General features: G+C 43.2%; 3 protein-coding genes across 11 annotated transcripts in view; all 3 read right to left on the reverse strand.

Annotated features, from left to right (window-relative positions):
• Positions 1 to 13,609: 13,609 nt before the first annotated feature.
• On the reverse strand, positions 13,610 to 177,052 carry EXT2 (exostosin glycosyltransferase 2). Of its 4 annotated transcripts, none has more exons than XM_055281850.2 (14): positions 176,926 to 177,052; positions 152,833 to 153,398; positions 151,806 to 151,895; positions 146,790 to 146,906; positions 136,139 to 136,334; positions 134,153 to 134,292; positions 130,989 to 131,082; positions 86,828 to 86,959; positions 60,449 to 60,638; positions 51,538 to 51,704; positions 26,304 to 26,447; positions 24,542 to 24,670; positions 22,410 to 22,492; positions 13,610 to 14,391 (listed from the first exon to the last, which is right to left on the reverse strand). In XM_055281850.2, the coding sequence occupies exons 2-14, from the start codon at positions 153,366 to 153,368 to the stop codon at positions 14,253 to 14,255; spliced, it is 2,157 nt and encodes a 718-aa protein (XP_055137825.1). In that variant the 5' UTR covers positions 153,369 to 153,398; positions 176,926 to 177,052; the 3' UTR covers positions 13,610 to 14,252. The 4 variants fall into 4 exon arrangements, with proteins under 4 accessions (XP_055137825.1, XP_055137824.1, XP_055137822.1 ...); XM_055281849.2 differs by lacking the exon at positions 176,926 to 177,052 and adding an exon at positions 165,208 to 165,434; XM_055281847.2 differs by lacking the exon at positions 176,926 to 177,052 and adding an exon at positions 164,739 to 165,123.
• On the reverse strand, positions 177,038 to 195,352 carry ACCS (1-aminocyclopropane-1-carboxylate synthase homolog (inactive)). Of its 6 annotated transcripts, none has more exons than XM_063641850.1 (15): positions 194,540 to 195,269; positions 193,331 to 193,618; positions 189,952 to 190,011; positions 187,763 to 187,833; positions 186,605 to 186,674; positions 185,701 to 185,767; positions 183,940 to 184,037; positions 183,395 to 183,472; positions 182,534 to 182,634; positions 181,801 to 181,890; positions 180,206 to 180,251; positions 179,951 to 180,092; positions 177,964 to 178,106; positions 177,381 to 177,580; positions 177,038 to 177,107 (listed from the first exon to the last, which is right to left on the reverse strand). In XM_063641850.1, exons 2-14 carry the CDS (start codon positions 193,616 to 193,618, stop codon positions 177,407 to 177,409), a joined length of 1,428 nt encoding a protein of 475 aa, XP_063497920.1. In that variant the 5' UTR covers positions 194,540 to 195,269; the 3' UTR covers positions 177,038 to 177,107; positions 177,381 to 177,406. The 6 variants fall into 6 exon arrangements, with proteins under 6 accessions (XP_063497920.1, XP_055137827.1, XP_055137828.1 ...); XM_055281852.2 differs by lacking the exons at positions 177,038 to 177,107; positions 194,540 to 195,269 and adding exons at positions 177,698 to 177,851; positions 195,276 to 195,352 and having other exon boundaries at positions 177,256 to 177,580; XM_055281853.2 differs by lacking the exon at positions 177,038 to 177,107 and adding an exon at positions 177,698 to 177,851 and having other exon boundaries at positions 177,256 to 177,580.
• Positions 195,353 to 201,312: 5,960 nt separating this feature from the next.
• ACCSL (1-aminocyclopropane-1-carboxylate synthase homolog (inactive) like) overlaps positions 201,313 to 288,358 on the reverse strand; it is a 90,679-nt gene continuing 3,633 nt past the window's right edge. The window contains exons 2-15 of the mRNA XM_063641844.1: positions 212,651 to 213,195; positions 211,067 to 211,126; positions 210,566 to 210,636; positions 209,789 to 209,858; positions 209,474 to 209,540; positions 208,442 to 208,539; positions 208,133 to 208,210; positions 207,695 to 207,795; positions 205,923 to 206,012; positions 205,129 to 205,174; positions 204,888 to 205,029; positions 202,763 to 202,905; positions 202,523 to 202,676; positions 201,313 to 201,398 (exon numbers count right to left, since the gene is read on the reverse strand). Coding sequence (XP_063497914.1) covers positions 201,316 to 201,398; positions 202,523 to 202,676; positions 202,763 to 202,905; positions 204,888 to 205,029; positions 205,129 to 205,174; positions 205,923 to 206,012; positions 207,695 to 207,795; positions 208,133 to 208,210; positions 208,442 to 208,539; positions 209,474 to 209,540; positions 209,789 to 209,858; positions 210,566 to 210,636; positions 211,067 to 211,126; positions 212,651 to 213,154 — 1,707 coding nt within the window. The 5' untranslated portion in view covers positions 213,155 to 213,195 and the 3' untranslated portion in view covers positions 201,313 to 201,315. The remainder of the gene's footprint in view (positions 201,399 to 202,522; positions 202,677 to 202,762; positions 202,906 to 204,887; positions 205,030 to 205,128; positions 205,175 to 205,922; positions 206,013 to 207,694; positions 207,796 to 208,132; positions 208,211 to 208,441; positions 208,540 to 209,473; positions 209,541 to 209,788; positions 209,859 to 210,565; positions 210,637 to 211,066; positions 211,127 to 212,650; positions 213,196 to 288,358) is intronic.

A 288,358-nucleotide genomic window follows, 5' to 3' on the forward strand; every position in this document is an offset into this window, starting at 1 on the left:
CTCACATCCCTAAAAGGCTCTTCAAAGAGGAGACAGGCTGTGTTCACATCCGAATGCCTGAGAGAATAAGAATGTCAGGTAATGTGTGAATGAGTGAATGAAGGGGAAGGTGAGAATAATGAGATGCTCTGTTTTGATTAAGGGTGGGAGGAGGGAGGTCAGAGGACACTCAGGGATTCATTTTACAGACAGCTGGAAGCTGACCCAGCCCACTAGAGATCTTCCTGGAGTGTCAGAGCCTCTGCTTGACAATGAACCTCATCCACCCCATTCCTCCAGGGTTCACATGCATTCATGATGAGCTGTGGCCACGGCAGTAAACCTGACCTCTTTATTTAGTGTTGCCGTGGTTGGGCCAGCACCAGTCAGCACCAGGCCAGCTCCCCAAGATGGCGCAAGAGGTCCTGTGTCCAAGAGTGCGCATCTGGAAGCTTCTACACTTGTCCCTGGGCTCAAAGCCCGCTTTCTCCAGCATCCCTGGATAATCCTCATGCCCTTAAGCCCTCCACTCTCAACTCCAGCTTCAGTGACCGGCTGAAGACAGCTCCTTTCCTGCCTTGGTACCAACCCCAGAAGAAACCACTCTTGCCTTCAGCTCATCACCAATCCCATTGTCCCAGGTCTTGCTACAGGCAATACAGCCAACCCCAGGGCTCCACAAGCTGGCTGGGCCATGTGACAGCAGAATCTTCAATCTGGCGAGCAGGGCGTGGAGTAGTGGTGGTACCTCTCCTTCCACAGGTCTAGACTTGCATGCTCAGCAGCTAAGGAACAATAGGCTCTCCACAAATAGCCAGTTCCCCAAAATAGGGCTGATGGCAAACTGTGTATGTGCACAAGTGAGAAGATGGAAGTTAGCGCCAGAAGACAATAGGGTGTGAGAGTTGAAATTTTCCCAGGAATTCTGTGTGATTCCAAACAGATTTTTTTTTTAAGCTCAACACAGACCAACAGGCTTGAGGAAGGGCAAACCTCCACAGGGAGCTTCAATTTATGAGCATGTGTACACCATGTGTTAAGGTGTTGCCTTAACTAGTTGGGAGAGAACCCACTGCAGTGCCTGCATGAGATCTGCCTGGAACCCCAGTCAGGATGTGGTTCTTAGATGTGCAGAGGACACAGTGTTCTTGCCCTGCCTCCTGGGATTTCTCCTTTGCTTGCATCACAAGCCCCCTCTCCATCCCTTCTCTGTCCTTTACCCACAGTGTACCTCTGTAATTTCCAGGCTCTTCTGGAAAGGAAGGGGCTTCCTGTAGCTATGATAGTAGGGCCAAGCTACACCATGGGAAAGAATGAAAATAAATGAGAGTGTGTGTGTGTGTGTGTGTGTGTGTGTGTGTGTGTGTGTGTGTGTGTGTGTGTTGAGAGGACAGGGGAAGGGGATAAAAGCCTAAGGAAGGATGAAACACAAGGCCAACCATAGCTCTACTCCAAGATAGGTATGGACAGAAAGCACTGTCCAGATGAAAGCATGGGAGGGCACTGGCCAGGAACCTATGTGGTGAAGCAAGAGACAGGAGACATGAGTTTAAGAACTGACTTTGATACTTACCTCTGTTACCTTCGGCAAGCCACAAAAATGCTTTCATTTTCAATTTTTTCTTCTGTAAAATGGGGATAACCAACTGTTTCCTGCTTATCTCATCAGGTGGTTACAAAGTCCAAAAGTTAAAATATTTGAAAATAGTGAAGAGTTGTACAGTGGGGGAATCGTGCACACTGGAGGCTGGGAAGGCCAAAGGGTTGACTTCCATCCAAGTGGCTAAGGGCAGGGTGCCAAACATTGGATAACTGCTTCACAAGAGTGACACCATACTATGGAGCACTGGGAACGTCCCATATTATGTTTATCAGATTGGCAGGGGTGGGGAGGCAGTGAGGGACCTGGGGGAGAGTAGTGTATTAATCTGCTTGGGCTGCCATAACAAAATACCACACAGTGGGTGACTAACAGACATTTATTTTCTCCTAGTTCTGGAGGCCAGAAGTCCATGATCAAGGTGCTGGCAAATGTGGTTTCTGGCCTCTTTCTGGCTTATGTTCATAGAAGACTGCCTTCTCTCTGTGTCCTCACATAGCCCTTCCTCTGTACACACATGTAGATAGGTCTGGTGCCCCTTCCTCTTTGAAGGACACCAGTCTTATTGGAGTAGGGTTCCACACGTGACCTCACTTAACCTTTATTACCTCTTTAAAGGCGCTATCTGCAAATGCAGTTACATTGGGGGTTAGGGCTTCAGTATACGAAGGGAGGGCACACAACAAGCAGTGTGGCTGGTATGTGTTATAGGGGTGAGAGGAAGGCACAGAAATGGACAGGGGGCTGCTTTTCCCATCCCCATATCCAAAAGGGTCTCAGCATTCCCAGCAGCCATTCTGGTTCAGTGCCCTTTCACTTTCTACCCAGTCTACTGCTAAGTGGTTACATCTAATTCCTAGTCTCTCCCTGGTCCACTCCATCAACAATAGGGATGCCAAAACCCGCCAAAACCCAGCTCTGATCCATCCTTTACCAGGACATTAACCTGCACACCTTCACACAGCCTACAGACTGGAGTTCCGGCTCTTTCATATAGCCCCCAACTCCTGTTCAGCCTTGTTGTTTCTAATTCCCCAGTCTGGGCTCTGTGCAAATCTAGGACATCCTTTATATTTTCCCATCTTCTTGTTTCCTTTCACTCCCCTCAGGTCGAATGCCTGCCCCAACGTGCATCTCTATTTGTTAAGGATTTTGCAATTATGTTCAGGAGGGTTATTGGTCAACACACCCCTGTCCACCTAATGCCCATCTTCATGCATTAACTCTTCACAGCCCCTTCAAATGCTACCTCTTTGACCAAGTCAGAAATAATCCTACTCTCCTTCTACAGTGGGGAATGTGTGCAATTTGCCCTTTGTCATGCACTGCCTTATACAGCAGATAGGACTATAATTGATTAATCTCCTGTGTTTATCAATTCAACGATGAGTTCCTCGAAGGCGGAAAAGATGTCTCCTTTGCCTGTTTATCTGAAGCATCTGGCACGGCATCCCTCACATGGCCAACATTTAATAAATATCAGCCGCCTAGCTGGCAAGTCTGCATTCCATACCAAGAACGCACCAGACTGAGGCAATGGGACTGGAGGCATCCTAGATCTTGAGGCCCTAAGCAAATACCCAGGTTAAGGAATGAAAGATATACCAGTCCAGGATAAAACCAAGGAACTGAGAAAGATGCTTTTTAACCATCGGCTTTTTTTTTTTTTTTTTAAATCAATACTTCATACATATAGTATGTACTCTTTTGTGTCTGGCATTTTTTTTTGCTCACTTGTTTTGGAAACTCATCCATGTTGTTACTCAGTAGTTCAGTATTTGTATTGCTGAGTTGTATTTCATTGTATGGATATACCAGAATTTGTCTCTCCATTCATCTGCTCTTGAACATTTGACTTATTTCCAGCTTTTGGCTATTCTGAATAAAGCTGGCTATGAACATTTGTGTGCAAGTTTTTGTGTGGATGTGTTTTCTATGTTTTTTTTTTTTTTTAAATCCCGGTATGGAATTTTGTCAAATGCTTTTTCTATATCTAGTGAGACAATCACACAAATATTCTCTTTTACTCTATTGTGAATTACATTAATTTTCCAACATTCAGCCAACTTTGTATTCTTTAGTCTTGCTGTATCAATCTGCCAATATTTTGTTTAAGGATTTTGCATTTATGTTCAGGAAGGCTACTGGTCTGCAGTTTTCTTCTTGTAAGGTTTTTATCTGGCTTTGGTATCAGGGTAATAATGGCCACTTAAAATTAATTGAAACATACTTCCTCCCCTTCTATTTTCTGAAAAGGGTTTGAATAAGATTGGTATTATTTCTTCCTTGTTTGATAGAATTAGCCAGTAAAACTATATGGACATAGGTATCTCTTTGCAAAACATTTTAAATTACAGGTTTCTTTAACAGATACAAGGGTATTCAGATTTTCCATTTCTTCTTTGGGTAGTTTTGCCAATTTGTGTCTTTCATGGATTGTGCTCATTTCATGTAAGTTACAGAAATTATTGTTATAAAGTTCATATTTCTTCGTCTGTTTGGGCTGCTATAGCAAAATATCTTAGACTGGTAATTTATAAACATCAGAAATTTATTGCTCACAGTTCTGGAGGCTGGAAAATCCAAGATGTAGGTTTTGGCAGATTTAGTGTCTGGGTAGGGCCCATTCCTTATAGATGGCACCTTCCAAGTGTCCTCACATGGTAGAAGGCACAAACGAGCTCTCTCTCAGGTCTCTTTTATAATGACACTAATCACATTCATGAGAGCTCTGCTCATGAGCTAATTACCTGCCAGATGCCCCACCTGCCAACACCAGTGCACTGGGGATTAAGTTTCAACACATAAACTTGGAGTGGAGAGGGGTTGTGTGTGGGGAGGCTCACAAAAATTCAGATCATAGCAATGTATTATCCTTTTAATATGTTTAGAATCTGTTCCAATGTTCCCCTCTGATTCTTGATACTAGTAATTTGTATCTAAGTTCTTTTTTTTTTTTTCCTTTAGTGGTCTTGAGCAGTTATTAATCTTTTACAAAGAACCAGTTTTTGATTTTTTCCATTGTTTTCCATTTTCTACTCCATTGATTTCTGTTCTTATCTTTATTCTTTCTACTTATTTTGGGTTTATTTTGCTCCTTTTCCTAGTTTCTTAATGTAGACTTTTTTTTTCTAATTTAAACTCTTCAAGCTATAAATCTCTAAGTACCCTACAAATTTAATACACTGTTTTCATTTTTGCTCAAAATATTTTCTAATTTCCTTTGTGTCTTTATTAATCATGCATTATTTAGAAATGTTATTTAATTCCTATTTGGGATATTCTCAGATAGCTGTTATTGATTTCTAATTTAACTTCACTGTGGTCAGATAACTTTTTAATGTTTTCAATTCCTCTAAAATTACTGAGACTTATTTTTGTGTAACACATTTGAGATAAATGCTGCATGTGCACTTAAGAAGAATGTGTATTCAGCTACAGCAGATGAAGCGTTCTATAACTGTCAATTAAGCCAAGGTTGTTGACAGTGTTATTCAGGTTATCTACATTTTTCTATCAACTTGTTATATCAGTTAGTGAGAGAGGAGCATTGAAATATCTATATATAATTGTGGGTTTTCTATTTCTCTTTCAGTGTTAATTTTTGATTTATATATTTTGAGGCATTGTTATTTAATGCACAGACATTTTAGGATTATCTTGTTCTGTCTTCTTGATGAATGGGCCTCTTTATCATTATGAAATGTTCCTCTTGCTCCCTGATGATATAATCACTCTCACTTTCTCATGACTAATATTTGTATAGTACATCTTTTCTACCCTTTTACTTTTTAAACTTAACTTTTATAGGGGTTTTCCTTGTAGACAGCATGTAATTGCTCTTGCTGCTTAATTCAGCCTGATGATCTCTGCCCTTTAATTACAGTGTTTAGATCATTTACATTTAATGTAATTGGTGACATGTTTGGGTTTAACCCTATCTTGCTCTTTGTTTCCATTTGTTCCTTTTGTCCTTTGTTTGCTCTTCTTTTCCTGCTTTTGATTGGGTGTATTTTTGATATTCCATCTCCAGTGTTGCCTTATTAGCCTTGCCTCTTTTAAAAGTGATTTTTAGTGGTTGCTCTAGAGTTTACAGAATGCACTTTTAATTTATCACAGGTATCCTACAGACACCTTCCTGGTTTTCTTCCTAATTCATTGGCAACTACTTCGTCTCCTTTGCTGGTTCTTCGTTTTATTCTCTACCTGTAAATGTTAGAGTGGGCCTAGTACTTGGGCCCCTATCCTTGTTGCCTTTCTAACTACACTAATTCTCTGGGTAATCTTATTGAGTCCTAGGGTTTTAAATCCTATCTTTATTTTCAGTCATAACTTTTCCTCTGAGCTCTAGATAACCAACTGTTTAAATAACACTATACCTTAGATGTCCAATAGACATCTTAAACTTAACATGTTCAAAGTAGAGCTCTTGATTATTCTCTCTCAACATTTCCTTGCCCTCACCCTGTTCAGTCTGACATATTTCAGCTCATGGTATCATGCAGTTACTAAGGACAAAAACCTTGGAGTTACCTGTGAATCCTCTTTTGTTTTCATCTCTTATATTTAATTCATCAGTACATCCAATAAACTCTACTTCCAATATAACTTCTCACCACCTCTGCTGCTACCATCCTAGTTTAGGTCACCATTTCTTATTTGGGGTCCCTAAAATAGTGTCCTAGCTGAATTCCTTTCTTCTACTCTTGCTCCTTACAGCCTATTGTCCACTCAGTAGCAGGGATAACCTTTTTAAAAATGCCATTCAGATATGTCACTCTCTTGCTTAAAACTATCCAGTGTCTTCCCATCACACTCATAGTAAGACTCTAGAATCCTTTTGGCCCATAAGATCCTAACACAATTTGGCACCAGCCTACCTTTCTGGCATCATCATCTACCATGCTATCCATACTCAATATGCTTCAGACATTATTCTTACAGTTCCTAAAATAAGCTGAGCTTGTTCCTGCCTGAGGGTCTTTATACCAGCTCTTCCCTCTGCCTGGTGTGCTCATGGTTCACGCCTCAACATTTACATTTGTGCTTAAATAACACCTCTGATCAACCTACCTAAAATATCTCCAAGTCATTATCCACATGTAATACTCTGCTTTATTTTCTTCACAGCATTTATTGACATTTGAAATTATATTCAGTTACTTGTTTTGGTTATCTTCCTCATTAGAATGTAAGCTTGACGAAAGTAGGTACATTGTTTTGTTCAGTGCCATATCCTCACACCAAGAACAGTATCTGGCACACAATAACTGCTCAATAAGTATTTCTTGACTGAAGGAACCCATCACATCAGGTTTTTTATTTTTTAAGGGAAAAGAATCTTTTTAAGACAATAGACTTAAAAACATAAATGAAAATTTACTTTCTCCTGGTCCTTTCTCTGGAAGTAAATTAAATTTTGTTGTCAGATGCAATTCTCTTCAGTAATAGCCTTAAGGTTCAGATTGTGAGCATGAAAAGATTTCTTTACTGAATGATTTAACCAGAGTAATCTGTACCGAGAAGTAAATAGTCACAGCCCAAGGTGAGAAACAATGTTGTGTCCTGCTCATAATGTTCTCATGGGATACTTTTGGTGTGCTGTTAAGGCCTAAAAGAACCAAAAATCATTCCTTAGGAAGTTCTCCCTCCAAGTAACCCCCAGACTTCCACACAGCATATAATACACTGCAGTGGACTTCCAAATGTTTCCTTTCTATTCCAACCTCATCCAAAGTCATCCTCTCCATTGAGATGGTATAGATGACATGAGAGTTCAAAGAGCATCAATCTCTTTTTAATGGATATTCATCATTATGACTTCCAAAGAAGGGCCAGGGTACAACTGGCAACTGGAAGGTGCTATGAGAAGGGGGAAAAAAAATCCTTGAATTCTCCATGCATTAGACAAGATGGAGTTAATGGGACCCTCATTTGGCCAAGTTGTAAGATATCAAACCAACTGGTGACAAAAAAGCTGTTAGGAAAAAAATTATTTGAACTATATCCAGAAAACAGGACAAGGTATTTTGGTGCAGGGTAGACAGAAGAGAGGAGATCAAGGTGAGCCCCCAAGGATCTACTAGAGAAAGACTATTGGAAATCCTATAGAAGCTGCTGCCACCAATGTACAATTTTCGTTAATTACCACAACCGTGGCTGTTATCCCCTTAATGAGAAACATAACTTTACTTCTAAGCAGGCAGTGGTGCTGGCAGAAAGTTGAAACCTGAAAATCAGCAGATACAGGGTTGCATACAGCCGTTTCTATGAAATTAAGCCACATAGAAAACACAGGGAGAGGACTCCAAATAGCTTCAGACAGCAGCCAGCCATGCAGGGCCCTCACCAGGCACCGGATGGACGCTCTCTGGACTCCTCAAAAGAGGCCCAAATCACAAGTGCTCATTTCAATAACGTAAGAAAATAAACATGGGGCTTATTTATAGCACAGGAAAGGGACTGGGGCAAGAGAACTGCTCATTTGGTAATCCACCCTGACGGGGCCAGATAGGATCCAGACCCCCAGGCTCTCTGGTAACAGGGTAAGCAGAAATAGGGGCCGGAAGAGGGCTGGCTGCCAGCATCACCAGGTACAATCTGGTAAACGATCTGGTTAATAAAAGGGGAAGAGATCTGATACATCATTCCATCTCACCAACCCAGGCATAAGTGCTCTTGCTGTCTCCAATTTCTGGCTGAGGAAACTAAGGCATGGTCAAGGGAAGACACTGTGAGAAAAGGACATTTTAAAGCTTCTTGCATCCTCCGTACCTTGGAGAAGATGGGGTTAATGGAATCCTCATTTACAGCTGGGACTAAAACATACAGGCTCAGAGTCCTGGGCCACTGATGGACTCACATCATCTTACCAAGCTCAAGAACTCCCACTAGAACTGGAGCTCAAGAACAGGATAGGGACACTGTCTCAGTCAACTCTAATTGCTACATCTCCTGGGCCTACCATACTGCCTGGCAAAGACAACATTTTTTTTCTTTTTTTGAGGCGGAGTCTTGCTCTGTTGCCCAGGCTGGAGTGCAGTGGCACATCTCAGCTCACTGCAAGCTCCGCCTCTCAGGTTCACGCCATTCTCCTGCCTCAGCCTCCCGAGTAGCTGGGACTACAGGCGCCCGCCACTATGCCTGGCTAATTCTTTGTATTTTTAGTAGAGATGGGGTTTCACCATGTTAGCCAGGAGGGTCTCGATCTCCTGACCTCATGATCTGCCCGCTTCGGCCTCCCAAAGTGCTGGGATAATAGGCGTGAGCCACCATGCCCAGCCAAAGACTACATTTTCATGAGAAAATGAATAGTTAGCATAACAGAATGACTGAATAAATGTTCTCTTCCCTCATCTGGATCAGTAACTAGTTGGTTGTTCTTCAGCTGTGCTGAGTTGATGCTTGGGTACAGTAGCCAATGATATGTTTGCAGCTATAAGTAAAAGTCCAAATAAATATATTCTAAAGGGAAGGTTCTATATGGTGGCAAGGCCTGACTGGTGGCTTTGGTCTAAGACATATGGATCCCTGCTCTGTCAGCCACTCCCACCCCACCTGCAATTCCTGAGAGGCTGTCAACAAGATGGGGCTTTGCTGATGAAGCCTCTAGCAGACACAGCTGCCTGGTACTTCTTGAGAACTACCTTGTCTTCTGTCTGATAGTTCTGTGCCTTTCAGGGAGAGTGGGAAGAGATGCAACCAGTGGTCCAACCAATTGAGAGCAGAAGAAAGGAAAAAGCGCTATCCTGGGCCAGGCATGGTGGTTCACACCTGTAATCCCAACACTTTGGGATGCTGAGGCAGGAGGATCACTTGAGCCCAGGAGTTAGAGACCAGCCTAGGCAACATAGTGAGGCCCCGTCTCTCCAAAAAAATAAAAAAATTAGCCAGGCGTGGTGGTGCACGCTTTCAATCTCAGATACTTGGAAGGCTGAGATGGGAAGACTGCTTGAGCCCAGGAGTTTGAGGCTGCAGCGAGCCATGATCACAGCACTGCACTCCAGCCTATGGGACAGAGTGAGACTCTGTTTCCAAAAAAAAAACCTCTACCCTGAAGTGGTTGCAAATGTGAAGAAACAAAATGCCAGATACAGATGCTGGTGACTCAACTATTTCTTGAAAAGGAAAGAGGCCTGGAAGCTCGGGAGAGGGGGCCAAACTTTCTCTGGTCATCGTCCCACTGTTGCCAGCAATGGCGAGCCAGAAATTGAAAGAATGACACAAGGTTGCCTGTACAGACCCACACACCCTCCCAGGAAACTGGGGAAGCTGGGGATCCCTAACAGTCCATTTAATGGAGGTGGAAAAGAGGCTGTGGCTTGAGCTTACAATGCCCTCACCCAGTCTTCAGATGAATTCACAGCTCCCACCTAAAATGAGGGGGAAACATTAAAATTTAGAGTGGGTCTTGTCTGCCTGACTTTCCTCTGCCAAGATAAGCTCAATAAGGCCTGTTCACAGATGATGCATGGCTGGTATAATGGGACCAAACGCTGCCCTTGATTCTACTCAGAAGTAGAAAGTGGGTGAGTACCAAACACAGGCCGAGGACAGGAGCTCCAGGGCTTGGACAGAGCTCAGGGGTGAGGTGAGTAGGGGCAGGGCCCCACAGGTTTCACATGCCTCCAGGCCCTGCCGTGGAAAGCTCAAGTTGCGTTCAAAGTCTCTCTGGATGGAAGCTGCTGCCAATATGGTTAACACTCCTGCCAGGACTGCTCCTCAGGAAGCGGCTGGAGGAGACATGGGGCCAGTTTAGCATTCTCTACTCTGCCTCTCTGTGCCAGGGCTGCTTGAGGAACAGCCCATTGTGGCTTCTCTTGCTGCAATGGAGGAGTACCGGAGCCAAGAGAAATGGGAAAAGCAGCATACTCCCAAAGGAGCTACAAAGCAAAGGAAACACACCAGGCTCAGGATGGGTGGCTGATGGGAAGTCTCCAACACCCAAAGCCTTTACCCTATCAGCTGGGCCCTCACAGGATCTAACTGCAGAGCTAGGCAGAGCCTTCCCAGAACTCAACCACTTCCCAAACCCAGTCTCTGCTTCATCTACTTTCTGATTACTATCTTGGCTGAAAACTACCAAAGCTTCTTGGATTTTAACCTCAAATCAACTTCAGAACCTGTGGCTAGAAACGTGCTATCTTTCAGTGATAAAGATGCTCTAGTTTCCTCCTGGCGTGGCGCCTGTCAGAGGCTATCATCCCAGAAGGAAGCTAGGATCACAGGGTTATTAGCAACACCTTCGGCCAATGAGAGCAAAGAGGGAGTTTGTCTCTTCCAGCTCCCAGTCTGCATCAGCACAGACCAGCATGATGGTCACTATTTTCCAAAGGCAGCAGAGAAATCAGCACTTAAAAACCACTAGTTCAAAGCCCAGCTGGAAGTAGATGAGGCTTTGGCAGAGAAACCAGGGTGGTCAGAGCTTTGAACTTGACGACACTGAGTAAAGGATATAGCGGCTGAGCATGGGGGCTCACGCCCGTAATCCCAGCACTTTGGGAGGCCAAGGCATGCGGATCACTGAGGTCAGGAGTTCGAGACCAGCCTGGCCAGCATGGTGAAACCCTGCCTCTACTAAAAATACAAACAAATTAGCCGGTCGTGGTGGCAAGCGCCTGTAATCCCAGCTACTCAGGAGGCTGAGGCAGGAGAATCGCTTGAACCTGGGAGGCGGAGGATGTAGTGAGCCGAGACCATGCTATTGCACTCTAGCCTGGGCGACAAGAGCAAGACTCTGTCTAAAAAAAAAAAAAAAAAATTATACAGCAGATCATCACTGGCAGGAAAGAACACAAGATTCTGACAACTAAAGTTGCTGTTTTCCTCTTTAATTCTCCCAGAAAAGGAGGTTTATACCTAAATGTGTGAGGGTTGGTAAAATACATGAGATAAACATTTTAACAACTATGTAATATTAATCAGCAAAATAAAAAAGTATTTCCAGCCCTGGCATTCCAAGCAGGCCCATCCCAGTTAGGTCCCTGCGGGCAAAGCCAGTGGCTCAGTGTGCAGTTGGGCCAGGGCCAGTTCAAGTTCGTCTTCTCTATAAGCCAGTAAGATGTGTTTCTTTAAAAAGATTCCTTAATCTAAAACCAGCTGTTGTCTGCTGTAGGCCAGAACACGACATTTTAATTAGCATGATTGTTCCGCTTCTGAAACCAGGCTCTATGGCATCCCAAGGACAGATGATCCTGACCTAAGCTTATGGGTGAGGTTTGCTGGTCAGCAGCTCAGAAATACACTAACAATGAAGTGGAGTCCCCAGCCCACTCTGAATCCATGAATCGCCATCACCTGCTATATCCCTGTCCTGAATTTCTACGGTGACTGTAACCACCTATCTGTTCATAGGGTAACATCACCTTTGAGGTTGTTTTGAGTGCCTAGGATATAATGCTCCTTCTTTAACATAAATTGTTTTATGCTATGTTGCAAGATCTAACACCCAATATTCCTGGGAGTAATGAGGTACTTTAAATGGAGTTGTAATGCCTTTAAAGTCCAATGACCCCTATGACGATGATAAAGTCACACAGCTCTCTAGGGCTCACAATGAACTCAGATGAAAGAGTTCCTCTTCCCAAATCAAAGGACTATCAAGATTAAAAAAAAATAAAAATTTAAAAATGTACCCTTTGGGAGAGAAGCTGCATTAGAAACCACCCACTAAGGTAGTGCATTCAATGATGAGCAAAAGGGCAGAAATATCTGAAGAAGCCAGGGCAATACGACACATACATGATGCCAGCACAGTCCATAGCTTTCAGCAGAGATTTCAATGTAAGACCCTCCCCTATACCTGCCCTACATCTTGGAAAACAAACTAGAAAACCCCTAGAAAGGTTAGAGGTCCTCACTGTGCTTGTCAGCCTCTGGTACCTGGGTGACAACAGAAATATTTTTCCTTGCTTTCTATCATATTGTCCCCAATATTATGAATATATGAGACCAAAATGCTTTCCCATGTCTCCTACTGACCAGTACACATTACCCAAATCAAAAGTATTTGGTAAGCACCTGTGTTTGCTGCTGTCAGAAACTGAAAAAAATCACTTCAGTTTCTGCATCTGCAAAATGAACAAACTGGATGAGATGATCACTTGCCCCCTTTGGCAATAATAGTCCATGATTCGATCACTCATTCAAATGAAAGAAGACAAAATTCTTATGATTTCCACTTCCAACTTTGCTACTTCTGAAATTTTCTTTGACCTCTCAAAGTCTGGGGAACACATCTGAAGTGACTCTTGATGAAACTACAACATAATAACTGCCCACCTTCATGTCACTCAACAGAACAATGGATGATGTATGAGTGACGCTGACTTGCAAAACAACTAGGTTTCTGTAATTATATCCATATTCTAAGCAAATTGTTATGTATTTTGTGTTTTGGGGACATATGTTATGGCTAAAGCCCAAACTGTGGCTAATCTTAATATTAGAGCCAGATAAATCTGTTTCGAATCCATAACATTTAACATTTGCCAGGGTAGATTTGTTCATCAACTGGGCTTAAAGAGGTATAATTCACACATGTGCAGTATTAGTAAATGCTGAAATTTAATGATTTAAATATACCAGCAACTGTTGCAAAGCAGTTGTATAGCAGCATTTACTGTTAGCCAGAACCTCCCTGGCTAATGTTAAGTTTATACCAAAAGAATGAGAGAAATTTTGGCATCCCCTTGGGATGGGGGTCACAATTCCCACAACTTTTACGGGTACCAGCTACAGCGACTCCTTGTATGGCTAGTACAGACCCTCTGTTTTTCTCTGACAATACCTTTAAAACATTGACTGGATCTAATCAGGAAGCAAACAGATTCCTCTGGAGGTTTCTGAGTCATCTGCTCTTAAAATGGTTACGATTTGGGACCTTCTTACGCTTGATGCAGACATTCCTCCTGGCGTGTGTTCCCAGACATGGGCAGAAGACTGTTGTCAGGCCAAAGACGGAGTTAAATATATCAAGGGAGAAAGGTGGTTCCTTGGACTCTCAGGAATTGGTGTTTAAGACACAGTAGAAAAAGGAATAAAAAATAATTTTAATCATATCAAAAAGCCAAACCAAAGAGGAATAGTTCATGGAACTGACAGGATCCTGACTCAGCGGCTGGTGCTCTTCCTGTGCACAAGCCCAGCACTCCAGGTTCCAAGGCATTTATCAAATCCCACCAAGATGTTGGCTTTTGCATCAAATTCTGGGTTTGGTTCCCCAAAAGAACTCACTGATGTAAATGACTAAAAGTGAGGTCTGGGTACCCTTTACATGATTCCCCAGACCTCAAATAGGCTGACAGGCTTCTCTTCTCCAGCAGTCTTCCTGTCCGTGAAGTTTCCTTCCAGATTGTTACACGGAACTGAAAACAAAGGGAGCCGCAGCTGGATTTAAATCTGGAGCATGCCACAAAGGCTTCCACCTGGCATTTTCGAGAAGAACCCATCAGAGATCATAAGAAATACAAGAATAGAGGTTGCACAGCTCGAGGTGCTTGGATATTCATTCTAGGTTCTTGTTCTTGAGAAAGTGGGTTAGGTGGGTACATGCCAAGATCCAAGTAGGTCAACCTTCCACCCTTAACCTACTACTCTGAGATCAGAGTGCTGGGAGGCCTTGTTCTCTCCCTCTGTCCCAGCCTCACATTCAGACCTCCACCAATGGCACGTTTCATAAGCTGCCAATGTTGGGGAAGCTCTTCAGTTTCTCAGGAAAGTCATCTTTGTACAGGACAGGGTCAGCTCGGTGTTCCACCACCTTGAGAGGCATGGTCCCGAAGACTGAAGCAAACTTGTTGATGCACTCTGACCTGTGGGGTTTGGGGAGGAGGTGGGGAGGAGGGGTTTGAGCAGAATGAGAGGGATGGGGGCAGGGAGAAAAGATAATATGTTCAAGAGGCTGAGAGATAACAACAAAATACATAATGTTCAACATCAACAAAAAAAGCTCAAGTAGCCACAATCTACTCCCAGGTTCTTAAAAAGGTTGACAGGTGTGGAAAAAAGGTGAACTGGGGGTACTTGGACTATTAGTTCAGTAAGAGAACGTGAACAGGAGATGCTGCTTGGAGGCCACGGGCCTGCAAAGGTCAGAGTATCTTTTCCCCTCCCCCTCAAATTCCAGTCATTCCTCCAGCTCAGTGTGAGAGGGCCTCAAACCAAGGTGGATTAGCTGCCAACAATTCTTAACCCCATCTCTGCCAGCTAAGAGAAGGCAAAGGATGGAAAGAAACAAAACTACCTGGATCTGAGCTTCAGTTTACTGAAGTTTAAAAGGCAGAGGAGAGATCTTGCTCACAAAGTGATGAAAGGCAAAAAAAAAAAAAAAAAAAAAAGTGACAGGGCCAAATTTCAAACAACAAACCATTCACTCAACCAACATTGACGGAGGGCCTGTAAGTGGCAATTTCTGGGAATTATGTCAATCTGCACAATCTTCTGTGAAAGCTGAAGTTCACACAGGACAGTCTTCATAATTTTCATCATTTTTGTCACTCCCATGTCAGAACTTTTAGCAACAACTACTTCAGTGCCAGTGCAGCGCAGCACCGCCGGAGGAGGGGAGAGGCTGTCTCCCTATCTCCCCCTCACCCCCAAAGCCAGCCTTCTCAGAGGTAAGCAGGTCAGGCATGTGTTCGGGAATGGCTCTGGTCAATCAGGCCAACTGAGTGTGACAGCTGGGTAATGAGGACGCTTCAGCATTAGGCCAGCGGGAAAACAAGCCTGGAAAAGCTGCTTTTGAAGTCAAGGGGACCTCAAGGATGGATTTCAGAAAGGTCAACACTCTTGCCTCGGTCGGGCCCAGGACATCTGAGAGCACTACAAAAAGAACGAACTTCTCTCTTGGTCATTATGTTTCTAAAAAAGAATTGTTATTATTTCATTTTGAGCTTTTAACTCATAACATCATCATGTCCACCAAAACCACAAAGCAACAACTACTATTTACTGTATGTTCCAAGCTGTGTTAAAATTGCTTTCTATGCATTAATAATGCACTTAATCCTCACAACAACCCTATGGGGTAGGACTATCATTCCCATTTTATAATGGGAAGACTGAGATACAGAGAGGATAAATAACATGTTCAAAGGTCAAATAACTAGAAAAAGCTAGAGCCAAAGCAGGCATTCTGGCTTCTGAGGCTTAAGTCTTAATTAGATGATACAAATGTACTTACTAACACAATTCGAGGGTCCAATGAAGGGGACTGGAAATTAACAACTGCTGAGCACCTTTTATGTAACAGATAATTTACATACATATCTCATGGATTGCTTAAAGTAATCCTCCCCCATACTCATCAGCCCCCTTGCCCAGCTATTGGGTTTATAGTAGCCTCATGTTATGGGTTAAGAAATTAAGGTTCAGAGAGGTTAAGTAACTTGCCCAAGGACCCAGGGGTAGAATGTGGTGGAACTGGGCTTTAAACTCAGGTTTGAGCTGGCAATAGAGCCTGCTCTTTGGATCACACTCTATCATTACATGCCAGTGACTGAGTTTCCCTCCTGCTGGAAGTCTTTTGAGACTCAGGAGGTGGTGTTCCTAGTTCCAGATTGAAGGGAGACTGGGAAAAGATGGACGAACTTTAACAAAGTGAGGTGGACCAAGCATGGGACAACAGCTTCCCTCTCTTCAAATTATGGGGTCAAAGCACGGCAGATAAAATCAAATCTCTCCAAGGTTTTACTTTTGACTGTTGTTCCACCTGTAAATATGTCCAGATTCTTCTCATTTCTAGTTATGCATACAGACTCTGGCCGGCAAAGCCCAGCTGTTCCCAGCATAGGTACTAGCAAGTATGTATTAAAGAAGAATCCTGGTTCTTGGCAGAGGACAGTGGTTCCATGGCCCTGTAGAGAGTATTGAGGACAATGTCTCCTCTGTAACTAGATCTGCCAACAGGAATGGGTCATAGGCAAGAAGCCACAGGGGCTCAGGCCAGCTTGATTTGTTGACAGCTGCCCCTGGCTAACCCAGGTCTAGTGAGTACTTCTTTCTCCTTCACACAGGCCCACACTGGAGAATCAGCAGGCCTCTGCTGAATGGTCAAGGTCCTTAACTCTCCTGCCAGGTAATAGCAGTGCTTCCTACTTTCTTTTCACACAGAGGGTCTGGGTTGGAGAGCAGGTTAGGGGAGACAGGACTTTGGCTGGTTGCCGGTGGCCCACACGAGCTGTTGTCACGGGTCCAGCTACCACGTCAGTAGCCATTTTCCTTTGTTGGTTTTCCAATCAAGTATAAACACACCAAGAACTGCCAGTGACTCTCTCTGAAGTGATGAAGGTGTCTGGGGAAGAAAGAACTAATGGTTTTCTATTTTCCTTTCAAACACACACCATTACTTAAAGTAACCAGGAGTCTTTAGGACTAACACTGGGGAAACTGGGAAGGAAACTAACATTCCCAGGCCCTGTGCTACAGGCTTTCATGTGTCACTACTTCATTTATCCCCACACATAACAGCTTGGGTATAAAGATGCTCAATAAATATTTGTTGAACCTATGAATGGACATTGTGATCTCACAGACATTAATATCCGTATGTTAGGAGATGAACAGATTGAAGTTCAGATAAGGTAAAGTCAATTTCCTTAGGTCAGACAGCTAATAAGTGTGGCAAACTCATCATGTGAATAAAGATTAGCCTAATTCAAAATACTATGTTCTTTTTCTTAAGTCAATACTGTCTGCCTGTCATATTGCCCTAACCTTGGTGAAGACTCTTGTCAAAATGAACAGCGACACGTGCTTCTGACTCTTAAAGAACTAACAGCGGGGCCGGGCGTGGTGGCTCACGCTTGTAATCCCAGCACTTTGGGAGGCTGAGGCGGGCGGATCATGAGGTCAGGATATCGAGACCACAGTGAAACCCCGTCTCTACTAAAAAAAAATACAAAAAATTAGCCGGGCGTGGTGGCGGGCGCCTGTAGTCCCAGCTACTCGGAGAGGCTGAGGCAGGAGAATGGCGTGAACCCGGGAGGCGGAGCTTGCAGTGAGCTGAGATTGCGCCACTGCACTCCAGCCTGGGCGACAGAGCGAGACTCCGTCTCAAAAAAAAAAAAAAAAAGAACTAACAGCGGATCCTGGAAATGGAAGCTGGGTAGTAATGGAAGCTACACTCCTACACAACTGAGATTTCTGATCCCAGACCCCCAAATATAGGAATAAATGAGCTACTGAACCACAAAACACAACACAAGGTCACACACAGTTGTAAAGAGGCTAACTGCTTTGTTTTGCGTAAAATGTGTATTCTGCAAAGATTATTATTAAAAATAAAACAGCTGGGAATGGTGGCTCATATTTATAGTCCCAGCTACTCAGGTGGCCGAGGCAGGAGGCCTGTTTGAGGCCAGGAGACCAGCCAAAGACGGGGAGGAAAGAGGAAGGAAGGATGGATTCTACAGTTGTAACACCATCTCTTTATCCACCCAAGATGGCTTAACTCATGTCTTCTTCCCTCCCTATCTAAATGCCTTATTTAACAATTCAGTGACTCAGTTTTTAATATAAATAGTTTTGTTCCCAGTTGCTAATTTATTTCCAGATTTGTTTCCTTCCATTCTCTGTTACATTTCTCAAAAGGGTAGTTTACATTCACTAACTCTACTTCCTCACCATCGACTCATACTCTATAACCCTTTGGCTTCATACTCTATGACATTATTTTTATTTTTTTACAGATGGGGATCTTGCTATGTTGCCCAGGCAGGAGTGCAGTGGCTATTCACACAGGTGCAATTCTAGAGTGATACTGCCTTGAACCCCTAAGCTCAAGTGATCCCCTTACCTCAGCTTCCCGAGTAGCTTAGACTACAGGTGCCCACCACCACACCTGGCTATTATTTTTGTAAGGTACCAACAACCATTGAATTCAAAGACCTTCTCCAGCCTGCCTATTCCTTGTTCCTTCCATGCTTCTGAGCACTGTATATCCTGGTTCTCTCCTGGCCTTTCCAGTGGTTGCCTCTCTGTTTTCAGTTACTCTTTGTGTCTCCCAAATGTCAGAATTTCCCAAGACTCTGCCTTTGCTTTTCTTTAGTCAACTGCTGTCTCTGGACAGATGACTGCCAAATACAGTTAGCCATCCATATCCAAGGGTTCCATGTTTGTAGATTCAACCAACCTTGGATCAAAGATATCTGGAAAAAAACTGCATCTATACTAAACATGTACAGAGATTTTTCATGTCATTTTTTCCTAAACAATGCCATGTAACAACTATTTACATAGCATTTATGTTGTATTAGGGATTGTAAGTAATCTAGAGATGATTTAAACTATAAAGAAGGATATGTGAAGGTTATATGCAAATCCTAGGCCATTTTATATAAGGGACTTGCGCATGCATGAAGTTTGGTATCCTCCAGAGGTCCTGGGACAAATGTCCTGTGGATACTGAGGGATGACTGGGCTCAACTTTTTTTTTTAAAGCTCTTTCTGAAATTCTAGTTCCACATATCTATATCTTGATATACATATATAAAAGTACATACAGAGACTGATTTGAGTAATAATAAAACTCCGGCCTTCCAAAAAAAAAAGCCAGGCAGGGTGGTTCATGCCTGTAATCCCAGCACTTTGGGAGGCCAAGGTGGGCGAATCATGAGGTCAGGAGATCAAGACCATCCTGGCCAACATGGTGAAACCCCGTCTCTACTAAAATACAAAAATTAGCCGGGTGCGGTGGCACGTGCCTGTATTCCCAGCTACTCGAGAGGCGGAGGCTGGAGAATCGCTTGAACCTCGGAGGCAGAGGTTGCAGTGAGCTGAGATTGCACCACTGAACTCCAGCCTGGCAACAGAGTGAGACCATGTCTCAAAAAAAAAAAAAAAGTATATACAGAGGGCAAGACCCCCAAATCACATATCTTATTATTCTCCAACTTCACCCCTGATTAACATCACCTCTTGTCCCCATTAATGACACTGCTGAGGTCCAAGAGTTCACTCTAATCTCCCCCCTAATCAGCATCTCCTCCTAAACCTATTACACTGCTGAAGGTACTACTACCACTCAAAATCTTAAAGGGACGTTTGTCAACTCCTTCTTCATAGCCTCCCCACATCTCTTCAGTTGGAAACCATGTTCAGGTACATCTTCCTTTGGGAAAAAAAATCTGTTGTAATTTAATTTGTTCCTTCCTTTCCACATGCAGCTTAGTTAAAGGCTCTAACTAGTCTTTTCTCCAATCTCTTCACTCTTCATTCCACCCTGTGCATTACTTCCAAATTAATCTCAGAGCAATACTTTGATCCAGCTAGTCTCGTGTTCGAAAATTCTATAGCTTACCAGAGCCTGAAGGAAAAAATTCTAGCTCCTTATTTGGGGATTCAAAGCCCTTTGGAGTCCAGCACTAATAGGCCAGCATTCTAAGCTCTCCAAATTGGGCTTCTTCTTGTTTGCCAAATAAACCTTGAACTTGCTGATCAGGCACCCTTGACAAACCATCCAGTTTCCACTGCTGAGAGTCTCTGCTTCTGGCCCAGGGTTTTACTGGTTGGGATTCTAGTGATTTTTGAAGGATCACTTCAAGTGTCACCTCTTTTAGAAAGTTATTCTTAATAACGAACCTAGCAAAAAGTTACTTGTCTTTCACCTGATCAGTTATAGCCCTTTGAGCATCTCTCAGGGCACTCATCACAAATAGCATTGTTACATATACATGTTAACACTGTTAAGGTCCTTGACACTGTTAAAGTCCAACAGTTCGCTCCAATCCCTCCATCAGCATCTCCTCCTAACTATATATCCTACATATCATAACATATCCTAGCATGCCTATAATCCCAGCACTTTGGGAGCCCCAGGCGAGAGGATACCTTGAGGCCAGGTGTTCAAGACCAGGCTGAGTAACATGGTGAGACCCTGTCTCTACAAAAAATTTAAGAACTAGTTAGCGTGGTGGCATGCAGCTGTAGTTCCAGCCACTCAGGTGGCTGAGATGAGAAGATCACTTGAGCCTAGGAGTTCAAGGTTGCAGTGAGCCATGATTGTAACACCACACAACAGAGCAAGATCCTTTCTCTTAATAATAATAAAAAAAAGATCTTCCAAAGAGGAAGCCTCCATATCTCCCTTAGTTACTCACTCCAGTGTTTAATAATAATTATATCTAAATTAAATCTCCCTACTGCATTTTTTTCTTTTGAGATGGAGTTTCACTCTTGTTGCCCAGGCTGGAGTGCAATGGCACGATTTCAGCTCACTGCAAACTCCACCTCCCAGATTCAAGCGATTCTCCTGCCTCAGCCTCCCAAGTAGCTGGGATTACAGGCATGTGCCACCACGCCCAGCTAACTTTGTATTTTTTTTTTTTTTTTTAAGTAGAGACGGGGATTCACCATGTTGGTCAGGCTGGTCTTGAACTCCTGACCTCAGGTGATCCACCAGCCTTGGCAACCCAAAGTGCTGGGATTACAGGAGTGAGCCACCACACCTGGCTCTTACTGCATTTTAAACCTCTTTACATTTGTTAAGATCTCAGTAGTGCTAGAGGAGTTATTTAGCCTCAGCATGAACTTCAAGGCCATCATCAGGTCAACTTTTCTTCCTATACTTCCTTTCCTGGACCATATATCTGATACACCATTTTAACTCAGCCCTATTAATGACCACTTAGCTTACTGTTATGAATTTTCCCCAAACACAGACAATGGGGTAGGTTTAAATAACAATTTCTTGTACTCCAATAGAAGTCCAATTGGGGTCTCTTCCAAAGGAGCTATGACAGTGTATGTCACTACCGTTAACTGTGAAATACTTATGATACCAGTGATAGTATATTATTTCACATCAACAGCTGGTAAAGGTCATGTCATCTGGGTAATGTTTATCCATGAAAAAGATAAAGAGATTATTTAGAGAGTAAAACATTATAGAAGCCAGGCCAACTGAAACAACTTTCTGCACACACACACACAAATTCTCTAGGCTTGAAGAATTTTAATATAGCTGACAGATTTCAGAAATGAATTCTGCAAGCACAGGCATATGAGATCTGTGAAATCTGAACTAGATATTTCATTCTAAAAGGCTACTGTATCCTTATCTGAGTGCATTTTGGTCCCCTGACAAGCACTACTGGGATGTCAGAGTTTGCTGTCTTGTATAAAGAATTGTCTTCTGAAAGTACTAGGCTTGAATCAGGCACTTCAAAGCTTGGGGACTTTTGGGGCACAAGTGAGAACTCTTAGGTCTAGTATAGTCTTAATGGACGACATACATCTCCCACTCCTTTAATTCTTACCTACAAGGCCTAGGATTACATTCCACACAAAGGTGTGCTTGTTGAGTAACTGACTTGAATAGAAATAAAGAGAGTATTTCAGAGCTGTCTCGCCCCTCTGTCTGTAATATGAGGGCTTTGCTTTCGATCCTGTTCTTGGCAGGCATTTCCACAGTGTCAGCAAAGGTAATTTGTCTCTGGTGGGTTTGGTTTAATTCTTTCTAATCAAGCTTTTACTATAACGTGGAGCTATTACCCCGAAAAATAATCCAGTATTTCCTTGGAATTAACTAGCTTCCACTCAAATGACTATAGATGGTTAACTGCTTAGTCCACATGGAGAATTTGGCTTCTGGAGCTTAAGGCCCACTATATTTTTAAGACCCTTCCAGCCATTACAAATTGAGTGAGTAGCATTCCAAATTAATTCTCTGGGTGACCTGGGCTTGAACTAACCCAATTCCCACAGTGCACATGGAGGTGACTATGGCTACCAGCTGCTGTCCTTATATCTCCAACAAAGCCCCATAAACAGGCCTAAGGCAGGAAATGGAGATCAGAGGCTAAGGCGCACTTGTGGTTGGAGGCTCACTTACCTCTCCACCATGTGTGTTTGGTCCAGCGAAAGCCCATCTATGGCTGTGCACTCAGGACACTTGAATTTCTTTCGTGGGGTTACCTGCCAGAGGAGGACAAGAGCATACCTGGCTGTCAGTGTCAAGGACAATAAAATCATGCTTGTGATACCACACTGCATTCTTTTGTGTTGTAAGCTGAGATGTTGCATGCACGTGCACACACACACACACACACACACCTTGCCATTCCTCCATTCAACTCTGTCTGGCTCGGCCAACGGCAGAACTCACAAGGGCCCAATAAAAAAGGCTTGGAGGGCTTTTGCCTTCTGTAACTGGAAAGAAGTGGTGATGACAAGCTCCTTAATTCCTGTTTAATGACTGTTTTCTCACTGCCAAGGTCCTTGTATAAACACCATTTGTTCTTGTAGCCATAAGGGCGATGAAATACAGCTTCCCATAACTTTCACCGTAACCTTAGTTCCAACAGGCGCTCTTTCTCCTCTTTACAGCTAATGGCAAATGCTATGAGCAGCACCATGCTCTTGAAGATGCCAAGCTATTTTGCAATTCCCTTCAGTCAAGAAAAAAATTGAATGGTCCCTCATACTCTGAATCTTTTTCCCTGACTCCCTACTACATTCTCAAACCTTAACTAGCGATCTTCCTAGCAAACTCAGGGGAAGCTGCTATCCCAACCTAGTAAAGATAAATAAACAGTGAAGAGATGGAAGGGAAAGAAAGCTAGATAACTAAGTCTAGGCTAAGAAGCATAGAGACACTGGGCATTACTGTCCAGAGTAAGCAGCCGCAGCTAAAAACATGTTGAAGCATGTTAAAAAGCAAATTTGGGGCCAGGCACAGTGGCTCACATCTGTAATCTTAGCACTTTGGGAGGCCGAGGCGGGTGGACTGCCTGAGCTCAGGAGTTCGAGACCAGCCTAGGCAACATGATGAAACGCTGTCTCTACTAAAATACAAAAAAAAAAATTAGCCAGACGTGGCAGCATCCACCTGTAGTCCCAGCTACTTGGGAGGCTGAGGCAGGAGAATTGCTTGAACCCAGGAGGCGGAGGCTGCAGTGAGCCAAGACTGTGCCACTGCACTCTAGCATGGGTGACAGAGCAAGACTCAGTCTCACCAAAAAAAAAAAAAAAGCAAATTTGGGGATGGGAGGGGTCCCTTTAAAACAACTCTAACAATTTACATTATTTAATTTTTTTGTGGTCAGCTGTTCACTGAGTTATTTAGAGAGCTGGGGGACAGGGTGTGAACTGGGGCAAGTTTGGTGAGCACAGATAGTGATTTTTCCTCCTTCCCTATTCACTTTGGTTTAATCTGGCTTCTCTTATCAATTAATAGCAGAGTAATCAATGGATAATGCTGTACCATGCTTCCAGCATAAGCTCACCCGGGAATTTGGCTTTCTAGGCAGATTGCTAGGGAACCTGGCATTGCCCATTTTAACATACAAAATTCTAATCTAGAAGCAAAAAAGAACAAGATGATTCTACTCATATAAAGAAGTGTACCTTCTCTACATATCTAGGGATCTTATTTGAGCAATGTCTAAATTTCAGGAATAAACAGGCATCTTTTACAGATACAAAGGCCTCCCACAGATCTTTGTGTATTCTCAGCTTTTAATATGTTATGGGAAAGGTACTTTTAAAAACTGGTAATTGATATTTAAAAACAATTAAATTAGTTGTGTTTAGGACAGCTACAGTTACATAACTGTATGAGGTGTACTATTTTCTCAACATCTTTTTTTTAAAAAAAAAAAAAAAAAACCAGCTACCTTAAGAAAAATTTAAACTACATCCTTTAACTAAAAGAACTAGAACCCATATCAGCTTTGAGAATATAATTTTTTGATTTATAGATTGATCATCATAGCCTTTATCTCTGATACTGAAGGTTAAAAACTGCAACTAAAGAAACTGTATAAAAAAAGAAAACATGTTTAAATTGTCAAAGCTTAGCTTCAATTTCCCAATGTGACCGCATCAATCATAGAACCTTAAGCTAAAATGGAGCTTAAAGTTTATCTAGTCCTATATTTAATTTATAGTTACAAGAACTTCTTAGGCTCAGATAATAGATATTTGCCCAAGATCACAAAGCAAGTGAGTGGCAGAGCCTCCTACCTTGATAACTGCTTTTCCTGTGACGTTGGCCACCAGGAAGTTCATGGCAATATCTTCACAGTTCATATGAGCATCTACCCAGTTCTTGATATCCCCAGGCATTTTGTAGGTATACAGGTAATTAAAATACTGTCAAGTGAGACAGAAAGAAGAAATATTCAAAAATAGCAGTTCCCTTTGGCTGATAAATAAGGGGCAGCATAGCCAAGGCATGGGGACAAGCTTTCTCTCAGAAGATTAATCACAAGGCTGTATTAATAGGAAGGGTAAAAGAAGGCATTAGAATGCTTTTGGTCAAGTGACCAAGCACGTTCAATATGGTCATTCTTCTACCAAAGTGTGTGCTTTTTAAAGTAGAAGAAAAATGAGGCAATTCTACCATACATATGAAATAGTGTAGAAATTATTGGGTCAAAAATATAAAGCATACATAGTCTACTACTATAAATCCCATGAATTGTAAACCTTAGTTTTTGTTTTTTTGTTTGCTTGTTATAAAATAAAAAAACCCATTCCTGGATCTAGAGACCTGAAAAATATGAGGGCAGTAGTGCTGAGCTAACAACAAACAATCGATATGAACACAGCTAAATTAAATTAACTGTGTTGAGCTGAACAGACCTTTCTCCTGACATCGGTTCTTTATGCTACTGCTGACAACAGACAAGTTATGATTGTTTAATTAAACCATACACTCCCACGGAGCATACTACCATTAAACTGAATATTCTAAAATCAAATGCATATTCCCCAATCTCTCCCGAATAAAAAAAGAGTCAAAAACACGAAGTGATGACTGCCAGAAGAGAGGAAGTACAAAAGGCTAATAAATACACAAAAGGAATTTCAGTCTTACTAGTAATCAAATAAAAGTTAAAACAATAAAATTAACTTTTACTTATCAAAATTGCTCATTTCTTTTCTATTAATCATATTTCATGCAAGAAAAGGCATGGTAAAACAGTTTTATATTTTGCTGGTGGGAGTATAAATTCGCACAAACAATACTGAAACCAACAGACACACACACGCATATATACATACAAAACATATATATGCTTAGAATATTCACAACATATATATGCATATGTTGTATATGTGTATAGATACATGTACGTACATACATCTTAAAAAAACCAAAATATTCATGTCCTTTGATATAATAATTCTATTTCTAGGAATCTATCACAATGGTCATGAGTACAAACAGTTATGAAAATGGACATCTATCACTAACATTAGATATTAAGCGTTATTTAAAATAGCAAAAATTTAGAAAGTAATATCCAAGGTAGGAAAATAGTTACATACGACTTCTAAAACATTAAGATAATGGTATCTTAATTATGCTAACAAGTAACTGTTTATGAAGAAATGTCAATGACATGAGAAAAGGCTCACAATAGATTCCATGAAAAAAGCAGGCTAATGAGAATATTTACAACTGTCTGTATATACATACAAGTAAGTAAATAAATAAACGGCAAGCTGGAAATAGCACCTGATCGATAAAATGGTTATCTCTAAGTGACAGGATTACAGGTAACCTTTCTTCGTTCCATTTTATGTATTTTCATATTTTCTACTATGAGCGTGCATTACTTTTATAATCAGAAAAAGGATAGCTTTATTTGTAAGATACTGTTACACAATATGGCTTTTCTAAGCCCTCTTGGCAGGTATGAAAAATTAAATTGGGTCAAATAAAATCTGTATCATTCTCTTAGTTTTGTCAACTTGCCCCAGGACTGCGCCCCCTTACCTTGTGATAAAAAGCTGCCCCGGTGAGCACCATGGACACTTCATTCGTCCACTCAGACTCGTACTTCCACTTATTCATCTCATGGTCCCAGAGATGCAGACGACCCGGGTAACCCACCAACCGGTCAGGAAATTCCCGCCAGACCTAAGGACAGACACATAATAACAATTAAGTCCCAATTCAGACAGCAACCATTCAGTGCTGAGCTATCCAAGCAGGTATCAACAGACTTCCTAGGTTCAAACCGTTATAACCTAAGAAGGTCAGAATGGGATTCTGGATATGTTCCATCAAACAGGTGTTAGTTATTCTGCCAATACTCAAAGACAGATGCTGATTCTGACTTCCTCCCAATCTTCTTGTATATGCTTGGGAATTTCAATTAATGTGGGGGTAATAGCTTACTGAGTTGGGCCAAGGTAGGCAATCTCTTAACATATGATTAATGAAATAGGTTCCATTCTTAATGAATTCACAAAATGAAGGATAAATGGAACCCTGCAACTCAACTGCCCTGATTTGTATTAAATTGGTGATTATGAAAACTTATGATAAAGTCCCCATTTCTTATTTTTTAAAAAAAGCATCTATTTCTCTTGAGCATACACCATTCTCATGACCTATTGGAAGCCTAAAGGATAGAAGGGCTGTCTGATTCTGTAATCTGTAACACAATGAAAACAAATACTTGATTTCCAAATCTGGAAAGGTCCTTACATAAGAGTTTTGTTGGATTAAGCAGAATTGGTTATACTGGGGATGAGGAACTTCCAATACCTTCTCCCATGTATTTCTGTATAATTTAGTCTAACCTTGAAAAGATCCATACCACGAATGAGTATAACAATTTGCTGGCTGGTCTTGGTGCCTCTTCTCAGTCTCTGTTGCTAGTTCCTCAACCATCACTAGACTTCTGAGAATTCCGTCCTAGGCTCTATTCTCTTCTTCAAACTCTTTCTTTAAGTAGTCTCATCTAGTTTCAATCACTTTAAATACCATCAATAATCTGGTGACCTCTAAATTTATGTTTAGCCCTGAATGTTCCTAAGATAGCCAACCACTTAGTTAATATCTCCACCTGGATAAACAAACCTAACACGTCCAAAACATAACTCTTGATTCCTTATCCCCAGACAAGTCATTCTCTCAATCTTCTCCATCTCAATAAATCATCTGGCCAGTTGCTCAAACCCAAAAGCTAAGACTCAGTCTTTATTCCTTCCTTTCCTCATGTTCAATCCATTAGCGAGTCCTGCTGGCTCTTCTTCTATCTCTTACCACCTCTAGTGCCATTCCCTCTAGCCCAAACCACCACAATCTATCACCAAGATTACTGTGCTAGCCTTCTAACTTGTCTCCTTCCTGCCATTCTTGCCCTTCCAAAGCATCATTTGCACAGCATCCCTAAAAGGACCATTCCTAAAAGAATATTAGGGTATCCTGCACAGGGTAATTCAACTAGTGCATTCTATCCTATTTTATATCTATTTTAATATAGTTATTTTCATCATCAATTTCCCTAAATATATATAAAAGTCATATGATCATATGCCAGAGCAACTAGAGGCTTCCCCAACACACACAAGTGTTGCTGAGTCCAGAAAGGATACTTCATGCCATTCCCTACGGCTGAGCCAGTGTGTTTGGACCCTATGCCCTTTTAAGTTTCCTAGGGTTGCCGTTAACAAAGAACCACAAACTGGGGGGCTTAGATCAGAAACTAGTCTCAAGTTCTAGAGGTTAGAAATCTGAAAGCAAGGTGTTATTAAGGCCATGCTCCCACTGAAACATATCGGGAAATGTTTCCTTGCCTCTTCCTAGCTTCTGGTGGATGGCTGTCAATCTCTGGCATTGCCTGGCTTGTAGATGCCTCACTCCAACCCTTCATCTTCACAAGGCCGTCTTCCCTCTGTGCAAGTCTATCTCTGGTCTAAATTTCCCCTTTCAATAAGGACATCAGTCTGTGAATTAGGGGTCACCCTGACAACATTTTAACTTGATTAACCTCTGAAAAAACCCCATTTCCAAATAAAGTCACATTTTGAGGTACTGAAGATCAGGACTTCAACAATTCAACCCATAATATCGCTCCCAAAATATTTAAAGAAAGGTCCCGCCCTCAAAACAAAACAAAATGGCTTCCTACTGCACTGAGAATAATATCCGAACTCCTTCACATGTCACAGAGGGTCCATCCACTCTTCACCTCTTCTCTCACCATGTCCCCTTACTCTCCAGTGGCCCTTCTGTTCTTTAGCCACCACTAGACCTCAAGCCCTCTGCACTTGCTGTTTCTTCTGGCTGGAGTGTTCTTCCAGCTCTTCCAAAGGCTTGGGTCCTTCTCATCTGTCAGGTCCCTGTTTAAATGTCAACTACTTTGAGAGGGCTTCTCGAACCTTCCTTGCTGAGGCAAACGGCACCCGTAACCAGCCACTCCTCGCTACACCCCACCAGCCTCATCCTTTTCTTTACCAAACTTTCACTTGCACCATTATCTTGGTTATTTATTGTTTATTATGTATTTTCCTCTTGCAGAATTTAAACTCAAAGAGGACAGAGACTGTTTTATACACTGTGGTATCCCAAGCACAAAGGACAGTGCCTGGCACGCAACAACATTCCACACACAGTTGTCTAACACACGAACGGGCAGAATCTCAGCGAGTAAAAAGCCAAGAATGAAGGGGACCAAAAATCCTTCTCTTTTCTTCAGAGAAAATATATACCAGAGCCAGTATACTCCTTAATTCAGGAAGGAAGCCTGCAGCAGTACTGACCAGCAGTTACCCTGAATAATAACGTGATATCCATTGTGTGTGAAGACCACATTCATAATTCCCCACTAAAGCACATGTTCTGACTTGTTTTTCCAGAAGCAGGTAAAGGGGCATTTTTGGTGAGACACTGCACTGTCTTGCCCAGTCCTCACTGTGACCATCTCCGTGTTTTTATGGAATGTCTGACCTAGGTCTTGGGCGTGGTCTTGGATCATGAAAAGAGCTTTCATTTGTGTGAAACCAGCTCACATAACAGGGCTCTCAAACCCATAACCTTGGCTTCATTAACACCATGTTGTAACCAACAGAGCTAATCGACCACAGGCATCGTCGTAATAGCTGCAGACAAATGAATCCATGTCAAACATTTTCTCAGATGTGTAACGCTGCTGCTGTGTTCTCTCTACTCCGGGATTTGTATTTCAGCAGATTAAAATAATATGATACTATTACAGTTTTATAGAGCCCAGAGCAGCAACACAGTATGTGAGCCATAACTTCTGTTTGTTTTGTGGGCCTGGGCAGATGCCATGAAATGTGCTGCCAGCTTCCTTTTCTCAGCACCAAGCACCTGCCTGTTCAAGTCACACCAATGCCATGATCACTGATTCATGGGGTTAAAGAGATTTCCGAAGGGTCCCAAGCACACATAACTAAACACCAGGGATGCCAAAGTGAAAGAAAAGGAGTAGGGCATGGGGAGGGGGCATCCAATTCAGTTGGCACTTCTGCTGAAGATGGAAGTTGCTTTTCTCCCCCTGTTTACTTTGAGTCAACACAGCTCTCTACTCCATGCTAAGAAAAGTTCAAATCGCTTTCCCTAGGGATTCTTCTTTACAAGCCCCTCTTTTGCAGCCATAATAATTACATTATTATTATTATTGGCTCAGTTGTCGAGTCCAATGCTGTTAAGATTTCGGTCCTCTTACTGTTGGCTGAAATCACTTATCAGACTTCTCTCAGGAACTTAATTTGGTGACAATGGGTCAGATGCTAAACTATGCTGCTCTAAAAGGCATCAGAGGTGTCCTGAATTTCAGGTTGCTTTGGAGCCTTTATAGTGAGCGCTGTTCCTCATGCGGGGCCTCTCAGCCCTTGACTGATTCCAAACAGCTGGATACAATCAAGATACCATCCTTGTCACTTCATCTATAACTCTGCAGCTGACTACAGGATCAAAACGGAGTGAAACAGAATGGGATGGGCCCTCTGTAATTGAGCCCCAGTGTAGTACGAAGTCGATTATGTATACAGTAAAGCATTTTCCCAGCCAGACGAGCAAGAGCTCACTCTACCCTGTCTCTTCATGGCTACCCACCCCTACTCTAATTCAACTTTTTTCTTTTTACCTCAGGGAAATGCTCTGGGTCAGCCTTTTGTCATTACTAACAAATGCCTTTATATATTGTGGTGTGGGCATTTGAAACTTCATAGAACATCCCTGGAGTTCCAGTAACAGTGCTTCCACAGTTATATTCAAATCACAAAGTCAATATTAAATTGTCTATACTGTTGAAATCCTCCATATATATAGTGCCCCCATCTATTTTAAATTGCACACATCTTTGTGGACAGAAGCCTATCTCTGTTATAATAAACTCTATGCCTAAGTTAGGGACTTAGCAATAATTTGGATAGTCCTTCCATTTGTGGCTATCCCACACCACTAGTCAAATGGGGATTGTAACAATGTAAAAACATCCTCCAACTGTTTCTTTCCATTCTAACTTTTATAATCTTGGTCCTCAACACCTCTTACCTGATTATAGAAATGTTCTGCTCTCTAGATTCTCAGCTATGCTTACTTGGCCATTTTCCAAGTTCTTCTTTCTTGAGCGTCCTGAGGTCTTTTGCCGTGTCCCATTACTATAGATAGGATCAAACAAATATCTTCTACCTTTGTGTAAAAGCCCACAGGAGGCAGCCTAGACTGAGTCTCACACCCTACAGAGAGTGGACCAGAGGCACATGGTCAAAGTAGGTCCAGGAGGCTCTGCCACTGGTGCGTTGTGCAACTGACCTCTTTAAGGTGTCTTGCTTCCATTTTGCCCTCTATAAAATAAGGGGTTGGATTAAGTGAATTCTAATGTCCTTTAACGGCTAAGATCTTTTATCTCCTCCTCACTGACCTGTTCCCAGGGAACTAACCCACCAATTGTGATCTGTTTCAAGTTGTCAGTTTCTAAATAGCATGGGCTGCACTACCTAACTTTGTTTAAAATGCCATACACATATAAGTACCCAATAAATGGTCCTAAAAAGAGGATAATGCACTACCTTCTAAGCCAGCTTAGAGAGTGCATTTTAAACTCAGGGTGTGTGCTAACCACAGTCAGATTCAGGAAACAGACTGGGGGGAGAAGGGGGAAGGTGTAACAACAGGTGGTGCCCATCTGGGACGTTCAATTATGAAATCACGGGCCAGCATTAGGAGAAAAGCCACTCTCTGAAGTGGCTTCTATAGTCATCACACTGTCAAAGGCACAGTTCCACAGGGATATTGCTACTGGGTGAGCAATGTATCAGGACTCATGAACCAAGAGACAGACTAAGTAGTGAGAGAAATGGAATTGGGGGTGCAGTCTATGGATCCAAGGTGCATCAAACTTGGCAATGGCTTCATTTCCTTCCTCGCACACACTGCCTGAGTTTGGTCAATCCTTAACCATCAAAGTGCAACACAGCTCTATGAACCAGCTCAAACCTTGCTGTCACATGGCTGGGTCAGCCAAGACAGAGCACAAGGAATCCAATATGCAAAAGCATCTTTGAATTAGTGGCCCTTCTTCCCTTCAGGCTTCGTCTTGCATGCTGCCCAGATGGGAAAGTGGCAGCTGGCTGGCTTCCAATTCCGAGCTGGTTTCCACAGAGGAGCCAGTTACAGGATTCACTCTCAGCCCTCTGGGAACAAAGCTCACCTTTTATTTTTGGAATTTCCTGAAATGGAGTGGAATGGAGGGACGGACTGCCTTCATTTTCAGCTTATGCTTTTAACTACATTGGCAGTTGGCAGTTTTTGTCAAGGAGGTGCTTTGAAAAAAGCCAAAGAACCTTCATTCACTCCTGGGACACAATTCAGTGCTGATACTAGCCATCTAGAGCCAAGGAGCCCAGAAGTTGCCACGTAGAGTTCCCTAATGCTGACTAGTTTTGACAAACACCTGGACAAACTGCATTATGGATTAAGATTTACCTGTGAGATCACTTTAGTCTGTCCGAGAGCCCTTCCCAACCCCAGGCAGGAGTTTGCTTAAAATAAGCCAAGCAGGAAAACCAATCACATGGGCAGGCTTCTGGGGTTTGGGCAGCATTCCCATTTGCTCCAGTCTGGCTAGAGGTTGGTACCTTGGTACTGGGGCACCTGATCTCCATTCTTTGCAAGTTATTTTTTAAGGCCAGGGGCCATGAAGATGGCAAAGAGACAGACTGGGGTTGGCCATAGTTGATAGAAAAATCTGTGCCATTAAATTTTTCAATAATTACCACTACTAGGAAGATACTGCCAAAGAAAGTGTCTTTAAACATGTGCCTCATCCTTGTATCTGTACCAGCTTATTGGACAGCATAACCATGAGCCTTCTGTGGATAATAAGAAGACTCACACTTTGGCAGTTGGAGCTGATGACCACTGTCCAAGCTATCTCGGAGACTGCAACCTCAGAGATCATGTAGAAGGCAGAGGTGACTTGGTCCAGTTCCCTCATTGCACAGATGAGAAAACTGAGACCTGGAGAGACGTGGTTCTCCCAAGGTTACAGTGCTGGGTCAAGTCTAAATTGGCCCTAACTCCCAGTCCAATCTTCTATTCATGAAGTCATCTGACTTCCTACCATGCTAATTCTAAAAAGCACCTTATTGTCCCCAAGCTCAGCCCCTCACCTAAAAACAAAGAAGTCAGATTATGGTGTCAAAAATGACATTCAGGGTCAATGTTCTTCAGCTCTGTGGTGCCAGTGGCAGATATGAAGAGGGTCACAGGTGCCTGCTGAATGACCAGGTTCAGAATAGAACCAGGTAGGGAGAGGAGGCAGGGAACATGACAAAACCTTTTGCTCCCACCAGTCTTCATTTCTAAAAGCTACAGGCTCTTTATGAATGTGGTTTCCATTTAGCAAAGAAAGCCATATGCTCACACCATTAAAAGAAAGAACTCCCATCAGCTGTGCAGCAAACTAGTGAGACTCCACATCTGACATCTGAGGGCCTACTGGAACCTCATAATCTGTGAGGCTCTGGGGCAGAGAAGGAAACACAAGCAAAAAGCAGCTAAATGAAAGATTAACCCCAACTACTATTTTTCATGAGGCAATGGATCTCTTGGGAGATAATAAGAAGGGAAGGAGAGATGAGAGTTTGAGGGGATAGGAGGAGGAGGAAGAGATGGGTCAGGATCAGGTCGTGGGTTTTCTAATTCTGTGCTCCCTAAGACCCAGTAAAGATGAAATCACTTTTATTTCCATAACCTCAGCTCCAGTGTGGGTCATACTATTTCTAAGTCTAATCTCAGGAGATTGCTTAATGAAGTTAAAAGGAGAATAGTCATCATAAGCCAAATGATGATTCTCTTTAAATCCTGCACAACCAGTGGAAACAGAGACTTCAGTTTCTTATAAACAACTATTATTGAGCCTTCAAAATTTCAAATTGATTTTGGTGAGGCTCAATTTAAATGACCAGGGATCACAGATATTAGCTCTGTCCACAAAGGAAAAAATAAACTCTCCTTACTTCAAGTAGCTGCCCTGCTGACTTCCATCACTTGCAGTCAGGGACACTACAGCATATCCCCTTTGTTTTCTTATTACTGTGCAAAGGTAGGAAATGACAGTGACCACAAACTCAGTAATTCTGGCTGGCTTCAAAGCATAAATCTGCTTCCCAAATGATTATTTAATGCGTTATTTCATCTTAGTGCCCTATATGTATGCTTAAATCCCATAATCTCTTGGTGGAGAATCAAGCAGCAGAGGGACTTTTTCAGATTACTTATTTATTTATATCTCATCTATTTCCAAAAAATGATTTGGGGTCACTTATAATAAAAGGCAAAACTAAAGTCCAAAGTATCATAACAGATGATGCCCTCAATATTATTCAATATAAATATAAACACATATATCTAATATATATACACATATATCTAATAAATATAGGTATAGATAGATAGATCTCCAGATATACTCCATCTAGCTTTAAAATCTTAATTCTGATATTAAGCTTCAGAAAAGGCAATCCAACATCAAAGTAAAGTCATACAAGTTTAGCTATGGAGAGATTTGAGTGTTCTTATTTTATTAATTCATTATGCATCTGACTCACAGATACTAAGCTCCCAATATTTTTTAAATTAAACATTTTAGTTTGAGATAATCATAGATTCACATGTAGTTGTAGGAAAGAATGCAGAGAGCCTGTATACGCTTTACCCAGTTTCCCCCAACATCTTGCCAAACTATAGTATGACATCACAACATGATATTGACATTGATAGAATCAAGGAACAGAGCATTTCCACAGTCACAAGGGTCCCTCCTGTTGAACTTTTAAGACACAACTGTTGGGCCAGGTGCAGTGGCTCACGCCTGTAATCCTAGCACTTTGGGAGGCCAAGGCGGGTGGATCACGAGGTCAGGAGATCGAGACTATCCTGGGTAACACGGTGAAACCCCATCTCTACTGAAAATTCAAAAAAATTCGCCGGGCCTAGTGGCGGGCGCCTGTAGTCCCAGCTACTAGGGAGGCTGAGGCAGGGGAATGGCGTGAACCCAGGAGGCGGAGCTTGCAGTGAGCCAAGATTGCGCCACTGCACTCCAGCCTGGGCGACAGAGTGAGACTCCATCACAAAAAAAAAAAAAGACACACTGTCTCCCTCCCTATCCCTGACTCCTGGCAAGTACCCATCTGTCCTCCATTTCTATAATTTTGTCATTTCAAGGAGGTTATATAAATGGAATCACACAGTATGTAACCTTTTTGGACTGGCTTTTTTCACTCTACATAATTCCCTGGAGAATCACCCAAGCTGTTGTGTGTATCAGTAGTTTGCTCCTTTTTAGGGATGAATCATATACCATGGTATGCATGTGCCATAGTCTGCTTAACCATTTATCCACTGAAGGATGCCTGGGCTGATTTCAGGTTTTGGCAATTACAAATAAAGCTGCTACAAACACTCACATATAGGTTTTCATGTGAGCATAAATTATCATTCCTCTGGGATAAATGCCCAAATGTGTAATTGCTGAGTCCTATGGTAGTTGCATGTTTAATTTTATAAGAAACTACCAAAACTGTTTTTCAGAGTGGCTGTACCATTTTACATTTCCAAAAACAATATATGAGTGGTCCAGTTTTTCTGTATTCTCACTGGCATTTGCTGTTTGTATTTTTTTGGTTAACTTTATCCATTCTTATAGGTGTGTAATGATATCTCATTGCAGTTTTATTTTGCATTTCCATAATAGTTAATGATGCTGAACATCTTATTTGCCACCTGTATATCTTCTTCAGTGCAAGGTCTGTTCATGGCCTTTGCCCATTTTCTAACTGGATTATTTGTTTTTTCGTTGTTGAGTTTTGAGAGTTTTAAAAAATATATTCTAGATGTTTAGCCCTTTGTTGGATATGTGGTTTGCAAATATTATCTCCAAGTATATAGGTTGTCTTTTTGTCTTCTTCACAAGGTCTTTGACAGAGCAAAAGTTTTACATTTTGATGAGGTCTCATTGGTCAATTTTTTTTTTTTTTTATGGATCATGCTTTTGGTGTCAGATCTAAGAACTCTTTGCCTAGCCCTAGAGTCTGAAGACTTTCTCCTTTTTTCCTAAAAGTTTTATGGTTTCATGTTTTACATTTAAATCTGATTCACTTTCAGTTAATTTTTGCACGAAGTGTGAGATCCAGGCCAAGGTTAAATTTTTGCCCATGGATGTCCAATCTTTCAGCACCATTTGTTGAAAAAGTCAGCAAGGAAAAGACCAGGACTTTTCCACTGAATGTGAAATATGGAATCATTATACTTTGAACAACCCCTTACAATTCTACTGACAGGAAGTATATATAAATTCAATGTCCAAACACATTCAATTCAATAAATATTTATTGAGCATCTACTATGTGTCAAGCCTTTAGGCATATAGTGGTAAACAAGGCAGATACAATTCTTGCATGAATGGACCACACTGGAGAAAAGGCTTTCAATCAAGCCCAGATCTCTGCTGTGGATGTGTTTAGTGGTCGTGGTTGTGAGAAGTCAGTTTCTTCCTTCCCTCTCCAAGCACAGAGTGTCAGCATGTGGTCATGACCTCCACCCAACCCCTCAAATCTTCAGCCTAAAGGCTGGTTGGGAACCTAGAAATATTACTAGTAATGGTTGCCAACTCTTGATCTAAACCAGCCAACAGACAGTAGCAAATATATTTCATCATGATTAATGTGAACCCTAGGAACCAATTTTCATGCACCAAGAAATAAATATGATCTGAGAGATGAGCTGTAAATATCACACTGATTAGTTTATCTTGCTTTCTAGAGACTTGTTTCACAGTTGTGACATTTCTAAGGTCTGGGACTACTCTGATCCTTCAAGTTTTCTTTCTCTTTATTCTCCCCAAATGTGGAATCACTATGTCTAATGCAATAGCAATCATCAACCACTGCCTGAAACTCATGATTTTGCAGGCAGTTGTACAATTTTGCAATGAATGGGTGCAGCTTCATATTCAGGAGAAATGATAGAGCTTTCCTCCGAAAGCTACATACACTGCCGTCTTGAGTGAACTGGGGAGTTCAGGCCTGGGGCTGCTCTGATTTACCCTGGCCCTGGGCCCAGTCCTGCTCACACATCTCCTTGGAGCATCTCTATCACAATTAAGGCAGATAAACGGCCCATGAAGACAAATTCCTCACATCCCCAAACCATAAGCCAAATTCTGAAGCTCTGAATTCCTGAAGCAGCCAAAGCTCCCCTGTAATCAATCCCAATGAGACAGCAGGCAGCTTTTGGAACAATAACCCTCAAACATATGGATCCTTTCAGGGTTGGAATATCATTGCAGGTATCTCCTTTTGAACAGGGGGAGGGAAAGTACATATTCTTTAAACTATCAAATGTACCAACACCTCTTTAAAATAACGATCTCATATTATGAGCACTAGTTTGGAAGCAGAGGTACGAAACCAGGTGGCCTCCATGGTGCTGCAGACAGGAAAGATCCTGGGGTGAGGTGAGGGTGCAGAACACACAGCGCTGGGCATGGAAAGGTCTGCAGGGCTCTTTCCTCACTAGGGCTGCTTGGCACATACTAAAACGAATGGAATGGGCTTATTTGGAATGGGGGTCTTCGAGGAGGAGAGACCCTCAGATGGGCAGATGTGCCAGCAAGCAGTATTTGCCCTCCTCTGTGCGGCAGGCTGCTAGTCCTACATTGGATGTTTCATTAATGGCTATATAAACAAATTCTGAACTTGCTGTTTTAATTTGCTCAGTGGGGAAGAAAAAAGTGCCACTCTCTTGTAATTCCCAACTAGGTGCTTTTTTTCAATGATCAGATGTTATTTCAATGTTCAGCAAACATATTTGATTTCCTTCCCTTAACATTTGTTTGACTTGTTCTCCAATGGGGACTGGGTGCTTAGAGAAGCTCTGAGAGGTCAGGCTTTACTGCGGCTTCCCTCAGCACCTCCTGGGCTTCTGGCCCACTACTTGGGATCTTCTTTCAGCAGCACTTGCTGCAGCCATGGCACATATGAACTATTTTCTCTCCAGGCCCCTGTGAGTCTTGGGGGTGTAAATCAATGCAAGCTGGAGATAGGACAGACCTAACAGATTATTTAGTTCTCCCGCAGGCTGAAAAACAGGGAGCCTGAAGCAATGTGAAAAATACTCCAGGGAGATGATCCTCTAAGAAAGAATGACCCACCTCTGACCACAGTCTTCCAGTTGTCTCTTTTGGGAAGCTCTAACTGTACCCGACAGGTGGGAACACTCACAGAAATGAGCTGTTTGTAGCCCATTCTCTTTGAAAGACAACAGTCTCAATAATGGCAACCCTTCAGGTACTTCCAAAAAGTGAAAAATGGAGGTAACAGACAGAGGATATGCTCTTTTCAATGCTGTACTGACATTATGGCCAGGCTAAGGAAAGGTACTCAGGGGAACTGTTGCTTACTCAGATATATACACAAGGCTCAAAGAGAGCTCACACCCATCAACTTAAAGAACAGGGTACACAACAGGCCTAAAAAAATTATAGTTTTCTAAAAGCTCAACTTTGGCAAACTGGCCCTAGTTACACTGTAAAGCTTTAGTGTCAGACCTAGCACAAAAGCTGATCCAGTGCAGCTCTGGCAAGGTTTGACCTTGTGCACACTAAAACCAGGCCTGGCTCACTGTGAATTCCGGCACCAGCAGCATACCAGCAGCCGTGCAAGCTGACTCCTAGGCTGGATCCACACTGCACTCTGGATACAGGCCACCATCCAGATAAGAGAAAGACTTTAATTCCTAATCTTCCCAGTCATCACTAGGTCAGACTTAGGCTCAACGATCTGAGTCACACAAGAGGTCAAGGAATGAAAATCTAAGGTGCTGGTTCCCACTGAAAGCTGAAACACTCTCAATAAGTGTATTTATTGGAAGTGGATGCACTGCAGGTATGTACTTTGTTTTATGGTTCCTCTGTTAGGGATGCCCCCTTTTTTATCAGCCTCAGCTATGTAAGAACCAAGTTTCTCTCTGTCCAAGATGAACTCAAAGGGTGAGCCTTTCCTAAGGCCCATCCATGGCAAGATGAGATAGGAGGTTCCATGTGCCATAAAGAAAAACCCTTCTGCAGAGACCCTCCTGGATTCCCAACAGACTGAGGCACATTTTCACATTTAGGATTCTGGGGTGTAAATCTAGGGAGGTAAGCAGTTAATTTCTTATCAGAAGGATCATAAGCACAAGCCTGTGAGAAGCATGTCCAAGACTTGTTTTGCACTTTTATTTTATTTATTTTTTTGAGACAGGGTCTCGCTTTGTTGCCCAGGCTGGAGTGCAGTGGCATGATCCTAGACTCAAGCGATTCTCCCACCTCACTCAGCCTTCTGAGTAGCTGGGACTACAGGTGAGTGCCACCACACTTGGTTAATTTTTTTTTCTTTTTAATTTTTAGTAGAGATGAGGTCTCACTATGTTGTTCAGGCTGGTCTTGAACTCCTGGCCTCAAGCCACTCTCTCACCTCAGGTTCCCAAAGTGTAGGAATTACAGGAATGCGTCACTGCGCCCAGTCATCTACTAGTTTTTAAAGGAAGTTATGAAGTCTAATTCTAGGATATGTCATTTCTATTTTTCAGTTGTTATAGTGAGAAGAGAAAAAGTGGGATCATTTATTTAGAATTGCAGATTCTAGGCCGGGTGCAGTGGCTCACACCTGTAGTCCCAGCACTTTGGGAGGCCAAGGCGGGCAGATCAACTGAGGTCAGGAGCTCGAGACCAGCCTGGCCAACATGGTGAAAACCCCATCTCTAGTAAAAATACAAAAAATCAGCTGGGCGTGGTGGCAGGTTCCTGTAATCCCAGCTACTCGGGAGGCTGGGGCAGGAGAATCACTTGAACCCAGGAGGCAGAGGTTGCAGTGAGCCAAGACTGTGCCACTGCATTCCAGCCTGGACAACAGAGTGAGATTCCATCTCAAAAAAAAAAAAAAAAAAAAAGAATTGCAGATGCTATAATCTCTCTTACTATCCTTGAATACACATATAGATAGCCATAAGTTTTACTAATTCTGTTTAAAATATTGGCCGGGCGCGGTGGCTCAAGCCTGTAATCCCAGCACTTTGGGAGGCCGAGGCGGGCGGATCACGAGGTCAGGAGATCGAGACCATCTTGGCTAACACGGTGAAACCCCGTCTCTACTAAAAATACAAAAAATTAGCTGGGCGTGTTGGCGGGCGCCTGTAGTCCCAGCTACTCGGGAGGCTGAGGCAGAAGAATGGCGTGAACCCGGGAGGCGGAGCTTGCAGTGAGCCGAGATTGCGCCACTGCACTCCAGCCTGGGCGACAGAGCGAGACTCCGTCTCAAAAAAAAAATAAATAAATAAATAAACGTTATACAGCATCTCAGCTCTGGAATTCTCCTATTAGCGAGGCCCCCTCATCACTAATTAAATCTGAGCTATGGAGTAAGCTGGTCTTTTCCTTCTCCTTGGTTCTTCAATCCATTCAAACACTAAGTCTATAGATTTTCCACTACCACAATCTCCAGTCTCTGCAACCTCTAAGTCATCCTGTGATCTGATGGCTTTTACCATATACTTCTCTAAAAACCTACAACACCTCTTTTCTGCCTGTCACTTTAAACTTTTCAGTTGACCTCTTAGCCTGCGCCTCCGCTGGCTCTCTATTAACCTAAGCAGCCTAGCTTCCACTGCTCACCAAAACAAAATTCCTACTCTGCCACATCAATATGCTGATGGTTCCCCTGTGCTACCACACACACCAAGCTCATTCTCCTTTGGTGTGTTTCTTCTTGGTGCTTCCTGCATCAGGAAACCCCACTCAAAGATGGTTTTATGTTCTCATGAAAAAACTGGGGCATTCCATGCTATTTTGCGGTCTTCCACGGTTCTTTGAGGGTATGCACTTGTTATTACCTTTGGAAGTTGTGAACAAAGTAATACAAATAAATTCTCACAACGTATTAGCACCCAGGAGGTTTTACCAGTGCTACCACCTACAAGATACCCAGGTTGTAAAAGGGAGAGCATCAATATTTTGTGTGTCTAACAACACACAGTTGCTCTGGTGAACTCCTATTCTCACATGAATAGGAATTCATTCACTGATTTTATAATGAATATTCTTAGCCAAGAGCATTTCACATCTCTCAGGTGAAAATGTTCAACACTTAAATGCTACTAGTAATTTTTATGGTTGGAAATGAGGAACAAAGAATGAAAGAAAAAATAAATTCACAGATTCATACATTCAGCCAAGTCTCCATGGCTCATTTTCTGCCACATGTTTTAAACTGTCTCTCTCAAAGATGGAGGAGGGGAGGAGGAATAAGTTGCTTTTTCTTTCCCAGCTCTCAGATCTGAAATAAAAGCAGACAGACTTGGAAAAAAAAAATCAAACATTCAAGTAACACTATACACTGCTACTGTTCCCCTAGGAGTCCCTCGCAAATGAGTATCAAGAACTCAATAGATACTTTCCTAGTAAAATACATAAACAGATAAATAAATTATCCCAGGCTGAAAAGAATTTCCACATCTGGTAGCTCACTAGAGCTTGTCAAACAAGTCAGAAACACGCAGGGCCAGAGAAGATCATTCCTAGCTCCTGATTTCAGGGCTGGAGAGAGAATGGAACATTTCCCAAAGCCCTTTGCCTTCCAACAGGAAATACGACCCATATAAACACACAAATAAGCCCTCTGTTTTCTTCCAATTAAATAAATAATGATACCCGGTATTCGGTCCAAATGTCTGTGTGCTCAAGTCACAGACACTGGAAGAAAACGGGCTTTCCTACATGGCCTAGCCTTTCATTCCCAAGAACTTGCTATGGTGTGCCTTTAAGGGTTATATTCAATGTACATTTAACACCCCAGAGAAGTAACTTAACCTCTATGCACTTCAGTTTTCTCAGCAATAAAGCCTGAAGTGACAGGATGATCCTAAGATCTTCACATTCTGACACTGCGTTTCTTTTAAACAGAGCTTTCTGACTGGGGTGCTATGAATGGGTAATGATCACGTAAAGAGCTAATCCTCACCTATCAGCAATGAGGCCTCAGGTGGGTCACATCTAGTGTGCCGCAGCCTTGTCTGTGTATCCCAATATAGTGTATTAGCGTCATCTATTTGTGCAATGATTTGATAAAGGATGGAGAAAGGACTGTTGTGGCTCTAATAACTTTCTCCTGGAGAGTGATTCTAGAGTTCACTATCAATTTTCAAGGTAATATCCAGGTAGATCTCCCTCATCATTTATCTTACATCTCTTCCCCCTTACACTAGGCCCAAGTTTCTCTCATAGCTCTCGGAGTGTGCAATCTGTGAACTGGCCTTTAATCACTGCTTTGTGTTCCTTTAGCAAGACCTGGAGCCAATTGCTTTAAAATGGTCTCTGTAAATCAATTCTTCCAACCCTTTAACATAAGCACTGCCTTAGGATGCCTTTGCATTTGTGAAAAACATGCTGGAAGTCTAGGGCTTGAATCTGCATGTTATTCCTCAGTACAGGCATCATTAGAATCCTGAACGAAATAAGATCTGGTTCACCATATTCAGCTCTCTCTCCTCCATTAAAATAACTTCTTGTTTTCTTTCTTCAATTTCAACCTGCTGTTGGCTATCACCTGCAAATATACCCTTATCTTAACATATGCAGTCTCTGTGTTCCACAAGAAAGTGAAGGAATCTGACATTTTTTATGCATTGAAGTTTGGTACTTTTCCACACGGAATCACACCTTACAGATCTGCCTGTACTTCTGATGGCTTAGAATCATTACAACCAAAGGGATCTCAGGAAGTCACTTGATCTATTCTTCTGCATCCGAGCAGACCTAGTAAAACCACTCTAAATGCTGGGGGATTGCTGGCTTCCTTTTCCTAAAAATTCCCAAATGGAAGACTCCTGTCTCTCCAGGCCTCTTAAAAATTCTTTGGGGCAACAGCTAAAAAGGTCTGCTGCATGATTTCTCTTTGATTCTCATATAGTAAATACTGTATTTAAACCATTTTTAATTTTAAGTAGGATAATGAATTTAACTATTACAGAAATGATAAAGGCTACAGAAAAAAGAAGAAATAGAGATGCTTATTTCAGAAAACAAGCAAGGGGATATTTCAATTATGCTAAAGGTGCTGAGGTAGCTAGACTTACCTAACTGGACTAGTAAGAACATTAAATCCACAGGTGCAGATGTGCCCTCTTTTTAATCACACATAGAACATTTACCAAAATAGACCTTTTATGGGGCCATATAGTTTCAATAAATTCTAAAATAATAAAATCATAGATTTTAAAATAATATTTTCTGACCACAGTAGAATCAAACCAGAAACCCATAAAAAAACTATTAACTTAAAAATCTGACAAAAGTAAGCAATGTACTTTTATATAACTATGTGTCAAAGAAGATAATACAATGGAAATCAGAAAATATTTTGAGCTTAAAGACAATAGAAATATGACACACAAAAATTTGGAAATGCACCTAAGGCAGCAATTGAAGAGTAATTTATAGCTTTATATGCATATATTAGAAAAACAAATATTGAAATCAATGACCTGATCTATCAAGTCAAAAGGCTAGAAGACACAGCAACTTAAATTCATCAAGGGAGAGAAAGAAATCAATCAAGAAAGGAGTAGTAATTTAATACAAAAAAAAGCACAACAGAAAAATCAACAAAACTCAAAAGTTGAGGCCAGGTGCAGTGGCTCATGCCTGTAACCCCAGTGCTTTGGGAGGCTGAGGCAGGAGGATTGCTTGAAACCAGGAGTTCAAGATCAGCCCACAACAACATAGCAAGAGCTCATCTACGCCCCCGCAAAAAAAATTAGCCATAGTGGGACAATTCTGTAGTCCTAGCAACTGGGGAGACTGAGGTGGGAGAATCACTTGAGCCCAGGAGTTTGAAGTTACAGTTAGCTACAATTGCACCTCTGCACACCAGCCTGGGGGACGGAGTAAGACCCTCTTGTCTTTAAAAAAAAAAAAAAAAAAAAAAAAAGTCAATTCTTTGAAAAGACTATGGATAAACCTCCAACAAGATTCATCATGAAAGAGATAAAACAAAAATTGCCAGTATCAGGAATGAAAAAGAGTACATCATTCCAAATCTTACACGCTTTAAACAACAAGAGAATATTACGAACGACTTTATATGAATACATTTTGTAATTTAGATAAAATGAACAAATTCCTTGGAAAATACAATTTATCAAAACCAACACAAGAAGAAAATCTGAATAGTATTAGAGACATTAAAGAAATCGAGTCTGTAGTAAATACACAAGGCTGCTGGTTGGGAACGAAGAGAACATGGAATGGATAGAAGAAGAAAGTTACGGCCGGGCACGGTGGCTCACGCTTGTAGTCCCAGCACTTTGAGAGGCTGAGGCGGGCGGATCACGAGGTTAGGAGATCGAGACCATCCTGGCTAACACGGTTAAACCCCGTCTCTACGAAAAATACAAAAAATTAGCTGGGCGTGGTGTTGGGCGCCTGTAGTCCCAGCTACTCGTAGAGGCTGAGGCAGGAGAACGGCGTGAACCCCGGAGGTGGAGCTTGCAGTGAGCCGAGATTGCGCCACTGCACTACAGCCTGGGCGACAGAGCGAGACTCCGTCTCAAAAAAAAAAAGAAGAAGAAAGTTACAAATATCAACTATGGTCTGGAGATCAAGCAACAGAAGCAAAGAATGTGGCACCTATGCATATTTTCTCCTTTCCTTATGTATATATATATTTGGATATATAAACCAGTTTATTTTTCCTCTTTTCAATTACTATTTGAAATAAAAAGTATTGCTACAATTTATTCAGGTTACACAATTTATGTAAATTTATACTATTTATTCTTTGGGTGTTTGTGGTTGGTTCAGCTTCTTGAGTCTGTACATTTATGTCTCTTGCTAATTTGGGACGTTTTTAGCCATTATTTCTTCAAATATTTCTTCAGTCCCACATTCTTTCTCTTCTTCTAAAATTCTAATGACACAAATATTATCTCTTTTGTGATTGTCCCACAAGTCTCTGAAGCTCCGTTCATTTTTCGCCAATCTATTTCTTCTCTGTTGTTCACAGTGGAGAATTCCTATTGACTTATCTTCAAGTTCTCTAGTTTTTTCTTGTTATCTCCATTATCCTATTGAGCCCATCCAGTGAGTTTTCAATTTTAGGTATTGTAATCAGTTTTGAAATTTCCATTTAGTTCTTCTTTATATCTTCTGTCTTTTTACTGAAACTTTCTGTTTTCCATTTGTTTTAACAGTACTCATAATTGCTTATTAGAGCCTTTTTTTGTGATAACCTTTTAAAAATCTTTATCAGATAATTCCAACATCTGTGTCATCTTGTTGGCATCTGTTAATTATCTTTTCTCATTGAAGTTGCAATCTTCCTGGTTTCTGGTATGATGAGTAATTTTGGAACATTCTGAGTATTGCCATGAGACACTGGATCTGTACATTTTCTCTGTTGGTCTGTTTTCTACTTCACTAATTTAGCATTTAACTTGCTTCCTTCCTTCTACTTGCTTTGAGTTTAATTTACTCTTCTTTTTCTAGGTTCTTAAGATGGAATGAACTTTTGTTCACTGTCTTTAGACTTTTCTTCTTTTTACAATATAAGCATTTAATGCTATAATTTTCCCATAAGCACTGCTTTAGCTGCATCCCACAATTTTTTTTCAAGTTTTGAAATAGAGTTTACTTACAACAAAAACTATCAATTTTAAAGGTATAATTCATTGAGTGTTGACAAGTATATATAATGATATAACCACCACCATATCATAATGTAAAACATTTCCATCACCTGAAAAGCTCCTTCTTGCTTTTTTGTGGTCAATCCCATCTCCCAGGCCTGGCAATGTAGTTTTTTCTACTCTAGAATTTCATATACATGGAGTCATACAGTCAGTAGCCTCCTACATCTGACTTTGTTCACTTAGTATAACACTTCTGAGATTTATCCTTGTTGCTGCATGTATCCATTTCTTTCTTTCTACTGCTGTGTAGTACTCCCCTGTATAGATATTCCACATTCTGTTTATCCAGTACCAGCTGATGTTTCTAGTTTAGGGATCTTATAAGTCTTTATGCAGACATATGTCTGCACATACTTATTTCTTTTGGAAGCTAGGTCATATAAAAAAATGTTTTATATGCCAAACTGTTTTCTAAATTGGTCATACTAGTTCACATTTTCACCAGTAATGTATGAGTTCAAGTTGCTCCACAGTCTCACCAATACTCAGTATTGTCATTCTTTTTAATTTTATTTATAGTCATTCTAGTGGAGATATAGTGGTAACTCACTGTGCTTTTATTTTAAAACTGTTGTAATGACTATGATGTTGAGGACTTTTTTTGTGTGTTATCTTGTACCTCTATATCATCCTTTATTTATTTATTTATTTGTTTATTTATTTTTTGTTTGAGACAGAGTCTCGCACTGTCATCTGGGCTGTAGTGCAATGGTGCGATCTCGGCTCATGGCAACCTCTGCCTCCCAGATTCATGTGATTCTCCTGCCTCAGCCTCCTGAGTATCTGGGATTACAGGCTCACACCACCACACCCGGCTAATTTTTTGTATTTTTAGTGGAGATGGGGTTTCATCATGTTGGCTAGACTGGTCTCAAACTCCTGACCTCGTGATCTGCCTGTCTCAGCCTCCCAAAGTGCTGGGATTACAGGTGTGAGCCACCGCGCCCAGCCTATATCATCTTTTAAAAAATGTTTCAAGCAGTATTTTTTGCTCAATCCACCTTTTCCCCTCTGTTTAATCCTATTCTCTTTCAGCTTTTAGAAAATGTTATTCTTATCGACAAGTAATAATTGTATATATTTGCGGGGTGCAATGTGATAGCTCCATACACATTTACATTGTAGAAGAGCAAATCAGACTAATCCATCACCTTGCATACTTATTTCTTTGTGGTGGAAATATTTAAAATCCACTTTTTTAGCAATATTGAAATATAATATACGTTATTATTAACTATAGTCACCTTACTGTGAATAGATCACCAGAACTATTCCTCCTGTCTAACTGAAACTTTATACCTTTTGACCAATATTTCCCCTTTACCTGCCTTTCTCTCCAACCTCTGGTAACCACCATTCTACTCTCTACTTCTATGAGGTCAGACTTTTAGATTCTACATTTAGTGAGATAATACAATGTTTGTCTTTTTGTGCCTGCCCTCTAGATAGCATAACGTCCTCTAGATTCATCCATGTTGTCACAAATGACAAAATTTCATTCTTTTTTCAAGCTGAATAGTATTCCATTGTGCATATGCATCACATTTTCTTTATCCACTCATCTGTTTATGGATACTTAGGTTGATTCCATATCTTGGCTATTATGAACAATGCTGCAATGAATATGAGAGTGCAGCTATCTCTTCAATATACTGATTTCAATTCCTTTGGCTATATACCCAGAAGTGGGGTTGCTGGATCATATGGCAGTTCTATTTTTAGTTTTTTGAGGAACCTCCATACTCTTTTCCAAAATGGCTGTATCAATTTACATTCCCACCAACAGTGTACAAGGCCATACATGTGTGGTCCATTTGTAAACTCTTTATTCTGTTTCATTGTCCTATATATCTAAATTTATACCAATACCACCATGTCTTCATTACTGTAGCTTTATAGCAAGTTTGAAAATAAGGAGTGTAAGTCCCGCAACTTTGTTCTTCTTTTAAAAAATCGCTTTGGCTTTTTCAGGTCTGATGTGTTTCCATTTCAATTTTAGCTCATCAATTTCAATAACAAAAAGCCTTCTGGGATTTTGATTGGATTGCTTTGAATCTATACAATTTGGGGAGAATTTACATGGTAACAATACTGAGTCTTTGGATCCACAAGCATGGTATATCTTTCCAATTATGAAGTTGTTCTTCAATTTCTCTCGGCAACATTTTTTAGGTTTCACTAAACATATCTGGCACACATTTTGTTGTATTTTTCAAGTATTTCAGTTTTTATGCTACTGCTAGAGTATAAGTAACTTTTCTTGTAGCTTTTTGGAAATACAGTTGATATACAATAAATAATTTATTTAAAATGTAAAATTTGACATGTTTTGGCATCTGTATACACCAGTAAAACCATTACCCCAATTAAAATAATGAACATATCCATTTCCCCTAAAAGTTTTTTGTACCCCTCTGTTATTTGTTCCTCCTGCCCTTTATAGCCTGACCCTCCCCACTTACCTTCCAGGCAACCACTGATCTTTCTATCTCTAGGGTTAGTTTGCACTTTCCAGAATTTTATATATATGGAATCATAAAGTATGTTCTCTTTTTCATCCTGCTTCATTAACTTAGCATAATTACTTTGAAAACTGTCCATGTTGTTGCATGTATCAATAGTTACTTCTTACTTATTACTGAGCCATATTCTACTCTATGGATGTATCACAATGTTTATCCAGTCAAGTGTTGATAGACATTGTTTCATTTTCTCCAATTTTTGCCTATTACAAATAAAAGCTGCTTTGAATGTTAGCGTACAAATATTTGTGCAGACAAATGTTGTCATTTCTCTAGGGTAAATCCCCATGGGAAGAATGGCTGGTCATATGGTAGATGTATGTTTAACATTTTAAACTCCAAACTGCTTTCCAAAATGGATGTAACTAGATTATGGATCACAGTAAAGTGGAAGGGCATACAGGCCAGAATAATCTTTTCTATATCTTTCATATGTGTGTTGGTAAGGGAGATTTATTCATTCATCAAATGTTACTGAATTAACTACTGAATGCAATGAACTGGGTTAGGCACAGAGGGCATAGCAATGAATAAGACAGCCATGGTTCCTGCCCTTTGGTGCTTACATTCCAGAAGGAAAAAAAGACACTATAACAACATAGTTCACAATTATTTGCTCACAAAGAGGTACAGAGTGCTCTGAACCCAACCTGACTGAAGACTCTCTGAAAGCTTCTTTGAGATAGCAACAGCCGAGCTGAGTGTTGAAGGATGAGTAGAGATTAACAAGACAGATATAATCCCAAGGGACTGTGATAACACCACAAAATAGTAGTTCTGGGATCCAATATAACTCCCCTAGGATGCAAATATTTACTTATTTATTCCCTTAATCAATCTAGCCTGCTCCCAATTCCTGCATGAAAATCCTAGGCTTCGGCATAAAAAGCAGGATTTAAGAGCAGCATGAATTTGGCTCTCGATTCAACACTAAACTGAGTCCCTTCTTCAAGATAGAAATGTCCCTTCTGAATAATGAAAACAACAATCTCGTTCATGAATCATAGTAGAATCATGAATGGAATAATGAAAATAGCAGTAGTCATAATGATAACAGCAGCAGCAGCTAACATGGCATCTGTAAAGTGTACAATCTACTGTCCATCACACAGGAAGTGTACTTACTGCCTTTTGGTGCTTACATTCTAAAAGGAAAAAAAAGACAATAAACAACACAGTTCACCATTATTTGCTCACAAAGAGGTACAGAGTGCTCTGAACCCAACCTAGACTGGGGAATCCCACTTTCCATGTGGGAGGCACTATGTAATTTCATCCAATGCAAATAATAACCTCATGAAGTAGATATTGTCATTACCATTTTATATAAGAATGAACTATGATCCAGAGAGATTAAATAACCTGTCAATCATCATAAATTGGTCAGTGATAGAGCAGGAATTTGGGCACAGAGGCCCTAAAGCACCAATGGTAGGGGTACCTAAAAAATGTATTTGTTTGCCTTAGAGTCAAAATAATTTTGTGACAGGCAAATGACATGCTGATGGCTGTAAGTACTACTTCTGAGGACCACTGATCTCTGGCAAATGTCACTCACAGTAAAATCCTCAGGGAAGGCAGCACAGTGTCAGAAAAATTTGGATTTAAATCCCAATTCTTCCACTTATTAACTATGCGACTATAGGCAAGTTATCTAACCTTACTTAGTCTCAGTACAGAATGAGAAAAACATACCTGCTTTGCAGGCCTGGGCCAAGATCATAAGCGGGACGTTGACGGGAACATAGTAAGTTGTATATACAAGGTTGTTATCAAAGTTGTTCCTTCCATAGCATCTGGATATTCTGACTAACGGAGATAAGAAAGCTTCCTGATTTCACTCTTCTAATAATTACTTCTTTAGAGGTAATGTGGAATCAAACACAAGTAATCAGAGGAAAGAGGTAAAGATTCGAGCTCAGTCCCTTTAAGCGCTGCAAAACTTCCTGACGTTAACATATTCTTAGTTGCTTAAAACAAACTCAGGGTTGAAAGAAATCATAGGAATACATTTAGCCCACCCTTCTTTTAGTAGTCTTCCTTTAGACCAACTGAAAATACTTAAGAGACAGCCCTCTGTCCATCTTGGTCACGTCGTTTTGAACATTCCTTTTTTCCACCTCTCTTTTGCCACAAAAATAAACACATGGGTAGCATTTGAAGCCATTATATGCAATGAAGAGAGAAATCACTTGCAAAAAAAAAAAAAAAAAATTAGTCTTTTTGCCATTACTTGGCTAGAAAAACAAGTAGGCAATTTGTTTTAAAAATGGGAATAATAGTATACTAAATATCATCCAACACCCTAGACACTATGCTGTAAAAGTCATCTCCTATGAATAAAAATAAATCCAAAAAGATGAATGTATGTTTTATTAGCTACTCTCATGCCTTTCATTGGCCAATAACTACATCATCCAGGGCATCGCACATCAATCTATTTCATAACAATTTCTTTTACACTCAAATGAAGCTACATTTTTTTAAAAACCTGGGAAAACTTGAGCTTTTAATCTTTGGTGGTGGTGATAGTGTCAGGGGGAGTGGATTCCTTTTCCTTTCCCTTAAAATACACCTTCAATTTAAGTGTTTAAAAATGTATTTCTATAATAAATACATGTAATAAATATAGCTTCATTTAAAAAAATTTATGATTTAAGAACCCGAAATTCAACAAATCCTAAGTTAGCTAAAGAAAATGGTTACCTTGCTCCCCTTTCCCCTGAGCCAGCTATAGCTAAATGACTTGAACACTCTGCATGCTTAAGTCTGATACCACCTTTACCCGCAGCCGCAGGCCTCCGCCTGTTGTCATCATGCATCTCACGTACACCCTGACAGGGCCCATCAATTCCTATTGCTTTTCACCAGGCCTGGACTCTGGCACTTTCCCCTGGGGAGACCTTTACTGGTCTCCATACTTAACCCTTGAACCCAGCCTAATCCATCAGCCTCATTGAATAAACGGTGATACGGAATGTTTCTCCCTAAAGACAGGCAGCCAGCCTCTCCACTTAAAACTCAGAAAGAAAGCCATCAACAGGGTCTGCTTTGTTTGTCAGTGTCGCCAACTTCTTCACTTATTGATGTTTTTATTGTTGCAGCGCCCAGCTGCTTGAGTCAAGGGAAGTGGTATTCAAGGAGACATCAATTAAGTGCTTGTTAAATGCTATAGATGCTCTTTTGAAATTGTCCCCTGGGACTCTCCTTGGGAGTTCCCAAAACCAGTGGAGGGCACAGTTGCCATTTTGGAATAGGGTTTCTCCAGTGCTTCAAAGAACAGTTTCATAACCCACACTCTTACGCACACCTTTTGTACTCTAGTGGAAGATTTTAGAAATTCTGACTTTTAAGAAGGAAATATAATACTCTTTTTTAGGAAAGACAATCAGTCATAGAAAGTAATATTAAACATATAAACATACTGTGTAAAACCTCCTTACCTCATAACCAAATTGCAGCTCGTCAGAGGTCAGCATAATGATATCATCATCAATGGCCAGAACAGCTTCTGTCTCGATTTCATCATAAGGGAAGAAACGGTTACTTAACTTGTTTTCAGCAGTCCTCACAACTTTTAACGGAACCCGGATTTTGGGCCAGAGAGAATCTGGAAAAAGAGAAAAGGTATTTACTATTCTTCTAACTTTTGTGAGGAGATAAAGTAGTAAAAGCATGACACCACAAACGAGATGGAAGAATCAGCTTGTATCCACGGCTCTCATCAAATCCAAAGGTAGAACTGTGCCAGGGGAGATTCTCACAGATGCATCTTTATTATAATAAAAAATATATGTACTGAACATATATATACACACATACAATATACATACATATTTATCCTCTCTAAATCCTTGTAACACTACTAATTCTCAATACTGCCCTAACTAGAATGAACAAATTGGCTTCAACTCACAATTGAGAGGCAGAGAAGCAAAACAACTCGACCGAGGTCACAATGACAGAAGAGAAATAAAGTCTGCATAAGCTCATTCTCAGGATCAAGACTCTAATACCAGAACTCTACCCACCTCTGGCAAATACTCTGCAAAATACTTTCAGGTAAGTATATCCTAGCTGAAAACTTGCCTGCAGCTGTGCTAGGAAATACAGTGCATGTTCCGAAGGTCCCCGACGTGCCCACCTCCATCATGCAATCAAACAGCTTTCGGTGCTGCTAAAATCCACCCCTCATCAAAGTATGTTTCATTGAATGAGTGTAGCTTCCTTAACTCAGCACTTTATCCCCTCCCCCCGACTCACTAGGTTTGGTTTCTCATCATGACCAATTTACAAAGTAAATATCAAATTTCTAGGTCCAATTATGTGGGATTTTCTAGTGTACTGAAGAAACACCAACCCATGACTTGCCTTACATTTTTTTCCCATTCTACTTTATGAAATAACTGGAGTAATTTACCCACAGTTTCTTTGTTTTAAAATGTTGCCCATTTAGCATAGCATGAAATTCATACTTCTTTGGTACAGTACCCATGTCCATAGATCTCAGAGGGCAGTTTGTTCTTTACACATCTGTCAAATGAGAATAGGAAAGCTAGGTATCATACTGCTTTCAAAAAGTCCATCATGTAATTGTAGAAAAATCTCATTTCTGTGGGTCTTGAAGTCCCAAAGCGCTTCTGGCCACTCCAAAGTCACCATATTGAAGAAGAAGTATGATAGAGGGAAAGTCAGTAGGAGAAAAGCTGTCTTAACTGACTGCAGATAAAATGTTTTACCTCTGCATAGTTGTAATATAACTGGTTGTAGAACACATTGTTGGGGGCACTCCCAGGGTCTTGGAAGGGGCCTGTGCAAGTGAGAGGCCCTGTAGTCAAGGAAGATGTTCACGGTCTTACAATAAACCTGTGGCATAGAGCCCAAAAGAGAGTGGTCAGCTCCAAAAAGTGTGTTTGGGGAAGGACTGAATCCGTGACCAAAGAAATAACCCTATGGGCCACTGCCTTTTCATCAATATCAACAGTTACAGTTTCATTCTTGGCACATAATCGAAAAATATCTTTGGCATAATGCATGAACACATGGCTGAAAGACTGGAGGCCTGGGTTCTGCATTATCTATGGGATCTTAAGCAAGTCCATTCTTCTCAGGATAAGAATAAGTAGAGGGAAAGGGAGAAAGGGAACTTTGTTAAGCAACTAATATATGCCAGATGCTTTACAGATGCACTGTCATTCAATCCTCCTGACAACCTTATGAGGCAGGAATTATTTACAAAGTAGTATTTGCATGGCTCAGAGAGGTTAATTAACTTGCCCAGTGATACACAGAAAATAAATGATAAGGCTAGTATTTGAACCTAAGTCTATTTAGCATTAAAAGACCAAAAAGGACCTGCAGCTTCAGAATCCCATGTTTCTCTGGATCTGTAACAAAACTAGTAAGGTTCGATCACTTTCTCCAGCAATCATCCTTATTCTTGCTTGATCCCCACTCCCTATTTCAGATAGATAAAATCCCTGTCATACATCTACCATTCCCAAATCCTTATAAAATATGAATACATTATAACAGTCGTCCTCAAACTTTTTGGCACCAGGCACCAGTTCTGTGGAAGAAAAATTTTCCATGAATGTAGGGGAAGGCGGGGCAGGAATGGTTTTAGGATGAAACTACTCCACCTCAGATCATCCAGCATTAGATTCTCGTAAGGGGCGTGCAACCTAGATGCCTTGCATGAGTAGTTCACAATAGGGTTCTTGCTCAAGTGAGAATCTAATGCTGCCACTGATCTGACAGGAGGCGGAACTCAGGTGGTACCCACCACTCACCTCCTGCTGTGCAGCTTGGTTCCTAACAGGCCACAGATGGCCACAGGTTCATGGCCTGGGGTTGGGGACCCCTGCACTGTAACATCTTAAATGAAGGAGGTTATAGCCCTACGTACCAGACCAGTGGTTTTCAACACTTTTGGTCTCAGAATCCCTTTATGCGCTTAAAAATTACTGAAAATCCCAAAGAGATTTTCTTTATATAGGATACACACACACAAAAACACACTGTCTATTTACTATATTAAAAATTAAAACTGAGGAAATTTTAAAACATGAAAATATATGAGCACACATTCCATTTGCTGTGGGAAATGATGTCACTCATGACCTGTAGATTCTGGAGAACTCTACTGTACATTTGTGAGAGAATAAAAGAAGTGGGAAAGAGAAGTAATGAATCAGAATGATTATGAAAATAATTTCCATGTCCTGGATCTCCTGAAAGGATCTCAGGGATGCTCAGGGTACCCAGATTACACTCTGAAATCTGCTGAGTTAGACTCTGTTCAGATTTGGGTACCACAACATTAAGAGAAGTACCAACAAGCCCAGAAAATAGTTGAGAAGAAATAACAAGGACAGTGCAGGCATCTGTATCCAGGCTTTCTACAGAATGCTTAAAGAAACTAAGTGTGCCACTTATCACTTTATTGCCTCTCAGTTTCAACTGTAGTCATCCTTGCCCTGTTAGTGATAGCTGAACTGGACCCTGTAAACATCTCTTCTTTGCCAGCTGGCATGGCGTCACACTGTGTCAGTACAGGGCACTGAAGGGCCAGCGCATGGGGGTGGCTTTCTTCCTGGTTCTGGTATGCCTTTTTTACTTCTTGCTCCAGTAGTGCCTGGCCTGCAGGCAAGCAGGCAGGGACACTTGTCTCTAGCAAGTGTAAGTAGCACCTCTTCCCTGGGGCAGCTTCCCAGGAGGTTCTAGCACACCCCAACCGGCTTCCCAGTGAATTTAACAGCACCCCTGCAGGCAGCTTCCCAGCAAGTTATGTGGATGCCCCACCAGCAACTCAGCCAGAATTCTCCCTGTGGGTAGTTCCAGGTGAGCTCCACTAAAGCCCTAGCCAGTTTCCCAGCAAGTTCAATAACACTCCTGGGGCAGATTCCTTTTGAATTCTGTGTGTATACGAGGGCATGACTGGGTTTCCTGCTTGTCAAGTTTGGCCTGTGGCACCTCAGTACACTTTACTAATCCAGTGGATGTGATTAGTAAGGTGTGAATCTCAGATCTAGCTGGGGAAGGGGCTCTCCCAAGTTTATTTTCTGTAACCTTTAGAGTTCTCTTTACCCTTTAGTAGGCAAATCCTGTTACTAGTTAATAATTCTTTAGATTGAATTTTTCCTGTTCAAATTATCATTAGTTTCTGTCTCCTAAATGAACCTTGGCTAATATTCTTGGGATATCAGAAAGATTATCGAATGAAAAGGGAATTGTTCTCTACGGTCTCTAGAGTTAGAAGCATGACAAATGGAAGGGTAGAAGTTACAGGGAAACCGATTTAGACTTAAAATAGGTAAGAACTTCCTGATGGTATAAACTGTTCTAAGATGTGTTGCCTTCAGCAGCACAACGTGCCCTTTTACTTCAAATGCATTAACTTAGGTCAGATTTCTACTTGACATCAGGTGGAAAACTAAACAAGATGCCTCTACGGCCTTAGGATTCCACGAGGCAGCAAAACATCACAGAAAGAACACAGTCTTTGGAAACAGCTTCAGATCCCAGGTCTACCACTTGCTTGTCATGTGACCTTGAACAAGTTAAACACTCTGAGCCTGCTTCTTCAACTATGAAGAAGGAATAACAATGACACCATCTTGACATGATTGACTGTGAGGATGAATGGGAATGCATTTAGCAACACAGTGCCCAGCACACCAGAGGTAGTCACTAAAATGTTGGCCATGCTTTCCCTGGAAAGTCTCTGTCTACCTACAGAACCAGAGCATTTTTTTGAACCCTAGGTAGCAGTGTCAAAGTGGTACAGTTGAGATCTAGCACATCACCCTGACAACCCAGTGGTATACCCCTGGCTCTGGCCTTCCATATCCACTTTGAGAGAAGCAAGATCCCTGCCATGAATCCTCTAAACTCTCACACACTAATAAAACAAAAGAACATGGAACTTTGGTCATGTTAATTCCACAAGGCAACAAACAGCTCCTCTTTCCATTATGTAGAGAAACTAGGCTAGCTACTTTGATTAAGTATGAACATACCTCTACGCCGGATGGAATCTGGACTTACAATTGGGGAATGTGTATAGCATATTCAACCCATAGACAGCTTTCCACACTGTTCATCTATATATGTCCAAAGAATTACTTGAGACCGTGTCCACAAAGAACTAACTTGCCTCTGTAAAGTCTTTGAAGGGGAAGTTTTAGAGAGCAATGAAGACCCAGGAGAATGATATGGGGTGCAGGTAGAAACATAGAATGAATCATGGCTTTTTAAGATATATGGTTACTTTTCCCTGTTGCAAGTTAGGTCTGAGTAGCCAAAAGTCAGCTTTGGCAAAAGGCATTTCCATTTCAGTGATCAGCTACCACCAGACAGAACTCTAAACAGAATTCTCAGTTTCATGTTTTCCGTTTGTCAAATTAAATGGCCCCCATGAAAGAGAAGTACCATTCTCTCAGGCTTCTGACAGTATCCCTTTCATGGAGGCGAGAAATGAGAGGGCAGCAATCAAAGAATAAGCATTAAAATTATATCCTGCCTTTAGATAATCCCAATATGCAATTTTGATTCTGGAAAGGTAACCTTTAAAAAAATTAGGACTGGAGCAGTAGAAGGAGAAGGGAGAATGAGGTAGGAAAGAAAAACAGATGTGAAAAAGAAAAGAAGTTTTTTCCTTCCCATTAGTTTTTTCAAAAAAATAGACTTACTTTTCTGTCTCTCTGAGTCCCTGACAAGGATCTAGTTCTTCTATATGATCCCAAATCAAAGAACTGACAACATGTCATGATTTTCCTACAACTAAACGGTAATCTAAATAGACACAGGGGGGCTTAGTGCAAAGGGCATGAGCTTTGGATCTAGAAAGATCTGTGTTGATTTCTGACAAATTACTAATCTGAGCTTCATTTTTCTTATTTTTTAAAAATAGGAATAATAACCGTTTCCTTGCAGGCTTGTCCTAAGGTCTAGAGATAATAAGCATGTAGCACAGTTCCTATTCCTAGGATTAAAAAAGTACACAATATGGTTATATTATTATCATCTTCACAAATGGATTCTTGTGAAGTCCTATGAACTTCACTTCTCTACTGATAACATGAAGAGGTCTAGACAGAAGAATACGGGGGTGACCCCTAGAATGCAGACAGAAACTGTGTCATAGCTAGAAATCTTCAGGCCCAACTTCCATGGCTTAGCCTAAATGGGGTCTTTTTTCCTTACTCCTTTAAATTCTAAATGAAACAGCATGTTCTTGTATCTTATGTCTCATCCTGTGAACCTATAACAGACAAAATAGAAATGTCACCTTCCATTCATACAAAGCAGCCTGAAAAATATGATTTTTCAAATGCATTGCAGAATTTATGAAAAACAAACAGCTGAGCCAGGTGACCTGATAACTTCACAGTATGAGCTTTAGTCCAGCTCAAAGGAGAAAAAGAACTCCTTGTGTTAAGGATTTCTTTTTTTAAGTATATTGATTAACGGTTTTCTCCATGTTGGATGCCAAGAGAAATGTGAGCAAAGACATTTTTCTCCAACTTGGCAAAGGTACTACAAAATGGTCAGGTTGACTGAAGATGACCCCAAGTCCATCCTGCCAATCACTATCATAAATACAACCACAGATTCACAAAATAAATTATCAGATTATCTCCATACAAACCTTAAGCCTACTTCAGAATTGCCTGAGTTGCTGGTGTACAGCTGGTCTCATGACCCAACTCCCCGCAGTCCTAGAACTCGGCTCAAAAAAAAGGTGGCTGCTGCTTTTACTCCCCTGTTGACCATCCTGGGTTGCTGACATGCTCAGCCAACCCCAACCTGCCTGCTAAGGACTATGCAAATCACAATCTGAAGCTGGGGGCCTCCTGATGTTAATTCAAATTTAAAACTAAAGTCAGTTAAAGGAAGAAAGGCAGTAGCCTGCCTTTTCTTCTGACAAAGCTCAAAATCAATGTGATGAAAGCTCACTGGAAATTTCAATTGCCTAGTCTAAGTATTTACTTAAACTTAAAACCCAGAAATTTGGACTTAAGTGTAACCAAAAGAAAAAAGTATTTGGTTGGGTTGGAGAATGAAAAAAAAAAAAACTGGGAAGGGGGGTAGATTTCTGCCTACACAAATCCTCCCAGCAGCAGACATGGTAACCACAATATTTATTTTAGTAAATGTAGAGAAAGCGAAAAACATCACTTTTGCCTTTAATATTTCAAAGACTTGGACTTGCTTTTTTTTTTTTTATAATATATATGTTACTAACGCTGTATGTGAAAAATCAGATGCATTTGCTGGCATGCAGACCAGAGCTGACAGCCTCATTTACCAACTGAACAAACACCCCAGAGAAGATTAAACATGGTTATGTTCTCCTCAAACAACCACGTCGCCAGAGCCAGAGCCCTGACCTAAAAACCACTGTTAGAAAACAGCCAGTCCAGTCACTACACGTGTCAAAATTAGGGCCTCATCAGTTAAGGGCTCTTTTTCCTCCTTAGAGTCAAAATCTTTTAAAAATAAACTAAAGTCTTGGTCATAAAATTAACCACTACATTTTAGCAGGGTCTTACCAAAAATTAAAACTGAACACCCAACTCCAAAATCTGGGCTCCTGCTACTGCCTTTAGTTGTGCCAGTGTAGAGGCTTAGATCAAGAAGGAAAAAAAAATTTATCCTTTCTCACAGTTTGCAATGATACCTTCCCAAAAGAAGTGACACTAATTCACAATAAATAACTCACCTTATGCCTAAAGTGGCTAACCAGGAGTTATAAGGAGAAGGCTCTTTTGCATTTAGCACTAGAATTTGGAACTCTGCCTTTCAGGCAGGACTGCAGGAGCAGACTGAGAGTCTCTCTGAAAGCTGGTGACCTTTGCATGCAGGAGCAAATACAGGCCTGTGACTACTGCAAGACACAACAGGCCACTCCAGACCCAGTGAGAGGCCCCAGCCTTCCTTCTACAAACATAGCCCATCCTTTATAAACAAAGGGACTAATTAGCAATGTAATACCATCCAATTCACTTCACTCTGGAGAAAGGCAATTGGTGTGAATAAATCCAAGTCAACAATTTCCTTCTTTACACAGTTCCTTGTAATTGTCTCTCTTTTCCTTCCTTTCTGTATTCTCATCCTCCCTTCTTAAATGATGCCCACATCTTCCCTTTTCTTTTACCCCTTTCCTTCTCCCTTATTAAGTATCAAACAAAACAAAAATCCAGAAAACTGACCATGTTATAGTGTTGAGAAACAGAAAACAAATCTTGGCATAGAAAATTAATTTTTAAAAATCAGGGAATAATATAGGACCTTCATTTAAAATACCTGTTTTATTTGCTCAAACTGTGGCTCCCTAAATCTAAAAAGAAAGCATATGATTCTCTCAGAGAACAAACATCCCATGAAGTAAAGGAGAAACTAAAGAATTTTCTCAAGGCAAATTCTGACTGGCCTAACAGCCAGAAATATGGACTTCTTCCAGCCTAGACTATAGATCTACTACTGGCAATTTTCAGGGTTGACTCTCCCGACTTCAGTATGTCCAATGAAAAGAGACTAGCCATAAAAAGGGCAGATACTACTGTCAGGCAATAAACTAGACCTTATCGGTGACAGTGGTGCACATTACTAACTTCAAACTTATTCATTCCTTGCTCTAATCCATCAGAAACTTCCTGGCTTTAATAGGCTATAAATGGCAGGAGCTTTGAAGTCCCTGGGATTAGGATCAGTAATACACAGACTGAATGAGAAACTAAATGCAGGTGGAACATACTCTGTGCGTCCCGAATTAAAAAAAAATCCAATGAATCAAATAGTCCTCAACCCTAGCTGCTAGCCAGCAGATTACAGGGGTGGCCAAGGCAAGGAACAAAGTGATTAAGGAAGAACCAATGGGAACTTCTAGTGATTGCTCTCTTTAAGGACCTGACTTGAAGTCTAGACAGGGTATGCTTTGCTGCTGACTTTTCCAATCAGAGGTGAGGCCATCCTTTTTTTTTTTGAGAAAGTACAGCATCAGAGCAGAGATAAGAAAGGAGAAAACTAATGCCTTTTAAACTGAGTTTTCATGTAAACAAATCAGCTGATATGGCTGAGGGAAGCTGAGATCTGTTTTCCTAAGGCTGATAGCCTTTGATCCTATTGATTCCTAAGCCCTCAAACACTTGTGGCTACAGAGTATGCCAGGGCTTGGAGTTAAATGGGCCACCCTAGAACAAGAATGAGACGACTGAGAAAAATGGAGGCATGCTGTCTCAGAAATGGTATTGCTATTGACAAAGCAGGAAAATTTATTTAAAACAAAGGATGTGAATAATTTGGCCATCCAAAATCGATCCAGCTGAGAGACGCACTAAGGCTTCTTACCTTCTGGAGGGTTTTTATTCTGATTATTCCAGACGACAAGCAGTTTGGATAGACTGGGCACCTTGGACACTTCAGTGATGACCCGGAAGAGGCTCTCTACTCGGTCGTAGGTGAGGACTATGGCAGTGAACCCTTGAGACTGTGGTGGGATCAGCGGGAGGAAGAGGGGATTGCTCACGCTGCCCCACTTCTACAAGAGGACAGATTAACACGGGTCAGAAAAACAGCTGTAACAATATGGCTGACCCAATATCCTCAGCAAACCCAAACACGGCAGGCTTGGTGGCTTTTACCAGGACCGACCCCAGAGCTAAGCAACTGCTCAAAGTCTTCCCCTCCTCAAAATTTGCATGGACTAATTAAGTTTGGCTCTGATATCACTGGAAAAGGAGCTGAGAACTTTTGCAGCTGAGAAAAGAATTCTAGTTAAACATGACAGATTAAAGCATGCGTTTATCTCCATTCTCTCCCCAAACCCAATAAAAAGGAAGTTGATGAATATAAAAGAACATAAATCTACAAGGACAAAGAGATGGGAGAAGAGACAACAGCTGATGGGCCTATTATGATATTTTTGAGAGCTGGAAAGGGCTAGAGAAAGGGTAGCAGAGGAGGAGTAAGTGGAGACCTGGGTGCCTACCAGGAGGGGAGGCAGCAATGGCAAGCAAGCCAACCTGGGAATTCACAGGGTTCAGGAATGACACTCACCGGATACCTTGTGAGGTAAGAGAAGCGGTAAGGTTGAAAACAGGAAGACTGTTAAAAATCTGTGTAAGGAGCAGTTAGAGGCCCAGATTCACAAACCCTCCCTTGATCCTACTCAGCCAGAAAAATGACTCTTCCCTCACCCCAGCTAGAGAAGGGAGGTTTCCTCTCCAAGAAAACTGAAGCTCTAGACAGGGAAATACAGGCACAGAGGAGAGGAAAATACAGGGTAAAAATCTACATTCTGAATGATGGGCCCTACAGCCTTCTTTCCCCTTCAGTTCCCAAAGCGTTGGCAGCCATGTGGCTAGCTCGGCACCCCAACATCTTACAGTGAAGTCCTCCAGGCAACAAGCTGGCCTTCACACAAAGAACTTCCGATCAGCTTTTCAGCGCTTCCCTCTCAATCATGAGCAGATTCTAGAATCACAGACATTTCAAGAGCATCTTCAGCATGAATGACAGAAACCAAACGAATAAAGAAAAACAGGAACTTAGAAGTAACAGAAACAATAGAAGAAGCAGAAGGAAATTCAAACAGCATCAACAACAAATTGTATCCACCGGGAGATAAGATTCTTCATCCATGAAACAAGAATAAATTGCTATTTTTATTTTAAAAGCTCTATCAAAGAACAGAAACAACTCTTCGACATTAAAAATATAATAGTTTACATTATTTTTTGAGGGCAGGATTGCTACCTGGTTGGTCCTGTCAGTCGGGGGAAAAAAGGTCAGGATTGCAAGATAAAGATAACAAAATATTCCAGACTGGTGAACAAAAAGGCAGAGATGAAAAATAAGGACAGAGAAAATGAGAAAATCTAGAAGGTCCAATATCTATTTAATAGGAGATTCCAGAAAAGAAAACATAGACTATGGGAGAAGTAAATCTACCAAAGAAATTAAAGAAGTTCTCAGTACATAAGATATAAGAGGCATGAATTTTCAGATTGCAAAGGATTAACAGAAGTAGCACGGTGAATTTTTTAAAAAGACAAAAATAAAAAAAAAAACACTGCCATATCAAAGTGCATATTTCTGAACACAGAGAATAAAGAGAAAATGTTCACAATGTGTGAAAATAGGTGAGGAACATGTGAGTTCAATGTACAATTCTCAAAACTTCTCTGTTAAACGTGAAATGTTTTTAAAATAAAGTTTAAAAAGTAATAAAAGAAAGTCAATCTCTTTGCTACCATTAAAATATTAAGTACTTTTATTTTATTTTTTTTTTTTTTGAGACGGAGTCTCGCTCTGTCGCCCAGGCTGGAGTGCAGTGGCGCGATCTCGGCTCACTGCAAGCTCCGCCTCCTGGGTTCACGCCATTCTCCTGCCTCAGCCTCTCTGAGTAGCTGGGACTACAGGCGCCCGCCACGACGCCCGGCTAATATTTTTTTGTATTTTTAGTAGAGACGGGGTTTCACCGTGGTCTCGATCTCCTGACCTCGTGATCCGCCCGCCTCGGCCTCCCAAAGTGCTGGGATTACAAGCGTGAGCCACCGCGCCCGGCCTTAAGTACTTTTAATACAGCAATGCAAGCAAAAAATATTTTTGCACTGATAATAATTAAGATTATTTAAACGTTCTTACATATTTTACCAGCTTTATTAGGATATGATTCATATACCATACAATCTACCCACTTAAAGCATATAATGGTTTTGGTATATTACATTGTTCACTTTTTAAAATTGTGGTAAAATATATATAATATTAAATTTGCCATTTTAACCATTGTTAAATGTGTAATTCAGTGGCATTAATTACATTCATATTCATATGTTATCATGCAAAAAGCCCAGGACTGAATTCCATCTTTGCCAGAAGGTGGCTGAGTATGAAATGTCCTATCTGCTATTACGGCTGCTGCATACTTCCCTAGTATTTTACACTCTGGGATTGCCAAGGTTCCCTATCAATCTCATCCATATCACTGATGGACACCCATCACCAACTTTGTGACAACAGCTGTCTGCCAGATGTAACAGTGTGGGATGAGAAATGCACACAAACCCATGGAATACACATGGGATGGAAACTCAAAGAAGCTGAATGGGATTCTTGGGGTCCTAATGTAATCAGGATATTAAAGCCAAAATGTCCACAACATGCTATAATTAGATTTCACAACCAAGAGACACAGTAGGAAAGGCCACCTTTTCTTTTTCTTTTTTTTTTTGAGACAGAGTTTCACTTGTTGCCCAGGCTGGAGTGCAATGGTGCAATCTCGGCTCACCTCAACCTCCATCTCCCGGGTTCAAGAGATTCTCCTGTCTCAGCCTCCCAAGTAGCTGGGATTACAGGCATGCACCACCACACCAGGCTAATTTTGTATTTTTAGTAGAGACGGGGTTTCTCCATGTTGGTAAGATTGGTCTCAAACTCCCGACCTCAGGTGATCCATCAGCCTCAACCTCCCAAAGTGCTGGGATTACAGGTGTGAGCCACCGCGCCCAGCCAGGAAAGGCCATCTTTTCAACGTTGATCTTCTGTTTCCATGACATCACACTTTGATATTAAGCTGTGGTCTTAGGAAGGTGCCTGGATTTTAGTATTTGTACCTTAGCAACTCATTGTACTTCTAGAAACCTTTTTGAGTTTTCTACCCCAAATTTTATTCTTCATCTCTTCCTGACCTTTATGGAAACTGAAGTCAGAAAGTAGCCCTATATTTAAGTCATAATTAATCCCCAGGGATGGTTCATGGTCTATGTGCCATCACTATCCCCAACCCACTCACCTAACCCTCTTGACACAATACTCACTAGTGCCTGCTTGGCACGGTGAAACCCCGTCTCTACTAAAAATACAAAAAAATTAGCCGGGAGTGGTGGCAGGCGCCTGTAGTCCCAGCTACTCGGAGAGGCTGAGGCAGGAGAATGGCGTGAACCTGGGAGGCAGAGCTTGCAGTGAGCCAAGATTGCGCCACTGCACTCCAGCCTGGACGACAGAGCAAGATTCCGTCTCAAAAAAAAAAAAAAAAAAGAAAAACACCATTTTAAGTGGAAAAGAAACAAAAAGATTCTTTTAAAAAAGTGTATAAAATGATTTAATGTGTGATATTGAAAACAGTCAAGATTTACTGAGTACTTACTAAGTGCAAAGTACTGTGCTTTACATGTATTACCTCATTAGATATTCACAATAACCTCCAAGATAGATATGGTTATTGTTCTCACTTTATAGATGAGGAAACTGTAGAACTAGAAATAGCAAATGATGTTCAAGGCTATATAACCCGTAAAGTGATGGAACTGAGATACAACTCAAGCAATCTGATTTCAGAACACCAGACGGTAATGGTTCACAGCCCTTCCCTACGCCCTCCTACATACATACCCAAACTGGGTATGCATCACCATTTTATAGACTTTGGAAAATGCAAGTGTGGGGAACTCCAGAGTTTGCTACTTCTAGCTCTTTTCTAAGACAAAAATCCTAAAAGTTCTTGATCCTTGTTAATAAAATCTGGGCCAATAAGCAAGAACCCACCCCAAACACTATGATTTCAGAGAGTCTATGGAATAAAAACACACCAAATATATAACACTGACACAAAGTGTGCACATAAATTTAAAAAGGTAAATACACCACTAAAACAGAAGGAAAAACTATTAAAACTCCAACAGAATGAGGTCTGTTCTTTGGGAGAAGAGGGGAGAATGCCAACACACTTCAATGTCTTTATGACATTAAGAGGAGAGGAAAATTCCCTAAGAGATGCAAAGCTTCGACTCACAAAATGAATGCCTTGGCATTTAAACTGAGGCATCCCTGAAAGGCATCGCAGCTCTGATTTCAAGGAGCTGCCAGGGACATGGAGCCAGGGTCGCTGGCAAGACAACAGATCGGGTCTCATCCCATATGCCAGCTCCACTTGGGAAGTGAATCGGTAGGGGAGGAGGAAGGACAGGAAGGAATGGTTGGCTGGGAAGTGGGCAGTAACTTTTCTTGATGTTCAGTTTTTCCCCACTGCCCACTTGCATCCCAAACAGGGCTTGAGTACTGGAGAAGCAGGGAAGGCAGCATGCGGCGTATGGACAGCATGGAAAGGCGCATAAGGAGGGCTGGATCTTGCCGATACCGTCCCTTAAAATCCAGAAGTGGAGATGAACACAGGAGGCAGTATGTAAGCTTCTAAGCATACATCTACTCAAACGCAGGCTCAATTATTTACTATAGAACACACCACCAGGGTTAATGCAAATGGCTTCAAAATTGAGTTAGCATGTCTGAAGTCAGTTTTGGAATCACAAGTCCTTAATCGGAATCCAGGTTCTTTCGCTTGCCAGTGCATAGCCTGGGCAAAGTACTTAACCTCTCTTGTACCTCAGTTTCTCTGTCTATAGAAATCATCATACAACTATTACCATCTTTCTAGGTAGTATTACTTAGCATAAATGAGGTAATATATGTAAGGTACTGTCATGTAGAAGCATTCAATAAATGATAGCCAATGGTTGATCTTGTGTGAGTTATAATTTCTCCGGGCTTTACGTTCCATGTGTCTTCAAAAGAGGGTAGGAGGTAGCCTAAGCAGTCTTGAGATCTCTTGCAGCACAAGAATTCCAAATGAAATCCTTCTTTCTCCCTCTCTTTACCTTATCACGTTTCAAGGTCCTGGTTTACCTGGATTCTCTACCTCTACTTCTTCCTATCCAAATATACTGTTTTTATTTCCATGATTTTCTCTTTTCCTTTCTATTCATTATGTTTTGGCTATCCTGAAAGCTCCACGAAGGCAGGAGACAGAACACCCACTATTTAGAACAATGCCTAGTTGTTCAATCAAAACTTGTTTTTTAAAGAAATGAGTAAGTTAAAGCCAAATGACTCAGGCCTGTTTTATCAGTCCCCCTTATGTATAGATATGAATAGCTGATGTACATTCAAATGACTAAAATTATGAGTTTTGAAATGACTCCGAACCTAGTTAACTCATTTTATACATACTTACCAAGAATCTTACTGTGCTGTGTTCTGAAGAAGTGTAGGATTTTATAGGGATATTTAACAGAGGGCTTTAATCTGGGCCTTGCCATGTACTAGTCTTGTGACATGTACAGTTCTTTGAGTATCAGTTTCCTCATCTGTAAAACAGGGATCATGATAGTACCTACCACTTAGGGCAATGATGATTAAACGAGATTATGTACATAAACATTTAGCAGAGGGCTCAACACAGGACCCTATGAATTAGAGTTTAAAGCAAACAAAATACTTCCACTCTTCTTGATTTGTATTCTTCTTGCCTACTAAAACACTGGTATTGGTGATTCAGCAATCATTCCCACTAGCATTATTTCTGGTACTCATTCATTCAGCCAACATTTCCTGAACATACACTATAAGCCTGGTATAGTGTTAAAGATGCAAAGATGAACACTTTCCTTCCTCTCAAAACACACGTAACCTAGTGGGGAAGACAGCACGGTAAAAACACAAATTACAATGTAAACTAACAAGTAGTAAAAACACAAATTACAATGTAAACTAACAAGTAGTAAACAAAGAATGAAAGGTACTCCGCAGGTGGAAACATCGAGATCTACACAATCACCTCAGATGAGGAGGTCTGAGCAGTGCCTTTAAGAAGAAGCAGGAGAGGGCTGGCCAAAGAAGCCTAAGGGCAAGCTGAGCGGCAAGTGCAAAGATTTGCTGACAAGACAGTGAGCCATCCAGCAAGGCACCTCACAGCTTGCTGGGAGGAGAAATGTCAGACAGCAGAAATGAGAGGAACTCAGGTAACAGCAGGTTAGAGCTCTATTGTGAAAAGCCTTAAATAACCATTTTTTTTTTAAGTTACACAGCTAGCTTTTTCGTTTCTTTTGAAATTTTCTTTTCCTGGTCATTGTTTTAGTGACAAATTGACATGGCTACCTTTATGCTCTATTTCAAAAAGTCATAAATAGGAAATGCCGATCTACAACTAAGCTTCTGTGTCAATTGCTTTTCCCTTCCTCAAGCATAATCCTATTTGCCTTTGGAGTTCAGTGACAGCGTGGAGAAAGGCAGCTTTAATTGGGGTGTTACCTTCACACAGACACTCCACCCCACTAGGGTAAGGTCAGCAAACTAACCTCCAGAGAAAAAAAGCTTACTGGGGAGGAACATTTCAAAAACGGCATTTAGTCACCTCTGAAATACCTTTAAGAAGTGACTCCCTGCTGGCTGACCAAAGAGAGTGTCTACAGTCTGGGACCTCTTGACCCCACTTTCTGCAGGAAATCAAGCAAATTTAAACCTCCATAATTTACTCAAGACTGGCTTCTGCCAGGGAAAAGGCAAACAACGCGGGCAATTAACTCTGCTACCTGATTAAATCTCCATGATGGCAAGATAGAGCATAAAACCAGGCATCCAGCAACAGAGCTGGAGAAGAGGCAAAGCTCATCTATCACAGCTATGCCTTCAAAACCTTGGCTATCAATGCAATTTTCAAATACACTGGATGAACCTGTTCACTCAAAGGTAGGAGGAGATACCAAAAGAATAAGTGTGCATTATTCTGACAATGTGCTGGCCTTTGGCCAAAATGCCTTGCTCACCTCTTGCCCATTCTCCCACCATTTACTTCTCACTCCTCCAAATTCAGTACAGAAGCGCCAATAAGAAATCTCACACTGTTAAATTGCAATTGCATAAAAGTAATTCCTGACAGCCATGAGAACTGTCAGGTCACAATGCCAGCTGTAGAAAAGTTCTTTTACTCTGGAAAGCCTTGGTGTAAGAACTAGTAGTGTGCAGACACTAGTGAGAGGGATGTGTGGGCTCAGGTTTCAGGATGCCTTGAAGGAACGGCCTTGGGAGACTAAGCTTAAAGTCAGCTACCAGTTCAAAGGGGTTTCCCCTTCAGGAAAGAGATTCAAACTCAAGCAACTAGTGGTGCCTTTGGCAATCCCAAACACAGGAAGTTGCCTGAGCCCTTCCTGCAATCCTGATTTGCTTTCTTGTAGTTGAAAGGTCATGGCAGCTGTGTGAGCCTAACCAAAACCATTCTAGGGTTACCATACAGAAAGCAGAGAAAGGTGGTAAACGGGTGGCCTTTGCTAGCCATTCTGAAACGTTCTTGCTGATGCTACTCGGATTGTGAAATCAAGAGCAAGGAAAACCATATTTCATTATCAACTAAAAGACTCTTTCAGCCTAAACCAAACCAAACTGTAGCACTGAAGAAATCAAGCTGCAATACAGGATGACCCAAATTTTAATTACTATTCCTCATCACATCAGAGATTTTTCTGTCACCATGTATAACTTCATATGAAAATAAGAGAATTCAGCAGATCTTTGAGTCAACCTATATCTGATTTAAATGAATGTATTTTGCCTAAACAGAAAAATGAGAAGACAGAGAAGAAAGGAAGAGAAGAGGACAGGCCTGTTATACAGAAGCTTTTCAGCCCCTAGTAATGAGAAGCCTTACCTATTCCTACCTTGATAGAAAGGGCAGTTTTCTTGGTTGTTTTGAAGTTATCAACCCTTACCTCAATGTGGTTTCAATTATGAATTAGCAGACTAAAAGGGGAAAAAAAGCTTTGATTTATTCTTTTTTGCTCCAATTATGCATGATGTGTTTCCACTGAAGACTTTGAAAAGTATTTCATCATGCCTCTCATCCAGAAGTGGTCAAAGGGCAAAACAAAAAGGAGTTAACCCTTTCATTTCTCCTTTAGGTTCAAAGAGACTCCCTATCAATGGATATAGGACAAGGCCTTTGAAGCAGGATAATGAAAGAGTTAAGCATTAGCATCATATTACTAACGTGCATAAGGGTGGTGTCCCTTGTCCAAAATGGTGAGATGATATTTATGTTAATGGTTACTGGGAGATCTGAAAGGGGCAATCAGTAATGTGGTCCATGTTGCCTTAACCATTAAACCTCTATAGCCTCAAATACCCACAGCACAGCACTCTACCAGCCAGGCACATGCTGACTTGCAAAACTAGAGAATTACTGAGACCTAACAATGTCTTCAAGTAGCATCTCTTAGCTCAAGAGAGAAAAGTTTTGGGGACAAGACTGAAGTCTACCTGATGCACATGTCTATTTCATTTCACTCTCAAATAATAACTGATATGGTTTGGATTTGTGTTCCTGCTCAAATCTCACATTGAATTGTAATCCCCAATGTTGCAGGAGGGGCCTGGTGGGACGTAAATGAATCATGGGGGTGGGTTTCCCCCTTGCTGTTCTCATGACAGTGAGTGAGTTCTCCCAAGATCTGGTTGTTTAAAAGTGTGTAGTACCTCCCCCTTCTCTCTTCCTCCTGCTTTAGCTATGTAAGACATGCCAGCTTCCCTTTTGCCTTCCGCCATGATTGTAAGTTTCCTGTGGCTTCCCCAGAAGCAGAAGCATGTACAGCCTGCAGAACCAAGAGCCAATTAAACCTCTTTTCTTTTTAAATTATCCAGTCTCAGGTAATTCTCTATAGTGATGTGAGAACAGACTAATACAATAACTGACTGTTCTGAAAAACAAGAATAACACTGAAGGCCAAATCTCACTGACCAAACATTAAATAGACCTGTGAAAAATAGAGAAAATCAAAGGCTAGAAATCCTCTTAAGGCTTCAACTAAGTAAGATAGTTAATTATCAACTTAAAGCTCCTGAAACCTATTTACAGCAATTTGCTCATAAGTGAGTTTTCTAAATGGTGGCATCACATTTTGGGGTACTGAACTAACAAGTACCATGACTGATATCTGAAGAAACTGAGCCAGAGACTAACTCAGGGTCACAAGAGCAGGCCAAATATGTCTACTGCTATTCTCTTTTTCCTACAGCTGCTTTTAAGATCTTCGCTTTTTCTTTGGTTTACTGCAGTCTCATTATGATTACCAGGCTGTAAATTTACTTTTACTTATCCTACCTGTGGTCTGTTAGTCTTCCTGGATCTGCGGCCTGTGTCATTCAACAATTGTGGAAAATTCTCAGTTCTGATCCTTTCAGTAGGGCTTCTTTCCATTCCCCACCTCTTCTTCTGGAACTCAGCTTAGACATATGTTGGACCTTCTCTCTCTGTTCTCCATATTACTTCACTTCTCCTTCATATTTTCCATCTCTTTGTCTCTTTGGGCTGCATTCTGAACAATTTCATTGACTCTAATAATCTAATCTAATAATTGCAAGCCCTTGTATGTCTGTTTCTGGTAGTTCTTGCTCACAATATTGCCTATAGCTTTATGGTTGTGAGCTGCTAATTGTCCTCAGACACTTAACTTATAAGAATTATTTGAGACCTGGACTGAAAATATGGTCCTTGTGACAGGGTTTGTGTCTGCTTCTTCTGGTTCCTATCAATACAAAGCCACTTTCAACTAAATTCCCTTCTTAAGGCTTATTTGGATGATAACTGTAGTATGAATCCATGTGGGGGGTGGCTTGTGATTGCAGTTCTCAACCACAAGGGTCAATACAGACAGGTTTATTCCTTCTTTCCTCTTTCACTCAAGACATAATCTTTTAGTTTCCTAGCTTCATCCAGGAAGTTCTTGTGAGAGTTGGATGGGCCACATGATTTAAATCCTAATCCTTGTCCCTTACTTCACAAAGTTACCAGGTCAAAGCTCCAGATCATCAAGGTCTACAAAAGTCTCCATGGCAAAAGCTGACTTTGGCTCCCACTCACCTCCCAGGATACTGAGTTTCACTTTGATTTGGGGATTAGCAAATAACCTTGCTTTCCTGCCAGCTCAGCAATAGGTTAAAACTGCTTTATAATACTTCATTCAATATTTTAGTTGTTCACTTAAGGAGGTCACTTAGCATATCTAACCTATCAGAAAGCCAAGGACAGAAGTCTTTTTTATATTTACACTGCCACTGAACTTATGTGTCATTGTGTTCCCTGTTTAACTTGGGGGCCAAATTTGGGTGCAAGATGAAAACAATTATATGAAAAGAAAGCAGTATAATAGATGGAATGATGGGCAGAGAATTTCTGCATTAGATGAATCAACATACTTTTTTGGACCTCCATTTCCTCATTTAAAAAAAGAGGTGATCAGTGGATGGGCCTTGAAATAAATGTCTCACTTCCTTCATCTGTAAGAATAAAGCTAACAGAACGCTACTCTTGGTTGCAAGGAATAAACAAGAGAAAATATATAATAAGACCTATCTGGGCACAAAAAATACCCTCCTGTATTTTTAATTTTCCTCTCCAGAGTCCCACCCAATTCTAAAATTTATGTTTCCATGTGATACAGCATTATACTATCAACCTTATAATTATCAACACTTCACTTCTCATAGCCCCACACCACTTACAAAATGCTTCCATGTATATCATTAATTTCTTAGAATAGTTCTCTGAAATAAGTATCCTCATTTTACAGATAAGAATAATGAAATTCAAAGAGATAAGAAACTTGCCAGGGTAGGAGGATTGCTCGAGGCCAGGAGTTCAAGATCAGCCTGGGCAACATAGTAAGACCCTGTCACTATAAAAAAAAATTAGCTGGGTATAATGGTGCAAGCCTATGGTCCTAGCTACTTAGGAGGCTGAAGCAGGAGGATTGGTGGAGCCCAGGAGTTTGAGGCTGCAGTGAGCTGTGATCATGCCATTGCACTCTACAAAAATAAGATTTTTTAAAAGTAGCACGGCATGTGGTGCACACCTATAATCCCAGCTACTCAGGAGGCTGAGGTTGGAGGATCACTTGAGCCCAGGAGGTCAAGGCTGTAGGGAGCTATGACTGTGCCACTGCAGAAGGGAGGGAGGGAGGGAGGAACAGAGGAAGGGAGGAGGGAAGGAGGGGGGAAGGAGGGAGGGAGGAGGGAAGGAGGGAAGGAAGGAAGAAAGGAAGGAAATTTTGTACAAGGTCAAGCTAATAAATGGTTTTGAGCTCAGGTTTGATTCCAAATGTCCTTTGCAATGGCCTTAATTATAATCAGACATAATCAGATAATCATATAATCAGATAATAATCAGTTGCTAATTGTTACACTATTCTTCTGAAGCTATCATTATCCCTAATTTCAGTCCTACAGATGGGCGAATTGTTGCAAAGAGAGATTTGGTAAGTAACCTCAAGTCACTCAGATCATCCTCAAGAAAAAAGGGATTGAAACGTGCAGTTTAGGAATTTCTGGGCTACAGTTAGTTTACTGGAAGGCTCACAGGTTAAACCTATTTGAATGCCTCTTGAAAATTCCTGTTATTATCTGAGTTTTAGCTACTTCAATTTTTTTCTTTATATAGCACTGAAATTCACATTTGGCTCAATGCCCACCCTTCTTCCATAAAGCCAAACTACTGTCAAGGAGAGCAAGAAAGGTTGCCACTGATTGCTTTTCAGGTAGTAGAGGAAAAAGTTGACATTTCATCCTCCTCTTGCTTGGAAAGAAAGCCAATCATTTATAAGAACCCTCATCTGGCTGCAGCTTCCATCAGTGGGATGGACAGAAACCATTTAAGTGGTTCAACATAAGCCATATTAAAAGAATTTGGAATGAGGGAAAGACAAGGTTCCATATGCTGATACTTTTAATAATTCATGAGTTACAGCAGTCTGCAAGTAATAAATATATCTATAGTATGATTGCTTAAGATACTGGCAAAGATAACACACCATTGATTTTATTGGTTTATAATTTGATATGTTAAAAATAACAGTTCAGCTGTTTTACAGTCCAAAAGATTTAGATTATTTAGAACAAGGTCTTCAACCATCATCGTTGGACCTGCTACTTCATAAGTACACTGAAAATACTTACATGCTTCCGTGAAAAAACTAGTGATTCAAACAAAGAAAGCCAATCTATAAACCAAAGACAAAGTGTCCAACGATGTTCATGATGGCTTATATTACTACGTCTTATGAGAGGTAAAACAAATTTACAGTTTCATCTGATTCTCCCATACTTGAAATGCTCTGACAGTTTGAAAGAGTAGCTCATTCTCTGATCTGGGCATAAAAATGCTTGTTGGTAGCCCATGACCATATTAGAGAGGTCATCTATGGTATAGGGGAAGACTTCATTGGCTTGGTAAATAAGAACTTTGGAGAGTGATTAAATTACAGCTTGTGGCATCCAAGCTCAAAACACCAACACAGTTATAACCAAGAAAACCAAAGTTTCTGTACAGTTTGAGCTGTTAGGAGCCTAACACTAAAATGAAAGTTGATACAGAGTGGAAAGAAGAGACTCCACAATAAAGTGATTTCTTAAATATTAATTTATCTGGAATTCCAATAAAGCATATGTTTTGTCTACTGTGCTCCATCTCTGCTTCTTCCTGAAAAAAAGGCATGAACCCACAAGGGCAAAAAAAAAAACCTTTTATTGGAAACAAGAATGGACCAGAGTTCAACAAATTTTTGGAAGGTAAAACAGATGAAGCCTTCCTTTTTCAAAATCCTCTTGCTATAAAACATAGAAAGGTAGTATAAAATAGAACAAAAATTATTTTAAATATACAGCTGAGGTCACTGGAAAAGATAAGTCCCTAGGGACCAAAAATGAAGAAAAAACTGCAAATGAAAGCTGAACGCCCAGGAGCTAGTTGGCACTGTGGCACCGCAGAGGGCCAAGCTTGTTGCAGGGGTTGGCAATGTAGTTGGTTTTAACGCTCATGCTGGAACAGGAGACTTGGTTTTGGGCACAGGAAGTAAGGAAATTAGAAGTGAGACTTGTACATTAAACCAGATCCCTTGAAGGCCTATACAATCAGTGAAAGAGTGGGCTAGAAAAAGTCTCTCATTAGTACACAGAAGGAACAAAAGTCACTTTTCTTTCTCAACCTGAGCTCGGTGATGTGGGTGAGGGGGAATCTTCCTGGGGAATTTTTTCTTTCAATTTATGTTTGCTTATTGTTTTGCAACATTTTGTTTTGAACATCAAGCACTGTACCAAAATATGAGCCATTCATCTTAAGACAACTGTATTTACCATAACGAAGAGTACTATACTAGTGTTTACAATTAATTGCTGACAACTTAAAAAACTTATTAGTGACATTGCTGTCTAATAATCAAATGCTTCATCACAGGCTGAATGTAATTATTAAAAGAGAAAAGTTCCTCCTCCCTTTCTTACCTTCAAACCAAACCAAAAAAAGTAGTTCTCACCTGGAAAGAGCACTTACTTTAAGAAAAAATGTAATTTTTAGCTAGTTTTATTAAACCTAGAATGCTCTAAAACATGGAAAAACAAGGCTTCCCAGAGTAAATATGATGATACATGAAAAAATAAAATTCCCTGGAACAGCATGTTTTCACCGACTTGCAAAAAGAGAAAGAGCTTACTGCTTCGTAACCAAGTCAGCTCTGTTTCCCTTGGGAGCTTTTAACAGAGGGTAGGGCTCATGCAGGTTTGGGGTTTCAATGAATTATCTGAGTGGTACAGAAACCTCCAGTGAGACATTAATGTTGAAGAAGCAAAATAAACAAAAACAAATAAATTCTCTGGAAAATACCTCCTTATCCCAGGACGGGAGAATTTCCACAGAAAACCTCACATGTGAGATGAACTCACATTCCAAAATTATAAAACATTTAAGGAAACAATGCAACAAGAGCAGTGGACAGTAGACAAATGACAAGATCAGACCTTACAGGAATTCAGAAAATTGGATGAAGAATATAAAGTAAGTGTCTCAAATGATTAAAGATATAAAAGAAGGAATTAAAAATGTGAGAAAAAAAGATGCTATGAAAAAGGCCAGACAGACAGATTTGAAAAATAATCAGATAGAACTTCTACAAATAACCACTGAAATTTAAATCACGATGGATGGGTAAAAAACACATTAGTCAAAGATGAAAAAAATAGGAAAATAGATGTGAAAAACTTATCTAGCATGCAGCACAGAGAGAGAAAAATGTGGAAAACCTGATGAATGAAACAAAACAAAGCTGAGACACATAAGGTAAGGACAGAATAAAAGGTCTAACAAAGATTTAATAGGATTCTAGAAGGAAAGATTAGTGAGAATTGCAGATATGTAATACTCAGAGAGAGAATGAAAACTTTCCAAAAATGGATTAAAGAAGAACCTTCAAACTCAACAATCTTCAGGTTTAAAAAGAAAAATCACCCTCAAAAAAATTAGCAACTTATTTGAGAAGATAGAGAATAAGAACTGGAAAATCACCATTTGGCAACCACTATAGCAACTGATTCAGGCAAGAATCACCAATGGATGCTAAAACTCTAGTGAGTGAAAGTTTGAGGAGTAACAGGATATTCACATAGTCTCAAAGTAGTTCCCCACAAGACACATAATAAAAGGAAAAGTAGTAACTTGACATGACATTGGAGAAACTCCCAGAAACCTGTGATCCAAGTTATCATTACTAGTAATAGGACAAATTGACATCATGTGTTCTCCAATATGATACACTGAGAACACATTACTTTTATGATACTCCTGTCAAAATGCATAATTTGAATCTCATCATGCAAAAGCATCAGACAAACCCAAATCAAAGGATATCTTACAAAATAACTTACAAAATAATAAACCCAAATCAAAGGACGTCTTACAGAAAGACATGTGCTCTTCAAAAATGTCAATTTCAGGTAAGAAAAAGAAAGACTGAGAAATTGTTCGAGACTGAAAAAGGAGGCTACAGAGACATGAATGCAATGCATGCTCTTGGATTTTCTTTTGTTCTAATGGACATTATTAGGATAACTGATGAAATCGAAATAAGGTATATAGATTAAATAATAATATTGCACCAATGTTTATGTCCTAACGATTTCAATCACTGTATTGTGATTCTGTATAAGAAGTATTTAGAGATAAAGGTGCATCATATCTGCAACTTCCAAAAAATTTAGGGGAAAAAATACACACACACGTACCCAGAGAAAAAGGAATAAAGCAACTGTGATAAAAGATAAACAGCTGAAGAATCTGGGTGAAGAGTACACAGAAACATTTGAGAAATCTGGGTAAAGAGTGTACTATTTTTAGAAATTTAATTCTGAAATATGTCAAAGTAAAAAGTTAAAATTTAGAAAATATAGTTTTTAGATCAATTTAAATAAACAAAATATAGACAGGTGGACAATAACCTACACGGCAAAGCAAAAAAAAAGCTAAACCTTCCAAGGATAATGATAATAAAACTCAGAAATTGGAGATACTTGGTATCCTGGAAGAAGGGGCTCTGGAAACAGAAATAAGGAACAGTTGGTCTCAAGATCCCTTAAACTTAGCACTCACAGGCCAACCATCTCCCTGTTACCCCCACCCCTCAACCTTGGCAGGAGAAGGGAGGTTTATATTCTGGAAAAAATGATTGAGGGAGATTCCGGACTCAGAGACCCCATGCACAGAAAGCAGGGTGAGGCACCATACTAAATGTAACAGATTAAATAATAATCTGTAGGATGAAGGATGAGAACCTGACTCCTTCCTCTATTCAGTTCCCAAAATACCTGCAGCCCAGATTTATCATCCATCCTTTCCCCAACCCCCAAAACGGAAAGATTATTCCCTGATCAATGAGCCAGTCCAAGAGAAATAACCTATGGATGCCAACACTTAGGCAATCAGGTCCCCATCCTCTTAACCTAAATGGAGCCCATTGCTTGACAAGCCTTATCCATGTATACAGAGCTTCCAATCAGCTTTCAGTGCTTCACTCTCAAATAAGAGCAGACTGCCAATAATCATCAGGTATTTGAAGAAAGCTTCCAATATGAAAAATAGCAAATAAAAACTGAAAAAGGAATTCAAAGAAACCAAACAATAAAAGGAGCTGAAGAAAACTGAAAACTAAAAACCACAAATAATATCTTCAGAGAGAAAATACTCCAACTTTAAAACAAAATTAGGAAGCTATAAGATTAACTAGAAGTCCAGGAAAAAAACTCTCAGATTTTAAAAGTAAACAAAATATTAAAAATCAAAAGAAGGGTCAGAATACAAAACTGAGAAAATATCCAAAAAATTAGAAGACCAAAAGATGGTAAGATACGAGAAACAGGGATCAGTCTAGCACATTTGTCATCTATGGAACAGACGTCCCATAAAGAAAAGAGAAAACAGAAAAATAAAATGATCAAAGAAATAAAATACAAAAATTTCTCACAACTGAAGCACATGGATTTCGAGTTTAAAAGGGTCCAAATCAGTATCCAGCTAGCAGAAAACACCCACAGTCAGGGTGTATCATCATAAAATTTTAGAACATAGAATTTGCCAGGAAGGAAAAAAAGGTTACAAAGGTCACACAAAAGGACCAGGAATAAGAATGACATCTCACTTTTTGAGATTAAAATGAAAAACTTAGAAGATAATGGAGCAATTCTTTCAAAATTCATAAGAAAACCCACCTCAACCAGAATTCTACACTAGCCCAATTATCAATCACATGTGTAACAGAATAAAAAACTTTTTTTTTTTTTTGAGACGGAGTCTCCCTCTGTTGCCCAGGCTGGAGTGCAATGGTGCGATCTCGGCTCACTGCAACCTCCGCCTCCTGGCTTCAAGCGATTCTCCCACCTCAGCCTCCCCAGTAACTAGGGTTACAGGCACACATCATCATGCCCAGCTAATTTTTGTATTTTTGTAGAGATTGGGTTTCGCCGTGTTGGCCAGGCTAGTCTTGAACTCCTCACCTCAGGTGATCCACCCGCCTCGGCCTCTCACAGTGCTGGGATTACAGGCGTGAGCCACCGTGCCCAGCCAGAATAAATAACTTTAGGACATGTAAGGTGACAGAAAATGTATCTCCCTTCATCCATTTCTTAAGAAGCTTTCGGAAAAAAACAAACCAAAACAGAGAAAGATGTTACAATATGGAAATAAAAAATCCAACGAGCAGAGACACAAAGGGAATTCAGAGTGTCACAGTGAACTGAGAATCAGGATGACCACTGCACAGGAGACCTGGAGAGCAATCACTGCAGATGGAACCGAAGAGAGGGGCTACAGGAGAGATGACTCCAGAAAGAAACAAAAATCCTGAACTTCACTTGTGCTTGATCATTTTATTATTTTGTTTGGGAATCCAGGAAAATTAAATTAGTGATAGGAACATGGAAAACTGCGGGAAAAAACAGGCATTTATTAGCTCTCTGGAAAATAGAAAGCTGTACAAGAAAGAAAACAAAATCCTTGTTTACAACTTTGTTCAGTTGAAAACAACATTTATACAGCTCTAATAATGCATATAATAAATACCACTTTAATGAAAAATGATGACACAGTGATAATGGTAAGATGGAACAGGAGGAGTGTATAGGGGAAGTAGAAACAACAGCAGAAAAAGTGCTAACTTGAAGTAAAAAGAGGTTTCTGCGTAAGAAATTTAACAGCATTAATGGGGAAATAGGAAGAAAGTATCAGAGAAAAGTTAGAGTTAAAAGCAATTACTCCTTGAAAACAGGCCCTAATTTTCATTCTATGGTTTCTTTTACTTGAATTTTTAAGCCATACATATGTGTTAAGCCGCACTATTTTCTAAAACACAAAACCAAGAGATATAGCTGAGGAAAAAAAAAGAGAGAGCCAAAAGTCAAGAATCAACCTCTGGTTGAAGCCATGTGTAAAGTTTTCTAATCTGCAGCTGTAATGATCCATTTGTTAGAAATTTACACTCAAATATTAATCAGTTGGGAGACACATAAAAAAATACATCAATTGGGAGACACAAAAGTCAAGAATCAAACTCTGGTTGAAGCCATGTGTAAAGTTTTCTAATCTGCAGCTGTAATGACCCATTTATTAGAAAATTATACTCAAATATTAATTGAAAGACACATAAAAAGGATAGAATATTAGAAACGGAAACAAAATTCATTATCTTGAGGTTATAATACTTAACTACCACATTTCCCTGGTAACTTCTATTATTGAATCATTTAAGCAGACCTCAAGGGAGAATTACAATGGCCCCTGAAAGAAGGGGAAAGGGAATTTGATGTGCTAATATAAGTGATAGTTGGTACATGAAAGATTACTTTGCCAAAACATTCAGTATGTTCTTAATTAATCTGCTGCCAGATCAAGCTCCCACGGACTCTGAAAAACTATTCTACTCACTGCCCTCCCACAAGCTGTGTGATATAAGGAAGCAGTCAGGTTTTGATTCATGAAAGCTAGAGCCATAAAAGTGAACTCTAAGTAAGCAATGAAGGCAGGACTGCATCCAAGGAAACAATGTGTGTAGATTCATTCATCCAGCACCACCACTGGGGCTGCCATGCAGATGTGTGTTACACAGGCACATTAGTTTCTCTCTGCTACAAAAGCTCTAGTGTGCTCTTCTGATTGACAAGATCATCTTAGCAATATCCTCGAGTCTGTCTTTTCATATTCTTTATCTATCCTCCCCATCTAGATCTGGCTTGTGATTTTCATTTTCTTTACCATTTTCTATCTGACCATCAGAATTGGCCAAGTTCTTTGCTTGGGGCCCCAGATCAAGCTCTCTCTATCTTTCTGCATCTCTCTATCTGCAGACCCAGTTCAGCTTTCCTTATTCCCTGGCTGCTGACATCCTGAGACTTTCTAGCTCACTTCCAAAGAAGTAATAGGTACTACTCAAGGAAAGGTCTGGAATTTAGGGTAGCATACTGGATCACTTGTGCAAATGTGATCCTATAAATGTGATACCTATAAAAACAATAGACTTCAAAAAGCTTAAACTTACCTTAAATTCAAGCTAAAATTTCTAAATTCCATACTTTTTTTTTTTTTTAATCATATCTAGGCAGTAGGAGGAAGACAGAGAGAATAAGCCAAGAAGGCCTCCTGCGGGGCAGGGTAGGCTTTCAAATTCCAGAGAAACATTCCACAACTTACAGGGTGCTGAGTTGAGTTACACAGACTGTTAACCTGGTATCTTTTCAACTTAGAGTTCCGCTTCATACATGCGAGCTAGTGCTTCTTCAGCTTGCAGAGTGATTTATTGCTTGTTAGTGTTTATAGCTGAGTGATATTTTCAGCTGCTTGTACAACCACAACCTTTGTGAGTGAGGGCCACCGTCTGGACATCTAAGTATAAGCAGCCCTGAGTTTTTCATGTAGCTGAGACAGATTTAGTCTGAACCCAGCTTCTGGATGCCTCTAATCCAAGCCCCACAGGGTTAAGAGGAGGAAATGGATGAAAAGAAAGGAAGAGCCTTCTCCAGGGAGTGAGTTAGGACACACACAGTGAATGAAATCTCACATCAAAATATGGTCCCTGGACCAGCAGCATCAACATCCAAGACTTGGGAACTTGCTAGAAATGCGAATTCTAGGTTCCTACCCCAGACCTACCGAATCTGAATCTCAGGGTGGAGTGGCAGCACTCTGTATTCTCATGCATACTAAAGATTGAGAACCACTGCCCCATGGCACACTCTACCACATTTTGCCCACAGCTGTGATTTCTGATCCCCCTGGGTGATTCTTGCCAATCAGGTGCTCTTATGCAATACTCTCATCTAGCTGATCTCTTGCCCTTTCTATCTTCAAAAACCAGAGTTAGACTGAGGCTTAGAGGAAGTCCAGGGAAGTATCTAATCCTCATCTGAGGCTTTGATTGCAGTGAAGTTGCCACTCTGGCTAGATTTCATAGAAAAAGCTCTTGTTTTTCAACCTCATTCTTATTCTGGGTAAAATAATTCACTTTAAGATGCTTCCCCATTTTTCTCATCAATTTTTATCAATGGCTATAAGAACCCCTACTCTCTTCTCTTTCTGTTTTAAATCTGGTAAGGTAAATGCAGAAAGGAAAAAAATCTAGGGTATCTTTATTAGTATTACCTATGATAGCAAACTTGGAAAAAAAACTGCCTATCAAAAATGTAAATAAAATTATAACATTGATAAGATGCAGTATAATCTTTTAAATCACATCATAGAAAATAACATGGGAAAACACTCTACATAATTTTCAGACTATATTATATTTAGTTTTTAAAAAGCTGTCACTGAGAGGATACAGCTTTGGTGACACATGAATTCACCGTTTAAAGCTCACTTGTCTCAGTCTCTGCCCTCCTACATATGTTCACATCTGGCAGAGAACCAGAAGCAAAATGAAGAGGGTGTCCAAGGAGAACCCTAGCTATAGAGACTAGACCCAGATGCACGGATGAAAGTCTGCCAAGAGGCAAGACCAGAAATGACACCAAAGTTAGAAGTAATATAGGATATTTAGGGAGATGACAAAGCTTTGCTGATATTTGCAAAAAGGAGAGAAAAATAAAAGCATGAAGAGACTGAAAAGGCATAAAAATATAGGCAGCCTTAACATGAACAGCTAAGAAAATTAATATAAAAACATGCACACTTCCCCTTATAAAGAACCTTAACTTGGTGATAAATTCCTTTCAAAAAGAACTCCTTTCAAAACAAAGGGTCAGTCTCTCCAATTTAGACGGGTGTATTACTTTAACATTATGTCCAAGTTTTACTGTGTCAAACTTTTTCAGGTTCTGAGGGTATGGTGCAACGTGGATAATGTCATCACCCTAGTTTTACAGATAAGAGTGACAAAGCGTCTAGTGACATGAATACTCTGCAAGGGCACTTCTCACTGTCATAATCATCGACACACGCAGGCTTTTTTTTTGTTTTTTTTACATTAAACTAAGGCAGCTGCATCTAGCCAAAATATGATTCTGAACTCTCACCTCTCCTTCTCCAGTCTGAGCAAGCTCTGTGCATGGCTGGAGACCCTAAGAGTCTATCTCTGAAAACCCCAGACCACCCCTTGATTTACTGACCAAGATCCACACCTACTCCCACCTCGGAGTGTCAGACATCATAAATTTGATGCAATCTAGAGAAGAGACTCCCCTGCAGGTTGGGCTCATAGTAATCTCATCTAGAGTAGGTTAAATATTTCTGAGGGAAGAGGAGAAGTTAACTATAAATAAACCATCACTATTCAGGCCTCCCATCAGTTGCTTTCACTGAAGATGCAGAAATGTATAACCCACTGCTTTAAATCAGGGCTCTCGTCACCTGAGCTAGAAACGTGATAAATACCAAAGTATCCTAAAAAGGATTATTTAAGAAAGAGTTAAAAATATATAGAGAATATATTTTCCAGTTATATACCTTGATTTATGCTTTTTATGCTTATGTTATTTCTCAAATTGTAAGAGTTTAGCACTTTGACCATTCTGTCCTGAATTAAAACATATCTATTTCAAAACTGCAAAATTTCATATTCTATTTTTCCTAGCCTATCTATATTCTTATAAAAAAGAACTAAATTCCAACGCTTTATTCTTAGTAAACATCTCTTAGAGCTTTAGATAAAAGTATAGGATAAAGTCCCACTATTTCTGTACTTTCTGTCTGGGTCATGACCAGACAGAATTCTCTACGAATTCTCCTGTACCGGTATGAATTCTCCTGCAGAGGAACAGATGTAATATTTTTCGTCTCAAGCTTGTACCATTTGCTTGGAACAGTAGTAACATTTCAGCCCAGAGGAGGCTCAAGGGCTCCCCTATAATTCCATAGGCAATTCAAGATAATCTGCAGGTAGAAGACCTGAGTTCTCACTTGTTCACACAACTTGCCAATTACATGATCTTAGATAAGTCATTGGGTTAGTCTCATTACAACCATTTTACAGACGAGAAACAATCTACCACTTTCCCTACCTTTCCAGCAGGATATGTCTTAGATGGCTCAACTCCTAGTCTGCCAATCTTCCTCCCTCCTTCCCTTTCTCCCTCTCTCCATCCCTCTTTCTTTCCTTTATATATCAAGATCTTCCTGTCTGAATTAAGTTGTCCTAGGTATTATGAGAAACACCAAGGTCAGAAATGACCTTAAGGTGCTTAAAACTTTACATGAAATTCTACTTCTATACATGTTAAGTGATGGAAAAGAAACACAGATAACATGCTCTAAGAGTTACTTCCTGCTGAAGGGGTTGAGAAAATCTCCCGGAGAAAGGAGTTTACAGCCAGCTGCTGAAGCCTGTATAAATCTGCAGATAATGGGGAAGAAAGGTGTGCCAAGGACAAGGCTAGCAGCCACAAAGGCACAGAGGAGGAAAAGCAGGGGCACACAGAGGAAGGATTGAGTTGTGCTGCCAGAAATCTAGAACTCTCTGAAAGAGAACAGGAAAAAAAAAAAAAGAAAGAAAAGAAAAGAAAAAAAAAGAAAGGTATATTGTGGAGGGCCCTGCCGTTAGACTGAGTTTGGACGCCAATACCATCCTCACCCATGACTCCTCATGCAACCAAATTCCCTATCTGGATAAACTATACAGTATACCTCAGTCTTCTGAACTTCTCCCTCACTTACCAGTTAGAACAGTCCATTCTTCCAGATACCACTCAAATGTGTCCTCTATTAATTTTCATCTGCATTTCTCAAACAGTCTACTGCCTCCAGTCTGGTCCCACTGCCATGCATCATCCATTCTTCACACTAAGATGAGACTGACCTAAAATGCAATCTTATCACATTACTCCCTTGTTTAAAAGGCTTCAGTAATTACTTGTTTCTCACAGATAACACTCCAATGCCTTATGTAAGATACACGGTGTTTTGTAATCTGGACCCCTTCCAGGCTTCATCCTCTGCCTCTCCCTCCCAAGCTTCCTTCACTGTTGCCACACTGAACTCTCCGAAGTTCCTTAAACTACCAAGCTCCCCTGTCCCTCTGTATCTTTGAATTTGTTGTTCCTTCTGGATGGACTCTAACTTTCTTCCTTTCTCTGACTAGATAATACCTACCCTTTTCTTTTAACATTCAAATCATGATTTAACACTGTTCTGGAAGTACTAGCCAATGCCATTAGATAAAAGGAAAAATAAAAGTTTCAAATACTGGAAAAAGGAAGCAAAATTAGCATTTGTAGATATAATTGTATATCTAAAAATACAAGAGAATCAACTAAAAAAAGTAAAGAACTGTAGAGTTCAGTAACAGAATAGTTGCAAAATTAATATACAAAAGTCAAAATGTGTCTGTACACAAATGGTGACCAGTTAACAACTATAAGGTCAGAAAGTATTCTTTTATTAGAGTATAAGAAAAAATTTTAAATCTAAGAAATATTTACCAAGACTTGTAAAGGAATATATACATACACAAATATATATATATAATGTGAATTCTACCAGAAAGACAAATCTTTCTTCTAGATAGAAAGATCCATTGCGATGTAAGTTTCCCAAAGGCACGGCTCCTTCTCTGCCTTGTTCATTCAAAGTACCAAGCACGCTGCCTGGAACAAGGCAGGCATTCAATAAATACCTACTGAACAAATAAATGTCTAAAACAATCTAAAAGTTCAATGTGATAACAATAAAAATACAAATAGAATTATCTGAGAAAACTCGACAAAGATATCAGTCTTCCCCTTGAAAAATACACATGAAGATAATTTCTAACCTATGAGATGAGCAAAAGTTCAAGTACCCAGCATTACTGAAGACATGGAGAACTAGAACACCCAAATGTTATTTGTGAAACTATACATTAATATAGTCTTTTGAAAGGGCAATTTGTTAATATCTATCAACATTTAAAATGTGTATATTCTTTAAGCAATTTCTTAGTTGGAATTAATTCTGTAGATATGTTCACATATTTATGTGTAAACATATGAAAGCATGCCCCTTGTCACTGTTAGAAAGAAGAGAAAAAGGCCGGGCGCGGTGGCTCACACCTGTAATCCCAGCACTTTGGGAGGCTGAGGCGGGTGGATCACAAGATCAGGAGACCGAGATCATCCTGGTTAACACGGTGAAACCCCGTCTCCACTAAAAATACAAAAAATTAGCTGGGTGTGGTGGCGGGCACCTGTAGTCCCAGCTACTGGGGAGGCTGAGGCAGGAGAATGGTGTGAACCCGGGAGGCGGAACTTGCAGTGAGCCGACATCACGCCACTGCACTCCAGCCTGCGCGACAGAGCAAGACTCCATCTCAAAAAAAAAAGAAAGAAGAAAAAAAAAGAAAGCAGTCTAAATACCTATCAATAATAGACCTATTACATACGATATACCCAAACAACTGAACTAATACAGCCATCCTAAAAAACTGAAGTAGACCTATATGGAATAAAATAAAAATAAGTCTATGATCTAGTGCTAAAATAAAAAAGGCAGAAAAATATGTTTAGTATAATCCCATATATGTTTTAAAACTACAAGATTATGCTTACATTCTGAGATGTTATCTTTGGTAATGGAGTCGGGGAGATAGAAGCAAACTTCACCTCAAGCAAAACAAAAAGATGTTTGCTGTTGTTTTTACCATAAGCACATACTGACTTCCTCTCAGGCACTCCCTCTTCAGGAAGTGTCCCAATGAGGAGAGATGCCTGTCCCCTTTGCACCCACAGCACTTAGTACACCACTCCACTCCACTACAGGACCTCTACGTTCACGGCATTACTTGCTAGCTTCCCAAATCAGCGGAAAGCTTCTTTGAGGGCAGGAACTGTCTTCTTTTTTCTGTATTCTCAACACCTCTCAGCGTGCCTAAAACCCAGTAACCATTTCAAAAAGGCTGGATGAAAGAAGGAAGAAGGTGGGCAGGAAAGGAAAAAGGATGGTCCTATATGAAGATTAACCAGGTAGCCATATACAGCACTATTTAGAAAAAGTAGAATTGGGGCCTGGCACAGTGGCTCATGCCTGTAATCCCAGCACTTTGGGAGGACAAGGCAGGTGGATCACCTGAGGTCAGGAGTTCGAGACCAGCCTGGCCAACCCTGTCTCTACTAAAAATAAAAAAATTAGCTGGGCGTGGTGGTGGACGCCTGTAATCCCAGCTACTGGGGAGGCTGAGGCAGGAGAATCACTTGAACCTGGGAGGTGGAGGTTGCAGTGAGCCAAGATCGTGCCACTGCACTCAAGCCTGGGCAACAAGAGCGAAACTCCACCTCAAAAAAAAAAAAAGAAAAGGTAGACTCGGGAGACAAGGAGGGCTGGTCAGAAAGAGAGAGACAATTAGAACGAAGAATGGAGAAGAATCTAGTTCTCTTACAGGAATGCCTTGACATCTGTGAGCTGGACAGCCAGGTTCACTTCAGAGCAGCTAGGAAGTAGTAATTTCCAGCTCCAAAACTTCAGGTATTTTTAGTGAGAAAGAAGGTGTGCCTAGAAGCCACTGCCACTGCAATGACACATGTGTCTTGTGATTCCTTCACACAAGGAGGAAGGCCCAAGAGCAGCTTCTGACTGCTCCATCTCTTTGCTGGAAGTAGCTAGAGGCCTCTGCCCACAATCTTGAGCAAATGACTATAGCAATCCGTAGTGCCTCTAGATCCCTTCTGCTTATTATTTTCCTTACAGAGTGTTGGAAATATTAATTGAGGTAATACATGTAAAGCACTTAGCACAGTCCCTGGCAGAGAGTAAGCACTCAAAATACAAGCTATTATTATTAAGTTGCTTACAGAACTTTTTCAAAAGCTCTAAGCATTACAACTGCAAAAGTCACCAGGATGTCTTTGATTTCCAACAAGACCCATGCCTCCTTACTTACCTCTGCAATAAATAGACAGTCTTTCTAAGCACATTTAAAACACACTGGAAACTGCTGCTTCCGTATTTTTTACTTTTGTCAGTGTTTCAAAATTATACTGCCCTTATCAGGCCCCAAGTATAAAAAGCACACTCTTATCTTAGAAAGCTAGAATTTAAATAACCTTTACAATTGTAGTACATTTTTCCTTCCACCCACCCTGACAGCTGGACCATGCCTCATGTGGCTAGCACTGGAATTCACTTACCACAGCAGGAGGGTCATTCCATTCTTCATAGGAGATGGCAGCATATGGATAGATCCGGTCATTGATAATCTGCAGGGTGGCCAGGGCAATGGCTTTAATTGACTGGAAGTACGCTTCCCAGAACCACCGGGCCTATAAAGAAAACAAAGCTGTTTTAAGTGAGCAAGCGAGACAGAGTGGGAAAACTGGGTGCTCTATCACAGTCAACTCTGGGTTTAGCTAATTCCTTTATTCCCAAAGTTGTGGGGATGGGGGTGCCTAGGGCATATGCTCCCTGCTGTTCAAGCCAGCTGCCATCAGAAGTTTGCATTTATCAAATGCAGTCAAAATAAAATGTTAGCAAGTGAAATGCACATTGGATTCAATTAAGATAGAAGATAAATTATGTAATGATGAGAATATCCATGTGTTATAGCAGAGTTTATAGTATTTTGTCTTATATAACATACAGTAAAGTACACAAATCTTGTGTACAGCTCAATGAATTTATACATATGTACATAGTCTTACAATTAGTATCCAGATAAAGATATAGAACATTCCAGCATTCCAAAAGATTCCCTCATGCTATTTCTCAGTCAGTATCTCATCCTTCTAAGAATAACCATTATGCTGATTACAATTGTGGTGTCTGCTCTTGAATTTCATATTAATGGAATCAAATAGTATTTACTCTTTTGTGTCTGATTTGTTTTGCTCAACACTTACAATATCGAAGTCAGGTTATGGTATCAAGGTTATGTTGGCCTTATAAAATGAGGTGGAAACCACTCTCTCTTTTTCTGTTCTTCAATAACTTTTACGCAAGATCAGCATTACTTCTTCCCTGAAAGGTTTTAGAGGAATTCCTCAAAGAAGCCATCTGGGCAAGGGTGTGGGTGGGTGGATTGGAGTGTGTGTGTGTGTATGTGTGTGTGTGTGTGTGTGTGTGTGTGTGTGTGTGTGTGTGTGTGTGTATGAATGTGAACGTTTTAAATTATGGATTAATTTTCTTTCATAGCCATAGGATTATGCATGTTTTTCTGTGTGTATGTCAGTTTCATAAACAGTGTTTTTCAAGGGATATGTTCATTCCATCTAAATTGTTAAATTTATTGAAATAAAGCTGTGCATTCACAACCATTTAACACCTGTAGAATCTATTGTAATACATCTCTTTTCATTCCTGATACTGTTGTGTTTTCTCTTTGTACTTGATCAGTCTTAGTAGAGCTTTATCAATTTTGTTAATCTTTTTTTAAAAATCAACTTTTGATTTTGTTGATTTTCCACATCATACTTCTTTCTATTTTGCTAGTTTTTGTTCTGATTTTATTATTTCCTTCTATTTTGGAGGAGTTTAATTGATTTTGCTTATAACTTCCTAAAATTAAAGTTGAGATCATGATTTCAACCTTTCTTTATTTCTAATATAGGCATTTAAAGTTATAAATTTCCCACTATGTGCTATTTAAGTGCTTCAGGCACATTTACATATCATTTTCATTATCATTTAGGCAAACAATGTCCTAATTTCCTTTGGATATTGTTTAATTTCCAAATATTTTTATTTTTTCTATTTATCTTTCTGTTACTGATTTCTACTTTGACTGCACTTTGACCGTGCTGTGGTCAGAGAACGCATGTGATTTCAACACTTTGCAATTTATTTAAACTTGATTTATGGCCTGGCACATTGTTTATTTTTATAAATAATCTATGTACACTTAAAAAATGTATATTCTGCAGTTGATGGGTATAATTTTGTTTAAATATTCTATATCCTTATTGATTTTTGTCTGCCTGCATGTGTGCCTATGGATTGTGTGGGATGTGTGTGTATATTTATATACATATATATGTAAGTATTTCAAGTTTATAAATATATATTTCAAATTTTTACCCTCAAAGCTTGTCTGTTGAGAAAAGCATATACAGGTTGAGCATCCTAAATCCAAAAAATTCAAATCTAAAATGCTCCAAAATCCAAAACTTTTTGAGTGCTGACATGATGCTCAAAGGAAATACTCATTGGAGCATTTCAGATTCCCTAAAATCTAAAAAAAAATCTGAAATCTGAAATACTTCTGCTCCCAAGCATTTTGGATAAGCGATAATCAATCTGTTACTGGGTTTTAATATATTATCTCATCCAAAAATATTTGGTTCCTAATTACAAATATAGTCAATTTATACTGAATTTACATTACTGATACGGCTGAGTAAATGTATGATCATTCTATTTGTTTCCTATTTATCTCTTCTTTGTTATTTTAGTTTTTTCTGACCTTTAGAATTGATCAAAAAATTTTTATTATTATTCCACATTTTTGTTCTTCGTTCTTCATTAGGTTGCTAGTTATTTAGTCTTTTGTTATTGTTTGAGTAGCTTTCCTAGCAACTACAGTAAGCATCATTGCTTTATTATATTACATCTCAAACTAACAATTTTATAATTTATCAGCTCTCTCCTATCTGCTGTGCTATTATTGTCAAATATTTTTCTTCTACATATTTTAAATCCCACAAGACATGTTTTTTATTTATTTATTTTTATTAATTTATTTATTTATTTATTTATTTTTGAGACAGAGTCTCACTCTGTCTCCCAGGCTGGAGTGCAGTGGCGCGATCTCGGCTCACTGCAACCTCCACCTCCCAGGTTCAAGCGATTCTCCTGCCTCAGCCTCCTGAGTAGCTGGGATTACAGGCACGCACCACCGCGCCTGGCTAATTTTTGTATTTTTAGTAGAGACGGGGTTTCACCATGTTGTTCAGACTGTCTCAAACTCCTGATCTCATGATCCGCCCGCCTTGACCTCCCAAAGTGCTGGGATTACAAGCAAGAGCCACCGCGTCTGGGACATCATTATTTTTTAAAGTAAATTTTCACCATATATTTACCCTTTCTTTTCTTGATGCATATCTGAACTTCCATCACATGTCATCTTCCTGCTAATTGAAGAATTTATTTTGTTATTTATTTCACTGTAGAATTAGTAGATGACTCTTTTATTTGTTTGAAAGCTTCTTTTTACCCAAATAATTTTTGAAGGATACTTTTGATAGGTAGAGAATTGTAGGTTAGCAATTTTCTTTCAGAACATTCAAAATATACTTCTATTGTATTCTGGCTTCATCCAATTTTTCATTAATAAATCAGCTGTCAATCTTACTGGTGCACCTTTGAAGACAATATGCTTTTTATTTCTGACTGCATTTAAGCTTTCTCTGTCTTTGGCTTACAGTAATTCAACCATAACATGCCTAGGTGTGGCCCTTTGTATTTATCCCACTGAGGATTGTAGCGCTTCTTCAATTTGTGGTTTGATGCTTTCCACTGATTTTAGAAAACTTTCAGCCAATATTTCTTAAATATTATTTCTGTTGCACTCTCCTCTTCTGAGACTCCAAATATACATATATGTGAAATATATTTCACAATGTTTTCAATATATCTCATGTATCTCTTATTCTCTTTGCAGTATTTTTTCTCTCTGTGCTTCAATCTGGGTGTTTTCTACTAACTTTTCTTCTGGTTCAATAATCTTCTAGCCCTTTTTCTTTGGTGTTTAAACTGCTATTAAACCCATGTATTAAATTCTTAATTTCATTCCTATATTTTTCAGTTCCAGAATTTCCATTTGATCTTGTCAAAAGTAGATTTCATATCTTTGTTGAAAGTCTCCTTCTTTTCTTCTACTTTCTTGAACATAATCAGTTCTTGACTGATAAACTCCAGTATCTGAGTCACCTGTGGATATCTTTCTACTGTCATTTTTCTCTTCATTTTGGTCATTTGGTCTCAATTTTAGCATGCTTCTTAATTTTTTACTGGATGGCAGTCTGTTTAAAACCTGTAGAGGTTCTGGATGATTCCGATTATCTTCCTCCTAAGAGTGTAACGTATTCTTTTGGCAGGTGTAAGAGTACAGTCAGGCCACTTTAATCCTGTCAGAGGTCGGTTTTAAGTTGTGTCAGGGCTAGCTTATTTCAGCTTTCCCTTATGCTTAAAGTGTGGTCCTTCTGAGGCCTCCAATTAAAGCCTGGGGTATTTGTATTTGCTAGGGCCCCTCTACCTTGGCAGGCCTTGAATACCAACCTCTCACCAGCACTGTATATGGCTGCTGAAATATCTGCATTGCTCACTACATTCCCAACTGCTGCTTTTTACAAGGATTCTTGGAGTCTTGCTCTGATCATGTGTACCTTAGGAGTTGGCAAACACTCCAAGGGAAGATTACAAGCACGTTTTTCACTTTCTTCCTTGTGGTTTTCTTTCTCCTGGGATTTTGTGTTTCAGATCCCGAATACTTTAATAGGCCCTAACTCCAACCTCTAAGCCCTGTAGGACTGCTGCTTTCTGCTGGGACCCCATACTCTTGGATAGAGAATTGGCAAGTACCATCAGGGAAGATGCCAGAGTGACTATGTAGCTCAATTCCAAGTGCTTTCTTCCTCTCAGGAATGGTATTCCCTCAAATACTGTGTTAGTGGTTCTACAATGCCTGTAAACAGTTGTTTTAAATAAACTTTCATAACTTTTTCTTCTTTTGGCAGGAGGGTTGCTCCAGTATCAGCTATTCTTTCCTGGTCCAATATAGTCTTTTGAAAGAAGGCAGTTTCTTATCCGAGCAGAAGTTAAACTCAGTTCCTAATAAAACCAGGATGCTAGTCTATATGATCTCTCCAGCTTCATTCAGATCTATGATCCCACTCAAAACCAGTGGCTATTTGGATTTATGCAAGGGAGTGAACATGTGAAAATTTAACATGGGGAAATTGTAAGGATAACCCAAAAGGGTGAAGGAAAAAGATACTTTCTAGTCTAGATGTGCTTACTCTGCTTCTGTTTCCTGGGCAAGTGTTCTATCTATGAGTTAAAAGCCTAGGGTAACTTGAGTTATGTAACTATTATCATCTCCACTAACTAATAAGAAGAAGGCAAAGCATGCACAATGAGAATGTCTCCTACTCAAAGAAAAGCTGAAATACAGATTTAGCTTTCAAGGGTATCTGACTTTCTCAAGTTGTCCAGTAGTTGGTCATCTGGGTACACAGCTGGCTGCCTCCCTGCTACTGCTTCTTATGCCCTATTCACTACAATCTCAAGCCTGCTTAAATTCATGTTACTGCTTTCTCTCCTATCATCCAGCCAAAATGTTTACATTTTATGAGACCTGAAAGAACCCATCTTTCCTATGAAATCTTTACTGATCACTTTCTATTATCACCAATATCCCCTTACTATGAAATCCCTTAGCCCTTACAGCCTTTGCCATACACGTTAGTTGTTATATACTGTTCTATAATTGTTTTTCTGTTGTTTCAGGGGATTACTTTTTTCTCTCCAGCTAGACCGTGAGTTCCTTGGAAATAGATATTGGCATTTTAAAAATCAGCATCCTTGCAAATGTTAGTGTTCTACCTGCTGCAGAGCACTTTTATATTCATGATTTCATCTGCTCTTCACAACCAGCTTGTCACTTATTTGGGACAGTTTCATTTTATAAATGAGGAAACTAAGATACAAAGATATTAAGGAGCAGAATCACGATTCAAATCCATAATTCCTAACTAAATTCAGACCTTTTTTCTACCCCATTCCAGAGCATTAAGAGCACCAGCACATAGCAAGTTTTAGAAAATGGTCCTTTTTCAAGAAACTGAAAGGTGTAAAAATTTACAAAGCATCAGGCCAAACATAAACACATATATATCCTGAATATTTATCTCTTTTTCTACCCAACTGGGTCTATCATCATATATTCTTTTAAGTCATATTCAAATTAAACCACATTCCGACTTAAGCATTCCAAAGCTTTATGCTCACATATAATCACAGTGGAGACAGCAGCTTTTGGGATTTATAGAAAACAACGATTGGTAAGAAATCCACCCAGGACACCAGCCAAAGGCACAAACGCACAACTGAACTTCTAATTTAAGATGTCTCAAATCATCTCACCCTGTCCACCAAATTGCAATTCACTCAGAAAGGAAGTAAGTTTTGCCAATAATCATAGCTCAAGTGTCTCAGCCTGGGGATAAGTGAACTTCTCAGGCTTAATTGTTTCTGCAGGACTTCTGTAATACCTTGAAATGTTCAGAAGGTATTATAATTCATAGCCCCTCCAGGGCTTAGTATAGCCTGCTTGTCCACAGAGAGGAAGGAGTTTTCAGCTACGGTGGCAATGTACGAAAGCACCACTATTCTCATCCAGAGAGCAAATTCAAATAAGTGCTTATTATGGCTTTTTCTCCCCTAAAACGTGGTCCACATTTATATCTATCTTAAAAGTGTGAATGAGAGATTCTTCAGAAGCTATGCAAATTCCCCAGTCACTCTAAACTGTGGAAGGTACACAGTTGAAGAGTTAGGTTACAGGTGAATAGGTCATACCAATATAACCTTGAACAAAGTATTTAAACTTTCTTGGTTAATCAGATTCCACTGTGATTTTGTTTATAAAACACACAGATTTCACAGCATAAGAACTACATAATTCCTAGGATATTTTCAAACGTGAGAATTATAAAGCTCCTCTAGGGCAGGGACTGGGCCAGCTTAAAACTATCATGGGCAAAATGGAACTCCAAATTGAAACTGCTATTTCAGTTTATACATCAATTAAATGTGATTAATTTCTTAATTTTCAGTAATGCAAAGGCAATAGGAATAGCAATAATAAGTATTTAAGAGAAGCCAGTGTGGCATAGTGGAAAGAACAACAGTTATAGAGCATCTTGAGCAATTTTAAGTTACTTAACCTCTCTGTTTTTTGAATCTGTAAGATGGAGATCACACCACCCATCCCATGAAGATTCAATGAGATGAGGTTTATGAAGTACCTCAGTGCTAGTGCAGAATAGGCAGTTGGGAAATGTTAGCTCTCTCTCCAGCACTTTCATCCATCCTGTCCTCTCAGGGTCTTTGTCGCTTACATTAGAATATATTCAACAGGGCTGGGCGCAGTGGCTCACGCCTGTAATCCCAACACTTTGTGAGGCCGAGGCGGGTGGACCATGAGGTCAGGAGTTTGAGACCAGCCTGGCCAAGACAGTGAAACCCCATCTCTACTAAAAAATACAAAAATTAGCTGGGTGCGGTGGTGGGCGCCTATAATCCCAGCTACACGGGAGGCTGAGGTAGGACAATCGCTTGAACCCGGGAGGCGAAGTTTGCAGTGAGCCAAGATCGCGCCACTGCACTCTAGACTGGGCAACAGAGCAAGACTCTGTCTCAAAAAAAAAAAAAAGAATATATTCAACAGTTGGCAGCACTGTTTTTGCGTTGAGAATGGGTGAAGGGGAAGAGGAAAGAGAATAAGATCTCAGTGTTACAACTCCATTCATCTCAGTTCCTGAAGACAGTGAAGAAATCCAACCCCCAGAGAACAGAGTTGGAAATAATAAAAACACATCAAGTGGGAGTATGATAGCACTTCATATCAAAAAGTACAAGCAATCAATAACATGTCCCTTCTAGATCAATCACGAGGTTTCTGAGAAAGAAGACAGTCCTTTTCCAGAAACTCCATGAGTGGGAATATGTCTGGTTTTGCTCACCACTGAACTCCTAGCACCTAGCACAGCACCTGTTAAAGGGCAGGCAGTTAAACATTGTTGAAAGAACAAATCCATCTGACAACAGTCCCTCACAGGCACAAGGTAGGACAGGCACCACTGGCATCCCACAAAACTGTTCCAAATCATCAAGGTGTCAATCCATGAGGCTTAAGGGGAAAACAATCATTTAATAATGGCATCACATCTTGTATACCAAATTTTAAAAAGTGAAAGATTAGGGGAATGGATCTGAGGGAGAAGGAGGAAAATCTGTTCCTGGTTGGAACAGCAAGGCAGAAACAGGATTAAGAATGTCCTTTGTGTTACGCTTATATAGACTACGAGAGAGAAAAACAACTTTTAAAACTGTGCCATGTAAGTTTGCTGCCTCAAAGTGGTCAGGAGGTCTGTCCAACAGCAGAAAGATTATATAAAAACCCTACCTAGCCCAAGAGTATCTGCATCCAATGATGGTTGGCTCTAATGAACCAGTCAACTTTGGACTGCCCTTTTAATCAGAACTTCCTGAATGTGACGTAGGTCAATAGGCTTAATTTTGGTATATTAAAGGATTTTTCTAATGGAACCCACAAAACAAAACCAGCCAGATATGCTTCTGTCCCAATTTCCAACTGCTAATGCCATCCAAACATCTGGCAATGACATGTAACTATGGATTGGTGCTTGCTTAAATACTGCTCCATTTCCCTTCTCCCCACCCACTGGTCAGTCGTAACATAAAGGATCCCCTTCTGCTTAGGATGGAGAAAGCCAAACGAGAACATGGAATCTACCAAAATAACGAGGAAAAGCCTACAAACATCATAACCTACAAGAATCATAACTTTCCTTAAGCCCATAAGAGAGCTGTGTTCATAAGGTAGTCAAGGGAACTAAATTTCAAAAGATGGCAAGCCTCTCCAAGGAGAGGTGGGACACACAAATTATTTCAGCTTCGGAAGAGCACAGGAGGAGGAGGTGGACTTCATAAAAGCAGCCACAGAAAACAGCTACAATTTTAACAAATTCTCAAAACTGAGCAAGGGCCATCAGGACAGTTTAGAAGCTCTAGACACAAGGGGATCCACATTCACTCGCAAGTTCTCTTCTGGATGTTTCTGAGGAAGATTTGGATAAAACTCTGCCCACTTATTGTAGTTTTTGTCATCCAAAACAAAAGCCTCAAGGGTTAGGGGACAGAAGGAAACCTTACCATGCCCAGGTTCCACACTTCCAGAAGTAGGAATCCTTCCAGCCCCCAGTACACCACCACTGCCAGAAAGGGCGAAGCAAAAGCCCTCTGCTCCCAAAGGAGAGCAAAAAACTCCCCCAACTCCACCAGAAGCCATGCAAAAAGTGTACTGCTGTGGGAGGAACAGGATACCCTCCCACCACTAATCGCGGCAAAGGTATACTGCCTCAGCCGGAGGTGTAGAAGCAAAAGCCATCTGCCCCAGAAAGACAAGCAGGAGCACTGGTTCAGGTCAGGATCCTGCACTGACACAAGGCAGAGGTCCACTACCACTCAGGGAAGGGCAAGAAACTCTCCAGTCCAAGATCCTCCAAGAGGAAGGGCAGGTTAAGCTGCCACCAGAAGAAACAACAGGAACGCTGAGAAAGGTTCACCCCCAAGGCCCCAGCAAAAGGGCCCAAGACTGAGGCTGAATTAGGGGAAGGGAAAATCCCACTGCCTCCACCATGAGCCTAGCACCAAGTACAAGCAATAGCAGTCTACACCAACGGAGGAACAGGAGTGAGAAGAAAGGTGGCAGGTTGGGTTTACTGAGGGCAGAGGGCCAGGCAGGAACTCTGAGAAGCACTCCAGGAAGCTGGGCCCCACACTAAGTGTAAGGTAGCAGCTGCCACGCCCTGGGAGCACTTGAAGTCTGTGGCACACTGATGGTCACTCCAGCCATGAATCAGCTCAAACCCATCCCCAATTACTGAGTAGATTGAGTCAGCCTCCCACACTAAGGGTCTGACAGAAGAAAAGGTGTGCTCATTTCTATGATATTTAAGTTGGTCTCTTCTGTTTTTCTATACAGAACGCCCATCTTTCAATCAAAGTTTTCCAGAAACAAAAAATAAGAGAAAACAGCCCACTGACATAAAATAAAGCTGTCAACAGAACCTAACTCAAAGATGACCAAGATGATGGAACTATTAGACAAGGACTTTAACTATAATTAATATATTAAAGGATCTAGTGAAAAAGGTGGACAACTCACAGGAACATATGGGAATTTTTGGTAGAAAGATAGATAATATAAAAAACAGTCAAATAAAAATGCTAGAAGTGAAAAAACAATATTATAGATGAAGAATTCCTTTGACAGGCTTAGCACACTAGACAGAGCCAAGAAAAGAAAGAGAGAGCTTGAAGACAGAACAGTAGAAATTATCCAAACTGAAACACAAAAAGAAAAAAGAGTGGGAGGGAAAAATCCAAAATAGAGTACTCTAGAACTATAAGATGATATCAAACACTCTAATATATGTGTAACTATAGTATCAGAAGAGGAGAGAAGGGGAAGTGGAGAACAAGGCAGCAGATGTATTTAAAGGAAAAAGAGCTAAGAATTTTCTAAAATTAATGAGAAAACAGCAAAACACAGACCTCAAAACCTCAGAGAACCAAGACAGATTAAATAAAGCATTCACTTGCTCCCTCAAGAAGTTTAAGAAACAGCTGCACTGTTAAAAAGGCAAATCTTCTCCCTCTTAGCATTGAGGAGATTCAAGAGATCCGAGCTATAGGAAACTTTCTCTTAACACACTAACATTGACAGAACCATTCATTTCAGGTGAACAGCTGGAAAATATTTCCATGCATCACGGATTTATTTTTCAAAGCTGTGTCTGAAGACTGAAAACTTCCAAAGAGATTCTAAGCCTTTCCAAATACATGTGCCAAAGGCTAATTATTCCTTTTCATTTGTTTGCTTTAACAAAATAGTAGCAACGAGCATTCCCAACTTTCCAAAGCCCTGTGTCCAACAGGCTCTTTGGTGCTCACTGGTCCTTCTGACAGCACAAGAGCAGGGAGTCTGGCGTCCTTCCTGGACAACCTCATAACAGTCTGAAGGTCCCAGAGATAGGCTCTAATAATCTTCATCTGACAGCTCAAAAAGCCCAATAATAAGGCCAAATTATAACCCAAGCATCCTTGTTTTTAGTTTAGAATTACTGTAAGCAAGATTTTTTGGTTTATTCTTTTACATACTCCATTTTCACAAATATAAGAGTTACCTGACAACTAACTTAAAATTAGAGGGAAAAAAATATCAGCAAAACCCTTTAAAGGCACTTCTTGTGGACTGGAGGTTTTTGTAGACATTTACTATGCCCATGTTACCAGTTTCTCCAGAAGAGCAGAGGAAGTTCACAAATATCTGATATCCCTTTAACTTGGGGATCCAACAAACAGCAATTAATAGAACTTACTTTCTTTAACATAAAAAGGGATTTTGAAGCAAAAAGGTTAATATACCTGGGATTTATCTGCATACTAATCATTTTCTTTACTTAAAATATTTATTTTGTTAATTTAGTTGTATGTAAAACACCTTGCCGCATAAAACATGAGACTGCTTTTTTTAACTTCCTTATTCATGAAGCTGTTTTATTTGCCTTCTCCACATGCAACTCCTGCAAACATGTTTTTATTAATCCAGTACATTTTCCCAGCCCCACCATCTTCACCTATCAGTTACATAAAGACAGTAATTTAGGAACCCACCCATATGGCACTTGCTGAAAGTTCATAGAAAGCCACACACAATGGTTCACCTAACAGCAGCAGAATTCATTTTATAAGTTTTTGGTAGGTTTCAGTATTTTTCTGTTTCTTTGCCATGCAAAGTGGTAACTGCTTTTTTTTGTTTGTTTGTTTGTTTGTTTGTTTTAAGATGGAGTCTCACCCTGTCTCCCAGGCTGGAGGGCAGTGGTGCGATCTCGGCTCACCGCAACCTCAGCCTACTGGGTTCAAGCGATTCTCCTACCTCAGCCTCCTGAGTAGCTGGGAGTACAGATGTCTGCCCTCATGCCTGGCTAATTTTTGTATTTTTAGTAGAGATGGGGTTTTGCCATGTTGGTCAGGCTGATCTTGAACACCTGACCTCAGGTGACCTGCCTGCCTCGGCCTCCCAAAGTGCTGGGATTACAGGCATGAGCCACTGAGCCCAGCTGGTAATTGCTTTTTTAACTTTTTATTTTGAAATACTTTTAGACTTAGTGAACAGTTGCAATAGTAGCCAGAGAGTTCTCAAATATCTAGAATGCCCCTCATCCAGCTTCTCCTAATGTTAACATCTTACACCACCATGGTACAATTATCAAAACCAAGAGGTTAACATTGGTACAATTCTATTAACCAAACAACATACTTTTTTCTTCTCCAGATTTCCAGTTTTCTCCTAAAGTCCTTTTTCTGTTCCAGGATCTAATCCAGGACACCACAGTGCATTTACTCGTCATGTCAGCTCAGTCTCCTCTAATCAGGGACAGTTTCTCAGTCTTTCCTTGTCTTTTATGACATTGACATAGTTGACAGTATTGGTCAGGACTTTCATATAAAATGTCCCTCAATTTGGGTTTATCTGATGTTGTCTAGTTATTAGATTGAATACTACAGAGATGATGTACCCTTCCCTTCACACTCTATCAGGCGACATATGCTACCAATATGACTTATTAAAAGTAACGTTAACCTTGCTCACATAGTTAAGGTGAGGTCTGCCAGGTTTCCCCACTCCTAAATTACTACTGTTCCCATCCCAAGTCTATGCTGCCTAGAAGCAAGTCACTATGTTCAGTCCGTACTGAAAGGGAGAGTAATGAAGCTTCACCTCCCGGAGGAAGAAATATCAAAGAATTTAGCACACTATTTTTAATGTACTTTGAAAGGATTAAAAACTATAAAATTGTATTCACTGAATATTATATATATATATTTTTAAGAGCCAGGGTCTTGCTCCATTGCCCAGACTGGAGTATAATAGCTATTCACAGGCACGATCATTGCACACTACAGCTTCAAACTCCCAGGCTCAGGTGAACCTCCTGTCTTGGCCTCCTGAGCAGCTGTGGCTAGAGATGCATGTCATTGATCCTGGCTTACAATTTTTTAACATACATAAAGTATGGCATTCTGTCAAAATCTTTAAACTTATGGGGATTTGTGGCTGGAGAAAAATATTTAAATGTTTTCTTTCCTCAGTAGTAAGTTCACAGCAATAAAAAATCTGACATTTGCCTTAAATGTTAAGTTGAAGCCTGATAACATATCTCACCTATTTAAGAGCAAAGTATATAGCCACTTTTTATATTTAAAATCTTAGAGATGAAATCTACTGAGACTTCTGATGTTTCCAAAATTCCAACTGCTTCTAGTCCTACACTTTAATTTTATTCTGATGTATATGCCAAATTATCATACAAAAATAAAGTAAGCATCCAACTTAATGTGGAAAATGAAACAAATCCAAGAAAATCAGTAGAAGTAATTAATGAGTAAGAAAACAGAAAAAGGAAACAAATGTGAAAATAAATCCAAGAGCTTTCCATAGATTGGCTAAGAAGGAAACCCTAAAGAATCAGCTAAAAACCTATCAGAACTAATAAGCAAGTTCAGTAAATTAGCCAGCTACAAAATAATTTGTTAAGTAAATAACTAAAACAAATACCCAGACCCTTATATTCCAGCAATACTCCATGAGAGTTTACACACACACAATCAGTAGCAGAGCTCTTCCCATTACCCCAGCTTCTCACAGTCCAGATTATTCTTCGTCCAAAATCCATTACCTCCTTGATCTTTACTCCAAGACATTCAATATCCTTCAAAATCTGTTGCACTCAACATATCTAAATTTCTCGCCCACTATTTTCACCATGCTTCTGCTAGTCTAAGCAAGTCACTTTCTCCACTGGCCCACAAACACATGATCATTACTCTGTTCATGGTATTCCCTTTTTCTGGAATGCCATCTTCATGCTCTTCTATCTACTAAAATCCTGTCTAGGGGTTTCTGGTTTCCAGTCTGGCACTTAATAAACTTAGAAGTCACCATTCTGTCCTAACACAAGTAAAAGGCTGAAATGAAAAAACCAATACCTTTTCTCCAATCTATCAAGCAAACGAGGTCACATCGCAAACAGCTGCCTTGGAAACTGAAGAGATGGGCAGGTGAATAGAGAGAATCACAACTTACTGGAGCACAAACCTCTCCAGGGACCAGTGCCAGGGTAGGAAAACCATAACTGTAATTGACAAATTGCTGGAGGCTCAGTGTGGACAAGTCTGAGAGTTTAAAAACTCCAGGGAAACCCAGTCAGGGAGGGAGATGGGGGCATCCCCACACTTCCAGAGTTTTACCTCCATAATTTGTTCAACCAGGTTCTCACAGAGAATACTAGAGAACAACCCCTTGATGCTTCTAGAAAGGGGAAGGGAAAGTAACCATTCTGAAATACACCAGAGCATTTTGTTCTTAACAAGATTTGCCCTCAGGAGAAACTATTTTACAACAGCCTAACCTGTTAGGGTTTTATCAGAGCCTATCCTATCTGCGGGAAAGGAAATAACCAACTCCAGCTGGCTCTAACCTTCCACATAAAAGTGAGGAAATACCCAACTCTAGTCCCCTGTAGCCATCCTGTCCCACCTAAGCAAGGTTGGGGAAAAACTGAGAAGCATTTGTGAAGTTCACAGTCCAGTCCTTCCCCCACACAATACCACCATACCATTAAAGGCCTAGTTCCCAGAGTTCCTTTCACCCAGTACTTCAACAAAAAATTACAAGGCATATTGAAAAGCAAAAACACAGTTTGAAGAGACTGAGTAAGCATCAAAACCAGAATGAGACATGGCAGAGATGCTGAAATTACCAGACCGGAAATTTAAAACAATTATGATTAATATGCTAAAGGTTCTAATGGAAAAAGCAGACAACATGCAAGAACAGATGAATAATGTAAACAGAGAGATGAAAATTCTAAGAAAGAATAAAAAAGAAATGATAGAGATCAAACACGCTGTAATGAAAATGAAGATGGGCTCATTATTAAACTGGATACAACTGAGGAAATAATCTCTGAACTTGAGGATATTTTAACAGTAACTTCCAAACCTGAAAAGCACAGAAAAAAAAGACCGAAGAAAACAAAACAGGATCTCCAACTGTTGAACACCTACAAAAGGTATAAATGCATGTAATGAAAATACCAGAGGAGAAGAAACAGAGAAAGGAACAGAAGCAATATCTGAAGCAATAATGACTGAGGATTTTACCAAATTAATATCAAGATACCAAACTACAGATCCAGGAAGCTCAGAGAACAATAAACAGAATAAATGAAAAAAAAAAAAAAGAGGAAAAAACCCTAAAAACGTTAAAAAAAGAAAACCCAAAAAACCCAAAAACCACACCTATCATATCATATTCAAACTTCAGAAAATCAAACATAAAGAAAAAAAAATCTCTATAGATGCCAGGGGTAGGGGAAAACACCTTACCTACAGAGGAGCAAGGATAAGAATTTCATCTGACTTCTCCTAAAAACCATGCAATAGAAGAAAGTGGAGTGAAATATTTAAAGTGTTGAGAGAAAAAACCACACACTTAAGAATTCTGTGCCCTGCAAAATTATCCCCCAAAGTGAAGGAGAAATAAAGATTTTCTCAGAAAAAAAATTGAGGAAATTTGTCAGGAGCCTTGCCTTGCAAGAAATGTTAAATGTTCTTCAGAGAGAAGGAAAATGATATAGGTCAGGAATTCAGATCTACATAAGGAAAGAAAGAGCATTAGAGAAAAAGCAAAGGTCAAATAAAATTATTTTTATTAAAAATTAAATTATTAATTTAAATATCAAAAATTAATTTATTAAAATTAATTTAATTAAAAATTAAAGAATTTTAAATTCTTATTATTTTGGAAGGAATCTTTCTTTGAGCAGTAGGTCTCGATAGTGGGCTTAAAATATTCATAAACCGTGCTATAAACTGATACGCTGTCATCCAGGCTTTGCCATCCCATTTACAGAACAAATAACAGTTTGTTCCAGATGATCACAGCAACAATGTATCGGGTTAATGGCTAATGTGCTCTGGGGTCCTAAATAAACTTGAAAGGTAGTCTAGGCCACAAGGATGGCAATTCCTGGGCAAGTCTGGGCTCAGAGCCAGCAGACTTGGGGTGCATGTGGCCTACATATATACACCAGCTGCTGGTACAGTAAAGTGGGTGCTTGTGTCACTGCTCCCCCAACCTCAGGTAGTGCAGCTCACAGCTCCAGGAAAGACTTTTTCCTTCCACTCAAGGAGAGGAGAGGGAACAATCAAGAGGACTTCATCTTGCAACTTGGATACTAGCTCAACCACAGCAGAACAGGGCAGCAGGCAGAGTCCTGAAACCCTCATTCCAGGCCCTAGTTCTAGACACACACTGGGCCAGAAGGAAACTTGCTTCCTTGAAAAGAAGGGCCCAGTGCTGGTAGGATTCAGTCTGTTGCCTTAAGAGCACTGGGCCCTGAATAAACATCAGTGGTACATAGGCAGTTCTCACTGTGGGCCCTGGGTAAGACTTATGGCTGTGCTGGCTTCAGGTATGACCCAGCACATTCACAGCTGTGGTGGCCACTGGGAGAGACTCCTCCTGCTCAGGGAAAGGAGAGAGAAAAGGGGGCTTTGTTTTGCAGTTTGGGGACCAGCTTGGCCATAGCAGGGTAGAGTACCAAGTGGACTTTGGGGTCCCTGATCCCAGGCCCTGGTTCCTGGATGGCATTTCTGGACTCACCCTAGGCCAGAGGGGAGACTGCTGCCCTGAAGGGAGAGACCCAGGCCTGAGAGCATTCACCACAAGCCAACTGAAGAGCCCTTTGGGCCTTGACTGAACATCAGCCAGCGGCCAGGCTGTACTTGCCATGGGCCAGGGGCAGTGGTGGCCATGAAGAGAGACTTCTTCTACATGTGGAAAGGAGAGGGAAAAGTGGGAAGGACTTGCAGCTTGGATGCCGGCTTAGCCACAGTAGAATAGAGAACCAAGTAGATTCCCAAGGTTCCCAACTCCAAGCCCTGGCTCCCGGATGGCATTTCTGGTCGTGACTTGGGCCAGGGGTGAGGCCTGCTGTCCTGCAGAGGACATAAGCCAGAATGGATTTGCCACCTGCTGACTGAAGAGTCCTTGGAGCCTGAGTGAACATCAGAAGCAGCCAGGCAATGGTCACTGGAGGCCCTGGGAAAGATCCAGTGCTGTGCTCACTTTGGATCTGATCCAGCACAGTCCAAGCAGCAGTGACCACAGGAGTGCCTGTGTCACCCCTCCCCCCAGCTCTAGGCAGCTCATCACAGAGACAGAGACTCCGTTTGTTAGGGAGAAAGTAAGAAAAGAGAACAAGAGACTTTGCCTAGTACCCAGAGAATTCTTCCGGATCTTATCCGTGACCACCAAGGCTGTACCTTCATAAGTCCATAAGACTCACAGTACTGGGCTTGGAGTGCTGCCCCCAATGCAGATACAGCTGCAGTGACCAAGATTTAGATCACAACACTCAATTTCCTTTGAATACTTAGAAAGCCTTCCTAAGAAGGATGGGTACAAACAAGCCCAGACTGCAGAGACTACAATAAATACCTAACTCTTCAATGCCTAGACATTGACAAACATTCACAAGCATCAAGAACATTCAGGAAAACATGACCTAGCCAAATGAACGAAATAAGTCATCAGTGACCAATCCTGGAGTGACAGAGATATGTGACCTTTCAGACAGAGAATTCAAATTAGCTCTTTTGAGGAAGCTCGAGGAAATTCAAGACAACACAGAGAAGGAATTCAGAATTCTAACAGATAAATTTAACAAAGGAGATTGAAATAATTTTTTAAAATCAAGCAGAAATTCTGGAGCTAAAAACTTCAGTTGACAAACTGAAGAATACATCAATCTCTCAACAGCAGAATTTATCAAGCAAAAGAAAGAATTAGTGAGCTTGAAAACATAGAGACAGAGGAGACAAAAGAAAACAGAATAAGAATGAAGCATGCCTACAAGATCTATAAAGTAGCTTCAAAAGGGCAAATCTAAGAGTTACTGGCCTTAAAGAAGAGGTGGAAAGAGAGATCGAGGTAGAAAGTTTATTCAAAGGGATAATAATAGAGAACTTTCCAAACCTACAGCAAGATATCAATATTCAAGTATTAGAAAGTTATAGAACACCAAGCAGATTGAACCCCAAAGAAGACTATCTCAAGTCATTTAATAATCATACTTCCAAAGGTCAAGAAAAAAGGAAGGATCCTAAAAGCAGCAAGAGAAAAGAAACAAATCACATATAAAGGAGCTCAACTTTTGGCAGCAGACTTTTCAGTGGAAACCTTACAGGCCAGAAGAAAGTGACATGACATATTTGAAGTGCTGAAGGAAAAAAGCTTTTAGAGTATATCTGGCAAAAATGTTCTTCAAACATAAAGGAGGAATACTTTCCCGAACAAACAAAGGCTGAGGGATTTCATCAACACTAGACATGTCTTATAAGAAATACTAAAGAGTTATTCAATCCAAAAGAAAAGGATGTTAACAAGCAATAAGAAATCATCTTAAGGTACAAAACTCACCGGTAATAGCAAGTCCACAGACACACACAGAATATTATAACACTGTAATTATGGTGTGTAAACTATTCATATCTTGGGTAGAAAAATTAAAAGATGAACCTAACAAAAATAGCTACAACAACTTTTCAAGACATAGGCAGTATCACAAAATATAAATAAAAACAAAATGTTAAAAGGTGGGGAGGAGTGAAGTTAAAGTGTTAAGTTTTCATTAGTTTTCTCTTTGCCTGTTAGCTTGTTTTTGCAATCAGTGTTGTCATCAGTTTAAAATAATGGATTATAAAATGTTATTTGTAAGCCTCGTGGTAACCTTAAATTAAAAAAAAAATCCTGCAACAGATACACACAAAAAAATAGAAAGCAAGAAATTAAATCATACTACCAGAGAAAATCACCTTCACAAAAAGGAAGACAGGACAGAAGCAAGGAAAAATAAGATCACAAAACAACCAGGGAACAAATAACAAAATGGCAGGAATAAGTCCTTAACTTATCAATAATAACACGGAATGAAGAAGAAGGAAACTAGGTACCTATCTCTCACCATGTACAAAAATCAAATCAAAATGGATTAAAGACTTAGACTAAGATCTCAAACCATGAAGCTATTCAAAGAAAACACTAGGGAAACTGTCCAAGACATTGGTCTAGGCAAAGATTTCTTGAGTGATACCCCCAAAGCACAGGCAATCAAATGGGCAAATGGGATCACAGAGTTAAAAAGCTTCTGCACAGCCAAGGGAACAATCAACAAAGTGAAGAGACAACCAAAAGAATAGGAGAAAATATCTGCAAACAATCCACCTGACAAGGGATTAATAACCGGAATATATAAGGAGCTCAAACAACTCAATAGCAAAAAAAAAAAATCTGATTTAAAAATGGGTAAAATTAAGTCATGTTGTTACACGACCTGAAAAGGTGCTCAACATTATTGATCATTAGAGAAATGCAAATCAAAACTATAATAAGATATCATCTCCTCCTAGTTAAAATGGCTTTTAACCAAAAGGCAGGCAATAATGAATGCTGGTGAGGATGTAGAGAAAATGGAACCCTCATACAGTGCTGGTGGGAATGTAAACAGGTACAGCATCTATGGAGAACAGTATGGAGGTTCCTCAAAAAACTAAAAATAGAACTAAACTATGATCCAGGAATCCCAATGCTAGGTATATATCAAAAGAAAAGAAATCAGTATATCAAAGAGGTATCTATACTCCCATGTTTATAACAGCACTATTCACAACAGCCAAGATTTGGAAGCAACCTAAGTGTCCATCAACAAATGAATGAATAAAGAAAATGTGGTACTTATACACAATGGAGAACTATTCAATCATTAAAAAGAATGAGATCCTGCCATTTGCAACATGGGTGGAAATGCAGGTCATTCGTTAAGTGAAATAAGCCAGGTGCAGAAAGACAACCTTGGCATGTTCTCACTCATTTGTAGGAGCTAAAAATTAAAACAACTGAACTCAAAGAGATAGAGGGTAGAATGATGATCACCAGAGGCTGGGAAGGATGGGGAGTGGTAAGTAGGGACGGTTAATGGGCACAAAAATATAGTTAGATAGAGTAAGTAAGATATAGTATTTGATAGTGCAACAGAGTGACTATAGTCAACAATAATTTATTGTACATCTCAAAATGACTAAAAGACTATAATTGGAATGTCTGTAACACAAAGAAATGATAAATGCTTGAGGGGATAGATACCCAGTTTTCCCTAATGTGATAATTACACATTGTATGCCTGTATCAAAATTATCTCAGGTACCCTATAAATATATATACCTACTATGTACCCATAAAATTTTTTAATTAAAAAAAACAGAAAACTATAGACCGATATCTCTCATGAAAATAGAAGCAAAAAATTCTCAAAAAAAAAAAAAAAAAAAAAAAAAAGCCCAGTACTCAAATCCAACATTGTGTAAAAAGAATTAAACACCATGATCAAGTGAGATTTATCCCAGGTATGCAAGGCTGGTTCAGCATTCACAGATCAATTAATGTAATCCACCACATCAACAAACTAAAGAGAAAAAAATCCAAGAGCACACCAATAGATGCAGAAAAAGCATTTGACAAAATCCAATACTTATTCATGATAAAAACTCTCAGCAAACTAGGAATAAAAGGAAATTTCCTCTACTTGATAAAGAATATCTACAAAAAAACCTACTGCTTATATCATAATGATGAAAAATTCAAAGCTTTTCCACTCAGACCAGCAACAAGGCAAAGATGTCCCCTCTCACACTCCTTTTCAACACCATACTGAAAGTCCTAGCTACTGCAGTAAGTCAAGAAAAAAAAAAAAAAACAAGGGAAAAAAGAAATAAAACTGTCTTTGTTCACAGATAACATGATTGTCTATATAGGGAATCCAACAAAATCAACAACAACAAAAAAGATGGAACTAATAAGCAGTTACAGCAAGATGGCAGGATGTAAGTTTAATATACAAAAACCAATCCCTTTCATATACACTAGCAATGAATAAGTGGAATTTGAAATTTAAAACCCATCACCATTTACATTAGCACTGAAAACAATGAAATAAGTATAAATCTAACAAAACATGTATAAGATCTGTATGAGTAAAAGTATAAAACTCTGATGAAAGATATCAAAGAACTAAATAAATGGAGAGATATTCTATATTCCTAGCTGGGAGGACTGAATATTGTCAAGATGTCAGTTCTTCCCAACTTGAATTATAGATTCAACAAAATTTCAGTAAAAATCCCAGCAAGTTATTTTGTGGCTATCAACAAACTGATTCTAAATTTGTATAGAGAATTAAACACCAGAATAGGCAACTCAATACTGAAGAACAAAGTCAGAAGACTGAGACTACCAGACTCCAAAACTGAAAATAAAGCTACAGTCATCAAGACAATGTGATATTGGTGAAAGAATAGACAAATAGATCAACAGAACAGAATAGAGAGCCCAGACACAGACCTACATAAATATACCCGAATGATCTTTGACAAAGGAGCAAAAACAATACATATGAAGAAAAGATAGTCTTTCCACAAATGGTGCTGAAACAACTGGACATCTACATGCAAAAAAATCTAGACAGATTTTACACCCTTCAAAAAAAATTAACTCACAATGGATCACTGACCTAAATATAAAACGTAAAATTATAAACTTCAGCAGGGTACAGTGGCTCATGCCTGTAATCTCAGCACTTTGGGAAGCCGAGGCTGGCAGATCACCTGAGGTCAGGAGTTCATGACCAGCCTGGCCAACATGATGAAAACCCGTTTCTACTAAAAATACAAAGATTAGCCGGGTGTGGTGGTGTGCACCTGTAGTTCCAGCTACTTGGGAAGCTGAGGCATGAGAACTGCTTGAACCCAGGAGGGGGAGGCTGAAGTGAGCCGAGAACACACCACTGCACTCCAGCCTGGGTGACAGAACAAGACTGTCTCAAAAACAAAAACAACAACAATAAAAACCCTATAAAACTCCTAGATGATAACTTAGGAGAAAACCTAGATGGCTTTGGGTATAGCAATGACTTTTTAGGTATAATACCAAAGATATAACCCATGAAATAAATAATAGATAAGCTGGACTTCATTAATATTAAACACTCCTGATGTGCAACAAATAATGTCAAGAGAATGAGAAAATAAGCTGCAGGCTGGGAGAAAACATTTGCAAAAGACACATCTAATAAAGGACTGTTATCCAAAATAAACAAAATACTCATAAAACTCTACAATGAGAAAGTGAAGAACCAGATTAAAAAATGGCAAAAGACGTGAATAGACACCTTACCAAAGAACATATATAGATGGCAAGTAAGCATATGAAAAGATGTTCAATATCACATATCATTAAGGAATTATAAACTGAAACCACAATAAGATACAAATATAGATCTATTAGAATGGCCAAAATCCAAAGCACTGAGAACACCAAATGTTGGTGAAGATGTAGGGCAACAGGAACTCTCATTCATTCCGGGTGGGAAAGCAAAGTGGTACAGCCACTTTGGAAGATAATTTGGCAGGTTCCTACAAAACTAAACATATTCTTACCATGCAAGCCAGCAATTGTGCTCCCTGAAGATTACCCAAATGCACTGAAAACTTAACATCTACTCGAAAACCTGCACACAGATGTTTACAGCAGCTTTATTCATATACAAAACGTAGAAGGAATCAAGATGCCCTTCAGTAGGTGAATAGATAAACCGTGGTACATCCAGACAATGGAATATTATTTAGCACTGAAAAGAAATGAGCTACCAAGCCATGAAGACACATGGAGGAAACTTAAATGCATATTACTAAGTAAAAGAAGCCAAACTGAAAGGGCTACATACTATATAATTTCAACTATATGACTTCAAAAAAGGCAAAACCACAGAGACAGTAAAAAGATTAATGGTTTCCGAGAGTTGGGAGAAGGGAGCAATTAATAGGCAGAGCACAGAGGATTTTTAGGGCAATGAAACTATTCAGTATATTACAATGGTAGATACATGTTTGTCCAAACCCATACAATGTAAAATATCAAGAGTGAACCCTAATGTAAATTATGGACTTCATGTGATAATGATGTGCCAATGTAGCTTCATGAACTGTAAGAAATGTACCCCTATGGTGTTCAGTAAACAGTGGGGTATGTTGGACAACTATGAGGATGGGGGATATATGGGAACTCTTTGTAGTTTCTGCTCAATTTTGCTGTGAACCTAAAACTCTCTTAAAAATCTAAAGTTCATTAATTTAAAAAATCCTATCTGTACTTTAGTGTTCATCTCTTCCTTGAAACTAGCCTTAATTATTTTCTAATTTATTTGACAATTTTTCACAACAATCAGCATCTATTCTCTGCCGCATTGTAATTCTATGGGAGAAAAGCTTATCTTCCCAGACAGATCAAAAACTCTCTGATGATTGGCACACAATGTTAGGCAAAATTTACTAGTCCTCACCTATGGGCAAGGACTCAAGCAACCAGCCCATAAATACTACAGCTGTTGTATAATAGGTCTGTGGATTCTTACAGCTTCTTTATACTAGGATCCTGAATTTCCTCTAGAGTAAGGCCCATGTGTCCCCCAAAATTATAAATGGATTAAGAAGAGAGAACTCCACCCTTAACATCACAATTTTCTCAGCAACAGCAAGGCAAGATTACACTTGGCTTGACCAGTAGAGACTCTATTTTAAGCTGTGTTGCTCCAGAGGAACAGCTGAGAACCATTTTAAAGGTAGCCACTGCCCAGTGCAAGATCTAGTGTATCACACCTTAGTGAACACATATTGCTTTCTTCCCAGGATCTCCTATACAGCCCAATAATTCTTGCTAGGAATTAACCTCTCCTAGGATTTAATCTGAATTTTCTTTTTACCTTATCCCACATTTCCAACCTTCTAAAAATATGTAAGAATGTGGAATCCACAGTGGGTTGTTTATTATTGTGGTTTTGTCTTTTTAAAAATAGTCTCCACCCAGTTGGCACATACGTAGTAAAAAGGAAAAAAAAGTTTTAATATTAACAAACACAATTACAAAACTCTGTGCCATACTAAATGGACCTTATTTCTCTCTCTCACCCTTCTCAGGATTTTGACAACTTGCTCATGACCTTACCCCTTGGTTAGCTGTAAAGATCTTGCTCGTTTAAATCTAACTTTCTCCACTCCTAGCATTTTTGTTAACCATCTCTTAACCTCCTCCAGTTTAATCCCATTTCCCTGGTGCTGAGAAAAAAAAAGGCTCTACACAATCTTCCAGGCCATGTTTCCCTAGCATGTTCCAAAGAATTTCCGAAGAACTCTCAACATCAGCAGCAGCCCCATCCACATATAAAAAGTTGAATATACAACAATTTCCTCTTTGTGTAGTTTAATTTTGGGGAGTTCTAGATCTATTATTACATCCAAAACTATGAGTCACTCAAAGGTTAGAAAAACAAGAAAATACATGGACCAGCACTCAAATCGTATTCTCAAACAGAGCGGCCTGGAAAATTCCCAAAAGCCCATATATAAGCACATGTCATCCATTTCGAAGCATATTACTTCCTTTCATCTCCAGTCTCAGTATTTATATTTATGGGGGGTAATTAAAGAATTAACATGCAGTTAGTTCCACCAGAGAAAATGGCTAAAGCATATATTTGTTAATGACAAAAATGTAGGGAAGAGGTCTAAATGATGAAGTCCAGGACAATACTTTCTGATATCAAAATAGTGTACTCATGTAAGTTCACAAGAGTTTTTAGACAAGGTTTTATTTTCAAAGTCCAATACATATTTACAAGCTCTTTACAAGCTTATATGGCATTGGATTACATGGTTGATTCCTATAAAGAGTTTAAAAACCTAATTATCATCAGAGAAAGGATACAGAAAAAAGAACTAGAACATGCGACAAAGAGAGGCAAATGAAAAATGGGGATTCCAAACTCCAACTGTTTTTAAGACAGAGTCTTGCTCTGTCACCCAGGCTGAAGTGCAGTGGCGTGATCACAGATCACTACAGCCTCCATCTCCCAGGTTCAAGCAATCTTCCCACCTCAGCCTCTTTTTTTTTTTTTTTTTTTTTTTTTTTTTGAGACAGAGTCTCGCTCTGTCGCCCGGGCTGGAGTGCAGTGGCGCAATCTCGGCTCACTGCAAGCTCCGCCTCCCGGGTTCACGCCATTCTCCTGACTCAGCCTCCGAGTAGCTGGGACTACAGGCGCCCGCCACCGCGCCCGGCTAATTTTTTGTATTTTTTTAGTAGAGACGGGGTTTCACCGTGGTCTCGATCTCCTGACCTCGTGATCCGCCCGCCGCGGCCTCCCAAAGTGCTGGGATTACAAGCGTGAGCCACCGCGCCCGGCCGCTCAGCCTCTTGAGTAGCTGAGACTACAGGCATGCACAACCACACCCAGCTAAGTTTTTTATCTTCTGTAGAGATGGGGCCTTGCTGTGTTGCCCAGGCTGGTCTTGAGCTCCTGGGCCCAAGTGATCCTGTTGCCTCCGCCTACCAAAGTGCTGGGATTACAGGCCTGAGCTACTGCACCCAACCGCAAACTCTTTTCTTTCTCTAAGTCATGCCATGGAGTTTGGAGTAAGACAAGTAAACTTGCAATTAGAAGGAACACATTACAAAAAGGCAGGACAAGCAACCTAGAAACCATCTTCAACACAGGAATTTTCCAAAAAAATGTATTTACCTCAGTGTAAAAGACAAATACCCCTGGAGAAAGGGTGAAAAGTGAACTTCATGCCCACAGTTCATTCTGCTTCCAACATCTGTGACCTCAGATAATGACGATGGTCACCATCATCACCATCAGCATCATCTAACACCTGTTCCCGCCAGAGGAATGTAGGTTCCAAGCAAGCAGAGATTTGTGTCTGTTTTGTTGACTGTGGCATCTATAGCACTCAGAACTGTACCTGAACAAAGCAGGTGCTCAATAAATATTTGTTGATTAAATTAGGCACTTACTATGTATTGGGCACTATTTTAAGTATTTTACCCGTATTAATTTATTTAATCCTCACAACCCAATTATCCCTATTTTATGATGAGAAAATTGAGCCACTGACAGGTTCATGGGGGTTTACTGGTCCTGCTTTTCTCTAGACTTCCTGATTTACCTTGGGTAACACTGGAGCATGTGCTGGCCTATGGTCCTGCACAGATTCCTAAAGGAATAAATCAGTGACTTCAAGACCCCTAATGCTCCATGAAGTTCAACTTTTCCAGAAGTCTCCCTTTCTCAGCCACAGTCCTATGTGCTCTTGGCTAATTTAAGAGAGAAATTTAACCTCTGACCCAACACAGTGGCAAGGGCTGTTATATGTCCATCTTGAGTGATGTTGGAAGACCCTTCTGAGAATAACAATAACCAAGAAGTTTCCTCAACAACATTTAGGGAGTAGTTGTCTAGGTAACATAATACCCACATTCACCCCTGATCTCTTTCTACCTTGATTTCTTTTATTGTAACACAGTTGGGAGTTAGTCCTTACTAGAGAATATAAAAACAAACAGATGATGAAATGGAGACATTTAAAGCTAAGTAACCTTGTCCAAAGTCATGCACTAAGAATCTTGAAAAGGACAGGAGGGAAACAGATGCACACAACTGCATGCACTAAGAATCTTGAAAAGGACAGGAGGGAAACAGATGCACACGACTGCCGGCCGTCCCACTACCTCTCATGCCACTATTAGTACTCCAACATGCCTTGCCCCAAGCGTGATGCTCAGCTCACAATTCCCTTGAGAGTTACTTCCTTGAGGATAGGGAGGATCCCACAGCACCTAAAAATAGTAGCTTGCTGCTGGATAAAAGAAACTAACGCTTCATTAAAGATAAACCTCCTCTCTCAGGTCCAAAAATATAAAATGTTAAATGTCCCAATTATGTCAACAAATTTGCTACCAAAAAAAAAAAAAAAAAAAAAAAAGACAATGCGGAGTACAAGGGGGAAAATGCTCAATTAAAAAAAAAAAAAAATTAGCCAGGCGTGGTGGCAGGCGCCTGTAGTCCCAGCTACTCGGGAGGCTGAGGCGGGAGAATGGCGTGGACCCAGGAGGCGGAGCTTGCAGTGAGCGGAGATAGCGCCACTGCACTCCAACCTGCGTGACAGAGCAGGACTCCATCTCAAAAAAAAAAAAAAAAAAAACCAGATATCTTCCTGCCCAGGCCTAGCCCATTAATAATTAATGCATTTAATATGGCTTGCTATTAAAGAAGTGTGGTATTAGTAAACTCTGCTTTACTAGTGGATCAATAGATCAATAGGGAAAACATCAGAAGAAATTTATTTACTCAGGCTTCTGAGTTTATCTTCTGTAAGATAGTGTCTCCTTAATCTTCTAAACACTTTATACCCTGCCTACTAGTCAAGGAGAATCCAATGATCTGAAAAACATAAATGAGGTAGGGAAGGCCATGACTTTATCTGGGCCAAGGAGACTACGATTCTATAATTTTAAAAAAGGTTTTTAAAAAATTGCTGAAAAGATTTCTTCTGTATTACAATTTACTACTACATTAACACTCCATCAACCTGGCTGATTCAGAGAGCTAGGGTGTACAAGTATGTGCTGGGGTGGGCTGATCTAGCTGATGCATCTAGGTGAGGCAACAAAAGGCAGGCATGCAATGTTACAAGGATAAATTAACAATTTCTCTTTAGGGCTAGAGATATGTTACTTTCATAAATCTGTTTCCTCTGCCACCTTCTGTCCTCTCCATCCCCCAAATCAACCATCTTGAGTGACGTAAGCATAAGAATGAAGAATTGCTTCTATTATAAGAGGTTTTCTGTATTATTAAATCTTTTTAAAATTCTCAAGCATTTGTTAAAGGACCGAAGCTCTCAATCTAGTGTAGAATCCTGAACCTTCAGCCTTCCCTTTCTAGAATTAAAACATAAACTGCGATATGCAAAATTTCAGTGAAGAAGAAAGTCTTCTCCAAGAATCTTTCCATTGATACCACAAAACAAAACAAAACTGAGCATTTGTTAGGCTTAATAAACTATTTTAAGAATCTGACTTACCCTGTGGTGATTAGGGAACCATGAGTATAAGTCCCACCTTCTGGATGAGGTATCCAGGGCAGAGTCACCTCACAAATTCTGAGTTGAGCCCAACAGGCCGGTTCTCAGTGTTTCAACTTGCAATGGAATGAGGTGGTAGTGAAAGCGCTCCTCTTCACTGGCTCCTACCCCTGTCTGGCCTTACACCATGACTACCACTTATACTTGATAAGGTGTTGAGAATGGAGTTAGGAAAAAACACCTCAGAGGTGCACTCCAGTCAGAAGCAAAACCCTTTTTCAACTGAGCCACTAAATGACAACTACTGACTTTGGCTCTTATACTTTATACAGACCTGGGGCTGAGCTGAATTGTCTACCCCAAATTCACATGTTGACACCCTCACCCCTAGCACCTCAAAATGTAACTGAATTTAGAGAAAGGGCCTTTTCAAAGGGTGATTAAGTGAAAATGAGACTGTTAGGGTGGGCCCTGACCCAATCTGGTATCCTTAAAGAAGAGGAATTTGGACACACAGATCAACACCAGAGGTGCGTGAATACAGAGGGATGACACGTGAAGAGGCAGCAAGAAGGCAGCCATCCGCAAGCCAAGCAGAGAAGCCTCAGAGGAAATCTTCCCTGCCAACTCCTTGATCTTGGGCTTCCAGCCTCCAGAACTGTGAGAAATAGATTTCTGCTGTTTAAGCCACCCCATCTGTGGTATTTTGTTACGGCAGCTCTAGTAAACTAATATAGACACTAGTGGACATCATATACTTCTTCCTTCAAAAATGTTGGCCGCTTGAGAACAAGAACCATAGCTCGTACAGCTCTGAATTGTGTACAGTACACTACCCAAAGTAGGCATTTCACAAATATTTAACATGATTATAATAGTTCAAGAGTACTCTAAACAAGGACAAAAAAGAGAGTTTTATAAATAAAGTTCATACTTTTTAGTCATATGCCAAAATTCTTCCCAATCTCAAATCTGTCACTTAAGTTTTGTAACCTCAGGCCATCAACTCAGCCTCTAAAGTTCACTTTCCTCCTTTATAAAGGAGGAGAGGAATAGCTACTTTATCAAGTTTTCATGAGGAAGCTCCCAGTACAGTACCAGACACAGTAGTTAACATAAATGTTAATTTGGCCCTTCCCTTTGCAAACTGCGAAACATGAGCTCATGACCCTACTCATGAAAATACCCATGACTGTAGAACAAGACAATAGTAGAAACAGGCCTAACTCTTCTGATAACTCTTCTAAAAACTTAAACTTTGCTCTAAGGCAGAAAGAGACCTTTGTCCTTTCTGCTAAAAGTAGTATTATAATATCATCAATAATATCCTATTTGAATTGTAGAAAAGCAAAGACTTCAATGGATATTATCTGCTCCCTTTCTATGCTAAAGGCATCATGAGTAGAAGAGGCATTTTCTACTCAATGTTTTTAGAACGAGATGTCTGATTTCTTGCCAAAGAAGCTATACTGAAGTCCTCTAATATCGACAGCTCCCTGGATTTGCCTCTAAATACCAAAAGTTTTCACTTCTGATCCTCAGGCAAGAACCCAAGCAGATGTGGGAGGACAATCCATGCTATTTCTCTGTCTTCTTGCAAGATCTAGTTTTTTCGGAAGATGGAATGGAATCAAGAAGGCAAAGAAAACTACAGCCAGGCTCTGTCACAACTAGGACTTCTGTGATCTGAACGCTTTAGGACTGAACACACAGCCTCATGACACTTCCACTACACCATCTTCACCACCATGTTCCCAGACACCAAAGATGCTTGTGATCTGCATGCTTTTGCCCTATTAAAAAAACAAACTTTCAAAATAAATGCTACTTGGGGAACGTTAGAAGAATAAGGGGTGAAAGAGCTTGACAGTAAGAGAGGACTTCATGAATACTCTGAGGGAATGCTCCCATGATATGACCTCCTGTCCTCCGGGAAACAAGAAGGGGTCAAGAAGGGAAAAGGGGAAGCCTGAGTCATGTTTCTTGGTGTGTGACAGACAGCTCCTGAAATAGAAAGCCCTAGGTTTCAAGTCTCAGGGGTATCACCTTCAAATATGTCAATGTTTTAAGGGTGGATCGGTTTTCCCAACTGCTGAAACCCTGCTGTGAGGTGAGGTCCCCAGCAAAACATAAGCCTCTGACTGGGAGGCTTTGAGGTGGCAGGAGCCATGAGGAGTTCAAAGGCAAGGCCGGCCAGTGGCTTCCACCTCCAAGAGCCACTGGGGTGAAAGGTTACTAAAGCAGGAGCCACTGACCAATAAAACTGTGTTTGGTCAAGCCTTCTCAGCAAAGAGACTAGAGATTCATTTCTGCGGGGCCTGGTTTTCTAAGTCACCCACACCTGTGAATCCCACCGTTCCCTAGGCCAGATCAGGGAGTTAATTTGGTGATTAGCAGCTGACCAGTTCTCTCTCCTGGCTGGTTCCATGAAGAGCTGAAAGGTGGATTGGAAACCTTCAATCAAGATGTGTAATCAAAAATAAATAAATCAGAGCACAACTTGAGTCAACTAGCTATAAAGGAATCTGCCTGGGCGAGATTTCCCATGTTTGCTATGCTAAAACCAGGAGAAAGAAAGCATAAGTTTGTCTGATTAGAGAAAGCAAATCTAAAACAAGCCTCGCTCCAACCAGGCACTCTTGAAAGACCTGCTCCTTTTAATTAAAACACACACACAAACACAACACATGAAGGGAGTAAGAGGGGAGAAATCGAAAGCTCACTTTATCCCCAGTGCTGCTGTCATGACAGCCATGTTAGCGTGACGTTCTCTACTCTATTTTCTTTCCCACATAGCAACGATTCCAGAGAACACCAAGGAGACGCTCTCTGGCAGGTTTTCCTTTTGGCAATGAATACTAACTCAGCAGTCAGGTAGCACAGCAGCCCTTTCCACTATTATTACCACACATTCCTAGAAAAATGACATTGAGCATCGTGTAGGTCCAATACCATGTATCACTGCTGCACCTGACCGGAGGCACACGAGTCCTCTATAAACTGCTTGCTGGTAGAAAGCCCCGTCTTCTCATTAAGGGTTATAGAGACAAGCTCTGCTGGTGATTCTGAAGGAAGACCCCTGTGTCTGTTCCCCAAATTGAGACTCTTGAAAAGAGGGAGCTACACTTGCTATGTCAGTGGCTCTCACTTTTTCTCCTTGCCCCTTCTCACCTGAAGGATGACAAACACCTATGAGTAGGAGTAACTGTGGTTTGTTATGGCAGGGACTCTCAAGATAGATTCATGTCCCAAGCCCCCAGCCCAGAAAGCCTACAAAAGTGAGAGCAGGAGTGATATGTAAAGTTTGAAAATTCCCCCAGGGAATCATATCCCTCTCTCATCTCACAGTTAAAAGTTACTACAATAGGACATTAGACAGTTGAACTCCTTCTCTTCTATAGTTTCTAATCTAAAAGTATGTCCAAGGCCAGGTGTGATGGCTCATGCCTGTAATCCCAGCACTCTGGGAGTCCAAGGCAGGTGGATCACCCGAAGTCAGGAGTTCAAGACCAGCCTGGTCAACATAGTGAAACCCTGTGTCTACTAAAAATACAAAAATTAGCCAGCTGTGGTGGTGCACACCTGTAATCCCAGCGACTCAGGAGGCTGAGGCAGGAGAATCGCTTGAACCTGGGAGGCAAAGGTTGCAGTGAACCAAGATCGCACCACTGCACTCCAGCCTAGGCAACACAGTAAGGCTCTATTTCAAAAAATTAAAGTAAATAAATAACTGAAAGTATTTCCAAAGATTATACATCTGATATATCATATGTGAAGTCATTTACAGCTTGCTAGGCAAAGAGATTCAGGGAGAATCATGATTTGGAGTTATTCTAAGCTGAAGGGCGCAAGATCGGCTCTAATATTCCCTATGCGCTGCTTCACAGTCATGAGCAAGATGCACTGCTTCACAGTCATGAGCAGGATGCACTGCTTCACAGTCATGAGCAAGATGCGCTGCTTCACAGTCATGAGCAAGATGCGCTGCTTCACAGTCATGAGCAAGATGCACTGCTTCACAGTCATGAGCAAGATGCGCTGCTTCACAGTCATGAGCAAGATGCGCTGCTTCACAGTCATGAGCAAGATGCACTGCTTCACAGTCATGAGCATGTTACTCAGACCCTTCAGTGTATCACTGGCCTCTAGGTCTCCTCATTCCCATCAAATGCCAAAATACCACACTGCTGCCCTCAACCATAGTCTGCAGCTTAAAACCAAAGGAAAAACTCAAAGGTCTTTCTAAAATATAAATAATACATATATAAGATCATTAAATCCTGATCAAATGAACCTGAAACTTAAAAAAACTTCAGTATAGATAGACTTCAAACATTTGGAAAGAAACCACTTGTTCCTCTTCATAAGAAAGTATTGGAATCTGAAAGAACAAGCAAACTGCTTTCCTACTATTAAAGTCCTTATCAAAATGGGCAGTAAGTACCCACTGAAGTATAACAAATTAGCCTTTAAGTTACCAGTAGAAAAATAACTATATTGCCAGAAATGGCTTACATGGAGTTACTTTTGTACTCTGAGTGAAGATAATGAAATAAATATATGTGACTGTTGTCTAAACATTCCCAAGAACAGTAGCACAGAATTATAAGATGAATTGTGCTATTATAAAACTATAAATTATGCCATGCCAAAAATAATTAGGCAACTCCAAATTCTCTCTGCCTCTGCAATGCTTAAGGAGGCAGAACACACGTAAGTATATAAGTTATTTTAATATTTATAAATAGAGACAGAAATCCTATGTTTCTGTTGTTGCCAATATTTGTAGCATGTTAGCCATCAACATACTAAATTCGGGCAAATAAATAAAATGACTTATTTTATTAATCATTAACCCCTTATTTGAAGGTTTGAAAACACTTGAGTTCTCTACGAAACATATTGACACTTGATACTTTACTAGTTATTGTATTGTAAACCTAGATATTTGTCTAAGTAGGTACAGCATGAATTCACAAACCTGCACTGCACTTACTGTAATGATCATTATTTCTCAGAAATATTTGTCAAATAGTCCCACTCTGTGGGAAACCAGCCCCAAGGAATCAGAGAATTCTTATATAGACTGCAAATTAATATTTAACACTTTTATTACAGAGGCTATTTCCTAAAGCAATATCCCATATTGGGGATTCATGACAAGGGATTAAACCGATGGTTAACTTTAGAGACAATTCTCCAACAAACGCCCAAGGAGGAAAGTGTGACCATTTCACCCACTTTCGAACGGCTACGTAATGAAGATTGCTCATGATCATAAATTTACTGACAACTTCCAACATACTTAAAAATTATTTAGTTTGTTAAAAGTATACTATAAGCAATAACACCCACTTTACTGTCCTAAATTAAACTTAACTAATTAGATGATATCAACTTAGTCATCAGAAAAGTATGTTAAAGTGATTCTACCACTTTGGAGTTTGGGGCATTTTGTTTTCTTTTGCTGCTCATTTGGTTTTTGTACAATTACAGTTGGTCCTTTGTATTTGTGGTTCTGTATCCGTGGTTCCACAGCCATGGATTCAACCAATCACAGATCAAAAATATTCAGAAAAAAAACTGTGCCTGTACTGAACATATATAAATTTTTCTTCCTTTCACTTATTCCCTAAACAATACAGTATAATACCTATCTGCACAGCATTTACATTGTATCAGGAAGTATAATTAACCTAGGGTAATTTAAAGTATAAGGAAGGATGTACATAGGTCATATGCAAATACTATGACATTTTGTAGCAGAGACTGGAGCATCCTTGAATTCTGGTATCTGCAGGAGGTCCTGGAACCAATCCCCCCACAGAAACTGAGGGATGACTGTACTCTTCCCCACAAGAGCTACACGAGTAATAAAATGAATCAGTATATTTTATTATTTGTTCAATGACAATCCAAGATAACAGCTATATATGTTTGACTAACTTACTATAAAAATTCTTGCTTTTGCCTCAACCTCAAGTTAGATGACTATTTTAAATGGAACACACTTGCAAAACTGCTCATGTCCACTTGAAAAAGGAAAAACAACATGTTTGTGCCAAAAAGCTGTACAGAGTAGTTAGAAATATATATGCCCATTGGATTTTGCTTATCACTACTAACCTCTTCCTAAAAGCTTTAGTTAGAGGAAGAGCAGGAAGATATAAAGTACATTCTAAGGGTTTATTCTACCCATCCATCCCCCTTTGGAAGTCAAAGTTGGAAGGTTTAAAGGAGAAGGAGAGTAAGGATGCTCTTTTTAAAATGCCTGGAAAAACATTCTGGGCAGGAGATGCCAAAGATTTTGAAGCTCCCATCAAACCACTGGCCTTGATCCAGGTAATGGTTTTTCCTTCCCCTCAGCTGTCTGCTGCAGTTTTCCAGCAAAGAAAGAAAGAAAAGTGGTAGGATAGAGGGAGGAGCAGTCTCTAGTCCACTTCTCTATAACGGAGAGGGTAAAAAGGGCCAAGCATCGCAGGCTGACATTTATGGAGGGCCTGGTGTTTCCATGAAACTCTCTGGGAGGATTATCGAGGGTTAACAGTCTGGTCTAAAAGGGTCAGCAAAGCAGACTGATAAAAGTCCCTTTAAATTCAATAACAGTGATGCTGTGGAGGCAGAGACAGCAGGCTGGAGCTGGCAAAGACATGCAAGCAGAGGTCCCGCCAGTCAGACTCTGCCTTCAGGAAAAAAATTCACTGCAAACCTGGCCACCCTAACCCTTCAAGTTGCCCAACTCACTTGCTGAAGCATGAAAGCACAAACTGCCAGTGGAATGGCATTTCTAATCTTGGGATAAAAATAAAAGCCCTTGGAAAACCCTCTTTTGCCTAACCCTTCCTGCCCTGCCCCTACCAGTGGCCAACGGTGAGGTTCCGGACCTGCAAAGGTTAATTATCTTGCTAGTCTTTCACCTCTGCCATCACTGCCCCACCACCCAATCCCTTCTGCCTGGCATTTTTCTTCAATTTTAATATCAGAAGTTTCACACGCCTGCCTGAGCTCCTGGACTCGGCAGAAAGGCCCATATAGCTGTCAGCAAACTGATAAGGACTTTAAAATGACTCCACAGGGCCTCTTTATAAAGAAGAGCCAAAGAAGCCCATAAAGAAAAGGGCAGGGGCCACGGAAACCAGCCGCTCACACTGTTTTAACGTGGCATTAAAATGAGCTGCAGATTTATAGGAGTGCTTTAGCCCCTGGCCCAAATCATGTGGGGGATGAAGCTCGTCTCCCCTCTCCAGCGGGATTTCCAATATGGGATGGAGCTGGCTAGAAAGAAATGGGGGAAGGGAGGCAGAGGTACCAAAATGGGGAGAAGAGGAAAAATGAAGTGGCAGAGGGCACCATGAAAATCAGATATCAGAACTCATTCTCCTTTCTGCAGGATGTGAACAGCTGTTTCTAAAAGGTATGTGACCAGTCCTCCTAAATTCACATAAAAATGTCCTTTATTTTTAGCTTATACTTAGTAGACTGTAGCTCCTCAGCTGTTTACCACTCAAACATCTATTCTGATTCTAACTTTCCTGTATAAGTTTTTTTAATTAAAAAATGCATAAAATTATGATTAGGCAAAGAAAAGATTAGAAGGGGGAAAAGGCTCAGTACCATTGTTTTTTCCATTGGAAAGGGGAAAGAAAGCAATAATACTTTATCCAAATGTGCCAGTGAATTTAAAAAAAAAAAAGGTCAGCTAGAGAGTCACTGATTTTTATCTCCCTACAAGTCATTCTGATCCTCACACACACATGCAAAAAAAAAAAGAGAGAGAGAAGTGAGCCTCTTCCATGCCAAGATGTAAAATGTACACCAGAACCCACAGGAATAAATTCTCTTTCGAGTTTCCAAGCCCAGAAGCAAATGCATAATACATCCGTGGTTGTAACTTACTGTGGTTCTTTAAGACCACTCTGCATTCCTTGGAAGCTCCTTCTAATACTCAAATGCTGACCTAGGAGGAGTTCTCCCAAATGACTGCCAGCATAGAGCGGGGGCCAGAATCTACATGCTTTGAGTCAATGATCTCATTTAATCAACACAACTACTCCATACTATTATTAGCTCCAGGTTATAGACAAGGAAACAGAAGCTACAAAACTGGTACACACCCGGCAGAGCAGGATTCAAATTCAAGTCTCTCCAACTCACAGGCCCACGGGGCTTTCCAGTACCAACTTTCTTCAAACTTTCTGGACTGGGACCCACAGTAAGAAACACACAAATACATTTTATGCAACAACTCACTACTGGAACAAAAGCTACAGGAAATATTTACCCTTACTATGTATAAAGCTCTCTAATAGTTTCCTATTATATTTCATTAACAAAAAATGCCAGTCGTGACCCACTGAATTGACTTCATGATCTACTAATGAATCATTACCTTCAGTTTGGAAAATACTGCGGTACACCATGAAAAAAAAAAACAAATCACCAGACTAGGAGTCAGGAGACCTAGGTTCCAGCTGCAGACTAGGCCTAACAATTCATTCTCAAGATCACTGCAACTCCAGGGCTTACTTGTCACTTGTAAAATACAAGGAATGGGTTGAATAATTTCTAAGGTCCCTTCCAGCTCTTTGATTTCTTTCCTAAATCTCTTCAATTATATTCACTGCTTTCTCCTTGCCTCACAAATCTTTTCATTACCTTCCGCTTGTTAGTTACCCTACTTCCCTTCAGTTCTCAACCAAGTTCTTTGTTGCTGGTATTCAAAGCCCTCCCCTGCCTCCCGCGCCTGTGCCACCAGATGCTCCTCTTACCTACTAGTCTCTCCACAGAACCTCCTGGTGGAAGTCAGTGCCCTGATGTTCACCCTCCCTATCTGAGGCTACCCAGTTGTGAAGATTCCTTTCACCTTCTGATCCACTCTGATCTTGAGGTCATTCCTGGCTCTCCTTAGCATAACTGAGTACACAGCACTCCTGGCCTTATAATTTATGTATTACTGAAATTTCTCTTTCCAGCAACCTGAGAGCCTTTCTTAAAAACAGGATCTGTGTCCACCCTCTTAAAAATCTCCCTCAATATGCCAATACAATACTAGGAACAAAGCAAGTCCTTAATCCATATTTATTTAACTGATTTGCATTATGAAATTAAGGACCCTAATTCTCCTAAATTTAAAGAATGCTTAGGTGAGCTACTCTTACAAAAGTCACCAAACCAATCAAAACTGGTATCACAATAAGATGAGTGACTATACTATACAGTCTAAGTTCCACATACTACTCAACTGTATTTGCCTACAGTCAAGACAGACCAAGGCTACCAGGGAAAGCAGCTTTATGGTCTCTCCATCTAGACTGTGAGAATTTAGATTTGCATTATGAAATTAGGTACCCTAATTCTCCTAAATTTAAAGAATGCTTTGGTGAGCTGCTCTTGGAAAAGTCACCACACCAATTAAAACTGGCATCACAGTAAGACGAGTGACCTATACAGACTAAGATCCACATACTACTCAATTGTATTTGCCCACAGACAAGACAGACCAAGGCTGCCAGGGAAAGTAACTTTATGGTCTCTCCATCTGGACTGTGAGGATTTAGATCTCAGAAGCTATACAAAACAACTGCAAATCAGTCCAAACCTTAAAGACAGGAAAATTTATTTACAGGCCCTAGTGCATTGTAAATCTGAGACAGTTCTCTTAAAATGCTTTTCTTGGCTTCCCATCAGATACTTGGTAAAAGTCTTTTTCCAACAAGGTTCTTAATAACAAAGTTGAAAAATATAGTTAAACACATAAAAACGGTCTTCCTTAAGAATTCCAATTAAATGAGGCCTTATTTTATACTGCTTTAAACAACACACGTTTACCGCTTTCCTTCACAATAGGGATATACATACATAGGAAAATTCAAACAGAATATAGACTGCTACTGAAAAAAAAAACTGTGAAATTTAAAATATCCCACAAAATGATTACACCCGTTACCAAGGCTCTCCCATTGGCCAAAGAGTCTCCCTTTGTATCAGAACCATGGTTGTCTATTTCATAGGAAGAACTCCAGGGATCACATCAATGTGCACTGTTTAAGGGAAGCAGCCAGTAACTGTTTAAGGGCAAGTACGAAAGCAGAGACCGTGAAACACAGCTTGGAGTGGCATGTCAGGACTGGAGAGGGGAGGAGGAGGGGCAGGGAATATTTGGCATTTTTTAAAAAGCCCCAAGAGTCCAGTTTATGTATATTTTTTAAAATCCTCAATTTCACAGTGGCAGTGCAGGGTGGATAAGAATGGTAGACATTATAATACTGATACTGGAAATTAGAGTGAAACCTTTTCCACATTCCTCATAACATATTTCCAGGGATGTGTCCAGTCCTAAATGTCTCAAGCAACCACTTTTTCAAGGAAGTCTGTTCAATAAGCACTTAGCTTGAATTGTTGGGAAGCTCATCCTGATTTTTACCCTCAATCCAGGCCACACAGCTCAGTGGTTTGAATGAAGTTGTAGGCAGCAGAACAGAGTGTGCTGCTTGTCTGTCCCTCATATGCTGTGTGGTCTTGGGAGGATTACTTTATGTCTCTTTATCCTCAGTTTCTTCACATAAAAAAATTCAGATTACTCTTCTAATGGCCTAGCTTACCACTCTGTTGAGTCTGCTTTATAAACTGGTGTACACTGGGGGTGGGAAATGAGGGAGAAATTGACACAGACAGCTATATAACTGTCATGGGCATAACAGACCGGCCAGCAGCACAGGGAACCCTCAGATAATACATCAGTCTGGGTTGCTAAGGTTTCTAGACATCTGAGGGTTTACACTTTTAAGCAAATAAACACTTTTTAAAAACAAAAACAAACATTTTAAACAGAAAACTTTATAAAACATATTACACAAGATCCAATATCTTAAAAACATATATGCTAAACAAAATTAAACATAGCTGAAAGATTCAGGGCCATCACCATGAATAGTAATTTCTGTATTTCCTCAAATTTAAGATTAATAACAGTTTTGTGGGAAGAAACAGAAACTACATTTGATGTTCAAATTGATGATAAGACTTATTTGGATGTCAGAAATTCAAAATATGAAAAATAAAGATGTATTTCTCTGAATTGAGGAATTCTGCCATCTTATAATGATATATCCAGGATATAGTGAAACCTGAAAAGCTGGCTGTCCTTACATTCAATATGCTGAGCATTCTTTTTTATTAAAAATAGCTTTTCCACCCAGCGCAGTGGCTCATGCCTGTAATCCCAGCACTTTGGGAGGCTAAGGAGGGCTGACTGCTTGAGGCCAGGAGTTTGAGATCAGCCTGGCCAACATGGCAAAACCCCATCTCTACTAAAAATACAAAAATTAGCTGGGTGTGGTGGCGTATGCCTATAATCCCAGCTGCTTGGGAAGCTGAGGCACGAGAATCACTTGAACCCAGGAGGCAGAGGTTGCAGTGAGCTGAGATCGCACCACTGCACTCCAGCCTGGGTGACACAACGAGCCTCCGTCTCAAAAAAAAAAAAAAAAAAAAAGTGTTTCCATCCTCTTTGTTCATACCCGATTAACAGATAACCCATCTCAGATACCTTCACTGTTAGTAGTCTTTCTTCACTTTAAATGTGTCTCTTCCAAGCTACTACAGCTATGGAAACCAAATAATTCAAATGTGTTGAAATTGTATGCAAGTAGGATGAAATAAGAGGCCCCTCATAGGGGCTCTCCTATAAAGTATAGGAACTTCGGTGTATGCACACATTTACTGTTCTGTGGCCTCTTCTACTCTCTTCTTGATCACTACTAGGCCCAACTATAGTCTAGAGGTTTTATTTTCTTAAATAAAATTGTTTTGTCTTTTTCCTAATAAGCCCACTACATCTTCAAGTACCTCTCTGCAGCACCAATATTTGGTATGCTTAATAGAAAAATATGAAGGCACATTGAGATGGATCAGTATAATAGACTGAAAAGAAACTGGTATTTTAATGTACCCCAAGTGTTAAAGCCTAGAGAGGAAAGAAGATGCTGAATGTTTCTGCCACCTCAAAGGCTTCTAGTCAATTGAGTACAAAGAAGAGTTCAAAGGCAAGGCAGGCTCCTGACTTCCACCTCCTAGTGTGGCTGGGGTTAGAGGTCACTGCTGGTGGAGCCACTGACCAATAAAAGAATGTTTGGAAATTCTACTCAACAGATAAACTGGGGATCCATTTACACCTTCCTCCCTATCCATACAAACATTTCTAACGATACAGTCTAGTGTCTATCCAGCCTTCTGAGACCCCAGATTGTGTACTTTTTCTTTGTGATTCAGGGGAGACTAGGAATATGAATGTTCCATTTGACTACAGAAAAATATTTAGCTGAATACTTCTGCCTGCCTTCCAACATAAGAAAGATGGCTGATGGAACTCCCATCTCAAGGCCTACCTCAGATTCTACATCTCCAATAAATTCATCCTGACAGCTTTAGCCCCAACTTTCTCGCTTCCATTTCAGACCCTTAATGACCCATAATGTACCTAGAAAAATCGGCATCATCTTCTCAACTTTCTTTTTGCTTATACCCATATATCCCCAACACAAGCCCTTTGTGAATGGAGATCACAGATTTTTTTATTATCTCCTATAATCTCTCCCCCCACCAAAAAAAAAAAAAATTAGGGACTCCATAAATTAACTAGTTAATCATTAGCTCATAGGACAATAAAAGACCAACTGAGAAGTCAGCTTTATACTGTTATAACTACTGTCTTCTACTGACTTAAGGAACTGTTTTTTAACTTCCCCACAAAAAGCCCTATAAGCCCCCAGTAGTCTGCCCAATGCCACGTGCAGCAGCGCTGCTCACTGGTGACCTTCAGGAATAGATACCAGAGACACAGGTTGTACTTTTTTTCAAAAGTCTTAGTCTAACTATAGCTGTTACTTACATTAGGCTCTAGCCTTGTAGTTAACTTTTTGGCTGCTACTATCACATCTAAGGGAATTTAATTTCCTTTCTTTTTCAGGCAGTATGACTTTCTCCCTTGGTATACACAAATTCCCGTCACAACAAGGACTTCCACCACTTTAGACATCTGTCAGATTGTAGCCTTTCTAATCCTAAACTCTAAGCTGCAAAATGTTGCTCCAATACCTTCCTCACCAAGACCCTACCCCACATTTCTGGGGCCAAATCAGAAACTTTAGCTCTACTGCATCTAGGGAGAGTAAAATCCTGTGCTAAGCACTATTTCTTCTTCATCTGAAAGAAACGGTCTCTAGAGAGCGGCTATCAGGAACATGTCAGTGTGAAGCACCAGAGTGGCTCATGGCATTTAGGATTTCTTGGAAAGATTTAAATACTCAGAGGGAAAATGAGTTAATTAAAAGTGGACGGAGACCTCTGCTGGCTACGACTGTCCAATGCAGCTCCATTAACCTAGTTCGGAGTTTCTCGGCAAGCAAATCAGACTCTGTTCCTCACCCTCAGTTCATTCTGCAATATCATCTAGGGCCTCCAAGCCATCAGCTACTGATACAATAGGCTTTCCCCTAAAAGTGGATGCCTGTCTTGCCAAAAGACCCACCTCTGACCTCCCTAAAGAGAATTCACTAAGGTATAAGAACTTTTCAGAATCAAGTGTTTTACCATTTTTTTAATTACTCCTGCCAAGGTCAGGTTAAATCAATAGAAGGTAACCAGAAAGCAAAATGACAAGAATGTTTTGGAAACAGTATATTTTGTTATAGAACCAAAGAACTCTAATTTTAGAGAGATGAGACATTAACTATTTATAGAGAACAGTGGTTCCCAATCAAAGCAATTTTGCTTGCCCTCCACCCCCAATCCCAAAGGGGACAATTGGCAAGCAATGTTCTAGAGACATTTTTGCTGATCACAACTGAGGGGAGGGGTGCTATTGGAATCTAGTAGTAGTTGAAGAAACCTAGTCATCCTTTATACCTAACTGGAAATTACTTTAACCAGATAATCTCATATCTAATTGAGATCAGCCCACTCTAGAAATGTGGGGTTGGGAGAAGAAAAAAGGTCATTTTGGGAACATGGATTACTCAGAGAAAGGGGAGTGGGACTAGTGAGTCACCGCAGTGGAGAGTTTTAGACGGTCCGAAAGCAGCACAGGGTAAGAGGCTGTCAGAAAGCGGAAAAGAGAGTTAGAAAGGGGGCCGGGAAAGTGCCAAGACCACCTTTCTTTTTAAGCTGGCATAGTGGACTGTTGACCACTAGAGGAGGCAAGTGGCCCTTGTGACTAGAGCTGTTCAAGGGGAGAAGAGATGACTACTAAATTATTAATGTTGTCAAGGAGAGTAATGTTCTTGGTAGGGACAAGTATTTCATAGAGTTTTTTAACAGCCGCATGGAATATGAGAGATTATTTAGCCAACCCCTTCATTTCATAAATGAGGAAATGGAAGCCTAGGGAGCTTGGGGACTTACCATGGTCATGCAATCAAAGGGACAGAGCCAGGAATCAAACCCAAGTCTTTTGACTCTGAGTGTGTCTCTTCAAACCCAAATAACCCAAAAGTACACTGTTTTAAATGACCAGCATTCATTCCTTCTCAACTGTTCTATGATTCTGAGCCAACACTGAAAATGACCAAGCTTATCTCAGACCTGCGGTTCCCACACCACCCTCCTATAGGCAACAGTACTCTGTGAGCTGGCAGTAGACGCCACTCCAAAAACCAAATGATTCTCTTTCACAGCTTCAGGGTGGAGGGGTGGAGAAGAAACTGGACAGAATTTGTGCATTTTAACCTCCCCAGTTTTTTCTTAACCTTTCTAGACTAGATTCTAGTATAAAATAGTCTCTGCTTTACCATATAATTCTATATTTAGTTTTATTAATAAATCAAGATTCCATAAAAAGTAACACAAAGTGGGCCAGGTGTGGTGGCTCATGCCTATAATCCCAGCACTTTGGGAAGCCAAGGCGGGTGGATCACTTGGGGTCAGGAGTTCGACCAGCCTGGCCAACATGGTGAAATCCTGTCTCCACTGAAAGTACCAAAATTAGCCGGGCACGGTGGTGCGTGCCTGTAGTCCCAGCTACTCGCAAGGACAAAAAACCAAACACCGCATGTTCTCACTCATAGGTGGGAATTGAACAATGAGAACTCATGGACACAGGAAGGGGAACATCACACTCCGGGGACTGTTGTGGGGTGGGGGGAGAGGGGAGGGACAGCATTAGGAGATACACCTAATGCTAAATGACGAGTTAATGGGTGCAGGAAATCAACATGGCACATGGATACATATGTAACAAACCTGCACATTGTGCACATGTACCCTAAAACCCTAAAGTATAATAAAAAAATAAAAAATAATAAAAAATAAATAAATAAAAGCATTTTGATACTAAAAAAAAAAAAAAGAGAGAATGAAAGACAAGATAACAGCATCAGAATGTGAAAGCTGAAAAGTAGAGGAAGAAGTGGTAACTGATGCTATAGACTCAAGAGAGCTGCCTCCTAAATCAGCTGAGAAAAACTTGAGTCACACTGCAGAGCCCCAAGTCAGGGGAAGAGTGGGGTTCAAGCAGGAGGACAGAGTGAAAATTTAAGTAACAGTCAGAACCTCAGATCCCCTCCCTACACAGCCAGGCAGATGCGCTGCCCCCATCCAGACAGAAGCCTGTGGCCCGTTCTTGGGACAAGGCCAAATGCAGGCTCTCTGCCTGAGGGTGGGGGTGCTGAACTAACAGCAGGGGGTTGCATGGGACAGTCACGCACTTACTGCGGAGAATCCGCCAAGCCTCTTTTCCTGCTCTTCTCCCACGTCGGTGATTTTGACAAAGATTAAACCTTTTTAAAAGTCCATTAAAAATTTTTGAGATAGTCTTCTTAACTTTTTCACCTTGCTTGATATTTAAACCCAATTAAATGTCCTTCAGGAGAAAGAAAGGGAAGCAGGACTCAGCGGGACACCAAGTGGAGTATGAGACAGTCAGAGAGCAGCCTAGGGAATGGGGCGTCAGAAGGTAGAAGAGAAATTTGGAAAGAGAGGCAGGAAAATGGCAAATGTTCCAGAAGAGAGGGGAGGATTCCCTAATTACAAAGGTTGACTGAACTGGGAACCTGGGCTAGTTTGTGCAGCAATAGTATCATGGTCAATGGCTACACAGAAGTATTGCCCTGAAATGGTCCAGCTTCCATGGCTGTCTTAGTCACTACGACTATCACCTGCTGTGACTACAAACCCTCCAAAGAGCTTCAGCTTTGCATCTGCTATGGTAAGACCCTAAAATTGCAGTAGGCTTACCTCTGCAGAGTTCTCTGAGAGTTATTATTTCAAATCTTATTTGACGCAACTCACCTTAACACTAATTTCCTGTCGTTTAAGTTTGGCTAGTTGATCTAGTGGAGGAAGTAAACCCCACTCAGGCATTCAGCTCCTGTCCCTCTGTATCCAGTCAAGGCTACCATTTCAGTACCACCCATGTCCCCTCCCCAAGAGGGCTGCTTGGACTCGGCCTCTTACCTGTCTCTGCATTTCTTCAATCTGTCTTTGGGGGATGCTCTGCAAAATACTGTACACATCTGACATCTTTTCTTCTGGTACAACCACAGATGCTCTGGAGACAACAGCAAAACAGTTTACATATACACAGCCCTTCACAGAAAGCATTTCTACACACAGTCTTGTTTCATTCTCACAAGCAGAAACAACATCTCAAACCTCCTTCAGCCCCACATCCCTTCCAGTAAGTATTGTCTCTTTCCCCTCCCTTCCTCACTGACTGAACTTCTCAAAGGAGTTCTCTTACAGCTCCATTTTTTTACCTCCCACTCCCTACACTCCATTAATCTTTCATCCTGCCTCCACTCCACTGGTGTGCTCTAGCCACACTGGTATTATTTTAGTCACTTGAACACACCATGCTCTGCCCTACCACAGGGCCTTTGCATGTGAAATCCCACCCACCTAGTACACTATTCTTTATTCCCTTTCTAAATTAACAGATACTTTTCTCCTTTAGCTATCTATGAAAATCTATTCATTTATCTGGCATATATTTATGGAAGCCCTATTATGTGCTAACCCAACAGTGAATTAATCAGACAAGGAAGGCAAGAGAGTAAGCAGGCCAGAAGAATGCCTGGGGAACAGCATTCCAGGCAAAAAGTCTAACAAGCAAACAGTCCTGAAGAAGCAGTATGGTGGGCAAGTTCCAGGAACAGCAAGGAGGCTATTGTGGCTGCAGCAGAGTAAAGAAGGCAGAGAATAACACCAGGAAAGAAGAAATGGGACAGACAGAGTCACAGCAAAGAGTATAGGACCTTGTAGGCCACTGAAAGACTTGTGCTTTTTTTCTGAGATGGGAAGCCATGAGAGGGTTTTGGGCAAAAGCATGATATAACCTAATCATGTTCCAACAGGATCATTCTATCTAAAGTGTTAGAATAAACTACAAGAAAGCAAGGACAGGAGCAGAGAGAACAACTGGAGAATACTGCAAAAGCCAGGCAAGAGATGCAGATGAGGGAAGACTTGATGATAGGGATGAGAGGGTAGAGCCCACAGGGTTTGCTAACAGATTAGATGTGGTGGGTAAGAGAGAGGACTCGACAATCACTTCTCCTTCATGACATTTAGCAGAGTTTGTAATTACATTTGTATAAATTAATGATTAAACTCTAAACCTCACTTCTGCCAACTAGGCTAGTCCATCAGGACGGAAAGTGTGCCTGGCTCCACTCACCAGTGTATCCTCAGCATCTGGTATATTACTGCCTTGCACACAGTTAGCACTTGATAAACATTTGTTAAGTAAGTAAATGATTTCCACTATACAGATGGGAGAACTGAGACTCCAAAAAGATTAAGTCATTTGCCAAGATCAAAAAGCCAGCCAGTAAGAGAGCTGGTTATCTCAACCTAGGCCTTCTGACTTTAAATTCATAATTAGCACTACCCAAGCAGATCTAGATTCTCATAGAAATACCCTTTTGGACTCAGCTTAGAGTTACTGCCTCTGTGAAGCCCTCACCAATCCCACTGCCAATGATGGTGTGTGTCTCCCCCTCTTCCTGGCATCCCATCCAGTCCAGCTGTCTCATCACAGAATTTGGTAACTGCAGATTTACTCCTCTGTCTTCCACCACTATACCATGAGTGTCCCTGAGAAAAGGTTTGGCCTTGACTGTATTTGTCTCCCTATACTTAAGACAGTACCTGGTAAATAAAAGGTACTTAATGGACGCTTTCATTGGGAGATAAATGCTGGAAGTGGCTCATCGCTTCTCTAAGACATGAAGAATAACTACATGCTCTCCTCTTTCAAGCTGAGTTAGGCTCCCTCCTCTCTTCTGGGTTTCCATGGTCCCCTGTGCATACAGCTGCTATGACATTTACCACAAAACATTATCATCGGTTTGTCTTCTCTCACTAGATTCTAGCCTTCTTGGAAACAGAGACTCTATGTTACTCACAAGAGGATTTCCAGTCAATGTGAGATGAATGAATAAATGAATGAATGAATGAACTAGAGCTATTCAAGTTGTTCAAATACCTGTGGTGATCAGATTTGGACAGAAATACCAAAAAAGTTGGGAGAGGAAAAAACTAGTAAGCATTTGAGGCAAGGAAAAGACTGAGAGATAGATATGAATGGAATTAATTTTCAACAACCTTCACCCTGCAAAATCTTGGGAAAGTGAAGCATGAGAATAGAGGGCTATTCTGTTTATTGCAATATAAATGGTGAACACCCAGTAGAATGGAACTGGGTCCAACTGTACACTGGGAATGTCTCTAAGCTTTCATCTACATGAGGCTCTCCACCACCAGCTACAACATTATGCAAATTCGATAGAGACTCTAGACCAGTGGTTCTCAACTCTGACTACAAATCAGAATTACCCGGGAGCTTTAACATTCAGAATCCCCAAGAATTAGGCAAGGCATTTTTTTTTTAAGCTCTCCAGGTGAGTCTACTCTGCAGTCAGAGTTGAACACTGGTCTAGGCTAGAGGTTGGTAACCATTTTCTGAAAAGCAACAGTTCCCAACCTTTTCAGCACCAAGGACTGGTTTTGTGGAAGACAATTTTTCCACAGACTGGGTTTGGCAGGGAATCGTTTGGGGATGAAACTGTTCCACCTCAGATCATCAGGCATTAGTTAAATTCTCATAAGGAGAGCACAACCTAGATTCCTTGTATGCACAGTTCACAGTAGGGTCCACACTCCTATGATAATTTAATGCCACCACTGATCTGACAGGATGCGAGGCTCAGATGGTAATGTTCACTGGCCCGCTGGTCACCTCCTGCTGTGCAGCCCGGGAGGTGGGGACCCCTGTGATGAAAGGCCAGATAGTGGTATTTTAAGCCCTGTATGTCATCCAATTTCTGTTGCAATTACTTAATTCCACCAATGTGACACAATAACAGCCAGACTATATGTAAAGGAAGGGACACGGCTGTGTTTCAATAAAACTTGACTTACAAAAACAGCCAGCCTGCAAACTGGCCTCAGTCTGTGAACTGCTCTAGGCCAATGTACTAACTCTCCTAATGGAAGATAGAGAAAAACTATCTGTAGTAGTTCTTGAACCAGGGTATACATTACAATGACCTGAGGAGATTTTATTTGTAATACACGCAGAACCACTAGTGTAGAGTTTACTAGAAGGTACTACCCACCTCTTCCAGTCAAGAACTTCAGAGAAAGGCAAAATATAGGAGTCTGCAATGACAACCGGGACACAGCCAGCTTGTAACACATCGCTCAATACTGCCTGGCCCAGCCGAGCTCCACGAAGGACCACACAGAAAGTAGCCTCCTGCAGGAACACAAAGAGGCAGGAGATTACAAACTAGTTTTGCTGATCCACTAACTTTGATCCCTATAGACCAAAAAGTTTCTACAAGGGTTGACGCCAAGCAATACTGAGGCATCTTGACACAAAATGGCAAAAGACAACAGCTCACACCTGTAAAACTTGAAAAGTTTAAATGGCTACAATGTTTTGTATTAATATTTCTACTCTTCAGTATTGCTTCAATGCCACCACTGTTGGCCTTCTGAAAATGTTCAAAGTCAATGTCAAAGTCTTCCCCTAGACAGCTAACAACGTGACTTCCTGCAAATGGGTTTCTTTAGGCCCTAGTGTACTATGTAAACACACCACGGCACACTGTCTGACATCTCTTATAGTACTTACCTCAGCCTACCTTGCAATGGAATTATTTTGTCTGGGAATTTCAGGCTTTCTAGAAGACCCCCTAAAGGGAAGGTATCAAATCTCTTTTCATCTTTCTACCCCCCATAGCATCTAACAGTGTGCTTTTTATATAGAAGATATTCATTTCATGAATTCAATGCCTTTGAAAAGATATTAAGACTAATATGTTCTATAAAAAAAATCTAATGAAAAATTTCTTCCTCATTCACTCCCTCAAACCCCCTCAATGTGGGGAATACTTGGGAAAAGGAGAGATGTACCACAGAAAAAACAGCTGCAATAGGTAAACCAAAATGCAGAGAACCTAACTACCTAACATTGTTTCTCCCAGTTTTTGCCTCTTAAGAAAGAGGGGAAAAGATTAAAAAAAAAAAAAAAAAAAAAAACAAAATAAAAACTAATCTTTAAAGCTAGAGAAAAGGAAAGTTCAGAAAAAGAAATAAAGGAATTCGATATTCCAAACACCTCTGGGGATAAATGAGAAAAGCAGCAAGAGGAGAGGAAGAGAAGTCATCATGGTGCCCGGAGGTGCAGGTGGAAAGCTCCCCTGACCTCAAGAGTCGGCATCCAGATGTGGACACACGTGCTGATAACCATTTTTCCTGTCTAGACAAAGGTTACTATAAATACTCCTGCCCTCATCACCACTGTTACCAGCCAGACATTCCAGGGGAAGTGCAGCACTTTTTGAATGTATTTTTACAATCCCAGTATGGACAAGCTCTCTGGAGATTAAAAAAAAAAAAAAATCACACCAGCTCCTTTGTGTTTCTCCTTGAGCTAACCTGTGTCCATTTTAAATATTTAAGTGAACAAAGCTCAATTTCTCATTTCCTAGCCCCCATACCCTTGGAATGTCAAATATCCTACATATAAAACATCCCCAAAGGGACTGCTTTCCCTATGGTTATGGAAGTACAGCCATTCCCACTATGTAAATAAAGGACATGCTACTGACAGGAGATGCTAAAGGTGGCAAGAACTCCAAATAGCAAAACAAACAAAACAACCCCCAAACCCCTCCACTCCCAGAGAAAGTTCACTGTGGCTCTGTAGGCCAGTATGGTCAAGGGATGCAAGTTGCCACCTCGAAGAAGAAAATTTCTCTGGACTGCCTTATGAATACAGGGGTAAAAGCAAGATACATTTGCCTGCTTTGTCCATGTGGCTTGTCTGCGAATCTATGAGACTTGTGTTTTTGAAGTATAATGAATATCTGAAAGGAGTATGGATTCTCATAGGCCAAGCAGCTTTGCACGAACACAAGACATTAGACATCCAAGTACCTGAAGGTCTACATGTCCAGTAAAGAGCAATGCTATGTTTTCTTCCCCTTGGGTAATTCTAGTTGCATGTTGAAAACAACTCAGGTTTGCTGGGCTCAATTTTAACCCATGTAAGCAAACTCTACTGAGCCTTGCGAGAGGTAATGAATGACACTCACCTGTAGCACCTGTGGGTAATCGAAGACCTGGTGCTTGTGGCAGCGCTTACGGACAGAAAGGACACCCTCTGAGAGGTTGGTGCATTTGTCGAGTACTAACACTGACTCTCCGTGTTTGACCTGGAGGGCTTCTAGGTCCTCTCTGTACTCGGGATGGAGACCCACCTGAGATGACAGGAGGAAGTATTGCCGTGGACTACAAGGGAAAAAACAGGTGACTGGAAAATTGCAGCTGGTATGTTAGTCAAGGTAAGACAAACTTTGATATTAAACTTACGACAGTAAGTGTTTCCTTACCATCCTCACCTCCACTGATTTTTTAAATTATCTTCTGTAGTATTAGTAAATATTTAAAATATTATATATTGTGAGAATGTAAGACATGATTCATTCACACACTGAAATATCATGCAATCATAACAAATCTTATTTGGGAACAGTTCTTGATACTGTGAGGAAATGCTTATAATATGCTAAGCTGAGAGCGCATGCTATAAGTGTGTGTGTGTGTGTGTGTGTGTGTGTAGAAGAGAAACTGATAATTTGGAAGGAATATCAAAGTGTTGTCTTAGTTACATGTGAGTCCCTGATCTGAAAGGGACTGGAAGCTGGCTGCATTCTTCAAATGGGGAAAGAGGGAAGCTTGATGGGAAGCACTGGCATGCAACCAAAGGGCTCTGGAAAGGGCTGCTCCTGGCTGTCGAACAGCATCCCTGTGCAATGCAGAGGCTGCAGGGAAAGTCCCCATCGTCAAGGCCACATAAATGGAAGGGAGACCGAATTGGTAGTTGAAAACAAGAAGTAGAAAAAACGATCTTCATCAAAGCATGGAATCTCCAGTCTTAACATCTTGATGGCAAGGATGTGTAAAAGAAAACAGAGGGAAGAAAGATCGCCAAGGGTCTAGTGCCATGCAGATCTCCCTCCACAAGAGACAGAAATGAAAACACAAAGTTAGTAAGTCTGAAATCAAGGGGAAGATTTTGGAGACACCAGATGGGAAGTAATTCCCTCCTGGAAGACAAGACTCAAACAAGACAGAGAGCGTACAGAACATAAAAGCTATATAGGTTGAGCACATCAAATCTGAAAATCTGAAATCCAAAATGCTCCAAAATCCAAAGCTTTCTGGATGCCAACATGATGCTCAAAAGAAATGCTCATTGAAACATTTTAAATTTCTGGATTTGGAATGCTCAACCAAGAGTATAACGCAAATACTCCAAAATCTGAAAAAATCAGGAGTCCAGAACACTTCTGGTCCTGAGCATTTTGGATAAGGGATACTCAACCTGTTTAGGCTGAGGGACCACAAGGAATCAGTGTCAAAGAGAAGAATCACAGAAAGTACGTTCCAAGAAGAAATGAAACACTCATTAGGCTTAGAAGCAGCACACACTGAAATTCAGCTCAAACCGGTACGGCCCAGGGAAAATACTAAGGCTACGTATCTCTCACAGGCAACGCCACCACACAACCTAGAGTTTGTGAACCCCTCCATTTTTTGTTTGTTTGTTTTTGGCTTTGAAGAGAGAATGGTAATTGTTACTTTTCCTTAGTTACTCAGACTTGTTTGGAAGTTCTAGCTGGGGAGCATCTCACTCAATAATTATACTCTAACTGAGAAGGTCATCTTCTTTTACAGAGGATTAAGCTTCAGGTCCAAATCACATAAGGCAATGAGTGAAAGTGAACACCTGCCTAGCCAGCTAGACTAGTCATATAAACCCAGAGAAAAGAGCAACCTATACCACAGCCAGACTGCTTTTACATCCTCAGGATCAATTCTGGTTTTGGCCTAACAGCAAAAGGCACTTAACACATCACAATTAAGAAAAAAAGGAACCAGCAGACTCCCTAGAACTTCACTAATAGCAACTAGCCACCTGAGGCCATTTAAATTAAACTAATTAAAAGTAAATAAAAGTAAAAGTTCAGTTTGTCAGTCACACTAGGCCTATTTCCAGTGCTCAATAGTCATATGTGGCTGGGGGCTGCCTGACAGCACAAATGTTGACCACGTCCTTACTGCAGAAAGTTCTACTTAATGGAGCTGCTCCACAAGGTAGGTGAGAGCCAGAGGCCAGGGTGACAGAAAGTGGAGATAAGAAAGATATACAACAGCAACCCAGCGGGGAGACGGTTTGGATCAGCTGTACAGACTGGTTCCTTTTTCCTGGCCCATTTCCTCCTAAATTACAATTTATTGAGCAATATGTTCAATATTTATAGCCAAAAGTATTCTTTCTAGACACTGAAACAGGCTTTTGAGTTCTACTCCAAGCCCTGAGCCTCAATAATTTTTCTTTTGTAAAAGTATTAATTTTCAGAGGATGACTTACTGATGGCGAGATCGCATATAGGGAGCACCCGCAGCTCATCTCAAAGTAAACACCATCTTTGCTCAAATTACTTCCATAATCAAACTTACCTGTTTAAACAAGAGGAAAATTTATAGTCAAACCCACAAGACAAGCAGGGAAACTTCCTTAATAATTAAAGCTATTCAAAAATGAAACAGACTGTCTTGTAAGTTGGTGATTTTTCAATATAAATCAGAAACTTTTTCAGTAAAAAGTTACTGAAAAGTCATGCATCAAGTTAAGAGCTAAATGGTCTTTAAAGGTCTTTCCAAACCATAAGACCCTGGTTCTCTGAAGGATCTCATGGATGTTTCTGGAGTCTTTAAGTAGAGCTGATAGCACAAAACTAGTGTTCTACCCTCTCCAGAAAAAGAATAAACAGGTGGGCATCCAGGAGGAGTGAAGAGGATGTCCAGGCAGAAGGGCATAGCGTGTTGGAGTCCCAGAGGGCATTTCTGCATGGTCGGGTGGGGAAGAAGGTGCATGTGGAATGTTCAAGCCCTAGTGGGGTGGGAGCTTCTGCTTAAGAGAAGAGTAGTAAGGTGGCCTGGCGCAGGGTATCAGAGCCCCAGAAGGGAAAGGAAGGCTTCTGTGCTGGGGGAAGGGTTATGGGGATGCTGGAGACCAAGTGAGGTTAGGAGGGCATCTCAGCAGCTCAGAAGAGAGTGTTAGAGCCTGGGCAGGCTGAGAAGGATGCCCAAGTTGTGGGGAGAATGATGGTAATGATAGCATCACCCCAGCGCTAGAACCCAAGAAGTGTGAGGAAGGCATCTGTGCTGGGAGGGTGCAGGGCAGCACAATGTGGGGGGTCAGAGTCTGAGCAGGGATGAGGAGGGGTGGGGAAGGCCTCTGTGCAGTGTGGGGGCAAGGGGGCAACAGAAGTTTGATGAATATAAGAGGGTTGATCAAATAAGTAAAGATGTTGAGGATAATGAGAGCCAGATTTCTAGGAGTCAGAGAAGGGAGTTACAAACATGGAAAGAGAGAAAACCAGAATGCCCCTGCAGTGTTGGATGGAACTGGAGATACTGAGATGAATGCATGGTTTTCAATATGCATAAATAGATAGACATCTATCTGTACAGATATAGAAATAAATACAGATGATGTGTGGTGCCCAAAGAAACTCTTAAGAAAGACTCTGGGTTAGATTTCACTGATGAGAAATAAAGTTCTATTTTAGACATTCAGTTACCAGGATCACTGGATCCCCGCTCTACTGCTAGTCCATTTTCAACATAAATGTGTAGATGTGAACAAGTCTAAAAATGTGTCCCCTGCTTGCAGGCTGGCTGTCCCTGACCTGGCAGATACTTGAAGGAGTATGCCCATTTTAGTTTTAAACCAACTAAATTTTAAGGTGGATTTATTTTTCTTCTAAAGACTAAAATGACTAGCTATGGCTTTCATGTCTCCTCCCAGCAGCGCTGATATCTAAGTTTAAGCAAAACCATGCTGAGAACTTGAAGTCTCCCTCAATAGTAACCGTTGTAAACTCCCAATTTAGTTCATTTTAGAAGGAAAATGACAAGAATTCCAGCTGAGGCCAGAACAGCTGTGAGAAGCAGCTATCAATAGCAACAATCATCCACTTCCCATTGAACAAATACTGACAGAGATTTAAAACAAAAATAAAAGCAAAGCTCTCACTATTCTGTATAGCCCGCAAGAGATGTGGGAATTCCCTTAAACAGCAACTCTCACAAGGATCAACAAACCCAAAACTCTGCCATGAAGTGGCCCACCCCGCCTTCTCCCACGTCCCTGGCAGGATGACGAGTCTGAACCTGTCTTTACTTTTTAATTTTTTTTTGTCTTGGTTTTCGGGGGCAGGGAGGGGTGGTTGTAGGAGATGTTCTTATATAAAAGTTAACACCACAAGTGCATGACCAGACTGCAAGCTGGCACCGAAATGGACAGCATGGGCCCAAGCCAAGTTGCAGAAATCCATCTACTGGCCAGCAGAGGCAGGTTCATGCTCAGCGCAACCTTACCTTTCGGTGCTACCCTAAAGATAAACTGGACACTCCTATCGGGTTATTGAACCACAGAACTTTAGAAACTAACTGACACCTTTTCAAAGGATCTAGTTAAAGATATTAATTCCAGATGAGTTATACATAAAAATTAGAGACACTAAATTACTAGGAAAATACCACCAATATAAAATCTCTGAAACTAATTATATATTGATGTATCTAAATCTCTGAAACTAATTATATATTGATGTATCTAAATCTCTGAAACTAATTATATATTGATGATGTATCTAAATCTCTGAAACTAATTATTTGAAAATGAGTTTTACTGTTTGGAGTGGTTTTTCTCCTTTGTTTTATTTTCACTTAAAGCTTTTATTTTCAGTTTTCTTCCCTGGATTAAACCTGAAGGGGATTAAGAGTCCTAAACCAATTTAAGAGAGGGAGATTATATGAGAGGGATTAAACAATAAAGAGAGTTTGGTTCAAGTGGTCTCAAGAAAAGTGCACTGAAGACAGAGGCCCACAGCAGCTGAGCAGTCCTAGCAGACCAGTCCTCACATGTCACTCTCTGCCTCACCCAGGGTTTCTCAACCCCAGTGCTGCTGACATTTGCACCCAGTAATTCTTGATGATGGGGGCTGCCCTGCCCTATGCAGGGAAGAATTAATATGGCAGGCCTGAGTGTTCTCCTTAGAAAGGCTTGCTTATAAGTTTGGTCTTTGGCTGTCATCTGGAAACTTGGATTTGGAGGGGGTTCCCATCATCCCTGGAACTGATAAGAGTGGCTCACTGTGTCCAAACTGCACAAACGTGGTTTATGTTGAACACATGCTTTCCTTCTGGGAGTCTGGAAGTTTGGCACGTGCCAGGCAGAGACAGCCTATGCAATCAGCTCCTAAGAAAGGCCCTGGGTGCTAAGTCTCTGACGAGCTCCCTTGGTTGACAGCATTTCACAAGTGTTGTCACAGCTTCCTGCTGAGGGAACTGAGCACATCCTGTGCACTCCACTGGAAGAAGGCACTTGAAGGCTTGTGCCTGGTTTCTCCAGATTCACCCCATGCGCCTTCTACCTCTCTGACTGTGCTGTGCATCCTTTTGCCATAATAAGTCACAGACATTAGTACAAATATATGCTGAGTCATGGAGCCCTCCTGGCAAACCATAGTAACTGGAAGTGGTCTTCAGGACCCTGTGACACACATCCCCACAGTCATGACAGTCAAAAATGCATATCTATATATGTATATGTGTATATATATACACATATATATACATATATACACATATATATACACATATATACACATATACACATATATACACACATATATACATATATACACATATATACATATATACACATATATATACACATATATACACATATATACATATATACACATATATACATATATACACATATATACACACATATATACATATATACACATATATACATATATATACACATATATATATACACATATATATACATATACATATACATATATATATATGGCCAAATGTCCCCTGGGGGACAAAATCATTCCCTTATCTCCTGATGAGAGACAGCAGTATAGCCCAATACTTGGTCCAAACAGACTTTCAATAAAGGTTTGACTTGAAGTGAACTGAACTAAACTGAATTAAATTAAATAATTTCCAGAACAACTTTAGGAGGAAAAAAAGAGAAAAAGAAATGAATAAAAACTTTTTAAATCACACAACAGATTTAAGTAAATGCTCACAGAAGCAGCAGAGAAGTAACTCTTTTCTCTACTTATAGTTATTTCTATCTCATGCTACATAAATATGCCAAATTAAGACCCTAGGCACATAACAGAAACTTGTACCACCCCAAAGGGTACCAGTGGGGCTTATGTAGATCATCCTTTCTGAATTTATGAAAATCTAACCTCAAAATAGGGCACTGAATTATACCAGTTTCTTCTGTCCGTGAATTCACTATAAGAATTATTTGTGTATTTCCATTGTGATGATAATCCAAAAAATTAGTATGGGGATAGTTTTGCTCATATTTAATGATGAATACTGCTAAAAAATATTCAACTTCCAAGTTTCTATTTAATGGGCTAATGAGATGAGAGAAACACTAAAAATGTAAATCATATAAAGCAGTAGAGTAAAATGCAGATAGAATCTAAGCTGTGGGTATACATTATGTTCAGTGTAAAATTTTTTAAACTTTGCTGTTTGGAAATTTTCATAATAAAATATTGGGAAAAAGTATGAATCATGCATCTGTACCATATGAAGATAAATGATGTCACAATATGCTATCTAAAGGGAAGCTTCTAATGTTTCATATAGAAAACATGGTTAAAAAAAAAAGTAATTGTCACCCAACATACAACAGTATAGACACATCAAACCCAGCAAATCCATAATTAACTCCATATTCACCTTAAAGATGCAATCCCATTTCAAAGAAACAGCATCAGCTATCATATTCAATTGTTAATCTAAATGTTATTAGTTTTGTAGATGTGCTTATATTTAATTTGTAAATTTGTTTCAGTTTTGTAGTTATATAAGCACAAAGAGTTTAGACTGTTTTTTATTTATATTTACTTATAACAAAAATAGTTAATTAAAATGCAAAGGACCTTGAATAGTCAGAAAAACTCTGAAAAAGAAGAACACAGCCTGGGCAGTATCACAAGAACCCATCTCTATAAAAAATTAGCCAGGTGTGGTGGCATGTACCTATAGTCCTAGCTACTTGGGAGGCTGAGGCAGGAGGATTGCCTGAGCCCAGGGGTTCAAGGCTGCAGTGAGTTATGATCTCACCAATTTGATCCAGCACTCCAGGGTGACAGAGCGAGACCTTGTCTCTTAAAACAAGAAAAAGGAAGAACAAAGTTGGAGAACTTACATTTATTTCAAAACTTAATACAAAGCTAAGGTAACCAAGACAATGTAGTACTGGCATAACAGACATATAGACCAACAGATTCGAATTGACAATCCAAAAATAAACCCATGTATCTATGGCCAGTTGATTTTTAACAAGGGTACCAAGACCATTCAATAGAAGAAGACTTGTTTTTTCAACAAGTGGTGTTCAGACAACTAGACATACACATGCAAAAGAATGAAGTTGGACCCCCACCTTATACCACATACAAAAATTAACCAAAATGAACCACAAATCTAAATTTAAGAGCCAAAACTGTAAAACTCTTAGAAGAAAACGTAAGGGTAAATCTTCATGGCCTTGGATTAGGCAATGGTTTCTTAAAAATGACACCAAACTGCAAGTAACCAAAGGAAAAACAGATAAACTGACTTCATCAAAATGAGGAACTTTTGTGCATCAAAGGACACTATCAAGAATGTGAGGCCGGGTGCGGTGGCTCACACCTGTAATCCCAGCACTTTGGGAGGACAAGGTGGGTGGATCACCTGAGGTCAGGAGTTTGAAACCAGCCTGACAAACATGGAGAAACCCCGTCTCTACTAAAAATACAAAATTAGCTGGGCGTGGTGGCGCACGCCTGTAATCCCAGTTACTTGGGAGGTTGAGGCAGGAGAATCGCTTGAATCCGGGAGGCGGAGGTTTTGGTGAGCCGAGATCACGCCATTGCACTCCAGCTTGGGCAACAAGAGCAAAACTCCGTCTCAAAAAAAAAAAAAAGAAAGTGAAAAGCAATCTATAGAATGGGAGAAAGGATTTGCAAATCATGGATCTGATGAGGTTCTAACATCTGTTATAGATAAAGAATTCTTATAGCTCTACGATAAAGAGACAATTCAATTTTAAAATCAGCAAATGATCTGAATAGACATTTCTCCAAAGAAGTTATATAAATGGCCAATAAGCACATGAAAAGATACTCAAAATTATTAGTCAGTAGGGAAATGCAAACCAAAACCACAATGAAGATACGACTTCACATACACTAGGATGGCTAGAATAAAAAACACAGGCAACAACAAGGGTTAGTGAGGATCTGGGGAAATCGAAACCCTCATATGTGGCTGGTGGGAATGTGAAATGGTGCAGCCGCTTTGGAAAAGAGTTTGGCAGCTCCTCAAAAAGTTAAACACAGAGCTACCATATGACCCAGCGGTTCTGCTCCTAGGTCAAGAGAACTGAAACCAGCTTTACACAAAAACTTGTATACAAATGTTCATAGCAGCATTATTCATAAGAGCTAACAGGTGGAAATAATCCAAATTTCCATCAACTGATGAAGAGATGAACAAAATGTGGTATATTCATATGATGAAATATTCAGCCAAAAAACAAAGGAAGTACTGATTCCATGCTCTGACATGAATAAGCCTTGGAAACATTATGCTAAGTGAAAGAAGACAGGTACAAAAGACCATTTATTGTATAATTATGTTGATAGGAAATGTCCAGAATAGGCAAACCCACAGAGAGAAAAAGCAGATTAAGGATTCTTGCTGGGGACAGAGGTAAGGACTGACTGCTATTGGATATTAGGTTTATTTGTGGAGTGATGAAAATGTTCTAGAATTAGGTAGTAGGCGTGATGATAGTTGCACAATTTTGTGAATATACTAAAAACCATTAAATTGTACACATTAAAAGAGTAAATTTTATGGTATATAAATTAATCTCAATTCTTAAAATCAAATAAGTCAACTCTGGAAGTCCACAAAGTGAGAAAAATCCAGGAAGATATCCTAAGCAACAACTTCATGAACCACTCAGTCTTGCTCCGCATTTGCCTAAGGGTAGGAACAAAAATGTCTCAAGCTCACCTGGGCTTTACACATCGTCTACATAACAAAATATGCTAAGTGAATGGCTAATGTAAGTTTCAGAATTTGGTCCCGGGCCACATGGTAGAACACAAACAGGAGAGAGATGTCTTCTCCTGAGAAAAGTTCTCTTACTTCTCAGAGTCCACAAAGGTTTCTAAGGGGAGGTTTGAGATACTTAAAGAATGGTTCTAATGTTCTCCAAGCAAACTATTTCCATGAGACCCATTTCTCAAATGAAATACGACATTTTTAGTGTCAAAATGTATATATTGGTCACCTCTGCTTCTGAGCACTTCCACACAAGTAAAGGATGCTTTTATTATCATGTTTGTTTAAAGCTCATTGAGATTCTCACCAGGAAATAGCACAATTTTTACACAGACTACAGAAAAAAAAAAAGGTTACATCCATGTTGTCAGCCCTTTTCATTTACTCCCTCACAGACTAAAATATGAGCCAAGAAATGCCAGACACTGAAGATACGGTAGTTTAAAAAAACAGCTGGATGCAATGGCATGGGCCTACAGTTCCTGCTACTTGGGAGGCTGAGGCAGGAGAGTCACTTGAGCCCAACAGTTTGAATCTAGCCTGGGCAAGATAGCAAGACTCTGTCACTTAAAAAAGCAAAACAAAGCAAAAACAAAAACCTAACCTCAGCTTCACTGCACGTACAAAATCCAAAATCCAAACAGGACAGGCTTTGAGCAAGTCATCACGAAGGGCATCATGTGTGCAGCGATGGGCAGCATCACTCTAGGAGATGTGCAGGCTGCTATGGGAGCATAAAGCAGAGGAGCCAGGGCAGGGGCCAAGAAGGTACCCCCTGCACCCCATCCCAGAAGGTGGTTCCAAGCTGAAACCTAAGGCACAAGCAGGATGTTAGACTGATGAAGATGAGGAAGAAGGTCTGCAGACAGTGGAGAATGTGTCTGCTGCCCAGAAAAACTGAGAGAGCACAGCTTGTTCTAGGAACTGAAAGAAGTAAAAAGGTCTCAGACACAAAGCTAAAGATGGAGATAGTGGTCAGAAGAAAGAGAGCCTTGAAAGATGTTTTAGGGACTGTGGGCTAAGGACCAACGTGAATCTTATCCTAAGGGCAATGTGAAGCCAAGGATCAGACTCGAGGGGAACAAGACCAGAGGCAGCGAAACCACATAGGAAGCTGTTTCAGCAATCCAATGGAGAGATGACAGTAACCTGGTCTAGGGTAGAGGAGGAGGATTCGGGGAGCAGACAGACCTAGGAAGTATTTAGGATGTAGAATCAACAGGACTTCCTACTTTGATATAAGAAACAAAGGAGGGAACGGAGTTAAGGATACCACATGGATTCCTGGTTTAGAAAACTTGGTAGACAGCACTGTGAATTTACGGAGATAGAGAAAACTGCAAGATGAATGAGACTGGCACGGAGGTGGGAAAGATGGGTGCCTCAAGGACCCTACCCTGTAACTGACGTATTGGTTGCTTTGATGCCCACCACACTAAACCTCATCAACATCTCACAGATTCAGTAAAGGCACACCTGGCTGGGATGAATGTACCTTACCCTGGTCCTTTCTCTGGAAGATCCACCTCAGCTGACAGTGGACTATAGACAGGAATGCTGACATCGTAGCCTTGCCGGTAAGTCCACGTAGAAAAGCCGCCACCAGCCAACAGGGCCCTGAAAGCAAAGTATTTTGTTAAACGATGAGAAAGAAAGGACTTTATTCTGAGACACACTGTGGAGAGGAACAGGAATTACTGAGTCTTTATTATCGAAATCAGCTAATGTTTACGGAGTCAGTTTTCTACAAAGACAACGCCTTATACACGCCTCTCGGGGCCATCAGCTGCATTCTATCCTTGAATCACCAGCCTTCCCCCAGGGTCCTAAATACCCTTTCCTCACTTCCTAGTTTTTGAAACACATCATAGCCCAGAGGACACCTTATGGACAGCCTCTCTGCTACCTCCCTCAGATCCCATTCACCTCTCCTTAGTCATACTTTATAAATAAACACAATTACAATAATAGGAATAACAGGTCGCATGAGAAGACTGGTTGGGGCAGTCATTTACCAACCACTGGCTAGAATCTCAGAAGACAATGGGCCTGGAAAGCACTGGTGGCCAGAAAGTGTCACATCTCACATCGCTTACACCCCAGCCTCTCTCCAATCTCTGCCTCAAGCAGTTCTTTCCACCATCATCCCAGAGTTACATGTCAATCATGTAGCCTCCACCAGCTCTCACTGTCCATTCCAGCTACTTAGTCTTATTAACCCAATTCCCTATACAGGAAGCAGAACCTAGAATTAAACCCTCAGTGCTTCTCTTGCAGTTTGCTTGTACTAGCCTTTACTCTCCTCAATTAGAAAACAATGACCACATTGTTTAAACTGGATCCAGCAAGTAGTACAATGACACTTCATCAGAGAAAGGAAGCAGGTGTATATCACACCAGCTTTTACTGTTATTCTCTCCCAGGACCCCAAACCCATCAAAATCACTTTCTAGGGCAGAATTTTGCCAGTTGCACACACTGCAAAGTCTGAGCCAAGATGCCTCAACTGAGAAACCACATTTTTTGCAATATTGATTGCTACCAATCCCCTCCCTGCCCTGATGACAACCTACATTCCCTTCTAACATGACCAGTTTAGGTTCAAAGATTTTCAAATCAACCCTGGAAATCCCACTCTGTTTGTTAAAGCTTTACGAAACCAAGAACTGGTGAGTGAGGTAACTTGCAGGCTAAAAACTTCTCCAGCTGCCAGTCTACTCTGTAAAACGTAATGACTATCCTTAGTACCAACATACGGTCTTATTTTTCCTGATTAGCATGCAGCACTGAATCCATCCAACATGAATTTGGGCAGGTTCCATGACCATGATGGCAAGCAGACTCTATGGGCCCCATGGCCTATGTGCAGAGAAGCAGACATGGATGCAATATTCAGGCACCAAGCAGTCCAGGTAAGCCAGGGTCGTCTCACAGCCCCAGAGGAGAAGTGGGTGTGTATGTGGAGAGAAAGGAAGCAGGTGTATATCACATCAACCTTTACTGTTATTCTGTCCCTGGGGTCCCAAACTTGTTATTCTGTTCCAGAGGGGTTAAGGTGAATGTTCAGCACTGGCAGTAGGAAAGCAGCAATCAGAAGCATGCCTTACACTGAAGATCACCCACATGCAATCTGTTTGTCATCTCAAAAAGAGCCACGACTGCAGTTAGTCAAACTGGCCTCATGCCAGCCCTGCTACTGACAAGACTTTAACTCTAAGGCACTGTATCTTCTTCTGCCAAGGTCTCCATTACATTATAATGGGGAAAATACTGTAAGCATCCCTTGCTTTACAGAACACATGGTTTACATTGACTGAAAAGTGAATTTCTGAACAGCACATTCTGTTTTCCCATTATGTATCCCCAAACCAGAGATCAGTTCCAAAGCCGCAGGAGACTGAAAAGAAAACCTGCAGCTAAAGAAGTATTAATATGATGATCTGACTCAGGTCAGGCCAAGTATTCTATCACTGGAGGTGCTATCCAGCATTTTTAGCACTTTGCAGGGCTGCCTGATTCTGGGACGTCTCCTCTGACACTGAGCCTTCCTCTCCACGGCCCCGTATTCTCCACCCTCCCTAACCCAGTGTTTGGCATGTTTTCTCACAGTTCTCCTCCTGCTATCTAAGTATTCACAGTGTCTAAACACAGTGAGGCTGCAAGTTTATCCTTTGCTTTCCTTTAAACCATGCATGGAATCAGGCCTGCAAATTCCTCAAATATAAAGCTTCAGGTTTTGCACAAAACAAAACCCAAAAAAGCAGACCGATTCTATCGGTCATCCTTATTTGTTCACTGAGTCAAACAAACTGTAAAACAATATTTGTGAGACAGGTAAACATGAGCAAAGGCTAGATATTTAGTGACTATTTGGTGATATGGAAAAATTACTGTTAATTTTCTTAGGTATGATAATAGTATCATAGTTAGTTACATTTTTTGAAAAGGCTGTATCATGCAGAGATTCACACAATATTTACAGATGCAATGATCTAATGTCTGGCATTTGTTTCTAGATAATCTAGCGGAGGTGGCGGTGGATGAGAGTAAGGATGAAACAAGACGGGCCACAAGCTAATGATCGAAGCTGGACAGAGGATATGTGGGGTTCACTGTACTAGTCTCGCTTCTTTATATAGGTGTGGAATTTTCCATAACAAGCTTAAGTAAATAAATAAACACCCACATAAAAGTAGAAATGTGTGAGAGATATTTGCAAAGAAAGGATAAGAAATCCAAGGTAGTAACAGTATTACAGAACACATCTGAGAAAACTAACATCAGTTAAGTCGTTAAAAGATGTATAAGTCATGAAATATGCTCCTACTCAAGTTAAAATGAGTTTGTATGTGTGCTTGTGTCTAAATCCATAGAAAAAAGACTAGAAAAACACATCATATTTTAATAATAAGTATCTTTCAGGAAGGGAGTGACAACAGAGGAGGGAATCAAAGCAGATTTTTACGTTTTACTCTTTACACAGTTGCATGCTATTCAACCCTTGTACAAAGTATATAGGTATCATGTGTATGGATTTTTTTTTAATTGAAAGAGAAATAAAAACATTTAAGCAGCATTAAAAAAAAATTCACTGAGCAGATATTTCCCTTCAGTCCAGGTCTTTGTACTGTATTTCCTTAAGTAAAATAATTTTTAAGTAATCACACCTATGCTTTTGAACTTTAGGAGATCTTAAAGCAGTCTAATCTAGCCTATCTGTTTTCTAATTTCCAAACAATCTGACATGCAGCTCCTGTAAAACCATTCTGCATTCACGGTTCTTGCCTCCTTTGAATCCAGGAGCAAGGATGAAGGATAAGAAAAATTAACAAACAAATCTACTATTCCTTACCCCAACAAGAAGGCCACCTAAGTTTCAAAATGAAATTTCCCACATGCAAAGATAAAGGACTAGATGGTGATTCATCACCTGCTATAGGATTGGCTATAATCACTTACAAAAATACATGCATAGGAAAAACTATTTAACCTTTCTGATCCTAACACCTAAACACTGGCATGTACTCACACTTTCTCCTGTATACTTGACACCTTCCTGCAGACAAATGAAATCACATTTAACATGTGCACTTGATAAAAATAAAATCCAACTCCCATGCAGATGCATATACCAAAATGTCAGCAAAAAGTGAAATGACCCAAACAGAAAGAAGCCCTTCTGAAAAGAAATCCAGAACTGGAGATGGAGACTCTGCATTCATAACAGCTCTTTTCCTTCCCTTCTCTGTTCTCCAAAGTTATTTCACTTCCCCAGAACAACCAAATCCATAAAACAGTAGCCCACTCAGAACAGGCACACCTTCTCTGGGTCTGAGAGCCAAATCCGGAATTGCCGTGTGTTCAGCCACTTCCTACAGCATTTGTGCACCCGGACTGCCCTCTATCGTCCAAAACGGTCTCTACACCAAAGCTGAGGGGCGGTCCTGGAGTGTTTGTCTCGTCTAGTTATAATTATATTTCCAGACAGAAACTCAAAACTGACTTTAGATAATCATTTAATGCAAATAAGGTTTAGATTTAATCTTCTGGGGAAAAGGAATACTACGTGTCGATTTTCATAAATGATAATGTTAGCCTCTAACAAGTTGAGAACTAGCCTCAGGCTGTTCTCAGGCTAATACCTCAGGCTGTTACCTTTTCAGTTAACAATGAGTTTAAGAATTAAACACCAACTGTAATAAGACTGGTGATAAACAAGTTTAGGTGAACTCTTAACAATCCTATACCTTAAGCATTGCCTGGGACCCTTATATATTGCGCCCCAACTTTCTACTTTCCTCAAAGCCTTGAACCCAGCACTAAGAGAGGTCCCTGAAGTAGCACCTCATACCAGAGCTTTCCAAGAAAGCTCACACCAAAATGTTTCAGTCAGTGATGAAAGGGCAGATAAATACAGTGAGTGAACTCAAAGTCACTCTCAGGCAGTCATGGCCACCCCATACCACATCTGCCTATTTGAAAGCTTTTTCTAGAAGGAAGGAAGGGCAAGAGGGGCGAGTAATGACGGCAGGCAGGCAGGCAGGGAGCGGGGGAGGGACAGACAGAAGGAACCCTACTGACTGAAACCACAGAAAGTAAGTGAGAATCAGCGTGCCCCCATTACCCTCTACATTACAGGCTTTCGGTATCACTTTCACATAGCCACGCTACCTTCTCTCCGTAAGCTGTGCATCTACTTGTGGCAAATGCTCCCGAATTCAGAGAGAGCTAGCACAAGCCTGTCACACTTTCGGGGGCTGGATGTGTTACACTCAGAAGTGCACAATCCAGAGTGGGAAAACAGTTTTAGAGGCTATGCCAGGACATAAGCCCTAACTGGTTTTCCATAAAAGATTTAAGCACTTCTAAATCTTCAGGAGGAAAATACTTAAGACAATGTTCTAGTTTAATAAACAATTCTGATTACAAAGTATGCGGTAGATTTAGGAATATAATTTCACATGAACAAAAGGATCTTGAACACATCATAAGGACAGCCCCAAATATGCCTCCTACCTGTCTCTGGGGACATCCAGGGCTGTGTTATAATCTGGAGGACCTCCAGGCAACATGTTGAACAACAGGTGATTCGTACCTCGATCCCACCTGTCAAGAAATTTAAAATGTAGGAGAATTCATGTGTCAACTATGAAGAGACAAGAGTCAGTTACTAGATAACAAGTACCAAGGATCCCCAAGCCCAAATAGGGCCGGTATGCAAAGCAAACTCCTGGAAATCCCAACAGCACATCAGACACAAGTCTGGCTCCGTGACAGAGAAAAATGAACAGACGTGTACTTCAAGCTTGTCCCATACAGACCTGCTTCTAATAATGAAAAGTTGAAAACTACCCAAATGTTCACCATTTGGTTAAAGAAATACAAAATACATTAGAGAAGCCTGGTTAAATATATGGTAGAACATCTACAAAATGGAATACTATGCAACCCTTAAAGTTATATAGTAAAAGAACATAAAATTGTGTCATAATTTGGAAATATATTCGTGATATATTAAGGGAAAAAGCAAAAGAGTATGTACTGTGTGATCCCATTTGGAACAAAACATTTATATACACATGTGTATGTATATTTTTAGTAACATCAAAATATTAATAATGTTTATCTCTTAGAGGAAGGATTTCAGAATGAATCTTAGATTCTTCTTTTTGCTTACCTGTATTTTCAGATTTCTTACAGTGAATGTGTATTATGTAAGTGCTAAGAGGAGGTGGGAGCATATTTAGATTTAAAAGGAAGAATATACGAAGAAGAGCCACCCTTAGTTTGGAAACTCTAAGAGGCTGGGAACCCACAGCAGTAGTGCCGGAGATGGCAAACTACTCTTCACGGGCACACAGGCAGATGCTGCCACACAGGCCTCATGCTGCAAGTCAGTCCCTCCAACACACCCCGTCCTGCAAGAAGACAGCATCAGGAAACCGACTCAAGAGCAGAAGCATTCCCATCCTTCCCTTCCCTTTAGTTCCCTGAGGGCCACTCAAGTATCTCTTGGGCGCTGGGCTGTATGAGTGTGAGATACCTAGAGAGCTGGGCCAACGCTTGCGCTGTCTCCTTGATGCGGAGTGTGTTCTGGTTAAGCACATCAATGGAGGGAACAAACAGGCAGGCCCGGTTGATGTCATCAGTGTAGTAGTCACTGTCTGAGATGGCCATGAGCAGTTCATTATACTCCCGGGAGATGGTGTTGCTGACAGAGACGCCAAAGTCATCCACGTACTTTTTCAGAGCATAGATATACACCTTGATTTTGTTCTTTGGGTTGAAGCCACAGCGGTAGACATCAAAACACGTGTGCATTCTGCAACTGAGATCCCCCCGCTCTGGGATGGGACTGTCAGCTGGCAGCCTGACAAGCGGCACATCACGGACGCTGCGCTTCTCTGCATTCCAGTCATTTGAGGACTCGATAGAATGGGGCCAAAACTGAAACATGCCAGTGGCAATGAGGCCCAGGAGGACAGTGGAGAAGAGGGTGATGTAGTAGACTCGGTGCTTGGTCTTCATTCTTGGGATGAGGGCAGGACCCCGCGTGTTATACTTGACCGACGCACACATAATGACACAGACAGCCTCTTTTTCACACTCCTGGTCACCAGGGAGAGAAATAAGAAAAACCAAGTATTTAGGATGGCAAATGACACTTGCAAAGACTATTCGACTTTTTTTTTTTTTTTGAGACAGGGTTTCACTCTGTCACTCAGGCTGGAATGCATTGGTATAATCTCAGCTCACTGCAACCTCCACCTCCCCAGGCTCAAGCAATCTTCCCACTTTGGCCTCCCAAGTAACTGTGACCACCACACCCAGCTAATTTTTTGCATTTTTAGTAGAGGAGTCTTGCTATGTTGCCCACGCTGGTCTTGAACTCCTGAGCTCAAGCTATCAGCCTGCCTCGGCCTCCCAAAACGCTAGGATTATAGGCGTAAGCCACTGCGCCCAGCCTCTACTTTTAATGTACCTATTTCTTTCCCTTAAGGGTGTGGTAAAATAACAAAAAGGGACTTTGGACACTTCTTATAAACATTTAGAAATATATATCTAGATACATGAATAAATAGTATATAATGTATTTAATATTTAGTACTGCATATATTTAACATAAATATTAATTCACAATATAAAATATCACTATACCCTATCAATATACATTTACTTAAAGCAGAAGCTGGCAAATGTGGGACTCTGGGAAGGAGGGCTCTGACCAAGGCAGAAAAATCAAAAGTGGAACAGCAAAAGACAGTTATTTTATTTCAAAACACTTGCTTAACATAAAATAATGATTTAACTGGACAAACTGATGCTTCATCATTCCAAAATCTGTTTTCAGCCAGGTGCGGTGGCTCACATCTATAATCCCAGCACCTTGGGAGGCCAAGGTAGGTGGATCACCTGAGGTCAGGAGTTCAAGACCAGCCTGGCCAACATGACAAAACCCGTCTCTACTAAAAATACAAAAATTAGCCAGGTGTGGTGGCATGCAGCTGTAATCTCAGCTACTTGGGAGGCTGAGGCAGGAGAATTGCTTGAATCCAGGAGGTGGAGGTTGCGGTGAGCCGAGATCGTGCCACTGCACTCCAGCCCAAGTGACAGAGCAAGACCCTGTGTCAAAAGAAAAATAATCTGTTTTCGTTCACTTATTCATTCAAACCATTATTGAGCACCCATCACGTACTGTGAAGAAAACAAAGATGAAAGCAAAGACCCTACTCTAATGAGGGAGAGAAAACAAAGCTATAACAAAAGGCAGAATGTAAAAACACCACTAGGAAAGTATCGATTAAGTACAAAAGGATATCAATAAGAAAAAAATTAATCTTTCATCTTTAGATAAAACAAATAGTGATGATTTATAATGAAGGTGATAGTTGCATTTAGATAAATGGAAGAAATGAAGAAAGGAATGGGCTAGGAGAGACAAAGGGAGGGAGGAAGAGGAAGAGAAAGAGAGACAAGGGAGAAAGGGAGGAAAAGGGCCAATGTGGTAGATTCATTTACAAAGATGAACACCAACAGTTCTTTCCATCCCTGAATTCGGATGGTACTTCTCCAAACAAAATGTAGAATCCGTGTCCCTCCCCCATGAATCTAGGCTAGCTTTATGATTTGCTTTGACCAAGAAAATGTGGCTGAAGTGATGTTTTGGGACTTTTGAGCGCAGGACTTGAGAGGCCCTATAGAGTCTGCCTTTGCACTCTTAGAATCCAGCTGCCATGCTCTAAGGAAGCTGAGCTCCCAGTGGAAGGCAAGCTGCCCCAGTGGACACAGAGATCTCAGTCAAAACCATTAGGGAAGAGATGAGCCATCCCCACCAAGCTCTGCACAGATTCCACAATCATCAGCAAATAAATGACTGTTGTTGTTTTAAGCTTCTAAGTTTTGGGGTGGTTTGGTATACAGCCATAGATAAATAAAACAGCCAATACGCATTATTGACTGAGATGTAAAGAAAATTTGTAGTCCTCAGCTAAAAATGTAGAGTTCCCATGCAGACCACAATTTAAGATCCTTACCAAACAAGCTTCTCCTATGTGATTCCCAGATACTGTTTCAGGGGAGGGCAGAGCCTTGAGTGTGGCTGCATCATCTGCCACATACTTACCATGTTACTGCAGCAAGCTATTTTGGCATCCTGCATGTCAAAATCCCAATCCACAAAAAGACAGCTGGGCACAGTGGCTCATGCCTATAATCCCAGCACTTTGGGAGGCCAAGGCAGACAGATCACCTGAGATCAGGAGTTGAAGACCAGCCTAGCCAACATGGTCAAACTCCATCTCTACTAAAAATACAAAAATTAGCCAGGCGTGATGGCGGACACCTGTAATCCCAGCTACTCAGGAGGCTGAGGCAAGACAGTCACTTAAACCTGGGAGGTGGAGGTGCAGTGAACCAAGATTATGCCACTGCACTCCAGCCTGGGCAACAGAGCAAGACTCTTCCTCAAAAAAATAAAATAAAATAAAAGTAAATAAACAAAATGGTATCATTCTACTCACGGATCTTCCAGGAAAGCTATTAATATAATGGGAAGTAACTGAAAAGCTCATAGACCATCTTAGAGTTTATCAACCATTTTTACTTCGGATAAATGGAGCTCTCCCCATCAGTGCCCACATGGTAAACTGCTTCCTGCCTAGAGAGCTGAGTATTGCCAAGCTTGAATGTTGCAATCACTTTCAGTTTGGGGGTAAGATACGCTAAACAGTCATGAATCATTTCAAGTCATATCTCTCTAAGACCAGAAACTGGAACATAACAAGGAATTTGCCTATCATTGGCTAGTACATGAAAATTCATACATTTTGAGCTTAAAAGGTTATCATCTTTGGAGTATATACATCAGTCACTCAATATATTCTAGTTGTTCTATGACAGAAATGTGGCATGACAGCGATTTCACTTTTTCTATCATTCTAACGGTCAGCAGAATATTCCTGCCTGCTCCCATCCCCTACCAGCTCCAGGCCCACCCTATGGTATGGCTTCCTTGCCATTCTGCATATCCCTCCTGGAGTTTGAAGACAGGAAGTTTTGGGACAAATGCAGGCAAGGAGCTGCCCTCTGCTGGCCCATGTTAGAACTTCCCAAGAAGCTCTCAAGGTCTATGTGTATACTTGAATCAGTGGTTCCCCAACACCTGAAGGGTAAGAAGCACAAGAGTTTGTTAAAACAGATTCCTTGGCCCCACCACTGGAGGCTGTTATCAGTAAGTTTAAAATAGGGCCACAGAATATGTCATTTAAAAACAAGCTCCTCACGTATTTTGTGCCATCTGGTTTGAAACCTTTATTAATATTAGACAAACTACCTTTTAATAGTGTTTTTCAAAACTTTTTTTTAAACTAAAATTGACAGTAAGAAATATATGTTATATTGTGACCCAATATAGACAGATATATGTATGTGTGTATATGGATATTTTAAATAAAGTTTCAAAAAACAACTTTTAAGCTATGTACTGTGAGTACACAGTGTTAGCCACAGAACATGCAATGAACCCTCCATTTTTCTACTCTGTTATTCTATTGCTTTTAAAACATTCTGGCCATAACCTACTAGACCAATTATACCACCCAATAATGGGTCCTCCATAGTTTGAAAAATAGTTTCTATATATGACAAAATTGAGGTTAAGGGAACAAAAACTGTATTCACACATGAGCTTTAAAAATCTTTATGAGTTGCAGATTAACTATAAAAAAGACATATCACAACAAAGTAAAACCAAAGATAACAGAAGAAAATAATAAATAAAAGCACAGAAATTAATTAAAAAACAAAATAGAAATGGTCAACAAGGTTAAAGTTGTTTTTTTAAAAACAGACTAATAAAATTCTGGTAAGATTAATCAAGAATTCAAGGAAAAAGGTGCAAATAAATACCTGAAAAGGGGAACATAACTCTAAATGCTGCATATATTTAAAAGATAAGATGGTATCAATGAATTTATGCCAGTACATTTGAAAACTCAGATAACGTGGAAAAATTATTTTAAAATATACTTACCAAAAGCATCTCAAGGAGAAACAGCAACTCTGAGTAGCTCTATAACATTAAAGACACTGAATCAAAAGTTTAAAAATCTCCCTATAAAGAAAATTCCAGGCCCAGAAAATTTTCCAAGTTCTACCAAATATTCAAGAAATAATAATTCCAATTTTCCACAAATTATTCCAGAGCTCAGAAAAAAAAGAGGAAACACTCCAAAGCTCATTTGAGGAGGCTAGCACATGTTTCACACCAAAACCTTAGAACAGTGGCTCTTGAAGTATGCTTCAGGCACCCCAGGCCCTTTCAAAGGGCTTATACTAGTTTAATACTGACATTTGCTTTATTCACTTCCATTTTCCAGAGGCTACATGACATATGACACCGCAACAGACTGAATGTAGAAGCAGATGGGATAATCCAACTGTGTTTTGTTAAGTTTTTCCAAAAATGATAAAATACATCAATTCACAGACTCAAGATGCTCAACTCAGAGCAGAACATATATATATATATAATATATATAAAATGCTACCTAGATATATCAAAGCCAAACTGCTAAAAAGAAAGTTAAAGAAGAATATTAAAAGCAGCCAAAGGGGAGAAAAATCTATTTAAAACTAAATGTAAAAGGAAAAACTATAAAATATTTAGAACACAATAGAGAATATCAATGACATCTGGCAGAGAATGATTTCCAAAACACAAAAACCACAAACCATCAAGAATTTTCCATCAAAAACACAATAAGGAAGTAAAAAGACAAGCTGCAAGCTTGAAGAATATATTTCCAGCACATATAAGCAATAGGGACTTGCAACCAGAATAAACTGTACAAAGCAATAAGAAAAAAACAAACAAAAAGAAAACAAAACAAACAAAAAACAGAAAACACACTTAAACAGGAATTTCACAGAAAAGGCAAAAAGGGCACATAAACATATAAAAAGATGTTTATTCTCCTTAATGGTCATGGAAAGTAAAACCACAGTGAGACCTATACCCAACAGCATAGGTAAATGAAGAGTCAAACACCACCAAGTACTGTTGGAGAAGATATAGAGCCACAGGAACTGACTCCAGAGTCCCAAGGGGCCTCAGCAGAAGGAAGAGGGAACTGATACCCACTATGTTAGTCTTAAGTATCACATTTTGCTTGCTACCTGTCATAGTTTGACTCCCCTCACACCCCCGACCCCATGCAAAAAAAAAAAAAAAAAAAAAAAAAAAAAAGAGAGACAGAGACAAAGACAAGAGTGCAAATAGTCTACTTACTTGGGAGGTGATCTCAGAAAGCCACAGTGAGGGAGCAAGGAGACAGGCAACAGGGCAAAGCCAATAAAAAGTGTGTTCTTAGGCTGGTTACTGCAGTGGGCAACAGGGGCTCCTAAGGCTACCAGGATCCCTCTGAAGACTCATTCAGAATACAGCTGGTCCCTAAGCAGGATGGGAGGCTACAGCATCTGTCTGCACACCTATCCACTATTGGTTGAGGGTTGCCTGGTACTGTTGTCAGCCCAGACCCTATATTCAACAGCCCTATAAAGGTCTAAATATTATACTTTGTTTGCTGTACAGCTATTCTGATAAAGATCTGCAGTTCCCTTGAGGAAGGATGGGAGAATGTCTGCCTATATGTGCAGGAATGTTGCAAGATCTTTCCCGAAAGAGATCTAGCCTCCCCTTCAATTCATGGGATATGGGTCTAAGAAATGGCTCATGTCTGAACACAAGGTGAGAGATAGTGATTTTTCCATTGTAGCAGCTGACATCAATCTTCTACTTGCCAGCTCTTAATTTTTTTTTTTTTTTTTTTTACTTACTATACAAGTCAAGCAGCATCATGGTTAGCTGCCCATCTTAGAAACACCATGCTCTATTCGCATCAGAGTGGGTCAAAATTCCCCAGTTGTGAGTCCAGCCTTGCTGCCCACGCTGGGCACTATGTCTACCTTGTCTCTGATGATTAACTGCCACCATCTGGCCTCCACTATCTCAGAATCCTATCATCCTCATTGATACTTGGGAACCTAGTTTCATATTAACATCTCCTAAGGTCAATCTTGTCCTACAGAAGACAGCCAACACTGGGCTTCTCAAAGATGCAGGTCCCCTCACTGGGCATTCCACATTAGCAGAGTGAAAGGAATAGGCCCTCCCAGGAAAACAGGCAGGAAGTGCAGGTGATTCCTTCCTCAATACTCTGCCAAGATAGCTCTGATGCCTCTACCTCATTTATTGCAGTCCAAAGTGACTTAACCTTAGCACTATGACATTTTAGGCCAGATAACTCTTTTTTGTGGGGAGATATTCTGTACATTGGAGGTGGATGAATAGCACCCCTACTCAGTAGAAGCCAGAAGCAATCTCCAGCTGTAACAACTAAAAATATATCCAGACATTGCCAAATATTCCTTGGGGAGGCAAAATCAGCCCTGGTTGCAAACCACTGGTATGGGTTGTTGTGTCCATGCTTCAAGGAGCCTGCCCAGCTGCATACCAAGACTGCCTCCAGCTGTCCTTGCTAGGTCACCAAATCCTGAATCATGAGAGAATGCTCACTGGTCAACAGGTTCTCTCCTCTCCAGCTTTGTAGTCCACCAATACCCCCACCTTTGGTCCAACACCCTTGAGATTCTCCCACCCCACCCTCAACCCACTGTGTTTCCTCAGTTTCTGCTGGTCCATATTAGCCAGGTCCTGCAACTCCTTAAGAAACTGCTTTCCTGCTCAGGCAATGCTGAGATCTGAGGGGAGGGGAAGGCAGATCTTGAGGAGCACAAGAATCATATGGGAGGCATGTGCCTCAAGTGAGAGCTCTGCACAGTGTCCAGGCAAGGAGAAACTGCTGTCCTCTGCATCAGAGAGGTGCATACCTCTACTGGCCCAAGGGATCTAAGGAAATGTGGGAATTCAAAGTTCTCGGTGCCTCCACCCAAATATCTCCATCCAGGTCTCAGGGTCTCACATCTTGCTACCATTGCCCTGACTTTAGCAGAGGCAACCTGTCAAGGCTGTGCATTCAGCTTGCTTTGCAATTCTGCCACAAGTATAATTAAATTCTGGGCCCGATCTTCAACAGAGCCCGCCCTGCAGCTGCAGGAGATGCGGCCATAGAGCCTCCTGTCTTTCACAGTGAACCCTGAGTTCATGTCTGGCTGATCTGGGCATGGCATTCTCTTACCCCAAGGCTTCTAAGGAAAATAACAAGAGCCAGTCAACTCCACTATCCTTATCATTACCATTGTCCATACACTGCTTGAGTGCTAGAGCTACCATACTAGCCAATGCTTTTCCTTCCACCTGAGTCTCATCCTAAACCACTGGTGGTGACAGTCTATTACTACATCTGTGATGTTAGAGAGTACCAGGGGTTACCAACACCTCAATTAATACTAGCAAAGAGGTCCTTGTTGCCAACTGAGGGTGAGTGATTCCATTTTCACAATACTATCTCAGAGCCTGCTTTCTAGAGCCACTTCTAGTACCAAGGGTCTTGGTTTGTGCTCTGCCAAACTAAGAGAAAACAACTTGGGTGCAAGTAGCTTGCAAAAGGTGAATCCAGAAAGCCAGAGTGAGGAAGTAAGGAGAGGAGTCAGAAGGGTGCACACTTGAGCTGCTCACCAGACTGAGCTAGGCCACAATACCCAGTCCTTCTAGGAGCCCTCTGGAGAAGCATGGAGAACACACTTCAGAGCTGTCCCTTTGGAGGGAAGCCACATCATTCAACAACCAAAGCCCACCTCGCACTGGCTGAGGGATGCCCCCAGACATGTAAACTCCTCCATGCTTGTGAAGTGTGTCGACACAAGCTAAGTGAACTCCCACACATCTGTATCAAACTCTGAGGAATAAGAGCAAGCACTTGAGGTGGAATAAACAATAGCAGAAATGAGAGGGAAAGGATGAGAAAAGAAAGGGGAAAAGCCCCTTACTAAGCAGTGCTTTAACAGAGAGGATCTTCCCTGTGAGCACCCACATCACCTTTTATACACTTCATTCTAGCACTTGCCACATTTTATGAATTGGTTAAGTATTTGCAAGTCTGTCTCCTCTACTGGTTGTGATTTTTTCCTGTAATCAGTTTGTTCATCTCTGCTCAGTATTCCTAGCATCTAACACCAAATCTAGAACATATATTTAAGCCAGACACAGTGGCTCACACCTGTAATCCCAGCACTTTGGGAGGCTGAGGCGGAAGGATCACCTGAGTTCAGCAGTTTGAGACCAGCCTGGGCAACATAGCAAGACTCTGTCTCTACTAAAAAATACAAAAATTAGGCCAGGCGCAGTGGCTCACACCTGTAATCCCAGCACTTTGGGAGGCTGAGGCGGGCGAATCACAAGGTCAGGAAATCGAGGCCATCCTGGCTAACACGGTGAAACCCTGTCTCTACTAAAAATACAAAAAATTAGCCAGGCGTGGTGGCGGGTGCCTGTAGTCCCAGCTACTCAGGAGGCTGAGGCAGGAGAATGGCATGAACCCGGGAGGCGGAGCTTGCAGTGAGCCGAGATGGCACCACTGCAGTGCAGCCTGGGTGAAAGTACGAGACTCCGTCTCAAAACCAACCAACCAACCAACCAAACAAACAAAAAAAAACAAAAATTAGCCAGGTGTGGTGGTGCACGACTACACTCCCAGCTACTTGGGAGGCTGAGGTGGGAGGGTTTCTTGAACCCTGGAGGTTGAGGCTGCAGTGAGCCATGACTGCATCACTGTACTCCAGTCTGGGCAACAATGGAGACCCTGTCTCCAAGGAGAAAAAAGAAAATAGAACATACTTAATATAAACATAAATATTTGTTGAACGAACAAATGTCTCTATCCTTCCCAGTTCCATAGGTGCACATGGTTTAGCATCCAAGTTTTGAGTTATTATATGTGACAGCCTCTTACTATTATCTTTCCTAAATAGGAAGGAATTTCCAAAGGAGGAGGGGGAATGACTAGATATTCCCATAGACTCTGAATCTTCTGTACCCACCCCTGAACACCCTCCTCTCCCACCACCCATCATATGCAAACACATCCAAAGAGCACCATTACTTTCCCCACCCCTGCTTTTTTTTTTTTTTTTTTTTTTTGAGACAGAATCTCTCTCTGTTGCCCAGGCTGGAGTGCAGTGGTGTCATCACAGCTCACTGCAACCTCTGCCTCCTGGGTTCAAGTGATTCTCGTGCCTCAGCCTCCCAAGTCACTGGGATTACAGACGCCCACCACCACGCCTGGCTAATTTTTTGTATTTTTTAGTAGAGACGGAGTTTTGCCATGTTGGCCAGGCTGGTCTTGAACTCCTGACCTCAGGTAACCCACCTACCTCAGCCTCCCAAAGTGCTGGGATTACAGGATTGAGCCACCGCGCCCAGCCTGCACCCCTGCCTTTATAAACCTGTGCTACACTGGACCCCTTTTGTAAAACTGCCAGCCTAGACTGAAGTGACAGTGCTGACTCAGGACACTCCAACCTCACCCCTGTAACACACAGAACCAATCCTCCCCAAATGGTTTTCACACGCCAAAGCACAGAAAGACGGGGTATCTCCAAACCATCATCCAAGGAAACAAGTCATAATCTTTCTGTCCAATGAGACTGCTCCCTACCACCAAGAAGTTAAAATCCCCGGAAGATGACAGACTGAAAGGAATCTTCTACTAATGAAGTTTATTCCATACAATACCATAACCTGGATCAAAACAAGAATTTCAGCCCTACAAACTCTATCACCTTGAAACACATCAAACCTGCCCCTGCAAAATACTGGAATCATCTGGCTAGCTGTCAGGCAATGAGTCACTGGAAAAGTCTTTTAACCCCAATCTATTGTGAGGATGAGATGCATTTTCTGTTCCTGGAATTATTTATTCCTAAAATTTGCCTGAATAACCTTTCCTTGGTGCTTCAGGTTATATCCAATCCACTTAGTCCAATGTTTTCAGTCACAGTCTCTTGTCATCTTAAACTTTTTATTTTTATTTATTTATTTTTTTTTTTTTTTTGAGATGGAGTCTCGCTCTGTCACTCAGGCTGGAGTGTAGTGGCACAATCTCAACTCACTACAACCTCAGCCTCCCAAGTAGCTGGAATTACAATCGTGTGCTACCACATCCGGCTAATTTTTTTGTATTTTTAGTAGAGACAAGGTTTCATCATGTTGGCCAGGCTGGTCTTGAACTCCTGACCTCAAGTGATCCACCCACCTCGGCCTCCCAAAGTGTTGGGATTACAGGCGTGAGCCACCACGCCTGGCCTCTTCTTAACCTTTTTAGAAAGGCCCTTACAGCTGAACTCCCGGGGCCACTGCTACACTGGATCTTAACCCAACCGTTCCGAAAAACAGAGGAACCAAATATAAGCAAAAGCAAAAAAAGCCACAATTCATTCCTTACTTGATAGGATTCTTTATAATTAAAGTTGTTATGGCTAAATGCCCCTAAAAATTATTTTCAATTAAAAACAATACCCTTTTAATCATGGGAATTATGCCATAAGACAATGTGTGTCATTACATAATTAATATATAAATCTTACTAAGCACTTACTACATGCCAGGGTCTGTTTTAAGCACTTTATAGTGTTAACTTATTTAATCTTCATAATAGCACTATAAGCCAAGCTATTATTACCCTCATTTTACAGAGGGGGATAGTACAACAGAAAGTTTAAGTACCTGGCCCAATATTACACAACTGGAAATGCCAAAGCTAGGATTCACAGCATGGCGGTCTGGCCCCAAAACTGATTATCCATTCATACCCTCACATGCAACCAGGAAGTCGGGGAAAGTGAATGATGGAAACTGAGTCATCTATTTTATTATAGTGAATAGCCTTTGAGTTCTGAAAGTTACAAACTAAGTCCAGTTAAAGTACATAGAGCACTTACCTGACTTACAAGAAGTTAAGACTTACAAGAAGAATTTAAACGGACATATTTCAAGACCATATCTTCACACAAATAAGTCAAGAACCTTTCTAGATTAGCACTGCCCAATCGGTAACACCAAGCAATTCTTTGATTCTCAAAATTGTGTGTTTAGATCTGGTTCCCACCGAATGTAACAAAGCCCCAAACACCCCTGGGCGTCAAGTTGAAGCCCAGAGCCAGTGTGCTTCTGGCCACCTAGTCCCCAGACTAACATGCCCCTGGCCCCAGCCCGACACACCCCCGGGCCACCTAGTCCCTGGCCTAACATGCCACCAGCAATCTAGTCCGCAGCCTAACATACTCCTGCCCCGTCCTGACAGGCCCCCGGCCACCCAGTCCCCTGCCTAACGCGCCCCCAGCCACCTAGTGCCTGGCCCAAGATGACCCAGGCCACCCAGTCCCCGGCCTAACATGCCCTCGGCCATCTAGTTCCCGGCCACCCAGTCCCCGGCCTAACACGCCCCCGGCCACCCAGTCCCCGGCCTAACATGCCCCTGGCCCCTTCCCCACCTCGTCCCACGGCTTCCGGCACCGCAGGGGATGCCGCAGGCCACCACTGGACCCTGAGGCGCAGGACATCCCCCTGGGAGGAATCAGATCCCTTTGGCTGGCGAGAAGGTGGCAGCAGGAAGGGAGGGGTCACGGCGGAGGGCGGAGGGCGGGTCGCAGGAGGAAAGGAAGGAGTGGACTGGGGGCGAAGGTTGGCTAGGAGGACAGGTGGGTACCAAGATGCTGAAAGCGCGGCCGCCGCCGGGGGAGAAGGAGAAGCAGGAGTGCAAATCGGAGCGCTCCAAAAGCGGGCAGTCATTGTCACAGCCCCGGCGGGGCTGGGGGTGGCCTCTCGCAGCCCACGGGCCTCCACGGAGCCTCCGCGCGGCCGCGCTCCCTCGGCCCTTGTCCCGACCCAGCCGTGGCCCCCGGAGGCCCGAGCCCTCGCCTCAGCGCCCGCCCGGCCGCCGCCCTGGAGCGCCGCGCTTACCTCGGCCACGGCTGCCTCCCGCTCGGCCCCGCGCTTGGTCACCGGCTCATGCCGCGGGGCGCGGGCCACCTCCGCCCAGGTCGGATCGCGCCGAGTCGCCAGCCGCCACCGCCAGGGCCGAGTCTGGGCTAGGGAGCAACGAGCGATGGGCCGGTGACCGGGATCCGGGCCGTCTGACACCGAGCGCACTGCGCATGCGGGAGCGGCCGGGCCGCGCCTCCTGCTGGACAGGAGGAGTCAGAGCACCGCTGCAGTGTTTTCCCAGGCAGGCGCGCTCAGGCTCCGCAGTGAAATGCTCAGATAGCCTCATTCATAATTAAAGAATCCTTAAACCCAAACGAGACACCACGCGTCGCTTATAAAACTAACAAATATGTAGACGTTTTATTATAATCAGTTCTGGTGAGCGTACAACATTCCTGGAGGGCAATTTTGTACTATCCATCAAACGGAAAATGCTGGTACCCTTCGTTCCAACAAGCTCTCTGTATGGAGTTTGCCCTGTGGATATTCTCAACAATGTTTGTCAAAAATTTCCATGACAGCATTCTTTCTAATCATAGCGAAATGCTAGACGCAATTGAAATAAATTATGGAATTTGATTGATTTGAATAATGTGAGATAGTGCAATATATTTGGGTAAGGAAATATCTGCAAGATATTAGTCAAGATCAAAGCGTAGTCCAAAACAGCGGGCAAGTACCGTCACTTTTAGGTAAACTGTGCATATGCAAAAACAAGAGGGAGAAATATATAAAGTAGGTGCTTATATTCAGGCATGTGTATAACTTTTTTCTGGAAGGAATGCAAGAAGAAACGAACAGCTTCAGCTGGAGTAGTTGTCGAGGCGGAAATGGAAGCATTTATGGCCAGGCAACGTGGCTCACGCCTGTAATTCCAGCATTTTGGGAGGCCTAAGCGAGAGGATCGCTTGAGCCCAAGAGTTTGAGACCAGCCTGGGCAGCAGAGCAAGACCCCATCTCAACAAAAAATAAAAAGTTAACTAGGCATCGTAGCACCCGCTTGTAGTCCCAACTACTCAGGAGGTAGAGGTAGGAAGATTGCTTGAACCCAGGAGGTCAAGGCTGCAGTGGGCCGTGGTCGTGCCACTGCACTCCAGCCTGGGTGATAGAGCAAGACCCTGTCTCCAAAAAAAAAAAAAAAACCACATTTTTGTTTTGTATCTTTCTCTATTATTTACATGTTTACATGATTTAGCCCTACACATGCACAGTAAAACCGCTGTCATAAAGCAGTAAGTGGAGACTAAAAAATTAAATTAAAATTCAGTGATGTTATTGAGAGGTTAATGAAATGACCCCTGGGCCTGCGATGCTGGTTTGGTAGAGTTGTGGGTCTGGCTACAGGAGCCAAATGCCTTCTGGTCCCAGATGTACTTTGGCGCCATCTGGTGGAAGTTGTCACTGATAGCTTAAATATTCAAAGTGATGATTCTGAGACTAGATACCTCCAGAGGCTTCTGGCAGCAACCTCAATTCCAGGGATATTTTTGTGAGTTAATGCCTGCTTGTCACAGATCTAGGGAGATTTGGATGAGGACATTCTGGGGATGGGACACTCATGTTCTGCTTCCCCACATCCAAGGGGGCATTGCTCTGCTTTCCAAATCAAATCCCCCCTGCAAATAATACAAAATGTAGCACACATCCACCCCATTTGAGAACTGGATGGGTGGAGAGCAGTGACAATCACCAGTGGAACTGTATCCAAATTTCTCTTATCCCAGGGAATATTGTTTTCACTTTTTGAAATAAGTCAACAATAGCTATCTGGTCTGGAAGATTGTGGCCTCTTTTTTTCTTCTTCATATTTATCTGTATTTTAAACATGTATGTTTTTAATCCTTTCTTTTATAAAATGAGAATTTGCCGTGTTAAAGAACTGTGTGAGGCACAGCTTCACACAACGCTGCCTATCTTCTTCATTTTTTATAACCTTAAACTTGCCTAATGCCTGGCATATAGTTAATTGCTCAATAAATATTTGTTGAATGGAGAAAGGATGCCTAGACACTGGGAGGAGCTAACTAGAAATAAGACAATAAGATTACTCAAAGGAGAAGGTAAAAAGTGGCATAGAAGAATATAAACAAAATGCTACAGAATTCAAAAAAAAAAAAAAGAGGAGACATCCAGTTGGAAAGATCTAGGAAGAGTTCAATCAACAGTTGATATCTTTGTTTATCATGGAGGATACTTAGTATTTTGACAAGCAGAGAGGCGAAAAGGGCATTCCAGGCAGAGAAAGAAAGTCATGAGCATGTGTTAAAGAAGGAAAAGCAGCTGGGCAGAATGGCTCACATCTGTAACCCCAGCACTTTGGGAGGCCGAGGCAGGAGGATCACTTGAGACCACAAGTTCAATACCAGCCTAGGCAAAAAAGTGAGACCCCCCCATCTCTGCAAAAAAAAAAAAAAAAGTAATAAATAAATAAAAATAAAGAAGGAAAAGCAATCAGAAAGAGCAAGTGTTTTTCAATCCAGTGTCGCTACATTTCTAGGCATAGAAACCATGCAAGTGAGGGAGGTGGGAAAATATAGAAGCTGTGAAATTATAAGCTACATGATGCGAAAGTATCCAAGGATGACTTCAGGGAGGAGTGGGAAATAAATTATAAGCCAGGACCTGAAGTTTCTGAGAAGGCAGAAAAGCGTCTTAGTAGCTGGTGGTTGAAGGAGAAGAAGTTGTATTAAAGATACTGCTTTACTGAATTTGAAGGTACAGGGCAAAGCAAATATTACACAGATACCCCCTTACCCAGTGAGTCAGGAAATATGAAAGTCAGGATTAGAAAGGGGATGGCTTTCGTGGAAAAGTGTCATCAGGGGAAAGTGAGTTTCCAATTAGGAGAAATAGCTGGTGTAGGGTTGAATCCCATATTTAGCACTTCCTCTAAATACAGTTGATTCTTGAACAACACAGGTTTAAACTTTGCAGATCCACTGCTGTGCAGATTTTTTTTCAATAAAAGTTACACCAAGTGTGCCTCCCTCTCCAGCTTCTCTTTCCACCTCTGCTACCTATTCTGCCTCTGCCACTCCTGAGACAGTGGAACCAACCCCCCTTCCTTCTCCTCCTTGGCCTACTCAACATGAAGCTGAGGAGGACGAAGATCGTTATGACTTCCACTTAATGAACAGTAAATATATTTTTCTTCCTCTTGACTTTCTTAATAACATTTTCTTTTCTCTTGCTTACTTTATTGTAAGAATACAGTATTTTATATAACATATAAAATATGTTTAATAGACTATTTACATTATTAGTAAGGCTTCCAGTCAACAGAAGGCTATTAGTAGTTAAGTTTTGGGGGAGTCAAAAGTTATATATCATTTTTCAACTGCTTAGGGGATTGGCACCTCAACCCCCATATTATTCAAGAGTCTACTGTAACAGAGATATCCAAGAATGGAAAAAGGTATATTCTCTAAAGAAAAGGGCTCCATAATATAATTGATCTGTGGGACCTTAGGTTGGCTCAGCTTAAAACAGCACTGGCAGGCAGCATGGTAGGCTAAAAAACACCTAACCAGGTGAAATATAAGGAATACCTTCTCAAGTGAATAGCTGAGCTCATGCACAAAAAAAAGTAAGGAAAACATCCAAAGTCAAAAATGAAGCTGAAATAATAGAAATGACACTGAAGCTACAACTATCTTGGGCATACAAGGCAGGAAGCTGATACAAAGAAACCCATAAAGCTAGGATCTTCAAGAATTACACCCAACAGGGAATACTGGAAAAAATTTGCTCAATATCCACCAAAGAAACTTACCTGTCTTGTCCAAGGAGTGGAAAAAGAGAGTCTCACTGATGATCTTTAACAGACATGTCTTAGTCAGTTTGGGCTGCTATAACAAAAATACCACAGATTGGGTGGCTTAAACAACAGGAATTTATCTCTCCCAGCTCTAGAGGCTAGGAAGTCCAAGATCAAGATGCTGGCCAATTTGGTTCCTGATGAGGGCTCTTTTCCTGGTTTGCAGAGGGTTACCTTCTTGCTATATTCTCACAGGGTGGAGAAAAAGACCTTTCTGTGTCTCTTCTTGTCAGGGCACTAATCCTACTCCAGGATTCCACCCTCAAGACCTAATTACATCCCAAAGGCCCCACCTCCAATAATCATCACACTGGGGATTAGGACTTCAACATATGAATGAGGTGTGGGAGGGGATGAACATTCAGTTCATAGCAATCAAGCTTTACGACCATCTGGGGTTTGAATTTATACTACCAGCATGGTCTAGGAAGCTCCAAGCCAAGATAGTAACATACAGTATTCCCAGGTTGGTAGCACCCAAAGACACCCAACAGAAGGAAACAAATCCCCTCTGGAGACCCACATCCTCAATACAAGCTACCTACGACTCTGACAAATAAAACCCAGACAAACGTAAACTCACAATTCAGAACTATACAGCATATGAGAAAACAAACCACCAGAAATCACAAACAGCAGAAATCACAAACAGCAGAAATTTAATCCCCGAGAACTACATATAATTGAATTATGATATATAAATATAAAACAAGTACGTTTATAGCACTCAAAGACTTAAAATGACATGTAAAACATTACAAAGAAATCAGATGTTATATTTTTAAAAGACCAAGGAGACTGAAAATGTACTAAATATAAACATCGAAATTGAAAAGTCAATGCATAAGTTAAATAGTAGGTTAGAAACAACAACGATAGATCTGAAAGACAGGAAACAAAGGAATTCAATATAGGAAAGAGAAGTTAAGAGAGGGAGAGGAGAGATGAAGAAAATGGCACATATCTAAAAGGAGGGAATAGAGAAAACGAGGTGAAGGTAATATCCAAGGAGATGATAGCTAAGAATTTTCCAAAATTGAGCAGAGATGATCACCTGCAATGAACTAACAATGAGACTAATAGCAGACTTCTCAACAACAAAAACCTAAAGCCAAAAAATCATGGTAAAAAGGCTGAGAGGGCAATAGTTAATGATGTATAATTTTATACCCAATAAAACCATCTTTGAAGGATAACAGGGAAGTAAAGATATCTTAGACAAATACAAATAGAAAGAGATTACCATCAATAGATCCTAAAGGAACTTCTTAAGAATGTTAGGAAGGAAAAAATTAAAACCAAAAGGAAGTACTGCAATGAAGTAGGGCTGGGAAACAATGAAACTGATAAACCTGTGGGTAAATCAAAACAAATACTGACTGTATAAAACTAGAAAAATAATTTAGAAATTTAAAAACTAGGGCCGGGCGTGGTGGCTCATGCCTATGTAATCCCAGCACTTTGGGCAGCCAAGGCAGGTGGATCACTTGAGGTCAGGAGTTCGAGACCAGCCTGGCCAACATGGTGAAACCCTGTCTCTACTAAAAATACAAAAATTAGCCAGGCATGGTGGCGCACGCCTGTAATCCCAGCACTCAGGAGGCTGAGGCAGGAAAATAGCTTGAACCCTGGAGGTGGAAGTTTCAGTGAGCCAAGATCGCACCATTACACTCCAGCCTGGGCAACAGGGCAAGACTCCGTTTCAAAAACAACTAGGTGTAGCTAATACACCAGTCAACAATATCAAATGAGAGGAAAGTAAAGGAGTAAGAGCTCAATGTTCTGAGGTCATTTCATGTTCAGGTAGAGGATAAAGAAGGTAAAATTTAGACTTTGTTAACTATGAATGTTGATAATTTAAAGGTATCTGACAAAGGACTCATTTCCAGGCTATATAAAGAACTCCTACACTTCAATTAGAAAAAGACAATTTTTTAAATCAGCAAAATTCTTAAACAAACATCACACAAAAGAATACACATAAAAGGGCAATACACACATGAAAACCTGTTCAATATCATTAGCAGCAGGAAATGCAAACCACATGGAACAGAGATATCTCCAATGAGGATATGCAATTGGCCAACAAGTATGAAAAGATGCTAAACATCACTAACTATCAGAGAAATGCAAATCAAAACCACAATGAGATACTGTTTCATATCTATAAGGATAGCTATCAAAAAAAACATAAGGCCAGTGAGGTGGCTCATGCCTGTAATCCCAGCACTTTGGGAGGCTGAGGTGGGCAAATCACTTGAGGTCAACAGTTCAAGACTAGCCTAGCCAACATGGTGAAACCTCATCTCTACTAAAATACAAAAATTAGCCAAGTATGGTGGTGCGTGCCTGTAATCCCAGCTACTTGGGAGGCTGAGGCAGGAGAATCTCTTGAGCCTGGCAGCAGAGGTTGCAGTGAGCCGAGATCATGCCACTGCACTCCAGCCTGGGCAACAGAGCAAGACCCCATCTTAAAAACAACAACAACAAAAACATAAACAAGTGCTAGTGAGAACATGGAGAAATTGGAACCCTGTGCACTGTTGGTAGGATTGTAAAATAGTGCAACTGCTATGGAAAACAGTATGATGGCTCCTCAAAAAGTTAAGAATAGAATGACCATTATGACCCAACAATTCCAGTTCTGGGTATATATCCAAAAGCATTGAAAGCAGGGTCTTCAAGAGATAGCTGCATGGTGAAACCCCATCTCTACTAAAAATACAAAAAATTAGCCGGGCGTGGTGGCGGGCGCCTGTAGTCCCAGCTACTCGGAGAGGCTGAGGCAGGAGAATGGCGTGTGAACCCGGGAGGCGGAGCTTGCAGTGAGCCGAGATTGCGCCACTGCACTCCAGCCTGGGCGACAGAGCGAGACTCCGTCTCAAAAAAAAAAAAAAGAGATAGCTGCACACCCATGTTCATAGCAGTATATGAGTTAAAGGAAGAGGAAAGAAACATGAAAAGTGGCTCAATAGTCAAAGACAGGCTTATTTTGGAGGATAAAACTGAGAGGGGCTTCTGGCTGATTTCGGTCAGGAGCATGTTCTCTCACAGACTAAGATTATTTAAGGGTTCAGGGAGAGACAGCTTATCACAGGCTTGGAATGTTTGTGTGTAAGGGAGAATATGGTGGGGTTGGAACGTCTCTGGTCAGAGGGGAGGTGATCTTGGGGCTGACATCTCTCCTGCTGGAGACGAGGTTATCTCAGGGCTGGCATGTCTCTAGTCAGGGAAGGGTTTGGAATGTTTCTGGTCAGAAATGTAATTTGTGGTTTATGGTCATGCTGACCTTAGCCATTACAGTGATGCCCTTTGGATTTGGGCAGTTTCTGATCAATGTGAACTTTAAAATGACAGTGCTTGTCCAAGATGGTGATGCTCCTGCTCTGTCAGCAGCACTATTCACAAGAGCCAACAGGAGATAGCAACGTAATGACCATGGATAGGTGAATGATAAACAAAATATGGTATAGACATATAATGGAATATTATTCAGCCTTAACAAGGAAAGATAGCCTATCAAATGCTATGACATGAATGAGCCATAAGGACATTATGTGAAGTGAAATAAGCCATTCACAAAAGGACCAATACTGTGTGACTCCACTTATAGGAGGTTTAGTCATATTCATAGAAACAAAAGGTAGAATGGTGGTTACCAACAGCTGAGAAGAAGCGTGCAGGAAGAGTGGTTTAACTGGTGTAGAGATGCAGTTTTGCAGGACGAAAAACTCCTGGAGATCTGTTTAACCACAATGGGAACGTACTTAACTTACTGAAATGTACACTTAAAAATGGTTAAAATGGTAAATGTTACATAGTTTTTGTACCAGAACAGAAGAAAATGTAGACTACAATGAGATGCTTCCTTTTTTTTTTTTTTTTTAGACAGAGACTTGCTCTGTCACCCAGGCTGGAGTAAAGTGGCACAATCCCGGTTCACTGCAACCTCTGCCTCCTGGGTTCAAGTGATTCTCCTGCCTCAGCCTCCTGAGCAGCTGGGATTACAGGTGCCTGCCACCACACCCAGCTAATTTTTGTATTTTTAATAGAGACAGGGTTTCACCATGTTTGCCAGGCTGGTCTCGAGCTCCTGACCTCAGATGATCCACCCACCTCAGCCTCCCAAAGTGCTGGGATTACAGGCACGAGCCACCATGCCCAGCCTACAATGAGATACTTCTACATACCTTTTTTACCTGATTAATACCTAAACGTTGGCAAGGATGAGGAGCTAATAGAATTTTTATACACTTCTATACATCGGTAGAATCATATTAGGAAACTGGTAGTATTTACCAAAGCTGAGCTTACCCCATTATCAAAAGGAAATGTGTATATATGTGTCCCAAAAAGTCATATTCAAGAATGTTCACAGCAGCATTATTCATAATAGTGAAAAGCTATACACCATGGAAATTCTACTTAAAAACATAACCAGGACAGCAATATCTGCCTTGTGATGAAGTCAGGATTAAATGAGAGTGCAAATGGAAAGCCCACGTAGTCATTTACAATAAGAAAGACTCCCTCTCCCTACCACATACACTGAAAACAAGTAACAATGCTTAGTTAAAAACATAATGTTCAGGCCAAGCGTGGTGGCTCACGCCTGTACTCCCAGTACTTTGGTGAGCCGAGGCAAGAGGATCATCTGAGGTCAGCAGTTCGTGACCAGCCTAGCCAACATGGTGAAACCCTGTCTCTACTAAAAATACAAAAAAAAAAAAAAAAAAAAAAAATGGTGGCTCATGAGGTCAGGAGATCGAGACCATCATGGCTAACATGGTGAAACCCCATCTCTACTAAAAAAGTACAAAAAATTAGCCAGGTGTGGTGGCAGGAGCCTGTAGTCCCAGCTACTCGGGGGGCTGAGGCAGGAGAATGGGGTGAACCTGGGAGGCGGAGCTTGCAGTGAGCCAAGATTCCCGCCACAGCACTCCAGCCTGGGCGACAGAGCGAGACTCTATCTAAAAAATAAAAATAAAAAAATTAGCCGGATGTGGTGGCGGGCGCCTGTAGTCCCAGTTACTCGGGAGGTTGAGGCTGGAGACTCACTTGAACCCAAGAGACAGAGGTTGCAGGATTACACCACTGCACTCCAGCCTGAACAGCAGCAGCAAAACTCCATCTCAAAAAAAAAAAAAAAAAACACAATTTTCACGAGCACATGCATCAGCTGGAACAAAACAAAGGAATGATCAGGCATGGGACTGAGTGACAACTATGATGCTGGCTTTCATCTTGAGGCATTTGCCAGAACAATGATCTTGAGCTTCTATTTTCCCAATCTCCTGGAGGCTGACCAAAGATGAGAAATCTAATAGGAAACTCTTCTCCAATAAAGCCAGGACTCCAGAAAGCTAACTCCACAGAATAAGGCTAAACCAGAATCGCATCCTTTCCTCCCTCTTCAAAAGACTGCAAGGAAAGCTGTCTCAAACCTTGGTGTTGAAGGAGGGAAGTTAACCTGAGAAGTTGTAACCAAAAGCTGGCTCTTGCCAGACTAGATTTCCAGGCCAAATCCACAGCAGCTGATGGCCACAAAAAAAAAAAAAAAAAAAGCTAAATATTTAGTTTGAAGACTGGCATTGCCTCTAGTTGCCTGGAAGAAATAAACACACAAAAACTCTCTTGAGGAATCTGTCTTCATCTAAGACTTCAAAGAATTCCAACAAATAAATTTCCCCAAAAAATGTACAGCTCACCATAAAAAATCACTAAACTCACAAAGAATCAAGGCATGAGACAGAATAGCAGAAACAAACCAGCAAAGATTTCAGACACTGGAATACTGGAAATAGATACATACAATAATAAATACATAGAAAGATGCATAGAGGTAAATAAAAATAATTGGCCAGGTACAGTGATTCCCGCCTGTAATCCCAGCACTTTGGGAGTCTGAGGCAGGTGGACCACTTAAGGCCAGGAGTTTGAGACCAGCCTGGCCAACATGGCAAAACCCCATCTCTACTAAAAATGCCAACAATTAGCCAGGCGTGGTGGTGCCCACCTGTAATCCTACCTACTTTAGAGGCTGTGGCAGGAGAATCGCTCAAACCTGGGAGACAGAGGTTGCACTGAGCTGAGATCATGCCACTGCACGCCAGCACTCCAGCAATCCAGCCTGGGCAACAGAGTGAGACTCTGTCTCAAAAAATAAACTTATTATTATTATTATGCTTATTCTGTCTTAAAAATGAAAAACAAGCTTGAGGTATAGAGAATAACTTTTAGAACTTCTAACAAAAATATATCTGCTTAAATTTAAAACTCAAATAGATTAGATTAAAGCAGATTAGCCTCAGCTAAAGAAAGAATTATTAAACTGAAAAATAGACCAAAACAAATTACCCTGAATGTAGCACAGAAAGATGAGAAAGAAAATACGAACAAGAGATTAGGAGACATGAAGACAGAGCAAGCTGATCTATATCATACATTTAATAGGAATTCCAGAGGGAGAGAAGAGGGAGAATGAGGCAGAAGAAATATTTGATGAGAACTTTCCAGAGCTGCTAAAAGAATCCACAGATGCAAGAATCCCAATACCCACAATAAGATCAGTCAAAAGAAACCATCGAGATATGTAATAGTAACACTGTATAACATCAATGATCAGAGTATGTTTTAAAGGCATTGAGACAGAGGAAACAGATCACCTTTGAAGAAGCCACAGACTGACAGCCGACTACTTGACAGGGACAATGGAAGTCAGAAAATAACTATTAACCTGGAATCCTATACCCAGTGAAATTCTTTCAAAAATAGAGCAGGCCAGGTGAGGTAGCTCATGCCTGTAATCCCAGCACTTTGGGAGGCCAAGGCAGGTGGATCACCTGAGGTCAGGAGTTCGAGACCAGCCTGGCCAACATGGTGAAACCCTGTCTCTACTAAAAATGCAAATTAGCTAGGTGTGGTGGTGCATGCCTGTAATTCCAGCTACTTAGGAGGCTGAGGCACGAGAATCACTTGAACATGCGAGGCAGAGGTTGCAGTGAACAAAGATCACACCATTGCACCCCAGCCTGGGCAACAGAGTGAGACTCTGTCTCAAATAAAATACAATAAAATAAAATAAATAGAGCAAAATACAGACAAGCAGAAACTGGGGGTTTATCATCAGCAGACCCTCGCCAAAGGACACTGAAGTGCTACACTCCAGGCAAAAGAAAAGTGATCTCAAAAAGAAGTCTTGGGCCGGGCGTGGTGGCTCACGCCTGCAATTCCAACACTTCAGGAGGCCAAGGCAGGCGGATCACCTGAGGTCAGGAGTTCGACACCAGCCTTGCCAACATGGCAAAATCCCATCTCTACTAAAAATACAAAAATCAGCTGGGCATGGTGGTGGGCACCTGTAATCCCAGCTACTCGGGAGGCAGAGGCAGGAGAATCACTTGAACCCAGGAGGTGGAGGTTGCAGTGAGCCGAGATTGCACCACTGCTCCAGCCTGGGTGACAAAGTGAGACTCCATCTCAAAAAAAAAAACGAAGAGAAAGAAGGAAAGCATCGGCTTCCAAGCAGGAGTGTCAGCACCTGGGAAGCCTCCTCAGCACACAGCTTTATGGTCAGATCTAGAAGCTCATTTAGCCTCTGAATTAAGGCATCCCTGAAAATGGGGTAGGCGGCCCTCGTCTGCATCCTTACAGTAGAAAAGCCAGCCTTGGTTAGCTTGGCCTCATAGCAGCCTCAGTTCAGGGTTCCAGCCCCAAATCTTCCCCCAACGACCATCACTAGGTCACTCTGCTTTGGGGACATCAGTGAAGGCAGCTCTTTCAAAGGGAGAGGGAGAAGGAGCTTCCTGGAGATTGAGGGACCACTTCAGCTCCCATAAAGATGCCTCTCCTGACTTCCACCATAGAGTCCTGCTCACCTCGTCCCAATCAGAAGATGGTCCCACGATCCCCGTGTGCTGTTGAGCACAACTGTCTTAAGTGTGGGGAGAACAATCTGAGCAAACAATATTCATTCCATTCTCCTCGGAGTTTGGAAGTTATCACTTTTTTTTATTTTTCTGCAAACTCTCCTGTATGTGGTGTTCCTTTGACTCGTTTCCTTGGTGACAAAGAAAGAGGAATGACGGTGGTATCAGAAAGAAGGTACAAGTTGTATGTTTTCTTTTCACATCCTCAGGGGGGCTGAGGCTCTGATTAGAAGCAGTCACGACTCCTCCATTCTAAATAACTCACAGTGGAGACATACGGACTCTCCCAGTTTTGTTTAATAGGAGAGAGGGAGGGCCCAGGCTGAACCACAGCTTAAGGAGTTTCCCATTGCTACAGCGAAAGACAAGAAACAGTTCTTCAGGCACAAAGCCAAGTTAGATACCTTCCTGGCAAATGGCACATCCACAGTCAGTCTTCTGCAGCCCCGGAACGCCCCAGGTCCACAGTGGCTGCTGGGCCCTCTGGCCATGAGACAATGACCAGCTCATCTGCGTCGGTCACTTGGCTCCTGGCTCTGAGAGGGAGGGGGGTCTTCTGCCACTTGGGATTTGCCTGCAAGCACCTGCCGGACCCTCTGCATCCCTGGGAAGGGGAAGTGAGGGGCCAGTTGGCACTGATGGCCAGGTGGGCGGGGACAAACAAGCGGAGGCCAGAGTGAAGGCTGCGGTTAGGACTGGGCTGGAAAGGCAGGCTGCTCACCCAGGCAAAGCCGGTGGGCCTGGTCTGAGAAGATGAAGCGAAACCAACCAGGCTCTTTACACTCAAAGGCCTTGCCAAAAGACAGCAGCACCTTGTTGTCCAAAAAGCGGCGCCAGAGCAGCATTTCCTCCTCAAAGGTGCCCTTGGGCAGGTACTGAGAGGGGGCAAGGGGCTCAGGCCATAGCTGAGACCCCTCACCAACTGCCTCTCACCTGCTGGAGGGAGACCTGAAACTCCCTCCCAGCCCACCCCTCCACCAGCATTACCTTTCTCAAGTCAGCCCAGATGAAGAATCCAGCCCCCCGACTCAAGAAGGGGATCCCCAATGCCCTGAGCTCTTCCGAGACATAGGTATGGGCAGCCTTGAGCCGGGCATGGTTTTCTGGCAGGTACACCTGGTTGATCCAGTCTGTTTGGGTGAAAGAGAGGCCAGAAGATCAATCTCCCATCAACCCTCTACTTGGTCCCACTAGTCTAAATGCTGTAAAGAAAAAGGCCACAAGCTGCCAGGATGCTGTTGAGTCCCTCCTCTAGCTGGCTGCTGTGGTGGGGAGGATTATGAAGGGGAGGTCAAGAAGGGATGCAAATTAAGTGTTCAATGTAAAGCACCTTAAACCCAGATACTCAGCCCTGACAGCTCCGGGTCCCACATCCCCTCAGGAGTCCAGAGTGCAAAGTCCCCCAGGATAAAGAATCAAACCTAAGGTTTATCTAGTTCTAAAGTTCCAGAGTGATGCTTTGTAGTCCCACAGACCAAAGTTCAGACCCCAGTGTGGCCAATGACAAGGGGTGGGTCCTTGGGCAACTTCACCTCTCTGATCCTCATTGTTTGTACTGACTTTTTACTGTTGCCATACAGTTCTATGAATTCTAATACATGTGTACATTTATGTAACCACCACCACAGTCAGGATTCTGAACAGTTCCACCATCCTAAAGAACACTCTGATACTGTTTATAGTCACATTGGCCCCTTCCCTGCAAGCAGAGATCTGTTCTCCATCACTACAGTTTTGCCTTTTCCAGAATGTCATCGAATTGGAATTATACAGCATGTACTCTTTTGAGGCTAGCTGCTTTCACTCAGCAGGATTCCTTTGAAATTATCCCATGCTGCCATGGATTTTATTGAAGAGTAGTGCTCCACTGAGTGGATGGGACACAGTTTGTGCATCCACACATCTGTGGAAGGATATTTGGGTTGTTTCCAGTTACAGGTGATTATGAATAAAGCAGCAGTTATGGGTGATGATGAATAAAACAGAGGTTTTTGTGTGACCATCAAGGTCAATATCTAGGGATAGGATTGTTGAATCACTTAGCAAGTGTATGTTTAACTTTTTAAGAAACTGCTGAATTGTTTTCCAAAGTGGCTGAACTACTTACACTCCTACCAGCAATGTATGAGACTTCCAGCTGCTCCTTATCTTTGTCAACACTTGATGTTGTCACTATTTTTAAAATTTTTAGCTACTATAGTGAGTGGGGTAATATCTGGTCCTCATTTTCCTCATCTGTAAAATAATAAGGAAAATACAGGAATTCTTGCTTCCTAGGATTCTGGAGAGAATGCGATGATACAGCAGGTGCATTTGCTAGGCTCAGTAAATGGTGGCATTTACAGGTAACCTTTGCTACTTAAACTCACTATTTGAATTTAGGACCAGAATAGATTCACAGCAAGAGAGATACTTCCATTAAAACAATTTTTCCTTAGAAGCTTCTGCTGTTGTTGTTGTCATTGTTAAAGTCTTACTCTGTCGCCCAAGCTGGAGTGCAGTGGCATGACAAAGGCTCACTGTAGCCTCCACCTCACAGGCTCAAGTGATCCTCCCACCTCAACCTCCCAAAGTGCTGAAATTATAGGCATGAGCCACCATGCTTGACCCTGCTCTGTTTTTGAAGTGCTCACAGCTAATCATAATGAGTTCACATTAATCAAGTGCCTATTACATGCCAGGCACTATTCTAATTGAATTACAAATCACACTAACCTGTTACAGGACAGGTACCATTATGATCCCTGTTTTACAGATGAGGAAACTGAGGCTCATACAGATAAAGAGGTGAAGCAAAGTGCCGCATGGCCAGGAAGTGACCAAATAGGGTATGGACCCAGTCTGGGCCCAGAGCTGGCACTCTCAAACCCTACCCTGAAGTCTTCTCATAGGAGAAGCATCTATGATTCCTGGCTGTTCCCAGGCTGCCTCCAATCCTCCTCCCATTTTCAGGTCACCAGGCCCAGGCAGTCACCATGGTCCCGGAGCAGCTGTGCCATCTGGTACTGGACCAAGCCACTGAGGCTGTGGTAGCGGCAGAGGGAAGCCACAGCAGTAGCCACGTCCCGGTTTTCTGTGTATAGCGTGCCAAAGCGGAGCCCAGACATCCCGAAGTCCTGCAGGAAGAAGCACCCTAGGTGGTGGCCAGCCCTCCATGGAGGAAGCTGGTTCCACCCACCTCTCTGCCCTCCCACCCACCTGACACCCCCAAGGCCATCCAGGAACTTGCCTTGCTGGTTGCCCACATCACGTGGGTCCTCTGGGGGTCAGGCAGCCTGCAGAGAGCACAGTGTGGGAACAGAGGCAACACAGAACTATGGGAACTCACACGTGTTTGGTTGAACAAATGAAGAGATGGGTGGTTGAATCTAGTTTTGGTTCCGGGACAAGCCCTGGTTTCATCTCTTTGAGCCACCCATTCCCATGCATCCTTTAGAGCAGGGGTCAGCAAATGACAGCCCGCAGGCCAAACCTAGCCTGCTGCCTGTTTTTTGTAAATAAAGTTTTATCAGAACACAGCCATGCTCATTCATTTACACAGTGTCTATGGCAAAGTTGAGTGAGAGACCATATGGCCTAGAAAGCCTAAAATATTTACCATCTGGCCTTTTGCAGGGAAAGTTTGCTGGCCCCTGATCTAGAGCCTCGCTCAAATGTCACTCATCAAACAGAGTTTCCCTAACCACTCCCCCTGGGACCAGGCCAATCAGGTACCCTAAACAGATCCTCTCACAGCTCCCTGGACTCTCCATTTTAGCATTCACGATGGCCATAATCCAATGGCTGGATGTGCATTTAGCTGCTAAAATGGTTTTTCTGGCTAGAAATTAAAGTTCCACACAGGAAGGGTCTATGTCTTTCTTGTTCACTGTTGTATCTCCAGCACTTAGCACAGTGCCTGCCATGAAATCAATGCTCAATAATTTTTTTTTTAATGACTAACCAAGGATCATGGACAATCACTTTTTTCACATTTTGACCCTGCTCTGTTTTTTAAGTGCTCACAGCTAATCCTTATGAATTAGGAAAGTGCCTCACTTTCCTAATCCAAAAAATAGATTAGAGTCACTGTCCATGCTCCATCAACTCCTCAAGGCTTTGTGAGCATGAGAAGAGAAGGCTAATGGAAAGGACGTGGCAGGGCTGAAGGTTCTGAACAAACAGCAGGAACCATTAGAACCCCTGAAGGTCAGACTCACAGACTGCACACATGATCTGGTCCCCACTTTCTTTTTTTTCCCATAGAAACAGAGTCTCACTATGTTGCCCAGGATGGGCTCATGCAATCCTCCCACCTTGGCCTCCCAAAGTGCTGGGATTACAGGCATGGGCCAGTGTGCCTTGAGGATGATCTGCTCCAAGAGTTCCCAAAGGTATTTTGGCCATAAATGCTTTGCTTATAGTAAACCTAATGAAAAAGCTCAACATTTAAATATCCAGAGGTGTTTGGCACACGTAAGGGGCTCCAGAGGTGCTGAGTGAATGAGAGAATGAATGAGTAAATGAATGAATACATAAAACTGGAGTGACTCTGGAGGTAAAGGAAACAGCAAAGAGGCCAATTTCCCATCCACTCAGCCCTAACTTAAGGGATCCTGAGACGACTTCTTGGAGTTCTCAGAAATTCCACAGAATAACTTGAAAATCACTAATCTAGCCCAACCCTCCCTGCTTCTCATTAAGAGATCTGAGGACCAGTGGGATCAGCTGGGTGGAAATGGAATTGCTCTGGGCAGGCCATGCCCTGTGGGCTGAGCCAGAAAGTGGCCAGGGCTCCATGGGATAATAGGGGCTGGGGGAGTTAGCTGTGTCAGGGAGCCTCACCTTTCCAGGCTTAGGACACTGCGGTACCCAACCGACTCCTCAAACACGGACAGCATGTAGACCTCATCCACAATCACATGCAGCCTGTGCCTGGAGTGAGGCAGGGGTGGGGAGGAGAGACTTAGTGTGTAGGGCAAATGCATCCCGCAGGGTGGGGAGACAATACATCAGAAATCCAGAGGGGCCGGGGTCTAGCCCAGGGTTACCAAACTTGTTTTTTCAAGAATACCATTCTTTCGTCTGTTTTTTCAAACAGAAGGCCACACATACACAGCAGGTGACAGATGAGCTTTTGAAGCACTGGAGGGGAGAAAAGGAGCTCTCGGGCACCTCCACGGAGGGGCAGGGTCATGCACAAGGGCTCGAGTCAGAGAGACCCAGGTTCAAGTCTGGCTCCATGCCTCACTTGACCACTCTAAGGCTCAGTGAGCTGGATGTGATAACAGCACAAGTACCTGATAGGGTTGCGAGGATTGTATGAGGCACATAAAGTGCTTAGCATGGTGCCTGGCCCCTAGAGTGTGCGATAATTGATGGCTATTGTTATAAAGAGGGAAAGAGAAAGAGGAATGGCATCCCACAAATCCCTGCTTCCCCGCTCCACTGCCAAGGAAGGGCCCAAGCAAGTAGCAGCCCACAGTGGGGTGAAGAGAGTAGAAAAACCTGCACCAAACCCGCATTGGAACCCCAGGCTGCCCAGACGTTCTGTCGGGGCCGGTGTGGGGTACCTCACCTCTTGGCAAATGCCAGGTACTCCTGCAGCTCTTCAGGGGAGTACACGTCACCCAGTGGGTTCTGGGGGCTGATAAGGATGAGGCCTTTGACCTTCACACCCTGAAACCATCCGTTAGGGCAGGTGACCCTCAGCTCTTCCCCAAGGCCAGAGCCACACAGTCAAAGGGGGCTGATCGCTAGAAGGCTCCCAGGGAGATTTGAGGGAGACATGTTCATAAAACAACATGAAGCAAACAAGCGGAACACAGGATTACATCTGCAGCATCAGCTCAAGGCAGAGGACAAGGCCCAGAGAGAAATATGCCCAAATGCCAGTAGGTTACCTTTGTTGGTAGAATTTTGGGTTGGCCTTTTGCACTTTCAAAATTCCTACAGTGAGTACGTATAGCTTTCATGACAGAAGTAAAAAAAATTAAGTAGATTTTTGAAAAGTAGGCTGGAAAGGAACCACTGGAATAGTGGTCTCTGCTCTTCTTTCGGAGTCCTCAGGTCCCCCCACAGTGAGCAAGATTACCCCCTCAAACTACCAGGGAGACTTGTTAAACCACAGACTCCTACACTCCATACTTGACCCACTGAATCATAATCAGATGGATCAGGGATGGGGGTATCTTTAGTGATGCTCCCTGGTTGATTCTCTGTGAACTGAGGTCTGAGAGTCTGTTTTGAAAGGGAAGACCCTTCCTGGGCAGGGTTCTGCCTGACTCCCAGAACAATTCTGTGCTACCACCCCTACCTGTCTGTCCCCATCACCGGGTACCAACCCAACTCCCGGGAGGAGATCAGCCACAAGAAGAGGGGTCCAGGCCCCGCTCAGACCCACCCACACCCAGCCTTGGGTTTGATTTGATCCCCAGACCTCAGAGTGAGCTTCTCTCAGGGCCATCTCCAGCTTCTCCACTGTGAGCTGGAAGGGGCGTGTGTCTAGCCCAGTGACCTGGAAAAAGACCCATCAGAGCCACCAGCCACATTCAGTGACCACTGCCCCCCAAAACACATGTGAACTCTCAGGCCTCTCCTCCCCTGTAATCCCCAGCCTCCTCAGAAGAGTCTCTGGAAAAGCAGGTGGGGTCCCTCCCTCTTACTGCCATCCACCCCCACCCCATCACATCAGGGACCGCTCATCACTCGCGGGTGCCATGCTTAGGTCTGCCCTGCTCTGTTCCTACCTTGCTGTTTCTGGGTCTGGCTCTTGGCTTCTACATCAACCCCAGGGATCTCAGAGACTAGAACTTTGGAGCCACTGGGGAACCCAGGCACAGGCAGCCATATGGAAACAGAAGGCTCCATTCCCTACTCATCACAACCCCAGAGCCCTCAGCATGGACCACCCTCAAATTCAGACTCAGGAAACTCTTGACCACAGGCAGGCCCAGGTTCCACCTAGGAAGCCAAGACTCTTACCTTACTGTCCAGGTGGACATAGGCCAGTCGGACGTTGCCATAGAGACACACGTGCTGTGTGATGGCGCCATAGTAAGGGGTGGGGATCAGGAAAGCCTCTGGGGGCAGGAGTGGGCGAGGGCCTGTCACTTTCTGGCCAGAACACCCCAGACCCTCTGTCCACTGTCCCCAGTCCCTCTCCAAGCCTTTAACTTCCTTGGGGACCGTTTGGGGCATGCTTGCACTCTCAACTCCCAAAACACTTTGGAAAGCTTGGATCCACTGAGATCAGTCCCTGATATGGTTTGGCTGTGTCCCCACCCAAATCTCATCTTGAATTGTAGCTCCCATAATTCCCATGTGTCATAGGAGGGATCTGGAGGGAAGCAATTGAATAACGGGGGCAGATCTTTCCTGTGCTGTTCTGGTGATAGGGAATTAAGTCTCACGAGATCTGATGGTTTTATAGAGGGGAGTTCCCCTATACGACCTCTCTGGCCTGCTGCCATGTAAGATGTGACTTTGCTCCTCATTCGCCTTCCACCATGATTGTGAGGCCTCCCCAGCCATGTGGAACTGTGAATCCACTAAACCTCTTTCCTTTATAAATTATCCAGTCTCAGGTATGTCTTTATTAGCAGCATGAGAACAGACTAACACAGCCCCCTTTCTAATTATTAACAGCTAACATTTGCTAAGCATTTATGATGTGATGGGAAATGCACTGAACATTTGTTTCTATTTTATCTCATTTGCTCCTGACGATTAGTCTCCGAAGTAGGTACTATTTATTATATCCTAACTTTATAGATGGGGACACTGAAGCTTAGAGGGTTCATGTTCTTGATTGTTCTGGAATGGGCAGGAAATTCCCTACTATATCCTTACAATGAATCTCTCTTTCATGGTTCAAATACTGGTTACTACCTCTCTTTGTGTGACTTTGACAAGTTAACCTCCTGTGTCTTAGTCTCCTCATATGTAAAATGGAGATAACCATAGAACCGACCTCATTGAAGTATTATGAAGATTAAATGAAATACTCTGCATAAAGCCTTAGCCTAATCCCTGGAACACAGTACGTGGTCAATAAATGTTACTAATATTCTCATTATTAATTAAGTTACCATAAATGAGTCTCTTTTCCTTGCAACCAATAACCCCTGACCATAACTGATTCTTAAAACAACAGGCTCTTGCAGCAGGCAATGCTGGCTGGCTGCCCACTCAACAGCCATTCCAGCTTTTTCCAAGTATGACCAAGAACATGTCTAAGGAAGGTGGGCCTTCCCCTGTCCGTGAGGGACAAACCACATCTGGTTTAAGGCAACCTTGGTTTTCTTAGTCCCCTTTGCCAGGGACCATTTGGGAAACAGGTTTATGAGTCAATTCTGGTCAGGAAGATAGAAGGGGGCCTCTTCTGGGAAACAGCATTCCCCATCCCCATCTCCTGATAAAAAAAAAGACAGGCACGGCATGACCACATCCCTTTCTTCCTGCTCTAAGACACACTGTCACGTGAGGACGTGACGGCCACCTCATAAGCATGAAGCAGCCAAGGTCATGGCAGAGAGAAAGCCCAGGACCCTGACATCACACTAACCTCCCCTGGAACTGCTGACCCCCGGGTGCTTTGTCAAGCCACTTATTCAAGTCCCCTGCAGTCTAGTATATTCTATTGTGCCCGAAAGCATACTATTGCAGCCCTTGAGGCCAGGCAACTGGGAACCCTGCAAGCACAACGAGGCTCACAGTGCGGGGCAGGCCACAGAGCTCACTTACCCCCGGCTTCACACAGCACCGTGGCCAGAGCAGAGAAGAGCGAGGCACCACCATTCAGGACAACCACCTAAGGGCGACATATCTGAGGGATGAAGATGAACCAGTTCCAGGAATGTGCACGGACCCGCAGCCTCCCAGGACAGCACAGAGTGAGCGCCAGGCCCTGCCTTGGTGCCACCTAGGGCTCTGTCACAACAAAGCCACTAGACTGACAGCCAAGTTCATCCGTGTGGACCCTGCTCCAGATCATCTGAGCCAGGAAGAGGGGGCTGGTCACTTAGAGGGTCTTGCCTGAAGGTGTGGAGGCAGAAGGACCACAGAACAACATGGAGTGGAAATTATACCCAAACTCTAAACATCGAGGAGGGAGAAGGTATTCCTAATTCTACTTTGAAACAAATCAAAACTATGTGAAGGGCAGATCTTAACCCCAGCTTACCCTCAGGCCAGCCAAAAGATGGGGAATGGAAGTCAGGCTCAGTGGCTCAGGCCCGTAATCCCAGCACTTTGGGAGGTCAAGGCAGGCAGATCACCTGAGGTCAGGAGTTCGAGACCAGCCTGACCAACATGGTAAAACCCCATCTCTACTAAAAATACAAAAATTAGCCGGGCATAGTGGTGCATGCCTGTAATCCCACCTACTCGGGAGGCTGAGGCAGGAAAATCACTTAAACACAAGAGGCAGAGGTTGCAGTGAGCCCAGATCGTACCACTACATTCCAGTCTGGGCGACAGAGCAAGAGTCTGTCTGAAAAAAAAAAAAAAAAAAAAAAAAAGTAAGGAAGGAAGGAGAGAAAGAGAAAGACAGAGAGAGAGAGAGAGAGTGAGAGAAAGAGAGAAAGAAAGAGAGAGATGGAGAGGGGAGGCAGGAGAACAGGAAGGAGCAGTGGAGGGGGCTACTCACATTCTCTGGTCTGAGGGGTACTGGGCTCTTGCAGTAGAAAGACAGGAACCTGGCCACTTCCTCCCGGAGGCTGAAGATAAGACAAACAGGCAGTGCTTGCCAGATGGTCCATAACCCACGGGGCATCCCGAAGCTCCTCTGGTGAATCCTCAGGCAGCTGCCATCACTCTTCCCTAATTTCCCACGATGGGGTGTGGGTGTATCTGTCTCCACTCCTTAGCACCCACCTTCCCCTCCCCACTACCCACATGCATTGCAGAGGACACCCCACCCCACCTAATCAGGAGACTTCAGGGATTATCAAAAGTAACACTCTCCATGGAGATCTAGCTAATTATACTAATAAATATTATTACTACAACAATAACTATTAGCACCATTATTGTCGCTCATTTTTCTGAGCATTTACCTTATACAAATGTTATTTAGAAAATTTTTACTTACTCTTCGTAATAATCCTACGATGTGGCTACTACTATCATTATTATTATTATTCCCATTATACCGGCAAAGAAACAAAAACTAAGATTTAAAGGAATTAAGTCACTTGCTGGTAAGAGGCAAAGTCCACACTCAAGCCCAGTGGTCTGACTCCAGGGCCCACCACCCTGATTACTACACTAGAAGAACACGTGCTTTACAGTCTCGGGATCAAGTCCTGCTCAGCCGCTGAGCCCTTAGAACAGTGTCCACAATCAAGTGTTCAATAAGCACAAGCTATTAGTGTTATTTACCACCTCCCCTCTTAGCATTAGGAAAAGGCCCCAGCCAGCTCCCCGAACAGCAATTCTGGCTTCTCTAAAGCTACCATCAAAGCAAGGCCAAAGGCTCCTCACCTGAAGGCCCTCCCCATGCTTTAAACCCAGGTTCCCAGAAACCAGACTAGAGAGCTCCTGTGCTGAGATGGGACTGGCAGGAGACCCCACAGTCGCCAGGTCTCCAGGACTAGGCCCTCAGCCTGCCACTACTGATGTTCGGGGCCAGGTCATTCTTCGTTGTAGGGGCTGTCCTGTGCATTGTAGAACTCTAGCAGCATCCCTGACCTCTACACACTAAATGCCAGGAGCACCTGACTTCCCATTTATAACAACCAAAAATGTCTCCCAACATTGCCACACATCCCCAGGGGGACAAACTCACCCTACGGCAACTACTTACAACAGATGTCCCCTCCAGTCAGCGTACTGCAGCAGGGATGGCTCCACCCTCTGCATGTCGCTCTGACTCAGCTGGGGACAGAGAGGGAAGAGCATGGCTGAGGGCCAGCACTGCTACCCGCATCCACAGCACAGGGCAGGTAAAGCTGAACGCTTGTTCTGCTCATCAGAGAAACCGTGAGAGGGGCCAACAGTGACAGCTTTCTCATGCCCATGTTGCAAGTGAGGAAACTGAGGTCCAAAAAAGTGAGGTCACTCAGCCAAGGTCACAGAGCTAGCAAGTGGCAGAGCTGAGACAACAACCCAAAATTTTTGACTCCTGGTCTGGCATTCTTTATACAACACTGCCACCTAAAAAAATTGGAGGGGTGGGTTTGCAAAAGTAGTAACGGAAGACCACACTGGTCAGCATCTCCATGGGGTGATGGAAGACACTGAGAGCTAGAACCTCAGTCTTGGCTCCAACTTCGAGAGGGACTTAGGCCACTGTCTTCCTGTAAGCTCGGCTCAATCTCACACTTTAAAAAACGTAGCAGTTTCTAGACCACCCACTCCACGACCAGTGCTAGGTTAGAAACCCCTAGTATTATAGGTCCTTTGTCAAAGAAGGGCCAATGCAGGGGCCTTGCACGCTGGGGCCAAAAGGAAGAAAGGGAATCAGCCACTTCTCCATAACCGGGTCCAGCCTTTGCCCTCTCTCCCCTCCTCCCTTACAGCCACACTGTCCAACATGGTAGCCACTGCCACATGTGGCTAATGAGCATTTGAAATGTGGTTCATCTGAATTAAGACACACTGGATTTTGAAAACTTGGTAGGAAAAAAGTATGCAAAATATATCATTAATAATTTTTATACTGATGACATGCTAAAATGGTCATATTTTGAATATATTGGGCTAAATAAAATATATTATTAAAATTAATTTTTACCTGGCATCTTTTTTAATAGAAAATTTAAATTGATATATGTGGCTCACCTTTTATTTCAGTGCTTAGCTGCCTTAGAAGGAGGAGCTGGCTTTAGGTAAAACAGGCCTTTAAAATCTATTCCCTGGCCGGGCGCAGTGGCTCACGCCTGTAATCCCAGCACTTTGGGAGGCCAAGGAGGGCGAATCACGAGGTCAGGTGTTTGAGACCAGCCTGGCCAAAATGGTGAAACCCTGTCTGTACTAAAAATACAAAAATTAGCCAGGCATGTTGGTGTGTGCCTGTAATCCCAGCTACTCAGGAGGCTGTGGCAGGAGAATTGCTTGAACCTCAGAGAAGGGGATTATAGTGAGCTGAGATCACGCCACTACACTCCAGCCTGGGGAACAGAGCGAGACTCCGTCTCAAATAAATAAATAAACAAAATCTATTCCCTATAACCCCTTCCCCTTGGGGCTGAGATTTCTCACCTTTGGAAATACGTTCCTTTGGGTTAAGGATTGCTGTCTCTACAAACCCAAACTCTGCCACTGCCGCCTTGGGAGACACATTTATTAGACATTGTCAGTGGTTTGCTAAGATGGCTCACCCCAGCTCAAGAAATCAGATTACAAAATTTTCAGGAAATGTTGCGAGCTGTGTTAAAAACAGCCACTTTTAAAAAGCAAATTAATATAAACTGACAATGAAATAAATTTTCTTACAAACAAAGGTGATAAGCACTCAAACATCACTCCTTCCTGATTTGCTAGTACCTTTTACTATCTATGCTTTTGAGGTCAGTTCTGTCTACATGTCTGTATGGTGAAAATATTACATAAGTGTGCCCGTGCAGCTCTCTTCCAACTCTGCCTGCAGTGATATCACATGAGGAGCTTGAAATCAGCCATGGCGGGAGCATTTACACTACGGAAATTGGCAAAGCTACACATCAGGGATTTATTTGTCCCCTTGAAGAGCTAATTGCTAAATACCTACACCACAAAGCACTGAGTGTTTCCCTCTGAGATCAGGGGACCCAACACAGCAGGAGGGACTGACTGAAATAAGAGTCTACAGAGATGAAGAAATAGGACTAGAGTGGGGAAGTAACTCACCTAAGATCACACAGAAAACTGTCCCAAGGTAGGCCTGGAACCCAGGTCTCCTGATTCCCAGGCCAGGGCCACTGAGCCAAGCAGCAGGCTCCTGTTGGGAAAGGGTTCCAGGGAAGACAGCTCCTCGGAGCTGGTGATGCCCCGCAGAGGGGCCCTAGGACTTACCCGCCTGGACAGCAGGTCACAGCAGAGTTTGTTCTCACTGGTGCCCAAGTTAATGATGCCCTGGAGATGAGAGGTACAGAGGCAGAGTTAGCATGGCAGGGGGGTGCCAGTGAAAGGCCCCAGGAGCCCATAGAGGCAGCAAAGCAAAGTGGGAGCTCCCTACAACCCCACCCTTTCAACCACCACTCCTTGCCTTTGCTCAAGGTGTGCCTTCTGCTCAGCTGCCTGATCCCATCTTCCCATTTCTAAAGCTTTGTCTAAATGCCATGTCCTCCAGGAAGTCCCCCCTACAACCCCACCTGGAAGGGAAATATTCTTCTGGATCCCATAGCTCTTGATCTGTCCCCTTTAGAGAACTGGTCAGTTTCTACCCCAGGTCACAGGGACTGAGGTACACACCTATCTCCCCTACTGAGGGTAGGCTCCCTGAAGGACAGATGTGTGCTGAAGACACCACTGCTTCTCTCGAGGGGTTTAGTGGGACTCAATACACATTTACAGAATGAAAGAATAGAGATGGCATATTGGCAGTCTGGCAGGAACAGAAGCAAAGGTGGATGTAGATCAAGAAGAGGTTCCTTTGCCAGTGCAAATACTACCCCAGGAGACCCTGCAACGTCACACAATGCCTTGATCCCCACCCCACAGGCATTTATTGTCATAGGATAAGCAGGCAGGCATAACCCAAGCTCTCCCTTACAGAGTCCCCAGGGAGACTCGGTGCAGGCCTCACGCACAGCTAACTGCTGACCCCTGAGTTACTGCAGGGGGAGTGAAGGAAGGAAGATGAAAAAGTAAAACCCGATGAGCTCAGGCTATGACAAAATAAAAGGCAGTGCTCCTTCATGCCCTGGGAAGCAAGCTGGGAAGCTCCTCCAAACAGAGCCAATCTGTCCACACATCCTGGCAGCTCTACCTTCAAAATACATGCACAGTCCAACCATGTCTCACCCTCCACTGATGGGACCCTGGTATGAGCCACCATCATTTCTTGTCTATATTATTACAACAGCTTCCCTCCCCTCTCCCTGTGCACTCTCTTACCTGCCAAGTCAAATCTCCATACAGCAGTCCAAGTCATCTTTCAAAACCCAAAATCAGACCACACTGCTCCTCCTTTGAATACCTCCTATTCCACTTTGTCCAAAATCAAAAGGCTCACCAGGTCCTGTGGGGCCCTACAGGATCTATCACCTCCACCACCCCATCACCTTTCTGACCCCATCGCCTGCCCGTCTTGTTTTTGGCTTTATTCCAGCTCCAGTAGCCCCTCTGCTGTCCCTTGAACTCGTCAAGCACGATCCAACCCTGGAGCCTTTGCACTGGCTGTTTGCTCTGCTGGGAATGCTCTTCCCCTAGATAACTGCATGGCTTACTCCCTGTGATGGGCAGCCTCTAAGGTCCCTGCCTACTGGTATTCACACCCCTTGAGTATGGGCTGGGCCTAGCAACGTGCTTCTAATTAACAGAATAGGCAGATGTAATGGGATGTCACTTCCAAAGTTAGGTTATAAAGAGTCTGTGGCTTCCATCTTGGGTACCCATGACCTCTCATTCTCTCTTGAATCACCTGCCCTGAGAGAAGCCAGCTACCATGCCATGAGGCAATTCTGTGAAGAAGCCCACATGGAGAAGGACTGAAGCCTGCCAATAAGCATAAGAGGGTCATTGTAAGTAGAGCCTCCCACCCAATCCCTTGGCCCCAAGTCAACCTTTCAGATGAGACCACAGCCCCAGCTTCATGGCACCTTCACAAAAGATCTTGAGGCTGGGCGTGGTGGCTTGGCCGGGCACAGTGGCTTGGCCGGGCGCGGTGGCTCATGCCTGTAATCCCAGCACTTTGGGAGGCCGAGGTAGGCGGATCACCTGAGGTCAGGAGTTCGGGACCAGCCTGCCAACATGGCAAAACCCTGTCTCTACTAAAAATACAAAAATTAGCTGGGCATGGTGGCACACGCCTGTAATCCCAGCTACTCAGGAAGCTGAGGCTGAATCGCTTGAACCTGGGAGGCAGAGGTTGCAGTGATCCGAGATCGTGCCACTGCACTCCATGGGTGTCACAGCGAGACTCCATCACAAAAAAAAAGAAAAAAAAAAAGATCTTCAGCCTGAGGCGTCCACCAGGATTCCTGAACTCCAAAAATTGTGAACTGTTGTTTTAACTTGCTAGATTTGAGGTCATTTGTTATGCAACAATAGATAACAATCCCTTACTTTTTCCAGGTTTCTGCTCAAATGTTCATCTTATTAAAATAGCCTTCTGTGACTTCCTTCTACTAAATAGCAACATCCCCAGCCCACTCATCATTCTCTGTCTTCTTTAACCTGGTTTATTTTTCTCTTTAGAACTTACCACCATATAGTATATGTATATGTTTTCTCTGTTCATTCACTGTTTGTCTCCCTAACTAGCATATGAGCTCTATGAGGATAAGAACTTTGTTTCTGTTCACATCTACACGGTAGATGCTCAACAAATAAAGATTATTAAAGGGTTATTTGTAACAGCTTTCTGACTTCTGAAGGCATTATGAGAACAGCTTATATTTGGGACAGAAAATAATAATAGCAGCTATCACTTATTGAGTAGCACTGTGCTAAATACTTCATATACTTGCTCTCATTTAATCTTGACTCTTCTACACAACAGGTATTATTATCCCATTTTATTTTACTTTTGTTCGTTTGTTGTTATTTTGAGATAGGGTCTCATGCCATTGCCCAGGCTAGAATGCAGTGGTATGATCTTGGCTCACTGTAGTCTCAACCTCCCAGGTTCAAGCAATCCTTCCACCTCCCCAGTAGCTGGGACCACAGGTGCACGCCACCACACCCTGCTAATTTTTTTATTTTTACTTTTTTGTAGTGATGGCGTCTTGCTATGTTGCCCAAGCTGGTCTCAAACTCCTAGTCTCAAGTGTTCCCTCTGCCTCAGCCTCCCCAAGTGCTGGGATTACAGGCATGAACCACCATGCTTGGCCTTATTATCTCATTTTAGGGATAACTTAAGATTCAAGGAAGTTAAGTAACTAGCTCAGCAACACACAACCTATAAGTAAAATAGTTGTGACCTGAACCTTAGTTCTGCCCTAGCTCTAAAGTTGGATAGTCGACAGGTCGTGGGTCAGAATCCATAGAACATCGTATGGTTCTTGAATTCCTCCCTCAGAAATCGAGGTCCCCTATATTCTAAATGGACCATTTCCTGATCCAGGCAGTACACTGGGGCCTCTCTAAGCTACATCAGAAGCCCTCTTGGAGGTCAGAAGACCATAACTCCAACCTCATAAGAGCAGGCTGGATGCTGCCTTATTGGTCAGGGTAGGGTACCACCCTGCAGTTCCCTCTTGGGTCCCAGTGGGAGGTGAGCTTCACTCACACTGGGGTTCTTGTCCTCATCATACTCATCCATGTGGTAGGTCCTGTAGCCCTCCTCAGCTGAATCCCAGAACCATTTAATCATTCTTCCTCTAGAGGACAGGTAGGAGGTATCAGAGGAGATCATGGCAGGATCACCCACTCCACGGAGCTCTGGCAGCTTCTGGTCCAGTTTTCTGGAGCATTCTCCTTCCAAATCATCCCCATGGCCACTGCCCTGGTCCTGAGTGCAGGTGGGGCCCAGACAGGTGGTGGGAGCCCTGAAGTCCTTTTGAGGAAGGGTGAACATCTACAAAAAGACAAAATACACAGGACTGCTCAAGGGATTTCCATAGCACCAAGCATCAGAAAGGAGTTGGAGTCATGGGAGTCCCCTTTCTCTTATCTGCCCCTTCCTTTAGGTTTATGCACTCATCACTTCCTGTGTCCCTTAGCTGTAACCATATGTGCAATGACTTCAAGAAAAATCTGTTAAGGACCTAGTATGTGCCAGGGACTGCACTTGCCACATTGATGTGACTTTAATGTATTGCTGCTTTAGCGTGTTCTACTTCTGCGAAAGTTTTTCACTATCCAGCCTAACGGGTCATCGACATTCTTTTTCCATCCTTGCTCACCTCAATTACCAAATGCCAGGTTAAAATTTCCTGAGTTAAAGCAGAGCATTGCCTGGGAGTCCTGGGGGTCTTGTGGTGTAAAGGGTAGGATGAGATTATGTGGTGTTCTGAGGCAGATGGCGGGTGGGAACTGAGGGAAGGGAGGAAGGGGAGTCTCCACAAGTGCAGGCACCCCAGGCAGAGCTCCAGGGCTGCCTCCTCAGTCCTGAAGAAACGAGGTGTGGACACCAAAGAGAGGGTGGTCTACTCCTACCCACGGGTGTGAACTCCTTCACTTCTCTAAGCCAGTTTAGTTTCCTCATCTGCACAGTGGATATAACAGTAACCACCTCGGGGTGGCTGCGAAGACATAAATATATATGTTAGTGACAATAAAGTACTTAGAACAAATCCTGGCTGATGACCAAAGTTCAATAAAATATGAGTCATTACAGCGTAACTCCTTGCCAATTTTCCCAGTTCTGATGCACAACACAAGCTCTGATACACTGGGAGCACCAGAAACTCAGCGGGTACCCGCAGTTAAATTTTCCTCCGCAAAGTCCTCTCAGGGGTACTCTTTACATCGGCTGGGCTCTCCCAAGAGCGCTCACCTCCAGCTCTCCCGACAGCCCAGGTCCGAGGAAGGGCAGCACAGTGGGCGGAAGCCGGGGTGGGAGCAAAGCCTGGGGTCGGGGGGCGGCGGGGTTCGAGCCTCCAGGCGTCCAGCGGGACGGCGGCGAATCCACAGCCAGATACCCGCACCCGATGAGGCCTTGGAATCCCGCAAGTGGGGCGGCTACCACGCACGGAGAACCGAAGCGGCCTTCTACAGGGCGGAGGACGTCTCGCGAGAGACGGCTCCAGGTTTCCAGGCGGAGGAAGTGTGATCGGCGCCAAGGCACAGAGGGAGGCCTGAACGGCTTCCTTCTCTGCAAAGTAGGGGATCCCACCTACTTGGCGGAGCTGGAGGAGGCGGAGCTGGAGGAGGCGGAGCTGGAGGAGGCGGAGCTGGAGGAGGCGGAGCTGGAGGAGGCGGAGCTGGAGGAGGCGGAGCTGGAGGAGGCGGAGCTGGCACTCGGCTGGCGCGCATCACGTGTAGGTTTCCTCCGCCCGGAAACGCCCTCTGGCGACTTAGGCGCGGGTGAGGACAGCGCCGCCCTGCGCTCAGCGCGCCCGGACTAGAAGACTGAGGGCCGTCCGTCCCGGGCCCGGCCTGTTCAGGGCGCAGTTCGTCCCCTCGCCACTCAGGCCGGGGGCCGTCTCGGCGGGGACTATGCTTTAAGGGTCGCACACGAGGTAGCACCGCGGGACCAGGAAAAGGGAAAGGGGCGTAACGCCGGTCCCCACCTCCACTGTGGGTGGCCTGCGCGTGCTGGGCCACCGCCGGGCCGGGTCAGCCACCTCCTTCTGCCTCCTGGCCTTGGTTCTCCAGTTTTCAAAGGAGGTTAGAGCCACAGAAATTTCTTGCCGAAGTATGCTTGGCTGCGGCCCACACAAAGGGCTTTTTAGATTCGGGTGTGAGCATCCTTATGGCCTTTCATCGCAGTTTGTCATTTCTGCCCTTTTCATTTGTAGGCGATTTTCTTTAGCCCTCATAGGTTCTTAATTGGGGGAGACTCCTGTTACAAAAGACAAATTAACAAGAGAAAAACAAACAGAAATTTACTGACATGTATATTTCATTTATACATGAGAAATCCGCAGGGAATGAGTCGTTCTGGAAGAGGTGACTTTGAATTCTAGTTTTTATAGCATCTTCAACAAAGAACAGTAATTTTTTTAAGTTACAAAACAAAGAAATGGGACTTTGAGTCTCTCCAGGAGGCAACTTGTGAGACGGCAAAAAAAAAAAAAAAAAAAGACAAAGGCCAGTTAGTCAAGCTTATTAATGTAAATTCCTCTGGTATCATTTCCAGGCCATAGGGGTCTAAAGTTGTCTTTGTTCTCCCAGGTAGACAGAGGGACAGAATACCTTTTGTCATTGTAAACCTATGTCCTACTTTTAGGCAGATAGGGCCAGGGTAGAGAGCTTTCCTGAATGTGCCGCTGCTTGTCTTTAGCACAATCCTTCATGTTTTCGGGAGGCATGTCCTGGTCTCCCACATGTGCCTGCAATATTTGTTGAACTCAATAGGCGTGGTGGCCCACGCCTGTAATGCCAACACTTTGAGAGGACAAGGTGGGAGCATCCCTTGAACCCAGGAGTTTGAAACAAGCCTGGGCAACATAGACCGTGTCTCTACCAAAAAAAGGTTTTTATGTTTTTGTTTTTGTTTTTTTGAGATCGAGTCTTGCTCTGTCATCCAGGCTGGAGTGCAGTGGCACAATCTCTGCTCACTGCAACCTCTGCCTCCCGGGTTCAAGCAATTCTTCGGTCTCAGTCTCCCGAGTAGCTGGGACTACCAGTGCGCACCACCACACCTGGCTAATTTTTGTATTTTTAGTAGAGACGGAGTTTCACCATATTGGCCAGGCTGGTCTTGAACTCCTGACCTCGTGATCCACCCGCCTCGGCCTCCCAAAGTGCTGGGATGGCAGGCGTGAGCCACCGCACTCAGCCAAAACGTTTTTGTAAATTAGCCAGACGTGATGACATGTGCCTGTGGCTTCAGCTACTTGGGAGGCTGAGGTGGGAGGATCACTTGAGCCCAGAAGGTAGAGGCTGCAGTGAATATGATCGTGCCACTGCACTCCCACCTGGGTGTTTGCAAGACTCTGTCTAAAAAAAAAAAAAAAAATTACATACATATATATATACACACACACACACATACACATATAATTTCAAAAGTATTTTTCAAACTCTGTCCTAAGCTCTACATATTCTGGCAACAGGTACAGTGGGCACCCAGGTCCCAGGTAGAGCTGCAATCTCTAAGGTGCCTTGAATGGGAAAGTCGTCTTTCCCCATGAAAGGAAATAAGCAGAATCTCTCAATACAGGTATGGCTGGGAAGACATGGCTGTCTTCTGGCCATTCCACTTCTTGTCTTCACTTTTACCTTGCCACTAGCTAACACTGTGACCTTGAGCAACTCTCTTGACTTTTTTAGCCCTTATTGTTTTCTTCTGTAAGATAAGGAAGCCATTATTTTCCTCTATTTAAATCTTAATTCTATGTAATTCACATCTCAGTGAATGCCTGTTATGTGCCAGGTCTCTGTAACATGCGAGGATACGGTGATGAGCAAGACAAACCAAAGCCTGCATGATTGATTGGGAAGGCCGACTTACAATGTGGGGACTATTTTAAAAAGACTATTTACTGGGTACCATGGAAGCATACAGCAGGGGGATTTAACCCCACGAAACAACAAACACAGGCATTTGTCCTACATGGAAGACATACACACACATTACATTAAATGTGAATTGACTAAAGATCAATTAAAATATCATCAGACTGGGTAAAACAGCAGGAATCAAGCATACGGTGTGTGCAGGAGACACACTTTAAATACAAAAACAAATGGTCAAAGGTAAAAATGTGAAAAAAAACCAAGCAAATAATAATCTTAAAAAAAGCTGATGTGTTTATATTGGTATCTGATAGTAGGCTTCAGGACAAAAATAATTAACAAAAATAAAATAGGGCATTTTAGAATAAAATGATTAATTTATCAAGATGACAATCTTAAAAGTTTATGCTCATAATAACAAAGCTTCAAAGTACATGAAGCAGAAACTGACAACGAAAAAGAGAAAAGACAAGTTCATAATAATTGGAAAATTTTATACCACTCTCAGTGATAGAATAAATGGATCAAAAGACTCTAAGGATCAGAACTTTTGGACATTATACAAAAATTTAATCTAATTGACATTTATAGAACACCATCCCCAATACCTTCTTTTCAAGTGCAAATGAAACATTAAGATAGACCACATGCTAATCTGGCCATAAACTGTCTTAATAAGTTTCAAAGGATTGAAACCATAGAGTATATTCTCTAGTCACAATGAAATTAAAGGAGAAATCATTAACAGAGAAAGCTGAACAGTCCCCAAATATTTGGAAACTAAGTTACATATCCTAAGCAAACCGTTGATTTAAAAAAAGAAATCACAAGGGAAATTAGAAAATATTTTGAATGATTAAAAACCAGCAGATCAAAGTTTATGGAATGTAGCTAAAATAATGCCAAGTGAGAAATGAATAGCTTGTAATGCATATATTTGAAACCGACTGAAAACGAATGATCTAAGCTTCCACGTTAAGAAGCTAGAAAAAAAAAGCAATTTAAACCCAAAGTAAATAGAAAGAAATAAAGATAAGAGCAGAAATGACGGCGAAACGAGAAAAATCAATGAAACCGAAAGTTGGTTCTTTGAAAAGTTCAATACAGTTGATAAACAGATTGACTGATCAAAAAAACTCATTTTGTTGCAGAATTTTGCTCCTTAGTTCAGCTAAAACCGGGTTCTTGTCACACCACCAGGAAGGATTAGGAACATAGACACATTGAAGGGTGAGGGGAACGGAATTTACTGGGTGAAATGGAAAAGATAAAAATACTGTCAGCAGAGCTACAGGGGGTCCTGCTAACAGGCCCCCAACTCACACATTGAATCCCAGGCCACCACACAGGAACTGAAGAGGCCGGGCTCCTTCCCGCTGAGCATGGGCACAGCTTCCCTTGGCTCCATCTTGTTCTCCCAGTGCACAGATGGGTTGGAGATTCTCTGGAGACACTCCCTGTAATCTCCCTCCTGCATGTATCAATTTCAGTATCAGGAAAGGAAAAGGAGGTACAACTAAAGATCCTAAATATATTAAAAGGATAACAGAATATTTATAACCAATTTTAAGTCAATAATTAAACTTAGATGAAATAGATAAGCTTTATTGAAAGGCACAAATAACCAAATCTGATACAAGAAATAGAAAACTTGAACTGTCACAGAAATTGAATTTATAAGTAAAAGCCGTCCCACAAAAAAAAAAAAAAAAAAAAAAAACCTCCAGGCCCTTACGGTTTTACAGCTGAATTCAACCAAATATTTAAAGGTTGTAGAAGTTTTTGGACACAAACTTCTAGAAAATTCAGGAAGGAACAGTTTCCCAAACACCTATGAAACCAGTATTAATCATGATACTGAAACTAACAATGCCTTATAAAAAAATTATAGAATGATATCCCTCTTGAATGTAAAATTCTTAAAATAGCAAACCAAAGCCAATGGTATATGAAAGGACAATGCATCATGACCAAATGGCGTTTATTGCAGTAATGTGAAGTTGCTTTAACATTAAGAAATCAATGTAATTTACCACATTGATAATCGAGAGAAAAATCATATCTCTATAGATGCAGATGAAAAACATCTAACAACATTGAACCCTCATACCTGGTAAAACTCCCAGCAAACTGTAATAGAAGGAAACTTTATTAGATAAGGGGCAGAATGAAAAATACAGTAACATTATACTCAAGAGCAGAAGATTGCACTCAATGCTGCTAAGACTGAGAACAAGGCAAGCTGTCCTCTCAACCACTTTTATTCAATATTATACTAGAGGGTTTTTTTAAAAAGGGCTACATCGGTCAGGAACAGTGGCTCAGCTTGTCATCCCATCACTTTGGGAGGCCGAGACAGGTGGATCACTCGAGGCCAGCAGTTTGAGACAAGCCGGGCCAACATGGTAAAACCCTGTCTCTACTAAAGACATAAAAATTAGCTGGGCAAGGTGGCACGTGCCTGTATTCCCAACTGCTCGGGAGGCAGAGGCAGGAGAATCGCTGAACCAGTGGCAGAGGTTGCAGTGAGCCGAGATTGTGCCACTGCACTCCAACCTGGGCGACAGAGCGAGACTCTGTCTCAACAACCACACACACACACACACATGCACACACACACACACACACAAAAGAAAACTGACAAGAATAAACAAATTTGGATTTGGAGCAAGTACAGCCACAAACCCAAGTGACTAAAGCCACCAGTTGGTACTGTGAGCTCTTTCTTCATCCATAAAATGGTAGTAGTCCCTTCTCCGCCCACTTCACAGTATCGGTGCTCTGACATGCAAGGGCTTTGCAGAGAAACTGATGGGTGATTTGATTTGAACAGCTGAAAACATTAGAAATGGAAATGGACAACCCCAGATGCTAGGAACTGAATGTGTACCCCCAACATTCATATTTGAAATCCTAACCCCCAAGGTGATGGTATTAGAAGGTGAGCCCTTTGAAAGGTGATTGGGTCACGAAGGCAGAGGGAGACCTCTCACCCCTTCTGCCACATGAGATGACACTGGGAAGATGGGACCCTCACCAGATGCCAAATCTCCCAGGGCTTTGAACTTGGCCTTTCCAGCCTCCAGAACTGTGAGAAAGATTTGTTTCTAAGGCCATCCGCTTTGTGATATTTTCATATTATAAAGGGACTAAGACACCAAGCTTGTCAGATCTTTTTTGTAGAGACAGGGTCTTACTCTATTACCAGGCTGGAATGCAGTGGCACGATATGGTTCACTGCAGGCTTGGCCTCCTGGACTTAAGCGAGCCTCCCACCTCAGCCTCCTGAATAGCTGGGACTAGAGGCACACATCATCACACCCAGCTAATTTTATTTTTTGTAGAGACAGGGTCTCGGTTGTCCAGGCTGGTCTTGAGCACCTGGCCTCAAGCCATTCTCTGGCCTCAGCCTCCCAAAGTGCTGGGATTACAGGCATGAGCCACCGTACCCAGCAAGAGACTTTAAAAGCCTTTTGGGAAGGTAAAAGTGGAACAAACTCTAGTATTTGGAAGCAGGAATACCTGCAATTATACTCCCACCTGCCTCTTAGCAGGTCATGTGGAAGTGGATGTGATTTCATAAGAATCTTATAGTTATAGAACATTGCATCCAACACCTGGAAAATGGCCCATCAGTTAAGGATGACTTCTTTCTTTTTCTGGCCTGCTCTAGACAGTATTCTTTACATAGAATCTGCCTTAGAATTTAAAAATTAAGGAGGACAGAAAATCATCTGGCTTCCAAAGATGATTATGAAGAATATAAGCAAGAAAATAAGATGGGCCTAGAATTTAAAAGTATAGAATTTATTAGGTACTGAATATAAAAATAAACCATCTAAATAGGGGCCCAGATAGCTTCCTTTATTTCTCTAGGTGTCTCTAGGCCTTTCCAACCCAACCCCAATAAAAACATTTTGCAAATATAATGGCTAGCAAAGATTAAAAAGATGGAAAGCTTCCAAAGACAGCAGGCACTCAGCTTAAGGAGGGTGACGACTGGGTCAAATGAGATCTTCCTGGAGGAGCCACCATTTTCTCCGTCGCAACACTGACAAAAAGACACCCCGGCCTTCTGGGCCAGAGGCTGACATTAGGGGGTCCCCGAGCAAGTAACGGGCTGGAACTGCTGGTTGGGAGGCAGACGGCCTACTCCCTCATTGCATCCTCCAATTGCTTCACTATCAAAGCCTCCTTCTGCTCCTGCAGCACATCACAGAACCGACGCATGGCTAGAGGGTCCAAATAGAGAAATAGTGATTTAGTGGGTTTGCAGGTGGGTCCCAGACATACCCAGGTCATGGTCAATCATAAGAGCCTCTCATTCAGGGATCCTGAACTTCAGCCCTCCCATCTTTGGGATGGATTTCCAAGTCTACATGTTGCATCCCTGATTTCTTTTTGAATATCATTGTTATGTCAGCCTGTGAGACATCTCAGTGTCTCATATCAAAGCCTGTACTCTTGGGCTTATGGCCTTGGCCTAATCAGGATTTCTATTTGCCTCTGGTGTCTCTTCACTCAGCCTATCTTCTGTGCTAGCTCAAAAGAATTCTGCAACAAAAACCTTCATGAGAATGAACAATTCACTGCTATATTCCCAGCAGGTAGAACAGCATCTGGCATGTAGTGGAATGCAATAAATAAATGTTCACATGAATGTCCTATTCTCTATAACCTCAGCGGAGAATCTAAACTCTCTAGTATGGCATACAGGGACTTCCATGGTCATCTGCCTATCCCTCTCACTTAGTAGGCTGCCAGCCTCACAAGGGCAGAGTACTACTTTTTTTGGGTTTTTTTGTTTGTTTTCTTGAAACAGAGTCTCACTCTGTCGCCCAGGCTGGAGTGCAGTGGCGCAATCTCAGCTCACTGCAACCTCCACCTCCCAGGTTCAAGTAATTCTCCTGCCTCAGCCCCCCGAGTAGCTGGGACCACAGGCGTGCGCCACCATGCATGGCTAATTTTTTGTATTTTTAGTAGAGACAGAGTTTCACCATGCTGGCCAGGCTGGTCTCGAACTCCTGACCTCATGATCCACCCACCTCGGCCTCCCAAAGTGCTGGGATTACAGGCATAAGACACTGCACCTGGCCTCATAGTACTACTTTTTAGCTCGTGGTCCCAATGCGTCACTCAATGGCAAGTCACAGAACAGATACCCCAAATGGGTAATGAATGGATAGGTGCTTGAGGTACATACCAGTTCTTGTTTGCAAGAGCACCTAACTAAAGATAGACATGGAAACGGAATAAAGGGCTAGATCTATAGGATGCTTAAGGGGGGTGGGGGAGAAGATTGAGATATTAAGTTGATGGGGCATCTTTAAAGGATTGGGAGGTCAGCTCCACTCACCCAATTTTAGCCGGGGGAGCTCATCTGCAAAGATGAGGCGGAACCAGCCTGGCTCCTTACACATGTAGGTTTTGCCACGGGATAACAATAGCTTGTTGTCCAGGAAGCGGCAATAGAGGAGCCGTTCTTCTTCAAATGTACAGGGATCCAGGTACTAGGGAGGGCAGAGGAACAGAACTGAGCCCAAGACCCAGCTGGCAGGTCTGCCCAAGAACACCTGTCCTCATTCCCAGAACACACCTTTTTCAAGTTGATCCAGACATAGAGGCCAGAGCTGCGGTTGTGAAAAGGGATCTCCAATGCCTTCAGCTCAGCGGTGATGTACTTGTGAGCTTCCCGGAGCCGGTAGCAATTGGTGGGTAGGTATACTTTGTCAATCCATTCTGGATGGGTAGAGGAAAAACACTGTCACAGATATTACTACAGAAATCTACCGAAATTTCCTTCCCAAATGCTCCCTTCCTGGGCTTCATGCAAGTTTGTTTGTTTGTTTTTGTTTTGTTTGTTTAAAAAAAAAAAAAACAGAGTTTCTCTCTGTCACCCAGGCTGGAGTGCAGTGGCACAATCTCGGCACACTGCAATCTCCACCTCCTTGGTTCAAGTGATTCTCATGTCTCAGCCTTCCAAGTAACTGGGACTACAGGTGTATGCCATCACACCCAGCGAATTTTTGTATTTTTAGTAGAGATGGGGTTTCACCATGTTGGCCAGGCTGGTCTCAAACTCCTGGCCTCAAGTGATCCACTGGTCTCCAACTCCCAAAGTGCTGGGATTTTAGGCGTGAGCCACTGCACCCTGCAAGCTCTTTCTAAGACTAACTCTAGTATGTTTGAGCTGATGGTGTCCGCACCTAATACACCCACCTCTTATCTAAGGCTCTGGTAGAGACACTGGGCTTCTCAAAGGTCTAGTAGGAAAGTTCTCTTTGAGTTCACAGCCCTGAGGCAAGGAGTCCATCCCCTAATAGGGGTTGATGCTGCTGTTGTTAACTGGGCAAGCGGCAGGGACTCGCAGCTCCTACCACCCGAATTTGAGCCTCATACAATGGAGTCGGAGGAATATATATGTGCTTGGGGATGCTCTTGGCCAATTGCCCTCAGCATTCATAGAACAGAACCACTTGCGGAGCTGTTAGAAGCCCTGATGCTCAGGCTATATCAGGATCTTTGAAGATGGAACACATGTCAGTATTTAAGCTCCCTGGGAAACTCCCATGTCCATCCAAGATTGAGGACTAGCGTTCAAGGGGCTGGGATCTGGTTTCTGCCAAGTATCAAAGGTCTTGATATCTAGGGAAGCATTCAGTTGGATTTCTCCTATCTACCTCTCTCCCCTCCCAGAGCTGAAAGCAAATTGTTTCCTAAACCAGCAAATATAATGACATCAGTTTGTTTGATTATATCCCAGCTATTAATTAAAACTTCCAGCTTGGTATCTGTTCTATTACAGGGAACTAAAGAAAGTGAGTCTCTAAGCTTGGGCCATGGCTTTAAAGGGGAAAGTCTTTTCTGAGGCCAGCATTCACTTGAGATCCAAGCGAGGGGACGATGAATCTAGGTGCCACAGGCCTAGCCACACCAACTTGCCCAAATGGCAGCTCTCCTTTGGCCACCTTGGCAGATGAGATTATGTCGCATTAGAAGAGTCAGAGTGTTTGTTTTGTTTTTGGTTTTATAATCTTTGTCTAAAGCAAACAGGGTTTTGGGGAGAGAAAATCTATATTCACATAAAGACTAATTTCTGAAGTTCCTACCTTCACAACTTAGAGTAGGATTAGCCATCCCACCTCTAGGCAGAACACAAGCTACCAGACATCCAGAAATTAAAGCTCATCCTGTGGTTTTTTGTTTTTGTTTTCTGAGACAGAGTTTCACTTTTTCTACCCAGACTCAAGTGCAATGGTGCTATCTCGGCTCACTGCAACCTCTGCCTCCTGGGTTCAAGAGATTCTCCTGCCTCAGCCCCCGAAGTAGCTGGGATTACAGGCTTTTGCCACCATGCCTGGCTAATTTTGCATTTTTAGTAGAGACCGGGTTTCACCTTGTTGGCCAGGCTGGTCTCAAACTCCTGGCCTCAAGTGATCTGCCCACCTCGGCCTCCCAAAGTGCTGGGATTACAGGCGTGAGCCACCACACCCGGCCTCATCCTGTGTTTTAAAACAGCACCTCCATCTTCTGTCTACACCCTGCTGTGTCATCTGCCCTATCTTGCCCTCCTTCAAACTTCACATCTTACCACAGTTAAATCTGAGACAGCAAATAGGGTCTCAGTATATTAAGGGCATATCAGAGGCCCAAGCAAATCCAAGAATTCCCCATGGCCATGAGGTCCAGCCAACATGCTGGCCTGGGCTAGAGGTCAGTACCTGTGTTCTGGAGCAGTTGACACAGCTTGTGCTGGGCGATGCCAGAAATACTGTGGAGGTAGCCAAAGGCACTCACAGCAGAGGCCACCTCCTTGTTGTGGGTGTACAGAGCACCAAAGCGGAAGCCAGAGATGCCAAAATCCTAGAGGAAGAAAAGCAGGAACAGGAACAAGTGTTTTGTCTGCCTTCTATTCCTGGCTCCTCCTCCTTCCCTAGCCAAGGAGAGAAAGCAATGGCTCACCTTACTGGTACCCCAGATCACATGGGTCCTGTTGCGATCAGGCAAACTGAAGAAGAAATGGAAAAAATAACTCAGGTTCTAGAGAAATAGTTGATGAAGATTTGGGGTATAAGAGGGGAAAGTAGACTTGAGGTTGTTCCTAGACAGAAGGGCCTATACGGCCCAAAGTTCAAGAAACAGTTGTCCCAGTTAAGCCAGGAAGTCAACACAAGGTATCCCTGAAGACCTAGAGGGCACAAGACCCAAGTGCCCACTGAATGAAGTCTAGGGCCTGCAGCCTGACATGTGGCTCTCCTACAGCTTGGCCAAAGCCACCTTCCTGGCAATTGGCTCTTCAGATGTGGGTCGCCATCATTTCTAGAACGTGCCTGAGTATTTCCTACTGCTCCACCTTTGGTGAAGCTGTTCCTTCTGCCAGGCATTTCCTTCCCTTGCTTCGAATGCTGGAATCCCATCTCTATGGCCAGATACTACCCTTCAGAAGGTTCTGCCTCCTTTTTCTTTCCCTGTGCTCTACTTATCAAGAAGCTCCTACCCTGGCTTTTTATGAGGCTTTATTTTGACCTTTGACAGTAGACTTTCTACCCTGACCTCAAATTATCTTGTATACAAAATGGCATATAGACTAGAAGATATTTAGAGGGAAAGATGATGCTTTGTTTGTATTCACAGCCCCTGTGGGCAATTAACTGGCTATGTGCTAGGAACTGAGTTAAGATCATGTCACATAAACTCACCCTGCAAAACAAGAACCTTGTGGTTCTCGTTCCCAACTCCAGCTGAGACCAACTCACCTTTTCATGCTCAGAACACTGTGGAATGTGATGGATTCATCAAACACAGACAGCATGTAAATCTCATCTATGATCACATGTAGGTTATACCTGTAGATTGGATTAAAGAAGGAGAACAAGATCTAGCTTCTCTCTAATCTTTTTTCCTTGCATGCTTTTTACAAGCATCTTTGTAATCTTAAGTCATGTCTTTTATGGTGTTCTCTGGACACAGATCCTGCACTCCTACTGCCCCAGCAGCCCATCTGACCCTCCAAGGGGCACAGTAAGGTAGATGGGGTGGTACACCAGAAGAGACCCTTAGACCTAGCTTGGGGGTAACGGGAAGGAATAGGACCCAAAAGACACATACGAGAACATCTTGTCTAACCTTAGCTGACCATTCAACCATCAAGTAAAGACTATGGGAAGAGGTTGGGTAGCCCGGAGAATTTTTGACTGATAGAATCAGGAGCTCCTAACTGCTTATGTGCCTCGTTCATTCTCCCAACAACCCTCAATACTGTCATCTCCATTTTAGATGACGAAACTAAGGCGGGCCGGGCATGGTGGTTCACGCCTGTAATCCCAGTACTTTGGGAGGCCAAGGTGGGTGGATCATGAGGTCAGGAGTTCAAGACCAGCCTGGCCAACATCGTGAAACCCTGTCTCTACTAAAAATACAAAAATTAGCTGGGTGTGTTGGCGCATGCCTGCAATTGTAGCTACTCAGGAGGCTGAGGCAGGAGTATTGCTTGAACCCAGGAGACAGAGGTTGCAGTGAGCTGAGATCCCACCACTGCACTCCAGCCTGGGTGACAGAGCGAGACTCCATCCCCAAAAAAACAAAAAACAAAAAAGAAAGAAAGAAACTAAGGCTCTGAGCTGTAAAGTCAGTTCCCTCAGTTAGCAGGTGCTGTAGCTGGGAGGTGAACCCATTCTATCCAATTCTTGCCTACCCCCTCTAGCATTTTTCCTCCTGACTCCACGCTGCACCATTCATTGGTCTGCGTTAGTCATGAAGTTTGACTAAGTCTGTTTCTTATGGAAAATGGAAGGTTATAATTTCTAGAACGTGCTCTTAGAAAGGAATGTGAAGTTCTGTAGGAACACGTCTTCATTCCACAAGGTCTGAGAGTGTCTGCCTCGGCACTCCAGCCCAAGTGGCTTCGGAAATGGATGCTGGGAGAAAGTACTTAAGCTTAAGTAGAAAAGTAACAAATTATATATTTTTAAGTGACATATTTCTCAGAAAACAAAACTATATTTTGACTGTTATATAAATGTCAATACATAGGCTGAGGCTAGAAAGGAAATGGCAAAAAATTTGAAGTGGTAAGCATGTGATTGCGTTTTCCTTCATTTTAATTTCAGTTAGTTTTATATAACTCTGCAAAGTATGGTGTATAGTGAGATCATTTAGGGTAAATTACTTTTTGAGACAAAGTCTCACTCTATTGCCTAGGCTGGAGTACAGTGGCACGATCTTGGCTCACTGCAACCTCCTCCTCCCCGGCTCAAGCAATTCTCATGTCTCAGCCTCCCACGTAGCTGGGATAGTAGGTGCCCGCCACGATGCCTGGTTAATTTTTGTATTTTTAGTACAGACAAGGTTTCACCCTGTTGGCCAGGCTGGTCTCGAACTCCTGACCTCAAGTGATCCACTGCCTCATCCTCCCAAAGTGCTGGGATTACAGGCATGTGCCACCAGATCTGGCTCTAGACTATCTGACTATAAGTGATGGGAATCCTTTCAAGAAACATTACCTAGTCTCAAGGGGTGGAACTCATACCTCTTGGCAAATTCCAGGTATTTCATCAGTGAGTCTGGGGAGTAGATGTCACCCAAAGGATTCTGAGGGTTGATTAGCACAAGGCCTCGGACCTTTTTCCCCTAAGAAAAACCCAAATATAACTGAGTGAATACAAGTCCTTTGCATCTACCCTAAATTCAGCCAAGGATCTTTTACAGGTCAGGCACCCAAAAAGGCCTTGGTAGGGTCTTGAAGCAGCAACTACTATACTGCCCAAAGAGAGGGAACAGGAACTAAGTCTGGGGCTGCCATAACATCCCCATAGGACTAGAGGGACACACCCCTGGATCATTCACTGTCTCTTCCAACTAAGGACAGCCCACCAGGTCTTGGTGAACAAGCAGTACCAGAATTTCAATACTCAAACCCCTTTTAGGACCAGCAGTGGCCATCCTAAAAACATGGTTCCCTCCTTACCTCAAGCCTAGCTTCAAGCAGGGTTTCCTCTAACTTGTCCACAGTCAGCTGGAAAGGATGGGTGTTTGTAACAGTGACCTGGAAGAGAAACACTATATGAGAAGTGTCTCTTAAAATCTAAGTCTTGATTCCTCATTCCCATAAGCCCCGCAATCCTCTGCCTTCATACCAGAGTGCCAGTCCACATGCCTTCTCCACCCCTACCCAACCACTTAGATGGGTAGAAAGCAAGCCCCTCTACCCCTTTAAGTGTCCCCAGAACAGTCCATTGTCTAGGCATACTGAGCAAGGAAGGGGCCCCATTCAGACCTCACTCTCCAGGTGGACAGGAATCAACTCAACCTTTGCATACAGGCGGGAGCTAAAGGCAAAGCCACCATAGAAGGGAGCAGGGACCAGGAAGGCCTCTGGAAACACAGAGAGACAGAGCTATCAGTCCAAAGTTTCCCAATCAGAGCCTGTTGCCAGGCTCCCCAAACTAGCAAAGCTCTCGACAGAAAAAAAGTTTCACGATCGTTTCTACCTGGGGATTAACGTTCTTAGGTTCAGGTGCTATGAAAGTTATCCATTATTATAGACATCACTGGGGGAAACAAAACTCTAATTTCTTTTTTGCGGGTACACTAGAGAAGAAGAGGGGAGCATATCACTGAATAACTCAGAATCCAGGGCACAGGTCAAGCGAGGCTCACTAGCGGATGGAGCAATGGTTATTAGGAAAGTCTCCACTGATTCGGGCCGAATATCAGAGGTCAAGGTCCATGCACAAGGAAGCCTCCAGTTATTTGGACCTGGTGATCTCACGTTCTTTTCTTCCCATCCATTTGGTCTTACTGATGAGCTAAGAGAAGCTCCTTTGCATGAAAGGGACTATCTTAGCCACTTCTTTTGATGCATCCAGAGCTCTTTAACATTGGAGCCTCTTGCTTAAGCATTGTTACGGGGGAGGTTCAGAACAGTCCACTCAACCTTGTTGGGTCCAGGACTAATTAGCCTTTTTCTGAAGAGATAAGAAATCCATAATGTCTGAGCCCATTGGCTCTCTGTATTGCAGCTGAGCCCAAAAGCCCAGCCATGAACATAGTAGGTAGGCTCCCATCATCTTTCCTGGGGCATACCTCCTTGAGGTCCATCATATCTCTCTTCCATTAAATGGAGAATCCAAACCCCTTGTTCCCACAGAAATAGGAAGATAACCTAGTCAGTGTGGGAGAAGGCCCACCACTTTGGGGAAAAGGCCTTGAGTCAGGATGCTGTTCTTCCTCAAAGCCCAGTGCCTGTGTGTTCCTACCCGTGTTGCTAGTATTTCACTGAGAGTGAAAGCAGAGCCCACTGACTTACCACCTGGATCACACAGAACCATGGCCAGGGCAGAGAAGACAGAGCAGCAGCCATTTAGAACCACCACCTGAAGACAACACATGAGAGGCAGAAGTCAAAACCAATACCTATGTGAGAAGGGGTAGCCATGCTTTCTCCATCCCCCTGGGCAGAACAGGCACAGGGAGCCTCCTCAGTTGGGACACATTGGCCTTCATGCTGCCCTGGCCCTGAGAGTCTTCACTGGTTCTCCTTGTACCCGCTAGAAAGGGCAGAGCATCCTCCAGGAATATAGCCCTCCACCAGGGTGGCAGCAAGGCTGGGAAACTGACTCACGTTTTCTGGATCAAGTCGGGTAGGTGCCCTGCAGTAGTAGGTCAGGAACCGGGCCACTTCTTCCCGCAGGCTGTAAACAGGCCCAGAGAGACCTTGTGGCTTCCGGGCCCCTTTTCTCACTCCTGGTCTAGATGGTCATTGTCCAGCCTAACAGGGACCTTTTCTACTCAGTCCAACCTCATATTACAGGGCTACTGACTAAGACCATCAACTCCCCAAGTCACACAGACAATAAATGAGAGTTGGGACAAGAACTCAGGCCTTGGCCGGGCGCAGTGGCTCACGCCTGTAATCCCAGCACTTTGGGAGGCCAAGGCAGGCAGATCACAAGGTCAGGAGATCAAGACAAAGCTGGCTAACATGGTGAAACCCCATCTCTACTAAAAATACAAAAAATTAGCCGGGTGTGGTGGCGGGCACCTGTAGTCCCAGCTACTCGGGAGGCTGAGGCAGGAGAATGGCGTGAACCCAGGGGGCAGAGCCTGCAGTGAGCCGAGATAACACCACTGCACTCCAGTCTGGGTGACAGAGGGAGACTCCATTTCAAAAAAAAAAAAAAGAACTCAGGCCTTTTGAATTATTCCTACTATACCAGAATAACTATTCCTACTATACCAGGCTGCCTCCTGATGAAGTTTTGCTCTAGGCATTTTCTAGAAGTTATTACCCAAAGAGATAGGGAGGTAACCAACCAGGAATTTCGTGCCTTGAATCCTCCTTCTGGATAAGGACAGCTGCCTGTGGGACCAAGAGACTCTAAATCTGAAGGTCACTTACAATGGCTGCCCTCTCCAATCAGAGTACTGAAGCAAGGTGTCCTCAATGCAGTTCATGTCACTTTCTTGCAACTGTTGACAAATAGAACATGAAGACAGGTAGGCCAGGGAAGTCCAAGATGCCTCATCCTACTCCTAGTTTGTACATGAGTGTTTGTCCTCCACATACATGACTTCCTAGAAAGGGAATGGGTATATATACTGCGTGCTCCTTAATGAATGGAGGCTACCATCTTGTCATAAATTACACAAGTAGATACCTCACTGGGAAGTATTTGACCCAGAGGTTCCCATAGCAACTTTCCCATCATATACCTAATCAGAGAATACCCCTGGACAGTCAGCAAGGCCAGAAGGTTAAATGTGCCATTCTAGAAGCTATTTCTTCACCCTTCTTCCCAAGCTCCTATGTCTCACCCCTGTATCTACCACAGCTGAGGAGCACACTAGGGGGACTAAGCCTTGAAGGGGTGGGTCCCAACACAGCCCAGAACATCCTTACTCTTTCAGTCATCAGATCCATGCAGAGCTTGTTCTCACTGGTGCCAAGGTTAATGAAGCCCTGGAGATGGAAAGAATCCAAGATCAGGCCAGTCCTCTTGCTCCACCCTATATAGATCCCTTGAAACATTAGTTCAAATGGAGATCTCACTGCCCATGAAGCAATTCAATCCAAATTTGACAACTTTACGTGCTAGGAAAGCTTTCCATGAACCCAAAATAGTACAGCTTGCAAATTTCCCCATTAGAGCCACATAAATAAGTTATATCCTATCAACCAGTCATTGAGTTCTTATTATGTGCCAGACACTAGACCAAGTGCTTCACATGAGTTGTCTTAATTCCTGAGAAGAAGGTTCTATATAATCCAATTTAAAGAGTGAAGTTTAGAAAAGTTGAATAACCTACTAGCCATGTGACCTTGGGTGATAGGTAGAACTCTACCTACCTGATGCCTGAGCCTGAAGCCTTAATCCCCAAGGCCCCACCTGGTACCTACCTCTGCTACTCCTCCTTATACATTAGGACCTTCTAAGTTATTAGAAGAGAACAGAGATGGGAACAGAAGGGAAAGCTGTAGCTAATGTTACCCTCCACCCTCTGGCTGGAGAGCTGCTAAGGATCCCCTTTCCTGGAAGCCTTTCATCAGTTCCCCATCGCCCTTAGGGTAACATCCCTTTTTTTTTTTTTTTTTTTTTTTTTTGAGATAGAGTCCCACTCTGTCACCCAGGCTGGAGTACAGTGGTGCGATCTCAGCTCACTGCAACCTCCACCTGCCAGAGTCAAGTGATCCTCCCACCTTAGCTTCCCAGAAAGTTGGGACTATAGGTGTGTGCCACCACGCCTGGCTAGTTTTTGTATTTTTTGTACAGATGAGGTTTCACACAATGTTGCCCCAGCTGGTCTCAAATTCCTGGACTTGAGCAATCCACCAACCTTGGCCTCCCAAAGTGCTGGGATTACAGGCATGAGCCACCATGCCCGGCCCCTTAAGGTAACATCTTACCACCTCCCATCCACCTCTGTTCACACCTCCTGCCACAGCACCAGTGGTCCCTACTCTGGCCATTGGACCTCCTTTCCCAATCACTCCTAGCCCTTCGCATCTGGAAGGTTTCACGTGTGCTGTTCCTCCTGCCTGGAGGGTCATGGCCATGGCCATCACCACATGGCTGGCTGATTCAGCCTTTAAGACGTCTTCCCAGACCACCTGCAGTGGGCATCCCTTTCATGTTTTTGGGAAGATTATTAATGTCTGTGCCCCAGTGGCTGACTCCATTCATCACTATGTTAAGTTCTATAATGGCAGGCTCATTTGTCCCTGTGACCACAGGGGCCAACTCCTGATAATTAAGAACTGGGATTTAGGGAGAGGGAGGGATTTTGGGGTGGAGGGAGTTCTCCAACTTTCTAGGGCATGTCACTTTATTTCTGTAATTACTCCCTTATCTGCAAGATGACAAGAGTGCCCGTTTCATAAGGCTATAAAGAATGAGAGCACATACAGCACTTGGCCCAGGACTCAGTAAATCCAAGTGACTGGAGCCCATGAGGATGCTGCCCACCCCCCACCCCAAATTCTCACCAAGGTGTTCTTGTCCTTATGATATTTATCTTTTTGGTAGGCATTGTAGTCCTGGAAGCTCGACTGATAGAAGACAGAGATGTCAATCCCACGGTGGGATAGGTCATGGCTGACAAAGGCAGCTTCACAATCACTCAGTTGGGGAACCGGATCAGGCTGCCCAGACAGCTGGGCCCTCTGCCCATATCTGACATCACCCCTAGAGTCCTCAGAAGGAAGAGGCACTTGGAGCTCCAGGCCACTCGCGGCCCCAGACTGTAGGAGGTTGATCATCTGGCATATTAAGCGACTCAGAAGGGCTTCATGCTCACAGATGGCCTCAGTGTGCCTCCTTTCCTCCAGCGACAGGCCCTGTCTGCTCGTCAGCTGCACGAAGTGCTCTGTCATGGCCTGCTGCAAGTGCAGCGTTATCTCCAACAGCTGGGTACAGATGCTGTGGTCTCTGGGGATCTGGCCTCTCCTCTGACCAGAGGGCACAGGAAGGGTGTCTGACCGATGACTCATACTCTGGGTATCTTTACTGGCCTCTGCAGGCTGCCTGGCACCTACCGAGAAAGAGACCATTGACAATGGAGCAAAGGAGGATCTCCTGGACCTTCAGGTCCAGGAATGGATGGAGACAGAACAGATCTCAGATCTGTTCTTCTCACTTCCATGCCTTGGTTATGTGACCAGATTGGTTCATGAAGAGTTACCTACCCATTAGAGCAATGAGTACTTGGCCTCAAGCCTAGACACTAAGTGCTCTACTTAAATGGCATTAGAATGTGTTCTGAGGAAGAGCAGGGGGATATGAACAAGGAGGCTCTGGATTTTCCACCCCGTTCTTCAACCTGAGCAGTTCCTGCTTTGTTTGGTTAAATGGGAAAAAAGAGTTTCTACTGCTCAACAACAATCACCATCACTACCCACTGAGTAAAACATTCTGCTAGAATAAACTAACGCCTGAGGGCCAAATCTGGCCTGCCACTTATTTTTGTAGATAGTTTTATTGGAACACAGCCCCATTCATTTATTTATGTCTTGATTATGGCTGCTTTTGTGTTACAATGGCAGAGTTTAATAGTCATGACAGAGACCACGTGGCAGAGACCATATGGTCCAAGAAGCCTAAAATATTAACTGGCCCTTTACAGAAAAGGTTTGCCAAGCCCTGTTGAAGAACATCAGCCCTTCTTTTTGCCTGTTCTTCTCCAGGTTGGCCATACCAGATACTCAAAGCCTTTAGATTCCTCAGTTCCTCTGTCCTCACTTGGCTTCCTGCAAATGCCTTCCACCTACTCACTGTGACAGCTGCCTTAGGCTTCCATCACTTGTAACTATGGGCTAGGTACATGGCTCTCAAACTTTGAAGTCCATCAGAATCACCTGGAGGGCGTGGTAGGAAACAGATGGTGAGACCTCACCCCTGAATTTTGAGTCAGTATGTCTGGGGTGAGACCTGAGAATCCTCATTTCTAGCAAGTTCCTGGGACTATACTTAGCAAATTTTCTTTTTTTTTGGAGGGACTGGGTCTTGCTCTATCACTCAGACTGAAGTGCAGTGGCACGATTATGGCTTACTGCAACAAACTTCCAATGATTAGGATTAACCTTCCTTCTGAAAACAAGTTAAATACTGAACAAGACCAAAAAATACCTTTTAAAGCCTCAAAGAATCAGTAAATCAGATAGCAAGATCCCAGAAGGTAGGAAAGCTTGAGGCCAACAGCTGCCACTACTTCTTTAAGACAATCCTTGTATCCCAAGACATCAAGACCCTTTTTTCTAAAAATCTAGGACCTATGCCCATTCCACCAAATGCTACAATTCCAAGTTTTTCCCCCTAAGTAACATCCCCTTACACACACACACAAACACAAAAAAAAGCTCGTTGCTTCTTTTATAAATTTACGGCACCAGTACTTCAGAGTACCAAATACTCTGTCCAACTTCCTCAAACCATGTTCAGTTTGCCTGTGATGTTCCCATTGCAACCTATACCTCCCCTTAGTGACATTTAATATTGTTACTTGTTCAGTGTCTGCCCAGGTCAGCCTTCAGTACATTCTTAGCACAGTACCTTGGCACATGGGCAACTAACATAGTTAATGAGTAGGAGAGGCATAACCACAAGGATGTTGCCAAGTCAGGGAAGAGATGAGCCATAAATGAAGACTTTGGCCATGGAAGATGGAGCAATAGACAGAGAAAGCCACAGAACAAAGCTGTATCAAGTCTTGACTTAGGATCCCAACCTTTCATCGTGATGCAAAAACTTTATTCAGTGTTAGGAACATACTGATGAGAAAGAAATTGAACAAATATAAGTGTTTATGCCTAGACAAACCCTCTCTTCCACAAGCAAGAACTTTGCTCTGGCCCAAATTCCCTGTCCTAGAAGAGATTCATTTTAATGGGGCTCTCAACTCTGTAGGTAAGTCACACTATCTTTCCAAATACTTGATTATCATAGAGCATTTCAAGGGCCAGGTGAGATTCTTTTGGTTTTTCCTTCCAAAAGGTGGTGCCTATCATGCCTGTTGGTCCTGCAGAGTGCTAGTGGAAAGAGCCAAGATCAGGGTGGTAACCTCCCTCCAATCAACAAGAAGCTATTGTCACCAGGCATCTTCTTCCTTCTCCCAGGACTGGAATTACATATTGAGTATCTTTGTCCTGTGTTACCTTAACGACAAAGTCAAAGATGGGACAGCTCTTTGGACAGCTCTGTAACATCAGCCAGCTCAGCCCATGGTCCCAGAATTTTAGTTATTCCAGTTCAGTTAAATTAGGGCCTCTTAGACTTCTTGCCATGGAAGTCCTCGCTGTTACCAAAGTCCCACTAGTCTGCCCCATATACCAAGCACTCAGCCGGGGACTCCAGGCACATAGGAAATAGGGACCAGGATGGGGCAGGGAAGCTGGAGGCCAGTGTGGCCTAGTAGGCAAATGGAGGAGGAAACTTGTTTAAAGTAGTTAGAATGAGAACCTCCCAGGGCAGATTTACATAGCAGAACATGGGGGCCAAGGCAAGTAACTGAAAGTAATGCATTTTCCTGGTAAAAATGTTTTGTTTTTTTTGGGGGGGTTGTTTGTTTTTGAGACAGAATCTCACTCTCTCGCCCAGGCTGGAGTGCATTGGTGCAATCATGGCTCACTGCAACCTCTGCCTCCTGGGCTCCAGCGTTCCTTCCACCTCAGCCTCCTGAGTAGCTGGGACTACAGGCGCATTCCGCCACACCCAGCCAATTTTTGTGTATCTTTTGTAGAGATGGGGTTTCATCATGTTGCCCAGGTTGGTCTCAAATTCCTGGGTTCAAGTGATCCTCTCGCCTCAGCCTCCCTAAGTGCTAGGATTGTAGGCAGGAGCCACCATGCATGGTCCCAAAATGTGTTCTCTGATAACAAAGTGAGTATGCAGCAAGGCCAGGAGTAAACCTAGAAGCTGGACTTCTACCAAGACTCATCTTTCTATGGGAAAAGTCATTGTAAATGACACCATTCCACAAAGGCAACAATGCCCCTATACCTCAGCCCTAAGTTGTCTGGTACCGGGGGTATGCCAATCCTCTCCTCAAGTCTTCTTGGCTATACCACTGGTTTCAGTATTCGTCAGCCTCCCACCATCTACCTTTCAATTCACCCGGGGGCCTTCTGTAGCAGCTAGAACCAGTATCCCAGAATCAGCCCAGTGGATGCTAGCAGCCTTTTGACAAGAGCTGAAAGACAGATCTTGAACAGAAGTTGGGAAGGAGAAATGAATGTGGGAACTGAAGTGGGAACAGGCTGGCAGTTCACTTTTGATGCCAGCATATAGCTATACTGTTTACACAAGGATACTTCTAATATCAGTTTTTCTAGTGCCCTACAAGCCCTTATAACTCTGCCTTGGCCTTCCAGCCTTCCTTCTTCTTGCCATACACAAGCCTCCTTTGGTGTCTCAGTACTCTCATCTAATTCAGATTCTTCCTTCTGGGTATGGCAAGTATGATAGGGATTGCAGAATCGTCTCATGTGCATGTAGGGGGAAGCAAGGTATTTGGGGATACAGATCCCTAAATACAAGGTGCAAAATTGAAAGCTCAGGTAGAAGTACCCTTGACAGGCCTAGGCTCTATTCTATAATTGCTGCTCACTAACTGTAGGATGTTGGAAGAATTACTTCCCCTGTCTGGGCATCAGTTTCTCTGTATGTAAGATGAGAAGAATGTGATGAAACTGAAGCCCAGTGAAGATAAGTACCTTCTAGGGTCTCACATTAGAGCCAGGATTTAAACCCCAAGCCTCCCATTTTAGCCCTAGGAAGCAGAGTGAACTAGTAGAAAACCAGTCCTTGCATGAACTCCAGCCTGGCTTCATGTCATATAATACCCAGAAAGTCTCAAGTTCTGAGATTGGGTTAAATCATACTGTATTTTGGTGACTCAAAATTCCAGGCAGAAGCGAGCAAACACTCTGGAAGCTGCTACCATAGAGTACATTTCTCAAAGCATTTTTAAAATATTGTGTCCAGCATATAGAAAATCAGGTACATGAATAAACAGCATGACCTAAAACCACCAGCACAGACAAGAGAAAGACCAACTGGTCTCCAGCTATTGGGAGTAATTATAAAATAATTGCTTTTCTGTTGAAGGAGATAAAATCCAAGTTTAAAAATGGAAAGAAAATTAAAATTTATTAAGATAACAGATTTGAAGGAAAACAGGAGGTCCCCAGAGTTACAATATAAGGACCAAAAATTTAAAACCTCTAAAGATAAAATTACTAACCTGGAAGAAGAGGCTGAAGAAGCTTTCTGGAATAAGGCACGAAGACAAGAGAAAGTAAGAGAATATGAAAAAATCTAATACATACACATATGTATTTTTTTGGAGTCCCAAAAGAAGAGAAAATGGGACAAAAATCATTTGAATAAGCTGTGTCTTCAGTGCTAGATAGTTAGACATCAAAGCATGGATTCAAGAAGCCCAAATGCTAACTAGGATAAGGAAATCTACACTATATAGTGAAACTACAAAAAACAAGACAAAGATAACATCTCAAAAGGAATCCAGGAAAAAAAATGTACCTTTCAAGGAATAACAGATCAAAAGCTAACTTCATCAACAGTGGAAACCTGAAGACAGTGGGATGTCATTTTCAACGTACTGAAAGAAAATAACTCCACTTAGAATCTTGCGACATCACAGGATCAATATTTCCACAGGCAGTACCAATTCCTCAGACTAGTGGCTGCCAGGGGAGGGGTGTAGGAAACTGACTGCACTGGGGCCCAACGAACTTTTCTAGGGAAATGGAGGTGATCTCTATTTGATGGAGTGGTAGGTAGATGGTGACAGCCATTTGTCCAAGCTCAACCAGTATACTTATGAATCTTATTAGACTTAAATAGATTTAAAACGTAGCTATAGCAAACTAAGTCTCTGCTAGAATATAAATAGCTAAATACGTTTATTTTTGAGACAGGGTGTCACTCTGTCACCGAGACTGGAGTGCAATGGTGCAATCACATCTCACTGCAGCTTCAACTTCCCAGGCTCAAGCAATCCTCCCACCTCAGCCTCCCGAGTAGCTGGTATCACAGGCACACACCACCATGCCCAACTAATTTTGTTGTATTTTTTTGTAGAGACCAGGTCTCACCTTGTTGCCCAGGCCAGTTTCAATCTCCTGGGCTCAAGTGATTTGCCCACCTCAGCCTCCCAAAGTGCTGGGATTACAGGTGTGAGCCACTGCACCCAGTCAACAACTTTATTTTAAATGCTAGCCTTTCCAGTGGAAAGACCAGGATGGGGTTGGGCCCCAGATTTACACAGGATATTTGCATAATTATTTTATAGTAGAAAAAAGTGAACTAGTTCCAAAAAAGACAAGCTAATTAAAAAAAAAAAGAAAAAAAAAAGAAAACAACAACAACAACAAACAACCAGGAAGGCTAGGCATGGCAGCTCACACTTGTAATCCAAACATTTGGGAGGCTGAGGCAAGAGAATGGCTTGAGGCCAGGAGTTGGAGACCAGCCTTATCAACATAGTGAGATCTCATCTCTACCAAAAAAAATAAAAATAAAAATAACAGGAGAAAGCATGTACAGAGAAATAAGGACGAAAGACTATTTTGAATAGTTCTATGGCTACACTTCAATCTGGATGAAGTGGACAATTTAGTATAAAAACTGAATTTATTAGTCCTAATCCCAGAAGAGAAATAAAATCTAAACAAATCAGTTCCCATAGAAGTTAGAAAAGAGCTAACTCCCTAAGCAAGTATCTGGCCCAGACTGTCTCACAGGTGAATTCTATCATATATTTAAAGGAGTATATTACTCCAATGCTACTTAAATTGTTTTAGAGAAGAAAAACCCTATATTTTATAGTTAAATAAATAGTGATAAAGATTTGATGAAGTTTAATGAACTATGGATGAATTTCACCTATGAGTAGATTATCAATATCTTAAAAGCTGAATAGCATTTAGCAAATGGAATCCAATGGCACCATAAAATAGCCTTATGACCAAGTGGGGTTATATGAGAATGTAAGACTAGTTTAATACTATTATTTATATCAACTTTTCATTAATAGATCCTCGGGAGTTTCCAAAAATCAATTATATCTATAGATGCTAAAAAGATACCTGACGAAATTCAGCACCCATTCTTTATTTAGACAACTTATTTAAATGAATGGTACCTATTTAACATGAAACATCTCTCAGCTAAAAAGCCAGCCTCTGACACAATTGGGAAACAATGGAGGGATTCTCATAAACAAGATAAGGCCTACCTATTGTCTCTGCTAAATATCTAACATTGTACCAGCAGTCTCAGCCAAGAATATTAGCCAAGGTAAGAAATTTGAGTCAGAAAAGGGAATCTGAACTATCACTATCTGCAGACTACTACTATACATCTGGAAAACACAAGAGAATTAAAGGAAGATCTACAAGAGTTTAACATAGCTGTAGAATGGGGCCCATCTCATGTTTTTGTAAAGTTTTATTGGAACACAGCTATGTCTATGTTGCATATACACATAGGTCAGACTTTGGTAAACACTAGACTAGCACTTTCAACCTATCCTAGAGGTTCAAATATAAAGACCAAAAATGGAAAACCTCAACAAAAGGGTTTAGCAGGCAATTAGATATAGCTAAAAAGAAAATTAGTAACCTGGAAGAAAAGGCTGGTCACTTAGCTAACAAGCGAGCCTAATGGCTACCTAGCTGACCCATTCAAGTAGTTTCATTGTCACTTAACCCTAACAACTGCTGTGAGGTAAGAATTATCCCCAACTTTCAGATGACACAGTTAAGGACATAATTCATTACAGTCCATTGAATTTAGCAAGGTCCCCAGATATGACCTGAATGATTATGAATGATGTAAACTATTCATGGGGGACATAGAATTCTCTGAACCACAATATTACCAAAGACAGCTAAAACATTACATGAGCATTGCCTCAAGTCAGGCCCTGGTCTAGGTTCCTTATGTATGTTATTTAATTCTCAAAACCGTTCTATTAGGAGGGTACCATCATTAGACTCACTTTACAGGTGAGAAAACAGAGGCTCAATGAATCACACAAGATGGCACAAGTAGGACGTGGAAAGGGGAGCTTCAAACCCAAGTTGGTGAACCTCAGGCCCCATTGCCCTTATAAACATCCCTCCTTAAGACTTCTCCCCGGAAGGGTGCACATACTCTCAAAGCTTGGCATTCACTTTTGGGTATCCATGAGACACCTAAGTCCATGAGGGACCCTACCTCACTGGAGGCCCAGGAGCCCTAGGCATCACCGGGTGCAAAGCACCTCTCTCACTCTACATCCCACAGCTCACACTACCCTGCCACCAGCACTTACCTCTGTATCTGTTTTCACTCTTCTTTTCTCTGGCCTAGAACCTGACTGAGCAAACCATCCTTGACTGTCAGTTCTCAGGGACCTGCTCTGCTGCCCTCCTCACTGAATGTGTTTACCACTGTGGCCTGCACGTTCTGCTTGTAGGCACAAGGTAACTTTAGAGGTAATAATAAGATCCACCTTTTCCCATCCAGGGTGATCTTCCCCAGGAATCCCCAATTACCTAAAGTGGGCTTTGTTTGGCCTATTACAGAGAAAAGGCTTTGCAATGCCCACCCAGGGAGAACCACTCATTGAAGCCATGGTTCTCAAACTTTGGAGGGTATTGGCATCACCTGGAGAACTAATGAAGTGCTACAGGACCAGGCTCTTTGAAGTAGGCTAGGCCTGGGCCTGCGTACTCATCAAGACCACCAGGTGATTCTAATACTTACTAACTACTGAGAACTACTAGAGCAAGGGATTTCCAATTAAAACACAAATGAGCTACTGACTTTTCCCCATATCTGAGGAGGTCATGATTTGAGAACAAGCTGAAATGGGTTAACCCAGGGCAGAAAAGACAACTTGGCAAGAAAGATCAGGAAGGAGACCCAGGAGGGCTGGATCCCAATCCGCCCAGGCCCCCCCGCCTGTGTGGCCTTGGCAAACCCACCTAGCCTTTCTGGTTTTCAGTTTCTCCTTGTTAAAGATGGGGGTAATGAAACCTATCTCCCCGAGGGTGGTGTGAGGACTAGACGGGAGCAGATATGCTAAAGTGATAGGGCAGGTGGAACCGCCCATGACTATGTGCTGTGGGCTTGCCAGGCTTGCCAGGCTTGCCCTGGGCAGCTAGCTGCTGTGCTGCTTTCTCTAGGGGTCTACACAGAAGCAAGGCCCAAAGCAGCCTGTAGCCCCAGAATACTCTGCCTTGTGCCTCTTTGCAAACTTTGATGAGTGCTTGTTTAACATACAGATGCCTGGGCTCCACATCAGTAGGATTCCAATTCAGTAGGTGTATAACTGAACCCAGGAATCTGCATTTTATTTATTTTTGTTCTTTATTTCCATAGGTTTTTGGGAAACAGGCTGTGTTTGGTTACATGAGTAAGTTCTTTAATGATGATTTGTGAGATTTTGGTGCACCCATCACCCAAGCAGTATACACTGAACTCAATTTATAGTCTTTTATCTCTCACCCCCTTCCCATCCTTTCCCCCTGAGTCCCCAAAATCAATTGTGTCATTTTTATGCTTTTGCATCCTCATAGCTTACCTCCCACTTATGAGTGAGAACATACAATGCTTGGTTTCCCATTCCTGAATTACTTCACTTAGAATAAGTCTCCAATCTCATTCAGATTGCTGTGATTGCCATTAATTCATTCCTTTTTTATGGCTGAGTAGAAGGAATCTGCCTTTTAAAACAAGCAAGACAGGTGATTCTGGAAGACTCTTGGAAAGACAGTGCCATAGTAGATTCCACACCTAAAGGAAGGAAGCATTAGCTGTGGGCAGGCACCTTACCCCAGAGGGCAAGACTTCACATATCCCCCATCCTGGCCTGCACTGGGAGCCCATCTCCTCTGTCATTTGTTTATTCATTCCCCATTCATTAAAAACAAAACTAAAAACAATCCACTGGGCACCTATTAGATACCAAGTATCGTCTTAGACCCTGGGAACATCAAAATGAAGAAAACAATCCCCTGACTTGAAGGAGCCCCAGAATAAACATTCCAGTGGAAAAGTCTGGTCACCTATTTCCTTTGCTCAAGATCCTCCGACAGTTCCCTTTCACCTTACAGAGATTGCAAATTCAAATACCTTCAGGGACACAGTGGCGACACATGTACAATGCTGACTTGAGGAAAAGGGAGAGGTTGGGGAGGACATAGCCTAATGGCAGCCTGCCTATTCCTCCAATAGACATTCAAAATTTTTTAAAAAGTAAGGCCAGCCAAGCAAAGTCATTTTGCCCATTGATTTCAGCCCCGTAGCCATCGTTTGCAAGCTCTTCAGTGTCGCAAATAGAGCTTCGGAATAATCAGTCACATCTAGCTCCCTACTCCCATCCTTTGCATTCCTTTCCCCCTCACTCTACCCTCTAACTCTAACCTCTAACAACCCAAATCGTTGAGCCTCCTTAACTCTCCCAGCACACCAGGATTTCTTGTTCCCCTGGGCCTTTGCCCATGCTGCCTCTCCACTGGAAAGCCCTGTCAGAGCCTTGCCCACTCTGTGGATTCCTGCTTATACTTCAAGTCTAAGCTCTCTTATCACCTCCTCCAAGGAGCCTTCCTCCCTCACTCCTCAGGCAGATAAAGAGACCCATGCCTATGTTCCCACATACTTTGTTCATGCCCTCTGTATAAAACACAACAGGTAGGCAGTACTTTAGAGTCTTGGCTCTAGTGTGAATCCAGCGTCTGGGCTACTCTGTCCTCAGATACCTGCTTGGCTCACTCCCTCATCTCCTTCAAGGCTTTGCTCAAAGCTCACCTTCTCCCAGAGTCCTATGACCACCTATTTAATTGTACAACCCGCTCCTCATGCTCACCACACGGCAGTTCCCTCACCTCCATCGCACCTTTCATTTTTATAGCACTTTTCCCCTTCAGGCATACTATATTTATTACATGCATCATTTATTTTCAGTCCCCTTCTCTAGAAGGTAAACTCCATGAGGGCAGAGGTCTTCAATTGTTTTGTTTACTGATATTTCTTAAACGCAAAGAAGGGTGCTTGGCCCATGGAAGAGCTCAATAATGTCTGTGAATGAATAAATGAATGACCAAGTGAATGGATGGATGGATGGATGGATGGATACCATAATGCAATTTTCTAAGGTCTGGGCCCCCTTCTGGTCTGTACGCTATTCACGTTCTACCATAGTTCCAAGGCACACAGGGAGTTTTTACTTAATGTTTGTTGAATATTCATTTCTAACTAATCTTTCAATGACTGAAGACAAGAATGAAGAAATCAATCAGTTGCAGGCACCTGGTGAATGTTGACAGTAGAGTGAAGATTTACCCAGTGGAAAAACTTCACTTTACACAACCTCCTGGCTTTTCCACAACTTGACATGCCTGGGAGCCTCTGCTCTGGGCACCCTGACTACAGCAGCTGTAACATGGATTTGCCAAGAGGGGTCGCTAAACCCTTATTTTCTTGCCTAGAGCAGAAAACTCAGGCCAGCCAGCACTGCAGACTCGGAGAAGCAGCGGGTGAGAGGAGTATGGAAGAGGCCAGTCAAGGAGCAGCCAGCGCCCCATCCGCGCGTGCGTGACCTCAGGAAGGCTGGGAGTCAACAGAGACAGCCGACTGCTGGGCTCCAGCCTGCAGTTGCCGCTAGCAGCAGGCAGTTGCATCTCTTTTCTGACTCACTGCAACCGCTGGTGGCTCTTGGGATCTCTTAGTATTTCTGTTTACAGACAGGACTCAGGGCTCAGAGAGGTTGGGTACCTTAGTCACTGTCACAACCAGAATCAGTGATAGGATTAGAATCCAGAATTGGCAAATACGGCTGTTCCTGCTACCACCCCTTTGGCATCTCTGCTCCCAAAGCAAACAAATTCCAAGTGCAGCATCTGGCATGGCCTAATTTAGAAGGCCTGTAGGTTCCAAGGTTGGGGAAATGTGGAGGTAGGCAGTGGGAGATGGGGAAAGGAGAAGGCTTCCTCTTCCAGAGACACTGACCCAGCTGCCCTCAGCTCCCCCCTCCCTCCGGATTGTATAACCTTTGCTCTCTTGACTTCAGTTCCCTGGGCTTCTAAGTGGTCACTGGCCACATACAAACTCACTTGGGAGACAGCAGCCTGGAGGGCACAGAGGTGCGGGCCAGTGGGAGGAGACTGCAAAAGTCCCCAACCCATCAATGAAACTGTGGTCCAGAGAGAGGTAGAGGAACCTACCTGGTAAGACCCTGAAGACCCTGCCCCGTCCATGCCAGAACCTGGGAATCTTTTTTTTTTTTTTTTTTTTTTTGAGATGGTGTCTTGCTCTGTCACCCAGGCTGGAGTGCAGTGGCGCGATCCTGACTCACTGCATCCCGCCCCTGGAGTTCAAGTGATTCTCCTGCCTCAGCCCCCCAAGTAGCTGGGATGACATGTGTGCACCACCACACAAGGGTAATTTTTGTATTTTTTGTAGAGACAGGGTTTTGCCATGTGGGCCAGGCTGGTCTCAAACTCCTGGCCTCAAGTGATCCACCTACCTTGGCCTCCTAAAATGCTGGGATTGTAGGTGTGTGCCACAGCATCTGGCATAGAACCTGGGAATCTGTAATACTGGGCCCTGGGTTCCAAATAACGGGCTTCCCAACAATTCAATGAGGAAAGTGTCCTTGGCCCCATTTCATAGGTAACAAAACTGAGGCCCAGCGAGGTTCCTCAATCTTGTCCAAGTTCATGCTACTTGCTTGGGCCTGACTGCAGGCCTGTCTGAATCCAGGCCCAGGGTGTTCTCTTCACAGATTCCTGGGCCACAGTGACAGGATCCTAACAATTCCATTAGGTCTGGCCTGGTCTCTAGGTTGCATGAGGTGACCTGGAGTGGGGATCCTGGGGAGAAGGAAGGTCACCATGTCGGGGTCCTAATGGCTCTTGCCCACTTTCCTCCAGCGGGGGCCAAAGACCAGTTACCCAGTTGGTTGCTACCTGGTTGCCCTCTGGGGAACAGTCTGGCTCAAACCACTTACACTGCAGGGCCTGTTCTTCAAAGGGCACTGATGGTCTCCCCTTCTCCAGAAAAGTTCCCTGACTGCTCCAGCCCCCTCGGAACTTCAACTATTCTTTTTTTGTCTTCTTTCTTTCTTTCTTTCTTCCTTCCTTCTTTTCTTTTTCTATTTTGAGATGGTGTCTCGCTTTGTCGCCCAGGCTGGACTGCAGTGGCTTGATCTCTGCTGACTGCAAGCTCTGCCTCCTGGGTTCACGCCATTCTCCTGCCTCAGCCTCCTGAGTAGCTGGGACTACAGGCACCCGCCACCACGCCTGGCTATTTTTTTGTATTTTTAGTAGAGACGGGGTTTCACTGTGTTAGCCAGGATAGTCTCGATCTCCTGACCTCACGATCCACCCATCTGTGCCTCCCAAAGTGCTGGTATTACAGGTGTGAGCCACCACACCCAGCCCTTTTTCTTTTTTTTTTTGACACAGAGTCTCACTCTATGGCCCAGGCTGGAGTGCAATGGTGTGATCTCAGCTCACTGCAACCTCCAACTTCCAGGTTCAAGCAATTCTCCTGCCTCAGCCACTTGAGTAACTGGGACTACAGGCATGCACCACCATGCCTGGCTAATTTTTGTATTTTTAGTAGAGACAGGGTTTCACCATGTTGGCCAGGCTGGTCTTGAACTCCTGGCCTCAAGTGATCTGCCTGCCTCGCCCTCCCAAAGTGCTGAGATTACAGGCCTGAGCCACCGTGCCCTACCCCTTCAGCTATTCTTTATGGTTCTAATGTCTCCCAGGTATTCTCTGGCCTTAGCACTCAGACCCAAACAGACTGTGAAGATCTTGAAGACAGGGACTAATGCTTTACTCGGCTTCTTTCTCCCTTAAGCCCATGGTGGCTGAGCATACAGTAGATGCCAAGTAGCTGCTTTTTGTTTGCTTGTTTACTGTTTACATGAGAAAACAGATCCAAAAACCAGCTCTCTGCTTTCCAGGGAATTTTTAACCACAGTTGAAAATGACATCTGTGTCCTGTTGGACAACAGAGAGGAGGGAATTAGCATTATTCATTCACTCAGCAAGTATTTATTGAGCAACTGCCACATGCTAGACACTGCTCTAGGTGCTGGCAAGAGAGACGGCAACAAGACAGACACAACCTTCTTGCAGTTTACCTAAAGCAGGTGACAGAAAATGAGCAACATATATAAATAAGTATAATATAATTGGGTAAGTGCTGTGAAGACAACTCAAGTTGGGTAGGGGATTGAGAGCAAGAGGAGGGGCTATTTAGGTAGGGTAGTTGGGCAAAGACCCACAGAAAGCAAAGCAGCAACCCACATGGATCTCTGGGGGAAGGAAGAATGTTCCAGGCAGAGGGAGCGCCAAGTGCAAAGGCCCTGGGATGAGAGAGTGTATTTGCTGTAGTTGAGAAATGGATCTGCAAGGTTTCGTAAACCTGGATAGCCACTTTGGCTTTCATACGAGCATGATGGGAAGACAATACAGATGCTCTAAAGCCACTGTGTGAGTTACTCACTGCCTTGTGGAGCTGGCTGGAGGCCCCCAAACCACTCAGGATGCCTGGGACTCTGTGAGGTTCATTCCCTGACTTAAAATTCACTTGTTCTCATTGCTAGAATGAAGCATCTGATATGGTTCGGGTATGTCCCCACCCAAATCTCATCTTGAGTTGCAGCTCCCACAATTTCCACGTCATAGGAGACACCCGGTGGGAGGTAATTGAATCATGGGGATGGGTCTTTCCCATGCTGTTCTTGTGATAGTGAATAAGTCTCATGAGATCTGATGGTTTTATGAAGAGGAATTTCCCTGCACAAGCTCTCTCTCTTGCTTGCCGCCATGTAAGACATACTTTTTGCCTTCCACCATGATTGTGAGGCCTCCTCAGCCATGTGGAACTGTGAGTCCATTAAAACTCTTTTTCTTTATAAATTACTCAGTTTCAGGTATGTCTTTATCAGCAGCATGAGAACAGACTAATAGAGCATCCTTGCTCCTCAAAAGCTAAGGTCTTCATCTGGGTTTCCTGGAGCCCCAGAGCAATATGCTCAACCAGGGGCCATGTCAAAATCACTGGGAAGCTTTTTTCCAAAAACAAATGCCAAGTCCCACCTGTACCTCGCTGACCCAGTCTCTGGGGTGAGCTATGGGATACACAGTGCTCACGAAGACCCACAGTCCCAGAGGGGGTGTGGGTGGGCCGCCACCCTAAATTGTATCTGCATGTACATGTGGTGTTAGAGGAATGATAATGACCATAGCTTTCATCAGATGCCCCCAAAGATGGAGAATCATATTCCAGGCAAACCAAATGGGCTGCCACTGAAATGGCTGCACAATGACAGCCCAAGCCCAGCTGGGCTTGACCCCTCTCCCTCCAGTTCCTTTCCTTCCCACCCACTGCCCCCATCCTCATCGCTTCTGCCAATGTCTTCTTTCTCAGGCTCCTGCATCTCATTACTTTGCTCAGATGTATTTTGATGGTAGTGTCTCCCTTCCTTCCAGCACTTAGGATGCCACCAGCATCCAATACCTCTTCAAATATGAATAAGCTGTTTTCCTTGCCAGAGCTGCGGCTCAGTGAAGTCAGTCTTTTCTGGGCCCTTTCTGTTTACTCTCCCCCCAAACAAGGTCTTCCTGCTTCAGCTGTCAAAGAGGAGTTTGTTCCAGCGACCCATTTCTCCCCCTGCCCAGGACTTGGTATCCTGCTTGGGACACAAAGAAAAGGGTTTTGTTTCATTTTCCATTGACACTATCTACCACTGTCACCCACATTTCAAATCCGAGGGGCCCCCTTCAAGAACTCTGGTGCTGTGGGGGAGACCAAATGACCTCAGCCCTGGGCATGCTGGGGGTGAGGAGGCTGGAGACAGCAGTGGTGGCCGTGTCAATGGCCTGGTTCCCTGGCTGGGAAGGGGTTGCTATCTGGCTTTGGCAGGCACTAAATTCATCCGCTCATTTTCTGGGCCTGTTTGCCAGGATTCCCTAAGAAGTTCCTTTCTCTTCAGGAGGTATGGTATGGTGTGTTGTGGTCTGATATGGAGTTTTTGTCAAGAGCCCAGGGTTCACGCCACAAGTTAAAGTCCCAGCTCAGCCACTTACAGACCACGTGGCCAGGCAAACCACATGGCCACGGGTGAGTTACTAAGCATCCCAGGGCTTCAGTTTCTCCTCTGTGAAGGAAGGTCAGGGAGGAGGGCTCAAGAGGTTATGTGAAATAACAAATATAAATTTGAGCCTCTCCCTTCCAAATTCCATCCTGCCATCCACCAAACCCAACTGTTCCTCCACCTGACCATTTAAACTTTCATTCTTTCATTACTAACTTTCGTTGAGCCTTACTCCACCGTGCACTCACCAGTCTTCTGAGACTGAGGCTGATACAAGAAACATTTTGGAGGGAGCTGCTGCCGACTCCTCCCACTGTCGCCAGGAAGGCTTGAGCTCTGTAGAGAAGTCTCCACCCGTGTCTCCCTCGGGGGAGCCTCTCAGAGATGATGAGCTGAGAGTTTCTATGGGACTTTTCCTCCCAGTCATACCACATTTGTGAGTTCCTTCCCACTGGGAAAATTCTTGGCAGGAGGGCTTTTCCTTGATTCTGAAAGGCCCATTCTGACCTACTGGGCTTCCGTTGACCTAGGTCTCCCTCAAACCTGGACCTGCAGAGCTGGTCTCCACCACTTCCCTTCTTCATAGGAATTCTTGAGTGGGGACAATGCCCACGTATCCCCCCGCTCCCCACTCCAGTCCACTCTGCTATGTTTTCCCAGAACTAGGAGTGCTTATTTAATGCCTCGAGCCTTCCAGAGAGCAATTTCATCATGCCCCAGCCCCAGGTTATGGGGCGCATTGAGGCACCCCAGACATTGTGCTGAGCACTTGGCAATGTTATTTCATCCCCCTCCCCGCACCCTGCAGCCGCCTGGACCATTGCTGACCCATGGCGAATAATACCTTCTGGTATTCATGCCCTTGCACATGGACTCTGGATTTGGCCATGTGACTTGCTTCAGTCAGCAGGACACGAACAAGAGCCATGCAAGCAGAGCTTGACAAGTGCAGTGGGTGGTCCAGAAGCCAGCACCACGCTGCAGAGAAGCTCAGACTGCAGAGTGATGAGAGGCCATGTGGAGAGAGACCCTGGAGGGTGAGGCATCTTGCACATCCCAGCCCCAGCAAAGCACCCATTAGATTGCAGCCACATAAGCAACCTGGGCAATGCCATGTGAAGCGGAAGTACCCCTAACTGAGTCCCATTCACCAACAGAATTGTGAGAAATAATACATTATTGTAGTCTTAAGCCACTAAGTATGAGGACAGTTTGTCACACAGCAATAGAAATTTGAAATAAAACCCTCAGACCCAGATACTATGATAATCAGCCCCATTTCACCGATGCTGACTCTGAGGTTCAGAGAGCTTGAGGGAATTTCCCAAGGTTGCCCCTGAGTAAGTGAATGTGGTGGCCGTGAAGCACGCACCTCGGATCTCCTGCTGGGGGGAGCTTAATTGACTGACAGCCCTCGCCTGTCCACCTGCATCCACCACCAACCACAATGAGGCCGTGTCTCCTCCAGGGCTGCCCCCAACCAATAAACGAGCACAGCCAAGGCACTAGCACAAGCCTCTTCCTAGGAGACGTGAATTCTTCCATCAGTCTACTTTGGCTCAAGGACTCCCCATCAGCCTGACTGAACCCTTCTTGGAAGTGTGTGGCAGTGCAAGACTCTTCCTACCTCAATCCCCATCCTTCTCTCTTCTCTCCCTGGGTCACCCAGTCTGAAGGCCCTCCCACCTCCTCCTGCTCCCTCTCTTTCATCCATCGCAGGTGTTTCCTCCAATAAATATATTGCATTTCCATTCCCACCCAGTGGGAAAGCTAAGATTCCAGCCCATGGAGTCTCTGTCTTGATGCTTTCTTTTGTTTTCCTTCAGACACTTTTCCTCCTAGGAAAAATGAGCATCTTCAAAAATCAATACCATCCAGATCTCAGAAGTTCTAAGGCCACAGGAAAGGAAAACTTCAAAGACAAGAAAAACAAGGTGCAGGAACCTCAGCAGACACCCTGGGGGAGCCGGACCGACACCTGGGTCTTCAGGAACTGATGCGATCCAGGAGCCTGCCCTGGAAGGGACGGCAGGGGCAGGATGACGTGTGAACGTTTATTCTCTGTCCTGAGCTCTTTATACACATTATCTTATGGAATCCTCCCAAACATTCACAAGCCAAGTAGTACCATTCCCATTTTACAGAGGACATGAGTCTCAAAGAGGTGAAGCAGGCTGTCTTGGGTCACACAACTAACACATGGCAGGGCTGAGACTTAAACCCCAATGGAGGGAAACAACAGCCAGGTGCCTTCCAAATCCGGGGTGTAAATCCCTGCCTTGTGTGTGTTCCTGGGAGGCCTTGGGCATGTTGCTTAACCTCTCTGAGTTTCAGTTTCCCCATGTATAAAACTAGGACCCTCCTTGTCTCTTCCTCCTCAGAGCATTGTAAGCATAGAGAATGAGTCTTGTGTGATCATGTGTTAGATGTGTTAGTCATATTAATTTTGACCCTGACTCCCACCCCAGCCTCCAGACCAGCCAGTTTTCCATTACACTGAGTTGTTTCCATCCTATTGACACAAACAAGATAAGAATTTTTTTTAAACCCAAACTCCAGGCTGATCACAAATTACACAAGAGGTGATGTCCATGTCTGATTCATAATCTGGTGTTGCCTTCGTTTCTATAAAAAAAAAAATACATCAACAACGAAAAACCAGATAAATTAGCAAGGGACACACAAAAATTGAAGGCTCCAAGCCAGGATCCAAAAAAAATCCCCCGGATTCTTTCCCCATGAGGGGAGGTTTTCCACAGGGACGCAGTCCTGTGCCTTGGCTCAGGGACTCGTGCTGCTTTCTCCTTGAAAAAGCTCCTGGGCTAAAAATAGCCAAGCAGCAGGCGGCCCCTTCTGGGGCTTGGAGAATAGGCAGGGAGGGATGGAGGGGAGGAGGCCTAGGCTTCTGGACGCCTGTGTCCATGAGAAACAGGAGGGAGAGTGGGGCTCTACAATCTGGGGTTTTAGGGAAAGGTGGGGAGAAGGGGCTTTGTAGTGAAGGGGAGAAAGAAATGGGTCAAGACTCCTCAAAATTGTTGAGCCGGAGAATCCTGAGGAATCACTACTAGTGTTCTCAGATTTACTGGGGAGAGAGAAAGGGGCCCAGGGAGAGAGGGGTAGACATTGATAGGCCAGGAAGAGAGAGGCAGGTCACCACTGCCACCAAGCAAGGAAAACCAGGGGGAGCCCCTTTATACTAAAAAAAAAAAAAAAAAAATCAACCAAAGAAACAAGCAAACATAAAATAAAATAAAATAAAATAAAATAAAATAAAATAAAATAAAATAAAAACAAGGCCCAGGGGACTCTGGTTTGACCGTTTGACATGAACCCAAGTCAATGGAATCACTTCCAAGAACCTCATGTTATACAAAAGTTATCCCTTTGCCCTTTCGTTCTGTCCCAGGGACCCCAGCTTAGATTCCATTCTTCTTTATCCTAAGTGATCCCTTAGCCAATCCAAGATCAAACTGCTCCTCTGGAGGGCCACCTCGCCAAGCCATCAGGCAAGGATGTAAGCAGAATTGGGGGCTCTATGGAACTTGGGGTTATGGACCCTTTGAAATGAGAAGGTATCTTCCAGATTATTCATACTCCCTTGTTTAGGCCTCAACATGCAGATGGGGCAGCTGAAGTCCAGAAAGGGTGAATAGCTTGTCCAAGTCACCCAGCAAGTGTGCCAACTCCCAATCCAGCACCACCTCACTGCATGAGCTGCCAGTGATTCATTCTGACCAGGACTTCATTCATTCAGCAATAATGACTGAGCACCTACTCTGCACCAGGCACTGTTGCAGGTGCATAGGTATCCAACGGTATACAGAGAAACCTCTCTGATAAGGTAGCATTTGAGCAAAGGTTACCTGAAGGCAGCAAAGGGTGAGCCATGAGAAAATCCAGCAGAACAGTCTAGTCAGGGGCAACAGCAAGTGCAAAGGCCCCGAGGCTTCTCATGTTTAAGGAACAGCAAGAAGCTGGATGGCTGGAGGGGAGTACTTGGAGATGAGGTCAGAGACAGAACAGGAGGGACCTGCAGGCCTCTGGAAGGATCTTGGCTTTCTCCTAGACAGGCCAGACGCCTTTGCAGGGTTTTGAAGAAGACTAGACCTGATTTAGCACATAAAAGAATCCCTCTGATTACAGTGTGGAAAAGATGCTGTTGCAGAGGGACAACGGCAGAGCCAGATAGAAGGACATCATAACAGCCCCAGGGCGAGGTGGTGACAGTGTGCTCAGCATGATCACTTCCCGGGAGTGAGAAGTGGTTGGATTCTGGGTGGAGGTCAAGCCTACAGGATCACCACACCCCAGCCCAGCCTGAACACACCTGTTCTAAAGGACTCATCCATTCCAAATTTATTGTTTAAGCTAACTCATTTTTCTAGTACTTTATGGCTTACAAAACATTCCTCCTGTATTATTATTCCACATGACCCTCATCACAAGCCTGTGACATATGTGGAGAACTCATTATTACTCTCATTACTCTTATTTTGCAGACAAGGACTGAAGGCACACACAAGACTGAAGAAACAAGGCTAAGTCCCTCGGGCAAGGCTGCTGTGTCACACAATCCAAGATTTGGTTGCAGAAGCTTTGTCTACTGACCCCTGGGTAAGGGCTCCCTGTGCCACACACTCTGCTTAATGAAGGTGACTCAGGGATGACTAGAGGATGCTGGCCGACCCATGGAGCAGCTGTAATAAATTTGGTTTATAGCTGAGCTGTCCTAACACAGCAGCTACTAGTCACATGTAGCTGTTTAAATTCAAAATGTACCCGTCTGGGAAGAAGTGAGGAGCACCTCTGCCCGGCCGCCCCATCTGGGAAGAAGTGGGGAGCGTCTCTGCCTGGCCACCCCGTCTGGGAAGTGAGGAGCGCCTCTGCCCGGCCGCCCCGTCTGGGATGTGGGGAGCGCCTCTGCCCGACCGCCCTGTCTGGGAGGTCTACCACAGAGGCCAGAAGCAATGTGGGGGCTGGACGTGGTGGCTCACGCCTGTGGTCCCGGCACTCTGGCGGGCTGAGGCGGGTTGATCACTTCAGGCTGGGAGTTCGAGACCAGTCTGGCCAACATGGTGAAACATATGAAAAATACAACAGACAAACCAACCAACCAACCCTGTGACAACAAAACAGGTCTACCCTGGAGTCATACTCTAATTTTTTCTATTTTCCTCCCTTTCTGATCCTTTATCCCACTTTCTTTTTCTTCCTCTTCCTTCTCCTTCTTCTTTGTCAAATGGAGGATTGACCTGTTATCACTGATCCATATAAAGTCCCTCTCTCATTTATTTTGGTTCCCACCCCCCATTTCTATTCCCCGACTTCCCATGTGCAACCTTCCTAATTTGTTTGATACGCATCTTTTTGTTTGTACGTATTTTTAGAAAATGTTTATTGTTTTGTGTGCACAAAAAAAAATTTAAAAAAAAATTTAAAAATTAATTCTTTAATCATATTGGCCACATTTCAAGTGCTAAATGTGGCTGGTGGCCACCATACGGCACAGCACAGATAGTAAAACATTTCCATTATCAGAGAAAATTCTACTGGACAGTGTTGGTACAAATAACCTTTCCTGCCCACTCCAACTCTAACTCCCCATGTCAGAATTGAGGGCTTGTGGGTAGAATGTGGTGCCATGCCAACTTCCACTACTCTCAGCTTTTGCCCTGACAATATACCACCTGTGCCATATCTTACTTATCTTAATAACTGACTTTAGATTGACTCAATTTTTTTTTGAGAGACAGGGTCTTGCTCTGTCATCCAAGCAGGAGTACAGTGGCATGATCATAGCTTACTGCAGCCTCAAAATCCTAGGTTCAAGCAATCTTCCCTTTAGCCTCCTAAGTAGCTAAGACTATAGGTGCAAGCTACCATGCCCAGACAATTTTTTTGAAAAGACCTGTAGAGATAGTTTCACTCTGTTGCTCAGACTGGTCTCACACTCCTGGCCTCAAGTAATCCTCCTGCTTTGGCCTCCCAAAGTACTGGGATTACAGGCATGAGCCGCCACACCCAGCCTAGATTGACTCACTTTTTAAGCTTAAATATCTATTATATATAGGCCTTGTCCTAAGCAAAAAGTCATGGGTTTGGTGTACAAATTATGCATACACACAAACATGCAGGCAAAGTTGTTGAATGATGATCTATATATTACCTTAAATTATCTCACTATTGGGAAACACTGGTATGGTGGAGAGGCGTGGGCTTTGAAATCAGAAAAGCACTTCACCATTTAACCAGTTGTGTGCCCTTGGGAACATTTCTTCACCTCTCTTTAACCTTCACCAATCTTCAACCCTGAGTGGGGCTGAAAAAGGGGAAAGAAGGAGAAGGGGAAAGGAATTAACATTTGATGAGCACTTACTCTGTGCCAGGCAAAATGCTAGGTTTCACTATAAAGCTCTCTACCTGATTTTCACAGGAACACAGTTGGTCCTTTACTGGAACATTTACTTTACAGATAAGAAAGCTGAGGCTCCAAGATTTAAAAAGCAAAAACAGAACTGGAAGATTCTATAGGGGGCTATGAAAAGCTCCAATTTATTTCTGGGAATCTAGAAGTCCACATGCATTTCAGAGGCATGCACATACCCATGAAAGATCTAAGAAAGCCCACATCTCTCTCCTCTGGCTGACCATGAGCCTCTGCCCAAGGAAGTAAAGGCTAAGGCAGAGTTGTAGACTGTCTGCCAGAGCATTAAAGACATGGCCCAATGAACACAAAATACTTCTTGACAAAGGCTGAGAAACTTATTGTATCTAGGCGTTTAAGGAAATCGCTGTCCAATCATTAGAAGACCAGTAAGCTAACAAGCAGACTTCAAGACTCACACATGATAAAAAATATAGACTTTAAAGAATTAGTTGGCTGGGTGTGGTGGCTCACACCTGTAATCCCAGCACTTTGGGAGGCCGAGGCGGGTGGATCACCTGAGGTTGGGAATTCGAGACCAGCCTGACCAACATGGAGAAACCCATCTCTACTAAAAATACAAAATTAGCCAGGTGTGGTAGCACATACCTGTAATTCCAACTACTCGGGAGGCTGAGGCAGGAGAATGGCTTGAACCCAGGAGGCGGAGGTTGCAGTGAGTTGAAATCACACCATTGCACTCTAGCTTGGGCAACAAGAGCGAAACTCCATCTCAAAAAAAAAAAATTAGTCTACGTAAGTCACTAAATAAACAAACAGCGACAATAACAAACCCTAGTGAAGGGACAGAATCTGATTTTCAGAGTTGCCACATTATGTTATTTTAGATGCCCATATTTCAATTTAAAAATTACAGGACTCACTAAGAAACAGGAAAGTATGGCCTATACATAAGAACAAAAAGCATTCAATTAAAACTATCCCTCAGAATGCCCAGATGTTGGATTTACTAAAGACTTTAAATTAGCTATGATAAATATGGTCAAATAACTAAAAGAAGTCAAGCATAAATAATTAAAAGAAAGTAATGAGAATAATGTCTCACCAAATAGAGAATATCAATAAAGAGGTAGACCTTTTTTTAAGGAACCAAATAGGAATTCTAAGTTAAAAGTACAATAGCTGAACTGAACAGTGTATTAGAGGGGCTCAACCATAGAATTGAACAGATAAAATAAAGAATCAGAAAACTTGAAGATAGATCAGTTGAGATTGTCCAGTCTTATTTAGCAGAAAGAAAAAAGAATAAAGAAAACCAAACAGAGACCTGTGACAAACCATTAAGTATACCAGGATATGCATAATGGGTGTCCAAGAGGACAGACAAGGAGGTAAAAAGAATATTTGAAGAAATAATGGCTGAAAACTGCACAAATTTGATGCAAATATTAATCTGCACACCGAAGAAGCTCAACAAGCTCCACTTAGGATAAATTCAAAGGGTTGCACAGCTTGACACACCCTAGTCAAATAGTTAAAAGACAAAAAGTCTTGAACACAACAAGAGCAAAGTTACTCATGTACAAGAGCCTCTTAATAAGATCAGCAGTTGACTTTTCATCAGAAACTATGGAAAGCAGAAGGCATGGGGATGACATATTCAAAGTGCTGAAAGAAAAAGACTTCGAACATGAATTCTATATCCAGCAAACCTATCTTTCAGAAATGAAGAAGAAATTAAGGCATTCCTAGTTTTTTTTGTAACTGAGAGAATTTATCACTAGCAGACCAATCCTATAAGAAATACTAAAGGAGTCATTTAGGCTGTATGAACTAGCCAGGAACTCAAATCTACATGAATAAATATAGAGTATAAGTAATTACATAGGAAAATATGAAAAACAGTTCAAAGATATGTTTTTGTTTATAACTCTTTATTTTACTATCTGATTTAAAGATAATGGCATAATTCAGTAATTACAAAACTGTTATGGTCTTATCATGCATAAGGACATAAGTTGTATGCCAATAATAGTAGAAAGGAGAGGGACAGCAATGAACAAAGTTATATTAAAATAAAGTTTTTGTATAGTATAGTATTGAAATTAAGTTGATACTAGTACAAACTAGATTGTTTTAAGTTAAGGTATTAATTGTAATTCCCAGGGCAACCACTAAGAAAGTAATTTTTTTAAAAAAGTGAAAGAAACAAGAAGCAAGTTAAAATTATATATTTAAAAATATCTATTTAATACAAATAGGGCAGCAATGATAGAATACATAGAGAAAAAGACATAGGACATTTAGAAAACAAATAACAAAATGGCAAGTGTAAACCCTACCTAAACGGTAATTACAATAATATAAATGGATTAAATACTCCAAGCAAAAGGATAAGACATATCATCCAATTATATGATGTTTACAAGGAATACACTTTAGAATCAAACACATAAATAGATTGAAAGTAAAAGAATAGAATATTTACTATGCAAATGTGCCTAAAAGAGAGCTGGAATTGCTATATGCAAATGTAAGACAAAATAGACTTTAAGACAAAATCATCATTGGAGACAAAGAAGGGCATTTTTAAATAATAAAAGGATAAATATATCATAAAAACCTAACAATTCTATGCATCTATGCACCCAACAAACAGCCCCAAAATACATGAAGCAAAAAATAACAGAAATGAAGGGAGAAATAGACAATTCAATAATAACAGAAACTTTAATACCTCACTTTCAATAATGAATATAACAACCAGGCAGATCATCAGCAATGGAATAGAACATTTGGACAACATATAAACCAACTAGATCTAATGAACATCTATAGAACTCTCTACCCAACAACAGCAGAATACACATTCTTCTCAAGTGCACATGGAACATCCTCCACGATAGACCATATGTCAGCCCATAAAACAAGTCTCAATAAATTTAAAAGTGTTTTTTTCTGACCACAATTGAATGAAATTGGAAATCAATGTATTAGTTAGGGTGGTCCAGAGAAACAGAAGCAATAAGATGTATACACAAACACACACACAGAGAGAGAGAGAAAGAAAGAAAGAGAGACAGAGAGGAGAGAGAGAGAGGAGAGAGAGAGAGAGAGAGAGAGAGACATATATATAGGAGAAGATTTATTATGAGGAACTGGCTTATGCAATTATGGAGGCTGAGAAGTCCCATGATCTGCCATCTGCCAGCTGGAGACCCAGGAAAGCTGGGGGTATAGTTCCAGATTGAGTCCAAAGGCCTGGAAACCAAGGGAGCCAGTGATGTATATCCCAGTCCAAGAGCAGGAGAAACTGATCTGCCAGCTCAAGAAGACACGCAGGAAGCAAAAAAGTGAATCCCTCCTTCCTCTGTTTTTGTTCTATTCAGATCATCAATAGACTGATGATGCCCACCTACACTAGGGAGCACAATCTACTTTACAGAGTCCACTGATTCAAATGCTAATCTCATCCAGAGACACTCTCACAGACACACTCAGAAATAATGTATAATCTGTACACCCATTGCCCCAGTGAAATTGACACAGAGTTAACCATAACAATAACAACAGGAAATTCAGGAAATCCACACGTATGTGGAAATTAAACAACACACTCTTCAATAACCACTGGATTAAATAAGAAATTACAGGGGAAAGTAGAAATGATCTGAGATTAATAAAAGTGAAAACACAACATACCAAACTTATGAGAGACCACTAAATTAGTACTTAGAGGAAAATTTATAGCTATAAACATTTATATTTTTAAAAAAGAAATATCTCAAATAAATAACCTAATTTTCCACCTTTGGAAATTAGAAAATTAAAACCAAACTTCATCCAAAGCAAGCCAGAGGAAGGCAATAATAAAAACTGGAGCAGAAATAGAGAATAGAAAAAAAAAAACAGAGAAAATCAACAAAACTAAAAGTTGGTTCTTTGAAAAGATAATGAATTGACAAACCTTTAGCTAGACTGACCAAGAAAAAAGAAAGAAAAAATTCGAATTACAAAAATCAGAAATGAAAGAGGAGGACATGAGTACCAATCATACAGAAATAAAAAGGATCATAAGGGAATACCAGAAACCACATATGCCAAAAAATTAGATAACTTAAATGGAAAAAGTTCTAGAAAGACACAAACTACTCAAATTAAATCAAGAAGAAATAGAAGATCTAAGTCGGGTGTGGTGGCTCATGCCTATAATCGCAACACTTTGGGAGGCTGAGGCAGGTGGATTGCTTGAGCCCAGGAGTTCAAGACAAGTCTAGGCAACATGGCGAAACTCTGCCTCTACTAAAAGTATAAAAAAGTAGCTGAGCATGGTGGTGTGCACCTGTAGTCCCAGCTACTTGGGAGGCTGAGGTGGGAGGATCACCTGGGAAAGTCTGCAGTGAGCTGCAGTGAGCCATGATGGTGCCACTGCACTCCAGCCTGGGCAACGAGAGTGAGACTCTTTCTCAAAAAAAAAAAAAAAAGAAGAAGAAGAAATAGAAAATCTGAATGGACCTATAATAAACAAAGAGATAAGTAACCAAAAAACTTCCCACAAAGAAAAGCCTAGGCCCAAAAGTCTTCACTGGTGAATTCTACTAAACATTTAAAGAAGAATCAACACAAACTCTTCCAAAAACAGAAAAGGAGGGAACACTTTTCAACTCATTTCATAAGGCCTGAATTACCCTGATATCAAAGCCAGACAAAGAGATCACAAGAAAACTACAGACCAATACCTTGTATGAATATAGACACAAAAATCCTCAATGAAATACTTGCAAACTTAATGAAGCAACAAATAAAAATAGGATAAAACACCACAACCAAGTGGGATTTATTCCAGGAGTGCAAGATTGTGTTAACATCCAAAAATCAATCAATGTAAGCCAGAGCAATCAGAAAAGAAAAGGAAATAAAGTGCACTCAAATGAGTAAAGAGGAAATCAGACTACCTCTATTCACCAATGATATGATCATATGCCTAGAAAACCCTAAAGACTCATCCAAAAAGATCGTAGATCTGATAAATGAATTCTGTAAAGTTTCAAGATACAAAATCAATGTACACAAATTGGTAGCACTGCTATATACCAACAGCAACCAAGCAGAGAATCAAATCAAGAACTCAACCCGTTTTACATAGCTGCAAAAAAATAAAATACGTATGAATATATGTAACCAAGGAGGTGAAAGACCACTACAAGGAAAACTACAAAACACTGCTGAAAGAAATCATAGATGACACAAACAAATGGAAACACATTCCATGATCACAGATGGGTAGAATCAATATTGTGAAAATGACCATACTGCCCAAAGCAATCTACAAATTCAGTGCAATTCCCATCAAAATACCACCATCATTCTTCACAGAACTAGAAAAAACAATCCTAAACTTCATATGAAACCAAAAAAGAGCCCTCCTAGCTACAGCAAAACTAAGCAAAAAGAACAAATCTGAAGGCATCCCATTACCTGACTTCAAACTATACTATAAGGCTATAGTCACCAACACAGCATGGTACTGGTATAAAAATAGGCACATAAAACAGTGCAACAGAGGAGAGAACCCAGAAATAAAGCCAAATACTTACAGCCAATTATCCTCAACAAAGCAAACAAAAACATAAGGTGAGGAAAGGACACCCTATTCAACAAATGGTCCTGGGATCATTGGCAAGCCATATGTAGACAAATGAAACTGGATCCTCATCTGTCACCTTATAAAAAAATCAACTCAAGGTGGATCAAAGACTTAAATCTAAGACCTGAAACCATAAAAATTCTAGAAGGTAACATTGGAAAAACTCTTCTAGACATTGGCTTAGGCAAAGAGTTCATGACCAAGAACGCAAAAGTAAATGCAACAAAAATAAAGATAAATAGATGAGACTTAATTAAACTAAAAAGCTTCTGCACAGCAAAATAAATAATCAGCAGAGTAAACAGAAATCCACAGAGGGGGAGAAAATTTTTGCAACTACACATCCAACAAAGAACTAATATCCAGAAGCTACAAGGAACTCAAACAAATCAGCAAGAAAAAGAACAAATAATCCCATCAAAAAGTGGACAAAGGACATGAATAGACAATTCTCAAAAGAAGATATACAAATGGCCAACAAACATGAAAAATGCTCAACACGCTAATTATCACGGAAATACAAATCAAAACCACAATGCAATACCACCTAACTCCTGCAAGAATGGCCATAAATAAAAAATCAAAACATAATAGATGTTGGCATGGATGTGGTGTAAAGGGAACACTATTACACCGCTGGTGGGAATGTAAGCTAGTACAACCACTATGGAAAACAGTATGGAGATTCCTTAAAGAACTAAAACTAGAGCTACCATCTGATCCATCAATCCCACTACTGGAGGAAAAGAAGTCATTATATGAAAAAGACACTTGTACACACGTTTATAGCAGCACAATTCATAATTGTAAAATACCGAACCAGCCTAAATGCCCATTAACCAACAACTAGATAAAGAAAATGTGATATATATACACACACCATGGAATACTACTCAGCCATAAAAAGGAATGAAATAATGGCATTTGCAGCAACCCAGATGTAGTTGGAAACCATTATTCTAAGTGAAGTAACTTAGGAATGAGAAACCAAACATTATATGTTCTCATTTGTAAGTGGGAGCTAAGCTATGAGGACATGAAGGCATAAGAATGATACAATGGACTTTGGGGACTCAGGGGAAAGGGTGGGAGGGGGGGGTGAGGAATAAAACACTATGCATGGGTATGGTGTACCCTGCTCAGGTGATGGGTGCACCAAAATCTCAGAAATAACCACTAAAGAACTTATCCATGTAACCAGATACCACCTGTTCCCCCAAAAACTATTGAAATTAAAAAAGAAAAAAAATCAATCAATGTAATATACCATATTAATAGGATAAAGGACAAAAACCATATGATTATCTTAATAGGCACGGGAAAAACATTTGACCAGAAGCCAACACTCTTTCATGATAAAAACACACAAAGAAACTAGGAATAAATTTCCTCAATCTAATAAAGGACATCTATGAAAAATCCACAATTATCTTTCTTAATGGTGAAAGACTTAAAATTCTCCTTGTAATATCAAGAAAAATAGAAGGATGTCTGTTCTCACCATTTCTATTCAACACTGTACTGGATAGTCTAGTCAAGACAAGTAAGAAAAAGAAATAAAAGGCATCCAGGCTGTGGGAAAAAAAAGTAAAACTATCTCTATTTGTAGACGATATGATCTTATATATACAGAAAAGCCTAAGGAAGCTACAAATACACAAACTATATGAGCTAATAAACATGCAACAATTTGCAGGATACAAGACCAAAATTTACTACAAAGCAGCAGTAATCAAGACCATATGGTACTAGAATAAGGGTAGAAATATAGATTAATGGAATAAAATTGAAAGTCCAGCTATAAACCTTTACATTTATGGTCAACTGATTTTCAACAAGGGTGCCAAGATAATTCAGTGGGGGCAAAAATCGTTTTTTCCAACAAATAATGCTGAGACAAGTGGATATCCACATGCAAAAGGATGGAATTAGACCCCTACCTTATACCATGTGGAAAAATTAACTCCAGATGGATCAGAGGTCTAAATGTAAGAGTTAAACCAATAAAGCTCTTAGAGAAAAACATAGAAGTAGATTTTCGTGAGCTTGGATTAGGTAATGGTTTCTTAGATATGGCACTGAAAGTACAACTTACAAAAGAAAAAAATATTTAAATTGAACTTCATCAACACTAGAAACTTCTGTGCTTCAAGGGACACTATCAAGAAAGTAAAAAGACAACTTTCAAAAGGGAGAAAAGATTTGCAAATCATATATCTGATAAAGGTCTGGTATTTAGAACATATAAAGAAATCTTACAGTTCAGTAATAACAAGACAAATAACCTAATTTTTAAATGGGCAAGTGATTTGAATAGAGATTTTTTCCAAATAATATATACAAATGTGCCAACAAGCCCATGAAAAATGTTCTCAAAAACCACAATTAGATACTACTTTATACTCACTAGGATGGCTAGAATAAAAATGACAGACAGTAACAAGTGTTGGCAAGGATGTGGAAAAATCGGAACCTTCATACACTGCTGGTTGGATTGTAAAATGATGCAGCCACTTTGGAAAACAGGCAGTTCTTCTAAAAAGTTAAACACAGAGTTACTATATGACCCAACAATTCCACTGCTAGGTATATACCCAAGAGAATTTGAAACATATGTGCAGGCAAAAACTTATACACATATGTTCATAACAATATTATTCATAATAGCCCCAACGTGGAAACAACTTAGTCCATCAACTGACGGATGATTACACAAAGTGTGATATATCCATACAATGGAAAATGAGTACTGATTCGTGCATCAACATGGATGAACCTTGAAAACATACATTAAGTGAGAAAAACCAGCCACAAAAGACCACACATTGTATTACTTCATTCATATGATATGCCTAGAAGAGTCAAATTCATACAGACAGAAAATGAATTAGTGGTTGCCAAGGGCTGGAAACAGAGAGGGGAATGGAGAATTAATGGGTATCAAATTTCTTTTTGGAGTGATGAGAATGTTTTGGAATTAGATAATTGCACAATTTTGTGAATATACCTTAAAATGCTGAATTGTATATTTTAAGGGGTGAATTTTTAATTTTTGTTTTATTTCCTTTTATTTTTTAAGAAATAGGGTCTCACTATGTTGTCCAGGCTGGTCTTAAACTCCTGGCCTCAAGTGATTCTCCTGCCTTGGCCTCCCAATGTGTTGGGATTACAGGTATGAAAAGGGTGAATTTTATATGTGAATTATATCTCAGTAAAGCTACTTTATTTCAAAAATGAGTAATTATTATTATTATCATCCTGGCCCCAAGTCTAGAAACCCATCTAGAATGGACCCTGAAAGGTCAAGGGTGCTGTTGCCCTCCACCAGGCACAAAGCGAAGGTCCCTCAATCTCTGGCTGCCCAGGTGAAGGGAAGAGGAAGTTGAGCCTGGGCTGTGTCCAAGTCTGCAGGAGAAACGTCTGCCCTGACTGAGCACCAACTATATCACCTGTAGACTCATGGGTCAGGAGGGTAAGCCTGAGTGGGGCTGGGGCGAGTTGGGGCTCCTGCTATCAGTTCTGTGTCTGCACAGCTGGTGAGAGCAAGCAGAGGTCGAGACCAGCTGGCATAGACCTTCCTGCTGTGAGTTCACATCTCAGTCTGGCTGAGTCATCTGCCTGGAGTTGTGATGCTCCCTGGGATGCTCAACCTCTCTCAGATATCTGCATCTTTGGTCTCCTTAAGTAGTGACCAGGTGGCCAAGGGGTCTATCCACTGTGAAGTTCCTTCCCCCACTGGGGCTGGGGGACAGACAGACGCCCAGATGCAGGGAGTCGCCCAAGGTCCCTGATGGGTGAGGAAAAGAACTCCAGTCCCCTGGGTCCCTGGCTCCAGTGTACTTCACAAAGCATTTTTCCTAAAACAGTTCTCCCAGGAGACGCTGCTGGTGTCCTGGGAGCCATCCAAATTTATGATTTATGGAAAAATCATTACTGCTTGGCAATGGCTCATCTCCAGCCCAGTGACAAGCTGCTTACTTCCACCCCTCTCTTCCCAGTGCCCAGTAGCTTCCAGGAACCACTCCACCCAGCTTTTCTCTCTCTCTCTCTCTCTCTCTCTCCCAGGGTCAGTCATCATAACATGGATCAATGATCAAGCCCAGGGTTACACAATTACTTTACATATATGATCCACCTGCATCTCCTCCAAAACCCTGTACGGCAGGAGCTCTTATAATGCCCACTTTCAAGGAGTAAACCGAGGCATAGAGAGGTTATGTCAGTTGCCCAGGATCCCAGAAAGCACTGGAAGAAACATCTGAACCTGATGTCTTTGGCTGCACTCTTCTCATGAACACTTGAGCCGTTCAGGAAATGAACAGAGCTAATTGCCCCCAAGCCTGGGAGAACACTAACCCCCACACGCCAGGCGGGCAAATGTGCCACCCAGGGGCTACTCTTGCCTGTTCCTGCAGCCCTGGCAGACATCATTCATCTATGCCAGCACTTTTTTCAGGGCTTTTGCATAAGGCCATGCAGGTTGTATACAGGGAGTATAGTCACACAGATCACAATGTGAATGCCCTGGTGCCCCTGGAGTTGTGCAGTGCACAATCTACACAGCTGTATGTGTGAGCCCTGACTTTTCACCAGGCCTTGCATGGGACACCCTGCTCCCTTCTTCTAACCTAGTGAACTCTGCTCATCTTGCAAGGCCTGGCTCAAATTCTACCTCCTCCTGGAAGCCATCCTGGAACAGTCCAGGCCACCTTGCTGTCCCTTCCTCTGGACCCCCATAGACAAGTCCTTTCCATTGGGTATTGGGTGGCTGCTTCCATATGTGTGTCTGTGTGTATCTGAATGTCCTTGATGAGCTCCAGGAGGGCAGAGGCTGGTTTCAAAGTGACTTGTTTCTCCCACCTCACCTGACAGGGCTCTATAAATACTTGCTCACTGGCAGATCTTCAGATTATGAAACACGAGGCAAAAACTCCAGAAATGAATCAGAGATTTTCAGGGCTGGAGGGGTCTCTATAAGAGATCTATTTTATAAGTAGAGAAACTGAGGCTCTGAGAGGGAAGTGGTTTACCCAAAATCCCAAGGTCAGTGGGACCTCTGACACCATGTCCAGTGCTCTTTCTGTTAACTACCGCAGGCCTGGATACTCGGCTGCTTCTCCCAAAGAAATGCCATAGCAGCTTTGCCTACGGAGTCCACGTACTTGGCTGCTTGATTTGTTGGCAAGTCCGCTATCATGAAGTCCTGTATTTGGGGTATTGGAAAGGGCTTTCAAGGCTTGGTCCAACCACCCTTCAATTCCTGAGGACCACCCACCCTTTGCCCAGAGCTGGCCCCCTGACCTGAAGAGATACTATCTTTTTCTGGTCCTACTAAACCACCTATTTTTGAGTGATCAAGCTATAGTGGCCTTGTTTCCCCAAAAAAAACCTCAGGTCAGAGCAGCTCAGGGAGGATTTAGGACCATTTCCAATCCTGTTGTAGCCTAGCTGAGCATCTCTGGAATATCTGCTCGCCCATTCCCCTTCCCCCAGCTCAGCTAGGACAGAAGCAGATGCTTCCCAAGGGACCTCCGTTTCTGGAATCCAACCACGTCCCAGGCCTGCCCACTGTGACTAAGCCGGCCAGCAATACTGCAGCAGCCACCACCCGGCAACCTGGGGTTTTTCCACTCCAGAAATGCTGCAGGATCTGTGTCCCTGACTGGCCCACCAGAGTAGCAGTCGTCTAAAATTAAGCCACCTGTACCAAAGTCTCATTTTCCTGGGGGCTTCAGGTCTGGCTTTATCAAGGCACAAAAAAGAAAGCCCCTATCAATGCTTGGAGGTCTTCATTGGTTGGAAGAAGTGTTTAGGGATGCTAGGGCCACATAGGAGAAAAAGATAGCAGGCTAGAGTAAGGGTCCCTTTTTCAACCCAAAGAAGAATATTTTTATTGAAGAAAGAATTGGAGCTTCTGCAATATGATCATAAATGACTAAAGGAAACAAAGAAATTAATATAATTTGTTACTACATGCCAGGCATTTTCTTTTCTTATGTTTTGCTTACTCCTCACAACTAAATTAGAAATTAGTGTGATTGCCCCATTTTACAGATATGAAAACTGAGGCTCAGAAAGCTTAAATACTTGTCCAAGGTCAGAGGACTAGGATTTGAACGCAGATCTATCTGATGACGCAGCCCAGGCTCTTTCTAGTTCACCATCCTGCTGGGAATTAGCTCCAATGTTTAAGACACACCTAGCCGAATTCTTGTTGCAGAAGTATTTTTGCATGAGCTGGGATAAGGATGGGCTTTAGGGGTAGAAGCGAAAGACCACTAGTCTGGCTCTTAGGAGGCTTTGGGTATGGGTTCTGCTCACCACTCAAGGAGTAAAGTTGCTTCTTGTCTGGAGCCTGCATCTTGTCTGCCTCTTTAGTGAAGCAGGAAGGACTCAGAGGTCTATAAGATGCCTACACAATGCTAGGCTCCTATTTCTTCTCCCTGGTAGACGGCCCTGTCTCCCACTGGAGGAGAATGGGTGGGAGGCAATGCAATGTCAGAGGCAAAAGCAGAGGCTTTGAAGCCAGGCCGATCTGAGTGTAAGTCCTGTAAGGATTTGAGCAATATGCTTAACCCTCCCAGCCTCAGTTTCCCATCCTTAAAATGGGGCTAAGCTTATTAGTAGATTTAGTGTCTGGTGTATTGCAACCTTATAGTGTATTTGGGTGGAAAGCAGTCATATAATGCATGAATCATGCCTGCCAAAGGACTTGGTATGTAGTCAGCATTCAACATGTGTGCTCAGAAAAAAAGCCATTAGCTGGCCACTGAGTGTTTATGGAGCACCTACTCCATGACCAGCTTGGTGAGATTATTTGCCCAGAGCAGTTCGCACATGCCTGTGATTATGGCAGCTGATTGACAGCGCCATTGGCTCCTGGGTGTCCCTGCATGTGTATCATCACATCCCCGGGAGGAAGGGAGGGGGAAGGCAGTCAGGCCGCCACTGGCCCTGGGTCGAGGATGCTGAGGCCCACAAGATGTCTGTGATTCTTGGGATTGGAGCAGGAGACTAAGCTGGGGGAGTGCTTTAGAGGCCCAGGCCCGTACCTTTTTCTCTCACCAGGTGTCTCTCCATGGTGCCTCTGCTGTACTGCAGGACTCAATCCAGTGGGTCCTTCTCCCCTCCCACTCCTAGGGCCACTCAAATGTAGAGTCCAGACTTTCAGAGTAATGCCCTGCCAGGGGCTGCCCTAGGGTCACCATCCTCCAAGATGGCCCCCACTATCCCCTCTCCTGGTAGTGACACCCTTGTGCAGGCCCCTCCCACACTGTGCCAGGTTGGTCAGTGTGACCAATAGAATATGGTGGAAGTAGTGGTATGTCCCTTCTGAGATGAGGTGATAAAAGACAGTGGCATCTCTCTCTCGCTCGCTCTCTCTCTCTGGCTATCTCTCTCTGCCAGCTCATTGCTCTGGGGGAAGCCAGCTGCGATGTCATGATGACCCTCAGGCAGCCTATGGCCCACATGGCAGGGACTGAGGTCTCTGGCTGACAGCTGATGAGGCATCGCCGCCTGCCAAAGGCCACAGAGTGAGCCTGGAAGCCCAGTCCAGTTTTCAGATGACAGCAGCCCCTGCCTGCAGCTGGACCTCAAGGGGCCTCCTGTGAAGCCCTGAGCCAGGATCAGCAGCTCAGCCACTCTTGAAACCCTGGCCTTCAGAAACTGTGAGACAGTAAGTGAAGTAAGCATTTGTGGTCTTAAGATGTAAGATGCGGTGTGGGGATATATGTTTCACAGCGGTAGATAACTGGCACCTGCGCCCAACCCCACTGCTGTCAGCACTCCTGGGGGCCAAACAAAAAGAGCACTTACCTGCTGTTTCCCCTTCAGGAAGGCACTGTGCTGGTTTGGGCCTCAGTTTCCTCAGCATCATGATTGAGGACAATGAGGCCTTCTTCTCAAGTTTGAGATGAATACCAACAGAAATGAGTTCAGAGCCCAGGTGGTTTCTGGGGCAGGAGGGTGCCTCTGCAGGCTGTGAAAACCCATCTGTCTGTTACCAACCCCGAAGCCTCTGTCCGCACAGCCCCAAATGCTACTTTTTACTTTTTACATTCAAGTCTTGCTGCAATCAAGGGGGACCAAGCAGTCCTGTTTTTTTGTTTTTGTTTTTGTTTTTGAATTAAACTAGGTTTGCAGGGTGGTGGTGGGTTGTAGAATCACTATATGCTCACAAAATAAAACTAAACAACTCAAAAACCTATGAAATACGCAATAAATATATTTTCATACCCTTCACTCCAAATTCTGTCTTACTCACAGAGAAAACCATTATTAAGATTTGCTTGGCCAGGCGTGGTGGCTCGCGCCTGTAATCCCAGCACTTTGGGAGGCCGAGGCAGGTGGATCACCTGAGGTCAGGGGTTCGAGGACCAGCCAGGCCAACACAGCAAGCGCCCCCCACCCACTGCCCATCTCTACTAAAAGGACAAAAATTAGCCAGGTGTAGTGGTGGGCACCTGTAATCCAAGCTACTTGGGAGTCTGAGGCAGGAGAATCGCTTGAACCCAGGAGGCGGAGGTTGCAGCGAGCCAAGATCGCGCCACTGCACTCCAGCTCCAGCCTGGTGACAGGGCAAGACCCTGTCTCCAAAAAAAAAGAAAAAGAATTGCTAATGTTCTTTTACATACATAAGTTTCCTATGCATAGATAAGCAGATCCATTTATGCCTATTTTTAGCCCAAAAGTATGATAATATACACGCTGTTTTGCACGTTGCTTTTTCAGTTTATCTTGGACTTCTTTCCTTATGTGCATATATAGACCTACCTCATTCTCTTTCCTTCCTCCAATCATGTAACCATTATTTCTTGAGCACCTGCCATGCGCTAGACCCTGTTCATATATCACAGATTTAATGAGTATTTACCATGCTCCTGGCACTGGGCTAGCCCAGGGTTTCTTACCCTTGGCACTATTGATATTTAGGACCAGATTATTCTTTGTTGTTGAGAGGAGGTTAACCAGTAAAGGACATCAAGAAAGAACGTTGTTGAGTTAGGAAGAAAATTGAGGGACTGTAATATGGAAAGAGCCACCTTAAAGCTTTCATAACATTTCACCATACAGAGGGAACACAATGTATTAGGCCGTTTCCTTATTATTAGACTTTAATTGTTCTGACTTTTTTGCTAGCATAAAAAACACTGCAATGAACATCTTTATATGTCCATCTCTGCACACAACTTCAAGTATATCCATGAGATAGATTCCTGGAAGATAATTTGGCACTGTCAAGGGTATATGTCTTTAAACGTTTGACAGATATTGCTAAATTGCCTTGAAAAAAGTTAATCAAGGCTGGGTAAAGTGGCTCACACCTGTAATCCCAGCACTTTGGGAGGCAGAGGCAGGTGGATCACCTGAGGTCAGGAGTTCGAGACCAGCCTGGCCAACATAGTGAAACATCGTTTCTACTAAAAATACAAAAATTTGCTGGGCATGGTGGCGGGCACCTGTAATCCCAGCTACTCAGGAGGCTGAGGCAGGAGAATTGCTTGAACACGGGAGGCGGAGGTTGCAGTGAGCCAAAATCGTGCCATTGCACTCCAGCCTGGGCAACAAGAGCGAAACCCTATCTCAAAAAAAAAAAAAAAAAAAGGTTAATCTAATTTATATTCCCAAGAAGAGTATATAAGAGAGCCTGTTTTTCCACACCTAGCCAGCAACAGGTCTTTTTGGAAGACTGAGCACAAAGTGGGCATAAATGGGAACCTGTGTTGAGAGCCAAACACTAGCCCCACTGACCACAGCAGACCACTTCCCAGGCCATCACCTCCTTGAAGGAGTCCAGAGGATCATCCAGGAGAAGACGTTGGCAGGACGGACAGAAAAAAGGCTAGAAAGGAGGCTCTTCTCTTTCCTTCTGCATCCCTCCTAGCATCAGCACATGAGTAATGATTCCTTCACATATGCACTCAGTACACAAATACTTAGCAGTATTGGAGCAAGTATTCATTGCACAAATACTTCAAATAAGGCTCTAGGTTGGATGTATTTGTATTTTGATAGGTAATTGAACAGAATCCTCTCTTCCTCTTTTTCCTCTCACCAGGGAATGTTCTTTTAACTTCTCAACCATACACACACACACGCCCCCACACATACTCACACACACCCCCAGGGTTAATCAGGGTCTCCACTACCCATATGTGAGCTCTGAACAGACCAATATGTTCTTTCAAATGGACAGTCTTGAAACACTTCAGCATTTGTTTGGTTGGGGAGGAGAAAAACTGACTGCATATGTGCAAAAATTACTGATCTCTTTTTGAGGTTTATAACACCTTTATTCATTTATTCATTCACTGAACAAATATTTATTGAGCACCTCTCACAGATCAGGATAGGGAGACAGAGTAAGTGTCAGAATAGATCTAACTTATGTGGACATGTTTACAAAGCATTGGCCAAAATATGTTTCAGACTCCTTCTTCCATGCTTTGTGCTAAGTGCAGGGGACAGAATGATGAGCAAAAACAGACGCAGTCCCTCCACTCAAGGACGTTATAATGAAATGGGGAAGGCAACCATTACTTAAACAAGCTCACTAATAAATCCATAGCTAGGACCATGATGAGTGCTGGGGAGAAGTGCTGGAGCCAGCCATGGGGGATTCTGGCCTCACTGGCTGGGGGTTGGGAGATGGAGGTCAGGGAGGGTGTACTGGTTGAGCAGATGTCCAGGTGGGAAGTGAAGGTAGCATGGACTGAACAGGTAGCAGGGGAGATGGGAGACATACACAGATCTGAGACACACTTACGAACTAAACTCCCAGTGGGGTGAGGAGAGACAGATGTACGCTGTTAGGTTTCTGGCTCATGGTGAAATCCTTTCCAAAGGCTGGAAATATTGGAAGCGCCCCAGGTTACAGGCTCTAAATGCAACGCAATATTTTAACTTATTTGGACTTTTATGTCCCAGCTTTTCCATCATGCAATTTGCCTAACTTGAGTCACCCTCGCTGACTAAGGATAGGGGTAACTTAAGAGGAGATGTTTACAAATTCTTGCTAAAATAGAGTGCAAATTCCTCAATCCTACCTCTCACGTCAGCGAGACCTGACTCAGTTATCCACACTTGTTGCTCCTGCTTCCACTTCTCAATTTTCTTTGCCATTTTCCAGACCAGACAACTTCTCAGGAGGCCCAGGAAAGGGTTTTGAGTTTGGAGAAGAAAGTAAATCAGTTGCTCCTACCTACCAGCACCAGACCATGTACAATTCCATTTCAGAGTTTTGACTACCTGGGATTGGAGACTTCAGGGCACTGCCAGTGGGAAAATATGAACACAGCAAAACCACTCAGCAGAAAGAGCTCAAGAGAGAGGGGAGATTTTTTTCTTCCATGTTATCCACTTGGGCATGAGAGGGGTCAATTCAAGTTTTGCCAGTCATATAAGTCCCCTCTGAAAAAACCTGCGTTAACTTGGACCATATGCCCACTTTATTTCAGGGATATTAGTCCCTGTATCTCCAGCACCCAGAGTACTATGTACTATGCCTGTACATAGTAAGTGTTCAGTAAATATCTGTTGCCTAAATGAACGAGATGATTTTTTTTCTTTGAGACGGAGTTTCGCTCTTATCGCCCAGGCTGGAGTGCAATGGTGCAATCTCAGCTCACTGCAACCTCCACCTCCTAGATTCAAGTGATTCTCTTGCCTCAGCCTCCTGAGTAGCTGGGATTACAGGCACGCACCACCATGCCTGGCTAATTTTGTATTTTTAGTAGAGACAGGGTTTCTCCATGTTGGTCAGGCTGGTCTCAAACTCCTGACCTCAGATGATCCCCCCACCTCGGCCTCCCAAAATGCTGGGATTACAGGCGTGAGCCACTGCACCCGGCTGAGAGATGACGTTTTTATCTCTCATTTAGATGTCAGTCCTCTTAGTCTAGTTCTTCCATCACCAAGCAGTTGTTTTGAGCAGGCATCTCTGGTCTCACATTTAGCATCATTAATAAGAGAGAAGACTTTATCCCCAGGAGAAGCAGAGTGAGGAGAGGGTTGGGGCTTGGGATGGCAATTTGTCCATTCAGAGCAACAACGAAGCCTTTTCTATGAGCAGCCAGAGTCCTTTGATTCCAAGATGCACAATTGGTTCTCATTTTATTTGATATTTTTTTTTACTTACTTGAGACAGGGTCTTGCTCTGTCACCCAGGCTAGAGTGCAGTGGTGCAATCATGGCTCACTGCAACTTCAACCTCCTGGGCTCAAGTGATCCTCCTGACTCAGCCTCCCAAGTAGCTGGGACCACAGGTGCACACCACCATGCCCAGCAAATTTTTTATTTTTAGTAGAGACAGGGTCTCACTATATTGCCGAGGCTGGTCTCAAACTCCTGGGTTCAAGCCATCCTCCTACCTTGGCCTCTCAAAGTGTTGGGATTATGGGCGTGAGCCACGCGCCCGGCCCTGAGCACGTTTTATATGCGGCTTTTTCTTCTCCCCAGTTTTGTTTCAGACTCTGTGCTCTCTGGCATTTCTCTTCCAACTCTGCTAATCCTTCTACAAATCCTAGGCTAGGCCCAAGGAACTGACCTGGCAGCAGTAGAACCCTCCTGTGTGGGTAGAGAAGGGGAGAAACTGAGCCACAACAAATCCTTTTTAGCAGCTGGGAGAAGCAAAGGCCTGGGAACCCTGATACCGCAATCGCTCCTATCCTATTCAATAATGGTAGCTTGCATTTATGGAGCACTAGGCATTGTATTAAATTTTGTTTGTTTGTTTTGAGACAGGGTCTCCCGCTGTCACCCAGGCTGGAATGCAGTGCCATGATCACAGCCCACTGCACCCTCGACCTCCCAGACTCAAGTGATTCTCCCACCTCAGCATCCTGGGTAGCTGGGACCACGGACACATGCCACCATGCCTGGCTAATTTCTTGTATTTTCAGTAGAGACAGGGTCTTGCCACGTGGCCCAGGCTGGTCTCAAACTTCTGGCCTCAGATGATCTGCACACCTTGGCCTCCCAAAGTGCTGGGATTACAGGCTCTGACATTTACTAATGATATGACCTTGGACCTCAGTTTTCTTATCTGTAAACAGGGTTTAATACGAACATCTACTTCTGAGGGTTGTCAGGAAGATGACATTAGCTGATGCAGGTGATGTGCTCAGGCAGTGCCTGGCCCTTGGTAGGTGTTCAGCACATGTCACCAGGTGCCTCAGATTGTTTAAAGTGGCAAATCTATGAGACAGTGTTATCATCGCTGCGGTGAAGAGGAAACTGAGGCCCAAAGAGGCAAAATAACTTGCCCAGGTTGACACAGTTCATACAAAGAAAGACTATGCTTCACGGTCATACAGCCGGTCCCAAGCCATCTTCTTAACCACTAGGCTCACTGTCTCTATCAATTCCCTTTTACAGATTAGGAAAATGAGATTTGGATGAGTCCTGTTCACAATGACAGAAGAAGGACGGCCCCTGTGGGGCAGACCAGGTCTCCTGACATTGCTGTTTTCCCTGAGAGCCCTGGGAGGTCCCAGAGAGATAAACTACCCAGTGAGCGGAGTCCCCTGCAGTCCAGGCACCAGCCGCAGACCACGCTGCCCACAGCTGGTATGTCACCTCTCTTAGCTTTCTGCAATTTGGTCGCATCCCAGGGAAAAACTGTCACATTTTCACAGTGGTCAGGGCCTCCCCAAGCCCCTGCATCACCACCACCACCAAAAGCCATCTCTGAGCATCTGCTTGTGGCCTGGGGCAAGAGGCAGCCTCAGAGGGTGAATCATCCTGGGGAGTGAAAATTACTTCTGAGATGCCCTTTGGGCACTAAAGCATTGGCATGTCCAGGTTGATGGGGACAATGACACAGAAGCCTGGAAATTGAACTGGAGAATCAGCTGCCACATGCCCACACCAGGCTAGACCAGTGTGCACACTAGAAGAGATGGGCCCTGTCTAATGCAAGAACCCTCTTCCTGCACTCAAGTGCCTGAGCCACCTTGAAGGAGAGCTGCACCCTGTGCGCTGTTTTAGGAGTCGAGACGGGTCTTGCTGCACCATCCAAACCACCCCCAACACTGTCTTATAACCAAAGGGATATAAGTGAGCATGTACAGAGCGCCTACTGCATGCTTCCCTGAGCTTGGTCATTTCATCCTTCTGTTGTCTCATGTAATCTACACCGCAAACCAGCAAGGGCATACATAATCATCCTTATTTTCCAGAGGAGGAGCCTCCCTGAGGCTCTCTGGGGCTCAGAGAAGTTGAGTGCCCAGCCCAAGGTCACACATGTAGAGCCTGAGAGGCAGAGGAAAGGTTCAAGTGCTGCCTTTCCTGCTATACTTAGGTGCCTTTGCTTGGACTGACCCAAGGCCTTGTCTCTATGAGCCAACAGGGACGTGGTTTGAGGAGCGAGCATCATCCTGGGACAGAGAAGAGAACTTAGGTGGTTCATCACTGCACAGTAGCCTAGAGGTCTGTTTCTATGGGGGCTCTTGGAGTCCCCCAGCTTTTGCACAAATGCTCCCCAGAAGCAATGGCTTCGGATTCCACATCCAAGTGGGGCCTCTGAACAATCTTGGGCCTTGGGGCATCTTTCTTGCCCAGGCTCTGGAATGTCTGGCTGAGAAGGGGGCCCGAAGCCAGGGGGCACTTCTGTCTCAAGCTGATTTCAAATAAAATTCAGTCCCCAGAGAGTCATCCATCTGGGAGAGAAGGAGCCTGTGACATTCCCGGGGCCTCCCTGGGCAGATCTGGCAAAAACCAGAGCAGGCCTGAGGCAGTCTGCCCTGCAGCTCTCCAGCCCTAGGGCCTGCCAGGTGGCACAGGCTCTGGCCTTGTATGGGCAAAATTGTCCCGCCAAGCCTGACTTTGGAGTCAGCTTTATCTCTATTTTTGGCCCCCGGGGGTAGTGTTGGTCTCTCCTCTGAGCTGTCATTGGCTCAAACATCAGCTAGGCCTACCAGGATTCCTGAAGCTCCTCTAGGGGCAAGGGCCAACGGGGAGAGGTTAGCTTGAATGTCCAACCTCGGGGAGGAGAACATCGCTAAAAATAATAACAACAATATCAACAACTAGCTATTACTTCCTGCCAGGCATCATGCTGAGAGCTTTCCATAGATTGTCCCTTTAAGATCTTAAAAGAGGGCTGGGTGTGGTAGCTTACACCTGTATTCCCAGCAATTTGAGAGGCCAAGGCAGGCAGATCACTTGAGGTCAGGAGTTTGAGACCAGCCAGGCCAACATGATGAAACCCCGTCTCTACAAAAATACAAAAGTTAGCCAGGTGTGATGGTGCGTGCCTGTAATCCCAGCTACTCGGGAGGCTGAGGCAGGAGAATCATTTGAACCCAGGAGATGCAGACTGCAGTAAGCCGCGATTGCACCACTGCACTTCAGCCTGGGTGACAGGGCGAGACTCTGCCTCAAAAAAAAAAAAAAAAATCTCAAAGAGGTGAGTAGCATCATTATTCCCCCTTAAGCATCTTCTAGAAGTTGGGTACCTTACCCAAAGTCACGCAGTCAGCAAGGAGCTGCAAAGCCATGCACACTGGCTCTCAGCCACTCAAATGAGCTGCATTCAGCTAGCACCCAGAGCTGGAAGGGGCCTCAGTCTACATCCAAGCCAGCTCCTCCATCCCACAAGGAAGCCTGAACCACCTGGGTCCCACTTTGGTGGCAGGTCCAGGCCCAGATCACCCAGAATCCAAGGCCAGAGCTTTGCCCTCCCACCTAGCACCCTGCCCCTAAGGGTCTAGCCAGGCCCTGGCTGCCAGAGGAGGGTCCACACAGTCACCCTTCCTGGGACCAGCCCAGTTCTGGGATCCAGGAGAAGTAGTCTGTACAGAGAAAGGCTGGAACCCTGGAGGTCACTGGGGTGGCATGGTGGTGGGAGCCTTGAGCCTAGGCCACAGAAAAGATGGGGTGGGGAATACACTCTGCAAACTTGGGCCCTCCCCTGCGCTTTGGCCTTTGGGCAGATTCCTTGCATTGTTGATCTTTGGAGTTTAGACCTGGGTCCAAATCCAGCTCTGCCACTTAGCAGCTATTTGACCCTGGAGACAAAATCCTAAATGCCTGTAAGCCTTGGTTTCTTCATCTGCAAAGTGGAGATAACAGGTCCGCCATCTCCTCTAGTTGTTGAGAGAGTTGGACGTAGTATGATAGTGTAATTACCTGTACAGCTTTACCTGGGGGTGGAGGGTCGGGGAGGAGGTTCTGGGGACGTGAAACTTTCAGTAGTAAAATCTGGGAATGTCCAGGTAAGCCAGAATGAGTTGGTGTTCCTGTGAGACCTAATATGCAAAGCACGGAGCACAGTGCCTGGCAGAAAACACACCCAATGCCCCAAACCCGCTGTGCATTCAAAATTCACAGCCCACTCCTCAGCTGCACTCCCTCTTCCCTCAGCCCTGCCTCGCTGTGAGAGATTTGCCACCCAGAGCCCCTGAGTCCAGGAACAGAACAAAGCTAGTGCTGCCCTCAGTGCTGCCCTCCCCATAGTGGAACCCCTTTGTCCTCAGAACCCTCCCCTCCCCCGCCCCAGGCAGGCTGTGTGCCAGCAGCAATTACAGAATCACAGATTCACGGAAGCCTGCACGTGCAGCCCACGATCAGCAGTAATTAGGCAGCTAAAGGGGTTTGAAAGCCCATCAGCCAATCTGGGGAGGGGGTGCTGAATGCGACAATCAGCCTCAGCAGGCAGGGGGCTGGGGGCAGGGAAAGAGTGGGACTCTTGTCGGGGCGGCGGGGGCGGGGGGTGGAGGAACAGCCATTGAAACAGTTCCCCTCACCCCACTACAGCTGTCGTGTACAATGGCAGGGTGGGGATTCGAAAAGCACAGGGCAGACTGGCACGGGGAAGGAGTGGGTGGGCCAGGCTGGGTGTTTTGAAGACAAGGCCAACCTCACCACCAGTGGGCCTCCGAAAAACGCATCTCCTACAAGTGTCCCAATGGCCTTGGTTAGGGGTGTATCCAGGCAGGTATCCTCTCCCTGCTAGGAAGTTGCATCCCCTCGATGGGAAAGAACTCCTAAAGCAGTGCTTCTCCAACTGTAAAGTGCTAGCAAATCACCAGGTTCTTGCTGAAATGTACATTCTGGTTCCGCGGGACCAGGAAGGGGCCTAGAACTCTGCATTTCCAACCAGCTCCCAGATGCTGTCAATGCTGCTGGTCTTGGACTGCATTTTGAGGAGCAACATTCAGTGCATCTCTGAGGATAGGGCGGGCAGATGGAAAGGAAAGACCCTGGGGTCATTTACCCGCTACTTGACCTTGGGCAAGCCCCCTCGATTCCTAGGGCCTCATTTTCTCGATAGCCATCCTGCCTGCTGCTGGGGCTGGGCTGAGAATGAAAGGAGAAAACAGCTAGGGACATGCCCTTGAGAGTCACAGACAGGCTTTTATGGGGAGGGGACCAGACCTCAGCTCAGCTTAGCTTGGCCTTGGAAGCCCTGGCTGCGGGTAGGGAGCAACTGGAACTCAAATTTTGGAACAGGCTGGTGAGACTCCTTTTCTCACCTCTTGCTCTTGGGGGTCCCTGGGTAGTTTCTTGGTCCCCCAGGGCAGTATGCGGGGGTGAGCAAACACCAAGAACTTGGCCCAGAAAACCTGCTCTGTGTCCCTCCCCAGACTCACGCTCGTGACTGCCCTTCTGATCTGGGCTTTCTCTACTCCAAGCCTCTGTGCACGTGGTTCTAGATGCCCTGGACACATCCCCCCCTTCACCTCACTCACTCCTGGGAGCCCCCTGGCCTCAGTTTCCCCTTTCCACCTGCAGACTCAGCCCCTCCCCTGCCTTCAGGACCAATGGAACTAGAGGCTGCAGGTTGCTAGGCAGTCAGGGTCCCAGATACCTCATTCTGGGTATCTGGGTACCCCTTACCCCAGGATAGGAGTCTGGCTCTTCTCTGCCTGCTCTAGCCACTACCCCAGGAATGCTCACCTCCAAGGCCTGGAGGAACAGCTCCCTGCTACTGGCTGCTGCCAGAGGGTGAGGGCCTGGTGAGGTTCTTCCAAGTGAGGTACCCCCTATCCCTGGGTAACATGGGCCCCTGGCAGAGCCCAGACCCACAGCCCCTGGGCAGCGGCCAGGTCAGGCTCCTGCACTGCCTCTCCAGGCTGGAAAGCTGCAGTGTGCGAAAAGTCAGAGGGGAATGGGCAGTTACTGTCCAGTGGGGATAGAATTTCGGTTGTATAGGATGAAAAGAGTTTTGGAGATGAATAATGACAACGGCTGCCCAATGTAATTAATGCATTTTTTTTTGAGACAGTCTCACTCTGTTGCCCAGACTGGAGTGTAGTGGCGTGATCTCAGCTCACTGCAACCTCCACCTCCTGGATTCAAGCGATTCACCTGCCTCAGCCTCCTGATTACAGGCATGCACCACCACACCCAGCTAATTTTTGTACTTTTTGTAGAGATGGAGCTTCACCATGTTGGCCAGGCTGGTCTTGAACTCCTGGCCTCAAGCGACCCACCCACCTCAGCCTCCCAAAGTGCTGGGATTACAGGTGTGAGCCACCACACCAGGCCTATGAATGCATTTAATGCCACTAAACTGTACACTTAAAAATAGTTAAGATAGTAAACTTTATGTTATGTGTATTTGGCCACAATAAAAAACAATTCAGAGAGAAGAATCTGGCAGTGGCTGAAAACACCATGTCCTCTCTCTGAGGTGACTTCCGTGACCTGCTCTGGCTTATACTTGGAACATTGTGTTATCATTTGTAATCATAATTTTTCTCCTCATTCTTTTTAAAAACCAGCTTCTCCTAATGCAATTACTTTTCTGCAAAATATAATAACATTTTACATTTGTAAATGTTCATTATGAAATATTTCAGATGAACCAAATGGTCTTTACTCATGTCTCCTCACCACGCTTAGGCAATAAGACATCACAAATGCAGCTGCAGCCTCCTTGTGACCCTGCGTGATGGCGTCTTCTCCCTCCCTACTCCCAGAAAGTCACCCTCATCATGCCCCATCCAGACCCCTCTAGCCCTGGACAAGGCCATGCAGCCATTCCCGTCAACAGAGCAGCTCCCCTACCCGGTGCCTTGACAGGGGCTTTCGCTTATTGTCTCATCTAACCTCCACAACAAAAATCACTCCTAGCTAGGGGAACCATCCGCATTTTACTGATAAGGATTCTGAGGCTCAGAGAGGTTAAATAGCTCCCCTCAGATCACACAGCATTCAGACCCACAGAAGGCAGATTCACAAACCGCTCTTTTCCAGATGCCAACTAGGGCCTCAGAGTGCCCCTCCCACCCTAGTAAGCGGGTGTCCCCCTGACTACAGCCTCCAGGGTCACTGGAGGTTCCCAAAGCCAAGTCTCTTGGGGAAGTGAGTGGTGAAACCCTGAGTTGGTCACCAGGGATGACTTTGGCCCTCCTGTGTCAGGACGACTTAAAAACACGAGCCAGAGGAAAGCGGTGTGCTCGACCGTCAGAGAGAATTTCCCAGCGTAACCTTTCCCTAGAAACCACGCGGGGGGCTTCTTCCAGAAACTTCTTCCAAAGAGTGGGTCATTCCTGGGGGTCCAGATTCACTCTACCCGGGTGCAGGTAGACCAGCTCGGAGTGGGGCAAGGTGGCGTCTGAAGGGGAGAATCCTTCGCGGGCAGGCCCACAGCTCAGGGCAGCGTGGGGAGGCACGCTCTCAAACCCACCCCTTCTCCTGTCCCCACCAGAATGGCCCTTTCCGGTGGTCTGGGGCCACGAAACACAGGAGGAGGGAGGACCTGTGTCACCTTGGCTCAGGAGCAGGGACAAAGGAGCAAGGGCAAACACTTCCCCGCTCCTTGTCCACAGATGAAAAAAAGCCCGACAAACCAGGGCTGTAATTCCAAACCTATTTTCCTCTCCCTGGTGGGCTGACACCAGGGCCCCCTCCCTGAGCCATTAATACTAGGAATGAGCCATGCTGGCTCTGAAAGCACCTGTCACCAGGGTGCAGTGGGGTGAGGACAGTGAGGATGTGCAGAGGGAAGAAGCCCTCAGACCTCCCAGCCCCTTCAACCACTTTGGGGAGGAAGAAGGAGTCTGTCGGGGAGCCCCACCCTCTACACACACACACACACACACACACTCCCCTTTACCTCCACTTCCCCCCTTCTCCCACCCCATCCATGAACCCCAGGCAAAGGCTGGCCTCCTTGTCTGTAATTCCTCCTGTCCACCCACATTTAGATTTATAACAGCTCAGAAGGCGAGTGGGCAGGATCTCGTATTTTGCTTGCACAAGGCAGGAATGCATGAATGAATCTCCATTTAACAGATGGACACGCCAAGGCCAGACTCTGTCCCCGACAAGCCAGCTGCAGAGGAGGCACCTGACTCCCGATCTTCTCTATACACAGTCTCACCCCGGAATCTTAGAACGTTTCCCAATTTCAATAATTGTAATACTTCTGCCCTCATTTTTTTTTCAAAGTTTGGATGCCTGTTGCTATTGTCTGCTAACAAAAGGCTGAACAGAAATGGCTAGAAAAGAATGATGGAAAAACCTGGAAACAAGCCACCCCCCAGAGCTGGGCAGCTTGCTTTGCTCCTGAATGCAAGCAGGACCCTTGGTTGCAATTTCATTTTGCGTACAAATAACGAGTATTGTTCACCACATTTTCCACTGGTCAAAATTGTTCGTGGTTTCCACCTTGCTCGGTAGTATGTCTGTTTATGTTTCTGTCCTCCCCACAAGACTGCAGGCTTCTGGAGATGAGGGAATTTATTTTATGCATCTCTGTGACCCCCAGAGTTAGAACAGGGGCTGGCACAAAACAGGGGCATAGCAAATGCATGAATAATAATAATGATGGCTATCATCTATCGAGGAGGCAGCTTAATGTAAAAGTTATGAGGATGAGCTCCAGAATCACCTTGCCGGGGTTTGAATCCCAGCTCAATTTTCTTAACTTACAGGTGCCTCAGCCTCCCCATCTGTGAAATGGGCTTACAGCATAGTTGTCTCTCAGTACCTGGGGGATTGGCTCCAGAATCCCCTGTGGATACCAAAATCCACTGATGCTCACATCCCTGATATAAAATGGCATAGTATTTGTATATACACTATGCAATCTTCCCATATACTTTATTTGTTTATTTTACATTTTTTTTTCTTTCTTTTTTTTTTGAGGCAGAGTCTCACTCGGTCACCCAGGCTGGAGTGCACTGGCATGATCTCAGCACACTGCCACACTGCAACTGGCATTTTTTTTTTAATAGAGACAGGGGGCTGGGTGCATCCACTATGCACATCCTCCCATATACTTTATTTATTTATTTATTTATTTAATTTTACAATCTTGTTTTGTTTTCTTTTTTTTTTTTTGAGACAGAGTCTCACTCGGTCACCCAGGCTGGAGTGCAGTGGCATGATCTCAGCATACTGCCACACTGCAACAGGCTTTTTTTTTTTTTTTTTAAATAGAGACAGGGGGCCAGGTGCGGTGGCTCATGCCTATAATCCCAGCATTTTGGGAGGCAGAGGCGGGGGATCACCTGAGGATAGGAGTTCGAAACCAGCCTGGCCAACATGGCGAAACCTTGTCTCTACTAAAAATACAAAAATTAGCTGAGCATGGTGGTGCATGCCTGTAATCCCAGCTATTTGAGAGGCTGAGACAGGAGAATCACTTGCACCCAGGAGGCGGAGGTTGCAGTGAGCTGAGATCGTGCCACTGCACTCCAGCCTGGGCAACAGAGCAAGACTCCATCTCAAAATAAAAAAAGAAAGAAAAGAAAAATAGAGGCAGGGTTTCACCATTTTGCTCAGCCTGGTCTCGAACTCTTGGGCTCAAGTGATCTGCCCCCCGGTGGCCTCCCACCCAAAGTGAGGGGATTACAGCCATGATCCACCATGCCTGGCCCCTTCCATATACTTTAAATCATCTCTAGATTACTTATAACACCTAATACAATATAAATGCTATGTAAATGATTATTATACTGTATTGGTTTTTTATTTGTATTTTTCATTGTTGTGTTGTTATTCTTTATTATTTATTTTTTCTGAATATTTTTGATCTGTGGATGTGGAACCCACAGATACTGAGAGCCGATTATACCCACTTCACGGGGTCAGGAAGGGGATTGAAAGACTGTGGCTGCCAACGCTACCTTGGTCTCTGATTATCCCACCCCCTGGTATTCATTCTCTTGTATAATCCTCTCCCCTTGAGTGTGGGCTGGACATAGTAGCTGGCTTCTAACCAAGAGAATACAGCAAAGAAGGCACATCACTTGTGCAGTTAGGTTACTCAGTAGCAGACTCACCCTTGCTAACTTTGCGGGAGTGTCATGGTGGAGAAACTCATGTGACAAGGAGCTGAGGGCCACCTGCAGCCAACAGCCTGCAAGAAACTGAGACCCCAGTCCAAAAGCCTTCAGGAACTAAATTCTGCCAACAGTAGAGTGAGCAGATCCTGCCCTAGTCCAGCCTTCAGATGAAATCCCAGCCCCAGCTGACACTTTGGCTGCAGCTTTCTGAGAGATCCTGAAGTAGAGGACCCAGCTAAGCTGTGCCCTTATTCCTGACCCAGAGGTTGAGAAGTGTGTCGTTTTAAGCCTGGAAGTTTATGGTAATTTGTTACACAGTAATAAACAACTAATATAAGGCCTTATACATGTGATATACCTAGAGCAGGGCTTGGCACACTGTAAGGGTTTGGTAAATGTTGGCTTTCATTATTGAGCATGTACTGTTGGCCAGGATTGTGTCTTAAGCACTTAACATTCAATATCTCATTTCATCCTCGCAACTGTTAGCCTCACTGGAAAGATAAGGAAACTGAGGCACAGAGCGAGCCTCTTAGCATATATACAGAGGTTTCACAGCCAATAGTAAAGCCAGGATTTAAATTCAGGTCCGTATGGCTCAAAAGCCATGAGTAACCTGAGCAACATAGTGAGACCCCATCTCTGTAAAAATGTAAAAATTTAGCCTGGTGTGATGGTGCATGCCTGTAGTCTCAGCTACTGGGGAGGCTGAGGTGGGAGGATCACCTGAGCCTGGCGGTTTGAGGCTGCAGTGAGCCGTGATCACATCACCACACTCTAGGCTGGGCAACAGAGAGAGACACTGTCTCAAAAAAAAAAAAAAAAAAAGCCATGTGACAATGAATGAATAAATTATGAATGAATCTATGAAGAAGGTGACAATGAATGAATAATTAATGAATGAATCTATGAAGAAGTGAATGAATGAATAAGTGAGAGGGCAAACTGGGTCAATAAACATTCATTTAGTAAAGAAAATTTTTAACTCTCACTTTGCCAGACCCACTGAACCCAGAGATGCCAGGGATCTGGTTGGTGCCTGGCCCTGGAGCCTGCTGAGCCAGTGGCCACCAGAACCCAAGGGACCAGGGCCCCTCAAGGATAAGACCTCAGCGCTGTGCCCACTGCGGAGAATGCCTAATCCAGGGCTTTCCTTATGGAACCAGCCAGAAAGGCTCTGGTTTTTTCATGAAATGGGGACATGGGAGGAGAGACAAAAAAATCAACCAACACACACTGAAAAGAAAGGGGATGTAGAAAGATCTGGGGATCAGGAAAGAATCTAAGCCCCATCGGCTGAATTTTACCCACACACTCGCCCTCCAGGAGTTCAGGAAGCATTTCCACGTAACAGTGCTGCACTGAAGGGCACCAGCATTAATGTCATCCTTAGTATGTGACTGTCCTGGCTGAACGCTTTACACACCTTGTCTCATTCAACCATCTCCACAACAATAGTGAAGTCTATTGTCACCCCTTTTTCACCAATGGGAATTTGAGACCAAAATCATTAAGAAAATGGCCCAAAGATACCCAGAAAGTGGCAGAGCTGAGATCTGAACCAAGGTTGCCTAACTCCAAACTACCATGCTTTTAAACCACCATGCTACACTGATGGTGATTTGATGTTTGAGACCGACACCGCTGGGTGGCTAGGCCAGCACCTATTTCCTGCCTCTTCTCCCTTGTCTCTTTCCCCCATAGAAGCTGGAGAAGGGAGACATTCTCTTCCCATAGGAGAAGGCCAGGAGGACTGCAGAGCTGCTGCTGCTAGCACTGCCAAGTCCCCAAACCTAGATCTTTGGCTGCTTAATTCTAGCCTCTAATGTGGGGTAAACAAAGCCACACTTGTTTTTGTCACTGTTGGCTGGGGTTTCCATTACATGCAGCCAAAAACCTTCCTGACGATGCATTGGCAAAAGGAAACGGGTATTTCAAGGTGTTTCACACACGTTCCTTGGCTAGTGAAGCTGGAACGTGGACATCTACATTTGATCCCTCCTCAAGCCTCACTGAAACAATAGTTAAGGGATGTTCTTTGAGGCATAAAACTACAAGAATGGGGAGAGTAGGAGAGGAGAGAACAGCACGGAAAATCTCGCAGCTGGAAAGCTGCCAAACAGGTTGCAGCTGATTTAGCAGACCCCGGAAAGCTGAATCCTCAGCCAGCACATGGGAAAAACTAAGAATTAACCTGATATATGCGCAGAAGCCCCAGAGGATTGGAAGGCAGGAGGAAGCCGGAAGAATCCTCTCTGGAACTGACAGCCCAAAAGAAACTGACACTGGGGGTTTTCAAGAAATAGTCCAGCCAGAGCATCTCACAGTGAAGCAGCAAGACGGGGCCCTCTGTTTAGCGTAAAATACCTGCTGCATGTTGGTCCACGCCCGCGAGATTCCAATTTAACTGGTCTGGGGAACCACCTGGACACTGGGATTTTTTTTAACTCCCCACGTGAGTATAATGTGAAATCAAGGTTAAGAACCTGGCCAGGAGTGGCTCATGCCTGTCATCCCAATACTTTGGGAGACTGAGGCGGGCGGATCACCTGAGGTCAAGAGTTTGAGACCAGCCTGGCCAACATGGCGAAACCCGTCTCTACTAAAAATAAAAAAATTAGCTGGGTGTGGTGGTGGGTGCCTGTAATCCCAGCTACTCGGGAGGTTGAGGCACAATAATCGTTTGAACCCAGGAGGTGGAGGTTGCAGTGACCCGAGTGTACACCATTGCTCTTTAGCCTGGGTGACAGAGCGAGACTTTGTCTCAAAAAAAAAAAAAAAAAAAAGGTTGAGAATCTTGAGGAACATGAGTCTTCCCACCAAGGCCCATCAAAGCTGCCCCAGCTGAGTCTCCAAAGAAGAGACTTCTGGAAACATTTAGAATGAGGTTCCAAGCTTTGTCTTCAGTCCAAACTTTCCTCTAGGAGACAGAACCTGCAGGCCCACTGGGGGCCTTAAAAGCACCTCAGATTCAGATGTACACTTGTGTCTTTACCTTAAAACCTGGTCCTGTCACCTCAGGCATGGGCACCTGTCATCTCAGGCATGGGCACTGTCACCTACTCAGCAGAAGCCATTGTCCTAGGGGTCATCCTTGACATGATCTATAAACTCCATCTTCTAAGTATCTCCCATGTCTGTCCACTTTCCTCCGTCTCCATCCGCCCCATCCTCACCAAGCCGCCATCAGCTGTTAACAGAGCGTGGCGATCTCCCCGTGACAGGTCTCCCCACAGCCACTGACATCCCTCTGATCCACTTTCCACACCCCATCAGCAAGGCCGTCTCAAGACATCAATCGAACCGTATTATTCTCCAGTTTAGAGCCAACTATGGTGTTTTCATTTCCTGGGATTGCTAAAACAAAGTACTACCAACAGGGGGGGCTTAAACAACAGAAATTTATCCTCTCACAGTTCTAGCGGCTGGAAATCTGAGATCAAGGTGTCAGCAGAGTTGGTCCCTTCTGAGGGCTGTGAGGGGGGACTATCCCAGGCCTTTCCCCTGGCTTCTGGGAGCCTCAGACCTTGCTGGGCTTGTAAACAGCGTTCTTCTTGTGCCACTACACATGGTCTTCCCTCTGTGTCTGCCTCTGTGTCAAATTACCCCCTTTGTATAAGGACAGAGGTCATGTTGGATTAGGGCCCACCCTAATGACTTTATCTTAAGTTGGTCATCTGCAAAAATCTTTTTCAAATCAAGGTGGCATTCACAGATTCTGGGGTTAGGGGAGGACTTCAATATCTTTCAGAGGGATCTGGATCAACTCATAATACATGGCTTCCCATTCTCTTTAGGGGAAAGGCCAAGTCTTTTCACAGCATTTGGCCCTGTGTGGTCTGCCCAGGCCACTTCTTCTTATTCTCCCTCTTGCCCTCTGGGCTCTGCACTCGCTGGCCTCTTTCCTCTGAAATGCACTGGGGTCCTTCCAGCTCACCTACCACTCTCCGCTTGGGTACAGAACTCTCTCCTTCCTACTTCCTCATGTACCAACTCCTATTTGCCCTCCCTGTCTGTGCCCTAGCCTTTCTGCCCTCAAGCCCAGCTCAGGCCAGGTTCCCTAGGACATACTCTCTCTGTCCTCCACCCCTTGGTAGAATATCTACATTGCACTGAACTATTTGCACTCACTTTGCCTTCTCCACTAGAAAGTCAATTCCATGAGGACAGACACTAAGTCAGTTCTATTGACGGCTGCCTTCCTAGGCCTTATGTGTGTCCTCCATGTGCATCGACTGCCAACTGCTCAGTGAAAACATCAGTCACTGAAGATGTCCTCCTTCGACATGCAGGCAGAGCAGCCTCCTTAATGGCTGTGGAGTCAGAGTCTTGGGTTGGGATCTGAACATCACAACTTAGCAGCTGTGTGTCTACTGAGCGGGTCACCTAACCTTCCTGTGCACAGAGTCCTCATAAGGCCTCAAAACAGCCCTAGTGACACCTTCCCCCTCCGCTGAAACACCCAGCACCATGCCCAGCATGCAGTAGGCTCTTAGAAGTTAGTTCTCCCCAGCCTAGGAAGAGTGTTATATCAGGAGTCAGGACCCTGGCCAAGACATGCCACTCACCTTGCATAAGTCTCTCTCCCCATCTGGGAAAATATTCCACCCTATAGAGTGTAAAGGTTGGCCTAAATCAGTGGTCTCAAGCCTGATGAATGCAAAGTCCCCTTCTTATAATAAATATTTAGGCCAGGTGCGGTGACTCACGCCTGTAATCCCAGCACTTTGCGAAGCCGAGGCAGGTGATCCCTTGAGCTCAGGAGTTTAAGAGCAGCCTGGGCAACATGGTGAAACTTCATCTCTACGAATACAAAAAAGATTAGCCAGGCATGGTGGCACACGCATTGTAGTCCCAGCTACTCGGAAAGTAGAGGTGGGAGGATTGCTTGAGCCTGGAAGGTTGAGGCTGCAGTTAGCTGTGATCATGCCCCTGCACTTCAGCCTGAACAACAGAGTGAGACCCTGTCTCAAAATGATAATAATAATAATAATAGTACATATTTAGTAACAGCCCTTTAACCTCCCAAAATGAAATTCTTAGAAACAAGAAACTACTCACCCACTAAATCAAAATGCACACAGACACACACACACATATACACACAATGCTCTAACTAAAATATAAAGAACAAATAAAGGAAAAATAATTTATACTAAAGTCATGGACATTCCAACCCTATTGAATAATGGTATGGCCACACTGACCCCCTGATGAAGCAGTCAGAAGCTGGTTTGCATTTGCAGAATCTCCATGAACATAACAGTTGCACATGCAGACTGCACACACTGTTAGACTGGCAACTTGGATATTCCAGTGGCATTATCAGTGAGGACTATATTTCCTGAGATGGTGAACAACTCCTGGTAAAGGTCCAGACTAAACCAAAGAGACTGATCTATACAGTAGTTGTAATCCAAGAAAGTTAAGTGAATAAAAGAAATGCAAAAAATACTGTCTTTAAATGTAAAACAGAATTGTACTCTAGGCTTGGATGTTTAAAAACAAATCTTCTCCATACAGCAGTGGTTTTCAAAGTGTGTTTGTTTCCCACAGTATCAGAATCACCTGGGAGCTGTCAGAAATGCACATTCATCTGCTCGCTGCAAACCTGATGCATCAGGAACTCTGGGATGGAGCCCAGTTGAGAAGCACCGCTCTACAGGAATATGCATCTGGGCACAGGTTTTGCAAGATACAGGATACTTTTTCTTGCATGTCCCAGAATGTGTAGCATCCTTGGCCTCTGCCCACTAAATGTCCGTTCACCGCCCAATCGCTGCAGCAATCCAAAATGCCCCCACTGAGTTCCAAACATCCCCACTGAGGATCACTGGACCAGATGGTCAGTATAGGGATCCTTCCTGCTCAGGTTTCCTGAGATTCTCAGCCTGGGTGTAGGATGTGCACAGAAGGGGGCAGGCAGCTGAGGATCCATCCAGGATGCTCGTTGTTCTGGCTGAGTGATGCTGCCCATCCCAGCAAGGGGCGGCCAGGGGGCTGGTTTCAGCTTCCAATGGCTGGAAGTGTTGGGGAAAAGGCTTTCAAAGAGCCCTTTCAAACTGCAGCTGAGAGCACTTGGCCATGGAAGTAGGCGTACTCACTGCTCCCTAGATGGTGCTGGGGCCTTGGATAGTTCTTCCCTAACCAGCTGTGACCATCTGAGAGGCCAGGATGTTACTCAGGACACAGCTCAGCCCACTTCTGGAGAAGGAAGAGGAGCCACAGCCTGCCAGAGTCTGAATCCTGTGGCTACAAAACCCTGTCCCAGAACCCTGAGAGAGCTCTCAGGCCCCTGAGAAGAGTGCTTGACCTAGTGCCCCGACCCCGTGGGATGCACGGAGCTACCTCTGCCCCTGCCCTGACCAATGGCCAGCCCTTCTATCTGTCTACCTAATAGACCAGGAGGGGCCATACCCCATGAATTGCTCAGGTTGTTTCAGCCCAGCATGGGCTGGGGAGTGGGGACAGCCAGACCAGCAGCCCGACACCCTGTACTGAGGTCTGAGGGTCTGCCCTGCAGTCTCCAAACACATAGCTGGAAAACTCTGTGATTCCACTCTAGCCAATAGCACATGAACAGAAGCAACATGTGCCATTTCAGAGCCAAGGCTTTTAAGAGCAGCTGTGCCTCCTCCACATTCTCACTTTCGCTTTCTGCCAGCTGGATGTGGATGACAACAGGACGTGAATAAGGGGGCAGCCACACGATGGAGAGAGCTAGGCTCCCCAAATTGCTACGAGGAGGAAAGCCACATGCAGACCAGGAGGCTTCATCGCAGACTCACATGAGGGAGAAATCAACTTCCACTGTGTTTGAACCATTATACATTTTGTGGTCTATTTGTTACCGCACCTATGCTAATGAATACGTTCCAGGACACTAGAATGTAGTGACACTCAGGTCATAGCTGCTGCAGCTGGTAGTGGGGATGGCACTTGCCACTGCCTTTCTCTTCCAGTGGTGCATGAATCTCTAACATTGATCATACCTTTCACTTGGGTAAACTAAGTGGGTCATTAGAGGTATCTCTAATCAAATGCCAATGCGTGTCCACAATATGCCAAGCCAGTCCTAGGCTCTGGGACACAAAGATAAATGCAACCCGTTCCTGCCCAGCAGCTGAGGGGACAGATCTATGGCCACACAGTAATGATATACCATGGGAAGGTATGTACTGGAAGCGTGGACACCTGGCAGGAAGAGCCCAGATCTAAGAGGGATTTGTCCTGTCTGAGAGGCTGGAAAGACTATCCTGCAAGGCATGTAGATGCAGCTGCCTTGAAAAGATGGGGAGGGCCAGGCGCGGTGGCTCACGCCTGTGATCCCAGCACTTCGGGAGAGGCGGGGATCGCCTGAGCTCAGGAGTTTGAGACCAGCCTGGGCAACATGCGAAACCCGGTCTCAACAAAAAAATACAAAAATTAGCCAGGCATGGTGGCGTGAACCTGTGGTTCCAACTACTCAGGAGGCTGAGGTGGGAAGATCCCTTAGGCCCAGGAGGTCAAGGCTGCAGTGAGCCATGATTGCGCCTCTGCACTCCAGCCTGGGCAACAGAGTGAGACCCTGTCTCAAAAAAAAAAAAAAAAAAAAAAAAAAAAAAAAAAAAAAAAAAAAACAGAAAAAAGAAAAGAAAATGGAAAGAAAGGAAGAAAAGAAAAGATGGGAGGGAGGGGATTGTTAAGAAAAGAAAGTGAGGGGGCTTGAGTTCCCAGACAAGAGAACTGTGTGTGCAAAGTTAAGAGATATGAAGGGACCAAATTGTCTGAGGAGCAATGAGACACTTGGGGTGGCCTGATTATCAGGGAGTCATTAGATCCTCGGCTGGTGGGCTTTGGGGGAGGTGTATATTTGTTTTTGTTTTTGTTTTTGTTTTTTTGAGACAGAGTCTCGTCTTTCACCCAGGCCAAAGTGCAGTGGTGCAATCTCGGCTTACTGCAGCCTTTGCCTCCTGGGTTCAAGAAATTCTCCTGCCTCAGCCTCCCGAGTAGCTGGGACTACAGGCACCAACCACCAGGCTCGGCTAATTTTTGTATTTTTAGCAGAGACGGGGTTTCGCCATGTTGGCCAGGCTGTTCTTGAACTCCTGACCTCAGGTGATCCGCCCACCTCGGCCTCCCAAAGTGCTGGGATTACAGGTGTGAGCCACCATGCCCTGCCAGGGGGGTGTATATTGGATCCAGATCTTGGACAGCTTGAATGCCATGCCTGAGCCCAGCACGAACCATGGAAACTTACGAGGAATTGAATGACACCATCCTCACTGTCCTCATTCTAGAGCTACCACCTGGGAAATATTTCATACACTTTGTGTGTGCAGCTGTGTGCCCATGAGGCAGGTTTCTGTGATCTCATTTTGCAGATGACAAAATGGAGGCCACAAGAGATTAGGAAGTTGCCCAAGGCCACCCAGTAGCAGGAATGGCATTTAAATCCACTGGAATAAAAGCTTCAGACTTTGTATAGGGCACTGCCATATCCCAGTGCTCAGAACAGGGCCTGGCATGTAGTAAGCCCTCAATAAATATTTGTTGAGTGAATGAATGAATCTCTCTGATTCCAAAACCCTGTGACACTAATCAGCCTTTTTTTTTCTTTTTTGAGACATAGTCTCACTCTGTTGCCCAGGCTAGAGTGCAGTGGCATGATCTAGGCTCACTGCAGCCTCTGCCACCCAGGTTCAAGTGATTCTCCTGCCTCAGCCTCCCAAGTAGCTGGGATTACAGGCACCTGTCACCATACCTGGATAATTTTTGCATTTTTAGTAGAGGCGGGATTTTACCCTGCTGGACAGGGTGGTCTTGAACTCTTGACCTCAAGTGATCCACCCACCTCGGCCTCCCAAAGTGCTGTGATCACAGGTGTGAGCCACGGCATACCCCTGGCTTTAGTGGGGTGGAAGAAAGAGATGGCGAGACCAGTGAGAAGGGTTCCACAGTGCACCAGGAGCAGCTAAAGGAGGACAGAAATCTAGGAGGCAGAAGCAATGCCAAAGAATTGGAGTGGGTGGAATGTGCTGACCAATTTGATAACAAGACCTAGCATTAATTGAGCAGTTGCTATGTGCCAGAGCTACGGTCTAAATGCATCTCCCCAAATTCATATGTTGAAACTTAATCACCAATGTGATAGTATTAAGAGGAGGGGCTTTTAAGCAGTATTAAGGCATGAGGGCTCCACTTCCTGAATGGGATTAGAACCCTCAGAAGGGGCTGAAGAGACGAGAATTCTTCCCTTCTACCTTGCAAGGAAACGGTAAGAAGGCACCATCTATGACCCACAGAAAACAGGCCCTTACCAGACACTAAATCTGTTTGTATCTTGATGTTGGACGTCCCAGCCTCCAGAACAATGAGACATAAATTACTATGATTTATAAATTACCCAGTCTAAGGTATTTTGTTGCAGCAGCAGAACGGACTAAGCCAGGCACCGTCCTAAGCACTCTGTCAGTGTTAACTATTATCTCTTCCCCACAAACCAATGAAGTAGGTAGGTGCTCTCCTGATCTCCACTTCACAGGCAAGTAAATTAAGGCACAGAGAGGTGAGAGGTTACAGATCTGGTAAGTGATAGAGGTGGGACTCAAAGCCAGGCATGCTGGGGTCAGGGCTCTGGGCAGGGAGGAGTAAGGGAGAGGGAGGAATCATGGGTGGCTGCTAAGTTTCTGGCATGGCGACTGACAGCATGTGGGGCTGCCACTTCCTCTGCTGACCTGGAACTCAGACAAGGCAGGCCGCAAGCCAGGGGCTGCCTGACCCCTTGGCGGGGCCGCCAGCGTTCTGGGTGGCCCTTTCTCTCTGCAGGACCCTGAGGAGGCTCTGGAGGAAGCTGTGTGGGGAGTGTGGAAGACTCCACCCCCAACCCCTGCAGTAAGCTGGAGATGCTGGCAGCCACCACAGCAAGGCTCTGTAGCAAAGGGACCTGGATGTGGTGGGACAGCTCACTGGCTCCTCCATAGTGCAGAGAAGTGGAAAGTCCCCTGCCCCAAATCCCCTGTGAAAGCCTGATCTCCACCCCTCTTGGGTGGGGGCCATGGTGCCTGGGCTGGGAACCAGGATATGGGGATTTACGGGGTCCAGACCACGAGGAAGGGAAGGGCTGGGAGTGAGGGGCAGAGGAAGGCCAAGGTCAGACCCTCTGAGCCTGTCCTGTAAGCAGAGACCCGCAGTAACCACATGGCCCCAGGCAGGAAAGGAAACAGGAGGTTTCTCAAAATAGACCAGGAGCGTGCAGCTCTGCTGCATTTCCCAGCTCCCACCATCTGGCCAAACCTAGGCAGGAAGGCAGGCGGGGGAGGGGACAGCCATGGAGGGCTCCGACTGTCTGCAGCCCACCTCTCACCCAGACCCTCCCCTGTTCCTCTTCTGCTGACTCTATGGTATCATTGCCAGGCCAGATCATCGTCATCTCACAGGTGAGAAAACTGAGGCTCAGAGAGGTAAAGTGACTGGTCCAAGGCCACACAGCTGGTGAGCGGCAGAGCTGAACCCAGCGCTGAACCTCCCCACACAGCAGCTTGAGGCCTGGCCACAAAGTCTGCAGCATGCACATGCCCTAAACGCCACTGTTAGTCCCCTGCCTTTTGGCTGAATCTGACCTTAGACCAGCTCCCCGTGAAGAAAACTGAGTTTGTGATTCACCAGTTAGAACCCAGGGAGGACCAATCTTTCGCATTGTCACATCTGCCTTTTGGATGCTGGTGAGGACCACAGCAGTAAGAAGTTTGGGGAGAAGGGTGTGGTGGCATGTACTTATAGTCCTAGCTACTCTAGAGGCTGAGGAGAGAGGATTGCTTGAGCCCTGAACTTCAAGTCCAGCCTGGGCAACATAGTGAGACCCTGTCTCAAAAAAAAAAAAAAAAAAAAAAGAATCAGCAGACAGAAATGGTCTCCTAGGATTCGAGGAATTTAAGAGCAATCGGCCTGTTTTACAGCCTCTTGCCCTGCAGCCTGTTTCTTCCTAAACCCTGAGTGGAACCGAGTCGCCTGCTTGCTTAAGTAGGTGACAGACCCCGACAGACCCCAGCAACTTAGTGATAAGCCTGAGTGAACTTTCCTTATTACCACACTAAAGTCTCTGCCCTGGGAGAAGCTGTAGCTTTATTATTCTAACATTCGGCCTATGGGCTGGCAAAATGACTCACTGCGTCTACGCCACCAGGACCCCCTTCTACATGTGATGATGCAACCTCTCCCCTCTCCATCGCTCCATAACACCCTCCTGTCACCTTCCCTCTAGAAGACACTGTTTTGGAGAATATTCCCAGGGTGCTCCTTACTTGCGCCAAGTAATAAAATGCCTATTGATCAAAACCTGAGTTCTGACGAAGAGTTATTTGTTACTCACCAGGCAAACGAACCCCCGTGTTTTGGAGGTAACACGAGGGGTAAGGGAGAGTGGTGTGGGCACTCCAGGCAGGCCCTGCCAGGGTTCCCCCTAGCGGGGAACAGAGATCCCTAACAGCTAACAGGAAGTGAGTTGTTCACATCTTAGTATGAATTAGTTTTATAAACTACTGTCCCTAAAAGCAGAGAGGAGACTTTCCAGTGAGAGGATCAAGTTCACAGGAGAAAGGGTCCACCTCATGGTGGACCTGAGGCTAGGGCATCAGGGACATTCATCCTTCTTGTGGGGGTGAGAAAAAGCAGCTCTAACCCCTGGGACTGAAACCATTTTCCATGCAGATTCTTTCAGGATCTGTCCGTTCTTGGCCCAGGAAAATTCCCTGCAAGGGGCGGGGGAAGAAGCATCATCTGAAATGCCTGAAAGGAAAAATCTTCTCTGCCTGCCAAACGCATATCATTGTTCCCACCATATCCCAGCCTCAGACTAACTTCTGTCGGGATTCCACCCTGCCTTGGCCTTGACCCCCCCGAGTGCTGGATTATACTGGGAAGAGATTCGGCCTGTGTTGGGAAGTCGGCCAGGTCTCCGGCTCTGCGATGCCTCCTCCTCCTTTCACCGGGTAGAAACAGTCACTGGACCTGGCCTGGATGACCACTGTGGCTCAGAGGGAGGCAGAGCCAGCCAGGGAGTGGGGGAGGTGCTGAGGGGGAGGCTTGGGGGGCTGGTGACCCAGATTCCACTTCCTGTCCCGCTTCCCTCCATTCCCAGACAGCAGCTGCAGCTGGACCCTGACCACAGGCCGGAGGGAAACCTAGCGCCGACTTCTTGCTAGAAGCAGCGACTGGGGCTTCCCTAAGCTCTGAGTCAGCCACCCTGCAGCCCCTTTCCCCACCACACCTTCCTGCCTGGGCCACGGAAGCAGCCCTTTCTGAAAGGAGGAGTCTGGAAATTCATCTATCTGGTCCAGCCCACTCCTACTTTCCAAAGGAACAAACGGAGGCCCAGAAGGAGGCAGAGACCTGTCCAAAGCTACCAGAGTGGGTTGGTGTCAGGGGCCACCACCTGGACCCAGGTCTTCTGACTTCAGGCTCTCAGAAGTTTCTGTAGGTAACTGTTGAATAAATGGATGGATGGAAGGATGGACAAAGGGATGGAAATCCTGATGGGTATGTCCCTACAACAGTGACAGGGGAGTCAAGAATCCATTGCACTTGCTCTTCTTGAAGAAGACTCGGGGGTGGGGGGGCAGGTCACTGGGGAGAGCAGCCAGGGTCCCAGGCCCCGCTGTGCCACACCATGCCAGTACTTGGAGTGAGGGTGTTGCTAGAACTTACTTCCAGAGTCGTGGAATCACACTGTCTCTGGCTCTTTCTAAGGAGCTCTTGCTTTCACCTCTTCTGGGATGGAGGTGGTGAGGGAGCAGTTGCCATCATCTCATTAACAAAAGTTTATTGGGGTGTCTCATATACTGAATCTAGAATTTGCATTGCAAACCCTGCAGACAAGCTCCCTGCACTTATGGGGGAGACAAACAGCCAATGAGCAAATAAAGGATTATCCCAGTTGACAAACTCATGTGATGGAGGCAAACGTTGAGATGCCTTTGGTGGAGAGAAGGGCTGGGTCTTCATTGCCTCTCTGAGAAAGTGACATTTAGGCTGATCCCAGAAAATAAGAAGGAAACCAGCCCAGTAAAGCTCCAGGGAAACAGTTTTTCCAGGCAGAGGAGACAGCAGGTGCAAGGGCCCTGGGGTGAGCAAGAGCTCAGCATTGTCATCAAAGAAGGGCCACAGTGGGTGGCTGGAGCACCCTGAGGGGTCAGAGGGAGGCCCCGGGAGAGGTCTGTGAGGCTGGCCAGGGCCAGGTAACCCAGGGCTTCATGACCAGGGTGTAAAGCCCGGGTCTTACTCTGAGATCTGTGCCAAGCCAGAGAAGGGTTGTAAGCAAGAGGGTTGCTGGAATCCAGTTTTATGTTTGAAGATCATATTTTGCTTTAAAAAGAGTGGGTGGGGGGTGGGGGTGGGGTGGGAGAAAAAGGCAGCAGGGAGACCGGTTAGGAGGTGCTGGCAATGGTCATGATGAGAGATGATGTCACCTGAAGGGTGGCAGTGTTGGTGAAAGAAGCGTACCCTTTACAGAGAGCTTTAGGTGGTGGAAATGATGGGGCTTGCTGAAGGAATTGACGGCTGTGAGAGAAGGGGAAGAGGAATGGCTCCCACGTCTCTGGCTCTCCAATACCCATAAATGCCATTTAATAAGACTGGGAAGGGTGACACGGAATGCTCGGCTTTGGATGAGTTCAGTTTGAGATGCCTTTATATTTATTTATTTATGTATTTATTATATTTTTTGAGATGGAGTCTCACTCTGTCGCCCAGGCTGGAGTTCAGTGGGATTACAGGCATACTCCCCACCATGCCCGGCTAATTTTTGTATTTTTAGTAGAGATGAGGTTTCGTCATGTTGGCCAGGCTGGCCTCGAACTCTTGACCTCAGGTGATCTGCCCGCCCAAAGTACAGGCATGAGACACCGCGCCCAGCCTGAGATGCCTTTAGATATCCAAGGGGAAATGTTAAGAAGGCGGTTGGATATTAATAATGGTGACAATGATCATGATAATCATCTACTATTTGTATTTCTCTTTTCCTGTTTGCCATGTGCCTTGTCACCAGACCGTGCCCCTCAAGGGCAGAGACTGAGCCAGATTTTGCTCATAATCCCATTCTCAGCATTTAGCCCAGTGCTGTGCTGGGGTCTGGTGGGCAGGGCAGAGGGGAGAAGACATGATAATTATTTGTCAGATAAACAATTAAGTGGGCAGAAGCCACTCTGCAGACCAAGAAGGAAGAACAGCTCCTCCTACGACAGCAACAGATCCTGCCGAAGAAAATGGTCCAGGCTGGGTTTCTGGGAACATCAGCCCATGGCCTCCGCTCTCCCATCTCTGTCTTTGGTCTCCTCTCCCTGTCTGCCTGCCAGCTTCCTGCCAGGAAACATAGCCCCCAGGTATCAATCATTAACTAACAATCACCTCTCACACTGGAGGTACACTTCCCTTCTCAAAACACTTTGCCTTCCATTATCTTGAATGGTCCTTGAAACCACACCGGGATGGGGGTGGAGGCAGCATCCAATGCTCAGGACAGGACAAGAGGCTCTGAGAAAGGGAGAAAGCATTCCAGGTACTGGTGTAGCCAGGAGGGAACCCGGGTCTCCTGCCACCCTGCCTCTCGTGGATTTGCTAAGTGCCCCTTTTAGCCCTGCAGTTCTCCGAGTCTCCCTCCAACTCCAAGGTCCCTGGGATCCAGCTCTGAACTCTACCCAGGAGGATCTAAAGGCTGTGATATGAAGGTCCCCTTCCCCAGCCCTCCCTGGCATACTGCCCCTGCCCAGGGCCACTCCTCTGGTGGCCTCAAAGAGCCCCTGGCCATTTCCCAGCAGCCTCTGCTCCGTCCAGCAGACACATGCCACCTGCTCTCCACATCTAGACCCTTAGAACAATTTCCCCCCTGCTGGGCAAAGCTGTGACAGGAAAGGGACAGGACCTGACCCCTGTTTGGGAAACTAATTGTGCAACATTGTCCTATGAGGGGAAGCATGTGGCCGACGGGAAAGGCAGCCTGAAGAAGCCAGGGCTTTCTTTGAAATGAACATCTTGGCAAGATCCACAGAGAAATGTCCTTTTGGACGCCACGAACTCTGGGTCACTGCTAATTTATTCCGAGCCTGGTTGCAGTGTCTGGTCCCAGCATTCCTGGATTCAGAGCCTGGCTAGGTCATTGTCAAGCATATGTGGAGTTGCAGGGCAGAGGACAACCTGCACTCCCATCTTCTGTTTGTAACCAGAGGAGGTCTGAGCCTGTAGTCCATTCATCTGGGTCTCCTCTCCCTAGGCCAGCAAATAACACATTCTCAGCAGCAGGTAAAAGTTATTTTGAAACAAGTCTAAGTAAAGCAGATAATGGGACAGAAAGGTGAGGGAGAGATTTTAATGGTGTAGCTACACAAAGCATTTTTTTTTCCTTATAACCTAAGGTGATTCTGAAGATAATGAAATCATTGCATCATTATTTGGAATGAGTGCACAATAATGGCCACGTGTAGTGGACGCCTACCACATGCCAGAGACAAGGCTGGGAATTTTATATACATTATGTCTCATCTCACAGCGTCTTTGCAAGGCAGTTTTTTTTTCTTTTATACGGAGTCTCGCTCTGTCGCCCAGGCTGGAGTGAAGTGGCACGATCCTGGCTCACTGCAACCTCTACCTCCCAGGTTCAAGTGATTCTCCTGCCTCAGCTGCCCAAGTAGCTGGGACTTACGGGTGTGCATCACCATGCCTGGCTAATTTTTGTATTTTCAGTAGAGAGGGGGTTTCACCATGTTGGCCAGGCTAGTCTCGAACTCCTGACCTCAAGTGATCTGCCTGCCTCAGCCTCCCAAAGTTCTGAGATTACAGGCGTGAGCCACAGCGCCCGGCCTGGCAGATTTCTTATCAGTTTCACAGATGAGAGAATTGGGGCTCCAAGAAGGTCACATAACCCCCACCACCATGCCTCCACCCCCCACCCCACCCCCACCCAAGCCTCAGGTAGTGGTTTAAGGAGCTAGAATCCAAACTAGGTCTGTTAGATTCTCCCCTGCCCTCCACCAGGTCCCTCACGATTCTGTTGATGGGAGACAATCTTTAACAAGTGACTCACAAAGTGACTCGGGTGTAATACCCCGATCTGTTCAGTGCGTTCCTTAGAAAGCTCCTCACGATCTCAATGCAGTCATTCTCTGGTTCCCGTCTCCCCTTACAGCACCGAGCACCCATTTCGTTCCTACCCTTGCCCTTCAGGTATAACCCGTGGCTGGTTCCCTTCCTTAGAAAGTGCATTCATGGAGGCCAGGACCACATCCCCTGCACCAGGCACATAGTAGGTGCTCAGTAAATATTTCCAGATGAATACATAAATGAATGCAGAATAATTCTTTTTCCTTAAGAATATTCTCTAATTCAAACTTGGTCTCCTGTTTTTCTCTAATTAATTCTGAGTAATCAGGTGTTTCCTGGAGCACCTTTACTCTAAAACCCTTTTACCTATGCTCTTATCCTATTTGCTCTCTCAAGTTCCTTGAGAGCTTGCTGGAGAGACACAATCACCTCCAATGGGGGATGGGCCAAAATAGGGCACGCAAGGCTGTGAGTGGGCTCTGCGATGCTCACTCAGATCCCCTCAAGGCTGTATTTTTAGTAGAGATGAGGTTTCATCATGTTGGCCAGGCTGGTCCCGAACTCTTGACCTCAGGTGATCCGCCCGCCCAAAGTACAGGCATGAGCCACCGCACCCAGCCTGAGATGCCTTTAGACATCCAAAGGGAAAGGTTGAGAAGGCGGATGGATATTAATAATGGTGACAATGATCATGATAATCATCTACTATTTGTATTTCTCTTTTCCTGTTTGCCATGTGCCTTGTCACTTCTTCCCCAACCCTTAGGGGTGCCCCAGACAGAGAGAGCTGCTCCTCGTCTGTCTTGCGCCCCTTCCTAGGTACCTGCACCCAGGGCTGACTGACTAGGGGCTGGAGGCCTGCCCTTGCGACAGCGATTCGAGGCCACCCCAGCCTCAGAGTGACCTGGGCAGAGGCCGGCTGTACCGCAGCCCACCGCTCCTCTGACCACTCCTGCCTCCTCTCTTCTCCCACCGTGTGAATCCCAAGAGCACTCCCGAATTCTGGCTCTGCACACAATTCTCCTCCTCAGATTCGCTTCTGGGGACCTGAACCTCCACAGGAGGAATGACTTCCAGATACTTCAGCAATTCCATGGCTGAGTCGGGACCAGAGCCCTGGACCCCTGACTCCCAGGCTCCTGTTAGAGGGTCCAGCTCCTGTGAGGCAGGTCCAGGTCAGAGTGCCAGGGACTCGGCCATGTGCTCAGCAGACCCATCCGCACCTGCCTCCCCATGTGGGCGGTTCACACGCATCAATAAAGAAAGCAGTAAAGTGGGGACGTGTTATGTGAGAAAAGGTTAGAAACAGGGAGTGGTCAAGAGGGCCTTGCCACTTTGGGAGGCTGAGGCGGGCTGATCATTTGAGGTCTGGAGTTCAAGACCAGCCTGGCCAACATGGTGAAACCCTGTCTCTACTAAAAATACAAAAATTAGCCGGGCGTGGTGCCGTGTGCCTGTAATCCCAGGTACTCAAGAGGCTGAGGCACGAGAATCGTTTGAACCAGGGAGGTGGAGGTTGCAGTGAGCTGAGATGGCGCCACGGCACTCCAGCCTGGGAGACAGAGTGAGACTCTATCTCAAAAAAAAAAGAGGGCCTTGGGGTGGGAGAGGTAGGACAGAAAGGTGGTTCTGGGACCGCCTCTGAGGGAGAGGAAGGGCAGGATGAGCCGGCTGAGCCAGGGCCACCTTCCACAGCTCCCAGGCTGCAGTTAGCCTGGGTGAGGCTTGGGCTCTGTCACCCAAGAACCCACCAACAGCTCCCCCTCTGCCCCAGGGAGTTTTGTCGCCAAAGTTTACTAAAGCTTTCTCAGCAAACAGACTCTAGCTACTCAACTCCTTCAAAGTCATAAACAGACCAGGACTCAAGGTGATACCCTCTGAGCTTTCAGCTCCTTTGTGGGGAGAATGTTTTGAAGTGAGGTGGAAAGAGAAAAGGAGTCTGTGAAGTTGCCCTGGGCAGGGAGAGAGGAGCAGAGCACAGGAACACCAGCTCATCTCCCTGGAAACCTTGACCGAAGCTGGCTTGAGGCACCGGCACCATGGCCACACCCTTCCCGGCTGGGTATTCCGCCAAGACAGCCCAGAGGAGGCTTCTGAGCAAAGGGTCCCTAGAGCTTCACTTCCCAGGTGGCCTCCTGGGCCTCCCAAGGCAAACTTCCCAGAGGAAGAGCAAAGGAAGACAAATTCCTTCCCATCCAACACCCATGGACTGCCAGCTGGGAGGAAGGAGGAGTGGCCATAATTAGAATGGACATATGTAGTGCTGCATTAGGAGAAAAGTGTTTTTCTTTAACATATTGACATTGATCAAAAATATCCCCCACCCTTTTTTTAAAAGATAAACTTGGCTGTGGGAGTAAATCCTGTCTGTGTCCCTCCCATATCCATATACCCCGAATTGTGCCTCTTGCTGTAAGCATCACTTCTCTCTGCCTGGGGCCTTCTCTGACTGCTAGGAAAGCCCCAGTGTCCAGGGAAGTCAGAAGTGCCAGGGAGTTGTGCCCTCTAGGAGCTGATCTCAACCATGTTACCAGGACTTGCTAGAAGAATGCCCCTGTGGGCTGCCCCTCATGTAGGCTACGTGGAGGCATGAGCTACTGAAGCTCCCAGAGGTCCCCAGGCGGATAGAGTCCACCTGCCCACATCAGTGGCGCACTCGTTAATGCAATCTGTACTGGTTTTTGTTTGTTTGTTTGTTTGTTTTCCTGCCCCATCTTGTTTCCGCATCCCCTTACTGCTCCCTGAGATCACATCCCAAATAAACTGCATTCAAATCCTTCTTTCGGGTTTACTTCTGGGGCTACTTAAAACAATCATCTATGATGTTCTTTGAGGGACCATGCAGTGATGCCTGTGCTCAAATCCTGGCTTCCCCCTCTACTATCCAGGTGACTTACGCTTCTGAGCCTCACTTTCTTTGCCTGTTAAATGATGATGATGATAATAGTGCTTACCCCATAGTTGGAGGTAAGGATTGAATGAGATTGTTAGGTAACATGGGGTACCTTAAATGGCACCGTACCTTAAGATGGGGCTGGTTCCGGGTTCTTCTCCCCTCCTTGACTGGGCACTGGCTGAACCCGCCAAAGAAGGGCCAATCAGAAAGAAGCATCTCCTGCCTTCCCTTGGGCCCGCCCCTAGCCCAATCCACGTAGGCCCAAGGGATATAAAACCCAGCAGCACACCAGCAGCCCTCTCTCTCTTCTCTGCTCGATACCTCCAATAAAGATCTCTTAGGCTGGGCGCGGTGGCTCAAGCTTGTAATCCCAGCACTTTGGGAGGCCGAGGCGGGCGGATCACGAGGTCAGGAGATCGAGACCATGGTGAAACCCCGTCTCTACTAAAAATACAAAAAAAAAATTAGCCGGGCGTGGTGGCAGGCGCCTGTAGTCCCAGCTACTTGGAGAGGCTGAGGCAGGAGAATGGCGTGAACCCGGGAGGCAGAGGTTGCAGTGAGCCGAGATCGTGCCACTGCACTCCAGCCTAGGGGACAGAGCAAGACTCCATCTCAAAAAAAAAAAAAAAAAAAAAAAGATCTCTTGACCGTGACCGGTGTAGTTTGGTCTCCGCCCAGCCCCTTTCATTGGTGCCGTGACTCGGATCAGGACTCCCCACCCCCCTCGGTGGGACCCCGATCCCTTTCGGGCTCAGTCCAGACCCCGGCTGGTCTTCACTCATGTTCCTGTTCGCCGACCTCTACGCCCAACACCGGCCTCATCTCGGTAAGTCTCCCCTTCCGGTGTCCGACACCAGTCAACCGGCTCCCGCCTCAGCCGCCCACACGGCTGCCGTAAATCCTATTTCGGACTCAGCCTCCAGGGAGCAGGGGTCCCTCCTTTTCCTCCTCACTCGCCAGGCCTAGGCCCCTTCCCCTTTCTCGCTCTGAAAATCCTGGTACCTGGTGGCCCACGGCCCTCGGCCTCCTAGAGGCCCTCAGTCCTTTGGTTTCGGTGATGACCGACTCGAAGGGTCTGACTCACAGCATGGTCATCGGCTGGTAGGGGATGCCTTGCCCAGCCCTTGCCATATATTTCCGTAAACCCCCTCTTCTCATAACGGGAGCCTCTGCATCCCTGCCGGCCGACTCTCCCTTACAATGCCTTTTAAATAACTTATCAGCCCTTGGTTTGGCTGCTGATCTCAAACCTAAATGCCTCATTAAATTGTGCACTCAAAACTGGCCCACCTACCCCCTAGACAACCAAAACAGATGGCCCACTTACGGGTCCTTTGATCCCAACTTTCTCCGGGATCCCTACAACTATTGTGAGCGAACAGGAAAATGGGCAGAGATCCCCTACGTTCATGGCTTCTTTCTTCTACGGGACAAACCCAACCTCTGCCTCCCTTGCAAGCCGCAACACCTTATCGCTCTCAAGCTACCAACCTCTTCTTCCGCTCCCGACTTTGATCCGGCCGACGAACCCCCGCCATACCGCCACCCTCCACCTCATCTTCCAGTCGCCGCTCAACCGGTTGAAACCGGCTACCAACCCGGACCACACGAAGAACCAAACTGCTTACGCCCCGCTCTCATGCGTCTCCTAAGTCCCCTTCTCTGGCTTTCCGCCTCTCACATCTTTACACTTTCCTCCGCCGGCGGGCCCTCTTCCCAGCCCTATTCTCACTATGATAGAAAACGGCTGGGACCCTGTCTTCCACATGTTCCACTTCGCCGTCTGGCTCCCACATCAACAAACACACCCCCTTCCTATATTATACCACTAAAAACAACGCCTCCTCCCGAGCCATACATATCGACAACCCCGCCGACCCGGTCTGGGGCCAGTCAGTTACAGGAGGCATATAGCCCAGCAATGCCTGGGCATATCCAACTCAAACCGTAACTATTTCCCGTTCCCTCAAAACTGAGTCCATCTCTAACCAAACCTTTAACCAGCTTCTCAGAAACTACCAGCTCCTAGAGACTTGTGAAGACACGGCAGACTCCAGAGACAGTCTCACACCCTGCTGACCTCTTAAACGGCCAATGACCAGCAACAGATACCCAGGATTGGGGCGGGGGAGGGGGTAGGCCTGCCCTCACACCCTAAATTAACTACCATCTTCTTTTCTCTTCGGGCAGACCAAACTCTACCCCTAGTACCCCAGATGGCTACAGCAAGCCGATTCTACCAATTCTTAAACACCCTTCGCTCAGACAGCTGGCTCATTGCCAACCCATCCCTGCCCCTCAACTGGCTCATGGCACTGGAGGACAAGGAACATTCATGGACCTCACGTCTAACGAAGTCTTCATGTCTAGCGCCCTATTGCTTGGCCTCATACTCATACTGTACCCATGCACAACCCTGACAGTTCTCCCTGTGCCCCCTCCCCACAGCGCCCCCACTCAGCAGGAAGCAGCCAGATGAACCACGACGCCTATTTTCCCCCATTTAAGAAAACAAAAAGGGAGGAATGTTAGGTAACATGGGTTACCTTTAATGGCGCCGTACCTTAAGATGGGGCCGGTTCCGGGTTCTTCTCCCCTCCTTGACCGGGCACTGTCTGAACTCGCCAAAGGAGGGCCAATCAGAAAGAAGCATCTCCCGCCTTCCCTTGGGCCCGCCCCTAGCGCAATCCACGTAGGCCCAAGGGATATAAAACCCAGCACACCAGCAGCCCTCTCTCTCTTCTCTTCCTTCTCCTTGCGTTGTGCCGCTCGATACCTCCAATCAAGATCTCTTGACCGCGACCGGTGTAGTCTGGTCTCCGCCCGGCCCCTTTCAGAGATAATTCACGTAAAGCAATTTTCACGGTACCTGGTACTTGGTACACACTGAAAAGCTACTAGCTTTTCGGTAGATAGATGGCCGTAAAACAGAGCCAAATGACAAACCACAAATTGGAGGGACAATATTTAGAGCAAATGATAAGCAAAGCATTATCATTACTAAATACGAAGAACTCTTGGAAATTATTAAGAAAAAGACAAAACTACCTTGTAGTATAGCAGCAAAGAATATGAATAGGTAATTCACAGAATAGTGAAAGCACCCAATAAACATATTAAAGGATGTTTAAGCCAACTCCACTAGTAAAGAAATGCTAAGAAAACCACAATAATTCGATTATGTAAACATTGTTCAATTGGCAATGATTTTTAAAGATTGAAAAGATCCTGTGATAATAAGAGTGCAGCAAAAATAGGCAGCTGATGATGAAAACGTAAATTGCTCCAGTGTTTCTACAGAACAATGTGGTAGTGCTCATTCAAATTCACAGATCACTCACAAGAACATCTACAGAAATCCCACATTTTTTGGGTTTAGGTGCAAAAATATTCATCACAATATTGTGCTAAGAAAATTTACAACAACACAAATGATGGTCAATAGGGGATTAAATAAACTATGGTATATTCAAACAACAGAATTCTAGGCAGCTATCAGAAAGAATGAGAGATTTACATGTATGCCAAGAAAGGAAGACTGAGATTTATTATAAAGAAGAAAAAGAAGTTGCACAATTCTATAAACAGCAAGATTCTATTCCTGATTAAGTGATACTTTTTATATATCCTTGTAAATTTTTGGAATTGCATAGACAAATCTGGAAATAACATATATCAGGGAGTGGTGGTGATTTCTGAGGCTTAGAATTACAGAAAATTTTTACATCTAAGTTACACATTTCTGTAATGTTTGAAATGTTGCCACTTTTTTTTCCTTTTTTTTTTTTTTGAGACAGAGTCTTGCCTTGTCACCCAGGCTGAAGCGCAGTCGCACAATCTCAGCCCAATGCAACCCCCGCCTCCTGGGTTCAAGCTATTCTCCTGCCTCAGCCTCTCAAGTAGCTGGGACTACAGGCAGGCACCACCACACCCAGCTAATTTTTGTATTTTTAGTAGAGATGAACAAATATCTCTTTTATAATTAGAAACGAAGCATGTGAATTTTAAAGAGGTGAATCAAGTTGTGGTGGTCTCAGCTTGCCACGACAGACTTACTATTCAGGACATAAAATGAGAATGTTCTGAAAAATGCCCACTTTACCTCGATATGTAGATCAAACAAAGGACACCTTAGGTGGTCTAAAGTCTCTACGAGTGGCTTCTTTTTCTTGTAGTAAAAGGCCAGGACTGCCACAAACAACTGGGGCCTCATCTCCCAGGCTCCATGCAAATGCCACTATGGCTCATCAAGCTTTGATCTGAATTCGTTTTTTGTTTTTTGTTTTTGTTTTTTTCTTTTTTGAGACAGTGTCTCGCTGCATTGCCCAGGCTGGAATGCAGTGGTGCGATCACAGCTCACTGTAGCCTTGACCTCCTGGGCTCGAGCAGTCCTTCTGTCTCAGCCTCACAAATAGCTGGGACCACGGGCATGTGCCACCACCACTGGCTAATTTTTAAAATTATTTGTCTTGCTATGTTACCCAGGCTGTGGATTAGGATTTGATGAAGTAGAAACCAGAAGCAGCTTGACTTTGGCCAGGCATAAAAATCCTCCCAGAACCTGTTTATGAAGGGACCTCCCTGGCCCCTTACCCAGATATAAGGGAAAACAATTGGAAACATTCCTTATGCAGGAACAATAACAACAATAATTAGTGCCACAAGGCTTTCCCAACAAAACCCCAATCACAGCCTCTCCCCATCAGTGCTAAGGTTGAGCCAAGTAATTAAAAAATGAAAACCCCTTACCCAGCCAGTTGACGCTGGAGAATGTGAAGAACACAGAAGTGGGAGAGGAACAGCTCTCCCTTTTATTGGTAAAAAAACCCACCTTCTCAGGTGAATCAGTAAATTCTATTTCACTGGGGTTTTGAAGCATTAAGTGGATGAGATGTTCCATCAATCCCAGTGAGCCTTGTCTCAAGCAGGGAGAGAAAAACAAGTTTTCCCACCTCAAAGGGATGGGAAGATGGGAGAAATACTTCCTCCCTGCCCAAGAGGGAACAAAGCCTACCTGTAGGTGTGTGCAGATGGGACACTGACAGTGGGTAAGCCAGGGAGGGAGCCTTCTGGGCCCTTTGATGCCTGCACCTTGCCAGGATCAGAGAAGAATCTCTGAATTCTATTCCTGATTACGTGATACTTTTTATATATCCTTGTAAACTTACATGTAGCAATCTCTATGAAATTGCAGTATGTTAGGGTTTTTGCCTTTTAATTACTTTTCAGGAGTGCCTTCAAAAACATTATACAAAATGGTAGCCCAAAGCCTTGATCAGCTTGAGCAAGAGCTTCCTAGAGGCCAGGCACAGTGGCTCATGCCTGTAATCCCAGCACTTTGGGAGGCCAAGGCTGACGGATCACTTGAGGTCAGGAGTTTGAGACCAGCCTGGCCAACATGACGAAATCCCTGTCTCTACTAAAAATACAAAATTAGTTGGGCGTGGTGGCGGATGACTGTAATCCCAGTTACTCAGGAGGCTGAGGCAGGAGAATCACTTGAACCTGGGAGGTGGAGGTTGCAGTGAGCCAAGATTGTACCACTGCACTCCAGCCTGGGCAACAGGGCAAGACTCCATCTCAAAAAAAAAAAAAAAGAGCTTCCTAGAGAGAAGAGGAGGAAGGACTCTTCCCATCTGGTAACACTTGTGCCACTTGTTGGTTGTCCATTAAGTAGGAAGCATAACTTATATGATGTACAAGCATGATGTCCCATCTTACAGATGAGGAAACTGAGGCTCAGAGAGATGATTAACTGGCTCAAGGTCACACAGCTGGTAGGTGGTGAGGTCAGGATTCAAACCCAGGTCAGTGTGACTCCACCACCAGAGGCTACTATTAGATTCAGAGGGAGAGATGTCTTCAGGCAACCCAGGTGGGATCTTTAGGCAGGATGCCTGGTACATTAGTTTCCTATTGCTGTTAGAACAAATTACCACAAATTTAATGGCTCAAAATGACACAAATTTATTATTTTAGAGTTCAGAAGGAGGTCAGAAGTCTGAAATGGGTCTTACTGGGCTAAAAACAAGGTGTCAGCTGAGTTGCATTTTCTTCTGGAGGCTCTAGGAAGAAAATCTGTTTCCTTGTCCTTTCCAGCTTCTAAAGCTCCCTGCATTCCTTGGCTTGTGGCCCCTCTCAACATCTTTAAAGCCAGCAATGGGTGGTTAAGTCTTTCTCACCATGCCATCTCTTTGGTTCTCACTCTTCAACCCTCTCATCCCCATTTAAAGACCCTTGTGACTACATTGGACACTCAGATAATCCCAGATAATCTCCTTAATTTAAGGTCGCTGGATTAGCAAACTTAATTCCATCTGCAGCCTAATCCCCCTTGCTATGTATCGTAACATATTATTCACAGGTTCCAGGGATTAGGATGTAGTGGGGAGCCATTATTCTACCTACCACACTCAGAGAGGCAGCAAGTTCATGGGGCCACCAAAGCCCAGGGTCTGGTTTCCACCTTTGCATGAGGATGGAGAAACTGACTCACTCTGGCTAAAATGTCCAATAGCCTGAATAACAGGCTAGGAATGCCTGAACACAGTGGGAGGACTGGCCTTTCAAGAGGCCACTTCCATTCAAGGCACCTCTGTCCTGGTCCTGATGGGATCAGAAGGATCTGGCCCACGGATTATTTACCCAGTCTTATTTATGTTTACTTTTATAAAAGTAATACCTGCTCACTCATGCAAGATATTCAAACATTACAGAAGTGCATGCCTATGAGACACTATAATGTGTCCATGAGGGCCGGGCGCGGTGGCTCACGCTTGTAATCCCAGCACTTTGGGAGGCCGAGGCGGGCGGATCACAAGGTCAGGAGATCGAGA

This window comes from Symphalangus syndactylus, chromosome 6 (assembly GCF_028878055.3).
Source record: "Symphalangus syndactylus isolate Jambi chromosome 6, NHGRI_mSymSyn1-v2.1_pri, whole genome shotgun sequence".
NCBI classification, from domain to species: Eukaryota; Metazoa; Chordata; class Mammalia; order Primates; family Hylobatidae; genus Symphalangus; species Symphalangus syndactylus.

What these genes read in the sequence shown, in the direction of transcription:
- EXT2 (XM_055281847.2), bottom strand. Translation starts at nt 164,807, where the DNA reads ATGTCCTGCGCCTCAGGGTCCAGTGGTGGCCTGCGGCATCCCCTGCGG. An exon ending in GAAGTTCTTGACTGGAAGAG is followed by an intron (nt 131,083 to 134,152) that starts GTGGGTAGTACC and finishes TGTTGTCTCCAG; the next exon opens with AGCATCTGTGGTTGTACCAG. An exon ending in GGAATGACCCTCCTGCTGTG is followed by an intron (nt 60,639 to 86,827) that starts GTAAGTGAATTC and finishes GTCCTCTTGTAG; the next exon opens with AAGTGGGGCAGCGTGAGCAA.
- ACCS (XM_055281852.2), bottom strand. Translation starts at nt 193,618, where the DNA reads ATGTTCACCCTTCCTCAAAAGGACTTCAGGGCTCCCACCACCTGTCTG. An exon ending in TACCCCTCAGACCAGAGAAT is followed by an intron (nt 185,768 to 186,604) that starts GTGAGTAGCCCC and finishes TGTCGCCCTTAG; the next exon opens with GTGGTTGTCCTGAATGGTGG. An exon ending in TCTGGGCTGACTTGAGAAAG is followed by an intron (nt 177,852 to 177,963) that starts GTAATGCTGGTG and finishes GCCCCCTCTCAG; the next exon opens with TACCTGCCCAAGGGCACCTT.